This window comes from Ursus americanus, chromosome 32, assembly GCF_024610735.1.
Source record: "Ursus americanus isolate L20-20 chromosome 32, mUrsAme1.1.p, whole genome shotgun sequence".
Classification (NCBI taxonomy): domain Eukaryota; kingdom Metazoa; phylum Chordata; class Mammalia; order Carnivora; family Ursidae; genus Ursus; species Ursus americanus.
In genome coordinates this window covers 1,122,103-1,404,323 of record NC_142158.1, presented here as the reverse complement: position 1 = coordinate 1,404,323, position 282,221 = coordinate 1,122,103, and the positions used below count along the sequence as shown (strand labels likewise).

The following is a 282,221-nucleotide window of genomic DNA, read 5'->3' as shown; positions in this document are numbered from 1 at the left end:
TAAAGTAATTGTTACTGGAGCTGAGGAAGCTTGGCAAGATTGGGTTCTCAAGCACGGCAAAGAAGCTATAAACTCCAGTGCTGGAGAGTCCTGAGGTCACTCCAGCTCTCACCACACCGGATACACTTGCCCCAAGAAGCATCCCATCCCTCAACCTTGTACATCCTGGATGAGGGGTAACATTCCCTTTTTTAAAATTTCCCCATTACCCTTGAGACTTAGAAGCTAACATCTCTTATCAGAAGATTCCTGATACGAGGATCTAGTAAGTGTGCTGGAAAGTGAACAGATGTGTGAAGAATGGAGAAAGCAAGTCTTTAGATAAGCAAGACAAGTTCAGGTTCTACTCGAGGCCACCAGGCATTGTCTAACATAGAGTAATGCCGTTTGTGGACCAAATGAATGAATTGATTAATAAATGGGAGCCCTCCCTGTGAAGCTGTTAAATCCTAGATGCGGTAGTGGCTCAGTGAAAAGTGGACGAGATTTCAGATCAACTAACTCAGGTCCTGGCTCTGCTGACACTCTGAATATATAATGAGGATATGTGACCTGTGATCATAGAGGTGTTACGAGGATTAGCAAACTAAGAGAACAATTACTGTGGCATCAAGTACTTGATAGTGGTAAGCCTTGTCTTTATAGTTTTTCTATCTTGGTGAAAATTTTATTTTTACACAATTTCAGAATTTACTCAGCTGGCTTCATGTATTTTTCATTGTTTTATCATGTTTCCAGAGTGAAAACATTCGGTTGATAGAAAAGTAGAGGGGAGGGGTCTTTAGTGTTATCACTGCTACCCCATCCTCATGCACCGATGAATTTGATAGAATCTATGGCTCCACGTCCAGAGTATTTCCACATGCCCACAACTCCTTCTATACGTCTCCTATGGATTACTGAAAAGCTCTTTCTGCTCCCACCAGAGTATCTGTTTTCTGGAATATTTCTTTTGTACATTCTCTGTAAATGAATGTTTCAATATTCAGATCAGTTCTTTAACAGAATCATATAAAGAGTTTAGGATAACAGTTAATAATAGGCTTGGGTCAAAATGAAAGAATACTAGAAAGATACGTACCAATGGGCGTGCACTTGGCCCAAGCTAGGAAAAAAGAGAAGGAATCTGTGTCTTCAGAAGTGAGTTTGGGAAGAATTGCTAGGTCAGGAAGGTCAAAGGTGCAAAGGTGAGAGGGAAAGTAAATAGGGGATATCCTTTTAGATGAACAAAGCAATTAACAAAGGAGTCAGGGTTGAAGTGGAGTGCTATGTGACTCTCCCCTTTTGCTGAAAATCTACTTTAATCTTCCCTCTCTGCAGGCAGGTTTCCCGTTATTCAGTTCACATAGCATAAACTAGCAAGAGCCCATATTCTAAATTTTTATATCTCTTTTGCCCAAGAACTAAGTCATTTCACCTGGCATTTCCCCCACCATCTCCAAAGCTCCTGGAGTGTCAGGGCAGAGACTTTGATGGAAGAAGAGAGAAGACTACAGGAGCTGTTTTCTCTTGGGAGTTTCTCTTTAAGCAGAAGTGAAGGATTTACACACTAGTAGCAACTGTCGAGGCAGAGACGCATTCTACAACTTCTGTGTAAAGTGGAGAAAGGCATGGCCCTTTGCATCCAGAGAACCCAGGGCTCATTCAAATTTGTGTGTAGAATGCCTTTCACACTTCTGTTATTCAATCACTGGAAAAATAGTCCAAGGGAGTTTCTCCATTTCCTTTAGTTTCTGTCACCAGACTCTCCACTGCTTTGGCTAAGATACAAGACAATAAGGGCTGGGTGGAGAACCAAGAAAAGAGCCCCAGATGGTGTTGTCTTGCATACTCTGGTATGCAGCTCACTCCTCCCAAAAAACCAGTCTGTCTTCACAGGCAAATATAAATCACTGTTTGTAAAGCTGGGTTTCCCTATGCAAAGATGAATAAGATACAGTCTATGTGCTCTCCAAAATAACATGCAGGCAAGGAAGAGTCATGAAAGCAAAGCAAAAACAAATATATAAATATTTACATCTATATATGTATTGTCAAATGCTATATAGCCTAGAATTAAAGTCACTATAAAGTATACATTGAAGACACATGTTGCTATCTGATATAAGAAAAAGCTTCTGGAGTCTTTTAGAGGCATATTCATTTATTCAACAAATACATACTGATCTGTGTGTTTGCGGTATTGTCAGGCAATGTTCCACACATATATTGGTTTAAAAAGAGGATAATTTCCTACTCTTATGGACCTTACATTTTACTGATGCATATCAGAAAATAAATAAATTATTTTATAGGAAACAAGAAAATTCCAGGTGGTGGTGAGTGATATGAAGACAAAAAGCAGGGCAATGCAATAGAGAATGTCTTGAGGGAAGTTTTAGGTAAGGTGGTCGGAGAATTTCAAAGTGAAAAAAGCCAGAGATATGTAAAGTTTCAGTATGTGTCGGGAAATTCTAAGGGTGGGAAATGAGTCACAGCAAGAGATAAGACAAGACAGGTAAGAAACGGATAATGAAGAACCTTGTGTGCCATGAGAAAGAACTGGGAATTTAGGTTGAAGGCAATTGAAAACTATTGGAAATTTTTAAGAAGAGAAGGAGGGAAATTCTTGTTTTAGAAGAAGACTTCTTTAGGAAGTAGGAAGGAGGATTGAAAGGGGAAGACTACAGTCCTCTTTCCTTCCTTCCTTCCTGGGAAGGAAGGCCAATGTGAAGGTTATTGCAAGTATCCACACGAGAGTTGAGAGTCTGACATAGTATAATTGAGAACAAAGAAAAGCAGTGTGGGTGTGAGAAAAGTCAGAATATCAACATGGCTTGGTCATGAACTGGATGAGGCGAGGATAACTCTAAAGTTTCTGGCTTTGGTTTACAGCTCCTCAAGGGCAGAGACCATGCCTCTCTTATTCACTGCTATTTCCCAATGCCCAAAACAGTGCTTTAGTTGTATTAGATGTTAAAAATCTATTTGTTTAATAACAATATTCTGAGTCCCCCAAAATAACATCAGCAGGGCTTAATGATTGATTGGATGTAGAGGTAAAGGAGAGGAAGAAGTCCTGGGCTGACTCCCAAGTTTTCCTTTCTTGAACAACTGGACAACTGGTGGTGCTGTTCACTAATAAAGGGTGCCTGGAGGGAGGAACAGTCTCTGAGCAGGGAGGAGAATATGATGGCTTCGGTCTGGGAAGTATTAGACATAAGATGTTTGTGACATCCAAGTAGAAACATCCAGAGAGCACTGGGAATATGAGTGTGAAGATGAGAGAGAATTGCACTAGAGAAATAGTTTAGGAGGGAGTGGTATACAGATAGAATTAAAGCCATGAGAGTGAACAGAATCATACAGGAGTATGTGCAGGATGAAAAGAAAAGAAAGCATAAGACAAAAAACAAACAAACAACAACAACAAACAGAGGAATGCCTATTTTATGGGCTGTCAAAGGTAGTGCATTTTGCAAAGGCAACTGAAAAGGAATGGCCAGAAAGATTTGAGAAAATCTGAAAACAAATTCAAGGAAGAGGTTCTCAAGAAAAGAATTCTAGGAGGTCTAAAAACATAAGGACTAAGAAGTGAACATCGGGTTTTTCAAGACTCCAAAGAGCAATTCATTGGAGTGCCTGAGGCAGCAGCAGGTCGGCATGTGGGTATGAGGGAATGAAGCCCGTGAGGGGTTGTGCAGTGGGGAGAGAGTCAGGAGGATACGCAGAGGTAGACACAGATCTGGAAAGGGAAGCCAAAGGTGGGAGAGACTTCAGCTAACAGTCAGAGTCCGGCAGGGCGGGAGAACACGTAGGTTACAGAGGAGGAGTGGGTGGGGGCGCCTGGCTGCCTCAGTCAGTAGAGCAGGCGGCTCTTGATCTTGGAGTTGTGTTTGAGCCCCACATTAAAAAAAAAAAAAAAAAAAAAAAAAAAAAAAGGAGCAGCTGAGGCTCTGGAGATGTGGGACAGGAAGAAAGGAGAGAAGGAGCGATGAGTAGAGATGCAGGTAATTTTCCTGCATTGGTGGCAGGAAGTTGAGCACTTCCATCCGACCGTGGTTCTGTTTTCTCTGTGAACATAAGACAAGTGATGTGAAGGGACATGCTGGAGGCTCGAGGAGGGAAGACTCACAACAGCCCTGTGGAGACTGGGAAAGAGCCCGGACCTACCCAGTTCTGGCTGGGCCCCAGCAGCTTGCATTTATTAAGTAATCATTCTTTGCTGGGAGTTTTGCAGACATGGACTCTTTTCATTGTCACAACAACCTTTAAGGCAGTGCCATTATCACACAAGGGAGAACTAAGATTCGGGGTAGCTAAGTGCCTTGGTCACCCAGCCCACAAGTGATGGGGTGTGCTTCCAACGGGGCCAACCAGAGCCCACATTCTCCGAGACCTTTTCTAACCCTCAGACAGCCCTCCGTTCTTGGGCAACTATCTCATCTGTGGATGTGAATATTTGTCTTCTTAACTGTTTTCCAGGATAGTATTTTTCATCCACGTCCTGATCCAAGTTCCAGGAACTCTTGCATTGCGTTGTGTTTTCTACAACTCCAAGACATTCAGCACCCAAAGTAATCACGATACCTTATAGCCATGAACCCCCTTTTTAGTAGTTAGTTAAAATAATACCCCAAAAAAACATTAAAAAACTTGTAAATCTGTAAAGTTGACATAACTTTCTCTGTGTTTAGTTTTATCCACTTGTATTATACAACTACATGTGTCATATAACTTTTTAACTTCTTTGTAAATATTTTCCCATGTCGCTCAAAGCCTTCACATAAACGACTTTGGGGAGGCTTAACCTTTTACACTTGTCAAGCGTGGTACTGTATTTTCCTTTTGACTCTTGAAAAGCTAAGTTGGCTTATCTTCTTCTTATAAATCCTAAATAATAAATGTGTGACTGTTTTCTGGGCAGGATGGTTCATAGGATGTTGAATAAACATCTGGAAAATTTCTCTCATTTAAGTCTCAAAGTTTGGCTTAGAGTCACTTAGTGTGTCGGAGTCATGGACGTACTCCAACACACAGCTGGCAGCCAGGCAGTCACACAAAGTGCAGAATATACAAGAGCCACCAGTGACATCACAGGTAGGGAGAGCGGGGAGGTATAGAGGTCCCTTGGAAGTCCTGGTGAGGGGCCGTTCCAGTAAGGGAGGATAAGTAAAAAGTCAACTGATGAAACGGAAGGACATACCCACAGTCAGGGAAGCTCAGGAGAGTACCAGAGAGGCAGGATGGCCTAGAGAAAATATTTAGTACATGAGATAAGACTATATGAATAGACAACAAAATAAAAGGGGAAAAATTTTTTTCTGTCAAAAATATTTCATCCTCTTGGTTTTCATGCAGATATATCCACACAATGGAAAAAGGAAACCAAACCAGTGTATCTGAATTTCTCCTCTTGGGCTTCTCAAGTTGGCCAGAGCGACAGGCTCTCCTCTTTGTACTTTTCCTATGTCTCTACTTAACAGGGCTGTTTGGAAACTTGCTCATCTTGCTGGCTATTGTCTCAGACCGCCGCCTCCACACACCCATGTATTTCTTCCTTGCCAATCTGTCTGTGGTAGACCTCTGCCTTCCTTCAGCTACCGTCCCCAAGATGCTGCTGAACATCCAAGCCCAGACTCAGACGATCTCCTATCCTGGCTGCCTGGCTCAGCTGTATTTCTGTATGATGTTTACCAACATGGACAATTTCCTTCTCACAGTGATGGCATATGACCGTTACATGGCCATCTGTCACCCTTTGCATTACTCCACCATTATGACTCAGTGCCTCTGCGCCTCTCTGGTGGCTGTGCCTTGGGTCCTTGCCACTTTGAATCCCCTCTTGCACACCCTTATGCTCACCCGTCTGCACTTCTGCTCTAACACCATCCACCATTTCTTCTGTGATATCAACTCTCTCTTCCCCCTCTCCTGTTCTGACACCAGTCTCAATCAGTCCATAGTTCTGGCCGCGGTGGCGCTGATCTTCGTGGTACCTTCAGGGTGTATCATGGCATCCTACAGTCTCATCATCTCTGCTGTGATGAAAATCCCTTCTGCCCAAGGAAAACTCAAGGCTTTCTCCACCTGTGGATCTCACCTTGCCTTGGTCATTCTTTTCTATGGCACAATCACAGGAATCTATATGAGCCCCTCATCCAACCATTCACCTGAAAAAGACTCAGCCGCATCAGCGGTCTTCATGGTCGTAGCCCCTGGGTTGAATCCCTTCATATACAGTCTAAGGAACAGTGAGCTGAAGGGGGCATTAAAGAAGGCTGTGGGCCAGACCAAAACCTTCTGCCAGTGATTTGGACTCACTGAAAGGCATTCAATAAGAGGCAAATCCTCATCAGTTCATCATTTTCTTTCTGGTCGTAGTTACAAAGTTGTTACCAAATACCTAACTAAACTGGGCAATGACCTAAATTTGCTACCTAATAACAGGCCTTATCTATTTGAGCTCCTGAAGGTATTATTGTTATGGGCAAACACGTATAGATGAAGTCCCTGAAAATTACAGTAAGGATATGAAATCAACATTTGAATGCATCGTTAAGAACTCCCAGATGGTTCAGGGCAACAGAAACATACCATGGGGAGTGAAGAATAGAGGACCCCCACAGGCCTGTCCCCCTGGAGCAGACAGGAATGATGTAACCACATCGTGGTGCATGAAAAACAGGAAAGAAAACTAGTATGTAACATTAGGTTCAAATCGTAACTGCAATGACAGGTTAAAGAGAAAAGACATTGGTGAGGGTGTAAGAGGTCAAGTAAAGCTTTGAGAAAAAAGCCGCACGTAATCTGGATCCCGGACATTGGTGATTTTTACATAGAAACAATGAGATATTCCAAATCCACAAGGAAGCCTTGTAGGTAAGGAGTACGGTGTGCGTGAGTAAACGTATCGAATAAATTAATCTGAATGGGTGAAAGGTGCAAATGAGGAATTGGTGGAAATGAGCAGATGGATTCATCTCACCCTAATGTTTTTTGTATTTAGTCATGTTTTATGATTATATTATCTTTCCTATAATCTGCCTTTATTCCCTTGTGTAAAAAAGCAGCACTTATATCTTCCTTGTATATATGTATATAAATCTTATGATGGTCTACAAAGAATTGCCTGGAAGACTATTAATCACCATTTTTAAAATTAAAAATCTGGGGCACCTGGGCGGCTCAGTCGGTTAAGCACCCGACTCTTGGTTTTGGCTCAGGTCATGATCTCAGGGTCGTGAGATCGAGCCCCACATCCGGCTCCACACTCAGTGCAGAGTCTGCTCGAGATTCTCTCTCTCCATCCCCCTCTGCCTCTCCCTCTGCTCGTGCTCTCTCTAAAATAAATTAAATTAAAAGTCTGTGCTATTATTTAGAGTTGCCTATATGAGAAGTGACTGCACCAGCAACTGATAACATTTGCCTTTGTGATCTTTGATTTGGAACTCATAGCCGATTTACAGATTGTTTTCTGGGTCCATTGTGCTGCCCAGAGCCATGAAAAGTGCCTGTCTCCATATGCCATATGTCCCATATTTCAAGTCATACTATCTAAAACATTTCTTCAAAGTTGGTTAAAAAAAATAAATAAATAAAATGCTCAATCATTTTCATATATGTAACAATTAACAGGCAGATATAAAGAGATTTTTTTTAAAAAACATCCTGCTATAAACAGGTTTGTTTTGTTTCTTTATGATGAGACCATCTACAAGTTACCCTTGTGTTTTTTACTTTTTTCTTATGAGACAGAAATCAGAAAACTTTGCTGGAACTCGTTAGGACCAATGTAAGCAACACTGGGTGGGACAGAGAAGCAATGGCAATAATGGACCAATCAAATCCCAATTGTCTTTTTTTTTTTTTAAAGATTTTATTTATTTATTCGACAGAGATAGAGACAGCCAGCGAGAGAGGGAACACAAGCAGGGGGAGTGGGAGAGGAAGAAGCAGGCTCATAGTGGAGGAGCCTAATGTGGGGCTCGAACCCAGAACGCTGGGATCACGCCCTGAGCCGAAGGCAGACGCTTAACGCCCGCGCCACCCAGGCGCCCCTACCAATTGTCTATTTCTTGAAAGATCTTTGTATGCATCAGCTTTCTTAGTCGCAAAGAAACAGAAATCGACGCTGCTTAATTAAGCAGAAATAGGATTAAATAAAAGACTGTTGGGTAATTCATAAAAATGCTAGAAGGTCTGGAGACCCAGTGTCACGAGCACGCTGTGAAGGCGCGCACAAGCTGTGTCTTTCCGCAAGGTCAGCTTTATTCAATCACAAAGCAAAGTTAAACCACAATTATAAAGCAGGTTCAGGATTCCACGCTCAATGACAACTCACCACGTCATTAAACCTGGCTCCTTCCACGGCACACGAAGCGGACAGAAGACGAGCCGCACAGCAAACGCGGTAACACAAGGTGCAGTAAGTCAACGGACCGAACACGAAGTCGGCTTGTGGGCGGGCGGTTGAGATAAGGCCCCGGTCTGGTCCCGGTCCGTCTCAGCGCCCACGGCTTCTCCTGTTCAAGCAGCGAAGGCTCTCGGGTTCTGTCCAGAGATCACTCGGGCACAGCCCTGGGCCGCAGCTGCCTTCTTAAGTGGTCAGCATAGAGGGGTCAAGTCTGAGGAGTCTGACAGTTTGCTGCCAAATCCTCCCCTTTTCAAAGGGACTTCATCAGTTCTGCGTCTCTGCAGACCTCCTCTGGTTCTGCTCGTTATCGGTTCTGGGGTGTAGGCTGGTGTTGGTCCGGCGAAATCTCCTAGCTGCAGTACCTTAACTGCTTGCGTCACACTTGACAGGCCCCTGCTTGACACGAGAGACTCCATTTTGCTCTCTACATTCCACCCCATAATTCCTCATGACAAATTCTGCAAGGGCCTGCAGGAATCAAATATGCCTTAAAGCAGGAAGGTACTAGTAGTTTGGTAACATAGCAAAGGTGCAATTAGGTTATTTAATCAAGTTTTCAATAGAAATCAAACAACATCAATAAAATTCAAACCATGTTAAGATAAAGACCACACCAAATCCGAACAAGATAAATATACTAAAATGAATCAAGCAAACTCAAATAAAAACTCCAACTCAAAGTCACATCGAATTAATAAAATCAAACAAAAAGAAGATAAAAATCCAAAAAATACATATGGAATCTTCAACATAGGCTCTCAACATATCCAGAAAAGAAGTGAGGGCATGGCTAATCATAGTCTTTCCTTGATTTTTTCTTGTTAAGGGTGCATAACATTCTAATAGTATATTTAATTAGATATATTTTTTTAAAAACGTTAAAAGCAATAGAAGAATCTCCTTAAGAGATTCCCAAAATGTGTAGAGAGATTATTCTATCCCATCTTTAGATATTTTGAAGGATTACAGTCAGACCATGAGCCAGAACAAATCACACGTTTGAAGGTTTTGCTAACAATTCTAGAGAGGAACTTTTTATTTATTATGTAAGGTTTTTTATATGATTTATTATGTAAGTTTTGTATGTCTTCGTTTAACGCAGCTAAATTAGTATTAATTACGGCTGAGGCTGCATGAATGGCCCACGTAGCATGTTTAAAATACATTAGCTTGTTGGTTAAGGTTTTATGGGGCTGCTTTGAGTCCTTCCATGTTTTCATCCAAAAGTTTATTAATTTTGTCAGTTTTAACCCAAGGTATTTCTGTTATTTTAGTATGGCAAGATGCTGGAAAAATCTTTGTATGAATATTCTGAGATGTAGGCACACATTTTGTGGTACCATAATTTTGTGGTAACATTATTAAATGTTAACTTAATAACATACAGTATTTTAATATATTTATTGTGGTGACAGTAGTATCCTTCATTTTAGCATGACTAAAGAATGTGACCTCTGAATAATCATTAGCACAAATTACCCAATTAACGTGTCCCATGTCCAAAAATAACTTCAATAGATGTTTTGTTAAAGGAAAAAGATTAGCATTGATTTCCAGTTCATGCCAGCTTTACTACTGTTATTAGACCATTGAAATACCATTTCTCTGGGTAGTAACTATCCATCAGTCCACAGGGGTGTATGTGTCACTAGAAGTACGTATGACCACGTGTTTGTTGTGGCACAGTGTATGTGTCATATGCCAGTAGGCTTTGACCTCCTCGTAGTCTTAATGATGAAAGTTTACATTGCCCTGTATTGTCACAACCTGAGGGTCTGGAGGTGTCTAATCATAAAAGAGATTCAGTCCAGTCAGAAGAATACATTTTTCCTGTTACTATGTTTCTAATATCATCCCAGGCTCTCTCAAGAAGGTCACTGATTCTGTAGCAACTATTTTTTAATTGTTCATTCAAATAAAAATTTCTCAGGTTAAGTAAATTTTGTTGCAGGGCCTGAACCTTATGGTCGATATAATAATTAAATTCCAGTTGGTATGCATGATAATCATGAATAGTTGACACAACAAAATATAATTCTTTAAATGCTGAGGAGATTTTGGAACCTAAATTCTCAGCCATAAACATCTAAATGGAATGTAGAGAAATCTCATTAATTAAAGATCCAACTGAAAAGTTAGAAAAGGATAGCAAAATAAACTGAAGGACTGCAACGGAAATTAATCAATCAGCAGGAAAAAAACTGAAAAAATAAGTCTAAGAAATGGATATTTTATTTTTTAAGAGACAGGTATTGATGTGGGAAACAAAGGCAGAAGAAAAATTATTAAATTTCCTTACTACCTAGAGCCCACTGACAAACCCTTGAAACAGGCACAGTGACATTCCTCTAGGGACTCAGCTGCCTGGAGGTTAATACTTTGCTTAGGGTAACAGGCAATCCTAGTCTGATACCCCACCCCCCAGGATCCTGTAAATCTACTTTAACATATAAAAGTTCCTTTAGAAATTTCCTTTATCTCTAAACCCCCCAAGATACGTGTTGGCAATCATCCCCCAAGCATATGGCCCGCCAATATACCTCTGAAGGGTCTCATGACTAAGGTTTTATTAAACGGTAATAAATTACCTTTTCCCAACAACAGCTAGCCCGCTCAAGGTCCTGGAAACCTTCCTACCAAAATTCCTCAGAGACTTCCGCTATCCCTAATCCCCTCCCAACTTGACAGTATATAATGGGCCACTCCTCATGATCCCAGGGCAGCTCTTTCTGCCCACAGGTCCCGTCCCGTGCTTTAATGAAACCCCCTTTTTGCACTGAATATGTCTCAAGAATTCTTTCATGGGGCGCCTGGGTGGCACAGCGGTTAAGGGTCTGCCTTCGGCTCAGGGCGTGATCCCGGTGTTATAGGATCGAGCCCCACATCAGGCTCCTCCGCTATGAGCCTGCTTCTTCCTCTCCCACTCCCCCTGCTTGTGTTCCTTCTCTCGCTGGCTGTCTCTATCTCTGTCGAATAAATAAATAAAATCTTTAAAAAAAAAAAAAGAATTCTTTCTTGGGCATTGGCTTGGAACCCTTATGGTCTTTCCTATATCAGGTATTTTAAAAACAATTAATAAAATTGAGAAACTACTATCTCAACTGATTAATAAAGAGGAGAGCACAAAGATACAAAATAATATATTCAACTACATAAGTTTTTTAAAAACAAAAAATAAAATAACTTCTGCATGGCAAATCAAAAGGAACATCAAAAATGCAAAATATTTGCAACTCACATTGAAGACTAAAGGCTAAAGAATCTCTAGAAGATAAAGAAGAGACTAAGAGCTAATAGAAAAATGGCAAAAGTACTAGTGGGCAATTCAAAGAAAAGAAAATGCAAATAACTCCTAAACTCATGAATACTCAGTATGACTTACAAAAAGTGAAAATTAAAATTGCAGTGAAATATCTGTAAGATTTTTTTGAAATCATGAATTTAGTGATACTGTTAGTGAGACACTGGTGAAGAGACCTATCATATGTCATCATGGTGTAAGATCTACTCTTTTAGTAACTTTCAAATATAAATGGTATTGTCAATTTTTAAAATTTTGGCCATTCATAGGTATGTAGTGATATCTCCCTGTTTTGATTTGCACTTTCCTATTGCCAAGTGATGTTAAAATACCTTTTCATATGCTTTTCAACCCATAGACATGGATTTTCCATCTGTACATCTTTGAAGTATCTCTTCATATATTTTGGCCATTTTTAAGTTAAATTGTTAGTTTTCCTATTATTGAACTTTAAGAGTTCTTTGCCTATTTTGATATGTCTTTTCTTAGAAAGGTGTTTGAATATATTTTCTCCCAGTCTGTGGCTTATCTTTTCATTCTTGTGTCTTTCGTAGAGCAAATACTTCTATATTTAATAAATTCCAATTTATTTTTTCATGGATCATGCTTTGGTTGTTGTGTCTAAAATATAACCACTAAACTCAAGGTCATGTAGAATTTCTCCATGTTTTCTTTCAGAAGTTTTATAATTTGGGGGGGCGCCTGGGTGGCTCAGCCATTAAGCGTCTGCCTTCGGCTCAGGTCATGATCCCAAGGTCCTGGGATCAAGCCAGGCATCAGGCTCCCTGCTTGGTGGGAAGCCTGCTTCTCCCTCTCACACTCCCCTTGCTTGTGTTCCCTCTCTCGCCCTCTCTGTCAAATAAATAAATAAAAATCTTTAATAAAAAAAAAGTTTTATAATTTTGGGTTTTACATTTAGGCCTATAATCCATTTTGAGTTAATTCTGTGAAAGATACAAGGTGATTTTCTTGCATATAAACATCTAATTGTTCCAGCAACATTTGCTGAAAAAGCTATCTTCTCCACTGAATCGCCTATTTCTGGGCTCTATTTCACTGATCTATGCGGTCTGTTGTTTGTACGTAGTTTTATAGCAAATCTTGAATTTGCAGTGTTAATCTCCTAATTTTGTCCTTCTTTTTCAATATTGTGTTGATTATTGTAGGTCTTCCCCTTTCCATTTTTATGTTAGAATTGGTTTGTCAATATCTACAAAATAGCTTGCTGTGATTTTTGTCGGTTATGTTGAGTCAACAGATCAAGCTGGAAAGAACCGACATCGTAACAATTCTGAGTCTTCCAATACATGAACACAGAATACCCCACCATATGCTTAGCTTTTCTTTGAATTATTTCATCAGTGTTTTGTAATTTTCTGCATACAGATCCTATACCTATTTTGTCAAGTTTATACCTAACTATTCTCTTTTTGACTTTCAGATATTGACCTTGTAACCTGCAACATTGCTGTAATTGCTTGCTCCAGATTTTTGTTTTGTTTTTTAGTCTTTGGAATTTTCTACATAGAAAGTTTGTATGTGAATAGACAGCTTTATTTCTTCCTTTCCTTTCTGTATACCTTTTTATTGTCTTATTGTCCTAGTTAGGACTTCCAGCATGATGTGAAACAGGAGAGAGGACAGCTTTATCCATTTTTTAATCTTAAGGAAAATATTCAACTTCTCATTTTAAGTATGGAGTAAGCTGTGGTTTGCGGGGGCGGTGGGGGGGGGGGGTCTGTAGATATTCTTTACCAAGTAGAGAAAGTTTCCATCTACTACTAGTTTATTGAGAGTTTTTATCACAAATGGCTGCTGGATTTTGTCAAGTGCTTTCTCTGAATCAAATGATCATGACTTTGCTTTTTTAGTCTGTTGATTATATTGATGGATTGTATTTACTGATTTCCAAATGTTGAACCACTCCTGCATGTCTGGAATAAATTCCACTTGTTATATATAATTCTTTCTATGTACTGTTGGATTTGTTAATATTTTGTTGAGGATTTTTCATTTACGTTCAGGAGAGAGCTTGGTCTATGGTGTTTTTCTTGTAATGTCTTTAACTGGTTTTGGCATTAGGTGTAATAGAAAGTTAGGAAGTGTTCCCTCTGCTATTTTCAATAGATTGTGGGGAACTGGTATATATTTAGTCTTTAGCCACTTGACAGAATTCACTAATGAAACTATTTAGTGGGTTTGGTGCTTTTTCAGAAAGTTATTAATTAGGAAGTGCAAGGAGGTTCACTGGGATGACAGAGCAGAATGAGCGAGGGAGACAATAAATACATTACATGGGGTATGGGTCATATGGGGTCTTACAGGCCATTTTAAGGACTTTGGGTTTTGCCTTGCCGGAAAAGGGGAGCTAATCAAAGGTTTTAAGCTGGGGGCTAGTTTAGGGATTGAAAAAAAATTTTCCCTCTCCCATCCTGAGTTCTCAGTTGAAATCCCTGTAATAAAAGACGTTAACAAGAGAAAAACAAACAGTTTATTAACGGGTATTCCTCATGAGTACATAGAAAGTGCCTAGAGGGGGCGCCTGGGTGGCACAGCGGTTAAGCGTCTGCCTTCGGCTCAGGGCGTGATCCCGGCGTTATGGGATCGAGCCCCACATCAGGCTCCTCTGCTGTGAGCCTGCTTCTTCCTCTCCCACTCCCCCTGCTTGTGTTCCCTCCTCGCTGGCTGTCTCTATCTCTGTCGTATAAATAAATAAAATCTTAAAAAAAAAAAAAAAAGAAAGTGCCTAGAGAAAAATGAGCAACCAAAGAAGTAACTTAGGATTTCATTTAACAGGGAAAGGGGACAGGAGATGTAGACCTTTTAGGGGAGAGTAAATGATTTTTAGTATGAACGGGACCCTTAAGAGAACAGATGGAAGGTATGACTGATGTGGGAAACAAAGGCAAAAGAAAGAATTAAATTTCCTTACTTCCTACAGCCCACTGACAAGTCCTTGAAACAGGCAGAGTGTCCTTCCTCTGGGATCTCAGCTGGCTTGATGTTGACACTTTGCTAAGTGGCAATCTTAGCTTCACATTATTCCGATGCCCCAGGATCCTGTTAAGTCTACTTTAACATATAAAAATTCCTTTGGAATTTTTAACGTAAGACATATGTTAGCAATCATACTCCAAGGATATGACCTACTGATGTACATCTGAAGGGTCATGACTGAGTTCTTACTAAACAGTAATAAATGACCTTTTCCTAACAATAGCCAGCCCCCTCAGGATCCTGGAACCCTTGCTTCCAAAATTCCTTGGAGGCTTGTGCTGTCCCTAACCCCCTCCCAACTTGATAGCATATAATCAGTCACCCATCACTACCCCAGTACAGCTCTTTTTGACCACAGGTTCTGTCCCCGTGCTTTAAAAAAAAAAAAAAAAAAAACCTTTTTGCACTGAAGACGTCTCAAGATTTCTTTCTTGGCTGTGGGCTCCAAACCCCATTTCTACATTATGATCATCTGTGACAGGTTTGTCAGGGTGTGGTGTCAACTTCCTTCCTACGATATGAGCCAATCTTCCCTAGCTGATGAAACTCTTGGGGAGGGTATTTAGGACAATGATTCTATTCTGGAGGATCCGTCTTTAGGCAGGTAAGGGAAACTGAGAAAACTCTTGCCACATCTGCTGTTTATCAAGTGCCTACAGCTCAAAATATTCGATATATCAAAGGCTCATATTTAGAGGTGTGTTCTGCTACCCTTCAGTAGCATGACAGAACTTACCCTGCAACAGCATCCTTCTGGCTGCTCTGTTAACAACAGACTGTGGGGAACACAGGTAGAAGCAGAGCGAACACGTAAGAGGTTTATTGCCCTAACCAGTAGAGAGTGTATCAGCCCATCTTTAGGAGAATGGATGCAATGCTATATTCACAACTGGATTATTACACAGGAATGAAAATTAATTTTAACTCAACAACATGGATAAACCATAGTAACCTGTTGTTAAGTGAAAAAAGCAAGTATCAGAAAATTAGCTACGGCATGATGCCTTTTAGATGAAATACAAGAAAATTACCCCATATACTGTTTGACCTGCACACTGATCTAACAGATCCTTTCAAAAATAAAGAGAATAAACACACAATTTATTATAGGGGTTACTCTGTTGAAAAGAAAACCACAGGCCCAAGGTAGAGCTACTTACCCTCAGAATAGCAAATCAGGACGAAATTACAGTTTTAATCTCTTCAGGAGTGAAATTTTAAGCAAATCAAGAATTTTCTGGTCAGCACCAATAAGGTCACATGGGCCCTCTGCATTCCCTTCTCCCCGCCCCCACCCGATGATAAGGTAATCTGCATGATAAGACCCCCTGCTCACTCCCCTCCCTGGTCCCCTCCCCCCGCCGCCAAGGAAGTCCACCTTGCCTTGAGACAATGCTTTCCCTTTGGCTAATAACTTCCTTGGCCGGGTCTCCTTCCTACAAAAACTTTTGGTTTTGTACCACTCGGCGCTCCTCTCTATTTACTACGGCTTAATTAAGATGATCAGATCTTCAAGCTTCCTCAGTCGAATTTTGGTTAACACCGCACATGAGCGGAGGTACCGAGAGAAAGAGCAGCAGTAAACGTAAGTTACCGTCAACATTCTAGTCCTCCCACATTGGCCCACGGATTCAAGAAAGTCCACGTTTGGGGCCATGCACAGGCCGTCGTGAGCCCGGGTTATAACCAGCCACGTTTGTAAACTTGCGTTCCTGACAGTCTGTGCAAGGGTGAGGTCTGAGCGCGGTGCATGAGCTTCCGTTCCACTCCCCCAGACTGAAGTCCAGGGGAGGCTGGGTTCCCGCTACACGGGGGTGCAAGGGCCCCACCCCAAAGACCCGAGAATTCCAGGAGCCGCGGAAGCTGCTTGGGAAACTGGAGTCAGAGCGCGGACGAGACGCTAAGACTTCTGGGAGTCGCAGTCCAGAGCCAGGCCGCCTTCTGCGCAGGCTCAGAGCCCACGAGGACGGAAGCTTTGAGAGAGCGTGCAGCGCCGTGCCCCCACCGGAAGTGTCCGATCGGAACCACCCTGTAGGAGAGGTGAGTCCGGGTTTGGGGACCCACGGGTCCGACCTTTTGTCCCCTCCAAGCACCCAGTCCCTACGACTTTACTTCGGGATTGCAGCAGCCCCGCGGCGCCCTGGAGCCGGGACCGCGGAGGAATCCCGAGGAAAAGTGGAACTGAAGCTCGGCGTTCGGAGGACACTGTGCCCGCCTACTTCCAGAGGGGCGGCGGTTTCCATGGTTACCCGCGCCGCGCGTTACGTCACCGCCGCGGGCGGGGCGGGGCGGGGCGGGGCGTCGCGCTGGGGCGGCCGGCCGCAGCACGGGGTCGCCGACGGGAATGGCGAGCGCGGCGGCGATCTGGGGGGCGCTGCGTCGTGCATGGAGGCGCTGCCCGGGAGCCCGCCCCGAAGCCCGCTCCTCGCGGGAGGCGTACCTGCCTTTTCGTAGGGAGAGCGGAACGGCCCCGGCCCCGTCGTGCCGCGCGCTCACACGGTGGATGTGCGGTGTTCCCCGCGTGCATGGACGCGGTGGAAGCGGCGGAGACGGTCCGCGGAGCCGGCAGAGGGCGGGACTGCGGCGAGCCTCGGTGCGGGAAGCCTTCCCGGCTGCTCCCGCGCACACCCCGGAGCCTGTCCGTCGCCGAGCGCCCGCTCTCCCGCCACGGTCCAGCCTTCTGTCTGCGCCGGCGGCGTCGGGAGGCTTCTCGGGCTTGCCTCCCGTTCAGCGAGTGTGAGAACTCGGAAAACAGGAACGCGTGGCCCTTGACCTCGTGGAGTAACGGTCGCTGAGGAAGAAAAACGGCCAAAGCTAGAAAAGATTCCAGGTGATCTGTTTTGCAGTCACGGGTGTTACGTAGGAACTCCGTAGACCCGTCGCTCCGAGTATTACGCCTGCGAGCCCGCGTCACCCTCAGTCTGCGGTTCATTCCCACGTCCTCAGCTTTCCTTTATGCCACCTTTATGCCTTTTGAAGCGTCTTTCCCATCTTGCATGGTTTAGTTGAAGCCCCAGCTATATATATATAGGTGTACACACACACAGTCTGAACCGGTAGGATATTTGATACCACACCACTCAGTTTTCAGCATTTATCAGCAATTATCAGCATTTCAGTGTGTTCTGTGAAACATATTTAGTTATTTAAATGTTTTTAATCCACGTGGCTTTTATGTCCTTTTTTTCCCAACTGTTTTTACAAACTCAAGCACCATTTAATTCTTTACGGCTCTACGTCAGAATACGGATTTTCCAGGTATACATGTTCTGGCCCGGACAGCATCCCAGGGATCAGTTTCTAACAAAGTTCCCACGTGATTAGTCAGCTAATTGATCATCTGGGAACTCAGACTTTCTTGGAAACCATTGCTGTACAACTTCTAGCCCAGAGCTTGGCTTGTGTTCAGATTCTTACTAAAGTACATGTCAGTGCAACAATCAGCAGTCAACAGGTGAAATGTGTAGTAGAAGCCCTGTAAGATCAATCTTTGCATTCTGCTCTTGCACACTAGGCTTCACATCTAAATTCCTGTTACTCAGTTTTTCAGTGCAGAAACCAGACGTTCCCATGTGCTAAGACTTAAGGAACTGGTATTTAATAACAAGACTCAGGGTCGACAGACAAGCAAGTCATGGTACTGGCTTATTATATTTAACTTTATTGGTGAGATGATAGGGCTCAATGCCGGCGATATGGACTGAGGAAACTAGGAAGGTAGAGAAGGAACTCTTGGGATAACAGGAAACCTATCTGAGACCCTTAGGGAAGGAACTAGTTAACACTGATTGATAAATAAAATCTTTAAAAAAAAAAAAAAAATTATGGGGCGCCTGGGTGGCACAGTGGTTAAGCGTCTGCCTTCGGCTCAGGGCGTGATCCTGGCGTTATGGGATCGAGCCCCACATCAGGCTCCTCCGCAGTGAGCCTGCTTCTTCCTCTCCCACTCCCCCTGCTTGTGTTCCCTCTCTCGCTGGCTGTCTCTATCTCTGTCAAATAAATAAATAAAATCTTTAAAAAAAAAAAAAAAAAACACTGATTGAAACTGTTAGCCTCTGGCTGTCAAGAAAAGTTGCCCTGGGACACCCAGCTGGCTCAGTTGGTGGAACAGGTGACTCTTGATTTTAGGATTATGAGTTCCAGCTCCACATTGGGTGTAGAGATTACTTAAAATCTTTTAGGGGCCCCTGGGTGGCTCAGGTGGTTAAGCATCTGCTTTCGGCTCAGGTCATGATCCCAGGGTTCTGGGATCAAGCCCCACATCAGACTCCCTGCTCAGCGGAAGGCCTGCTTCTCTCTCCCCCACTCCTGCTGGTGTTCCCTCTCTTGCTCTCTCTCTCTCTCTCAAATAAATAAATAACATCTTTTTTAAAAAAAATCTTTTAAGAAAAGGAAAAAAAATAATATCCTTATTACCTAAGAGATTTGTAAGTAATCCTAGTTCCAGATTTTGAGTTGATAATTATCATTCCAAGCTTGTATTTTCCTCACGCTGTAGAATTGTGGCCTCTGTTTCTTTTTTCATATTGCAGTCCATCCTAGAAATCAACAACATGTTAATATCCACAAACAGTATTTGTCAGGTCATTCTGCTCAGAAGCTTTCCTTGACTCCCCAGTGCCTAAAAGATAAACTCTGAATTCAGGATCTTGGCATTTGGGGTTTTCTATGATGGGGCATTTGCCTCTTTGATTTCCTGATATAAACCTACGGAACTTTTTGCTTTCCCACTACCATTAACCAATTGTTCGGGCTGTTTCCTTGCTTGTAATTTCCTATTTCTCTCTCTCCCACATCCTATCAAATCCTTTCCATTCTTCAGAAGTTAATTTTTTCATTAAGTTTTCACTGACCATTGCAACCTGCTAGACTCCTCTGCATCGCCAACTTTATGAAGCACTTTACTGTTTTTCTATGCTGCTCCTTATTGTCTTTATGACTTACATAAAATTTAATTGCATGTGGCATGTTAACGTTTAGCATTGCTTTAAATTTGTAAATCTCATATTTATTGTTTCCACTTTAAAGTATTTTGTTTTTATGGGTGCCTGGGTGGCTCAGTCGATTAAGAGTGCACCTCTTGATTACTGCTCAGGTCATGATCTCAGGGTCGTGGGATTGAGCCCAGCCTTGGGCTCTGAGATGGGCTAGGAGTCCACTGGAGATTCTTTCTCTTCCTCTCCCTTCCCCCCACCCATGCACCACGCCCTCTCTATCTCTTTCTGAAATAAATGAATCTTTTAAAAAGAGGCATTTTGTTTTTAAATTTAAGTTTTAAGCTGCTTTGAGGTAGAAATTATGTAACAGTTGTATTCCACAAAGTACTTCAGTGCTTTTATTTTTTTTTTTTTTAAGATTTTATTTATTTATTCGACAGAGATAGAGACAGCCAGCGAGAGAGAGAACACAAGCGGGGGAGTGGGAGAGGAAGAAGCAGGCTCATAGCGGAGGAGCCTGATGTGGGGCTCGATCCCATAATGCCGGGATCACTCCCTGAGCCGAAGGCGGACGTTTAACCGCTATGCCACCCAGGCGCCTCGTTCAGTGCTTTTACATATAGTAAATGCCCAGTACACTTCTGTGTGATGGAAAATGACTATTTCTGTGATGTGATCTTTCATCTTCATAGATAGTAATAATTATTTTTTATCCCTTAGAAGAGCCCTTGAAACTAAATAAGACCCTTCACAAAGCACAAGTGGGTTTCCTGGTAATATTTCATCCCAGAATGACAACAGAATCAAAGAACGCTACAGCTCAGAATCTTCAGGAGAATGAAGGACTTCTGATAGTGAAGATAGAAGAGGAAGATTTTGTCTGGAGGCAGGACACTTGCCTCCAGAGAAGTGATCCCCTCAGGCAGGAGCTCTGCCGACAGCTTTTCAGGCAGTTCTGCTACCAAGACTCCCCTGGACCCCGTCTGGCCCTGAGCCGTCTCCGAGAGCTCTGCCATCAGTGGCTACAGCCTGAGACCCACACCAAGGAACAGATCGTGGAGCTGCTGGTGCTGGAGCAGTTCCTGACCATCCTGCCTGAGGAGCTCCAGGCCTGGGTACGGGAACATGACCCAGAGAATGGAGAGGAAGTGGTTACCATACTGGAAGATTTGGAGAGAGGCGCTGATGAAGCAGTAGTCCAGGTACACAGGGGATGGGAGATCTAAGACCTCCACATGGATGGAGTCCCACAGTGGGAGGAAAGGGCCTGAGACTGAACACCCAGGGAGACCTGCAGGGGCTGTTAGGTCAGTGTGCTTTTATGTCTCCTTTCCACTGCATTTGGTGCTGTGCCACATAGTACATTGGAGTCAGACTGAATCCGTCTTTCTGCAGTTCTGTATTCCTACAGGAGCTTCTCTTTGTTTTTGGAAGATGTTTAAATCCCCAACAGGGATTCTTTCACAAGCCCGAATGTACTTTATTTTTCTCAGGTTCCAGTCCATGCACATGGACAAGAGATATTCAGGAGAAAGGTGGTGCCTCCTGGACCAGCATTTAGTGTCCAGTTGCAGCCGGTGGACCCCAAGGCCCTTCATGGTTCTTCAGCACCCCTTCTGCTGGACAGTGGTAAGGGGCAGTATTGCATGCAATTCATGTCACTGAAAGAGTGGCACTGTGAATGTCCCTTCTTAGAGTAGCCTCAGTTACCATAGGTGGTCCTTTCCTTCATCACCCCATGAGAAGTAGAGAACTTTTTCCCTGTGTGCCATTGACCAATTATAAACAAAAACAGAGAGAAAAGAATTTGGTTCCTTATCTAGAATATTTAGATTTTCCCATTTGTTCTTCATCCAGAATATTTCCAAAACACAGGATATTTTTATGAGTAAATTAAAGGAAAGAAAAATTAATGCCTGGGAAAACATCAGGGAATAAAACAAAAGAAAAAGAGGAAAAAACACATCAAGAGAAACAACACATGTTAGTAGAGACGCAGATGCATAATAATATACTCGGAAGTGGAATATAGTTCACAGATACCAAAACGAGATCTACATTATTGCCTTTTTTATTGTATTTTTGGTCTTACAAAGCTTTCATGTTTTTATAGGAAGTTAGCCATACTTCTGGTGACTACCTCCATGGAATACTCATCACTGTTCTAAAACTCCACTGTTTAAAAATTTCATGGACTCAGTATTACTTTAGGTGTGAATGATCTTAAAAAAAACTCAAGAATAAATCACAGTCAGTTTTGGGGGCACCTGGGTGGCTCAGTTAGTTAAGTGTCTGCCTTCAGCTCAGGCTATGATCTCAGGATCCTGGGATCAAGCCCCACACCAGGCTCCCCTGCTCAGCGGGGAGTCTGCTTCTCCCTGTCCCTCTGTTCTTCTCTCAGGTTAATTAATTAATTAATTAATTTTAAAAATCTAAAAAAAAAAAATCAAAATAATAATGATCTTTTTTTAAAAATAAATAAATTACAGTCAGTTTTTTAAAAAATACCCAAATTCTACTTTCCAGTTTGTGCTGGAGACATTTCCATCTACTCCATCCAAAATCATGTATTTCCCCCAGCCTAAGACCAGCACTGCCTAACCACCTTTCCTGCCCTAGCGTATTCTAGACAAAGGAAACCCTACAACAAAGAGGGGGTACTTGATTGCAGTACAATATGGAGTTGTAAGCACAGTATAAATTTGTGAGCCAGAAGGCAGGAATTGTGAGGACTTGATCATAAATGGATTCTGGAAACCAGGTGGAGTTGTTCAGGTGTGTTGTGGAAGAAAAGAGAGGGAAGGTTTCTGAGTAGGGTATAGGAGGGAACAGAACTTTAAGGACAGTTAGTCTGGTGAGGGTATTCAGGATGACTAGCAAGAACACCTCAGAGTCAAAACAGCGAGAAGCTGTGACAGTCCCCTTGCTAGGAAGAGTGACAAGGGTAGTGGTAGAAATGTAAAGAAGGGGATGTGTTCAGGGTACATTTAGCAGAAAGTGGTTACAGAATTTGATTAGCCATGGACAATGAAGAAATGGGTGGATAGATAGATGGATGAAGGTCTTCCCCTCCACAGGCATTCTACTTTTACCAATTTTTCTCATTTGTGTCCTTGTCCATTACGCCTTTCACTTGAAAGGCCACATTTTTAGAGTCGCCAATTGAAGTACCAATATGTAACTGTCTTGGGTATATCTCAAAATTTTCTTTTCTTCCAACTCAGCAAACAGATATTTACCACTTTGTCTTTTCATTCTTTTAGATAATGAGAGTGAAAACAATGGATCGATGCCAAAGCTGGACGTTTATGAAAAAATGGAATCACAGAGGATTCTATCAGGAAGAATTTCAGTCATGTCAGAAGGATCTGCTGAGCCTCAAGACATCTGTAAGTCTGCAAGCAGGTTAAAGAAGCAGTGGGGGAAAGAATCAGGGGGGTCTCAGAGACCAGCATCTGCACAGGATGGAGGTTTTAGTAAAATCCTTACTCATAAAAATACACTTACAGGTGACGTTAGCCATGATGGTTGTGAGAGAAACTTAAACATGAATTCAAGTGAATTGACACACCAGAAATCTTGTAAACACAGTACCTATGACCAAAGTTTCAAATGGAATCCAGATTTTATTAAGCATCAAAGAATTTATGCCAGAGAAAAAATTCACCAATACGGAACATCTCTCAAGAGCCCAAACCTTGTTAAACATGCAGCAATTTTTAGTGGGGAGAAAACCCACCAGTGTAATGAATGTGGGAAAGCTTTCAGACACAGCTCAAAGCTTATCAGGCATCAGAGAATCCACACTGGAGAGAGGCCTTATGAATGTAATGAGTGTGGGAAAGGCTTTGGGGGGAGCTCAGATCTTACTAGACACCAGAGAATTCACACTGGGGAAAGACCCTTTGAATGCAAAGAATGTGGAAGAGCATTCAGCCTGAACTCACATCTTATCCTGCATCAGAGAATTCACACCAGAGAGAAACCCTATGAATGTAGTGAATGTGGGAAAACCTTCAGAGTGAGCTCACACCTCATTCGACACCTGAGAATCCACACTGGAGAGAAACCCTATGAATGCAGTGAGTGTGGGAGAGCCTTCAGTCAGAGTTCACATCTTCGTCAACACCAAAGAATTCACAAGAGGGAAAACCTGTTAATGTAAAGAACTTAAATTTCTATGGAAATGCGAAAGAAATGGCAACATGAAAAATACTGAATAAAAATTATGGAATGAGATGAATGACTGAAAGACCAATGTCTCTTTTCTCTCGTTCTCTGGCTCACTGTTCTCCTTATGAGCTTCACCTGTGGGGGAGGAGGGATGCTTTCTGTGAGACAGGATTTTCCTGTCTTCTGTTGACTGCTGAAGTCAAGCAGTCAATGGAGATAGAGGGAGAAAAGGACTGTCTTGGGAAGTAACCATGATTACAGTGTGGAGGGGAGACGATTCAGTAAAGAAGGTGATCATCAACACTGATTAATGATTCTCCTCCAGAAGAGGTAGGCTAAGCCCTGAAGTGGAATAGTTTGAGCAATACACAACAGAGCTTTCAGAACATTCCTTTAAATGAAGACACAACAAAACTAAAAAAGTGTCAAACAAGAACCTGCGAAGTGGTGGCATTCCAATATGTACACCAAAGTCTATGTCCAGAGGTCATGCCAGGAGGTAAACCAGGAGAACATCCAAGGCAAGAGGCCAGAATCCAGAGAGATTCAACAAGACAGGAGAGGAGAAGTAAATTAGGCAGAAGTTGGGGTTAGAGGTAAGGGAAGGTGGTCACATTGAACTCAACCTCAAATTTGGAGGAGACAGACAGTCACATAACTAGGCTCTTACTACCACATATGCCTCAGTTTTGGCACCTCCCTGGGGTGAGTGCCCAGAGACTGCAGTTCTGGGGAGTTTTCTCGAAAGAAACAGGGTACTCTGGCTACTGACAATTGTGGAAGAGGGCTGAGGGAATTAGCACTAAAGGTAAAGGTCCTGAAACTGTTTCATTACTGCTGGCTGCTCTTCTCTCCAGAAAAGACAGTGTCCAGAGGGTTGGTATCCTAGAGAAGAGTGGAGAGAGAAATCCTACAAGTAGGAACTTCACCAGTGATTTCAGGACACAAGGGCCAATCCTGCTGTATACTCTTTTCCTGTTTGACAAGGCACGTTCTCCCTAATGTGAAAATAAAAGCAACTATGTAAGGCTTAAATATCCCACTGTATATATAATGTCTTTATCTGAAAACTAGCAAACAACCCCGTGTAGAATTACGATAATCTAACGTACTAAATCTTCCACTAATAGGCTTTATAAAAATGTCTTAGCATTTGTTTTTCAATTACCTTGAACTAGAAATGTCCTGAAAGCATCTAAGTAACGGGGTGTGTTTGTGTGTGTGGTATTGAACGCATAGTTTCCTGTTGCACACGTACTGTGCTCCTGCATCCTGTGTCGTGACTTTTACAAGCGCTGTTTATCTGCCCCGTTCTGTGGTTGAGAAAACGGAGCTGTGGGTGTCCTGCTCGAAAGACATGGACAGCAAATGCTGGAACCAGGATTCAAATACGCGCTGCTCCGGGCCTCGTGCCTAACTGTTAACCTTGATTATGTCCCTGACAGTTTCACCACGTGACGTAATACCGAAACAGACGGCGCTCGTGCACCACAACTTTAAAGTGGGGGACGGGGTTCGCACATCTTTGGCTTTTCACAAGGCGAATGACGGCACGCAACTCAAAACACATAGCCGCCCGTCGGAGGCCACCACCGAGAAGAGAGTCTCCCAGAGAGGCCGGAAGCGGCTCTGTGCCCCGGGAGCAGCCCCTCGGAGGCCGGGCGGAAGTTACTTCCGAGAGCGCGAGGCCACCACCGAGAGGAGCGTCTCCCAGAGAGGCCGGAAGCGGCTCTGTGCCCCGGGGAGCCGCCCCTCGGAGGCCGTGCGAAGGTTACCACAGATAGCGTCTCCCCGAGAGGCCGGAAGCGGCTGGTTTCCCACTCTGGTGGCTGCCCAGCTTCCGGCAGGTTTGTGTTGGGTCGGAGAGGGACGTTCCGTGGCCTGAGGCGGGGACAGCGGCCAAGGGCGAGGTCCACAGCGTCCGCATCTCACTTCTCTGGGGCTGCTACTGAGCGTTAGGGACAGAATTCCAACATGGAGGCGGCGGCTACGGACCCCCCCCACACACAGGCCCCGGTGGGAGCGAGGCGCCCCCTGTTCGCCGGTGTTGTCTCCCCTCGGGCGCCGGCTGTGCGAGGCTCGGGTCCCGGAGAGACGGCGGCGGCAGAGTCCCCGCGGGAGAGCTGGGGCGTGTGATCACCCAGGACATTCAGACCTGCGTCGTCATGTGGGGGAACCTCGGCGCACAGGGTGCCCGTTTTCCGGTCAGGATCAGAAGTCGTATGTGTAGATTGGCTTGCGCTGCAGAACACCAGTATGTTTGATTGATCTTTTCATTTCATCCCATTTGTAGTCAAGCTTCGCATTCTTTCCGTATTATAAATTTTGACTGGCCTAGTTTGTGCTTTCCGTCACATATGACAAAATTCACCCGGATTGTCGTTCTCCTTTGGAATTAATCTTTTAGTGAGGTTTTTTGTTTTTGTTTTAAGATTGTATTTATGGGGGGCGGGGAGCGGAAGGGGAGGGAATGAAAATCTCAAGGCGACTCCAGGCTGAGCGCTGAGCCCTCACCACCCGAGATCATGACCTGAGATCATGACCTGAGCCGAAGAAACCAAGAGTGAGACACTCAACTGACTGAGCCACCCAGGTGCCCTCATTCAGTTTCAAGATGACAAGTCAACTTTAACCTCAGTAAAAGTTTTCTGCAACCTTTAGCATTTCTGTAAGTTAATGATTTGTTTTGCCTTAGGAGTAGCCAAAAAAATTCACCCCCACAGACAGTCTCCTTGAAGCAGAGATCTGGGAAGTAAGTTTATTCAAACAGAGCCAATAATGGAGTCAGCCTCCGCTGTTAAATCTCAAAGGGACAGGAGAACTACACCTGGAGCCAAGAATGTAGGCTGTGCAGAAAGAACTCCCACAACCAAGAGGTAGCTGCTGGTCATAACTTCAGGCAGTTCTGTTACCAAGAGACACCTGGGCCCTGGGAGGCTCTGAACCAACTCTAGGAACTTTGCAGTCAGTGGTTGATGCCGCAGCAAGGAGCAGTTCCAGATCATCCTGCCCAGGAGCTCCGGGTCTAAATGTTAGAGGATCAGCCAAAGAACGGAGAAGGCAGCGATCCTGTGGGGGGTTCGGAGGATAGCAGGTGTGATTAAATGAATGAACATCTAGCGAGGGAGAAGCATCGGTACAACCATGGGAGCAAGTTTGTAGAGCTTCAGTCTCCACTCAGCCAGGCTAGATGTATTAGTGTCAGCCTTTCTCATTCTCTCATGCTTTCCAGTTTGTTTTTTAGTTCTTGAAGGTGGAACAGACGGTGTGTCCATTTTTTCTCTATGCCCTGAGAATTGTCCCCTAAGGTGTCCTTCTAAGATAGTAACTCTGGTTCACTCACTGAGTCTTTCACAAACCCGACCATATCTTAATTGTTTCCAGGTTGTAGCCAGTACGTGTGGAATGGGAGTGCATTCAGAATTTCCTCACCAAGCAGCACAGAAGCCACCAACTGTTGCAGCCCATGAAACATCTAGAATTCCAGGCCATTCATGAGCAAGATGAGAGAGGGTGGTTGAAAGTTCTGCTAGCTATCCAGGTTGAAAAGCGTTAGGAACACGTGAAACATGGAAACACCATGCTGAATACCTATCCTTTCAAGTATCGAATTCCTGCTTGGATAGCACTAACAAAGGACATGATACAGAATAACAGAATGCTGTCTTCCCTGTTGTCAGCCGCAGGAGGAAGTTGTACACCAGCATTCCTAACTTCATTTAAAAACCTTTTCAGACTGCTCTCATAAAATAAAATTTATCTTTACTTAAACCTATTTTATTTTATCATATGTAATACCATGGCCTAACCTCTACTATACATTTAGTACATGGCCTGTGAAGTAGAACTTAATCTTTTGTCTCAAAATGACCTTTTCTGAATTTCACGGATCATTTAAAGCCATTTTGTACCTCTTTACTGTGCCCTTGTAACGGAAGCTACATCATCTACCTAATCTTTCAGACTCATCTAACCCTGTTTGTTTGGTTTTTCCTTTAGTTCGTGCTGTCTTTAGTTAAAAAGTCAAAAATGATTCTAAAATATCATAGATCTCTTCAGTATTATTTCTTCATTGCCCCCATTCCCTCTAATTTCAGTGCATTTTTATCTGTTCTGACTACAATTAAAAACAAATTATTTAGGGGCACCTGGGTGACTTGGTTGAGCGTCCAAATCTTGATTTCAGCTTAGGTCATGATCTCAGTGTCCTGGGATCAAGCCCTGTGTTGGCCTCTGCACTCAGCAGGGGAGTCTGCTTCTCCCCCTCTTCCTCTTCTCTGTCCTTCCTCCACCCCATCCCACCCTACCCCCAACACTCTCTCTCAAAATAAAAAAAATCTTTTAAAAAAGTAATTTTTCTCTGTTATTTTCTACTGCCATCCCCAGACTTTCTTATTTTCACTTTCTTCCACTTTTGATACCCATTGTTATTCTCATTGTTCAGTCCAAATCCCTTTTTGATAGTTGCTTTATTCATCTCTTTCCTTGCCCACCTCACCCCCCAACTCTGTGCCTATAGAATGGGAGAAAATATCTGCAAACCATCTATCAGATAAGAGGTTAATATCCAAAATATATAAAGAACTCAGGGTTCCTGGGTGGCTCAGTCAGTTGAGTGTCTGACTCTTGATCTCAGCTCAGGTCTTGATCTCACGGTTGTGAGTATAGGCCCCATGCTGGGTGTGGAGCCTACTTAAAAAAAATATTGTTTTAAAAAAAGGCAAAATACAGGGACGCCTATGTGGCTCAGTCAGTTAAGCGTCTGCCTTTGGCTGAGGTCATCATCCTGGGATCCTGGGATTAAGCCCCACATCAGGCTCCCTGCTCAGTGGGGAGCCTGCTTCTCCCTCTGCTGCTCCCCCTGCTTGTGCTCTCTCTGTCAAATAAATAAAGGCTTTTTTTAAAAATGAAAAAGTTAAAATTAAAAAATAAAAAAGACAAAACATATAAAGAACTCATACAACTTAGTAACAAAAACAATCCAGTTAAAACACAGGCAGGGCACCTAGCTGGCTCAGTCAGTACAGCATGCAACTCTTGATCTCAGGGTCATGAGTTCCAGCTTCACACTGGGAATGGAGCTTACTTAAATAAAATAAATAAATAGAACACAAGCAGAGGAGGTAAATAGACATTTTTCTGGAGAAGACGTACAGATGGCCAAGAGATACAAATCATCAGGGAAATGCAAATCAAAACCACAATGAAATATTACCTCACACCAGTCAGAACGGCTGGTATTTTGCAAAAAGACAAGAAGTAACAAGTGTTGGTGAGGATGTGGAGAAAAGAGACCCTTATGCATGGTGGGTGGGAAAGTAAATTGGTGCAGCCACTATGGAAAACAGTGGGAGGTTTCTCAAAAACTTAAAATAGAACTCTCATATGGTCCAGCAATCCCACTTCTATATATGTATATCAGAAGGAAATAAATGAAAACAGGGTATCAAAAAGATATCTACACTCCTATGTTTATTTTATCATTCACAATAGCCAAGACGTGGAAACAACTTAAGTGTCCACTGATAGATGAATAAATAGAGTACAATGGAATATTATTCAGCCATGAGAAAGAAGGAAATCATGCCATCTGTGACAACATGGATGGAACTTGAGAGCACTGTATTAAGTGAGGTAATTCAAAGACACATTGTATCACACCACTTGTATGTGGAATTTTAAAAAGCTGACTTGTAAAAATGAGTAGAATGGTGGTTACCAGCTCAAAGTGGAGGAATTGGGAAGACAGTCAAGGCTACAAACTTGCAGTTAGAAATTAATAAGTTCTGGGAATCTAATAAGCATTGTGATTGTAGTTAACGGTACTATATTATATACTTGAACGTTGCTGAGAGATTGGATCTTAAATGTGTCATCACAAAAAATAATTATGTGCCATGATGGAGGTGTTAGCTAATGTTAATCATATTGCAATATATAAGTAAGTGTATCAGATCAATGTTGTGTACCCTAAACTGACACAGTGTTTGATGTCCATTATGTCTGAATAAAAACACATGGAGAACTATATTCCGCCCCCCCCCCGAGAACTACTTTTTAAGTATCAGCATCTTGAAATCGACTCATCCTGACATGAAATCTATTTTTCCAAATCTTACTATTCACGTCATTAACTTTTCAATTAATAATAATGATGATAACATAGAATTTTTAATTCATGGTGTATAACAAAATTGGATTTAAAAATGATTCCTCCTTTATTCTTTTCCTATCAGTGCAAAGTTTCTCAGTTTCAGACATAACTTCTTATAGACCCAAGTTTTATTTTGTCTCCTGAAATTAAAAAAGTCTTTAAAAATTATAGCTCCTTTTTCCCATCTGAAAGCACTGATACTCCCCATTTTTAAAAGAAAAAATATTTGGTTGCAAAGACAATAAAGTTTATGTCTTCTGAATCTGCAAGTTTTATAAAAGCATAGTAACATACATTCTATAATCTATGCTTCGGGAAAATATTTTGGTTCATATTATGGAAATAATTGTAATTGTTTCTCAAGCGGTATTTGTGAGGTTTTAGTATGTATTTTATTCTTATTTCTCTTCTCGTAGTCATACTCTTTATTTTGGTCTTTTTTGATTTGGCAGAGTAGTACAACTTTCTTATATCAGCACAAGAATATATATATTCAAAATGCCTCGTTACCTTCTTTTATCTTCATAATATCCTTGGTAAATAGTAGTTGTCATCCACATTTTATTGAAAAAATTCTGGGCATAAAGAAATTAAATAACTTGTCAGCAGTTATAATGTTATGAGGTAAAGATGCAGGATTCTCCAGACCAACAGTTATTCATCCAGAGACCATGGTTATACCTTTAAACTATTGGTGTTTCTCACACTGCAAAGAATGTTTATGAGGGTTTGGCTAGAAAAAGCTTTTTTTAAAAAATCATATCCCTTTATTTTTTTTTATTCAAGTATCTTTAACATACAGTGTAACATTAGTTTCAGGTGTATGACATGATTCAACAGTTCTGTACCTTCGCGCTCATGAGTACGTCAGATTCCACAGAAAGGGCTATTTTAAGGGATCATCTGTATACAAGGGTCTGACATTGGAAGAAATTTGCCGTGTCTGGAGGACATGCTTCTTTCTCATGCTTCGTCCCATAACATCCTTTTCCAAAACATATTATCTGTTGAAAGAGGCCTGAATTCTTAATGAATTTGCCTAAATAGGTAGCCCATTATTAGAACTTCTCATCCACAGGAGCAGTCTGAGGGCTTACTGGAGGTGAACTCTCCTGGAAACCTCTTCCACATTTATTACATTCATAGGGTTTCTCTCCTGTGCAAATTCTCTCTTAATAAATAAGGCCAGTGGTTGCACTGGAAGCTTTCTCACATTCTTTACATTTATAGGCCTTCACTCCAGCATGGATTTTCAGGTGACCAAAAAGATGAGAGAATTGAATAAAGGTTTTCTCACATTTACTACAGTGATAAAATCTCTCCCCAGAGTGAGTGAGGTCTCTGATGTCCAGAAAGTGAGGAATGCTGAATAAAGGCTTTCCTGCACTCACCACAATTATAAGTTTTTATCCAGTATGGTTTCTCCTGTGTTTAAAGATTTAAATTCCAGGGGAAATTTTTCCTACATTTATCACCTGTCTGTTGGAAGACTTCTTCACAATTGCCTTCCTTGGAAGTCTCCCCACTGAGTCTGCCAGATGTGCAGCGCCAGCTTCCAAGATCTGTTACCTGTGCAGTAACACAGGACCCGAGGGCTCAGAGGGGTCCTGCTTTTCAGAAGGTCCTGAACTTGGTTTAATACTGTTGGTACAGTCTTGAGATTCTAAATTTTATCTTTGAGCTTGTGTTTTATATGTGAAGGACAGGACAATAATGCATGCACCTGAACAGAGGGTATGTCTTGCCCTCCCATTCACGTATAGCATTTGTAATCCCCCATGAGCACAAAATTCCAGTGGATCCATGATTCATGGGAGTTCAGTGAGTCTCTAACTATGAAGGGGAGCAGAATAGGCTGCCCCAAAGTACACCACTTTGGCTTGTGGATTATGTTGAGCTGAAGGCAATGAAGACCCAGAAGACTCAGGAAAAACACGTACCTCTCCATTAACTACTTAAAATAATTTAGATAGGGGGTCTGTACCAGAAAAAGAGCTATTACCAGACATAACTTTTTTTTTTAAGATTTTATTTATTTGACAGACAGCGAGAGAGGGAACACAAGCAAGGGGAGTGTGAGAGGGAGAAGCAGACTTCCCGCTGAGCAGGGAGCTGGATGGGGGGCTCCATCCCAGGACCCTGGGATCATGACCTGAGCCGAAGGCAGACCCTTAACGGCTTAGCCACCCAGGCACCCCACAGACATAACATTTTTATCTGAAAGACTTAACTGCATGCCATGGCAAACATCTGATCACCAAACATCTCCTCATCATCCTGTGAATTATCCTCCCCTTTGAAGTCCCCGGCCCCTCTCCCATTCCTTGGCTCAGGGTGGCATATAAACCTCAATTGCCTAAATTGCCCATGAGTCTCATATCTTTGGGACTCCTGCATGTACATAATTAAATTTGCTTTTCTCCTGTTAATCTGTCTTAGGTAAATTTAGTTAATAGACCAGCCAAAGAACCTAGAAGGGACGAAGAGAAAATTTCCTGCCCCTACATGTACAAGGTAGGCATGTTATATCTGCACCTGCGTAAGCTGGGGTGCTAACAGCCAGGTGAGACCATACTTTCTTGCTGGAACCAGAACTTGCTCATAACTCGGAAAGCTAGCAAATGGCAGGGTCTAAGAAACAGGAACGAGGAACCCACCATGTTCTTACTTGTGTTACTTCCCTCTGCTGGGCAGCCACTTACTGGAGACGATCACAGAAGCGAAAGGGAAGAGACCAACACACTGCCACCTTTTTCTTTCTCCTTAGTCCTCAGCAGCTAACGGTAGAGTTGACAGAATGTATACCTGTCAAGAAGTGGTAAGTCACCCTGTACAGCATTTCCACTGATCTGAAACACATATGCACATAGGAACTACAAAATATGAATTGTGTATAATTTGGTGATTCCTAATGCTGTTATATTTGCATTTAAAACTTGTACAATATAAAGGTGAACAGCAAAATTCCATAATTAAAATTTTTATCTTTGTTTACTTTAAATGATATTAAATAACTCAGTGATGAGTCATGAGAGCCCATGGTAAGGGATAAACAGGCCTTATATTTTAATACCTTTAACAATACGTTTTTCCTGCTTTTTGAACAAAGGGCCCCACATTTTCATTTTGCACTAGTCCTGCAGATTATGTAGCTAATACTGCCTATGTGTATTTCTCTAAATATTTGCTTTTTTTTTTTTTAAGATCTTTTATTTATTTGAGAGAGAGAGACAGCGAGAGAGGGAACACAATCAAGGGGAGTGTGAGAGGGAGAAGCAGGCTTCCCGCCGAGCAGGGAGCCTGATGGGGGGCTCGATCCCTGGACCCTGGGATCATGACCTGAGCCGAAGGCAGATGCTTAATGGCTGAACCACCCAGGTGCCCCTAAATATTTGCTTCTTTAGAGCAAACTTATTGGTACTACTTTGTCACCTAAAGTAAACAGACTACACAGATAAAACTTCTTATCTGAGACAGACACCTAAGGGAAAGAGCAAAGGATGATTTAAGCATGTTCCAGTTTATATACTATGGGTCAACCTAAATCAACCACAGTTAAACAGGGTCAGCTCAAGAGAGAGAACACTAACACAGTAGAGATCCAGGACACAGATGAGAACAGTAGATCTTTGGCAATGATGACGCTGAAAATTACGAGAGCATTAGAGAGTTATAATGTATATAAAATACTTTCAAAAGATACTTTCATTTAACCTCACAACTCATTCCTGTAAGGTAGGTATTATTTTTGTCCTCCGTTCAGAGGTGAAGAAACAGAAGCTCACAGAGATTAAGTAACTAGCCTGTGGTGATGTAAAATATAACCATGAATTCTTTGACGCAACCCCATCCAAACGATGGAGACTAATTTCCCTCCCCTTGAATTTTGGCTGGACCTAGTGACATACTTCCAAAATTCAGAATATGATGGGAGTGGTGGTAGAAACTAGGTCACGGAAAGCATTACAGCGTCCTTGGTGTTTTGGATTACTCATTTTGGGAGAAACCAGCTGCCGCACTGTGAGGACACTCAGGCATCCTGCCAAGAGCCATGTGAGGGAAGTGATTTGAAAGCCAATCCTCAGCTTTCTTCAGATGACTGCAGCCCCGCCAACATCTTGACCACTACCTCTTGAGAAACCCGGAACCAGAACATTCTACTAAGCCACTTCAAATTCCTAACCCACAGAAACCATAGGGAAGTTTAAGATGGGGGTAATTTGTTACACAGCAATAAATATGAAGAGGAAATGAGCACACTAGGAAGCTTTAGAGTTCTCTGCTGGTGCATTGTCCCTAAGATGTCTGGTAAATCACAGACTCCAGTACCAGATATTCTGATTCCAAATCCTATTTCCTCTTTACTAGATTATTCTACTCATTATAAAGATGAGAAAAGAATGATAAGATTTAAAAGGAGAATCAAAGAAAATGTGGGATTGGAAGCTGAATGAACAGAAATAGTAGTGAATTAGCAAGGGCTATGAAGTGTTAGAGTAAATCCATCACCATAGGTCAATGCAACATTATGTGAGGGACAGAGGAGGGAGAGACAGTGGACTGGAGAAACTGGGGACAATGGCCATGGATGATATGATCCAATAGAAATCTGAAAAAGAAGAAGAAACAGTCAAATAGAAACCATCAGGAAAGTCCAATTAATACTGAAGCTGGTCCTGAAACAAGTCACGGACAGAGTTTTTACTAAGAAGGGTGGAGACAAATCTTCGTCATTTGGGAATTTACTAAATACAGAAGATCCTCAACATTTCAGGACAGCACAAGAGACTCCAAGGATCCATGCCTCTGTTTCTCATTTGATGAGTCATAAGCACCTTAAGGCTGGGGTGCTAGAAGTTATTAAGCCAGTAAGGGAATCCAGTTCCCCCATTTCAAGAAGTTTTCACTGTTCTCTGCTGATTCGATAACTCTCATTAAGGCTGATGAGTCTATTATGTAAATGTTTGTTACACTTTAGTGAATTTTATGGAAGACCTATACAGACGACTCAATTTTCCAAATTCTTCCTCCCCATATGATTCTCCTTCCCTGTCTATTCTAAGGCCCACTGTCCATTTAAAGCTCAGTGACTCCCAGGAAACCTTCACTGACCTCCCCAGACCAGGGTAAAAGTATCTGGTTTTAAATTCTTGACTACACCTTTGACAAATACAAAATGGGGGTCAGGAGAAGTACTCTAGAAAGATGGTCTGACCAAAGGTGACTTCAAGGTAAATTGTGCTTCTTACCCCCTTCTGGTAGGGGACTGAATCTCTAAGATTGACAGCAAAGCTGTGTTTCCATAAGCCAAGAGTTGGAAACTCCAAGACCTATGGCCCACTATTCTCTTTAAAAACATTATCTGTCGAAGGCAACAAGCTGGCACCTGGAGAAAATTAGATACAGTTGAGCTTTTGAGGGAACCACACTGGGAGTTGGAAACAATTTATAAATCACAAGTAGTTTAACCAAGGGACACAGAACAGGAGACCTAGGAACCAGAAGCTCATCTGGTCTTCAAGCATAGGAAAGCGGATAGCAAGGAGTAAGAGACAGACTTGGAACCACAGGGAAGATCTTAGCTCAGTAATAATCCACTCATTCCTATTTTGCATCCATGTCCCCTCCCCACCATCCTCAACTGTCCTACCCAGATTGCAGCTCTTTTCTCACCCAGTATCCCAGATCATCAGACTCTTTTCCTAAAGCTTCCCAGCACACTCACTTCCTCCACAATATGGATGCTTCTCATGCACACAGGCCTAGAGTTCTTTGGACAGGATGGTCAAGAACTGCTCCAGCGCCTTTATAAGCTGCTCCTTGATGTTTATCTTGGACCTCGGTCACTAACAGCAATGTTCCTAGAGTCAGCTCAGAGATTTTTGGGTCCAGACATTCATTTCCTGCTAACATTACTACCTGAAGCACTAGCAGAAGTTCTGGTCAATAGACTTATTCCACTACTGCCAGGATTCTTGCACCCTAGTCTGGCCCCGTTCTTTTACTAATAGAGGTTATTTGGCTTTTGGAGACTGTATCTTAGGGATCAAGTTTGCTAGAGTCTTTAACTCCTTAGTCAACCTGATCTTGAATAGAGCTATGGTTCAGGAAGATTCCTCTGAGTCTTCTAGGAGAATTCCTAAGGCAGGGAAAATTTAACATTTCCCTGATACAAGTGTCAAGTACCCTTGTTTTGTCTAAGACGTCATTAGAACACCCCAAAATAAAATCTTAGGCTTAATTAATGCTTTTGTAAAGCTATACAGATTTTCCTTCCACAATGTCCTTAAATTATTCAGGCTTTAATACCAACCAACCAACTAAAAACATACTTCCTAATCATTTAATACAACTCAACAGAAAATACAAAGAAAGATAAGATAGATCCCTGCCATCCAGATGCTGATAATATTCCAGAAATAATACTTATACCTTTGGTGAGGACAGCCTGGGTACCAGATAAGAAAGCAGAATTTAAGAGGAAGAAAGCAAAATCAAAGAAAAGCAATCAAATCCAGCTAAAGGACATCTGTCTTGGAGCAAGTGGCTCAGGACAGCACAGAGGATTTAGAGGAGCTGAAAGAGATGTCCTACCCTTCCTTCTCTAACCTGAGCTCCTGCCCCACCACAGCAGATGCTCATTCTCACATCTCAAACTGCAAGAACCCTCAACACCAACCTCACTCTTCTACCATCAGTCTTCAGTTCAGTCATAACTACCTTTCCAATCTATCTCTGTTCTTACAGGGGTGATCTGCTTTGTCGCAGGTCATCTATGTGCCTCCTCGACACTGAAGTCTTATTCGTTAGTTACCTTTCAGGCAGGTTCTCTGCTAGTCCTGTAAGTTTGCCAAGTGCATCAGTGGTTCTCTGCTTCCCACTCCACCCACCAACTTAAAGAACTTCCAGAGTAGAAGATTCTTGTATAAACCGCTTTTTCCAGACCCTGTTCTCTACCTGGGATTTTAGTTCTCTTAAACTTTTTGTAATGTCTCTAACATTTTCTGCACCACTCACCCAGGAGTAACTGATCCCTGGAACAAATGAATTACGCCTCTGCAAAAGACAGCTCAGTAATAGAAAAATGAAGAGGATAACCTCAAGGGGCTCACTGCCTAGAAAACGGCAAGAAATCCGGTTACTAAGTGGTTTTTACTGTAGTCCGTACGAAAATATCAAGCTCCTAAGCGTTGTAACAGCAATGCGGCATTTCCTAATTCATCAGAACACGTCTATGAAGTACTGTCCTTTCCGATTTGTAGAAGAAACGACTTCGGGAGAGTTCAGCTAATAATCGGAGAACTCGGGATTCCAGTAGAAAGTCCACCCGACTCCACAGCAGAAGCCGTGAAGCACTGGACTGCAAGCCTAGGCCGAGAACCATGTTCGTGGCGCAGGCACCGGTTCCGAGACACCCCTGGGCACTCAGTTCACTGTACGCATGTAAAGGGTCATGCAGCAGTTCTGCCTTGAAGTTTCAGGAAATACAGCAAACCCAGAAATGACGCCACTTTCGCTGCGCGCGGTGTCTCCGTGTGCGCGCCGTGCGGGCTCGAGCGGGTCCCCGGCCCCTCGCTGGTTCTGGGCTGAGAGCGGGACGCTCGGCGCAGCGCCCAGCACGGCGGACCTCAGCTTCGCCTCCGGGCAGGGGTGTCCGCGGTGACGGCGCTCGCCGGGAGCGCAGAGGCCGCGGCCGGGGAAGCAGGCCAGGAGCGCGAGGCGGCGCACAACCCCTTCTTCCCCCAGGCGGGCGGCGAGGACGACACCCACGCGGCCCCCGCCCCTCGCGTCCGGACTGCCGGTCGGCTCCACGTGCCGCGCCCCGGCTCCCCGCCCCCAGCGCGCCGGGGTCCCTCGTCTCCGCCGGAAGCGGCCCCGGCCGGGCGGGATTGGCGGGCACACCTCTGCGGGCGGCCGGGCCGGTGAGACTCGCGTCCGGACGGCCGGTAGGCTCCACGTGCCGCGCCCCGGCTCCCCGCCCCCAGCGCGCCGGGGGTCCCTCGTCTCCGCCGGAAGCGGCGCCGGCCGGGCGGGATTGGCGGGCGCACCTCTGCCGGCGGCCGGGCCGGGCCGGGTAAGACTCGCGTCCGGACTGCCGGTCGGCTCCACGTGCCGCGCCCCGGCTCCCCGCCCCCAGCGCGCCGGGGTCCCTCGTCTCCGCCGGAAGCGGCTCCGGCTGGTGGGGATTGGCGGGCGCACCTCTGCCGGCGGCCGGGCCGGTGAGACTCGCGTCCGGACGGCCGGTCGGCTCCACGTGCCGCGCCCCGGCTCCCCGCCCCCAGCGCGCCGGGGTCCCTCGTCTCCGCCGGAAGCGGCTCCGGCCGGGCGGGATTGGCGGGCACACCTCTGTCGGCGGCCGGGCCCGGCCGGGTAAGACTCGCGTCCGGACGGCCGGTCGGCTCCACGTGCCGCGCCCCGGCTCCCCGCCCCCAGCGCGCCGGGGTCCCTCGTCTCCGCCGGAAGCGGCGCCGGCCGGGCGGGATTGGCGGGCGCACCTCTGCCGGCGGCCGGGCCGGGCCGGGTAAGATTCGCGTCCGGACGGCCGGTCGGCTCCACGTGCCGCGCCCCGGCTCCCCGCCCCCAGCGCGCCGGGGTCCATCGTCTCCGCCGGAAGCGGCCCCGGCCGGGCGGGATTGGCGGGTGCACCACTGCGGGCGGCCGGGCCGGTGAGACTCGCGTCCGGACGGCCGGTCGGCTCCACGTGCCGCGCCCCGGCTCCCCGCCCCCAGCGCGCCGGGGGTCCCTCGTCTCCGCCGGAAGCGGCTCCGGCCGGGCGGGATTGGCGGGCGCACCTCTGCCGGCGGCCGGGCCGGGCTGGGTGAGACTCGCGTCCGGACGGCCGGTCGGCTCCACGTGCCGCGCCCCGGCTCCCCGCCCCCAGCGCGCCGGGGTCCCTCGTCTCCGCCGGAAGCGGCTCCGGCCGGTGGGGATTGGCGGGCGCACCTCTGCCGGCGGCCGGGCCGGGCTGGGTGAGACTCGCGTCCGGACGGCCGGTCGGCTCCACGTGCCGCGCCCCGGCTCCCCGCCCCCAGCGCGCCGGGGTCCCTCGTCTGCGCCGGAAGCGGCGCCGGCCGGGTGGGATTGGCGGGTGCACCCCTGCGGGCGGCCGGGCCGGGTGAGACTCGCGTCTGGAGAGCGTGGCGCCGCGGCCCGGGACCCCCTCCCGGCTCGGCCCCGGCGGCGTGTGTGCGGTCCTCCCCGGGATTCCGGCCCCTGCGGCGTGCGGGCGGACAGCCAGAGCTTCCCGAGTCCGGATCGCTGCGCTTGCCGGTCGGTGCGGAGACGGGGAATGGCTGGCTCTGTCGCCGTACTGCCTCGTTCTTCGGTAGATGTGAACTGCTGCGAGTCCCCTTGTTCTTCATTCTGAGTGGTTCCTGAAGTGGCTTTCTGCAAGTCCACTCCAGAATCCCCTCGCCGAATCCTTAGGACCCGGGAAGTGGAGGTGTGTTGCAAGGATGCCGAGCGGGTAGCAGGTGCGAGGCGCACAGGAGACGCGAGAGGGGCCTCCGTGCGTGGTCCTGAGTTCTGTGCCGGGAAACCGAGGCAGGGCCCCGAAACCAGCGCCCAGATGACGGGGTCACGGCGAGAACGGTAGCCTGTACTGAGATCTTAGCAGAGGCGAGCTCTGAATCTAATGCCATCGGAGTTACCCTCAGGACAACCCCACGTAGAAGGTTTAGTTAACCAGTTACTTTCCTGGTCTTGTTCCTGTGCTGCGGTTATGTAAGTAAGATGTTAACGCTAAGGGAAGCTGAGCGAAGGGTATAGGGACTTGTCTGCACCATTTGGAGAAATTTTCTTTAAATTCAAAATTATTTCAGAATAATACGTTTTTAAAAAAAAGGTAAGGTTTTTGCAGCGGGGGAAATAGCAGTTTAGAGAAGTTAAGCCACAACACGTAAGAGAACATGACAAGATTCAAGCCTAGGTTGTCCAGAGTCCACAGCCCATGACCTTCACCACGGCCCCCCATGCTGATGAAGTGGTAGTCCACGTTTAAACAGGCCCTGCTTAAGTCTGCTATTCCATGGGAGACCGAAACTATCTACACCCACACTGTGTACTACCTACCTAGGTTAAGGTGAATTTACTATTCATTTGTCTACACTAGGTATGACACTATTTCACTATCTTTATCAACATGACATAACTACTCCAGGAAATTCTTGCCCTGGAAGATAGAGTTGTAAATAATCATATTTGCTTCAATAAATTACCCCTCAAAAAATCCACCTGAATTAATATGAGACTCCCAACTTTAAATGGATAGGATCCAGACGTTTTGAAACCCTCAGCTGAAAACCTTCATCTTGTTGAGTCCATCAGTTCTAAACTATAGTGTCATGATCCTTCCCCAATCCTTATTCTGCTTTGAGAGATCTGCCTTAAACCCCTGAAACCTCATACATACCCTGACTTTGCCCTCCTCCCGGGGAGATGCTGCTAAGACTGTCACAGGAGTGCTAGCATTCGTACAAATAAATTCAGCTTGGCCTTGTCAGTGGATTGTTTTGGTGTAATTTTTGGAAAGCAGGGGTCTAACAATGTTCTCAGTGTTATGAAAAATGCTCTTTCTTGACAAACATTCCTTCTACTTAGAAAAGGGTTTGAATTAGCTTAGACATACTTTTCTAATTCGGGTCGAGCCTTGTTGCTCTTCTGAAACAGACACATTAGACTTAGTAAGTTCAGGGATTTAGTCAATGTGTGTGTGTGTCTTTTTAACTGTGGGTTCTATAACCTTAGGAGTGTGCCCTGAGAGATAATACTTGTTGTCGTCCTCGCTGACCATTGGAGCTGGAATGGCTGCAGTGTTCCTCCCACGGGCTCCTGAAGAGCCAGAGGGGCTCTTCAGAGTAAACAACAAAAAACGTCCTGCCAAGGTTCAGGGATCTGACCCACAGTGGAGCAGCGCAAACAGCCAGGAGTTATTCCGCCAGCGCTTCCGGCAGTTCTGCTACAGGGAGACTCCTGGACCCCGTGAGGCCTTGAGCCAGCTCCGGGTGTTCTGCTGTGAGTGGTTAAGGCCTGAGACGCACAGCAAGGAGCAGATGTTGGACTTGCTGGTGCTGGAGCAGTTCCTGACCATCCTGCCCGAGGAGCTGCGGGCCTGGGTGCAAGAGCATCACCCGGAGAGCGGGGAGGAGGCCGTGGCTATGCTGGAGGACCTGGAGAAGGAATTGGATGAACCAGACCAGCAGGTAGAAAGGGACCTGTGCTTAATGCAGGGATGGTTGGGAGTGGGCATCCAGGCCGTTCCTTTATGGGCTCTTGGGATCATGTACACTGTGAGCCCTTCAGATGCCCAAATGAGCTTGCTTGTTCTCAGGTTTCAACCCAGACCTGTGCACAGGAAGTGCTTTCTGAGACATCGGAGCCTCTGGATCCAGCTAAGGAAGCAGCATATCTCCCGCCTCAACCCGTGGAGATCCCGCTTAAGGGTGAGTCTCAGGACCCTCAACACCAGGGCTGTGGTTAGTGTTGACACTTGGGTCATGTGGCTCCCCTGGAGACCTTAGAATCATTCATCATTGAACACATATATATTGAATACTTTGTGCCAGGCACCGTGCAAGGCACTGGGTATAGTGAACAAAGCAGACATGATCCTTGTTTTCATGGAGCTTACAAAGTAAACGTACCATAACAGATTGTATATGGGGGAAGAAGAAGGTAGTCAGAGAAGGGCTTTTTGAGGAAGTAACATGGGAGCCAAATCCCAAAAGTAGAGTAGAAATTAGCCAGGTGAGTTGTAAAGGGGAAAGCAACGTAGGTCTAAAAGCATGTGCAAAAGCAGGTGGGAGAGAGGTGGGTTTGAAAGAAAGCCAGTGTGACTGGAGCATGGAGAGAAAGGCGGAAGAGCAGAGAGAAGGTGGTCAGGGGCCAGAACACAAGGGTTTTTAGGGTACAGGTAAGGAGTCAGGACATGTTTAACTTTCAAGGTGTATGAGACCTACTTCTGGGTTCTATGAGAATCAGAGGAATTTAGATTCCATTATTTTCATGGGCTTTTTAAAATTTTCCTATAACTAGAATAAATAAATAAATAAAATAAAATTTTCCTATAACTCAGGGACTAGACTCTATTAATCCTAGGCACCCTAGATTATAGTTCGTCATTCATAGAAACCAGTTTCTCTTTAAAATGTGAAATCAGTTTTTTCCTTTCATAGTAAGTTTTTTAAACTCCTGATGTACTTTATCAGTTAAGGCACCATTCACTGGGCAACACCTTTCCTCTGGGTTCACTTTTACTGAAGTTCATTCAGTATCTAAATATCTCTCTGTCAAATAAATAAAATCTTTAAAAAAAAACCTATTTATCAACCTGTTCATTTCGCTGCACTACTTCACATCCGTTAGTTTTTGTCTCTGTCCTACATCCCAGTGGGGTCCTGTTCCGTTCCAGTTTATTCTGTCTCCAATTGATCCAATTGATTTTTTTTTTTTAAGATTTTATTTATTTCATTTGACAGAGAGACAGCCAGCGAGAGAGGGAACACAAGCAGGGGGAGTGGGAGAGGAAGAAGCAGGCTCATAGCAGAGGAGCCTGATGTGGGGCTCGATCCCATAACGCCGGGATCACGCCCTGAGCCGAAGGCAGACGCTTAACGACTGAGCCACCCAGGCGCCCCCCAGTTGATCCACTTCTAAAATTTTATTCAGTTTTAATATAATCTTTTCTTGTTTCATTTTTATTTCATAATTCCACGTTTATGTGCCATGGACACTGTGTCCTCACTCACCTCCCTTAGGTAGCGTTCATCTTTCCAGGCTTTTTGATAAGAATAATTGCATCTGGATTGAATTCATGCTCCAGGTGGTGATTTTGTTAATCATCTTTCTTAGCATTCTGTTCACGTGCTTTGAAATTTTCATCTCTGGGCTCAAATTGAGTAATTTCTGATGTGCTTTACATTCCCCCCTCCCTTGCTGAGCTGTTTGTGTTCCCTCTGCCCCCACGCCCACCAGCCCTCCAGTGATCACACACCGTCAGTGCCGTCACGAGCTTCCAGGCGGCTAATGGGCTTCTTGGTCGCAGAGCCTCCACATGTTTGTGTGTGTGTTCCTGGGGGTCCCACCCAGACTCCCCGTTTTCCTGTGGGCCACTGTCTCTGTCCCTCTCTGGAGCCCAGCAGGCCCACGGTTGCAACTGTAGCTACCCTTCTATGGTTCTGTTTCCTTTCTGGTCCACAGAGAGGTTTATCTTGTTTTTTTAGCACAGATGTGTTATAGATTAATTTTTACTTCTATCACTCCGTGTATTTGGAGCTAGAGTATGAACTCGCTGTGCCATCCGGACTAGAACTACACCATCTTCCCCAACCTTTTTTTTTTTATATAAATTTTTATTTATTTAAGTAATGTCTACGCTCAACGTGGGGCTTGAGCTCACAACCCCGAGATCAAGAGTCACATGCTCTACTGGCCGAGCCAGCCGGGAGCCCCTTCCCCAACCTTTTTTAGTCAGTTAGAAATTATGTTTCTATGCTATGATTTTTTTTTAATAATAATCCCTAAATTTTCTTTTCATGCTGATAGGAATCTTAGTTCTGTTACATGTGCAGTGATGTCTTGGATCCCATCCTACAGTACATTTTCTATTTGCTAATGGCTGTAAAAGACTGTGTTCTTTCTTCTTTTCTAAAGATTTTATTTATTTAGAGAGAGGACTTGTGAGCACATGAGCAGGGGGAGGGGCAGAGGGAGAGAGAGAATCCCAAGCGGACTCTGCACTGAGCAGGGCCCAATGCAGGACTCAGTCTCACCACCCCAAGTTCATGACCTGAGCCGAAATCAGGAGTCGGACGCTCAACTGACTGAGCCATCCTGGTGCCCCTAAAAGACTATGTTCTTACATAAATGTGTACTTTGTGTGATTTTCCTTTGAATTCTGCACACAGATGTATCTAAGGTAGCTGTACCATAAAAATTTAAAGGGCCTCAAACTTTAAGATAACCTTACGTAGTCAGTAGCAGGAGAACTTTCTCACCATTGTGGCAGGGTGATCTGGCGAGGAACTACTACAGGCCCCAGTCCTAAGAGGAGGCCTGGGGAAAGGCTCCTCCCACTCTGGGCAGCATTGCTTCTCAGCTCCACCTTCGTACAGTGGGAGCCCTGACACCCAGGGGGGCTGTCACTTTCCTCAGGCGGGGTGCCAGTGAACTCTGTCCCTCGTCCACACTCAGAGAGCTCACATCTGCTCTTCAGCCATGGCTCCTTCCCCCTTTCCTCCCAGAGTATCCTTAGCCGACCCGTTTTGGCAGTCGGCCCGTGCCTCTGCCTAGGGTTAGGTCTGACGTATACTGCCTCCTGGATCTTCAGCTGTCTCCATACTTGTCTTTCCTCCCATCGCCATCCCCCCCCCCCATTTAAAAGCATATTGCTTTTCCCTGCATTATTCCTACTTGGTTACAAATTCTGCCCTTCACTCTGGGTCCTAAAATGGGATTACTTCAGGGAGAATACGCCTTGAGTGGGACAATCTCACTTTTTTTCAGAAACTGTTGACCATTGAGGAAGTGGCCATGTTGCCTACCCTGGAGGAGTGGGGGTGTTGCCGTGCTCAGAGGCACCTCTGTAGACAGGCAGGGGAATTACGGGAACATGCTTTCCTTAGGTCAGGACAGACCAGAGTCTGGGTCTGTTAAAGACCCTCCTCTGTGTTCGTCACCATTTGCCTGGGAAGTCTCAACGATCCACAGAGTGTAGCTTCAAGCTTGACAGATTCCCGGGTTCTCATTAGCAAGAAGAGTAGTGGTGTAATTGGGGCCAAATCAGTTTCTGTCTGTCCCTACATAACATTCTTTTGTGCCCCGTGTGTCTAGACTCTGATCTCCTTGTTCTGCATATTTGGAAATAGGGTACTTTTCTGTGCTCTGACCGCTCGTTTCTCAGTTCTCCCAGAGGCCTTCAGAGCCGTCTGCACAGAACTGCTTCATGGTTCCACATCAGCACTGGCCCCTGTGGCTTCCTTTCTGCTCCTCCCACAGTCCTGTTCCTTCATCTCTCTCTGCTCTGCCCTTCCCTCGGAACCTGTTCTCGTCTCAGATCTTTTCTTCTGTTGTTGATTTACTCCTCCTTGACTTGTCTCCATGCTGCCCAAATGATGCCCTGCCAGTCCAGACACTGCTAGTCCTCCCTTCCTTTGTAATCTCCCGCTTTCTTCCTCAAGTGTTGTAAAACTATTTTGCTGGTATAGTTAAGCTGTGTGCTTCTAGTATATGTGTTTAATTTTATTTCCTGTATATTTCATTGATATTTGATATCTTTCCTTTTTGTTTCAGATGATGTGGGAATTGAGAAAGGAGAACTGATTCAAAAGCAGGGGTTAACTATAGATATGGAATCTTCAAAAAAGTCATCTGGCCAAATGAACAGAAAGGTCCCTGAATGTGGAGAAACCCAAGAACATGAAGGACGGACAAAAAGATATCAGAGAAACACTTCAACTGTGAGAAGATATAAGTGCGATGAATGTGGGAAAAGATTCACTCAAAACTCAGGCCTCATTAGACATAAAAGAATCCACACTGGAGGAAGACCCTATTCATGTAACGTGTGCGGCAAAACTTTCATCCAGAGCTCACAACTTATTGACCATCAGAGAATCCATAACCGGTTAAAACCCTATCAGTGTGATGAGTGTGGAAAAGCCTTTTATTACAGTTCACAACTTGTTCAGCATCAGAGGACCCACACTGGAGAAAAACCTTTCCAATGCAATGAGTGTGGGAAAGCTTTTCGCTACAGCTCAGGCCTTGTTCGACACCAAAAGACCCACACAAGAGAGAAGCCATACCAGTGTAGCGACTGTGGGAAGGCTTTCTGTCTGAGCTCACATCTGATTGAGCATCAGAGAGTCCACACTGGAGAGAAGCCGTACCGGTGCAGTGAGTGTGGGAAAAGCTTCAGCCAGAGCTCAGGCCTCTTCCATCACCAGAGAATCCACAGTGGGGAGAAACCCTATGAGTGTGACGAGCGTGGGAAGGCCTTCAGTCACAGCTCAGCTCTAATGGGACACCAGCGCATCCACAGTCGCAAGAGGCCTTATGAGTGTGATGTGTGCGGGAAAGCATTCAATTACAGCTCACATCTTCTGCGACACCGAAGAATCCACACTGGAGAGAAGCCCTATGAGTGTGACGTGTGTGGGAAAGCTTTCCAGCGGAACTCACAGCGCATTGTACATCAGCGGATCCACTCTGGAGAGAAGCCGTGGTGATTGTTCATTGGCATGCATTCCTGAAAGTACAGGGATGTGGGGAATTCTGTGATCACCACTGCACTTCCAACGGTCATTTGAAAATACTTCTGGAAAGAACGAGTTCTCAACATTTGCTGCAACATGGACGGCACTGGAGGAGATAATGCTAAGTGAAATAAGTCAAGCAGAGAAAGACAACTATCATATGATTTCTCTCATCTATGGAACATAAGAACTAGGATGATCAGTAGGGGAAGAAAGGGATAAAGAAAGGGGGGGTAATCAGAAGGGGGAATGAAGGATGAGAGACTATGGACTATGAGAAACAAACTGAGGGCCTCAGAGGGGAGGGGGGTGGGGGAATGGGATAGACCGGTGATGGGTAGTAAGGAGGGCACGTATTGCATGGTGCACTGGGTGTTATACGCAACTAATGAATCATCGAGCCTTACATCGGAAACTGGGGATGTACTGTATGGTGACTAACATAATATAATAAAAAATCATTTAAAAAAAAAAAAAGAAAAAATACTTCTGGAGGCTGAGACGGGTGATCACCTGACAGCTTACCAAACAAGCATGTCCTTCCACATTCTCAAACTTCCTTCTCTGAAGCAAGGGCTCAGGAACCCTCAGTGATCCATGGGATATGTACTCAGGGGTCGCAGAGACGGCTGCTGTTCCTCTCCCCTCCCTTCTCCCCCCTATTTTCTTTGGAGTTAGAGTAAGGATCTTATCTGAAGTGTGACTTTAGAGTTAACATCTCATCTACATAAAAAAAAAATCCTGAATTTTAGGTTAATTTGATAAAAGACATCAGCCTATCGATTATCTATGCTGAAACATTGTGAATACAAAAACCACTGTGTAGTCTGGGATGAACGATTTGTGTCGATAGGAAAGATCAGTGGGGTAGAGCAAGAGGATGGCTCACGCACATGCCAGTGGCCTTTCACATCTTCCACCAGAAATGCCAAACAGGCCAGTGGGCTGTATTTGGCCTGCACGTGTATTTTTCCCATATGGTATTTTTTTTCAATAATATATAAAATTATTTCAGTTTTTTAAAGCTGTTTTTTTAAGGTTTATTTATTTATTTGGAGAGGGAGAGAGAGTTCCCAGCAGACTCTGCACTGAGTGCAGAGCCCAATGCAGGGCTTGATCTCATGACCCTGAGATCATGACCTGAACCAAAATCAAAAATCGGATGCCCAACTGACTGCATCACCCAGGTGCCCCAATTATGTCAACTTTTTAAAAATCTGGTGATGTCACATAAAATCTGACTTTCCGGATTCTCTTACAAAAATGCATGATGTGGCAACACTAGATGGCATATTCCCACAAGGCAAGAGTTGACTGGAACAGATTATCACTACAGTGTGTTTAGACGTGGTCCACTGCCACACAGCTCCCCGTGGTCTCCCGCCCCTCCCTCACCCTACCTGTGTGAGCCCTGCCCTTCCCTAAGTGCTTCTCGGGCTTGCAGGTTCCAGGCCAACTTGCCACCAAGAGTTCCACCTTAGTCTTACACACTGGCCCCCAGTAAGATTTTCTCTGAAGAAAGGGCTTTCTGCTAACAAGAGCTTGAAGATTTAGATTTAAAAAATAAATTTAAAATTGGTGCGCCTGGGTGGCTCAGTCAAGCGCAGTTCAGGTCGTGATCAGGATCCTGGGATTGGGCCCCACGGCGGGTGCTCTGCTTAGCAGGGAGTCTGCTCCCTTTCCCTCTGTGCTCTCTTGTTCTCTCACTTTCTCTCAAGCTAATAAAGCAAATAAAATATTTTTTAAAAAAAGAAGAAGAAAGAAATGTGGAGGTTGAGAGGGTGGAGGTGGGAGCACTGATACTGATCCACCCTTCATTTCTATGCCCTGTAGGCCGAATGCCTAATATGGAAGACCCCCACCCAAATCTAAGGTCACTGCCGTTCTTTCTATCACTCAGGACCCTGGCCCTGCATGGGTCTCTGAGTGTTGGGACACAGGACACCTCCCTTTAGATACAAAAAAAACCAAACTGTTCAACCATGCTCAGCCTGACTCTGCCTTCTTTTTATTTTTATTTTTATTTTTTTTAAGATTTTATATATTTATGTGACAGAGAGACAGCCAGCAAGAGAGGGGACACAGCAGGGGGAGTGGGAGAGGAAGAAGCAGGTTCCCAGCAGAGGAGCCCGATGTGGGACTCGATGTGGGACTCGATCCCGGGATGCCAGGATCACACCCTGTGCCAAAGACAGACACTTAACGACTAAGCTACCCAAGGCACCCCTGACTTCCTTCTTAACAAACCAGCCAAGCAGGAGGATTCTCTCCCAGGAGCAAGAATACATTTCTGGTGGGGCCCCTGGGTGGCGCAATCGGTCAAGCGTCCCAACTCGATTTTGGCTCGGGTCATGATAGCAGGGTCATGAAATCGAGCCAAGCCCCAAGTCAGTTAGGTGCTGGGCATGGAGCCTGCTTAACAGTCTCTCCCTCTGCACCCCCACCACGACCACCCTGGCTGGTGTGTGCACGCTCTCTCTCTCCCCTTCTTTAAATATTTTTTTTAAAAGAATTCATGCTTGGCCTCTCTGGGAAGCATGTGATTTACCCATTCCTCCTAAAGAGGAAATTGTGTTGTGAGATAGAAATACCCATTATAAATTCATTAAATGATGTAGCGAAAGGAAACGTCCTCTGCAAACTCCGACCATCAGGGCTGCCATTTGTGGAACAGCGGTGTGTCCAGCATCGAGCTTGTTGTATCTCACGCAGACGTTCCGACCCTGCTGTAGGGTACTATTTCTTACCTCAAACAGTGTGTAGATGTGACTTACGTTATGAAGGGCTTATAATAAAATGAAAAGTTTTTAATACATTTAAATGTTAAACAGCCTATAAAAGTATTTTTAGAATATAATAACCATGTAAAACAGACTTAAAATATTAAAAGTTGGAAGTAATAAAATGCCAGCACTGTATTAGGTTATGAAAAGGGAGTGATTGTCACCTTTCCTTCTATTTCTCTGTATATTCCAGATGGAAGAGTGAGAATTCATACACTTGCAGTAAATACTTTTTAAAAATTAAAATACTACGGAATTACTTGAGCCTTTCTGGAGATGATTCTTTGATAGCCTTTTCCATTATTTCCTTTAGGACTGGTTTACTTAGAGTTTTCTACCTTTCTTTAAAACACTTTAAGTAATCTCTACACCCAACATAGGGCTTGAACTCACAACCCCGAGATCGAGAACTGGACTCCACCAACTGAGCCAGCCAGGTGCCCCACAGATTTTGCTACTTCTTGAATGAATTTTGGAACTATAGGTTCTTTCCCAGAAAATCATCAATGTCGTTGAGATTTTTTTAAATTTTGGTAGCATACTTACTTCTTCATCTGCTGTTTGTCATTTACAATTTTTAAATGTTTTCTCTCAATTGGATTTACCGTAGGTTTGGGGGGGGTGTGTTTTGTTTTTTTTGTGTTTTTTTAGCTTGGATACCATTTGTTTATTATAAAAGAGAGACATGAAAATAATTTACACGACGAAAGATTTCACTGGAATGAGCAGCTTCACTTCATGCCATGTTAATAATGATTCTAGTCCCCATACTTTCTGATGTCACCATCTCTACATAAGAAATAATCCTTGTCATCTAGAACTACTTTGGTGCCTCCGTATTCTGGGAGAAGAACTTTGTCCTCAACCTTCACACTAACTGGTTGAGTCTCTCTACCCTTTCCTTTAGAGCCCAACCCAACAGCTACTACTGTTGCTTGCAACACTTTTCACTGAGATTTTTCTGGAAGCATAATACCTCCTTTGGTTACAGTTTCAGCTGCACTCCTTTCAACTAAAACTCCATCAAAGAGGGGAAAAAACTTTCTAAATGCCTGCCTTGCCGTGACTCCGGCCGCCAGAGTGCTTACAGGTTTGTGGTTTTTAATAGGCTTATTTACAAATGTTTCGTTCTTGGGTCTATTAATGTCACTTTTTCTGTGTTCTGATTCATTTACTTTTGCTTTTATCCTTCTTTACTAACCTTTCCGTTGGGGATTTCCTTCTCATCCTTTTTCTAATTTCTTGAATGCTTAGTTCACTCATTTTCTCTTTTTAAATAACGAAAGCAAATGAGACTATACGTCCATCGAATGCTGTGATTTGTAGTCTACTAGTGTTTTTGTGGGGTGCTTATTTGTTTGGTTTTGGTAGCTTTGGAAGATCTAAATAGAGAAGCAAGCCCTGGTTGTTACACGCTGCGCTGCCCGCTTATGCCTGAAGGCAGAGAGGCTCTATCCAGGCAGAGGAAGGACAAAACCAAGCCAAGGACCAGAGCCAGGGTTTTACCAGGAAGTCTCATTCTGGCTGATGTTCAACGACGCACATTTCCACAGCCCTCCACAGAGCTCCAAAGCTCTGGCAAGCTGATTGTCTGAAGCTGGTGGCTGCCTGAAGCCTGGGGCATACCTGAAGAATATTCTGGATTCCTTAAGAAGTTCAGGACCTGGAGCAGGGTTTGTGTTTGGAACCTGGTGAGAGAACTTGATACAAGACATTAGGTAAGGAGGAAGAAACATGCTGGTAAGTGCACTGCACTGAAGTGGGGGCAGCAGGGAAAAGTTGAGCAGTGTCTGCGGTTTTAATTTGCTCAGCTGGCTATGAGGACGTGTTACACCACAGTCAAAGGAAGGGGTTGGCTTTCCATCGTGTACTTCAAACGGAAAGAACAGCAATTATGCTCTTTTTTAATTTCTCTCCCAGAGAGGACAGTTCTCTAAAGCTGGCTTACTTGGAAGTTACTCATTTCTGCGTTTCCTAAATGACCCTTTCAGGTTTATTTTTAAAAATTTTTTAAAGATTTATTTATTTATTTTAAAGAGCACATGAGCTGGGGGAGGGGCAGAGGGAAAGAGAGAGAGAAGCAGACTCCCCGGTGAGCTCGGAGACTGATGAGGGGCTCAATCTCAGGACCCTGAGATCATGACCTGAGCCGAAATCTGGAGTTGGATGCTTAACTGACTGAGCCACCCAGTTTATTTGATCACTTATATGTGCCCTACAAAGCATAGTGAAGTTGAATCTGATTTTCATCTGAAAGGAGTTACATCCTTTTACAAAATGACCTGTCAGGCAAAGAATTTCAGAGAGAAAAGGATATTGATGACATTTCCCAAACAGGGAGATTGTTTGTGGGTTGTGAAGAATAAATGAGGTTTTAAAACAAGTATCTTTCTTGTTTACACCAGTAATAAATTTTTGTAGAAAGTTAAATTTTAGAGGGGCACCTGGCTGGCTTAATCTGTAGAGCATGCAACTCATGATATCGGGGTTGTAAATTGGAGCCCCATGTTGGATGCAGAAACATTACTTAAAATCTTAAAAAAAAATAAAAAAGTTTACTTTTACAGAAATATATAATATAAAATGAAGTTCTCTGTAAGTTTACCCCAACTGAGAACACATTTAAGATAATTACTCTACAAAAATAATCATATACTGTTTTGTAACTTACTTTTTTTATTCAATATGCCTTTGGGATCTTTTAGTTTTTAGCTTTTAAAAAGGTTGGGGATATAAAAATCTAAATTCCCAAATGTGAACATTTGGGTATCCCCAATTTAAATCAACAATGTTTCTTTGTATATGTTTGTACATTTGTGTCTTTTTTTAAAGATCTATTTACTTATTTTAGAGCTCGAGAGTTGGGGGAGGGGCAGAGGGAGAGAGAATCTCAAGCAGACTCCCCACTAAAAAGAGCCCCAAGTGGGGCTTGATCTCACTACCATGAGATCATGACCTGAGCAGAAATCAAGGGTCAGTGGCTCAAACAACTAAGCCACCCAGGTGCCCCTTGTGTATTTCTAAATAAATAATTGCAAGAAGCTAAGTTGTTGGATCAAGAGGTATGGACATACTAACTTTAAAGTCTTGCCTTCTGAAATATACAACCCACACTTTCCAATACTAAACATGACCATTCTTTTTATCTTTAGTAATCTGAATAATTTAAAATTTTTTTGTTATTGTTTTAATTTAAATTCTTTATTAGTGAACTTGAGCACCATTTCATGTTGTCTATTTGTGTTCTATAAATGTTTACCTAAGTTGTTTGCCAATTTTTCTATTGGCTTGGAGGTATTTTTCTTATTTTTTTTGGTAAGAGGTCTTTGTGTATTAAGAAAATCAGTCCTGTGTCTTTTAGATGGGTGACATATTTTACTCTGAGCTTATACTTTAGCCTTTATTTTCTTCATTTAAAATTCCAAATTTTTACATCACCAGTTCCATTTATCTTTTCCTTTATAGGTTATCAGTTATATGTCTTTAGGGTTTTATGACATGCTTAGAACCCTCCCCACTCCAAGGTAGCAATAGCTTTCCAGCCTATCTCCCTGCTTCTGTCCTTGTCCAACCCCTTTCACTTACAAGTTTATTTTTAACACAACAGTCAGAAAACTCTTTCGATAGCTGTATGTGAACATGTTACTCTCCTGCTCAGAAATTCTGATTAACTTCCCATCTTGGAGTAAAAAATATATGTATCCTTGAACTCACCCGTGACTCATCTCTTTCCTTCTCTCTACTCCCAACACCTTTTGTTGCCTTAGCTCCAGACACACAAGCCTCCTTCCTGTGCCTAGAATATTTCAAACACACTCCACCCCAGGCTGTGCATTTGCTATCCCTCTCCCGGAAACAGCTTTACCCCTGATGATACATTCACTCATCTCCCTCAATCTTTGCTCAAATGTCAGTGTGCTAGTGAGGTCCCTCATGACCACCCTATTTAAAATTGCATTACTTCATTCTCACTCCAAACTTCGTATTTCCTTTTTCTCCTTGGCACTAACATCCACCATCTAATATACTATATATTTTTCTTGTTTATTGCCTGACTCCCTACCTCATACACAGAAGCACACACACTAAATTACAAATTCCATGAAGTCAAGGGTATGGTTTTCCTTGAACTATAGTTCCAGCTTCCAGAACAGTGCCTGGCATAGCGGGTGAGTAATCAATATATGTGTAACAAAGGGAAAGGGGGAGGGAACCTAATCGTTTCTAACCCATCAGATTGGCAAACACCAAAATATCTTATGAGATTGTGTTGACAAGTATAGGTAAACAGGAACATGTCTAGTAGGTTCTATGATTGGTAATTTGGCAGTAACAAAAGTACAAATGTCCCTACTCTGTACCCTAGTAATTCTATTTCTAGGAATATATACTATGTAAATACCCTTACACATGAGAAAGATTTATTACAGTAATTTATTGCAGCAGCGTTTCAAAAAGAAGATTGGAAACAACCTGCTTACCATCAATGGGGTAATTATTTATGAATGATGGCACATACAATGAAGACTATGCAATTGTTTAAAAAAAAAAAGGCAAGATCGAGGAAACCCTTTATGCACAATCTCCAGTATTAGCTGCTAGGAAGCAGCAAGCGAGGCGCAGAAATGCTACCATTTGTGCAGGAGGAAGGCGAGGGTGGCATGTACCTGCCTGCTGTGTCTACAGAACAGTACGTGTGCCCCGAGAAACAGGCTGTCCAAATTAGATGCTGGAGGGCACTTACTCTTTTTAAATATTGAACTGTGTGGATGCATTACTTTTTCATACTACGTATCTAATAAGTAAACCTATAAAGTTCTTGAGAGGGGAAAAGTTTTGAGAAAGAACAAAGAGGACGTGCTCGCGGGCCCGCGCACAGCCCGCTCGTCCACGTGGTCCTCCACGGGCGGGGCCACCAAGGCGAGGCTTCCTAGAGCGGCCGGAAGTGCCGGCGGCAGGCGGCGGGTCGCCCATTGGTCGGCTGGAGTCCGGCCTTTGTTCCGGGCCGCCGAGAGGTGGGTGCTGTGGCGGCTGGCACCTGTCCTGCGTCCGTCGCTTGTGCAGGGGAGGACGCGGGCCGACGCTCGGGAGTGGACGGGGTGAACGCGAGGCGGCGTCTGCCCCCACAGCGCCGAACCCCGGGGCGAATCAGCGAGCCTCCTCACGCGGCTGTGGACGCTCGGCGTTCTTCGGTGCTGACGAGAGCCGGCTGCCCGTCAGCCCGGTGAGAAACGCGGGAGCTTGGCACACGCGGAGCCGTAGCTCGGGTCGGCAGAAGGACCTTGCTTTCAGTCCGAGCGCCCGTTGGGTCCGTGCGCCTGCTCGCCCTGGTTCCGTCCATCGGCGGGTGTCCATGTTCACGGCAGCTCTGGTCATTTCCCCGCGGTCACCAGCTCTTCTCTGAAACAAGGTTCCGGGAGGTCCTCCTTGACTCAGCCCCAGAGAGGACTAACCTCGCACGCAGCCCACGATGGCCGCAGCCCCGGAACCCGAGGGACAAAAGGGACTTGCAGTAGTTAAGGCAGAAGACCACCGCTGGGGACCGGACTCCGTCTCACAGAACTACACCCCTCACAAGAGGGAGGTCTTCAGGCAGCACTTCAGGAAGCTCTGCTATCAGGATGCACCGGGGCCCCGGGAAGCCCTTTCCCAGCTCTGGGAGCTTTGCCGCCAGTGGCTGAGGCCAGAATGCCACACCAAGGAGCAGATTTTAGACCTGCTGGTGCTGGAACAGTTCTTGAGCATTCTTCCCAGGGACCTGCAAGCATGGGTGCAGGCGCACCATCCGAAGACGGGGGAGGAGGCGGTGACGGTGCTGGAGGACCTGGAGCGGGAGCTGGATGAACCTCGGAAGCAGGTGGGAAGGGGACACTGGTTTGGCTGGGAGAGATCGGGGTATATGGACCGAGCCAAAGCAAAAAAAAAAAGCATGTGAAAGAACACCTGGAGGTATTTCATAAGTTATCCTCGAGAAGAACAAGGCTTAGGGAGGGACCCGGCTGCCAGTGTCAAATCACTGAAGGGTGGTTGAGTACAGACACAGGAAACTGATGCAGACTCAGTTTGGAAAGCTGGGATCCATGAGAAGTTACAGGAAGGTAAGTAGGTAACGGAGGTAAACAGAATTCAACATTCATAGCTATCTATTAAAAAATGGGCTACCTGCTTAAAAAAAAAAATCCCTCTTTCCATGGAAATAGTCGCCGTGGGTTCAAATAGATGTCAAGGATGTTACAGAACAGCACTGTCCAAAAGAAATATAATGTGAGCCATAGGTGTAGTTAAAATTTACTGGTAGCCACATTGTAAAAAATAACAAGTGCGGGGCCACCTGGGTGGCACAGCGGTTAAGCGTCTGCCTTCGGCTCAGGGCGTGATCCTGGCGTTATGGGATCGAGCCCCACATCAGGCTCCTCCGCTATGAGCCTGCTTCTTCCTCTCCCACTCCCCCTGCTTGTGTTCCCTCCCTCGCTGACTGTCTCTATCTCTGTCGAATAAATAAATAAAATCTTAAAAAAATAATAAAATAAAATAAAAAATAAAAAATAACAAGTGAAATTAAATATATTTTATTTAACCCAAAGAAATCATGTAATCAGTATAAGGAATGAGGTATTTTACATTCCTTTTTTGTATTGTTTTTAAAGTTCAGTGTATATTTTACACTTTGCATATCTCCATTCCTACAAACCACATTTCAAGAGCCCAGTAAGCACACTGTGCTTGCGGCTATCATATTGGACAATGCAGTTAGAGAAGAAATGCCCGCATTTGGTGGAGGTTGGCTAGATAATTTTTAAGGTTCTTTCCAAGTCGCAAGACTGTGATCCTGGACCTCTGCCAATCGTTGTGAGAAGAGACTGAATTTCACTCTCTGGTAGCCTGAAGTGTAGAGATTAGTTTCTGCTGCTTCTTTTTTTAGTCATTATTTCCATTTGCAATTGAATGAGAATTTTTCCCATTTGGGTTCCTGGTCCCTGGCAAATGCTTCTTTTGATCTTTTCTCTGAAGTTCTTTAAGCTCTTGCACAAAACTACCTTACAAGTCCAATCATACTTCATTGTTCCCAGGTCCCAGCCAATTCAGAAAGACAGGACACACTTTTGGACAAGTTGAACCCCCTGGGAAGGCCCCTTGAGTCACTGACTGCGCAGCTCTATCCCAAGAAGATTCAGCAGGAGCAGGAATCTGGGGAGCCCCAAAGGAATGGTAAGGTGCAAGAGCTTATGTATGTGAGGGAAGATATGATTCCCTGTGTTAGAGAGGAGCTTTCTCACTTCGATGTTCTCATTTTTACGTTTTCTTGTTTATCCTCCACCTCACTGTGGAAGATTTTATCCCCTTTCCTACCCTTGCCTCATCATGGAAAGAATTATATTTTATTTTTTTCATTAGACCAAGCTGCTTTTTGGCCCAATGGATGGGGGATGGGATTTAAATACTCATTCAAGTTAATAATACCTTACATTTCTGTTTGTTGTTATCTGATGATTCTAGTTCTAAATTCTCTTAAATTTTACATTTTGAGCAGGAGAATTCATATGACACCCTGTATTAGTCTGTTAGGGCTGCCAGAACGGAATACCACAACCTGGGTGACTTACACAACAGAAATTTATTTTCTCACAGTTGTGGAGGCTGGAAAGTCCAAGATCAAGGTGTCAGCAGGCTTGGTTTCTGGTGAGGGTTGCTCCTTGACTCACAGACTTGCTGTGCCTTCACATGGCCTTTTTGCTGTGCACACACTCTTGGGATCTCTTAGTAAGGATGCCAATCCTATTTGATAAGGGCCCCACCCTTATAACCTCATTTATTCTTAATTACTTCTTAAAGTCCCCTTTTCCAAATGCAGTCACATTGGAGGTTAGAGCTGCAGCAGATAAATTGGGGGGGAGGCAGGTGTATTAGGTAGCCCTAATACACCCTCACACTGAAAGAAGTAGGGAAGAGAGAGCAAGAACTAGTCGGTATAGTAGGCTTTTTGTTTCTCCTTGTTAGGTTGACTGGGTTTTGGTTGTGGTTTGCTTCCCCACCCCAGTAATCAGTTCACTAATTGAAAACTAGATGTCTAGTGTATCCCCAGGCTTCAGTAAAAAGTAAACAAACTTTAAATTCTAGTTTGCCCAAACACTGCTTTTTTCAGTGCTCCCTGTCCTCTCTCTAGAGGCTCTTGTGTCCATACTGCCTCCCCTGGCCTATTATAGATTCCATTCTCACTACTTTAAATTTTACCAGTATGGTTCTCTCATTCTGTAGGTTCCCTGCCAAGTGATTTGTTTATCTGAAAAATGATTTTAAGTTAAGATGTTTGTAGTTCATACCTGGAAAGATGGCATTCAATTACGTATAATTTAAAGGAGTCTTTTCGTGCTTTAAAGCCAAGTGTGGTTATTGGTTAACTTTAGAGGTGAGGTTGCGACCCCTCTTCTGCTCATTCTTTTATTAAACTTTTGTTGAGCAGCAGCTACATGTTAGTGCCATGCTAGATGTCAGAAATACAAAGGAAAGACTTCTCTTCAAAAACCAGAAACGAGCAGTTATGCTATAACCTACCAAAAAAAAGGACAGCTATCCCTGTGGCAGGCCTGCAAAAGTGTCACAGAGTAGGTTTGCTTGAGCTGAGATGGTCAGATGGGTGGGAACTGGGAAGGGAGAACATTCCAGGCAGAGAGAACGGCGTGGAGGGGGGGGACACATGAAAGCTTAACATTCTAAGAACGGCAGTTGCTCTGAGTTGATTTTGATGAAGAGAATTTTGTGGAAGGGAAAAATCAAAGGCCAGTGGTGAGGGTTCCTGAGTACCATGCTGAGGAAACAGATGGAGATCTATTACATTATTTTATTTATTTATTTATTTATTTTTAAGTAGGCTCCACACCCCAATACCAATACAGGGCTTGAACTCCCAACACTGAGATCAAGACTTGAGCTGAGATCAAGAGCCAGACGCTTAACCACCTGAGCCATCCAGGTGCCCCCTGTACGTTATTTTAATAGAGTGGATGACACAGATTTGTGTTTTTAAAAATCACTATCCATGATTCTACTTTTTTAAAGTTACAGAGAAAAATATTAGAAGGATATCTCCAAATGTTATAGACAAAGATTATTTGAAGGTAATGAAATCACAGGTGACTTATTCTTCTCTGTTTTCCAAAGTCTATAAGTGAATGAGCACACCACTATAAATAAGGAGAAAAGATACCACAAGGAGGGTAAGGGGGACCACTTTCAAATACAGATTGTAGACCAGTGCTGAAATAAGGCTGGAGAGAGAGGAAGGAGAAAATTCAAGAGATATTTATTATTCATTTATTAATGAACAGGTCTGATTAGATATTGGTGGTGGGGGGTATTTTAATAAAATCCAAGTTTGTGACTTGGGCACCTTGCAGATAATGGTGTCAGTAATTGAGAGGAAAATCAGAAGGTGGGAGTATCTTATGTGTGAAAACGTAGAGTGGATTCAATTTTTATACATGTGAACTTGCTGTATCTCAGAAACATCCATCTAGTAGGCAGGGCAGTTTAAAATATGGTTCTAGATACAGGAGAAAGATGTGGGAGGAGATAAGAGATTTGGGAATTGTCCCTGGGTAGATGATAGAAGACATGGCTGTAGATGAAGTTGACCAAGAAGAATGTATAAGCGAGGAGAAGAGAGGTACATGCAAATTTTTGAGGCATGCCACCATCTGAAGTTTGGGTAGAGGAAGAGGATTCTTTAAAAAAGACAGATCAGGGACTGTCAGGTAGGAAGTGGAAGAGGGTGGTGTCGCTAAGGGCACCAGGAGCTTCAGCCAGGTATAGCCAATGCTACCAGTGGGACACAGGATAAGAACTGATAAGCATCCACTTACTGACAATTTGGCATTTAGAAGTTAGTAGTAGTCAAGAATGGTTTCAGAAGGCAGAAGCTAAAAGATGTAGGCTATTTTAATAAGCTTTACTAAGCTTAACGTGGGGTCTTCACTTTTTTCCGTGAACATGCATCTTATAAACATTTCTCTCCCTGCCTTTGGGAGGAGAAAGGACATGCAGCCAGTCATAAAATAGGTCACAATAATATTTTAACATGTCAACATGCTAAATTCTATGTAGAACACAGAATTATTGTGACTAATGGATAGTCTGTGCAAAACTTAAGTTCTAGATGGTCTTTCCTTGTTTTTTCAATAGATATTTATGGACTAGTTCCTCTCTACTTCGTGTTACAAATTCAGAAAAATACAGTTCCTATACCTAAAATCATAGAAGCTTATACATGTGCTGCTATTAAAATAACTTTTCAAGGAAAAATATAATTGTTTTTTCTTAATCTAATCTACTAAAATCTAGCTATCCTATGAGGCCTGAGAATTTTTAGGGAATCCCTTTTGTCTGCATTGAACAGTATGAATATGACTTTTTTTCTAAGGTACAGCACCAAGAGCCATACACAGTTTTTATTTGTACCACCACCACCACCACACTCCCCACCAAAACAATACAAAAACAAAATAAAACTGCAGAAATCACAACACATTTTAAGACGTGTCTCTCAACTTTATTAAAAGCACATAATGTCTGGTCCAAATCCTCATTATACAGTTGAGGAAATATACCCACAGTGGTTGTGACTTGTCTAAGTTTCCAAAGAGTAAGAAGCAGAGCTGAGAAACTGGGGCTCCTGCCTGCTGGTCCAGAACAGTTGTTAAAAGTCATAGGATAATGTACCAAAAAGTCACTGTCTTTCAAAATACAAATTTATTGTTAAATAGACTTTTTATGCACTATTTTTTGTTTAAAAAAATTCATTGTGGGGCGCCTGGGTGGCTCAGTTGGTTAAGCATCTGGCTTGGGCTCAGGTCAGGATCCCAGGGTTCTGGGATGGAGCCCCGCATCTCTCCCTCTCCCTCTGCTTCTCCCTCTCCCTCTGCTGCTCCTCTTGCTTGTGCTGTCTCGCTCTCTGTCAAATGAATAAAATCTTAAAAAAAAAAAAAATTGTATCCATACCAGCAAGGTATTATTATTTGTATTAGCTGTTAGCTAAGATAATAGGACTCCTCTCTGCAAACATAACTGGGAATTACAAGAGCAATAATCACTTAATACAGAATTATCTTTGTTTTGTTTTGTTTAAAGATTTTATTTATTTCACAGACAGAGAAACAGCAAAGAGAGGGAACACAAGCAGGGGAGAGGGAGAAGCAGGCTTCCTGCTGAGCAGGGAGCCCAATGCGGGCTTGATTCCAGGACCCTGGGATCATGACCTGAGCTGAAGGCAGACGCTTAACGACTGAGCCACCTAAGTGCCCCCAGAATTATCCTTGTAAATGACAGAACAACTTGGGAGAGCTGAGTATCTTACAGTTCTTTGTAGCACATTTTAAAGTATTTCAAAGGGAACTTTTGGACACGCTATTAACCCACAACACTGACTCTCCACTAGCAAATAAATGACAGTCTCCTTAACTCCCTTCAAGTTTCGCTGCACTCAGCGTTTAACCTTGTCCTTGCTCCCCTAGACTGTCAAGCAAGTTGTACACATGGTAATCAGATGATCTTTGTGGACTTGTCCTCATCTCAGTGACCAGCAGGGCTGGACTTATCTCAAATAGTAACTGATAAGAACTATTGGTATTGCAAATGCCAAAATAACATTGGAAGGACAGACCTGGCAGAAGATGTTAGATCCAAATATTTTTCATTTTGTCTGTTCTAAAAAAAGGTCTCTTGGTGCGCCTGGGTGGCTCAGTCAGTTAAGCGTCTGACTCTTGATTTCGGCTCAAGTCATGAACTCAGGGTCATAAGATCGAGCCCTGTGTCGGGATCCATGCTTAGTGGGGAGACTGCTTGAGATTCTCCTCTGCCTCTCCTCCCACTTACGCTCTCGCTGTCTCGCACTCTATCAAATAAGTAAATCTTTGAAAGAAGGTCTCTTGGAATCCTGTTGGCCTGAGACTAGCTGGCACTTGGAAGAGATATATAAACAAGGCCCTGAAACTCCAGTTGACCAAGAAATAGACTACAGGTCCTTGAGATAAGAAAAGTTCCCATTTGACAATTTCCATACAATATTATTCTGTACGTTGTTCAATTGCATATCTAAGGGAGAGGGTTATCATTTCAATTGCTGACCAAGAAAAACCAACCTCATATTTCTAAAAAAAGCCTTTTGAAGTCCTGGTGAGATTTTTCTTTAGATTTCTCCTGAAGTCGTGAGATAGAGGCTCATCCTGAGGACTGGTAGATTACACTAGAAGATGGTGGACTGACCACTTAGTTTTGTGTCTTCTTTTTTTTTTTTTCTCCAAATATTCATCTTCATCAGTAAGCCATAGGAAAGCCAACCAGTGGTGACAGCTGTATATAAAAGCAGTTGAGCCAATATGCTGATGTTTGAGAACACTTTCCTTAATGGTATGGGGGTGTCCCTAATTTCCGTGATTTGCAATACTTCTGTCACAAATTATACTTTTACAAATGCATTATCATACATTCCCTCATCTAATCAAACTATAGGTAAAGAGGTGGGCACAGAGGTGATAAGGAAACCAAAGTAGTGGTCATCTGCCAAAATTTAAGCAGTTATCAGACAATTCCAAGACTAGAATCTAGACCTCTTGGCTCTAATTTAGTCCTTGTCATTTCTAGCCAAAGATATTATGGCATTTAGGTTCCAAAAACAATATCATCTTAGAAGAAATATCCAAACTTTGAGAAAGTGTACTGCCTGATTTAAAAAAAAAAAAAAAAAACCGTTAAGGAGGAACCGATTTGAGGAAGAGTGGTAGCAAGGGGACATGGTGATGACAGTGAAGAGTGGACGTCACAGCATGGCACTAAGTGAGCCATGTGAGCCAGTGTTCCCCACCCCCCCACCCCCAGCCCAGGCACTGAAAATGTCCTGGTAGCTCTTGCTGCTGCTTCCGTCATGCCAGGCGATCACTGAAAACTGTAATTAAACAACTGTTGTGCAGTAAGGATTCCTAGGTTTGTTGAGATGGTGGTCACAACATGACCAAATAGGTGACACCTTCTATTCCCTCCAAATCATCAAAACATCTATTTTCTTATAAAATTCATCTCAAAAAATATTGAGTACTTGCTATTCTGTACTAAGCTTGGCTTGAGGACACGGGGAGCAGGAAGAGGGAGAGAACACATCCAATTTGGGAGATTAGGGAAGACTTCCTGGAGGAGAGAGCATTTGAGATGGACCTTGAATAGTAGCTGGGCGAGTGGTTCTCAAACTGTTGTTCCTGGACTAGTAGTATCTATCACACCAGGAAACTTACTAGAAATGCAAATTCTTGAGCTCTACTCCTGCTTTATCAGATCAGAAGTTCTGGGGTCGGGAAGCCTGGCATTCTGTTTTAATAAGTCATCCAAGGTGATTCTGATGCACAATCAAGTTTGAGAACCACCATGCTAGGATTTGGACAGGAAGAGATGATAGTTACAGAAAAAAGGATTCAATCCAGCACATACACCAGACCATCCATTGTCACTTCCTACTAATTTTCCTGGATTTATCCTGACCTACGTGTCCTCAGTCTGCTTTTAATTAATTATATCCTTCACACATTCCTCTCCTTTGATGGTTCCTACCCACTACATTCCTCTCAGATCCCTAATCCCACTGTCTTCTCCACTTTTACTCAGATTTACTACCACTTTAACCACCTGTGTTCCAGGCCAGCCCCCATGTTTCTCCCAAACTTTTACCTCCCTCCCCATCTCCGTTCTTTGATCCCCCTCTGTCCCTCTTAATTATCCTCTGCATATCTCCAGTCCTCATTTACCACTCACCACTCTACCTTTGCACAGGATTGCCAAGTAACCCCCTGATCCACATCCTTGCCTTTTCCTCTCTTCTTAATCTGTTCCCAAATAATGTATTCTGCTGCTGTCTTCCCTACTGGTCTCTTGATCTCTTCCTTATATTGTCAATATACGTTTTGATGGTGCCAAATACCTAGTTTGTACATTGTGTATGACTTTTTTTTTTTTTAAGATTTTATTTATTTATTTGACAGAGATAGAGACAGCCAGCGAGAGAGGGAACACAAGCAGGGGGAGTGGGAGAGGAAGAAGCAGGCTCATAGCAGAGGAGCCCGATGTGGGGCTCGATCCCACAACGCCGGGATCATGCCCTGAGCCGAAGGCAGATGCTTAACCGCTGTGCCACCCAGGCGCCCCTGTGTGTGACTTTTTTATAACACATAACATTTACGTGTTCGTTCTTTCATAGGCTTTCCTTCTCAAACCTAGATTAGGACATGTTTGTGTACTCTTTGTTACAGGTGATAAAACCAGAACTAAGAATGAGGCATTGTCCCAGAAGGACACAGAATTCCTTGGGAAGATAAATGACAGACTTAACAAAGACATTCCTCAGCATCCTGAATCCAGAGATGCTGTTGAAAGTGAGGGCAGATTAGAGTGGCAACAGAGGGAAAGAAGACGCTATGCATGTGATGACTGTGGGAAAAGTTTCAGTCACAGCTCAGACCTTAGTAAGCACAGAAGGACTCACACTGGAGAGAAGCCCTACAAATGCGATGAATGTGGAAAAGCCTTCATTCAACGCTCCCATCTCATTGGACACCACAGAGTGCACACTGGAGTAAAACCTTATAAATGTGAAGAATGTGGGAAAGATTTTAGTGGGCGCACAGGTCTTATTCAGCATCAGAGAATCCACACAGGTGAAAAACCCTATGAATGTCATGAGTGTGGGAGGCCCTTCCGTGTAAGTTCAGCCCTGATCAGACATCAAAGAATTCATACAGCAAATAAGCTCTACTAAGATAGTGAAATAACAGAAGCTCTTTAGCTGCTCTGGTCTCCTTAGTTATCAGAGAATCTGCCTTAGGGACTGTGAGTATCCTGAATGTAGGAAAAGCTTCAGTCGTCACTGAACATTGCTCTGGCACCAGAGAATCTACCTGAGAAAATTTCCTTTTATTTCTAAATTAGTTCAGTTTCTTAGGAAGCATTAAGGGTTATTTCAGAAAGCCTTGTCTATTGATAGACTGCTTGCTTGCAGCCGAAAGTAACCACATTTCTTGGTTGAAAGATAGTGAATTCTACTTCTCAGCTTTCCTTTTTACTTGACTATTCTGTGTATGACATTAGGCAAAGCATTCACATTTTTCTCTGCCTCCATTTCCCCTTCCGTAGAGGACACAGTAGAGGCCCTCCAGGTATGTTGTATTAAGTTAAACCTGCTTTTGAAATTAATAACTAAAACAATACTAAGTTTTTGTTTTCCATCACTACTGATATAACCGCCTAACATGGGGGTATAGTCATTTTGTGGAATTTGTTTGCCAATGCTAAAAAAGAGGAAACCACCAGAAAAGCAGCAGGGTAAGGAAAACATTCAAGTGGAAAGGAAGGCCAGAAGTGATAAGCAGGAGCCGCTGGGAAGGGAAATTACCATCATGAGGAGAAATCACTCCCCTTCCGAGTTTCAGGTCCCTGTAAACTGAGATGTGGGGAAGGACTGGTCCAGAACTGCACTGTCCAGTGGAGTAGGCAGTGCCCACACATGGCTGTATAAATTTAAAATTATATTCACTCAAATAAAGTAAAGAATTCTGTCCCTTAACCACATGCAGCTAGCAGCTACTGAACTGGACAGCACAGACACAGATCATTTTTATCATCGCAGAGAGTTCTGAAGGACGCTGCTGTCCTAATCAATCACAGTAACATGTCTTCCAGCTTATTGTGTGATTCTGAGTTCAGGAAGGCAGTAAGAGAGACGCCTGGGAGACTGTAATAGCAACAGGAGATAAAATACAAACACTCAAAAAAGGAATTTAGTAATAACTTTATGGCACTTTTTCAGCCTTAAAAAGGGAGTGTGTTATAATTGGATAACTGAAGATTATTAAAGTAAATACAATAACCTAATAAACTAAATTGAAAGCTTAAATTACTACCTCATCTCTAAAAAACAAGAGTGTAACTACCTTTACAAGGTAGCATCCCATCAGATACCTACACTAAGAAACTGGGACTCTCGGGAATGTAAGATAATAAACAATCCAATTTTTTTCTGTTTGGCTTGGAAATGTATTACCAGTTCATGTACTTGCAACAGTTTTACATCCCTAGTTTGAGAGTACTGTACATGACAAATTGTGACCAGAGGACCAGCACATTCAAACGTACACCACCATCAAACCACCGTGAATCACTGGTTCTAGGAATAGCCATCCCCAGAACAACCAGGAAGGGTTGTCTTCCTGAAGACAGGAATTCCACACACTTGTTTCTGTATTGTGACCAAGTAGTTAAACCACCACAGTCATTTGTGTGTGTCTACTACTACTGGAAGATGAATCTTAAATCACTCCTTGTAACACCATAAACTGAACTTTATGTCTTTTGAACGTAATGCTGCTTTAAAAGAAAATAGAAGTTATTTTGAATGTCTACATCAACTGGTAGAAAATTTTAAAACATCAAGTCTCATACTCCTACTTGTTTTTATGACATAATTATCTGAGCGATATTTCAAAGCATTTGAAACAAAGGCTTTTTTAATGGTCATGAAGAGAAAAGTAAAGTATTAAATCTTTAGTATTAGAAACATCCTTATTTTAAAGATAAAGCTAGAGGCTGAGTGAGTTTTTCCCCTTTACCTTTTGTCTTGCTGAGAAGCACTGAAGCTGTTGGCAGTCTCTGTAAAAAGAAAGCTCATACTTCTGATATGATCCCTTCTTGAATTTAGAGAGGCTTCTGCAATGGTAAGAAAGATGATTTTGGCTACCACAAGATTAGGTTTCCTAAAATTGGTAAAGACATGACAGACCGATTTTCCTTTATCATCCTCTATATGCTAGAACATTCTACTCAGTTTTGAGTACCTGTTAAGTACAAACAATCATTCTAGTCTTTGAGTTGTATACCTTCAAAGGCTAGTGAAGATTAGTTTGGAGCCCTAAGACAGACCATGCTACCCTTTTTTAGGTTTGATGTTGATTCCAAATTGCCACCAGTGTCCACCATCTTATAACAGAGGGAGGGACAGAAATATATGGGGCCAGAGACAGCCTGGGGTGCTGCAGGCAAAAGAAACCTGGGATGAATGGAGGCATGAGGTTAAAGACCTGAGTTGTTGCTGATACCAGGAAGAAGCAGGTGTTGTCCTGTAAGTGTGTAGAAACCCAAAGGAAAGAACTGGGGAGGGTGCTCAAGCACAGCCACAATTACTGGAAGAGAAGACATGATACATTAGACCCTGTAACTACAACCATTTGGTTCTAGCAGAGAGCCATCCTCAGCGCACAGCACCTGCTCTAAAAGAACCCAGTTTCTCAAACAGTTGTGTCAGAAGCATATGCATTGCTCCTCCCTTCTTTTTGGAGAGATTTTTTTTTTTTTTTAAGGAGACAAGAAATCGTAGTTTAGCGTTTTTGTGAACAAGACAGCTGTGATTGTAAGTATGGGGGGCAGCTCTCTTAGACACAGATGGGGATGGTGGTGAACTGGCCATTCTGAATGAGGAACCAACAGCTTTGAAGGGAGGAAACAGATTAAGTGCTGGGAGAGGAGGAGCTGCAGGATGTATATATGAGCATTGGTGAGGGGTAGGGAATAAGATCAGGGGAAAGGGAGGAAGGGAGAAAATAAAAAGGAACCAGGGTACAGGGAAAAAAAGATAAAACAAGAGATGGTGATAGGGAAAGAGAAGAGAGTGACAAGTATTCTAATACTGGCATCAATCATGTTTGAGCCTGGGTCATAGGATACAAGCCATATGAGAACAGAAGAGGATCCTTATCCCAAGGTACACGGAGTCTTACGAGCACAGCACATATTATTTATCTTTATCCAACAGGTCTCCATTCCCATCGTGAGCATGACATTATTTGTTTATAATCAAAAAGTCTACCAACAGTGAAAACACAACTAGAAACCTTGATGTACTTCAACAAAACAAGCTGTTCTCCCCTAATTGATCCCACAAGGGAGTCATATTGAGGTTCTGAAGGAACAGCTAGTTCAGTCTTTCTTCCTCAAATCCTCTAGAGCAAGGTTTCTCCATCTTGGTTCTGTTGACATTTTCAGCCGGACAGTTCCTAGTAGTGCCCTGTCCCCTGCAGTGTAGGGCTTTTAGCGGCATTCCTGGCTTCCAACCACTGGATGCCACCACACCTACTTGTGACAAGCAAGCATTTTTAAGATGGGGGAGCAAATGTCCCCTTGAGGGGCAAAATCACCCCCAGTTGAGAACCGATCTGTAGAAAAATAATCTGATTTCCATGACTGTTCCTCATCATACACAGTAAGATTCTACTTGGAGATGGTGAATATGACCAGCACTGCTAGACCCTTTCCTACCCCAAAAACTGATTCCCAGAGTACCTAAGCTCTAAATAGCAATCATGCTAAAGAATTAGTCCACTTTAGGAAGCCATACCTCACTGTTGAAGACGAGAGGAATCTGCCCTCAAATGGGACTTGCACAAAGAGCTTACACTGCGTTTTTTACGACTTTCCTCTTCCCTCCCTGGCATACTTGTGGTGCTACCCACTCCTTTGACCCCTCAACTAACCATGAACAGAGACTTTTTCATTGAGATTTGCACTGTCCAGTACAGTAGCCATCAGGTACATATGTATATGGAACTAAGCAACTACACTTTTAATTTAATTTAAATTTTAAAACATAATTTAGTTATTGGAACCTTTATGTTTGGTGTAATTTGGGTATGTAAATCTACTTTTAACATTTTAATTTTGTATACTCTAAGTATTTTCAATGAAAATTTAATATCTGAATATGCAATAAGAAACAGCTTTCAAAGATTTAGTATAAAAAATGTAAGATATTTCATTAATTTTTATATTGATTAGATGTTAATATTTTGGATATATTGGTTTAAAGAAAATGTTATTAAAATTAGTTTCACCTGTCTTTTTACTTTTTTAACGTGGCTATTAGAAAACTTTACATAGGTAGATCATATTATATTCCTATTTAATTGGACAGCCTGATCAAGATCTTACCTCAGGGTAAGTCTCATTCTCTGTGTTTCAAACCACTTTTTTTTTTTTTTTTTTTGGTCAGAGAGAGAGCACGCACAAGCATGGGGGGAGGCAGGCAGAGGGAGAATCAGGCTCCCCGCTGAGCAAGGAGCCTGATGTGGGACTTGACTCAACTCAATCCCAGGACCCTGGTATCATGACCCGAGGCCAAGGCAGATGCTTAACTGAACCACCCAGGCGTCCCTCAAACCCCTTTAATTCTGTGAGACTAAGTTCTATGATACCAAGGACTTTTTACCTATTTCTTCTTACTGATTTGTTCAACAAGTATTTATTCGCCCCATGCTATGTGCTATAGGAGACAAAGGCAGGCTGCCCCAAAATGTATTACTATGGCATACTGATTATTTTAAATGAAAGTTACTTAAAAGACAGCTGAGACCTCCTCTGTGTCCCCATGAAAGCAGGAAATAAATTTCCCATGTGAAAGGTACCCTCCCTGTACCACGAGTTAAGGAGACAACCTTATCACCAGAGATAGGAAATTTAGAGCCCAGAAGGCTATATACACACCCCGTGTTACTGTTTACAAATTTACCACCCCAGCCCAAATTCTTTTAGAATTCCTTACTAATTGAACCTCCCAAAGTCAAGTTTTCTTTGTCCTGTCAAATCCTCACAGATTTATTGTCTCTTTGTCTGAAAAGTATAAAAACCGCCTGCTTTGGTCATTCCTTTAGGTCTTAAGTTCATTACTGGGCTTGTCTGGTCTTTTCTCCTGTTAATCTGTCTCCAGTAAATTTAATTCTTCGTCCAACTGGAAGACCATGAAGGGTACAGGAAGAATTTTTTCTCCCCTTCAGTGCCAAGCCCCTATTCTAGGTACTGAGGACACAGCCGGGAACAAGGTAAGATCTCTGCCTTTATAAGCCTATGTTACAGTAAAGGGAGATATCCCCTCACACCAGTTAGAATGGCTATTATCAAAAAGACAAGAAATAACAAAGGCTGATGAGGATGTGGAGAAAAGGGAGCCCCCATACACTGTTGGTAGGAAAGTAAAGTGGTGCAGCCATTGTGGAAACAATATGAGGTTTCTCAAAAAACTAAAAATAGAAGTATATGATCCTGCAACTTCACTTCTGGGTATTTATCCAAAGGAGAAAAAATATATATATGTGCCCCCCATGTTCACTGCAGCATTATTTACAACGGCCAAGATAATGGAAACAAGCGTCCATGGATGGATGCATGGATAAAGAAATTGTGGCATATACATACAACGGAATATTCAGCTTTTTTAAAAAAATGAAATCTTGCCATTTGTGACAACATGGATGGGACTTGAAGGCATTACGCTAAAGCAAAATAACTCAGAGAAAGACAAATACTGTATGATTTCTCTTGGGGTGCCTGGCTGGCTCAGTCAAAGGAGCCTGCAAAGCTTGATCTGGAGGTGGTGCATTCCAGCCCCACGCTGGCTGTAGAGATTACTTCAACAACAAAAACAACTATTTGGTCTCTTTTACATATGAACTCAAAAGAAAAAACCACATAGATGTAGAAAACAGATTGGGGGACAGGCATGGGTGAAGGAGGTCAAAAACTTAAAAGAGCCAACCACAGAGGTGGTCATATAGACACATATTCAGGAGATCTGATGAATCAATATTTAACAGGAACAGTCAGCCATTAAAGTATGTTCCTCTTTAGCTCCAACTAGTAAAACCCAAGATATCTGGGCAGGAAACCAGGGCCAGGCTGACTTAAGAACAACTTCGGGGAGCAAAATACAGATTCCTAGTCCCTGGAGGTGGGACGCGGAAACGCATCCCCCCCCCCCGCAAAAAAAAAAAAAAAAAAACCACTCTCTGCTCTTACAAGCCTACCCTACAGTCGGGGAACAAATACGACAAATAGCAAGGAAGAGTACGCGGTTCGTGGAGTGAACACAGGAACAGAAAAGTGAGAGGGACCCGATGAGCACTCCCGGCCGTCAGGGCTTCTGGGGAGGGGCATCCCCGCGGCAAGACCCGGCCCAGCCCTGGGAAGCCCCGCAGCAAGACGCTGCAGAGACTGGAAGAAGCGGGTCGTGTCCCGCACCGGCTGAGCGCCCCGTGGAGTCCCGGCCGCCCCCTCTCCCCTCAGAGCCGCGTCCCTCTGCTCACTGGTATCCCAGCTCCACGGCTTCACGCGCCGTCGCCGCCGAGTGTGCTTCCCAACCGTTCCGTCCCTCTGCGCTGCTCCCTAAATACCTCAGCACCGCCCCGCCGCGACACTCACCGCCAGCCCCTCTCACGCGGCTTTCCGATCGTGGGCGGCCGGCCCTGCCCCCCGGCGCTCCGGAACCGTTAGCAAGCAGCAGCCGGAAGTGCCGAGCAGTGTGGGGGCGCCGGGAAACGGGTCGGGTCTTCCCCGAGGCCAGAAACACTGGGGTTCCCGGCTGAAGGAGGCCGTGCAAGCGGGGGAGGCGGGCTTGGGGGGCTCCCGGAGGCTCTGTCGGGCGGCAGGGTACATTCCCGTAAAGTCCCTCGACCGCGGGGCTGGGCCGGGATTCCACAGGACGCGCAGAGTGACTGTGGGGACAGGCCCCTGCGCCCCGCAACCTCTCATCTGGAAGAAAAGTGAGGGGGAGCAAAATATGCCGCCCCCAAATGTGCCTCTTTGATATAAGGACAGTTTAGGCGGATAATTTTTTTAAAACAAACAACCCTGTAAAAGTTACGCTTTGTAAGAAACATTTACATTTGTAAGGAAAATCTCCATATGTAAGGGTGTCTCCCCAGGAAGAGGAGGGACTCCCAAACTTCCAGAAACTCCTTGTTACAACAAAACTGCGTAACCACCTCATCGTTCTTCACCGTGCTTCACCTGGCTACCTCCCGCGTCTCCCCAGACCCAAAAATCTTCATTTGCTGATAGGTGGACTTTAAGGTGGTGGCTTGGGCCATTTCAAGGAGTCACTCAGTTTTCCTGGATCTCCCCATGTGTACAGGAGGTACACCTGTTACTAAACGGTTTTTCTCCTCTTAGCCTGTCTTTTTATTGGGTGTTGGGGGATCCCAGCCAAAAACCGAGAAGGGTAGCGGGGCCGTTATTTTGGCTCCCCCATAAAAGTAAAGTGCAGGACTTGAGTGTAAGAGACAAGCCATGAAGAACGGAAAAGGTCGTGGTCACTGTGAGCGTCATATCGGTGATCACCTCAGTACTCTCACCAGACTTGGCACCCGGCACAGGTAGGCTCTTGAGAAGTAGTTACTTGGACCAATAAGGACAGATCTCAGTGGAAGGAATTAATAGGAAAGAAAGGGGAAGGTGAATCAGATTGACTAGATTTCGCTAGTTGACAAAATAAATCATTTTTCCCTGTGTGAAATGTATGACGCATCTGCATATTTTAAGGGCCACTACGTACTAGAAGTGGGAGAGAGATCTTAGAATAAATATTGGATGAGGAAGCTTATATTCTTTTAAAGAGCAAATGCAATAATAGCAGGTAATAAAGGTAGAATGCGACAAATAGATTGATAAAATCCTGAGAAGAGGGACACATTATTCGAATAACAGACCAGTATTTAAAATGATTAGGAAACAATGAGACAACTCCTTGACTTCAGAGTACTAGGGAAATGTCACAGTGATTATGGGGCAGGGAGAGGGACATTCTAGAGGGCAGTAAACACAGACAAGATTGCTAATGTTAAAAAGAAAGGAAAAAATCTGCATGTCTTTCAGTAGGGGAATAATTACATATGCCATATCATATTATAAAATACCATTGGGGGGGTTCCTGGGTGGCCCAGTTGGTTAAGCATTTGCCTTGGGCTCAGGTCATGATCCCGTGGTCCTGGGGGTCCTGGAATCGAGTCCCATGTCAGGCTCCCTTCTCCGATTCTCCCTCTCACTCTCCCTCTCCCTCTGCTCCTCCCCCCTGCTCATGCTCTCTCGTGCTCTCGCTCTCTCTCAAATAAATAATCTTTTTTAAAAAATAAAATACTATTCAACATTTAAAATGACAAACTATCATTGGAAAAAGCAGTGTCAGAACAATATGTATTCTGTATTTCTTGGAAGAAAACCCTGTGTGTGTGTGTGTGTGTGTGTGTGTGTGTGTGTGTGTGTGTGAATGCTGTGCTTATGAACCTAGAGGAAAAGCATGCACTCCAACCTGAACAGTAATTCCCTCATGTTAAGAATTGTAAAAACTTTACAGTATCTGCAAGCTAACAATTTCACATGCCAGATTCATGGATCCTGGCAGAAGTCACTAGACTCCTGTGACAGAAACAAAAGATTTTATTTCATGACACAAGCATCAGGAGATTCACGTTTCCCTTTTGCTCAGCCCACAGGGGTGATGTGGAGGGACCCAGGTTGATGCTCACACATGGGGTTTGCATCCTAGCAGAGGAACCCCAAGCTTGGAAAAACCCAGTCTTTGCCCAGTCTTGTCCCAGAATGAGGCATTATCTTTATTATCCTGGTCAGGAAGTAGATCCAAAAGGAGTTACATCTTTGAAAAGATAACCTGAAAGAAAATTTGTCAGAAGAAATCCTTGGAGAATTGTCTCCCGACCTTCTAGGTCATAGCGTTTTGAGGTAGAGATGTCAGCTTTTTTTTTTTTTTTAACTTCATAACCATGTAAATTCTAATTTTTATCATATTTTGTTATTTTAATCTTTAAAAATATAATAAAAAACAAGACAAGCAAAGAAGTTTAAAGTTGTTTTAGTGAGAGATAAGGAGCCACTCATGGTCAGTGATTGGGGGAATGATAATGATACTTAAGGAGCATGAATCTAATAACCATATCTGGAACGGGCTAGAGGTATGAAGACTATCTCAGGGCTGCGGTCATGTAGGTATGAGATAACTAGAACTGAGAATGGTGATGATGGTAATGGAAAAGAGCAACCTTTCAAAGAAGAAATCTGAGGGCTCTGATGATTTCTACTTTACCTCCGTATTTCATCCGGATGAATCAAGGAAGCTTCTCAAGATGGCATACATTGGAAATTGGTGATACTGTTAATAAGATCCCATGGTGTTTGCATGCATAATTGAATTTAAGAAAAATAAAGAAAATTCCAGGTCCAGATGGTTTCACTGGAGAGTTCCACCAAACATCCAAAGAATAAAAAATTCCTATCTTATATCAACCTTTCCAGAATGTGAAGATTAGGTTATACTCTACCCATTTTATGAGGCTAGCATATCTTTGATTCCAAACCTGACTTGGACAGTCTCACTCATGAACCGAAGTTACAAAATCCAAAAATTAATATTAAATCCAATATATTGAATGGATAACATATGTTATGACCAAGCTGGGTTTATTCCAGGATTGCAAGATTGACTTGACACTAGAGAAAATCAATGTAATTCACATTAACATGTTAAAGGAGAAAAACAATACAACATTCAATAGCTTTAGGAAAGATGATAAAATTTAACATCCATTCATTATTTTCAAAATTAGCAAATTAAGTAATGGAAGGAGAGTTCCTAATCTGATAAGGAATATCTATAAAACCTAAAACAGAAGTGATGTTACTTAACTGTACCTTCTTGTCTCCTTTTCTGTCCATTGCTGACGGGGTTCAGGGCAGGCCACCCCCAAATATGCCACTTTGGGCTATTGATTGTATGGAATTAAAGTTATTTAACAAACGGCCAGTACAAAAATGACATTCTGACCCTCCTTTGTTCCCCTGAAAGCAGAAAATAAATCTCCTGTGTGGAAGGTACCCTCCGTGTACTAGCAGGTAAAGAGATGTCCCTATCACCAGAAATAGGAAATTCAGGGCTGAGAGACTGTATAAACAACCTTGTGACTTCTTTACCAAATTACTAATCCAAGCCCAAACTTTTTTGGCTTGTCAGTTCCACTCAAATTTATTATTTCTTTGTCTAAAAGGCATAAAAACTGCTTCGGTCACTTCTTTGGGCTTCATATTTTTATGAACTCTTGTATGAAGAACTCTAAGTCTTTTTCCTCCAGTTAATCTGTCTTGTGTTGATTTAATTACTAAGCCAACCAATCTAGAAGGGAGAAAGTTTTTCCTCCCCTGCATTATTTACAATTAATCCACTTTTCTGTCCCCTGGGTTGTTTCTATGTGTGTTATACCTGCCCCTTCTCTTTCACTGCCTGCTCTTGATTTTTCTTAGGTGTCTTCTGATGCTTGGTGTTGCTCGTGTCTAAGAATGGAGTTCTGTGCTGGTTAATGGAGGTAGTGTGAGTTTTCACGGCAGTCGTAAGAGGTGGCTTCTACAGCTGGTCTAACCCCAGTGGGAAGACCCAGTCCAGGCTGGACATAAGTAGCTATGGGGAGGCCTTCCTCCACGGTGAGTAAACAGGGAGCAGGCAGACAGGCTGCGAACCCACACAATTATCGAAACATGAACCTCTTTTTCCAGGGTGGAGAACTTCAATGTACTTCACTTCTAGACAGTGCTATCTTTATTTTTCCTCCTCCTTCGTCCACTTAAAGGTCCAGAGTCATCTCAAATTTTGCTATGCTTCTTTCTTAGGCCTCAGTTTCTTAGTAAGAGCGTTTCCACTTGTGGGTACCAAACCGTAGACGGAGGACAAAGTCCCAGCTGCCAGCTAGTGGAGATCGCCAACTGCCCCAAATGCAGTTCTTAAATGAATGGCCCACACTTGCCCGTTACAACTGTTGGTCCTGAGGTTTGAACTTCTCCAGTGATACTGAATGAGGAGGCAGGCGTGAGAATCCAGCCACCTGTTAAGCCAGACATTAAAGAGAGTTACAAAAATGTGAAATAGTTCCTCTTTTCACTAACTTTTTGTTTTGGAAGATATTGTTAAAATTAATAAGATGTATTACTTAAGGGGCGCCTGGGTGGCTCAGTTGTTAAGCGTATGCCTTCGGCTCAGGGCGTGATCCTGGCGTTCTGGGATCGAGCCCGGCATCAGGCTCCTCTGCTGAGAGCCTGCTTCTTCCTCTCCCACTCCCCCTGCTGGGTTCCCTCTCTCACTGACTGTCTCTCTCTCTGTGTCAAATAAATAAATAAAATCTTGAGGAAAAAAAAAAGATGTATTACTTAAGTTAATATGTAATGGGAATGTTACTGTTATTTTAAAGAATAAATATTTTTAATTCCTCATTTTTAATTTAGATCATAGCAAATCTTGATGGATATGAGCCACATAAAATAAGCTCTTTGGGGTCCTCATTAATTTTTAAGAACATAAAAGGAATCATGAGACCTAAAAATTTTTTTATTATGATATGCTAGTCACCATACAGTACATCATTAGTTTTTGATGTCGTGTTCCACGATTCATTGTTTGCATATAACACCCAGTGCTCCATGCAATACGTGCCCTCCTTAATACCCATCACCGGCCTATCCCAATCCCCCACCCCCCTCCCCTCTGAAGCCCTCAGTTTGTTTCCCAGAGTCCATAGTTTCTCGTGGTCCATTCCCCCTTCTGTTTACCCCCCTTCACTCTTCCCTTCCTTCTCCTAATGTTCTCTATGCTATTCCTTATGTTCCACATGTAAGTGAAACTATGTGAAAATTGTCTTTCTCTGCTTGACTTATTGCACTTAGCATCCAAAACATTTTTTTAAGATTTTATTTTTAAGTAATCTCTACACCCATTGTGGGGCTTGAACTCACAACCCCAAGATTAAGAGTTGCTTGCTTGGGATGCCTGGGTGGTTCAGCTGGTTAAGTGTCTGCCTTCAGCTCAGGCTACGATCCCAGGACCCTGGGATTGAGTCCCGCATTGGGCTCTTTGCTCAGCGGGGAGCCTGCTTCTCCCTCTGCCTCTGTGCTTTCCCTCTCTCTCTCTCTCTCTCTCTCAATCAAATAAATAAAATCTTAAAAAAAAAAAAAAGAGTTTGATGTTCCTCCAATTGAGCCAGCCAGGTGCCCTGACACCAAAATTTTTGAAAGTTACTATGCTAGTCCATATACTATGCATGAAGTGATGCTTTTGAAACTAAAACGCAGAGCAACTGGGGAGAATCTGGGAAAACCTTTGAGGCACTAGGTGTGGAAAATATTTGGAGTGTTATTGTAATAGCATTCCAACTGATCTTCAGGGTTAACTTGCTTCAAGCTTATGTGCTCCTTGCTTGCTGAACTAAGTCCCTTGATCTGTAGCAGAAATACCTACTTTTCTTGGGATCTGCAGACCACTGGCCTTGAGGAGTGAAGGACCAGGCTTTCCCAGAAGATAAGGCCTGACTGCATTCGAAAATAGCTGTCACGGAGTCCAGCAAGTCTGTTCAGGGTCATGTCTACAGATGAGTAACAGAGTAGACACCTGCTTCTCCGGCATGTAGCCCCTCTCCTTTCCCCTGCCTTCCCTTTACAGCCCTCCGGCTTCATCTCGACGGGGAAGATGGTCTCTGAGACATTAGTCCACCATCTTCCCAGGTGGCCAGCTTTCTTTTCCACTGTCACTTGTCTCTGAGTACTAATTTTTGAGAAGCAAGCATTTGAACCCAAGTTTGGAACTGGTTCTCTGTCCAGTGGTGTTATTAGAAACATGTGCCCTGCTTAAGCAAATAGGAAAAGTACAAGTAAGCCGAGTCTTTAACTTTTTTGTGCCTTGGTGGGGCTGCTGTTGTTGTTGGACCTAGCAACTCAGGAAGTTTATATGCCTTCTAATCCCTGGTGTGGCTAGTTTTAGTAGTGGTGTAAAAAATTAAATGCTATTTTCCATAGTAGGAAGTGAATACATATTATAGAATATCTATACATGAAAAATCAAGAAATGGCAATGTTAGTACATTATAAATATGGAGGTTAAAATGAAAAGTAAATGGAATGAGTTAAATGACTATCTCTGGGGAGTAGATATTAGTAGGGAACAGAGGAGTGAGACCTGGTGTTTTTCACACCATAAAACCGAGAGTACTATTTAATTTTATTAATTTTTTTTCCGGTAGGCTCTATGCCCAACATGGGGCTTGAACTCACCAACCTGAGATGAAGTCACATGCTCTACAGATTGACCCTGCTGGGCACCCCTAATTTTATTAGCTTTTTAAAATTTTATTTTTATTAGTAAAATGCACAAGTCAGGTGTGCAGCTCAATTTTTACATATGTATGCAATCATGTAACCATAACCCCAATGCAAGTTTTTTGTCTTTTGTCAGCGGAAAACAATTACTTTTACTTGTCCTAAACATATGCTCATATGAGTCTTTTACTCAACATAATTTTTTTTAAAGATTTCATCTATTCATTTGAGAGAGAGAGAGTGAGCATGAGTGTGAGGGAGAGGGAGAAGCAGACTCCCTGCTGAGCAGGGAGCCCGATGTGAGTAGGGCTGGAGGCAGGACCTGAGCCAAAGGCAGACACTTAACTGACTGAGCCACTCAGCCTCCTCTAAACATAATATTTTTAAAAAAATTTTTTAGTAATCTCTACACCCAACCTGGATCTTGAAATCACCACCCCAAGATCAAGAGTCACATGCTCTACTGAGCCAGCCAGGTGCCCTCAACATAATATTTCTAGCATTCACTCACATTATTCATCTATTCACATCTATTCATCTCCTTTTTATCTCTGAGTAGTTCACATTGTAAGAACATAACACTATTTGATTCTCTATTCTCCTATTGATGAACATTTGGGTTTTTCCATTTGGGCCTATTATGAATAAAGGTGCTGTGGACTTACGTTTTCATATCTCTTAGGTAAATGCCTAGAAGTGAGATTGGTGGGTCATAATGCAAGCATTATTTAACTTCATTAAAAATTTCCAGTTGTTCAGGGGCGCCTGGGTGGTGCAGTTGTTAAGTGTCTGCCTTCAGCTCAGGGTGTGATCCCGGTGTTCTGGGATTGAGCCCCACATCAGGCTCCTCCGCTGGGAGCCTGCTTCTTCCTCTCCCACTCCCCCTGCTTGTGTCCTCTCTCTCACTGGCTGTCTCCCTGTCAAATAAATAAATAAAATCTTTAAAAAAAAATTTTCCAGTTGTTCAAACTAGCACACCATTTTACATTCCCACTAGCGGTGAATAAGAGTTCCAGTTGCTTCATATACTCACCAACACTTGGTGCTGTTAGTCATTTTAATTTTAGCCATTCTAACAGATACATAGTTGTTTTAATGTTTTATTGTGATTTCAATGTTATATTTTCCTATATGATGTTGAGTACGTTTTCATGTGCTTATTGGCCATTCAGATATCTTCTTTTGTAACGTGTGTGCTCAATCTTTTGCCTACTTATGTTAGTTTGTCTTACAATTGAGTTGTGTGTGTTCTTTACATATTCTGCATACCAGTTATCAGAAATATGTATTCCAAATATTTTTGTCTGTAGCTTCTCTTTTCACTTTCTTAAAGGTGTTTTTTGTTGAGCAGAAGATTTAAATTTTGATGAAATCAAATTTAGCAATTTTATGTTATCCTTTGTGCCTTTTAAGAAATCCTTCCTTAGGTCATGACACTATTATACTTCTAAACTACCTATGTGTACAACTTTGATTTAAATATATATATACTTTTTAATGTAAAAAAAGAAACTGAGGGCAGATTTCTAGTCTGTTGCCAGCTACCCCAGTTACCATCCCATCTGGGAGGGAAGAGCTATAAAACAAGGAGCAAAAATAAGTGTTTTGAAGGAGTCTAGAAACACTGTAACTTCTTGGTGTTTAGTATGGCAGGGTTTCCAGGACCTGGAGGGGATAGCTATTGTTAGAAAAGGTCATATATTACTGGCTAGTAAATCCTTAGTCATGAGACCCTTCAGATGTGTATCAGAGGGCCATATGCTTGGAGGATGATTGCTAACATATATCTTGTGGGGTAGAGAGAAAGGAAGTTTCCAAAGCAATTTTTTATAGGATCCTGGAGGTCAGGCTAAAGTCAAGCTAAGGTTGCCTTTTGCTTCTAGCAAAGTATTAACATTGTGGCAGCTGAGCTCCTAGAGAAAGGTCACTCTGCCTGCCTCAAGTACTTGTCAATGGGCTGTAAGTTGTAAGGAAGTTTAATTTTTTCTTTTCCCTTGTTCTCCACATCCGCTATCAGCAGGAACAGATAAAGAGGGGAGATTAAGGTGAAGATTGGAGGGGCACCTGAGAGCTCAGAATAGTGGGTAGTTAGGAAAGGTGCTAAAGTAGTGAGAACAGGGAAGGGGGACGAAACAACACAAATAAGACATTTACCTCAACCCGCACCCCCTAAATCCTATTTAGTCCGAGAAGTTAAAACTTTAACATAACGGCTGTATAAAGTGTGCACGAACACTGCAGTAGGTGACTAATGTCAGCCTTCTGTGATCATCCCGAGTGACCTCCAGGAGATCCCCAAACAGGAAGAGCGGGAAAACCAGTGGAGCTCAGGCCTGCAGGCACTAGTTTTGAACAACCAAATATGATAGAAACATCATGCAAGCAGATGACATGTAAATTAAGATTTATGTCTCTGTGGAAATCAGTAAATCTTAATTTTTACAGCCGAACAGATTGTACCTTGCGAGTCAAGGATTTGGAGAGCGGCTGGCGAGCAGGCATACTCTGCCCGTTTTTGCAGAAAAGGTAACAAGCCTGGGGGTTCATCCGAGCGGTGTGAAACACCGGCTCTTTGGCCCTTAGTCCTCTGTAACCTACTGATTGGCTTTCCTTCAGTCAAGGAAGAATGAGTGCAGATGTGAACATAGATCCCTTTCCCTCACTTTGTGGTGTTAAAACTAGGGTCTACTAGTGAAGCGTCCCTCCCAAATTGAGCATTTAAAAAGCTCAGCGGCAAAGCAGGTGTTGTAAGAGATTGCAATTCAGTAAGATAGGAAAGGGCTGAACACATGGAAAGATTCGTTGGGAATTTATACTCAATCACCGTGATTTTTTGAACACGACAGTGTAAGATGTTCTATTACCGGGTGCCAAAGGGGATTCCAAAGACTATCAACTGTGGCTGGCAGGAATTCCTCAAGCAACTGGTAGTCTGTGCAAGACGCCTGGACCACGGCAAGGTGCCGGGGTCTCCAAGCGCTTGTAGGACGCGAGCCTGCACCCGCCTCCCCACTCCCGTCCCCGGGCCGAGTGGCGCGCAGGCGCTGGCGAGCAGGAGCCTCCGCCGGCCGACCATAGAGCTTCCAGACCTCCAGGGTTCCTAGAGAGCTTCCGGAAGTGCCTCGAGACAAGATGCGCCTTGGTCGATGTTGTGCCTCAGCGGGTCTGGAAGTTAGGGACTGCCGGGCTCTGGTCCCGCTGCAGCTTTCTCGCGGTTTTCTCCCCGCCCTTCCTCCGGGTCCGTCCGTCCTCTGCAGCCCGCCTTCCCCACCCCGGCCGCGCCTGCAGCTCGCGGTGAGTAACGGTTCGGGCTCCGGGCGGAGGAGGGGAGCGCTTTGTGGCCAGACTAGGCCGCCGCTGGGAACGGGCCTGAGGGTCTGGAGAGGGGCCCGGACGCGGGGGGCGCCCCGGGCTTCAGGGGAGTCGGGGGCTGGTCCCCCAGTGGGCGCAGGCCTAGGCCGCGGCCCCAGACTCTGTGCCAGGGACCCTCTTCTGGGGGTTCGCTTTCTTCACCCCGCTCCTCTTTCTGTGATGTTGATCTGTCCAAAAATGGGAAGCTGCCCCCACGGTATCTTTTATCCAGCCGTTTCCACCATCTGAATTGGTTTTACTTAGCAATTTTGCATTTCCTTCACAATAAGATTTTCTTCTCTTTTCTTTTCTTTTTAGCAGCAATATTTTGCTTTTGAGAGCCATAATTATCCTTGGAAACTTATTTTTGCTGTTACTCTGCTCTTTGTAGTGTATTCAGAAAATGGTGGTGTGTTGACTGGATAATTGTATAAAACACCCATTTTTCACAACTTTGGGGTAATATGGAATCCAGCCTTACTCGAAACACTTACCCCGTTTATTAAGGGTCACTAAAGTACATGCCCCGGGAACTCTTCTGGAGGAGCCCCACTTCCAAAACGCAGGTCACTCACGAGTCATTCTGTCAGGCGACAGAAAGACTGCCACTACCACCTCCGAAAACAATCCAGACTTTTGTTGTTTGGTTAGTTCAGTTAACTATATTTATGCAGAAATCATTGTTTTAACAAATGCATAAGCATTTTGAATTCGTGCTGTGGTTGAATGTGAAATGTGGTCGATATTAAAACCAGCTTTGGCAGTTTGAGATAACTCTAAAGGATAGTTTTTGCTTCACTTATTTTTTCTTGATCTTTAAAGCCTAAAAATATCTTTATTGTTTTGTTTTATTTTCGGTTCCCAAACATCCCAAAGTAGACTTAATTAGTCTGAAGGAAAAAGACATTCCTTCTCACCTCTTAAAAAAATAATGCTTTAAAATCTGAGTTGTGGGGCCCCTGGATGGCTCAGTGGATTAAACCTCGGACTCTTTTTTTTTTTTTTTTTTTTAAGATTTTATTTATTTATTTGAGCAGGGAGCGCAATGGGTACTGGATCCCAGAACCCTGGGGTCATGACCTGAGCTGAAGGCAGACGCTTAACGGACTGAGACTCCCAGGTGTCCCAAGCCTCGGACTCTTGATTTGGGCTCAGGTCATGATCTCAGGGACCTGAGGTGGAGCCCCATGATCGAGCTCAGCAGGGAGTCTGCTTAAGATTCTCTCCCTCTGCCCTCACTCCCTCCTTTCTCTCTCTCTCTGACATAACTAAATCTTGCCCCCCAAAATGCTGACAAAATAATGTTTAAAAAATAATGAAATAAAAATCTTTTTTAAAGAGATTTATTGATTTGTAAAGATTTTATTTATTTATTTGAGAGAGTGTGTGTGCAAGTGCATACAAGTGGGGGGGAGGGGCAGAGGGAGAGAGGAAAGCAGAAGGGAGCCCCATGGATGTGGGGCTCCATCCCAGGATCTTGGGATCATGACCTGAGCTGAAGGCAGATGCTTAACTGACTGGGCCACCCAGGCGCCCCTATTTATTTACTTCAGAGAGAGAGAGAGCGCGCACACGATTGCTCAGGGAGGAGGGGCAGAGAGAGAATCTCAAGCAGACTCCAGTCTGAGTGCTAAGCCCTCCCCAGGCTCGATCTCACCACCCTGAGATCAAGACCTGAGCCAAAACCAAGAGTCCCACACTTAACTTACTGAGCCACCCAGGTGCCCCTTGATCAGGTTGGTTTTTTTTTTTTTTTTTTTAAGATTTTATTTATTTATTTGAGAGAGAGTGAGAGCAAGCAGGAGGGGGGCAGGTAGGGGCAGAGGGTGAAGGAGAAGCAGCTTCCTGCTGGGCAGGGAGCCCTATGCGGGGCTCGATCCCAGCAGCTTGGGATCATGACCTGAGCCGAAGGCAGATGCCCAACCAACTGGGCCATGCAGGTGCCCCTTGACCAGGTATTCTTAAAAGAGGGCGTAAGAGGCAGTCCTTACCCATAAAGTACTTAACCAATTTAATGCAGATGTATATACGTGAAACTGAGGGGAAGGTAAATAATAGACTAATCTTGTAGTCCATATCTTTGTACATGATTAGTTATAGGTTGTAATTGTCAAAAACTTGATTGGAGAGGGAAGGGACTAAAAAGTGGAAAATTAGCTACTAAAAAGAATAAACAGGGTGGGAATGGACAAGACTTGTTGGCTGATTTGGTATAAATTATGAACAAACCTGGTAATTAGATGACTTCTATTGGTTTCGCTGTCGAAGCTTTATTTAGTATCATTTAATATGATGTTAATTATTTAATATCTTAAACGGTGTAAAGTTCTTGAATGGTGCACACTTAACATTAAAGTATTTTGTAGCTAGTGTTGATAAGGATTGATTATAAGATGGAAGATGGCCAGTTGTTCAATAAAGATGAACCTTGGCTTTAAGGAAATTCGTAAGACAGCATGGTGAAACTATGACTATGCAGTATCACATTCTAAACAATTAGAGCTTAGAGTTAATGTCCCATGGTAATGACCTTTTAAGTTTTTAAACCATAAGTAGCTACTTTAAACACTTTAAAAATTTTATTAAATTTTAATTGACTTTGAAAAATTAATTAACAAATTAAAACCATGTATATTAATCCTGGCTGTTCAAAACAAAATTGATTACTCCTTGTCTCCAACTCTCCACAAAATCTCAACCTTTTGCCCAGATTCACTCTTCCCTCAACTCTCACTAGTCCAGGAATTTCACCATTTCTCTGTAAAATCTTCATCCATGAATTAAAAGTCTTTGATGTTAAACACTGTATTTAACCCTCTTATTCCTTTGTTCTTCTTATCTGTAGTTAACTCCTGAAACTATTGTTCCCAGCCTTGTGTAATTTTATTTTATTTTATTTTTTTATTTATTTGACAGAGGGAGAGAACACAAGCAGGGGGAGCAGCAGGCAGAAGAAGAGGGAGAAGCAGGCTCCCCGCAGAGCAGGGAGCCCATTGTGGGGGTTGATCCCAGGACTGTGGGATCATGACCCGAGCCAAGGGCAGACACTAAACCAACTGAGCCCCCCAGGCACCTCCCAGCCTGGTCTAATTTTAAATATAATTTTCAAATTTTCTTCCTTTTCTCTCCACACTCTAAGTAAGGGTTTGTTTTTGTTGTTTAAGTTTCTATTTATTTTTTTAATAATCTCTACACCCAACATGGGGCTCAAACTAACAATCCCGAGATCAGAAGTCTCATGCTCTTCCCACTGAGCCAGCCAGACACCCCTCTAAGTAAGGGTTTGTAATGCTCCTGGAGTTCTTGGATGGGTGTCAGGTCTGTGAACTCCACTGAAATTGATTGTAAACTTTTGTGCCTATGGACTTTTTTCTAGGGAGAAATTCTGTGTTTTCATTTGATTGCAGAAACCCTATCCCATCCTCCCCCGCCCCCCCACCTCCAGGAAAAAGGCACTCCTGAAAGAGGCACTGCTTTGAAGACTCACGTCAGGAAGTTTCTATACGTGATCTGATTTTCCTTCTAAGGGCCTGTCTCTCCTCTTTCTTTATCCTGTATTTGGACCATGTAAAAAATATCTTGGTAGGGATGCCTTGGTGGCTCAGTTGGTTTTGGTGTCTGCCTTTGGCTCAGTTCATGATCTCAGGGTCCTGGGATCAAGTCCTACATCACGCTCCTTGCTCAGCAGGGAGCCTACCTACTTCTCCCTCTGCCTGCCACTCCCCCTGTTTGTGCACACTCTCTCTCTCTGACAAATAAATAAAATCTTTAAAAAAAAAAAAATGACTTGGTAGGAATGAGCACCTTAATCTGCTTGGGGCATTGGAGTACAGAGTGGGGGTGATAAAGAAGACCTCATGAAAAAGGTAAGCCAGATTTAAGGTAGAGTTGAATGGTCTCAACTAGACCAGGATTTATCAACCTTGGCATTGACAAGGAGCCAGATCATCCTTTGTTGGGCAGATCTATGTTATGCATTGTAAGATGTTCAATAGCATCTCTGGCTTCTACCCACTAGGTACTAGTAGCATCCCTTCCCTTCAGTTCTAACAACCAAAAATGTTTTCACACATTGCCAAATATCCCTGGGAGAAAGGAGCAAAATTGTCCCCGGTTGAGAACCACTGAGCTAGAGTAAAGAGCTCTGTAGCAGAATGGAGGTTTAAGAAAGCCACGTTTAAGAAGAGCTATATGAAGATGAGCTTATAGCAGATAAAGGTAGGCAGGTTTACATACCACAAAGGGCGTTGCATATCGTGCTGAAGAGTTGGGATCCCCCTGAAAGATTTTAAAGTGATGAGTTGTGTTACATATTAAAACAGTCTCTCTAGCAGAGTATTAATTTCATAGGGTAACATACTATAACAAAATATCACAAGCTGGGTGGCTTAACACAGCAGAAATCAATTTTCTCATAGTTATGGAGGCCAAAAGTCCAAAGTCAAGGTGTTGACAGGGCTAGCTCTGCTAGCTTCTGGTTGTTACTGACCTTCCTTGGCTTGCAGCTGCATAACTCCTGATCAATGCCTCTATAGTCACATAGCTCTCTTCTGTGTCTGTCTTCACATGGCCCTCTCTTTGTATGTCTTAGTCTCTGTGTCTCTTCTTTTTTTTTTTTTAAAGATTTTATTTATTTATTTGACAGAGATAGAGACAGCCAGCGAGAGAGGGAACACAAGCAGGGGGAGTGGGAGAGGAAGAAGCAGGCTCACAGCAGAGGAGCCTGATGTGGGGCTCGATCCCACAACGCCGGGATCACGCCCTGAGCCGAAGGCAGACGCTTAACCGCTGTGCCACCCAGGCGCCCCTGTGTCTCTTCTCTTCTTAAAAGTACACCAGTCATACTGTAGAAAGGCCTACTCTACTCCAGTGTAACCTCGTCTTAACTTGATTACATCTGCAAGGACCCTACTTCTGAATAAGGTCACATTCAAAGGTATCAGAGGTTAGGACCTCAACCTATCTTTTGGGAGGACACAGTTCAACCATAAAAGATACAGATCTATACTCATGGGGAACGTACAATTAAGTTAGGAAGTCAGAACTTCTTTGCAACTAATAATACATAACTACAGGAAAAGTAACATTAAAGTAATAAACTTTAAAAAGTTATAAATCTTTTGTTCTGTGAATATGGTGAATAAGAGAATACATTTTCTAATTTTGTAATAGCATTATATTTCTAAAATAAAAATCACTTAATATCACAAATAAAGTGATAAACATTTATGCAACAGAGGTATAGAGTAAGAGAACAGTCACTTCCAATTGGAATCATCAAGAAAGGATTTTACTTAATTTTTTTTTTTTTAAGATTTTATTCATTTATTTGACAGAGATAGAGACAGCCAGCGAGAGAGGGGACACAAGCAGGGGGAGTGGGAGAGGAAGAAGCAGGCTCATAGCGGAGGAGCCCGATGTGGGGCTCAATCCCACAACGCCGGATCACGCCCTGAGCCGAAGGCAGACGCTTAACCGCTGTGCCACCCAGGCGCCCCTACTTAATTTTTTTTTTAAGTAAGCTCTATGCCCAATGTGGTGCTTGAACTCAGGACCTTGACTTCAAGTGTCATGTGCTCTTCTGAGTGAGCCAGCTAGGCACCCCAAGAAAGGATTTTAAAGGAGAAAACATGTTATTTTGTCCTTTAAGAATAGGTAGTTTGGGCACTAATGAAAGCAATCAGAGAAGACTTAAATAAATGGAGAGACAGACTGTGTTTATAGAATGGAAATTAAAAATGTCAACGAGCTGTAGATTCAGCAGAAATCCTGTTCCAGGGTTTCTTTTTGTAGGAATCTGTATCAAAAGTCAGTGGAATTAGAAAAGTCAAAACAGAGGCACCTGGGTGGTTTAGTTGGTTAAGTGTCTGCCTTCGGCTCCAGTTATCATCCCAGGGTCCTGGGATCGAGCCCTGCATCAGGCTCCCTGCTCAGTGCCGAGCCTGCTTCTCACTCTCCCTCTGCCTGCTGCTCCCCCTGCTTGTGCTCTCTCTCTCTGTCAAATAAATAAATAATCTTAAAAAAATTGTTTTTAATTAAAAATTTTTTTAAAAAAAATCAAGGGACGCCTGGGTGACTCAGTCGTTAAGCGTCTGCCTTCGGCTCAGGGCGTGATCCCGGAGTTCTGGGATCAAGCCCCACATCAGGCTCTTCCGCTGGGAGCCTGCTTCTTCCTCTCCCACTCCCCCTGCTTGTGTTCCCTCTCTCGCTGGCTGTCTCTCTCTGTCAGATAAATAAATAAAATCTTTAAAAAATAATAATAAAAATTAAAAATAGTCAAAATTTTGAAAATATATAGTAAAGTTGCAGGACTCTTAGTACTTGATTTCAAGATTTTGAAAGCCACAATAATCAAGACAGTTTTGTTTTGGTGAAAGGATAAAGGTACAGGTCAATGGAACAGAATAGAGATTCCAGAAATAGACTGACACATATGCGGTCAATTGATTTTTGACAGAGATGGGCAAAGATAATTCAAGGGGTAAAGAGTAATCTTTTCTGGGGTGCCTTGGTGGCTCAGCCGTTAAGCGTCTGCCTTTGGCTCAGGTCATGAGGTCCTGGGTTCAAGCCCTGCCTTGGCTCCCTGCTCAGCGGGAAGCCTGCTTCTTCCTCTCCCACTCCCCTTGCTTGTGTTCCCTCTCTCTCTGTCTCTGTCAAATAAATAAATAAAATCTTAAAAAAAAAAAAAGAGTAATCTTTTCTGCAAATGGTGCTGGAACAATTTGGTATCTGTGTGCAAAAAAATGAACCCCTGTCCCAAACTCTATGCAAAAATTAACTCAAAATTTGGGGTGACCATGGATTAAGCAAAGGTTTCTTAGATATGACACCAAAAGCACAATCCCTAAAAGAGAAAAATTGACAAATTCAACTTCAAAAAAGTTACGAATTTCTGTTCTTTGAAAGGCACTGTTAAAAGTAGGAAGAGGAGGGGCGCCTGGGTGGCACAGCGGTTAAGCGTCTGCCTTCAGCTCAGGGCGTGATCCCGGCGTTGCGGGATCGAGCCCCACATCAGGCTCTTCCGCTGTGAACCTGCTTCTTCCTCTCCCTGCTTGTGTTCCCTCTCTCGCTGGCTGTCTCTATCTCTGTCAAATAAATAAATAAAATCTTTAAAAAAAAAAAAAAGTATGAGGAGGAGAAAATATTTGCAAATCATATGTCTTATAAAGGCCTTGTCTCCAGAAGGTGTAAGGAATCCTCAAAACTCAAAGTAGAGCTTAATTTTGAAAACAGGCAAAAGTTTTGAGCAGATACTTCACCAAAGAAGATCTGCAGATGGCAAATAAGCATGTGAAAGGATGCTCAACATTATTGGCCAGAAGGAAAATGCAAATTAAAACCATAGTGAGATACCAGAGAGTGGTTTCATTTTTAAATGAAAACAAATAAATAATTAAAAAAAAAAACCCATAGTGAGATGGCATTACACACTCAGATATCTAAAATTAAAAATAATATCAAATGCTTGTCAGGAAATGGAGCAACAGCAATTCTCACATATTGCTAGTGGAATACAAAGTGTTACAGCCACTTTAGAAAACAGTTTTGTAGTTTCTTATAAAGTTATACATATAGCTACCATATGGCCCAGCAATTTTACTTTTAGATATTTATCCAGGTAAAACGAAAACATGTTCACACAAAAACTCGTATGCATATGTTCATAGTGGCTTTGCTTGTACCCCTCAAAAACTGAAAACGACTTGAGATATATCTCAACTGAGAATGGATAAACTTACATCCATATAAATATCACTCAGCCCTCAGAAAGGACGAGTACCCAACATTTGCATCAACATGCATGGAACTGGAGGAGATAATGCTAAGTGACATAAGTCAAGCAGAGAAAGACAATTATCACATGGTGTCACTTATTCGTGGAACATAAGGAATAGCAGGGAGGACATTGGGAGAAGGAAGGGAAAAATGAAGGGGGGAAATCATAGGGGGAGACAACCATGAGAGACTATGGACTCCAGGGGAACAACCTAAGGGTTTTAGAGGTGAGGGGGGCAGGGGGATGGGCTAGCACGGTGATGGGTATCACGGAGGGCACGTATTGCATGGAGCACTGGGTGTTACACGGAAACAATGAATCATGGAACACTACATCAGAAACTAATGATGTACTCTATGGTGACTAACATAATTTAAAAAACCATACATCCACATAAGGAATAAACTAATACATGCAACAGAATTGATGACCTCACATGTATTATGCTAAGTGAAAGATGCCATACTCAAAAGACTACCTACGGTATGATTTTATTTATAAAAGACTGTGGAAGGCCATTAGTGTGTGGGACTAGACTTTTGGGTTGCAGGTGTGGTTAGGGCATTTAGGTTCCTTGGAGAGGCAGGACCAGTGCTCCAAAGAGAGTTGTAGAGGGAGATAAGGTCCACAGTAGAAGTGGTTAGCCTTGAGAGAGGAGGGAGGATGGAGAGCACAGTAGGATAATGTCTTAGGTGGAGAAGAGCCTGTGGTGTTAGGAAAGTTCTGGACAATACCTTGAGCTAGATTATATAGAAATTAGTCTCCTGTTGAGTGTGAGGGATAGGTTGAGAGCTGAAGTGCGTAGAAACAGTATAGCTGGTGTAGCAGATGCTGAAACAGTTAAATCAGCATCACTGAGCGCCAGCTAAAGTTTAATGCAGAACTTCAGTTAGACCCAGTCTACATGGTTTCCTGACTTTGTTTGTTGTATTCCACATCCCCGTGGAGAGGAAGCAGAAGGAAAGGAATTTCCCCAGATGGGTGTTTGGCGTGGCAGAAAGCTAAGGAGGTAAGGAATTACTTCTGGGATGGTGGAGAGGATCACTTAAATGACTGGCCCATGAGGTACATGCTGTGGTAAGGAGCTTGTTAAGATGTCTTAGTAACTTACTATGACCTTTGACTTGCTTTAATATTGTTTGACAGTTTCTCTATCCCAAGAATTGCCCTTACTGAAGAGCTCCTTGGAAAGTTCTTCTCTTAAGAAGAGTAGTAGAAACGAGCCTCCTGAGCTTTTCCAGCCCTAAATGGCAGCAGAATCAAGAAAGTCGTTAGCGCCATCCCCACCTGACCAAGCTCCTGAGGAGGACCTTGTAATCGTCAAGGTAGAGGAAGATCATGGCTGGGACCAGGAATCTAGTCTGCATGAAAATAACCCTCCCGGCCAAGAGCTGTTCCGCCTGCGCTTCAGGAAGTTATGCTACCAGGAGACATTAGGACCCCGAGAAGCTCTGATCCAGCTCCGCGCACTCTGCCATCAGTGGCTGAGGCCGGATTTGAACACCAAGGAGCAGATCTTGGAGTTGCTAGTGCTAGAGCAGTTCTTGACCATCCTGCCTGAGGAGCTCCAGACTCTGGTGAAGGAACATCAGCTAGAGAACGGAGAGGAGGTGGTGACCCTATTGGAGGATTTGGAAAGGCAGATTGACATATTAGGACGGCCAGTAAGTAGAAGGAGGTGTGCGTGCTGTGACTGGGAGGTCTGGAAGCGGGCTGAGGGGGACGTTAGCTCCGTAGCAGGAGAATAAATGCTGGGCGTCCGTTTCTGTTGTAGGAGGAATGAACATAGCTCTAGTGAAGTGTGGCTTGTATTTGTAGAGTTCTTTTGATTTTTGTGAAGGCTCTGTGTACATTTTTTATCCTCATAACATCCTCACAACTTTTATTATTCCTGTTTCCCAGATGGGCAGCTGATACATAGAGAGCTTAAGTTACTTGAATTACTCTGGGCACTCATAACTAAACGTAGATCTGAGACCAGACCTCAGGTTTCCTCAGTGTTACCAAAAGTTTTTTCTACCGAATAGCACTGCTTTAAGTTTCTGTTTTCATTCTTCCCTTGCCTTGTGAGTGCAAAATGGCAGGAGGGGCAGCAGCAGAAATGATGACTTTCTGTGCTAATGAACATGTTCGTGTTCTCACTGCCCTTAGGAAGTAGGTGAAATTCTTCTTCTTCCTTTTAACAAGCACATATCCCTATAGATGTGCCCTTGGTCCTCTTAATATTGTTCACTTCCTTTCATGAAAGAATCTCTTGTAATGCAGCTGTCCCTTTGTTTTCAGGTCCCAGCCCGTGCACATGGACACGGGCTCTGGGAGGAGGTGGTGCATTCAGAGTCTGCGCCAGAGCTTCCAAATAGTGCGCTCCGACCTGTGGCAGCCCAGCCCAAGTCTCCACTGCCGCGAGGGCCGCAGGAGAGAGGTGAGGGCCGGGTTCCATGGAGGAGGAGGAGGAAGGAGTAGAAAAGAAAGAAAGTGCCCGTTGAGTTCCCGGAGAACCAGGAAGTAGAATTTTGTTTACGGTTCAGTCCTAATATCTGGCTTTGAATGTTTATCTCAGCTTCTAATACAGACTATCAGTCCCATTGGTAAATTCATGAGCAAATTAAAGAATTCAGGGATTTTTTTTTTTTTTAAGATTTTTTATTTATGTATTTGACAGACAGCGAGAGAGGGAACACAAGTGGGGGGAGTGGGAGAGGGAGCCCGATGAGGGGCTCAATCCCAGGACCCTGGGATCATGACCTGAGCAAGGCAGACGCTTAACGACTGAGCCACCCAGGCACCCCAAGAATTCAGGGATTTTTGTATCTTCATACATTTCTGTCATCCCAGTGTTGGCACAACATAGGCGTTGATGAGGGTTTGCTGGCATCATCACGCCACTTTGTTTGTAACTATTTCAGTATGTAATCCCTCACGCAGGAACATCTCCTTGGATAGCCACAATAAATGCATCACAGTTAGGGAATGTCATGCTGATACAGTGCTAATCTGGTCCACACTTGGTATTTCTGTTCTGCCAGTTGTCCCAGTAATTCTTTCAGAGTCCAGTCTAAGATTACCCTTTGCAGTCAGTTGTCATGTGTCTTCAGACTCCTGTAATTTGGAATAGTTCCTCAGCCTTTCTTTGCCTTTCATCACCTTGACGTTTTTGATGAGTACGGGTTGGTTATTTTATAGAATGGCTGCAATTTGGGTTTGTGTGATGTTTCCTTATGTGTAAACTGCAGTTGTGCATGTGTGGCAGGAACACCCCAGAAGTGCTGTTGCCTCCTTCTCTGCCGTACCACAGGAATTTGTGCTGTTACTGGTGTTGGTATCTTTGATGACTTAGTTAAGGTTATTCTTGCTAGGTTAGGGGCGCCTGGGTGGCTCATTCGTTAAGCGTCTGCCTCCTGGGATTGAACCCCACATTGGGCTCCTCTGCTGGGAGCCTGCTTCTTCCTCGCTCACTCCCCCTGCTTGTGTTCCCTTTCTGGCTGGCTGTCTCTCTCTCTGTCAAATAAATAAATAAATTCTAAAAAAAAAAAAAAAAAAAATTATTCTTGCTAGGTTAATCACTGTAAGGTTACTATTTCCCCCCTTAAAATTAATAAGTAATTTGTGGAGAGATACTCTTGAGTGTGTTTAAATTCTGGTCCTCATCAAGCTTTTGTTGCTAAAACACTAGTTTTAATATTCGTTGATGCTTCTTGACTGACTCAGTGATTACTAAGACTTACAAAATGATGATTTTCTAACTGTGCCATGCCCTCTACATTTATTTGTTATAACAGAGAGTGTTCCCTCCTCCCCATCTTATTTTATTTTATTAATTTGTTAGTATGGACTCATAGGTCTTATTTTATTCCAGAAATAAAATATCTGTATCTATCCTTATTTTGTTACCATCTTTATTTTGATGCTTAAATTGTCTCAGATTTGGTCAGAGGAGGCTCCCTTCAGTCTGGCTCCTCCGTCCTTTTGACATTTCCCCATCAGTTTTTGAGAACTTTTTACCTTCTTGCCTTCAAGATGTTCTAGTCTCATCTCATACTTGTTCTGCATTTCTTGTTTTTTTCATTTATGTGGTTTATAGGAGTTTGTTCCATATAAATGGATTTTTAATATTTCTAAAGAACCATAGAAACAGTTTCAGTTAGTAATATGATTCTTGTCTAAGGTACTGAAGTGTGTTGTCCAAGACACAGTAGTCTGTTAATTTTGGTATTTCAATGTCTGATGTCTGTAGGGAGCAGATAGCAGCAGTCATGGGAGACATTTCAGAAAGGTAATAGAGTTAATAGAGATAAATTTGTTCTCATATTCCATTTGCCAAGAGCTCAGGACCCAAGGAAACACCGTACAGAAGCGCAGAGGTAGAATGTAGCTTTGGTTAGAATGTAGCTTTGGTGGGAGAGAAGAAATTATAAAGCAGTTCCTGTTGGGAAACCAGTACTTGCACATGTAACTTCAGCCTGAGTGGGACATCGAAGTGCAGATGTCTTGTGGGCAGCCATAGGTGTAGACCTAGAGTCCAAGATATTAGCATTTTATTTTGTATTTTTTATTCTTTAAAGATTTTTTTAAAGTTTATTGAAGCAACCTCTGTACCCAACGTAGGGTTTGAGCTCACGGCCCTGAGATCAAGAGCTGCGTGCTCCACCGACTGAGCCAGCCGGGGGTCCCTCAGCATTTTATGTGCAAATTCTCTGACATGCATATATTCGGAAATACAAGCATCTTTGGATTGGGTTAGTGCTGGCTGCTGCAGCTGTGGGACAGGGCTGGTCTCACACAGCTCCTTTCTCCTCTCTCAGCCATCTCTACTTCTCAGAGTCCTACCCCTTCACAGAAAGGAAGTCCTGGAGACCAGGAGATGGCAGCAGCACTGCTCACAGCAGGGTTCCAGGTGAGTTGTACTGCTTCTCACTGAAGCCCCCTAGCTCTGCGTGGCAGCGTGGGTGGCATCTGCCTTATGCCTGGACTCTTTGTAGCAGTACTGACCAAGAATTTGCCCCAAATTCTTTTTGCATGATTCTTGATTTTCCCCCAATAAATCTCATGCATTTCCCTCTTCCCAACTTCTTTAGATCCCTTTACACAGTATGTTCCCACCTCTCGATCCTCTCCAACCCTGGCGGATCTCTGACACTCTGGGTTTGAGCTATGGAACAGTCCCGGTCCCACATGGGGATTTTGTTTTGTTTCAGACTTTGGAGAAGATCGAAGACATGGCTGTATCCCTGATTCGAGAGGAGTGGCTTCTTGATCCATCACAGAAGGATCCCAGTAGAGATAATAAGCCAGAGAATTACAGAAACATGTTCTCCCTGGGTAAGGAGAACTCTGGTTATTGTTATCAGTTAAGGTGGTTTGTTTATTTGTTATGTGATGGTAGCTGTGGGCTTTCTGAAAGACACTGTTGAGTTTAAACTCAGGAACTAACAGAGAGAAACAGTGCTATAAAATGGACTTCAGTTCTCCAATCCAGGACTTACCTTGGGTACTGTTCTGTATGCAGTTGGAGTCATTTCTTCTGCTCCCAGTCCCATGGAATCTCTACCTAGATGTCACCCTGTTAGACCTGTTGTGCTCCGCCCTTTCAGTGACTGCGGCTTTTTTCCGTTTTTGTCCCATTAGGTCCTTCAGCAGTTCATATTCCTTCTCACTCCCCTGCGTCTCATCAGGTGATCCCTTCCCTACTTCAGTGCCCTACCAGCATCCCTCTCTGTTATGGCACTTCTTCCCCATTTGGCCTGTGTACTTCTGCTTGACCCTGCTTTCATCTCCCTTTATAGTATGACAACATTTGGAGACAGATGGAAGCTTTGTGTTTACTGCTAGCTTTCCATGTATATTTCCCTTATGTTCAGTTCCTTTTTAACATAGAGAATAGAAAGTGACATTGGCTTGATGTTTCTCACATTTTAATTTCAGGTGGTGAGACCAGGAATGAGAACAGGGAATTATCCTCGAAACAGGTAATATCTACTGGAATCCAACCACATGGAGAGACAGCTGCCAAATGCAACGGGGATGTTATCGGGGGTCTTGAGCATGGAGAAACCCGAGATCTTCTGGGCAGATTAGAGAGGCAGCGGGGAAATCCCACCCAGGAGAGACGACATAAATGTGATGAATGTGGGAAGAGCTTTGCTCAGAGCTCAGGCCTTGTTCGCCACTGGAGAATCCACACTGGGGAGAAACCCTATCAATGTAACGTGTGTGGTAAAGCCTTCAGTTACAGGTCAGCCCTTCTTTCCCATCAGGATATCCACAACAAAGTAAAACGCTATCACTGTAAGGAGTGTGGTAAAGCCTTCAGTCAAAACACAGGCCTGATCCTGCACCAGAGAATCCATACTGGGGAGAAGCCGTATCAGTGCAATCAGTGTGGGAAGGCTTTCAGTCAGAGTGCGGGCCTTATTCTGCACCAGAGAATCCACAGTGGGGAGAGACCCTATGAATGTAATGAGTGTGGGAAAGCTTTCAGTCATAGCTCTCACCTCATTGGACATCAGAGAATCCACACTGGGGAGAAGCCCTATGAGTGTGATGAGTGTGGGAAAACCTTCAGGCGGAGCTCACATCTTATTGGCCATCAGAGAAGCCACACTGGGGAGAAACCCTACAAATGCAATGAGTGTGGGAGGGCCTTCAGTCAGAAGTCAGGCCTTATTGAACATCAGAGAATCCACACTGGAGAAAGACCCTATAAATGTAAAGAATGTGGGAAAGCTTTCAATGGGAACACTGGCCTCATACAACATCTGAGAATTCACACAGGGGAGAAGCCCTATCAATGTAATGAGTGTGGGAAAGCCTTTATTCAGAGGTCAAGTCTCATTCGGCATCAGAGAATCCACAGTGGAGAAAAATCTGAATCCATAGGAGTTTAGGAAAAAACCACAATCATAGTTTGGGCATTATTCAACATTAGAGAAACCAGATGCTGGTGAGAGGTCTTTCAGTGTAGTAAAAAGAAAGTTTGTCGTCGTTGCAACCTCACTAGGGTCAGAATCGGTAGTGGTGGCAGAGTTAGAATAGCTCTTCAGTAGTTTGGGCCAGTGCCTTGATGCAGGTGGGTTAGCTTGACTGTCTGGGGATGTGTCTGGTGGAATGGAGCTCCCGATGGCCTAATGTATCCTTTAGAAACAAAATAGCATTAGAGCAAGTCGCTTGTCATGGAGGCACTTAATTTTGTGTTTTGGGTGAGTAGCTGTAGGTTTGAGAGAGGCTACTCCTCCTAGTTCCTCTGCTTCTTCCCATCTCCTGTGATCCCCTGCCCCCATTTATTCCCCTGAGGGTGCACTTGTGCTCCAAATCTGATCTGAGAAGCTACTTTAGAGTTCGAAGCAGCCTCTGTGTGAGACTTACTTTGTATTTAGCTTTCTAAGAACCTAGTTCTAGGGAAATTTTTACAGACACTTAATGTATTTATGCTTAAGTGTGCGTTTTGTTTTATTCTAATGTTCCTGATAGTCAGTGGAAAACCATATTCCCATGCAAACTCAGAATGCTATATTTTTAACAGCACTCCAGCATTTTTCTTCATATATCACCTTCACTGACTCCACTGAGTCATTGAGCATCCATACGTATCCTTCACCACCCCCAGCCCCAGTACCTGTGTCAGCAAAGGAAGTGATGGTTGTGGGAATGAAGCAGAGAAAGAGGTGAGTGGAGACTCAGCCTGGCTGCTCTTGAGCTGGGGTGGTTGTACCTTTTGGTGACTTCTGGCTCCTTTTCACCTTCCCACTGTACATTGTGACACACAACGGTGGTAACACTATCCCAGTTACAACATTGCGTGAGAGAAAGGGTGACAGAGGTGCTTGAAGAAGACCTAAAAACCCTTACAGAGAATGTACACTCAACCCTCCCGGCCCGTTACAGTCCTGCCCTCTCAGGTTCCTACCAGTCTGCACAAACCTCCGACCAGATGGTCTGTCACTCTTGTCATCTCCCTGGTCCCACCTCGTTAGATGGCCTTAGTACCTCACCCTTCATTCTCCATCTGTTTCTTGCCATTAGCTTTCTGTGTCCACAGTGGTGATCTGTCAGATACTTCACCTCACAGCTCCGCATCCTTCTGAATTGTGGTGTACTCCATCTGTAACCCCGCGAGACACAGTATGAACTCATCGTTGCTGGGTCCTATCTTTCTTGGAGGCTTTCAGCAAACCAAGGGTTACTGTATAAAGTGATGAGGCTGGTTTAAGTAACACACCAGCATCTACGCATCCAAACATTGTTTGTCCTTTAAATTCGGCACTTCTGGTTATTCTGATCGTGCTACCGCTCCTCCAAATATTTGGAAGACTTGTACCCTTGAATACCATCTCGTTTTTGACCATTACCCACTTGTTCATCACATTTGGAATGGAGTTACTTTTGCCTTTTTTCCAAAATCAGCTTTCAAAATTGGAATTGATTCCGTTGACCCTATTCGGAAGAATAGGGTATACGCCAAGAGAAGTTACACGACCTCACACTGACTGTTCTAAAGAGGAACAACACTTATTGACACGTACTGATGTTTTTCAAAAGGTCATAAAATCTTTCATCATAAAGGTCTGCCTTTTGGATCATAAAATCCTTCTCTGTAAAATCCCTTCTCTGCCCCACTCTGGCCCACCCTGATCACTAACAACATTGAGGTTCTTACCGTTGTTTCATTGAGTCGTTGATACCCACCTATCGTTTGTCATCCTGGTTTCCTTGGTTAACTTTTTCAAAACAGTGCTTTCCATTATCCTTTGTTTTCTTACTCTCAATTTTGTTTCTTTTGGCCTATAGATTCCCTTGCACTTGAAGGGAATTCCATTCCTCATTCCCTTGTACTTGAAAGTTCAAGAAACCAGAAACAAATCTGGTTGTTTCTAGATCCTTGCTCTCTGCCTCAGTTGTGCCTTACCCTCTGTAAGATACCAGTTCTGCCTGAGGCCAGTGCTGCCTGTGTGCAGATACTATACAGGATGGGTACATCGTCAGAGGGAAAATGTGTGCACCCATACACGCAGTCCTCCCACGTAGTTCCGAGGAGCACTTGTCTTCTCTTCCGGTGAAAGCTCTCAGAGCAACATATTGAAATGACTGTAAGTATACCAGCTAACATCTCTCTACTCACAGTAATGTGTAGCCACGTTACTTAAATCTATAATTACTAAGCATCTGGCAGAAATTCAGAGAAAAGAAAATATACCCAGAAAGATGAGTGTGGTGCTGGGATGAATGAAGAAAGACCGTGACTTGCAAGAATATCACGGTTGGCTCAGCCCACATATAGAAATAGCCACATAGTGTAAGAAAGTAGAAAAGGCTTTTGTTTCTTTGGGGGGCACACGTAGAAGTCCGTTCTTGGTCTCCACGTCTCACTCTCTGCACTAGAGTGTTGTTGATCCATCTTTATGACCTTATCTTGAGCTCCTGACTGAGTGATGTGTGCTAAGTTCCTTTTTATCCTGCAGATTCTATTTTTATGCCCTTAATCTGAAATGAACTGTTCAGCAATACTCTCTTCTCCCATCACGATCTCATTTTAGGGCCCAGCATGGTATAGTGGTTCTTCAGTGACTCTGCTGCCATCCACCTTAGTCCTAGAAGACGTGTCTTAGGTGTCAAAGATTTCCACCATTGAGCAAGGTGGCAGCACTAGAATGTGGTAGATGATTCCCATACAGAGCAGTTAGCTTTACTCTTGGTCCTGAGACTCTAAATAGTAATAGCTGACATTTATTAAGCACTTACTGTGTGCCAAGCCCTATGCTAAGCAATTCTCACGGTTATAAATAGTATATCCTGCATTTTATAGATGGGGAAATAGGCTTAGAGGGGTGAGTGAGTTGACCAAGGTTATGGAGCTGGGAAGTGACAGAGCAGGGACTCTGCCTTACAGGGTCAGATTCTTGAGCCTGGGCTGCTGACCACTGTGCTAACCTTGTCTCTAATGAACACCCTGACCCTGGCCAGCCATCGGAGAATTCTGTATCCCTGGCTATAAGAGCTACTGGGGAAGAGAATGTACAGTATAGTATAGTACAGTTCCATTGCAAATATTGGAAAATTGGTTGAAAATATTATTTTGGTTGATACTTTTGATGCTTTTGTAGTACTAGAAAGCTAAATGGTACAAGTAAAACATGTTTAAAAGAGTAACTCGGAGGATAAAGCAATAATGTACAGATTCGAGTACATTTCTCTCTAAAGTGCCCCAGGGAACTAGAATTGTGGAGGGAAATGAAATATCTGTGTGTGCCATGCCAGGCCAGGCATATGGTCTGTTGGGATGACAGTAAAATTTACCTACAGCATAAAATGTGGAAAACCTTCAACTTCACTGCCCATTTCCAACTGCCATTCTGTTTGCCTTCTATCATTCATAGTTTTTCAAATGTACCATCCGTCGCTCAACCCCATTTTCTCATTACTATACTCTTGAAACTTCTTACTGGCTTTTGTACTCAGTATTCCACTGAAGTGTCCTCTGGATAAATATCAATGCCTTTTTTACGTTTTTGTCCTTTTGATCTATATTTCACACTGTTGAGTTTACCCTGCAACTCAGGAATTCTCTTCTTTGGTTTGTGGGATCCTTTTTGGTCACTTTCCTCCCAGTTTCTAGCTTTTCTTTATTGGTCTTTTTCCTCTTCTCCATGGAAAATAACCCTCACATCTTGATTTTATCCAGTATTTTTTCTGTGTTCACTTCTATTTATGTCTTTTGATTGTTTACATTTACCTTCTGTATTTCAGTAACTTAATATTTCCCACCCTATGGGTCAGATACCTACACAACTTGGTATTTGAAAACACACCTCATCATGCTTGTCCCCCAGCTCCCATTTTCCTTTTAAATAGGTGTTATTGCTTAGCTTCTCTACCCTGAATAGACTCACTGGCCTTCATACTTTTTTTTTTTTTTTTTAAGTGGGCTCCACACCCACCGTGGGGTTCAAACTCCCAACCCCAAGATCGAGCCCTGTGCTCTACTGACTGAGCCAGCCAGGTGCCCTGTCCTTCATAGTTCTCATCCCCATCTTAGAGTTGTCTTTGTCTTTTTCTGCTCTCCACTGTACATTCCAGTTCTTAGTTTTCTCCATGAGGCTGGATCTTTTACATTTCTGCCATCCCCTTGTAGCCTACCGATCCGTATCCTCTGACACCCAGGTAATTGTAATTTCTTTCTAGTTTCCTTGCTTTCAAGATTGCCCTCCTGTAATGCTTCTGAGGGGATCCTCATCAGAATCCATTTTTAGTCCAGAACACTTAGCAGATAATTCTTATCAGAGCACTGGTGTTCCAAGTTCTCCCGTTATTTTGCCCTTGATGCTCAATCTGCCTCTGCCTCATCTCTGGCTATTCATCTTGACTCATCGTGTTCACACTGTTGTCTTACAAAGCCCTTGCCTCTGTGCCTTTCTCAAGCAGTGTCTTTTGTTTAGGTCACTTTTTGGCCCCAGCTCTTGTTCATCACTCCCTTCAGGCCTAGCTTCTTTGTATCTTCTGAGTGAGCTCTCCCTGACTTCACTTCACACTGAGACCTCCCTTGTTCTGTGCTGCCTCAGCACTTATCCTTTGAGTTTGTACTATGGTCCATGCACTTACTAATATGTTGCTTTATAATTATTTTCTGGCACTCTGTATTGTAGTTCACATTTGTATTTATTTCCAAAATTAAATTGTAAGCTCCTTGAGGGCAGGAATAATGACTTTTACATTTGTATCTTTGCACCCCCTAGTGCCTAGTACAGTGCTGAGCACACAGTAGGTGTTTAATAAACGCTTGTCGAATCATTGTGTGGATTATTTATGAAGTTATCTATAGAAATTTTTAAGCTGTTTTCAAGGTTATATGTCTCTTACCACTTTGTACACAGATCTGTTTCTGTAGTACATCTGTAACTGCCTGTTCCTCAGACTAAGACTAAAAAGTCCAACTTCGGGGGCACCTAGGGGACTCAGTTGATTAAGCATCTGACTTTGGCCCAGGTCATGATCTCAGCGTCCATGGGATCGAACCCTGCGTCCATTGCAGCACCCATTGCAGCATTGGGCTCTGTGCTTAGCAGGGAGTCTGCTTCTCCCTTTCACTCTCCTCCTGCCCCTCCCCCCACTTGCTCTCAGGCACTCTCTCCAATAAATAAAAATTTTTTTTTAAATAATCCCAACTTTAGGAGAATATATGAAAAAACTGAAATATGAAGCTGTCCATTTGTTTGGCCAAACTTATTTATTCAATATAAGGAAGAAAATAGGAATAAGAAACTAGAGATTACAGTGTTAACGTTATTGCAAAAGTGCTTGAGTATAGGCTTTTATATCTGAGGTTAAATAGGAATAAGGAACTAGAGATTACTGTGTTAAAGTTATTGCAAAGTGCTTGAGAATAGGCTTTTACATCTGAGGCTTTTATATCTGAGGTTATATCCAGTGGTTCTCAACTGGAGAAAACTAGCAACGTCTGGAGATATTTCTGGTTGTACCATCACTGGACAGCTGGGATACTACTGGCATCTAGCAGATAGAGGCTAGGGATGCTGTAAATGTCCTGCATGCCCAAACAGCCCCCACAACAAAAGAAATGATCTGGCTCTGTATGTTTAATAGTGCTATGAGAAACCCTATATATTTAAGGTATATAGGAGAAAGAAGAGAGATGAATACCAGCACTACAATTAGAAAAATTAACTATGGCAAGCTTTAAAAGAACCCTGTGTATATATTTTATGGTGTGTAAGATTAGAAAAGAAAAAGCCTTAAATGATGGGAGTTCACAGGAATATACATGTTGGGGTGATGGTAAATCATAAAATGGTTGATGATGACCTAAGGTTGCTTTCAGCGTCAGATCTGCCTCCCATTGTTCTATCAGGTAGGTGTTCTAGAACTACAAGTCCAGTGCCAGCTTTCCCCATCTTGGCTCATTACATAGAATCAAAGATAAAACTTTGGTAGGGGACCTCTAACTTACAAATGATATAGCTTTGGGGACAACACATAACCTTCAACAGTCCCTTTGGCAGCCCCTCTAGACAGTATTAACTATTCCAAGGAAGCCACAGGCCATTGTGTTAGAGTTTGCCAAGTAAAACACATGCCCACTTATATAGTTTTTAACAGACTGTTAATCTTACTTAGGAAGGCAAATATGGAGGAGAAAATGTGATTTCCTATAGTTTAAAAGGTCTTTTTAAGAACATTCATCTTTTGTAGCTCTGTGGCACCTAAACAGGTTTGAAAAGGATCAACTTGAGTTAGTCGGTTTCAGCGTGTAGCACACCAAAGAAATAACTGCGTTTCTCTGTTGTGTTTAATTATTCATAGTCTACAGAATGATAGGATTGGAAGTGACGTTCGAAATCATTTTCCAACCCATGCTGTAAATGGAGGTCCAGAGGGGCCACGTGGTTTGCACTGGGTCACCCGTTAAAGTTAGTGGTACAGGTAGAAAGACAATCCAGGCTTCCTGATGCTTTGCCATTTCTTTTCCGGCTGGTTATACCCTCAGGTCTGACCCTTTTAGTATGTTCTTAATTTGTACTCTGCCATGGGACGGACTCATACGTAGTGCCTCCAACTGTAATGTTTCATTTTAGGAACTACTCCTGTTATCAGCTTGTATGTCCATGCAAGTATACCGACCGGTCTTGAGTGAAATTCTTCCAGAAATGGCAGGTTCGAGGGAGTCTGCGGTGTTAACCACAGTGAAGTTTTGAAAGCCCCGCTCTCCTGAGCCTGGTCCCTAATCTTAAAGCACAGCGGATCTGCAGCTCTGGCTTTCCGAGATCCTGTGGTCCCGCGTGTCGGTTTTAGGGATCCTGTAGGGCCCACCTGGAGATGTCCCAAAATTCAAGAGTCGTCCGTCCTACACTGGCAAACTCAGGAAGCAGAAAGCATCTTCGCGAGAGGCGCGGCACAGGCACTGCTGGCCGGAACCAGGCCCGGGCCGCTAGAGGGCCCGCCCGGAAGTTTCTGAGGGGACCGCCCCGGAAGTGCCGGGACTTCCGGTGCGCGTGCGGTGGCGTGGCGGGCGTTGCTCGGAGGCACTTGCAGGTTGCCTCCTTGCCTGTTGGGTGGCCGTCCCTCGGGCCGCGGAGGCGACGCCCAGATGCGGCCTGGCCAGAGGGGTTTTCTCGCGGTTCGGAGCTGCTCCCTCCCGGGGTGGTAAGCCTGGGCTTTTCTACGGCCCCCGAGCTTATGGAGTCCCAACAACACCGTGCCCTCCTTATAGACCCTCAGCTCGCCTTTCAAACGAAAGGGGGACACGGCGGACGACTCGAAATGAGTATTCGGGAGAGGCTTCCCCTTCCACTTCTTGCGCCCAGGACGTTGCGTTCTGAATGCAGGGTACACCTCTGTTACAGCTTGGCGGTAGATGATCGCCCGTCCCCTTAAGCAGCCACTTTCCTTCCGCTCCCGCGCTGAACCGCCTCCCAGCAACCGCGCTCTGCGGCGACGGCGGGGGAGAGTCCATGGCACAGGTCACACCGGCTAGCCCAGCGGGCGATGGGACAGCCCTTCTTAGCAAGCTAGCCCCCGATTTGCGTTCTTTTCTCCCATCCCCTCGGTAGTTAGTGTAACAGCTATGGCAGTCTGCTTTTTCTGTGAGTAAAATAATGCTTCTTTTACAGAAGAAGGGTAACGGAAAAAGAGGCCCTTAGGAGGAATCTTATCAAATCGCAGACTCCAAAACTCTGTGGCAGAAGTAGAGGAGTTGGTTTTGCTGGTTTCACGAATTCTGTTACCAGAAAACTCTTGTCTCTGAGCTGGCTCCAGCAGCTCGGTTGACAGTGGCTGAGGTCAGTTTCTGACCGTTAGGCCTGAGGAGTGCCAGCCAGGTCTGGGAGAGGCACCAGCACGGGGGCGGAGGGTCATTGAAAAAGTGGCTGCGTTGGATGAGCCCCGACAGCAACAGCAGCAGGGGAAGGGAGAGGTATTTATTAAGTCCTCATAGAACTTGTAGTCTCTTAAGAATGTGTCTCTTTTTTTCTTCTTTTTCTATTTTTTGGGCATGTAGGTTTAAACCTGTGATTGTGGCCAAACCACTTAATCTCTCTGTGCCTCCATTTCCTCGAATGTAAACGAGGATGATAAAAAGCACCTGCCTAGCATTGTTACCAAGATTACATGAACAGTATCTGATACATAAGAAGTAGTATCTAGACATTTGTTGTCATTATTTTTCTCCGTAACTCCCTCGGTCGGGCCTGCTCTCTTGATTCGTTTATACAGTGATTCATAATTTCATGTGTTTAATTTTTTCCCAGGTCCCAGCTGTTGCACACATTTAAGAAGTAACCTAGCAAAAAATACCAGCCCTGGGACCAAAGGGAGAATCACTGCCTCTTCAGCTCCTACCCAGGAATACACCATTGAAATATCAACTATAGAAACCCTTTACCCCACAGGAGGGTTGTAAGTGTTAAACTTTGACATTCTGTGGTCTTTTGAAGACTCTGGAAGTAAGGGACCTGGGGAAACTTTTTTTTTTTTAACTTACTTAAACAAGAGTAGGATAAGTGTGTTGTTACGAACAACAACAACAAAAAAGTGTGTTGTTACGAACTCTCAGCGGAATCTGATTCAAAGTGCGGGTGGAGAAAGAGGACACCCAGCTCACTGCTGCCATTCCACAGTATGTTATTGTTCAAGAGTTCCATATTTGCTGCCTGTTGTCTGAGACATAAGTTGTATATATGTTTTCCATTTTTTACTTATCTTTAACTCTGCTTAAGGTGATTTTGTTTCTTTTACCTTGCAGGAATTTTGATTCTCTGTATGGACCCCAAATGTATCAATCTTTTCATTCCTTGCCTCTGGATTTGGGTTCATAATTAGAAAGGCTTTCCTACACTGAGGTTTTTAAAAGAATTCTCCCACATTTTCCTCTGGTATTTTTATAGTTTACACTTATAACACAACTTCAATTTATTTGGAATATTTACCTGTGTATAGACCAAGAAAGGAATCCAGTTGAACATCTTTCTGGATGATTACCTAGTTCTCGCCATACATTTATTGAGGAGTCTACTCATCTTTTTCTTACTGATTTAGTACCTTTGATCTGTGCTAAATTTCTCCCTCTGATTGCATCTATTTCTGGACTTTCTATTCTGTACCATTTATGTGTCTCACTCACCAATAGGACACTCCCACTGAGGCTTTTAAAATCTGTTTAAGATCATTTAGAACAAGTGCTCCTTCATTGCCCTCCTTTTTCACAGTTTTCCCAGGGAGTCTTGCTTGTTTACTTGTCTATGTGAACGTTAAAATCTACTTCTAAAAAAGTTGGTATTTTTATTGGAATAGTGTTAAATTTATAAATTAAGAAGTTGTTTCTGAGTGCTAAGTGGAAGGATTTGGGACTGGGATAGATCATCTCTGCTGTTTGATTAGTTGTCCGACCTCGAAAAATCTATCTGCTTTTCAGTTTTCTTATATATGAGAGGAGGACTGTAACCTCATCTTTGCGGGATTAAAGGAGATAAGAGATTTGAAATGCTTTGTTTGGAGTAAATAGAACTCTATCAGGCGGCCGGCTCAGGAACCACTGAGAGGGGAGCCTCCGGGGCCCTAGAGCGGCGCGGCAGGTGTCTGGCGCGGGTGTCTGCGGAAGGCGTGGTCTCTGTGGTCGTCCCGGCCTAGGCGGCCCAGGTGGGGCGTCACCGCTCGTCGTTGGGCTCGGCTTTTGGCTCTGAGGCAGCCGGGTGATCTCAGCCGCGTTTCCTTCAGCCCCTCCCCCTGCCCCTCCGCTCCGGGCTCTGGGAGGGCGAGGTCCCCACACCCCCAGCAGCCGCTCCTCTCACTGCGTTGACCCTGCTCGCCCTCTGACAGGGCTGGATTTAGGGTGCGGGGAGGGGTGTCCTCAGCGACCTCTTCTGTGCGTGACACGTTCGTAGCGGAGGGACCTGGCAGTTCTGTTGTGTTCTTGGAAACTCTGCCTCAGAGACAAGTTAGCCGCCCGCTCCGCTCGCGAGAACGCGTCTCCTTGGCGTTCGTGGTGCGTTTGCCGCGCGCCTCCCCGCCTCTTCTGTTGAAAAGGTGAGGCAAGTGTGTGTCTTGTTGGCTCTTCTTCGAAGTTAAACACGTTAACCCAAAGCCACGTGGTAACAGAAGGGTGTTTTACACACACCTCTAGCGTTAAGGTCACTTACTCAGAAAACAAGAGACCGTATCTTTGTAGTTGCCCGAAGTGTCGGCAGTTCGGAGCTTGAGGGGAGGAGGCGGCGCGCGGAGTGGGTCGCCGCAGACGTTGCCGGTGTGCGCAGCTGCGGACCGAGGGCTTCGGGTGGGACTAGGGATTCTCCCAGCTCGCTCTTCGTGGCACAGCAGCTTAGCCACGCGCTTCCATGGTAACCGTGTCTTCCGGATTCTGCGCAGGAGTCCCACCCGGGGGGGCCTTTTTCAGGGTTCCAGGGAGCTGCTGTTCAGAGGAACGTGGTACAGCGGCGTCGCTGGGAAATGGCTCGGCTCCGAGGCCGCGGAGCGTGGTGTCCCTGTGACGACAACAGACAACCTGTGCTTGACCCGTGCGGAAACCGCCACTCCCCACCCCCTGGAGCAAGGCAGCCAGACCCTTTAAAAAATACGTGTCTGTATGAAGAAACATCAAAGACACAGCAACTAATAAAGATGCTGACTTCTGGGGGTGGTAAACCGAGGAGGATCACAGTGGAAATAAGACTATTTGCCTTTTTAGAGCATTTTAACTTCTCAGTTGTATATTACCTATTCAAACACAGACACATTTTTTTAATTTTTATTTTTTTTAAGTTTTATTGAAATTCCAGCTAGTTAACATACAGTGTTATCACAGTTTTAGGTGTACAATAGAGTGATTCTCTGTATTCGCTATATCACCAGGTGCTTATCATGACAAATGCACTCTTTAATCCCCATCATCTGTTTGATCCATCGCCCACCCCCTTCTCTGGTAACCATCATTGTGGTCTCTGTAATTAAGAGTCTGTTTCTTGATGTGTCTCTTTCTCTTTTTTTCCCTTTGTTTATTTCTTAATTTCCCCATATGAGTGAAATCATACGATATCTGTCTTTCTCTGACTTAATTTGCTTAGCATAGTACACTTTAGTTCCATTCATGTTGTTGCAGATGGCAAGATTTTGTTCTTTTCTGGCTGAGTAATATTCCATTGTGTACATATATACCGTTTCTTTTTTACCCATTCATCAGTCAATGGAGATTTGTGCTGCATAGTCTGGCTATTGTAGATAATGTTGCTATAAACATTAGGGTGCATGTATCTCTTTGACTCAGTGTTTTTGTATTCTCCGGGTAAATACCCAGTAGTGCAATTGCTGGATCAAAGGGTAGCTCTGTTTTTAACTCTTTGAGGAACCACCATACTGTTTCCCAAAGTGGCTGCACCAGCTTGCATTCACATCAACAGTGAAGAGGGTTCCCCTTTCTCTGTATCCTCCTTAACATTTGTTGTTTCCTGACTTGTTAATTTTAGTCATTCTGACTGGTGTAAGGTGGTATCATTGTGGTTTTGATTCGCTTTTCCCTGATGATGAGTGATACAGAGCATCTTTTTTTTTTCTTTTTTTAAAGATTTTTTATTTTTGAGCGCACAAGCAGGAGGGTCAGAGGGAGAGGGAGAGAGAATCTCAAGGAGGCTCCACACTGAGCGAGGAGCCGACCCGGGGCCCAATCTCATGACACTGAGATCAGGACCTGAGCCAAAACCAAGAGTCAGATGCTTAACTGACTGCACCACCCGGGAGTCCCTTGAGCATCTTTTCATGTATCTGTTGGCTACATATATATCTTTTTTTTTTTTAATTAAAAAAAAATTTTTAAAGATTTTATTTATTTGAGAGAGAGAGCACAAGCTTGGGAGGGGGGCGGAAGAGGAGGGAGAAGCAGGCTTCCCACTGAGCAGGGAGCTTGATGCAGGGCTAAGTTGCAGGACCCTGAGATCATGACCTGAGCCAAAGTCAAATCAACTGAGCCACCAAGGCACCCCAAGGCCGCATATATGTCTTTGGAGAAATGTCTGTTCGTGTCTTCTGCCCATTTTTTTAATTGGATTATTTTGTTGGTGTTGATTAGTGTTAAGTTCTCTATAGATTTTGGTTGCTAGCCGTTTATCTGAGGCATTTGCAGATGTCTTCTCCCATTGCATAGGCTGCCTTTTAGCTTTGTTGATTGTTTCCTTTGCTGTGCAGAAGCTTTTTATTTTGATGTAGTCCCAATAGTTTATTTTTACTTTTGTTTCCCTTACCTCAGAAGACATATCTAGTAAGAAGTTGCTACCACCAGTGTCAAAGAAGTTACTGCCTGTGTTCACCTCTAGACTTTTGATGGTTTCCTAGCTCGCATTTAGGGCTTTCATCCATTTTGAATTTATTTTTGTGTATGGTATAAGAAAGTGGTCCAGTTTCATTCTTTTGCATTTGGCTGTCCAGTTTCCCCAGTGCCATTTGTTGAAGAGGCTGTCTTTTTCCCACTGGGTATTTTTCCTGCTTTGTCAAAGATTAGTTGACCATATAGTTGTGGGTCCGTTTCTGGGTTTTCTGTTCTATTCCATTAACCCATGTGTCTTATTTTCTTGGTGACTACAGCTTTGTACTATAACTTGAAGTCCGGAATTGTGATGCCTTCAGCTTTGCTTTGCTTTTCAAGATTGCTTTGGATATTCAGGGTCTTTTATGGTTCCATGCAAATTTTAGGATTGTTTGTTCTAGTTCTGTGAAAAATGCTGTTGGTTTTTTGATAGGGATTGCATTAAATGTGTAGTTTGCTTTGGGTAATATAAACTTTTTTTTTTTTTTAAGATTTAATTTATTTATTTGATAGAGAGTTGGAGCCAGAGAGCACGGGTTGGGGGCGGGGCGGTGTAATAGCCGAGGGAGAGGGAGAGGGAGAAGCAGCTCCCCTCCAGGAGGGAGCCCAGTGTAGGGCTCAGTCCCAGGGCCCTGGTATCATGACCTGAGCCTAAGGCAGATACTTAACTGACTAAGCCACCCAGGTGCCCCTATAGTATAGACATTTTAACAATATTTGTGTTTCTAATCCATGAGCATGGAATATCTTCCCATTTCTTTGTGTTGCATAGACAAATTTTTTTAAGGTTTTTTTGTTTGTTTTGGGTTTTTTTATTTTTTATTTTTATTTTTATTTATTTTTTTTTTTTTTAAAGATTTTATTTTTATTTATTTGAAGAGAGAGAGACAGCCAGCAAGAGAGGGAACACAAGCAGGGGAGTGGGAGAGGAAGAAGCAGGCTCCCAGCAGAAGAGCCTGATGTGGGGCTCGATCCCATAACGCCGGGATCACGCCCTGAGCCGAAGGCAGACGCTTAACGACTGCGCCACCCAGGCGCCCCGGTTTTTTTTAAAGTTTTATTTATAAAATAGAGAAAGAGATAGTGAGAGAGAGCACAAGCATGGGGGAGAGAGAGAAGCAGGCTCCCCTCTGAGCCAGGAGCCCAACATGGGGCTCGATCCCAGGACCCCGGGATCATGACCTGAGCCAAAGGCAGACGCTTAACCCAATGATGCACCCAGGTGTCCCCCCCCTTTTTTTTTTCCACCCAGGTGCCGCTTGGGTTTATTTATTTATTTTAAGTAATCTCTACACCCAACATGACCTCAAGATCAAGAGTTACATGCTCTTGGGACGCCTGGGTGGCACAGTCGTTAAGCGTCTGCCTTCGGCTCAGGGCGTGATCCCGGCGTTCTGGGATCCAGCCCCGCATCAGGCTCCTCCGCTGGGAGCTTGCTTCTTCCTCTCCCACTCCCCCTGCTCGTGCTCCCTCTCTCGCTGGCTGTCTCTCTCTGTCAAATAAATAAATAAAATCTTTAAAAAAAAAAAAAAAGTGTTACATGCTCTTGTGACTGAGCCAGACAGGCTCCCAGCATAAACAGATTTTTAAATAAAATTTTTAGAATAGTTTCTGGGCACTCTGGACATTTTAGAGTTATAGAAAGATTGTAAAGGTAGTACACAGAGTTCCTATATACCCCACACTCAGTTTCCCTATTATTAATATCTTATATTAGTACATTGATCATAAATTTTGAATCACCGTTGATTATTATTAAGATCCACACTTTATTCACATTTTCCTCATTTTTACCTAATGTCCTTTTAGGGCCCCATGTAGGATACCATATTACTTCTAACTGTCACGTCTCCTTAGGCTCCTCTTGGGTTTGACAGTTTTGAGGAGTCCGTTTTTTTGTAGAATGCCACTCATCTGCGATTTGACTGATGTTTTTCTCATTATTTTACTGACGTTATAGTTTTGGGGGAAGAAGACCCCAGAGATGAAGTTCCATTCTCATCATATCAAGAGTATATACTGTCCACTTATGACTGTTGAAACATAAAACAGTTTGTAAAATGGAAAGAGGCAGAGTGGAGATAATTTGTGTAATTTGAGTTTGCAGCAAAAGTTTTGTCAAGTTTGGAGACAGAATTGGGTTTGTTCCCACGGGATAAGAGAGTGGTGACAATCCACCAAGCTTCCACACATTGGTCTGGACTGTAAAGATGGAATGGGCTCCCCGTTCTGTGGAGAGGTGGGGGGTCTGTTCTGACACAGTTCCACGGGAGACAGAGTGTCCCTGTTGCTAAGGGGCTGTCCTAGCAGCATCAGCTACGGCGGTAGTGCAGCAATAGGCAGAGCTGCTTTTATCCCCGTGTTTCTCTTACAGCCCGAATAGTGCGAGTGGTAAAAACACAGCTGTCAGTGGTGTTACTGTCACTTTTCCAAGCTTATTATCAGCTGAATTTCTGCTGCTTTTGCCTTCTCTGTTTGTATACTCCTTCATCCGTTCTACTGTCTACAAATCTCTTCAGTTCCTGTCTTGTGTCCCGGTTTGGCTAAATATGATAAAAAGTCTCAAGTAGAAACTATGTATTTTTTAAATATTTACCTATATTCCGGATTCTGTGCTTTAGATACCTTTATAAAGGGTAGATTATTTTTTATTTATTTATTTATTTTTTAAGATTTTATTTATTTATTTGACAAAGAGAGAGGCAGCGAGAGAGGGAACACAAGCAGGGGGAGTGGGAGAGGGAGAAGCAGGCTTCCTGCTGAGCAGGGAACCCGATGCGGGGCTCGATCCCAGGACGCCGGGATCATGACCTGAGTGGAAGGCAGACGCTTAACGACGGAGCCACCCAGGCACCCCTATTTTATTTTATTTTATTTTATTTTATTTTATTTTATTTTATTTTATTTTATTTTATTTTATTTTATTTTTAAGGGTAGATTTGAAGTAGACGTCTGAGTCAGATGTTCATTCTAATAGTTCTGTGATATGTTTCTGTGTACAGACTAAATAAAATGTTTGATCTGGCTGTCATACTAGTGTTGTGTCCTGGGTTTATCAAACATGTTTGAGAGTTCTAGTTAAGTCTGTATACTGTCCTATTGCTTTAGCAGCATAGAATAAATTACCTTTGAAAGTCTGTTTGTTATTATTTCAGGAACCAAGGCCAGAGGTATGAATGAGGTGGCGTTTCTGAAGGGAAGATTTTTGTAAGGATGGACCCACACCAGCAGATTGCCAGCATATATAATAGGGATACATTACAGATTCCTGAGTATGAAAAAACCTCTCAGTATATGAACCAGGTACAAAGGCATGAGGACAGGCCCACAGAAGAAAGACGGTATACATGTAGTGAATGTGGAAAGAAGTTTGCTCAGAGCTCAGGCCTTGTTCGACATCGGAGAATCCACACTGGAGAGAAACCCTATGAGTGTGATCACTGTGGAAAAGCCTTCAGTGTGCGCTCAACCCTCACTGTGCATGAAAGAATCCACACTGGCGAGAAGCCCTATACTTGTAATGAGTGTAGGAAAGGCTTCAGTGTGAGGGCACACCTGATCATCCATCAGAGAATCCACAATGGAGAGAAACCCTATGAGTGTAATGAGTGTGGCAAAGCCTTTAGTGTGAGCTCAGACCTTATCAAACATCAGAGAATCCACTCTGGTGAAAAGCCCTATGAGTGTGATGAGTGTGGGAAAGCCTTCGGCGTGAGCTCAGCCCTCATCAAACATCAGAGAATCCACACAGGAGAGAAGCCGTATGAGTGTAAGGAGTGTGGGAAGGCCTTCTACGTGAACTCTGCCCTTATTAATCATCAGAGGATTCACTCTGGAGAAAAGCCCTATGAGTGTGGAGAATGTAGGAAAGCATTCAGCCAAATCTCCACCCTTATCCATCACCAGAGAATCCACACTGGAGAGAAGCCGTACGAGTGTGACGAGTGTGGGAAAGCTTTCCGTGGGAGTTCTAATCTTACTAAACACCAGAAAATACATGCCAAAGGAAAGTGTCCTCAGTGATTTATGTGGTGAAGATATTCCAAAGGCCTTTTTTTGGTATCAGAAGTTAACACCAAATTGAGGGTATGGTAAAAGTTACTGTTTTAATTGATACTTGGTCCCTTAGAATATTGAAGAAGTGAGAAGTCAGTGAAAATATTGAAGAAGTGAGAAGTCACTCCAGAATGGTGACTAAAGTTCTAAAATCACGTCTACTTCTGAGAATGCCACTTTACAACTCATAAGGTAAAGCCATTTAAATATATACCATAATGTAGTTTGTTTTGGTTTAGTAAGAGCCAACATCAGTAATTCAAACATTGTTTTTATTTTTCTCATGTACAAGCCTTTTGTTATTGTTGCTACCTGTATTATGGGTGAAACCTATTAAGTTTTGAAATCGGAAGTAGTGTTGATTGGTGGGACAGGAATGACATTCTCTCATTTATCTGGAAATACTAACTGATCGGTTCCCTTTCTTTGCCTTGGATGTACCCCTGTTCTCTCAGGAGTGATTAGATAGATGGATTAGGAACTTCTTTGGCAGAGGGTAGACTGCCTCTTTTTTTTAGGTAGGAATCCAGTAGATAATTCTTCAGGGTCATTCTTGCCTCGCCAACAAAGTCCCAGGCCTTTTGACTCACTGATCCAGTAAACCCACTAAACTTGACTGAGCTTCCTGAACCAAAACAAAAACAAAAAGCCTCTCTAGATGCGTCCGGTGCTCCAAACCCTTGCATTTGGTGTTTCTCAAAGTGTGGTGTGGCATCTGCAGATTCAAGAGGTATGAGGATGGGACAAACTTGGGAACTGTTGTTGAGTTGGTACTGGTTTTAGGATGACTTTGAAGGATCTCTTTGAGTGACTCCCTGGATCTTGATGTATCAAATCAACCAGGAGTGTGGTAGATTCGAGAAGTGGTGGAAAGTTACTGAGTTCACTTTGGAAAATGTCTTTATTATGTCTGTGAACATCCCAGAAGAGCTGTTCATCAGACTGTACCCTAGCTTTCTAACCCCATCCCCAGGCCTAAAACCCAAAAGTTATATGAAACATATGAAACTCAGGGAAGAGATCTGGACTTTAAAATTACTTTACTATTTTTTTATATTAATAGTGATTTCTAACTCCTGGGTAACAGGCCTGAAATTCTTTTGATCCCTGTAACTAAATCACTCGAGGTTGAAGATGAACACCAAATTGATAGAAATTGCAGATTGATTTGGTCCACAGTGTGGACAGGCAGGAGGAAACATTCTCTGGGAAGGTGAAATGGTGTTCACACCTCAGAGTAGGATAACTGTGTTGTAAAGGGATGCACAGTTTCCAGGATTTCTCATCAGCATTTCAGGCCAGTCAGCCCATAGACACACTGGATTCCGTGAAGCTTTGCACCAGCTTGTGCCGTCAAGCAGTGAGGTCCAAGGTGCATGTGGGAAAGCACATCATGGAGTCTCTGGTATTGAGGTAGTTCTTACCCGTCTGCCCAGGTAACTGTAGGCATGGACATGGGGGCTGAACACAGAGAGGGTCATGGTTATGGCGCTCAAATTGGGGAGACATGACCTCACCTGGGGCACGCTAGAGAGAGTAAGGCACATACTTACAGGCAGAATTTGAGGGCCTCAGCAGGACACTAGGAAATTGTCTTTGCTATGCTGGATTGAAAGTGTGAATTCCTTTGCCCTCCTTCTTTCTGCCTTTTGACAGTTGAAGGAGACTGGTTGCTCCTTGCTCTGCCCTAGGGGGAGTTCCTTGCCACCCTGTTTCTGTATTGTTACCTTCAGTGTTTTTAGCGTTTGCCTCTTTGGCCCCAGCTGTCTTGGTTTGTCCCTAGGATGGAGGTTTGCGGACAGACTCTTCTGGGATCAGCACGGAAGAGATGCCATATCCCACCCCAAACAAGCGCAGCTGAATCCTAAGCAGTAAGTGGTGAGTATTCTGAGACTTTGAAGGGGCAGACATCCTGGAGGAAAAAAATTTCTTTTACTGAAGAATATAGTGTTAGAAGATCAGGATGCATGTGACATGGTTATTTCTTGTAAGCTCAAATTAGGGTGTTAACAATCATCTGTTGTGGGTTGGGCCTTGTGCCAGGCAGTAGAAATACAAAGATAAATGAAAAAAGCACCCTACTGTCCCAGGGCTTACAGCCTGTTTGGGTACAGGGAGAGGGAGCGGAGAGAAAACAGTAATTACAGTGATAAAGCCACTAGGTTTGTACGGAGGGCTCGGCACTGAAGGTGTAACAACCACTCGGGTTGAAAAGGCCTCAGAGAAGGAAGAAATCTTGGAGGAAGAGTGAGTTCTTCAGCCACAGGAAAAGACGAAAGAAGGTACATTGGGAATCACATGCTAAAAGGTATGTGTCTGGGGACACCTGGGTGGCTCAGTCAGTTGAGCATCTGCCTACAGCTCAGGTCACGATCCTGAGGCCCTAGGACTGAGTCCCCGCATTGGGCTCCCTCATCAGCAGGGAGTCTGCTTCTCCCTCTCCCTCTGCTCCCCCACTCGTGTGTTCTCTCTCAAATAAATAAAATCTTTTTTTAAAAAAGTTTGTGTCTGGGGGAAATGAGGAGGTTTTCACTGGTTATAGAATATAGTAGGGAAATAGTGACATCACACTGGAGACAGTTGGGGGCCAGACTGTGAGATTCCTTGTTATCTATGCTTGAAAGTGTGAAACATCCTCTCTGGGCTAGTGTTGAAATGTAGTGAGAAGTGCATTTTACCTTGTAACTCTATGCCATTGTTGGGAGAGACAGCCCTCGTTGGGCCTCTCGCACTCCTGCATGTCCTGCTGTGGCCACACTCTTACGCAGGCCACTTGTTCGTGTTGTTGATGCCCCTGCTAGCCTTGAGAGATGAGCTCACATCTCTTGGACAAAGAGCAGACAAGCTCACCTTGTGCTTATTGGTGGTTTGGTGTTCTTTATAAAAAGTTCATATATAAATTACATGTTGTAGAAATTATTTACATATTCTTAATATGCTTCCCTTTCACAGAAAATGCAAATACCCTCTCTAACTCTATGGCTTGCCTTTTAATTTTCTTAATAATGATGCCTTTTGATGAGCATTAGTTTTTTAAATTTAATATAGTCCAGTTTACCTATCTTTTTCTTTTGTCTTTTTGTTTGGTACGTCTTTTGAAGAATTCTTTCTCTGCCTTGAGATCATGAGGATAATCTATATTTACTCTTTAAAAGTCTTATAGTTTTGGGGGCATCTGGGTGGCTCAACCGATTAAGCGTCTGCCTTCGGCTCCGGTCGTGATCTCAGGGTTCTGGGATCGAGTCCTGCATTGGGCTCCCTGCTCAGGGGGGAGTCTGCTTTCCCCTCTCCCTTTGCCCCTGCCCCCTACTCAGGCTCACTGTCTCTCCCTCTCTTGCTCTCAAATAAAATCTTTTTTTAAAAAAGTCTTACAGTTTTGCTTTTCCAGTTATATCTATAATCCATTTAAAATTGATTTTAAAAAATGTTAATTCCATTGTAGCTAACATACAGTGTTACATTTGTTTCAGGTGTACAACATAGCGATTCAGCTGAAATTGATTTTATGTATGAATGAGGTAGTTAAATGTCATTCTTTTCCCATATGAATATCCAGTTTATCTTGCATCACTTATAGGAAAGACCGTCTTTTCCCCCCTGTTGTACAGTGCTCATTGTCATATATCAATAGTCCATATATGCATAGATATGTTTCTGGTTTCTCTGTTCTGTTCCACTGGTTTATTTGCCTTTCCTTGTTCCACCTTTTCCTAATTATTATTTAGGTATTCACTATGTTTAGGTATTCAGTGGAACAAATCATCTTACCTGAGGAGTCTAGCTCCATTTCTGTGTGTGATTTTTTTTAGACCTGATTATAGGCAGTTATAAATGCTTCACCCCTTGTAGGGGACTGCCCTCCCACACTAGACTTGGAGGCACAGCTAATGCATGCAGTCTGAGTTGTCCTCAAGGATTCAAGACTGCGTGGACAGTCGTGCTCTTAGGCATCTCTGTCCTCCTGGCCCAGGCACCTCATCTGGAGACCTGTCATGGGGGGCCTTGCCCAAGCAGCTCTGCCAAGACTCTCTTATTGGGGTAGAGGGAACTTGAATTCCCTTTTCCCCACTCTAACTCAGTAGTCAGTACTTTTCCACTCCTTACCTTTTCCCCTCTTCTTCCTCCTGGCCCCCAGGTCCATAAAATGACTGGACCCTTTTGTTCAGTGCTCTCTTGGCAGTGAGACAGTCCCCACACCTGTGCTGAATCACCTAACCCTCGCCTGGCACTGTTCATGGATAAGGGAGCACTGCAGCCTCCAGCACTTTCTCTAGTTGAGCGTCTTGCTAACGCCAGTGCAGTAAGTGATGAAAGGTTTAGCTGTTACTTTCCTGTTTGCCTGTGTTCACTGACCCCGGCAACACCCAGCAGCTGGCACCCGGAAGCGCCGGGAGATTGTACAAGTCAACTTAGGCTACTGACAACCAACTAGATTTGTATCATGTAACCAACCCCGCCTCCCCACCCCCCTGCCCCGCCCTCCTGCTGCCCCAAATCCTAGTTGTTCATAGTACAAAACATATTCTTGTTTATGTTGTGTTTCAGCTCTGGGTTAGTTGCAGCTCTGATACATTCTCTCCCAGGATCCAGGCTTGAGGAGGAAAAGAGAAACAATGGTAGGGCCACACAATGGCTTCTATAGCATATACTCAGGAGGAGTGTATGTCGTTTCCACTCAGAGTTCATTAGCCAAAGCAGGTCAGATGACCAAGCTTCTTAACTGTATGGTGGGGGGAAAAATCCTTACAAACATGGCAATGACTAAGGAAAAACAATGCAATCTACCACGGAGGTAATATATCTGCTATGATGGTCAATATTCATGGAATGCTTTCTATGCGAGGGCTTTATCTGAGTGCCTTACATGTAGTTTTTCCTCAATAAAAACAATGATATGAGATACATACCATTATACTCCCATTTTACGGCTGAAGAAATTGTGGAACAGAGACATTAAAAAACTTGGTCATTCAGCTAGGAAATGATCGAGCCAGGAACTGAAACCAGAAGTCTAACCTGACAATCTGTTCTCTTAACGGCTAACTGTAACATGAGAATTTTAATATGAAGGTTGTTTATATACCACAGTGAGCTCTTAGAGCCAGTGTGTTACACTGGTAAAAACTTTAAAGGTGAGATCCAAGAGCCCTTGGTCTCAACCTGTTTTTAACCTCAAGTAATTATATTAGACTAGACTAACGCCACCTAGCTGGGCCTCCGTTTCTACATCCTTAAAAATAAAGGAGATAGGCCAAATATTCCCTGATATCCCTTCCAGCTTTGAGATTTTTATAATCTCTCTAGAGAGAGAGTAATATGCTTTGTTGATGTGATGGCCTCTTTAATCTGCTTTATATGTTGTTATGTTCACAGGAAATCTTGAATAAATATTGTGTCTCCTTCCTAGTCCCTCCTATTTTACTTCTCCTGCTTTACATCAGTGATACACTAACAGTACTAGCTTCCATTTATTGAGACCTAGTCTGTGCCAGGTACTTTTTCAAGCTCCTTGGGTTAATTATTTCATTTAAAAAATACAGATGCTATATTTAGAAAAGAAGAAAAGCTGAAGAAAATGCTCTAAACATCCACTTTTGAGAACTTAAACACAGGAAAACGGGCTCCTGGCTGGCTCAGTCAGAGGAGCATACAACCCTTGATCTTGGGGTCGTAAGTTTGAGCCCCATGTTGGGTGCAGAAATTACTTCTAAAAATTTTAAAAACAAAAAAACCCACAGGAAAATAACCCAAAGAAAGGAAAAAGAAGAAAATTCTAAAGTGCAGAAATTAATGAAAAAGCAAGTATATATTTTTACTTAGAACTTCTACATATAAAAAGCCATGTTTTAGGCGATTTCTCTCTAGGCTGCTCTCATTTGTTAATTTGACTTCTTTCTGCCTCTAGGGGAAAAGATGCTAATTTCATGATCAACCTGTTCTTTCAGATGGTGACTCCTGGCCCTAAACAAGGAGTCCATTTCAAAGCAGAGTTTTGCAGAAGTCCACCACCCAGTGAGGGAGGAAGCCCTTTGAGGAATCACAGCTTACAGTGCTTCAAGCCAAGCAGAGTATCTCTCTGATAAAGGGACCTAAGACACTTGGGAGAATTTGCCCTGAAGTTCACTTCTGTGACTGCTCTGGGAGTGGGAAATTCTCCCTTCACCTTGTGTACAATTTCAGCTTGTAATAAACTAATCTAAAAGAAGCAGCTGCTCAGTCTAAAATGAGTGATCTAAAAATGTCTCTCCCTAATGAAACAAACCCTGGAACACCAGCAGTCCTGACTAAGCACCGGCATGTCCAGACTTGAGGAGACCCTATGAGTATTCTCAACCTGGAAAGACCTTCAATGTAAACCCAAGTCCCATTACACTACACAGCAGAGAAGCCATCCTGAAGAAGAGCCCCACCAGAGTAAAGAATGTGGCAAAGCCTTCAGATACTGGACTGGTCTTGTCAGATATCAGAGAACTGTGGGGGATATCTTCAGTGTCTTAAACATTCCATGTGAGCTCAAGTGCCATTAAACATAAATTCACTTTGGACAGGAGCAAGTAGGGAGGCCTTCATTTGGAAGCAATGCTTATTACCAGGAAATCCATAAATATAAAAATGGGAAGGCCTTCACTGAAATCAGTCTTCTGTATCAATAAATCCACATTGGAGCAAAACCCTGTATGTGTGACTGCTCTGGGGACACTTTCAGTGTTAGCTCAATTCTTAAAGTGTATCAAAGATTCCATACAGAGAAAAGCTCTTTGAGTGTAAGTGATATGGAAAAGCCTTCAAAGTTTAGATTTTACCAAACACCAGTCTGCATTGGAGAGGAGCCTTATGCCTTATGCCTGGGACAGGTGTGGGAAAACCTTTCCATGAACTCATTTCTTACCAGACATCAGAGACAATACAAAACAAATACAAACCTCAGTTGTGAAATAATGTGGTAAAGGTACAGGACTTATTCAACATAAAACATCACCATTAAGAAAAAACCCAGCTGGGACACCTGGCTGGCTTAGTTGGAAGAGCATTTGACTCTTGATCTCAGGGTCATGAGTTCGAGTCCCACATTGGGTGTAGAGATTACTTAAAAAAAAAAAAAGGAAGAACCCAATTGCATCAATCACTTTAGCATTATTTTATGGAATTAGTTTTTCTGTCAATGATTTTGACATTGAGTCCTCTGACGCAACAAGCATACCATTTCTACCAGACTTACTCCCTTTTATTAGTGTTCGTAGATCTGGGAAATGCTGCAAACATCTGTGGTTAGGTAAATTGTTCACAGAATTTCCTATCCCTTTGGGAAGAAAAAATAGAAGTGTGGATAAGCCATGTAAGCTTGTGATTTGCTAAACAACGGACCGTATTGTTCACTTTTGTATGTCTAGTATATGGAATAGCGACGGATACAGGGAGGGCTTGGAACACATGCTCATGGAAGGACTGCTTGAAGGGTTCTGTTTGTGGGTTGGTATCAAGTCAGCCTGAAGAGGGAGCTCTAATAGTTTGTCGTAGGATCTTCCCCCTGCCCAGGCCTGGTCCACAAATAAGCTTGGGTATTCATTGTGGCTTTGAACTCCGTTCATGGTGCATCGTGATCATTGGTCTGTGTGTGGCCTTATTTTCGTTTTCATACATTTTACTTTACTTTTATCTCAGCTCCCATCCCAATCCCATTTCTTCCAATTTCCTCCACTCACCTTAATTTTTAAAAGTGGTGTGTTCTATCTCATTCTATGCCATTCTGCTTTTTGAAATCACTTAATTATGAATTCATTAATCAACATATTCAGATAGAATCCTTTAACTGCTATATAGTGCTTAGTCATTTGTTCATGCTTTTAATGAAAGCTTTTTAGGGTTTTAACCAACTTCTGCTCTGAACACCTTTCAGAGTGTTTTTCTGGGGAACATAGGAGTGAAATTGCTGGGCCACAGGTTATGCACACTAGCATGTCTCACTAGCACGTAATGGTTCCTGTTCCTTGTGAACTAAGGGACCTATCTGCCATCTTTTTTTTTTTTCTTTTTTTCTTTTTCTTTTTTTTTTTTTTACAGAGACAGGGAGAGAGGGAACACAAGCAAGGGGAGTGGGAGAGGGAGAAGCAGGCTTCCTGCTGAGCAGGGAGCCTGATGCGGGACTCGATCCCAGGACCCTGGGATCATGACCTGAGCCGAAGGCACATGCTTAATGGCTGAGCCATCCAGGTGCCCCCCTATCTGTCATCTTAATCTGATTGGGATATTACCTTTTCCACATGGGTTTTCAAGAACTGCAGACTTCCAAAACCAGGTAGGCACCTTCTCGTCTGGTGGCAGCTTGGGGCGAGGCAGATCTCCAAGAGAGGAATAAGATGAAACTTCAACTTCAAAAAAAAGATACCTGACTTCTCAGGATCTGGTGATAAAAAACTTGATTCTGCTACTTAAAATGCAGTGTAATCATAAGAGCTATATACCGGACCATGCTATGGGTAAAGGGGAAATAAAATCTTTTCTAAGAGGATCCCAGAAAGCAGATGCAAAGGTGCTGACATATTGGAGGAACAGCCCGGCTGATGAGAAAGAGCAAGAAGAGACAAGAGCAGAGGTCAAGGGAGAGGGCCTATAGCAATGAACTTGTAGGCCAATTTATAGACTTTGGTGTTTACCCTGAGTGAAATGGAAAGCTTATTGCAGGATTTTGAGCAAAGATGTGGTATGATCTGTCTAAGGTTTTGAAAGGATTCCTCTAGCTGCCTTGTGAAGAGTATACAGGGACAAGAGTTAGGAGCTATCAAGGTCATCTAAGCAGAAACTTACAGTGTCTTGGACAAAGGTGATAAGAAGAGGTGGTGAGAAGTGATGAATCCTGGTTACACGCTGAAGGCCATGCCAAGAGGATTTTGCTAATGGATAAGATCAAGGGAAAGAGAAGAGGCAAGAATGACAAATGGCATTGAACAACTGGAAGAATGGAGTGGCCTTAGCAGTGATGAGTAATTAATTACCAATTAATATTTTAACAGGTTAAGTTTGGGGTATATATTAGTACCTCCCAGAAATTTTGATGTTTGAGAAAAGAGGAGGAACATTCTCAGCACAGTCTGCCTCTCAGCCCAGAGCATCCTCCAGCCATACCCGGCTGAGTCCCAGGTGAAAGCCTTTTATCACAGGCAGTTCCCCTCTCCCTCCACCCAGATACTCCTGAAGACCAAGGACTTAAGAAAGCAGTATTTTCTCACCCACATTTTAGGAAGGACTTAGACTTAAATTGCTGAATGACACCCTGAAGTTGATTTAAACCTACAGCATGAGATAAACTGCCAGCCTCTGAGAGTTATGACAGATCTGTTCTAACCTCCAAGTCCATGGTTTCTTAGGAAATATTAACTGTGGTATATTCTTGTCTTTTTAAAGAACACTTAATCAAATTAGCTATATGTAAATGTTCTCTTAAGTTAGAATGTTAAAATAAGAGTTGGAACGGAAATCACCTAATAACTGTTCACCCTCCAAAAACACGCACCCAGAATTTTGCTTCTAGTAATGGTGGACAGAGTAATATAGACCGATTCTCCCACTGAGAAGTGGGAAAGCTGGGCAAAATGCTTTTTAAAAACATAAAGACATCAAAGAACTAATTTGAGAGTAAAATTATGGGCAAGAAGAAGATGTAGATTGAAGGAGATTATGCCTTCTTTGGGCATCTTTCGATTCTGGAAGGGGCACCTGAGAGGGTGAGTCCTACTTTTGGTAGGTTCACAGAGGGGGAAAAAAGGATTCTGGGGACTGCCAAGGTGGGGCTTAATGCTGGTAAGTGCGCTCACTCTTGTGTGTGGGACCCCCGAAGACTGCACTCAAATTATAACCACACAGGGGCTGCTGCTCTGCTCTGAATCTTAATCTATACAGTGGATTTAAGTGATTCCATAGTGCCAGTGCCCTAGGTGCCAGGAAATCCTCTCTGTAAGGACATGATATTCTCTTAGCTCTCAAATTATTTCTACAAGCAATTTTACAAAAACGATTTAAAAACTAGGCACCTGAGAAGACAAATGACACAAAGAAAATCCAAGAGAAGCAATTGCTAGTAGAAACACATCTTGGAGTCCAAACTTAGCATTACTGGGCAGAGATTTTAAAATGACAATGCATACAATGTTCAGACATGAAAGATAAGATTAAGAATTTTAACAAAAAATGGGGGACAATGAAAAAGAACCATAACAACTCTGAAATTGAAAAACAATAACCGAAATGAACTCATGGATACATATAACAGATAAAACATAGCTGAAGAAAAAATTAGTGAAGTACATAGCTGAGAAGAAAATATCTTGAATAAAGCACAAAGGGACAGAAAGGATGGTCTACATAGGAAAAGGTTGAGAGAGAAAACAGAGATCCAAAATATTTGTAATTAGGGTTGAAGGAGAAATGGGCAAAAGTGGGGGAAGACAATATTTTAACAGACAATAGGTAGGAACTTCCTAAAATGTGATATCAAGTACAGATTCAAGAACCATATGAACCTCAAAATGATAAACGAAAATATTATTTAAATACATCACAGTAAGACTGCTAAAACCAAAGACATGTGTCCTAAAGGTAGCAAGAGGGAAGAAAAAAAAAAAAAAGAATCTTCAAAGAGCAACAATAGCTTATTTCTCAACAAAAAGATTTGAAGCCAGAAGACACTGAAATGACATCTTCAAAGTGCCAAAAGTAAAAAAGCCACATTGATGTCATGTCTCTACTTAGCAAAAAATTCATTCAAGAATAAAGGTAAAAGACATTTTCAGACAAACAGAAGCTGAGAGAAGTCATCACTGACAGACACTTATAAAGAAAATACTCAAGAAAGTTTGGTTACTCAAGGTAACCACTACAAGAACAGCCAGGGAGTACGTAAAGAAAGCAATAAAGCAAAGAGAAACAGAGCAAGCAAGTCAAAAAGAAACTAAATGGTAGGTTTAAACCGTAATATTAAATGTATGTGGACTAAATGCTCCAGTCAGAAGATAATTGTCAGGTTGGCCTTTTAAAAAATCCTGCTTGGGGCGCCTGGGTGGCTCAGTCGTTAAGCGTCTGCCTTCGGCTCAGGGCGTGATCCCCGCGTTCTGGGATCCAGCCTCACATCAGGCTCCTCCACTGGGGGCCTGCTTCTAGCTTTCCCACTCCCCTGCTGTGTTCCCTCTCTCGCTGTGTCTCTCTGTCAAATAAATAAATAAAATCTTCAATAAATAAATAAATAAATAAATAAATAAATAAATAATCCTGCTTGTACGAGGCACATGTAAAACATAAGGATATAGAAACATTGAAAGTAAAACTCTATATCATGTAAACACTGTTTCAGTATCAGATAAAGTGGACTTTAATGACCTAAATTTATTTGGTCATTAAATGCCAAAACTGATAGAAAAAGCAAAATAAATGATCATTTGTGGAGGAAAATCTTTGCACACCTCTCTTGCTGACATAAAAAATAGAGAAAAATTTTTAAAAAAATCAGTAAGTATTGTTTTAGGGTTCTCCAGAGAGAACCAATAAAGATATAGATATAGATGTATATGTATATCCAAGAACCAGGAGCACCAGTGTCCAAGGGCAGGAGAAGATGGACATCCCAGTTCTAGGAGAGAGATTTTTTTTTTAACTGAAACTTTATTTATTTATTTATTTATTTATTTATTTATTTATTTATTTATTTTTATTATGGTATGTTAGTCACCATTCAGTACATCATTAGTTTTTGATGTAGCGTTCCGTGATTCATTATGTGCGTATAACACCCAGTGCTCCATGCAATAGGTGCCCTCCTTACTACCCATCACCGTGCTAACCCATCCCCTCCCCGCCCTCCTCCCCTCTTAAACCCTCAGTTTGTTTCCCGGAGTCCATAGTCTTTCGTGGTTCATTTCCCCTTCTGTTTACCCCCCCCCCTTCATTTTTCCCTTCCTTCTCCTACCGATCTAGGAGAGAGAATTTGCCCTTTTACTTTTTCTGTTCAGGACCTCAACGGAGTGGATGATGTTTGCCTACATTGGTGAGGGCGTATCTTCTTTGTTCAGTCTGCTGATTCAAATGCTAATCTCTTCCAGAAAGATCCAGACACATCCAGAAAGGCTATCCTCCCAGGTCGCTGTGCATTGCTTAGCCCAATCAGGTTGACACACAAAATAAACCATCATGGGGCACTTGGGTGGCTCAGTTGGTTAAGCGTCTGTCTTTGGCTCAGGTCATGATCCTGGGGTCCTGGGATCGAACCCCAAGTCAGGCTCCCTGGTGCCTGTTTCTCCCTCTCCCTCTGCTCCCCTGCTCCTGCTCTCTTGCTCGCTCCCTATCTCTAATAAATAAATAAAATCTTTTTAAAAAAATAACCATCACCATTAACAGACTTGCCTCATGGAGAGAGGGAGGGGGATATAACCCTGCAGTCAACAGCAGCAGGAAACACATTCTCTGCAATTACAAATGAAAAATACACAAACCATATACTAGGCCATAAAGAACATGTTGATAAATTTCAAAGGGTGGAAATAATACAGAATAAGGTCCCTGACCACAGCGCAATTAAGTGAGAAATTAATGACAATAAGGTAACTAGGGGGAAAAAAACTTATCCGGAATTTAAGAAATATACTTCTAAATAACCTAGGCTCAAAGAAGACATCACAATAGAAACTGGAAAATACATTGAATTGCAATTTGTGCTTCTGACAAAGATGGAGTAATAGGAACTGGATTTACTCTCCCTCCAGGAGAAAAAAGAAAAACTGGAACCAAATTAATAACCATTTTCAAGACATTGGACTTCAAGCAATGAAGGATGGTGGTGACTTAATCTGGGAAACAAATGGAAATGAGTGCTAGGATTGCCCCAGCTTACTGCCCCAGAGAAAGAGAATTTTGACTGTTGCACGGGGACAGGGAACCCAGGTAGAGCTGGCAGATTCTCTGAGATGAGGGATACAGTTGAGCAACTGAAAAGACCAAGGCGGCTACTGTTCATGGGGCAGAAAAATGGAAAGGAAAGTGCTGTACAGAGAACTCGAGATATGCAGAGTCCTTCTCAAGTCTTCAGGAGTTGAGGGCATGCACTAAAGAAGGTACCGTCAGGGGAAGAACCATCTGAAAGAACGAAAGGGAAAGGCACACAGCATTACACAAGCCAAGAACAGTACCTGTTCCACCAACAAGACCGAAGAATGTTGTAATTCACAAGAGTCTGCCTCAGGAGTGAGGAATAGTTAGCTCTACATAATTGGTTTCCTGTTGCTGCTGTAACAAGTAACAACAGAAATGTATTATCTTACAGTTCTGGAAGTCAGAAGTCCAAAACCCCACTGGGCTAAACAAGATGTCAGCAGAGCTGCGTACCTGTTTGAGGGCTTAAGGGCAGATTTTTCCATTTCCTTGCCTTTTCCACTTGTAGAGGTCACCCATATTCATTCCTCAGGTTCTGGCCCCATTTCTCCATCTTCCAAGCCAAAATCAGGTTGAGTCCTTTTCATATCATATCCCTCCAACTTCAACTTCCCTCTTCAGCTTTTAAGGACCCTTGTGATTACATTAGGCTCATATAGATACTACAGGATAATCTTATTATTTTAAGGTCAGCTAACTAAGAAACTTAATTTCATCTGCAACCTGAATTCCTCTTTGCCACGTAGCCTAATATATTAATAGGTTTTAGGGATTAGGACCTAAATATCTTTGGGTAGGGAGGTGAGATTTTTACCTACCACGTTAGTCTATGGTAAATGTTGCTTTGCCCTCACCTAACAAATACTAAAAACAATACCTGAAAGGGGCACCTGGGTGTCTCAGTTCGTTAAGCATCCGACTCTTGATTTTAGCTCAGGTCATGATCTCAGGGTTGTGAGATTGAGCCCAACACTGGGCTCTGTGCTGGGTGTGGAGCCTGCTTAAGATTCTCTCACTCCCTCTGTCCCTCCCCACCTTGCTAAAAAAGAAAAAGAAAAAGAAAAAAAAAGCAAAAAATAAAAAAATACCTGAATGGAACTGAATTCTGTTATCAACAATGAACCTGGAGGAGGAGCCCAAGCATAAGATGAGAACTGCAGCCCTGGATGATACTTTGATTTTCCTTTGGGAAGATTCTAAGCAGAGGGTCCAGCCACATCATCTATGGAAACTGTGAGGTAATAAATAAGCACTGTGTTTAAGTAACTAGGTTTAAGTAAGTTTTGAGTTGGCTGCAATAGAACACTAATAGACAAAGACACCGTTAGGGTAAAAGCAAGGGAAAACGTGCCATGTTAACATTAATAAAAAAAGTCTCAGGGGCTGTATTAATGCCAGACAAGGTAGATTTCACAAGTAGGAATGTTACCAGTAGTAAAGTTCTTTCATAATGATAAAGCCGTTACTGGAAAGGACACAATTCTTAACATGAGACACCTAGTAACATACCTTCAAAATGTACGAAGCAAAAACCATTGGAACTTCCTGGAGAAATAGAAAAATCCATAATGTCAGAGATTTTAGTACCACCCAATAATTGAAAAAGTAGACAGAAAATTAGTAAAGATTTAGAAGATTTGAGGAACACTCTCAACCAATTTGACCTAATTGACATTTCTAGAACACTCTTTCCAATAACAGTAAAACATACTTTAAAATTTTTATTTATTTATTTATTTATTTATTTAATCTCTACACCCTGGGGTGCCTGGGAGGCTCAGTCGGTAGGCATCTGCCTTCTGCTCTGAGCGTGATCCCAGGGTTCTGGGATCGAGCCCCACATCCGGCTCCATGCTCCCCTGGGAGCCTGCTTCTTCCTCTCCCACTCCCCTTGCTTGTGTTCCCTCTCTTGCTGGCTGTCTCTCTGTCAAATAAGTAAATAAAATCTTTAAATAAATAAATAAATAAATAAATAAATAAATAAATAAATAAATAAATAAATAATCTCTACACGCAATACAGGGCTCGAACTCACAACCCCAAGATCAAGAGTTACACGGTCCTCTGACTGAGCCAGCCAGGCGCCCCAGTAAATACACTTAAAATATCCATTCATAAATTTAGAGAAAACCTGAGATGTTAGAAGGTATTTTGAATCAAATGATCATGAAAACACAATATATCAGAATTTGTGGATGCCACGAAAGCAGTAGTTAGAGGGCAATCTGTAGCATAAACATCTATATTAGAAAAGGGTCCCAAGGGCCCCTGAGTGGCTCAGTCGGTTAAGCCGCTGCCTTTGGCTCAGGTCATGATCCAGGGTCCTGGGAATGAGCCCCACGTCGGGCTCCCTGATCAGCGGGGAACCTGATTCTCCCTCTCCACCGCCCTCCTGTCCTCTCTCCCTACTTCTGTCGCTATTCTCTTTCTCTCGGATAAATAAATAAACTTTTTTTAAAAAAAGAAAAACAAAATAATACTGAAAAAGGTTGAAATGGAAAGGTCGAAAAACAAAGTGAGCAAATGTTGACAAGTGGCGCCCGCCGACTGGCTGGGTGCTGGGTGCGGGGCTGTCACGTTACGTTCGCAGGGGAAAGGCGAGGGAAGCGCAGTGAAGGATCCCAACCAGACCTGTGGTTTATAAGTATTTTCTCCGGGTCAGCAGGTTGCGGGCCCTGCGTCCCCAGCGCTGAAACCCCCCAGCAGTCCCCGGTTTTGGCGCTGCGGCTGCGGGACCTGCGCCCGGGAGACGCTCGCCCGCAGGTGGGAAAGGTTCGGGCTCCGGCAGCCACCTCCGCAGGCGGGGCCGGGGAGCGCCTTCGTGAGACCCCAAGAGTCGAGGGGGGCCCCTGCGCGCGCAGCGGACCCCGATCCCGGGGTTTGGCAGGTGGCGCGGACAGTGGCGTGTGCCACCAGTCTCGAACGCATCCTCCAATCTGTCGTCTGAAGTTAGCGTCCCACGCTGTGCGCGGAGGTTCGGAGCTGCGCTGCGGGCACCCGGGCGCCCTGCGCTGGGAGACCCGGGAGGGAGGGTGAGGGCGCCCCCTGCAGAGGTGACCCTGGGGTCCTTGGGGTCAGGGCGGGAAGGGGGCGCCGTGTGGTTTTGCCCCCGTCACCACGCAGCTGTGGGGGCTGCAGAAGACACCACGAATTACGGAAGCCTGCGGCGCGGCCCCCGCCTCCCCCGCCAACCTCGGGGAGCAGGTCAGGTGCAGCTTGCGCTCCTCGACCTTCAGCGCTTTCCCGGGAATAAGGCGCAAACTGAGGTTCGCAGCGGGGGACACCTTGCTGGTCTCGGGGCAGAGGCGTGGGGACCGCAGCCGGGAGAGCACTGCCCACGCACCAGTGCACCTGGGGCGCCCCGCGGGCTCGTCCGATTTGCTGGTTTCGCCCACAAGCCTTTAGGTTGTCGGTAAGGAATTTCGACGAAAAGGGTGTTAAACCCCTCCCTCGGCTTTTCTTGTCAGCAACGTTATACAGGTCTTTGTTTATCTACTTACACTTCCCAGGACCATTTTATTAATTTCGTTTGTGGTGGGACCATAACATCTGGCATTTTCATGCAATGAAGTAGAGTCAAACATATTATAACTTTTTATTATGGATATTTAAAAATACTTTTATTAAGTAAACTCTTCCCCCCATGTGGGGCTCGAACCCATGACTCTGAGATCGGGAGTCGTGTGCTCTACTGACTGAGCCAGCTAAGTACTGCTACTTTTATTATGGAAATTTTTAAACACACGAAAAAGCAAGGAAAATAATAAAGCCTCATATGTCTGTCTCCCAACTACAAGATTTAGCAGTATTTTCCCCAACCTCTCCCTCTCTGCCTCCTTCTCTCTCTCTCTCTCTCTCTCTCTCTATAACATTTTCCCTCCTGTAAAGAAAATCCTGGCATCATATCATTTTATCCATAAACATCCAATATGTAAGAGAAGAGAGATGGGGATTTTCAATATAATCACTACTTATTTAGTGAGGATGTCTAGTAGGAAAAAAATGGCTTTTTCAGATTTCGTTGTTTTATTCTTTTTTATTTTGATCAATGTGATAATTTTTCTTGGAATGGTCTTAAAATAAAGGATCAGGTGAACAATTCCATTGCCCAAAGTTGGTAGGGCAGAGGTCTGCTTACATGCTCAGCAAGATAATTTCCCTTTTAAGGATCAGTGTTAAATACTGATTTTATTAATTTGAACTTAATCAGCAATATTCTTCAAGAACAGAGTCACCTAAATGCCCATGTTCAAGGCAATGCGTGATCTCTTCACTTCTCTCTTCTACTTGAATACTTCGCAATTGCCTTCTGAAAGTCTCCTTTCCCTAGATTTCATTTGCTCATTATATTTAACCTGGGTCATTGTTTCTGTCAAAACACACTTTCTTTTCAGAAGCTTGTACTTTGGGTCTTCAGATTTTAAGACTGGCCTGCCACTTTTGCTAAGAAGACATCTACAAACAAAAAAATTTTTATTCCAGGTTAATATGGATTCAAACAAATTGGTTATCTAAGCTTTTGCACGATTGGAAGTTTTCTTAAAAGTTTTCCCTATTTTGAATAAATTAAATATGTACAACTTAACCTTGCATTATTTAAATAAATTGTCAAAAGAAAGAATGGAATCATTAAAACTGAGAAACCAAGAAATCAGCAAATGATTTCCTGTGAATTCCATGTACTGTGAAAGAGAGAAAATTCCAGAATCTTTACCATTGGTAATTAAAATCTTGAGTAAGGAAAGAGTCACTTGGTATTGATATGTCTGCTATTTTATACAGTCCTTTAAAATGCTAAATTCTTCGCCAAATTCTTCATCCTGTCTCCAGCTTGGGTTTGCCTGAGACTGAGAGGGTCCCAGAGAGGAGGAACTTTCAGTGCTAAAAGGGGAAAGTTCCCAGCAAACCAAGAGTCGTCACCCTTTGTGTCCCTGTCAGTGTGTATCCAAATCATCGGCAGATATAGGAGATCTTATCTCCAAAATACGTCTTGTCTCCGTGCACCTCTCTGCATTCCTACTGCCAGGATGCCAGTCCACAGCACCACCATCTCTCGTGGAGGCCGCCGCCATGGCTTCCCCACTAGGCTGCTCACATCCGTTCTTGCCACCTGTTCTCTCCAGAATGATCTTTCAGAAACATGAAACAGATCGTAATCCTCCACCACTTACAAGCTTCAATAGGTTCCCATTGCAGTTTGTGAAAAATTTCAAATCCTAGACGTGGTCAATGTCTGTGTGATTTGGCCACCCTCTTCAGTGTCCTTCCCTCACTGTGTCCCTTGCTCACTCTGTGCAGCTCACACTGGCCTTCTCTCAAGCTTCCTAACATTCCTACACATGCCTTTCACTTCACATTCCCCTGCCTGTGCCTACCCTTTCCTCAGGTTTTATTCTAAATGTCACCTACTTGCCTAAAGGACATCTATTCAGGGAGCCTGGGCGGCTCAGTTGGTGAAACGACTGCCTTCAGCTCAGGTCATGATCCCAGGGTCCTGGGATCGAGTCTTGCATCAGACTCCCTGCTCAGTGGGGAGTCAGCTTCTTCCTCCCCCCTCCCCTCTGCTCCTGCTCTCTCTCTCTCAAAGTAAATAAATAAAATCTTAAAATTAAAAAAAAAAAAGGATATCTATTCAGAGACACATTTCCTAATCTTTCAGTTAACATTAACCTCCCATGTGATTTTTCTCATGCCGCGCTGTACATTTTTCACATCCCTTAGCAAAATTTGTGAGCATGTACTTACTTGTGTTTCTTGTTTCAGTGTTTGTCCTCCCCCGGGGAACGTACACTGTGCGGAGCTCAGTGCCTGGAGGAGAAAAGACATTTGTAAATACTTGTTGAGAGAACGGAGGTGTGGATGGTGGGTGCTGTGGTTTCATCACACTCAAAGTACAAATCCCTGTGGTAGATTTGCTGCAGTCTCTCCTCTTACTGCAACTACAGAATATTAAACGTAATCAGACATCAACCAGATGCTCCAGGCTTGAACATAAATCCCCAGACTACGCAGTGGTTGAGCCTTATGTGTACAGGTAGGGAAGGAGAGAGAAACCAGCACAACAGGGACAGAGGACAGTGAGCTCATCTGAAGGATGTCCAGGCTGAAGGGTCAGGAAGGTTAGCGGGTTATGAGGGAAAAGGGTGGAAACGCAGGGGTTAATGCAGGGCACTGAATGGGAACTCTGCTCAGACTCTGCTTGAGAGGGGTTTGTAATCAAATATCTGTTTCTGAACATCATACGTTCTCCCCGTGGAAATGGAAAGTGAAACCCAGATCCCTACTAGGAAAAGACGGGGAAATAGAGCCCTGATCCTCAGTAGTTTGGTGAGAAATACGCAATAAGGTTAGGAACCTCTGCTAGGAAGAGAGTCCGGGCAGGAGCTTGAGGCCCCCAACAGCCATGACAATGCACTACGCTGTAGAAAATTGTGAAAGGACTGCTTTCCACCTGAAGAAGTGTGTGGGATCAGACCTCTTACAAGTGGTGTCTGCCAGCTTGATCTGCAAGACGTTAAGATGAAACCCCATCCTATCATAAATAAAGTGTTACAAAGTCCAGTGGTCATTTCTCAGTATCTTTGTGTCTGAGCAGCATTTATTTGGCTCTGTTCACCACTCTTCTGCCTTCATTGTTTTTTTAAGATTTTATTTATTCATTTGAGAGAGAGTGACAGAGAGCAGGAGCAGGAAGGAGAGGGAGAAGCAGGCTCTCTTTGGGGAGCGTGACACGGGCTCGATCCCAGGACCCTGGGATCCATGACCTGATCCAAAGGCAGACGCTTAACCAACTGAGCCACCCAGCCGTCCCTCTTCTGTCTTTAAATACTTTGTTTAAATTTATTTTTACTTTTTTTTTTAAGATTTTATTTATTTATTTGACAGAGACAGCCAGCAAGAGAGGGAACACAAGCAGGGGGAGTGGGAGAGGAAGAAGCAGGCTCCCAGTGGAGCAGGGAGCCCGAGTGGGGGCTCGATCCCAGGACCCTAGGATCACGTCCTGAGGCCAAGGCAGACACTTAACGACTGAGCCACACAGGCGCCCCTCATCTTTACTTTTTAAAATGAAATTACTAAGCCACACATACTCATTGTAGAGAAAAAATAAAATCTTGAAAAAGATTTCATATAGAAAGTTAAAAACCTCAGATCCCAGCTGTTAACAATTAATATACATCCTTCAGGATGTTTTTTCTATCACTCAGAGACTTTCAGAAGTTGCAAAAGATTCATGCCCAGTATATAAAAAATAAAGAAATGACAAATAAAATGTGAAAATATTGGGATGTATTAAAAACTCTTCAGCTAACTCATAAAAAAGAAATGCACAATGGTTGTATGCATAATAGTTATGATGAGGGAACAGAAGGCCAGCTGAGGACAAAGCAGAAGCTGACACCCCACAACCTCCCCCCCATGCGAATTCCTCAGGCGCTCCTGGCTGCCCTACAGCTAAGGAAAGGAAAAACAAATAGTTAACTTGCAGAGATTGCAATCCTGCAAGACAGAAGTCTCCTTCGGTTTACAAATGTTTTAGCAATTTACAAGAACAGAGCATTTCTATCAATAATCTAGCTTCCAGAAGGAAATGTAGATACAATTAAATGTCTTTATAACCTGCAGACCATAGACAGATATTTGAAGCAGGCAGAGTGTAATGTTCCTCCCGGAAGCCCCCAACCGTCTCAATGCTAATGCCTTACTAGAGGGAAAAACAACCTTAACTTGATAATGGCAAGGCCTCGGGTGTCCTGTGAGTCTCCTTTAACACATGAAAGTACTTTCTCAACCTCCCTGTTTCCTCACCTCCCCCAACCCCATGGTATATAATCAGCCACCCCTCACAACCCAGAGCAGCAGCTCTTTCTACCCACAGGTCCTGTCCCTGTGCTTTAATGAACCACCATTTTGCACCAAAGACGTCTCAAGAATTCTTTCTTGGTCGTGGGCTCCGGACTCCGCCCCACTGAACCTCACCGATATTCCAAAACCCCATCAGTTATATAGCCATACATAATACTTCTGTGAAGATAACATGGAAAGTCTAAGTTTGGGACCTTGATAAAATTGAGGCTGAAGCTAGATGACCTTCAGTGATAATAAATATCTAGACGCGGGCTCCTGGCTGGCTCAGTGGGTGAAGAATGTGACTCTTGACCTCAGGGTTGTAAGTTTAAGCTCCCCTTAGGTGTAGAGATTACTTTCAAAAAAATAAAATCTTAAAAAACATAAATATCTGAATTCAGTCTATTACCTAAAATGAAACACAATACTAAAACAACACAAAAATACTATACATCCTGTTCCACAATTTGCCTTTAAAAAATAAGTGGGAAAATATTTGTCAGTTACTACATGTAGCTTTGTTCTTATTAATGATCACATACTCCTCCAATGTTGTTTTTAATCATAAGTTATTTGGAGGCACCTGGTAGCTCAGTTGGTTGAGCGTGGGACTCTTGATCTCTGCTCAGGTCTTGTTCTCAGGGTCGTGGGTTCAAGCTCTGCTTTGGGCTCTGTGCTGGGTGTGGAGCCTGCTTTTAAAAAAAGTTATCAGGATTCCATTTGGTGGGCATTGGGTGGTTTCTAATATTTAACTATCAGCAGGAGCGTCCCATGGTACTATATGTAATCTGTGTGTGTATATATATATTTTTTCAAACTAATGTTGGTATTTCTCTAGCATAATCTACTAGTGGGTTGACTGCTGGGTTAAGGAAGGTATGAACTTTGTAAACTTTAATAGGTCTTTTGCAACTGTCCTTCAGTGTGGTTGAGCCAATTAACACCTGCATGGACAGTATTTCAGAAATCTGAAGTGGGAGTAGGGGAGGGAGAGTGAGATATTATTGGTGTAAGTGGCATATCCTTATGTATAGGCGGAGCATTTCAGTTATGCTCATTAACCATTTGATTTTCTTCTGTGAATTGACCATATGTGGTGGTGGGGGGTTATGTTTTTTTTTTTCCTACTGATTTTCTTTTCTTGTTGAATATTCATATAATTAATCATTAGTTTATTTTATTAGTCATAAAACAACTACAATGTCAAATGACTTCCACAGCCGCTACTATTTGCAAGACAGTTTTCTAAGCATTTTACTGATATTATCTAATTTAATAATCATCGCAGCCTCATGGGTTTTTTTAACTAGAAGTATTAACCCAAGAGGTTTAATTAAAAGAAAATATTCTTTCTAGGTACCTTGTCTCTGAGGCTCAGATTTTGTATGAAATCCAGAACATTTCATCCCTTCACTTAACAATAGCTATTGTCTGCTTACTCTGGCTTTGGTGTAATATGATGGTCAACATAGATACACTATTCCCCGCCGTCCAGCCGATGGAGAGTGGTGTAAACCAAACTTCAGTGAAACTTGTACTCAATAGCAGCAAGCCGCACCCGGCACCTGCTCCCCCCGGGGCGGGTCCTGAAGTTACTGGTGTGAAATGGGCTCGCCCTTGAGTCTCCGAAGGTGCGTGTGTGGTGAAGGATGAGCTCCCCTCAGAGGAACACGACTGTTGCGCGGATGAAGTAGCCTACAGGGTAGTTTCGTGCCGCCTGAAGGTATCTTGAAATTCGGTGAACACGGGAGACAGAAGAGTCCCTGCAACCTAGTTGAGCACAGAGCTAAGAGATTTCACAGGGAGGCAAAAAGCACCAACATTTTGGCGGAAAAGACAATATCCCCCTCCAAAATTGTGCAGTGACCAACAAAGAGCACGCACAGTCTCACGAGTGGAAGAGGTCGGGGTTACTCAGTGCGGCTCCCAAGGTGGGGGTCGCGGGTACTGACGCTGCGCGGGAAGGAGCGGCGCGGGGACCGTGCGCCCTGAGTCCCGCGCGGGCTGCACCGCGGCCGCCCCGGACCTGGACGGCGCCCGGTGAGCCCGCCTGGTGCAGCGTTGCAGACACTGCCCAGCGGGGCGCTCGCCCGTCTGCGTTTCCCCAAACTGGTTCTCACCTGCTGCCGAGGCGTTGTAGACCACGGCCAAGGGCTGGAGGGGGTAACAAACAACACAGGGGAATCGCAGGGCCAGTGCGCGGGGAATCCGTCCCGGGAAAGCGGGGTGCACGTCTGGGGGTGCGTCCCGGGCGGCCGGGCGGGGGCTGGGTGGAGCAGACCTGGCCGCACCTGCCGTCAGGTGTTTGCAGAGGAACGCACCCACCGCTCCCGAGCGGTCGGTTTGGGCGGTACTTTCGGACACGTGACTCAGACTGTGGTCGCGACACGGGAGCCGGGGAAAGGGCGGTTGGACGTATTGCGGCACAAGTTGCGGAGGGCAGCAGGGAGGGAGAAACCAGAGCAGCCAGGCTCCCGTGTGACGAGGTGGCCGAGTGGTTAAGGCGATGGACTGCTAATCCATTGTGCTCTGCACGCGTGGGTTCGAATCCCATCCTCGTCGCTGGCCGCGTCTCATATTTTGTTCGGCGCGTCCCAAGCGACGGGTAAGCGCTTTCTCTCGGTGAGTTAATTCCTCACTCTCCACCCAGTTGAGTGATTCCCTCGAAGCCTCCCTGTTCTCTGCTTCTTCAGTACACTTATCGCGCTGGACCTTCATTTGCTAATTGGTTTATTTCGCTCATGTTTCATTCTCCCATCAAATTTCCATTCCCTTACAATTATGTTTTGCTTAACCCGGATTCCCCACTGAGGAAACAGTTGAATAATTGAGGACCATAGAAAAATATTACTTATAGAGGAACTGATAAGATTGTCCACAGAGTAATGTACACAAAACTGTACATATTAAACCTCACGGGTTATTTAAGGCATTTTCAGGCTAATGTTACCTCTACTGCAATTTTCGTCTATTATCTTTTATTCTAACTTTAAAAGCAACCGTTATTTCCTAAGGATTCTTGTCTTTGACAAGGAGGAGTATGTGTTCTTAGAGGTATGACAAAACTAAAAGTAACATTGCCAGTTAGGGCTAAAGATTTCTTCCTGAGGAAAGCAAAGAAAAATATTAGTATTGTGTAGTTTCTACTTGTAACTTCCATCTTGGCAGAACTTTGGGGGTGGGGGGGGAATAACATATTCATTTTATTATTTCCATTTTTTCCAAGACACACGCTTTTTATTTATTTTTATTTTTTAAATTAAATTGACTAAAGGAAGCTCTATACCCAATGCGGGGCTTGAACTCACAACCTCAAGATCAAAACCTGCATGCTCTACCCACGGAGCCAGTTGGGTGCCCCTATTATTACTATTTTTGTAAGTTCTACAGTCACGCGATTCGAAAAGTATAAAAAGCTATACAGCAAGTTTTGTCACCAGTTACCCCTCCCCACTGGGAGGACACTACTAGCCCTCAAGTATCCTTCCAGAAACAAAGTATGGATATATAATATTAAGCTCTCAAGATAGATCATTAAATGAAAAAAGACATAGTGCAAGACCATATGTAGATCGTACTTATAAAAAGGAGTAAACATGTCTACATCTGAATATATACACCATTTTGCATGTATGTGTCTCTGCACCTGCCACATAAATGCCTAGCAGCGGTGTGCTGTGTGCTAGGGTGTAGTCATTCGTGAGATATTGTCACATTTCGTCCTTGGGGTTTGTACTGATTTACACTCCCCACCAACGAAGTGGAAAGACAACACCACACCTGCTTGTGCGACCCTCCAAAGGGGATTATTGTGTGAACTAGCATTGTCACATCATCTCAATGCAGGCACAAGCACGTACAGTGAGAAGGAACTGGTTAGGAATCCCGAATCCTGATAAGTTTGGTAGTCTTGGTTTATCACAGAGTTTCTGGGTAACCACTGGCAGTTTATAAATTGGACTGATTAAATATTTAAGATTTAACAGATTTCGGGGATTGGCGTGGTTGAACCTGTGTGTGGTTTGAGGGTAAAACTTGTTTGATTGCTTTATTAGAATGAAAATGTTAAATGCCTCAGTTAGAGGTCTGGATTGGACCATTGGATTCAAAGCATTAGCTCCTATGCAACAGATGAGGTCACTCTAGTTCCCTAGTTCTCAAAAGTGTGGTTCCCCCCCCTTCCCCCCCCCCCCCCGCCCCATAGCATCGTCATCACCAGGCAGCTTGCTAGATACACAAACTGTAGGGCGGGGGCGCAACACTGTGTGCTCTAACAAGCTCCAGGTAATGCTAATTTATGCTACGGTTTGAAACTACTACTTCTGTTTTGTTTCAAAACATGGTTGGCCTGGTTTCTCTTCTCCCCAGTACCCACGTTTACCCGCGTTTCTCCCATCTCTCCAACATCCGCATGATGAGCGTTTGTCCGGAACCTTCCCGGTTCTGCGTGGCTGAGCGTCTCCGACCCCTACTCCATCCAAGTCCAGAGCTGGGACCCTCAGGACAAGCTCGGGTGGTGTGAAAGACAGCAGCCCAAGCCACCAGGAACAAACCCTTAACATGACAAAATCCGGGTATCGAATCAATGCGGCGACGGGAGACCCCCGAGGAACGGAGGTGCGGCTCCACGGGGCGGGGAGACATGGCCTCCGTGAAGGGACTGAGTCGCCGGGGAAGGACTCCGAGGACACCGAGGGGACGAGGGAGTCCTGTCGCTGGCTGTTTCCAGGCGGGACCAGGAGGATCGAGTGTTCTCTGGGGACAGGGCACGGTCATCACAGGGCAGCGGGCGGGCGTGGCGGGCCGCAGGTGGGCGGTGGGGTTCTGGGAGCGCCTGTTTCAGAGAAGCCACCCGGTGCTCACACTCTCAGCCGGCAGCCCTCGCCGGTGGCCCCGCGCGCTGGCGGGCGGCGGGGAGGCCCCGGAGAGTCCCCGGGACTCTGGGCTTCCGAGGGGCGCACAGACGTGGTCGCTCCCTGAGGCCGAGTGAACGCGGCCGGACCCAGAGGCCAGACCCGAAGTCCGCAGCGCCCACCCTGCCCAACGCCACAGGCGTGCGGTCCTCTCGCGCCCTCCCCGGGATGCTTGGGGCGAATGCACCTGCGCTTCTGCGGTTCGCTATTCAGCGGTGCGGCGGCGGCAGCTCGGGACCCTCCGAAGGGGGTGTGAACCAAGGCAGGGGAAACCGGAGCGCAGGGGCCGCCGTCCATTCCTGCTAAAGAAGGGGCAACGGAGCAAGTGACCTGGGATCCGGCTGTGAAGTCGCTGTCGCGCACGTCTGGCGGGAGAATGGCCTTTGGGAGGGCAAACTGGCGCGTTATTTATCGTCATTTAAAAAACAGGTATCAGACTTCAAAAGTAGAGTCACACATGTATGGTTAACTGATGTTCCTCAAAGGTGCCTAGGTGATTCAGGGAATCTTCTAGACGGAGAAGGAGGGTCTTCAACAAACAGTGCTGCAGCAATTGGAGAGCCGACTGGGAGGGGGAGGGGTGAGGATGACACCCTTCTTACCTCAGACCACATACAAAAATTAACTCACAAGGGCTCATAGACATAAAACCTAAACCTAAAACCTAAAACTTTGAAATTTCTAAAAGAAAGCACTTGCGGATTTGAGTTTTTTATTTTTAAAATAAAACACAGAAAACAAACTATAAGAGAAAAATAGATAAACTGGACTTTATCAAAATCAAAAACTTGTGTTCTTTGAAAGGCACTGTTAATACAAATGAAAGGACAAGACTCAGACTGGGCGAAAATATTTGCAAAGCACATATGTGATTAATAAAAAAAAAGAAAGGCTTGTATCCAGACTGAGTAAAGAACTCTTACAATTCACAATAAGAAAACAATCCCATCTTCTGTTAAAATGAGGGAAATATTTTAATTTAGACCTCAGCAAAGAAAATATATAGATGGCAAACATGCACCTGTATCATAGTTATGAAGGAAATTGAATTAAAACCACAATAAAATACCACTACACTCTTACTATAATGGCTAAAAAAATTATTTTTAAAGACTTTATTTATTTATTTGTCAGAGAAAGGAGAGGGAGTGGCAGGCAGAGGGAGAAGCAGGATCTCTGCTGAGCAAGGAGCCCAATGTGAGACTAGATCCAAGGACCCTGGGATCATGACCTGAGCCAAAGGCAGATGCTTAACCAACTGAACCACCCAGGTGACCCTAAAATTTTTCTTTTAAGTAACAATACTAAATATTGATGAGGATGTGGAGCAAATGGAACTCTCATATATTGCAGTGGGAATACAAAATGGTACAGTCACTTGGAAAAATCAGTTTGGCAGTTTCTTACGAAGTTAAACACAAACTTGACAATGCAACAATCTTCCTCCTGGGCATTTACTCAAGAGAAATGAAAACATATGTCCATCTGTAAGTGAATGTGTATAGTAGCTTTATTCATAATCACCCAAAGCTGGAAACAACCCGAATGTCCATCGCCCAGTGAATGGTATGTCCATGCAATGGAATTTTACTCAGCAATGCAAAGGTCAAACCACTGATACACACTAAACATTAATGAATCTCAAAAGTAGTATGCTAAGTGAAAGAAACTAGAAACAGACTCAAATTTTATGCTGTATGATTCCATCCCAGAAAAGGCAAAAGGTATGAGTGAAAAATCAAATTAATTATTGTCGGAGCTGGGAGTGGAGCAAAGATTGATTAAAAAGGAGCAAGGAGTGGGGTGCCAGGGTGGCTCAATTGGTGAATTGTCTTACTCTTGATCTGGCTCAAGTCTTGATCTCAAGGTGGTGAGTTTGAGCCCCATGCTGAGCGTGGAGACTACTTTAAAACAAGAGAGCAAGGGGGATGCTGGGGTACTGGAAGTGTGTATCTTGGTTGTAGCTAGTGGTCATTATAGGATGATGCATGCTTGTCCAGACTCACCCAACTGTGCACATAAAAAGGGAAGTTTTACTGTATGCAAATTATATCTTAATATACCATCACTCAGAATCCCACTTCTAAGACTCTGTCCTATAGAAATACTTACCTATGTTCATCAAGGTATTTGTCAAAGAGGGGCGCCTGGGTGGCGCAGTGGTTAAAGCGTCTGCCTTTGACTCAGGGCGTGATCCTGGCGTTCCGGGATCGAGTCCCACATCGGGCTCCTCCGCTGGGAGACTGCTTCTTCCTCTCCCACTCCCCCTGCTTGTGTTCCCTCTCTCGCTGGCTGTCTCTGTCAAATAAATAAATAAGTAAATCTTAAAAAAAAAAAAAAGGTATTTGTCAAAGAATGCTCAAGATAGTAGTTTTGACATAGAGGGTTAATAGAAGGTTGATTGAACAAATTTGGTGCGTCATTCAATCACACTACCGCATCACCATCAAAAGAACGAAGTAAGTAGTAACTGGCCTAAAAAGTACGCAGCAGAACACTGACGTACAGCAGCTTCCAGTTTGTAAATATGATTCTTTGAGTACACATAAATTATATATTTATTTATAAATAGCTTTGAGGAATACACCCCAAAGTGTTGGCATGGATTTTTTAAAAGAATTTACTTGGGAGTGCAAGGACTTTTCAATTGTTACTGAATTTGCCGTTGCAGTGTTTGAAGGGGGTGGCTGGTGGAGGGCATGGAAGCTTTAAACCTTTTGAAAAAAGCCCCCCTGTATAAGACAATGGTCGTTCACTTAGGACTCAGGACTCAATTCCTGTTAGTGCTGACCACCCACCGCGCTGAGCTGAGTAGGAAAACTATGAAAGAATTAAAAGGGGGGGGTGCCTGGGTGGCTCAGTTGGTTCAGCATCTGCCTTGGGCTCAGGTCATCTCATGATCTCAGGGTCCATGGGATCCAGCCTCACATGGGGCTCCCTGTTCAGCGGGGAGCCTGCTTCTCCCTCTCCCTCCACTGCTCCCCCGCTTGTGCTCTCTCTGTCAAATAAATAAATAACATCTGAAAGAAAGAAAGAAAGAAAGAAAGAAAGAAAGAAAGAAAGAAAGAAAGAAAGAAAGAAAGAATTAGTTAAAACATATAATCCCTGACTGCAAAGGACTTGTCCTTTTGAGTGGTGGAAGTGGGAAGGGGGCGCCAAGATGCATGGGGGAGGGGGTGTGGATGGAAAAGGACGTGTTAATAGTGGCTGGGCAAAGGAATGGGGAGACCATTCTCACAGCAGACCCAATTATTTTCAACCCTTTGGGATCATCCCTTTAAGGATGAAGGCTCTCAGAGTTCATGATTTTGCGGATTCTCCAGTGACCATTCAGGAACCTCAAGGCAGGGACTCCTGGGTGGCTCAGTCGGTTAAGTGGCTGCCTTTGGCTCAGGTCATGATCCCAGAGTCCTGGCATCGCGTCTCGTGTTGGGAATCCATGCTCCCCGGGGAGCCTGCTTCTCCTTCTGCCTGCTGTTCCCTCCCCCCGCCCCCGCCTTTTGTTCTCTCTCTCCGTCAAGTAAATAAATAAAATCTTTTAAAAAATAAAAATAAAATTTAAAAAAAGGAACCTCAAGGCAGGACACTAAAGTGGGGGGCTGGGATCTCAGAGCAAAGAGCAACGCGGGTGCTGGCTTTCAGTCTTTGCTGGCTGAGTTCCCAGGTCCCTCCAGGCTGAAGATGTTCAGAGTCAGAAAGGTCGAAATTAGGAATCAGTGGAGTCCAAAGCAGGAAGAAGCACAGAGTGGGAAAGAAGATTACTTAGCAAATACTCCCCTCCACCTGTTAGGCGTTGCGCTCTCCGAGCCCAGGATGTGAGGCGCGGGACCCTTCCCCGCAGGGTCGGGGCCCCAGCGCCTGCGCTCCCACGCCCCGCCTTGCACTCTCTGAGACTCTCCTTTTAGGCTCCAAGCCCAGTTCCTTTGGGTTCTTCATCCTCCTGCACCTCCAGCTCCGCTAACCTTCGGCCGCCCAGGCTGCCAGGGCGCCGGGTGGTGAGTTCGGTGGGAGACGCCCTGCGCTCAGCCTGAACTCTGGGCTCTGCTACTCTCAGGGGTGACTGCCCACCACACTCGCGGTCGCCGGTCGCAGCGGTGGCGGCAGGAATGTTTGCAACCGCAGACACAGGTGAAACTAAAGGAGGGCACTATTCACTATTCAAAAATAATTTAAGAACATTGTTGCAAAGTATGTCTAGAAAGCATAACACCCCAAAACAAGCTTAGAAGAAATAGAAAGTCGGGTGCACCCTGCTGGCTCAGTCCGTAGAGCTTGTGGCTCTTATCGCAGGGTTGTGAGTTCAAGTCCCGCATTGGGAGTAGAGTTTACTTACAGAGAAAAGAAAATCAAACAAACCATTTACAATGGAAGGCATAAAAGTTGTCAACTACCCCCTCCCTTCAAATATCAGACAGAACAGTTTCAAGGATGAATTTTAACCAACGTTTTTACAGAACAGATAATTCCAATGCATTTAAAACCGTTCCAGAACATAGAAAAAGAAGGGAATATTCGATTCTGGGGGGGAAACAATACAAATACTAATCTGGAAGCTCAAAATTGATAACCAATAAGAAAGTTAACTGATTCTCATTTATACTGAATGCTAAATAGGAGTAAACAGAATCCAGTGGCACATTAAAGAAGTAATTAATGAACTACGGCAAAATGATGATGAGCATAAAATTGTTTAATATTAAGAAATCTTTGAATATATTTCACCATAGTAATATATCTAAGGAAAAACAGCACATAGCCATTTAAATAGATGTGGAAAAGGCACTTTATTATATTAATATCAATTTTTTACATTAAAAAATTTTTTAAAGATTTTATTTATTTATTCGATAGAGATAGAGACAGCCAGCGAGAGAGGGAACACAAGCAGGGGGAGTGGGAGAGGAAGAAGCAGGCTCATAGCAGAAGAGCCTGATGTGGGGCTTGATCCCAGATCGCTGGGATCACGCCCTGAGCCGAAGGCAGACGCTTAACCGCTGTGCCACCCAGGCGCCCCTGACATTAAAATTTTAGTAAAAAAAAGAATAGATGGTTCCTTAACATGATGAAACATTCCTAACTTACATCAACAGTCATCATTCTGCTTTTCAGATAAATATTAGATGCCTTTCCTTTGAAGTTAACAATATGTTAGGGAAATGTCCATTCTCACTACTACTATTTTATATTGTTCTGGAGAAACTAGACCATGTATTTTTTAAAAAGTAATCTCTCCACCCAACATGGAGCTCGAAATTACAACACCAAGATCAAGAGTCGAATGCTGTACAGAGTGAGCCAGCCAGATGCCTCTAAACAATGCATTTAACAAGAGAAATAAGTAAATTGGAAGGTAGTTAAAATTATCATCATATTAGATTTATGATGGTATCCCAGGATATGTTTATAAAATTAAATATATTTATAAAAATAAACAAGAAAAATCAATTGTCTACACACAGTGGAAGAAAAGATACTCATTTACAGTAGCAGCAAAATACATAAAACACTGAGATACAAATTCAAGGGGAAATTACAAGATCAATGATAAGAAAACTTTAAATATTGTTGACTGACCCAAGATATGGAGAAGGAGGAATATCAATTTTCTCTACATGTTAGTCTAGGTATTTCATATAATGCCAATAAAAATTAACATGGAATTTTGTTTTCAAACTGGATAAATTTCTTCTCAAGTTTATGTGAAAAGTAAACAAGCATAGTAGCTAGGAAAATTCAGAAAAGAATAACAAGGAAAACATAGGCCTTTGGGATTTTAAAAACATATTACAAGCCACAATGAATAAACCATTGTAGTATAAACAGGATAGAAAATCCAGAAGTCAGCCCAAATAGTTAAGCATTTGATAAATATGGCATCTCAGGTTAATGGAGAAATGATGGCTCATTCAAGAAATGGTACTGTGGGGCGCCTGGGTGGCTCAGTTTGTTAAGTGTCTGCCTTGGGCTCGGTGTCCTGGGATTGAGCCATGCTCACTCAGTAGGGAGCCTGCTTCTCCCTCTCCTGCTCCCCCTGCTTGTGCTCTCTCTGTCAAATAAGTAAAATCTAAAAAAGAAAGAAAGAAAGAAAGAAAGAAAGAAAGAAAGAAAGAAAGAAAGAAAGAAAGAAAGGAAGAAAGGAAGGAAAAAAGAAAGAAAGAAAGAGAGAGACAGAGAGAAAGAAAGAGAGAAAGAAAGGGAGAAGAGAGGAAGGAAAGGAAGGAAGGAAGGAAGGAAGGGAGGAAGAAATGGTACTGGGACATCTGGGTAAATAACAACAACAAAAAAAAATTCAGTGTGATCCACACCACATCTTACAACTGTATCAGTTCCAGGTGGTTCAAAATTTTAGGAAAAAAATAAAACCATAAAAGTACTAGAGGAAACCACATGAGAATTTTCTTTTAGTTTTGGCACAAGGGTGGCTTTCTTATGACAGAAAGCATACAAGATTAGTAAATTTAACTAAAAAATTAAAAATTTCTGTGTAACTAAAGCCACCATAAAGAATGTAGAATGGAAAAATTCCAAATGATCACAAAGGGCTAATTTCCCTAATATATGATGATTATGATTATACACAAATAGGCAAAAGGGAAAGGATGTGAATAGAAAGGAATCGTACGTAAATATTAATTTATTCAATTTTTTAATATTTAAAGAAACTAATTAGTACTAATTAATAATAAGGTAACATTTTTTTTTTTGCCTATCAGGTTGGCAAAAATCAAAAAAATTTGGTGAAGATTTGGGGTGGCATCACTTTTAGGTATCGTTAGAGAGTTGTAGATTGTTTTTAAAAGATTTTATTTACTTATTTGAGAGAGAGAGTGAGAGAGAGAGCACGAGCAGGGTGAGGGGCAGAGGAAGAAGCCATCTCCCCACTGGCAGGGAGCCCCCTTCGGGCTGGATCCCAAGCCCCTGGATCATGACCTGAGCTGAAGGCAGATGCTTAACTGACTGAGCCACCAGGTGCTGGAGAGTTGTAGATTTTTTTTTTAAAAATGTATTTATTTATTTATTTATTTGAGGGGGGTAGGGTGGGCAGAAGAGGCAGAGGGAGAGAATCTCTAGCAGACTCCCCGCTGAGTGGGGAGCCAGACTCAAGGCTCCAGGCGGGGCTCCACAGAGGGCTCCATCTCATAACCCGGAGATCATGACCTGAGCTGAAACCAAGAAGTGGGCGCTCAACTGATTGAGCGACCCAGGCACCCTAGAGTTGTAGATTTGTATAACTACTTATTTTTTATTTATTAAAAAATTTTAATTCTGTTATAGTTAACATAGTTGTATTAGTTTCAGTTGTATTTTATAACTACTTTGGAGAACAATTTAGTAGTGTATATCAATTTTGTAAACGCATATATTCTTTGACTCAGAAATTCTATTTTTAGGAATTTATCCTAGAGATTTACTAACGTGTAAGATGTTGTATGTAGGAAACTATTTAGTTCAGCATTGTTTATAAATAGAAAATAATTGGCAATAGCATAATTGTTCATCAGTAGAGGACTGGGTAAATAAATTTGTAAATAAATAATGGAATATTTTGCAACTGTCAAAAATAAAAAGGGAGATCTGTCCAGCTCTGGGAAAATCTTCAAGATTTATTGTTAAACGAGCAGTATAGGAACTCCACGCGTCATTTTCTCCTATTCGTGTACAATAATGGGGAGAAGATATGTATACACATGCTTCTTTATGCATAAAATCTCTCCGAAAGTCTACAATAAGAAATCAAAAGTTTTGACTGTTTCTACGGAATGAAATTAGGTGGCTGGGGGGTAGGAGTAGGGTGAAGATTTTCAATTAAAATTTTTTTATTTTGAAAATGTTTAAATATATAAAGAGAAAGACTAGTACATATCCACTATCCCTTATCCCGTTTAAAAAATCCATAAAATTCTGAAAACTTAAAACTGTCAAATCTTCATCTTCATCTGGGGCAAATCTCTGTTGTTCTGTTTTTAGAGACTCCGGCTCTGGGAACAGGTGGCCTGCGCGGGCAGGCGGGCACTAACCCGGGAGGGCCTGGGCGCCGTAGCCTATTGACCCGCCCACCGCGAGGGCTGTGCCACCGCCGCCTCCCGGCCGGCGCGCACCCAAAACTCCAAATCAGTTAGAGCTGGCGGGGTGGTGGGAGCGGGGCCTCCAACCGGCAGAGGGTGGGGGCTGTACACATGTCGGGGGGCACCCCCAGTGATTTCTAACCACTGGACGCAGAGCAGCCGGGGCAGGGCCGGGCTCGGCGTCTGACAGGCAGCTCTGGGTCTGGTCCACCCATTGCTGGGCTCAGAAGTTGTAAACGCGACGCGTGGTCTTCATGTCACAGAAGGCCCCCTTGCCCACGGTCTTGGGGCGCCCACGGTGGTGACGCGGCGCAGCTGGTGCTCGGGCTTGGCTAGCACGAAGGCCCCTTCTTGTTCGGGGCGCCCCGCGGGACTGTGTCACTCTCGGTTCTGGAGCGCGCGCTAGGGCCTGTCTGCGAGGCGCTGAGGCTCGGAGTGGAGCCCACGGGGTATCCTGCAGGATGGGATTTCCCTTTTGGTTTGTTCTGGCATTGTCCGAGATTTTCAAAAAATCATAGGTAATGTAGTCCCTTAAAACAATGTTTTTAAAAATAAGCATTTTCAAGTTAATAGCCGAGGCTGCACGCGTTTCTTCCGTTGAAAACATCTTCACTGCGCGCCCGCGCGCGAAATTCCAACCACGTGCTTCGCCGCGGGAGGCGGGAGGCGGGAGGCGGGAGGCGGGAGGCGGGAGACGAGACGCGGGATCCTAGAGCGGCCCGGAAGTGCTCCCTCCCCGAGCGCCCCGCGCGGCGGGCGGCCTCCTCGCTGAGGCGCATTGTTCCGGCTGGCGCGCTCCCGCCGACGCCGCGCTGCGGCTCTCCGCCTCCCGGCCTCGTTCGGCTCGCGTGAGTCGGCGCCGGACCCCGGGGCGGGCGTGGCTGGGAGAGGGCCGTGGAAGGTGAGCCTCCGCCCGCGGACGTCGCGCGGTGAGGGCGCGGGAGGACTGCGAGGTTGGACGGCCGCCCCCGGGGAGTAGCGGCCGTTGGTGGGACTGGGCAGGAAACGCCTGGAGTCTGACAGCCTCGGGGACGGGGAAGTTAAGCACGGAGTTCAGCCCCTCAGGTTTTGGTTCTGAGAGCGGGTTAAGGGGCTGTGAGCGGACTGGCTTTCGGGGGCAGGATCCTGGAGCCCTGACGTACGCGCACTCACGGGGACCCTGTTGCCGATGGGTGCTCCGGGGCTCCCTGTCCGTCACCCACCCGTGCCCAGGTGCCCGCCCCCTGCGCGTCCACCGTAGCGCCTGTCCAGCGGGAATGCGGCTTCGGGGCTGCACTTCCTGACATGGTGCGGACGTACAGGCCTCCTGGGTCGCAGGCACTGCCTGGGCTTCTGTGGATTCTGAGGCCTGTCCTCCCAAAGAACTTGACCTTAGGCAACTTACGTAACTTCCCCTGACCTCTGTTTTTTATCTCCGGCCGTTGTTATCCAACCTCAGAGGGTCCTCTGAGCATTAACTGTGGTCCTGTATTGAAAGCTTGAGTCCCAGGAAAGTAAGTTCATTAATCAAAGACAAGAACAGTTTCTATCCAATAGTCTAAGTTGACTTTTACATAATGAGTCTGAGCCTTTTAACAATTCTGAGTGAACTGTGTGGCCCCTAACTTCTCCATGAGCGCCCTAAGGTATTTTTATTGCTATTTCTTCACATTGAGAGACAGATTGAAAGAAGATAAAAAAACTGGCTGAAGGTCACACAATTAGTAAATGTTAGAGCCAAAATAAAACCCGGTTCCGAGTGACTTGAAAGTGTATGGTTTTTGCACATTATGACCTTATATTTCCCATTTTTCCCGTCCTTTGGTCCCCAAGAGACTTGACTCAGTAAAGAGCCTTGGAACCTGTGACAGTTGCTTATATAATCAATGCCTATCATTAGTTATTGCCATTTTTTCTATGTAAACGTCGATTTTTAATGTTTAGGAGGGAACCTTCCAAGGTGTTGCTAAAACGCAGCTCCAGCTGGAGGGTGTTTTTTTTTTTTTTTTTTTAAGATTTTATTTATTTATGTGACAGAGAGACAGCCAGCGAGAGAGGGAACACTGCAGGGGAGAGGGAGAGGAAGAAGCAGGCTCCCAGCCAAGGAGCCCGATGTGGGACTCGATCCTGGAACACCGGGATCATGCCCTGAGCCCAAGGCAGACGCTTAACGACTGCGCCACCCAGGCGCCCCTGGAGGGTGTTTTTTTAAACTCTTCAGGGACAAGATGAATACAGATTCAGAGGAGCCTTTACCCCTGGATGTGCGAGGTCCTGAGATTTGGGAAGAACTTCTGACAGTCAAAGTGGAGATGGAAAGTCGCCTCCGAGCTCAGGAATCCAGGCTGAAACGTAGTAATCCCCTAGCGAGGGAAATTTTCCGAAGGCGCTTTCGACAGCTGTGCTACCAGGAGACCCCTGGACCCAGGGAGGCCCTTACCCGACTCCAGGAGCTTTGCCGCCAGTGGCTGAGGCCACATGTGAGCACAAAGGAGCAGATCGTGGAGCTGCTGGTGCTGGAGCAGTTCCTGACCATCCTGCCCGAGGAGCTGCAGGCCTGGGTGCGGGAGCACTGTCCAGAGAGTGGGGAAGAGGCTGTGATTTTGCTGGAGGATCTGGAGAGAGAGCTTGATGAACCACAACATGAGGTAGGAAGGGAGATTTGCCGGGAAGAAGTATATGTGCGTGATCCTTGAATCCTTTGTTTTGTATCCCCTTGACTAACTCTAACCCTGCTTCCTGCTTCTTCCAGGGAAGTGTTTCTTTAGACAGTTTTGTCTTCAGAAGTCACATCTCATCTCTGTTTCCAGATGGTAGCCCACACGCAGGGGCAAGAAGTCCCATCTGAGGAGACAGTACCTCTGGGAGCACAGACATCACTGAGCCTCCAGTCCCGGCCTGAGGAACCCCAGCTCACCCGTGGCACTGCTCAGCAGCCTCACCCTATTGGAGAGACAGGTGAGGGACAGGATTTTTCTGGTGCTGAACATATTCCCCCCCCGCCCCCCGCCCCGGTCAAGGAAAAACAAATATAAAGCCTAGACCTGGGGAGCCAGGGGATCAGAAGTCCCTTTGCCAGGTGACAGCAATGCTCCCTGCTTCCGAGTGCGCTCACTGTGTCCCCTTGCCCCATGCTCAGGCTATACCCCCACCTCCCATTCTGGAGGGAGGCTCTCTGGTCTCCTGGTACATGGCACCTCAGGGAGACTTTCAGGAATCACTGTGGGGAGCAGCTTTAGAGAATCGGTGTGATAGACAAGGTTCAGATCCTGGCTTTGCCTTTGGAAGCTGCTGTACGTGGGCAGGCACCTAACCATTTGCTCAGTTCCCTCATCTCCAGATGGGATTGATCATAGTATTGCCTTAGTTTGCTTGGGCTCTCCTAATAAACCAGCACACACTGAGGGGCTCACACAGCAGACATTTATTTGTCTTCTCACAGCTCTGGAGGCTGAATGTCCAAGAGCAAGGGGCCTGCACGGTGGGTTTTTGGTGAGACCTGTCTTCCTGGCTTGCTGACGGCCACCTTCTTGCTTTGTTCTCACATGTGCCTTTCTCTGTGCACTTGCCTGTTGGGCAGGGGAGAGAGAGTGAGGGGGAGAGAGAGAAAGCTCTAGTGTCTCTTCCCCTTATAAGGACATCAGTCCTATTGGATTAGGGCCCCACTCTTAATTACCTGAATTACCTTCCTAATAAGGCCCTGTTTCTAAATACAGTCAGGGCTTCAACATGTGACGGGGGAGGGGAGATGATACAATTCAGTTGAGCAAGTGCGCCCCACAGAAGGTGGTTGTGAGCCCTGAACACAAACAGCTGACAGAAAGCACTTGGCAGGCTGTCCCTCCAGGCCCACCCTTGCCAGTCTGGCTGACGTCTGCCGGGGAAAGCTGGGAAAGCAGGGAAAGCAGTGAACATGCTCAGCAGGTGGCAGACTGGATGGGGGAGTCCAGTGGAACCAGCCTTTGCCACTTCCTGGCAGGTGACTGTGGCCCGTCCAGTCTTGAGCACATGGGGCCAAGCCGGCTGCCTTCCTGTCTTGGCTGTCCCCGCCACAGCTGGCCCAGCTTCCATCTGATTTCGCACACCAGACATCATCACCTCTTATGGCCGGTTTAGCCGTCTTAACAGTTGATGTGCAGTGTGTCTGCTGTTCCCATTTTCACACCATCCCCATGTGGATCAAAGCCGCGACTTCCCTTGCTGCTCTGCCTCCTGCCTCTGTTTATTTTGTCTGCCCTAGCAATCGTACGGTTATCCTGGATTTCTGCCACTTGGAACACATCTCTTGACCTAAATTAAAAAGATATTTTTGAGTGACTTCTGTTGCTCTGCAGACCTTCTTCTGGCTCCTGAGACCTCATCAGATTAAAAGTCCTTTGGTTTCTGGGCCCCTGGGTGGTCAGTCCTTTAAGCGTCTGATTTTTGATTTCGGCTCAGGTCATGATCTCAGGGCTTCTTACTCAGTGTGGAGTCTGCTGGAGATTTTCTCTCTCTCCGTCTGCCCTTCCCCACACTTTTGCACTCTCTCTCTCTTTCTATAAGATAAATATGTCTTTTAAAAAATCCTTTGGTTTCATTTTCCTCCTTCATGAACATCTTTGTAGTCTGTCCTTTTGTTTCTTCCTCATCTCCCTATGAACTTGAAGTTTTTATTTTCCAGCCATCTTTTCCTTTCTTCAGCCTTCCAAACTGCATCTAGAACCGTACTGGGAACCCCTTCTTTCAGGAAGCACATCTGAGCAAGTCTTTCCTCCTGTTCATCCAGTTGGTCCCTCCCTCCCTTCATGCAGTCATCCATTAAGCATTTCTATGGCCACAGGAGAGTATCCTGAGGGCATCTACAAATCCATTCTCTTATGGGACTATCACTGCCGGTGTGTGTCTTCAGGAAAAGCCAGTTTTGCACAGCGATTTAGTAAGTGTTTGAAATTACAAGGACCCAATCCAAGTTCCAGCTTTTCAAATTTTTTTAAACTAAGCAACATTTAAGGTTACTTTGTATCACTGGTTTTGAATTTTCTTTTAGAACTGCTGATGATAAAAAGTCCATATAGTATGGAAGTTTATATAGTAAAACATGAAAGTTCTCCAAAGTTTATTCCACTGCTGTCAGATTGCTGGTCTTTTCCAGACTTTCTCTACACGTCTCGCTATTCACTTCTTTCAAGAGGTGCTGTAGTAACATCAGGGCCTTTTGTGGTGCGTTAGTTTGATGACGTACGTGACAGTGCTTTGTGAGTCACAAAAGGCTGTGCAAGTGGTAATAGAAGGTGAGAAATGTCCTTGTTTTTATATTCTACCCAGTTCTCGTGTACATTTCAACTATAAGTGTGAATTTGGGGCAGAAGGGCAGTACTGATCCCACTCGTGGCCTGTTTCTTTTCTGCAGACGCATTTCTGTTTTCCAAACCCATTGTCATCCCCCAGCTAGAAGGAGTGGGAGAACACGGTCTAACAACAGAGGAGTCCGCAGAGGCTCCTGTTTAGGTGTGTGAGGGACAGTACAGTCAGGTGTGGGAGAAAGAGCTGGATGTTTGGTAAAAAAAGGAAGGCTGGAGGCTGTTCTCCTTGGGCTCTCTGGTTTGCAGGGTGGAAATCTGTTGGTTCACAGGCTCCTTGGGAGCTTCCCAGGTGTAAGCTGAAACCAGCCCCCTCGTGTGGGGGGAAGGGAGAGACCGAAGACAGCAGGTAGATGGGGGTTTTATTTTTTTTTAATTAAAAAAATTTTTTTTTAAAAAGATTTTATTTATTTATTTGCCAGAGATAGAGACAGCCAGCGAGAGAGGGAGCACAGGCAGGGGGAGTGGGAGAAGACGAAGCAGGCTCCCAGCGGAGGAGCCGGATGCGGGGCTTGATCCCAGGACTCTGAGCCGAAGGCAGATGCTTAATGACTGAGCCACCCAGGCGCCCCTAGATGGTGGTTTTAATAAGCAAAGGAGGCTTACACGGGAGGCCCTTCCTGGGTGGTGGCAAAGTGAGTAGATCTCCACACCCACCTGCCAAATCATAAAAGTTTATACAGAGGCCTTACCTGCTTCAGTCGTGTGTATTGTCCAGATGGTGTTGTCCCCCTGTCACTGTCACTGGCCTTGGGGCGGCTCCTGGAGTGGGGCAGGCAAGTGTAACTCACATTCCAGGGACAGAGGAGGGGGTGAGGAACTTCCAGTGGTCAGGGTCCAGCTCATGGGTCACTTGGCAGTCATGTCTTCGTGATGGCTTCCCCCAGTAGTCCTACCCGCAGAGACGGAGACATCCTGAGGATACCACAGGACTGCTCCGTAATGTTTAGACAGTTTGGGTCTGTTTGTTTCCATTCTTGCCTTCAACTCCTACAGGCCTGATGGGGTTGGTTGGACAACTATCCAGTATGGGCTGGTTCTGTTGGGAGTGTTTGTCTCAGGTGCCCGTCCCTGGGCCATCATTTGAGGCCATAGTAGTAGGATTGGTTTCAGTGCTTTCTTTTATTCATTCAACAAATACTTATTAAAAACTGCCTTGTGCCAGTCATGATTCAAGGAACAAAAGATCCCGCTGTCATAGAGATTAGATTGTGGCAAGGGGGAGACAAACAGGGAGGTTGATGCAGGGTGTTAGAAGGTGGTAAGCTGTGGAATGGGGTGGAACGGGAGCAGGGAGGGAGACTGTTAGTACGGTGGGTGGCGAGCTGATTGCAGTAGTAAGTAGAAGTAAGGAAGTGGGAGCTGAACGAAAACTTGAAGGAATGAGGGAGGGAGACTTGCTGTCATCTGAGCGGAGCCAGCAAAGGCCCTATGCAGGGAGTACACCTGTGGTAGTGCTGATTTCACAGTTGTTGAGTACTCCCGACGCCCCTGGAATGGCAGGATTGAACACTGACCCCATGAAGGAATGAATGAGTACATGGGGTGACTTCCCCTGCTCACTTCGAGCCACCCCACCTCAAAAGGAGGGAATTTTGGTTTTTTTTTTTAAGATTTATTTACTTGTTTTCTAGAGAGCATGTGTGCGAATGGGGGTAGGGGCAGAGGGACAGAGAGACCCTGTGAGGTCAAGCAGACTCTGTGCTGAACGTAGAGCCTGATGCAGGGCTCGATTCCAGGACCCCGAGATCATGACCTTGACTGAGCTACCCAGGCGCCCCGTGGTGAGGGAGTTCTAAGGGAGAACTAAGAGAAGCCACCCTGATCTTGACCCACCCCTCCCCACGAAGACGTAGAAGGAATTCTTTCTAGGCCCAGGCCACATAAGGTCGGGCTGAGCTGCATTTTGCCGAAGAGGCCAGACTTCCTTGTTACCTGGAGGAAGGTGTTACCACACTGACCCTGCTGTTTCTAACCTCCTCTCTGCTCTGTGATGTGGCGTCATACCAGGTTAGAAGCACCCTGTCCTTCTGTGCACGCAGTGACCCTCCCATAGACTCAGGGAACAAGTGACATTTGCCTGGTCTTTTCTGTTTCAGATGGAATGACCAGGGCTGAGGACAGAGAGCTGGTGCTGAGGAAAGACTGTCCTAAGATAGCGGAGTCCCATGGGGAGATATTTGATGGACAGACCTGGGAGGAATCCCCCCAGGATCCCGGACATGGAGAGGTTGGTGACCCTGAGGGTTGGGCAGCAGGGCGCTGGGGCAGTCCCCCAGGGGAGGGACGGCACAAGTGTGATGTGTGTGGGAAGAGCTTTGCCCAGAGTTCAGGCCTTGTTCGCCATCAGAGAATCCACACTGGAGAGAGACCCTATGAGTGTAATGAGTGTGGGAAGACCTTTAGTCGGAGCTCTGGTCTTTTCAATCACCGGGGGATCCACAACATACAGAAACGGTACCGTTGTGCGGAGTGCGGGAAGGCCTTCAGTCAGAGTGCGGGTCTGATCCAGCATCAGAGAACCCACAGGGGAGAGAGGCCCCATCAGTGCGGCCAGTGCGGGAAGAGCTACAGTCGGCGGTCGTTCCTCATCGAGCACCAGAGGAGCCACACGGGCGAGCGGCCTCACCAGTGCAGCAAGTGTGGGAAGAGCTTCAACCGCCACTGCAACCTCATCCGCCATCAGAAGACCCACGTGGCAGCAGCGCTGGTCTAATCGTCACTGGGTACAGGTTTCCTGGATCACTGGCCAAGTCCCCTGGGGGAGGCTAAGCTAGAAAACGTCTTTCCTCACGTCCCCACTACGTGTGATTTGGAACAAGTACTGATCTGCGGTCTGGGCACATCCGAAGAGGAAGGTGCGGGTGTTGGAGCTGCTGCTTTGCGTTTGGTTCCTTTCCTGCGTCCCCACCCCTCGGAGGTGCTCACTTTGAGACGGCTGCTGGACCGTCCCAGGCCTGTCGTAAACAGCGCTGTGGGGCCGCGTGCCTGCGGGTCTGTATCTGCGTGGAATTCCCTAAGAGCACACAGAGCTCTGCTGACGGTTTGCAGGAAATGGGTCTGTGGCGTCCTGTGACCAGCACCTCCAGGCCACCCCCTTCCCCTCTCGCTGCTTCCCCGGTACCCGCGGGGCACTTCCTCGGGACAGCGACCCGCGCTGTTTGCAGACTGCTTCCGTTTCCAGAAGCCCAGCTGGCAGGAAAGTGGCGCCATCATTTCCCGTGTGACAGACGAGGAAGACGTGAGGAGTCAGGGTCTGAAACCTGGACTTTTGTTGTGGAATAATTTAAGCTCGTAGAAACGATAGAGTTTTCATATGCTCTTCACCCCCGATCCGTGTTTTTGGTTAAAGCCCCAGCTTTGGGCTTCACACCCCAGGGGTTTGTGCTGCTGTCCTGCTTCACTGGGATTGTCAGGCTGTGTCCGTGGAGCTCGGAGCTCCGTCACCCGCCGGCCACCTCGTGCTCGTCCGTCAGGTCCGCAGCTTTGCAGGCCGTCTGTGTCCTGAGTCCTAGGCCACCCCAGGGAGTTGGGTCACCAGCCACAAGAAGGCGCTTGTATTTTTATTTATTTAAAAATTTTATTTATTTGGACTGAGCCCAAGGCAGCTGCTTAACCGACTGAGCAACCCAGGTGCCTCCACAGCCCCTTCTTGATCCAAGTCTCCCTCTTTTTTTTCTCATTTCTCTACTGAATGGGTGGCCCAGAAAGTTGGATTTTAAGTCAAGGTATCATCAACTGTTTCCCATCGCAGAGATAAATTACCGAATGCAAGCATTACCTACAAATTACACACAACGCCATTTTGAGGCAGGGCATCCATTTCCCTCGCTGTTGGGGAAAGTTCTAGTGCTGCCAGAAGCCCAAGATGAATTTCTGCATCACAGTAGGCTTAAACATAGGCCCTGGCATGAAATACAGAGATGGTCTGAAGATTGACTGTTGCTGATTACATTAGGAGTCCCCTGTCTTGTGTGAGTTCAGATTCAAAAGTTCAACTCTGAAAGTTGGCTGTCCTCATCCCTTGTTGTTTCTCCAAACCATGTGGTGCACTGGGGACACTGAGGACTCGGAGCCAGGTCCCTGGGGTGGAGTCCCTGCCCAGTGAATTCTGCAGGGTGGGGCCTTTGATAAATCACGTGGAGTGGATTTCCGAGAAGCAGAGCCTGGGTTGGGATTCAGGGTCAGGGGATTTACTGCGGAGGAGTAACCGCAGGGCATGGGGGAGGCAGGACATGGAGGAGGAGAGGGCTGAGCAAGATGCAGTCTCACAGTTAAGCTTTAGCCTAATTTGGAGGAAGGGCGTCTGGAACAAAATGCCCTCGACGCAAGGGGCCAGCCTTGTTTCTCCTCACTCAGCACTCATGGACCGAGGGCAGCCCCGGGGAGTCGGGCAGCTGCCCTTGTCCAAGGCCAACTCTGCAGAGAAGCGATGGGTTTGAGCCTTTAGCAGCCAGCGCTCACAGGGGCCAGGAGAGGGGTGCCCTGGCTGGGTGCGGGGCAGGATGCAGGACCATGGGCATCTCTCACCGCGCTCGGCCTCTTAGGCCTGTTCCTGCACCTGCCTGCCCCCTTTGCACGGTTGTTCCGAGGAGTAGCAGATAGCAGTGATTCAGAAGGACACGGTGATCTCTAAAATACACATCAAGTGAAGAGAAGGGGACGTTACTACTAAATTTGAATATGATCTATAACAAGACAAAGGGAGGGTTGCACAGCAGTGAGAGACCTCCTAGGTTAGTGTTCGTGGGACTTTTTCTTTTACCTCAATTCTTTAAAAAAGTATATTACAGACTGGTGTCATGTGGGCTTTAGAAATAAATTAATATTTGGATCAGGGGCAGAGAGTAAGTTAATATTAAAAAGGGACGATGTGTCCTGAGTGGAATTCGTGTTTTCCCTGAACTGAGCGTTTAGTTGACGTGTAACATAAATTTGCTCTGCCACAGTCTCTCCACTAAACCAGTTTAGGAGTTCTCCCCTCCCAGTGGCTTTCCTCTCCTGCTCAATCCCCTGGCCTGGTGGGCTGGTGCAAGGCTCAGGCTCCATCATGGCACAGGGCAGGCAGGCAGGTCACACAGCAGCCGTGTATCTCCCACAGTTCTGGAGACAGGGAGGTCAGCATCAGGGCACCAGCTGAGGCTTAGGTGGCTGCGCCTTCCTTTGTGCTCACATGACCTGTCTTGTGTGTGCCTGGGGGAGGTGGGGAGGAAGGGAGAGAGACAGACAGACAGATAAACTGAGGGTCAGAGACAGACAGGCAGACAGACACAGAAAGCAAGCTTCTTAAAAGAGCATTAATCCCCACCCTCATTCTGACCCTAATTACCTCCCAAAGGCCCCATTTCCAAATACCATCACATTGTGGGGGTTAATTTTAACGTATGCGTGTAAAGGGGGGGACACACACATATTCTGTCCATAACACCACCCCACTGCCTCCAGTGGCTGCTCTCAACACATCTCCATCTGTTTCTTCAGCTCTGCCTGAGAACTAAACACCTGTATCTTTATATAATCCTGTTACTGTGAATAAGGTGTTTTATTTCTTCCTTTGCTCATTTCTCTAATTGTGATGCACTAGCCAATCTCTCCAGCACAGTGTGCAGCAGAAGTCATACTAATAGTCATCCTTGTCTTATTCCTAATTTTGAATGGATGTATCTAATGATTTGGCAAAAAATCACATTTTCTGTGTGTTTCTGATAATTATGCTCATAACATTGAGAGTTTTCTCTCTTTTGCAAGAATTCATTGTCGCGAATGATTTCTTCTAGAGAATATTAGCTTAGTATTTCTTTCCTGTCCTTTTCTTTTTAAAAAATTATTTCCTTTGATATCCTGTATACAGAATTGGATTAATTATAATCCTTGGTATGATTCATGACACACTGTCATCATTGGTCCATGAATACCATGCTTTTGATTATTAGTTTGGTAACTTAGGTAATTTAGTACTTAGCGCTCATTAATGTGTCATTAAACACAAAACAAAAGATCTTGAAAAACACCTGTATGGCCAATCACTTGGCACCCCTCATCTTTGCCACCCGAATTTCCGAATTAAAGGACATCATCTCGAATCCTGATTTTATAATTTCTTGTTTTCCTATTTATATACTTTTATTGCATATAGTTGCATTCCTAAAAACTATAATTTTTAATTGAGTTTAATAACTCTTTATAAAATTTTCTGTGTTCAATCTTATCTTTTAACTCATCAATTTAATCCAATTGTGTTTATTTTGATTATCAGTTTATTGCTACCACCCAGTTTTGTCTAATTTATTTTCCATGATCTTTCTTTAATTTTTTCTCAGTTCCTGTTTTATGTTGGCTAATTTTCTTCTCTTTCCCCCATTTACACGTTTGAAAATTACACATTCTTCATCTTTCGTTTTACTGGTGGCACACAAAATTTCAGTATGCCCACCTGACTTGTGAGATTATGAAACTAATCCCTGTGTGTGCCCTTCTGCGTGATACTGCACTAAACTTGAATGCCTCCAACTGTTGATTAGTATTGTAGTTACACTTGACCTCAAGTTGACCTTGTCATAATTATTACTGGGTTTTTATACTCAATGACTGATTAGATTTTCAGGTATGTGTTTTAACACATTGGTTTTACTCACTGAGGCTTTCTTGGAGACTCGTTTTTCTTGTCACTGGAGCATGCCTTTCTGTGATTTGGCATTGGCCAGTTCCCTTGGCTTTGTGTGAACATGTTTTGATTTTACTCTCCCCCTTGAATGTTGGTTTCCGTGTATTTGCACTGAGAGAACCCTCATGAACTCAGTCTGCTGGGAAAGCTAAAAATTTTTTTTTCACCACTTTGAAGTGCTCCTCCAATTTGAGATTTAGATCATCCGTCAGTTCTTGCAATTCTCAGTCCACGTCTCCCTCAAAGTTCTCTTGGCTCTCCTGTTACTTGTGTGGATTGGGCTTTCTCATGCTGTTGGCCAGGTCTCTTCCTCCCATTGTGTTTTGCTGATCTTCATCTCTCTGTGGAATATGTCTATCTTATTCTCCATGAGCTTTATTCAATATGTTGTTCATTTAACATGTGAGATTTTCATCTCAATGCCCATATATTTCATTTCCTAATGTTTCATTTGATTCTTTTGCAGATCGGTCTGCTCTTCTCAGTTTATATCCTGTTCTTCCATTTATGGCTTCTAGATGTCTAAAAAATATTTAAATGTTCTAAATACATCTTACTGTTTCCTTCAGATCATTATGTTATCTTGTGGCAGTGCCCTGTGTTCTAGGGCATGGAAGTGTCACTATGGGGTGGTTCTTTTTTTGAAGATTTTATTTATTTATTTATTTATTTGTTTGTTTATTTATTTATTTAGGGGGGGAGAGAGCATGAGCAGGGGGAGGGGGAGGGGCAAAGGGAGAGGGAGAAGCAGGCCCCCCGCTGAGCAGGGAGCCTGATGCAGGGCTCAGTCCCAGGACCCCGAGATCATGGCCTGAGCCCTGAGCAGAAGGCAGAGGATTTACCGACTGAGCCACCCAGGTGCCCCTGTTTGTTGTGGTTTTAACATAGATCCCCAGATTCCCTTACACTCCCACCTTCCAAACACAGAATCTAATTCCATTCTCCTTGAGTGTGAGCTGAATTTATCCTCTGGTTCAAAGATTCCTTCCTCATCTGTGCCCAGTTTTCCAAGAAGCCCATCAAAGGCATTCTTCATTTCTGTTACAGTGCTTTTCATGTCTAGCATTTCTTTTTTGGTTCTTTCCTAGGATTTCTATCTGTCTGCTGACATTGCCAATGCACCTGTTGCACACTGCTTTATCTGTTAGAGCCCTTAGCATATTCTTCATAGTTATTTTAAATTCATGGTCTGATTATTTCAGCATTCCTTCCATGTGTTCTGATGCCTGTGCTGTCTTTTCAAATTGTGTTTTTTGCCTTCTGGTATGTCTTGTAATTTTTTTCTTGAAAGCGAGACAAGATGTACTAAGTAGAAGGAAGTGCTTTCAAAGAGACTTTAGCAATGTGGTGGCAAGGTGTGGGAAGCATTCTGTTATTATTATTAATTAATTAATTAATTTGTCTTAGAGTGTGCACACATGAGCAGAGTGGGGGAGAGTTGGGGGGAGGTGCAGAGAGAGAATCCCAAGCAGACTCTACCCTCAGCACAGAGCCTTAGTTGGGGGCTCAGTCCCATGGCCCTGAGATCATGACCTGAGTCAAATCAAGAGTGGGGCACTTAACCAGCTGAGCCACCCAGGTGCCCCAAAAGCATTCTGTTATTAAAAACAAGACAGGGGTGACTGGACAGGCTAGAGCTTGCTGAATTGGGGATTTCTCTTCCCCCAGGTCAGTGAGGATCTGATAGCACCCCAGCAGGTTAGTCTCCCCTGAACGCAGGCCTTATTAAAAAGAACAGAATGCTCTGGTGTCTCTAAAAATGGTTCCCTTTCCTCCCCTCCGGCTAGAAGCACAAGGGCATTATTCTCTACTATTTCCTGTAGAAAGCTGGTCAAGCTCCTGGAGGTAAAACATACAGTATTGCTGCGGCCTCCCCGTGACTGGAGCTCCCTGGAGGTGTTCTCTCTCAGAGTTGCCCACGCTGAGCCTCCAGCCATTCCTCCCTTTGTGTTTGGGCTTTCCTACCCTCGCTTGGTGGTATCCGGTTTTTACCCTCAAGTTTCTGCGTCCTACACCTTCCCTCCCTGGATTCATCTGCCTGTCTCTCAGTCATGGGCCCAGCCCAAAGAAATAGCTCAATACACTGCCTTACTGGTGCCATGTCCTCCCCGCTCTCCTGCATCCAGAAGAGTTAACTGATTTCTCAGTGTGTTCAGGACAGACTGGTAACTTGCAGGCTCCTCACATGCAGAACCAGGAACCCGCCACTGTGTGTGAGCAGAGTTCAGCCACTCGCTTCTCACAGCTAGACTGTGGCGGCTGTTGTGACATGTGGGGCTAGATACGGAAACACAGGGTGTCCAGCTGCCTCTCAGGTCGTTCCTGCGGGGAGTGAGCCACCATGGCTTCACACTCGGTGAGCTGGGTGATCAGGCCTTGGAAGAACTGAGGCCTCCTGCCGCCAGCAGTGCTAGCGAGCCCTGTTGAAGTCCTCCGGCCCCAGTTCAGGACAATGGCGGCCTTGGCTGATACCTTGACTGGAATCACATGGAAGACCCTGAGCTAGAATTACCCCCTTATCATATTCCTGAGTTCCTGAACTACAGAAATTGTGAAAGATAATAAATGTCATTTCTAGCCACTGAATTTTGAGGTAGTATGTTATACAGAAATAGGGACGCCTGGGTGGCTCAGTTGGTTAAGTGTCTACCTTTAGCTTAGGTCATGATCTCAGGGTCCTGGGATCGAGTCCTTTGTTGGGTTCCTTGCTCTGCGGGGAGTCTGCTTCTCCCTCTCACTCTGTCCCTCCTTACTACTCATGCTAGCTCACTCTCTCAAATAAATTAAATAAAATCTTACAAAAAAAGAAATAGCTCAATACACTGCCTTACTGGTGGCCTGTGTCCAGGTATAGTATCCCTGAAAGTTTCTTAGCACCATTTCACAACCTTGCATGGTACCTGCAAGTTCCCTCCTCATTTCTGACACCTGGAAAAGTTCCTGTTCTTTCTTTGAAGCCCAGCTATTTAAATTTTCTTTTGTTACACTTTATTATTTACTTGTGCCGTTTGGCCATACTAACATGATTTTCTGTAAAATTATAAACTGCTAAAGTTAACTTCAGAAAAGACAGAAAATTTAAAGAGACTATGTATTTCTTAGAATCAGGTTTTTTGTTGTTGCTTTGTTTTGTTTTTGAAGATTTTATTTATTTGATAGACAGAGAGACAGCCAGCGAGAGAGGAAACACAAGCAGGGGGAGTGGGAGAGGAAGAAGCAGGCCCCCAGCGGAGGAGTCCAATGCGGGCCTCGATCCCAGGGCTCTGGGATCACGCCCTGAGCCGAAGGCAGATGCTTAACGACCGAGCCACCCAGGCACCCCAGAATCAGGTTTGATTGAATATGATAAAATAGTCCCAAGTAATAGTGGCTTAAATAAAACTTTATCTTTTTTATAAAAGAAGTATAGAAACAGTTTAGGACTGGTGTGGCAGTTCCATTATGATATTGAGATATATATATATTTGTTTGTTTCCAGAGATATAGGCCTATACGTTTCTGTTAAACCACTGTGGTGTCTGCTAACATTTCTCAAGATCAAATTAAGATCCAGTGAGGCTGGGGCGCCTGGGTGGCACAGCGGTTGGGTGTCTGCCTTCGGCTCAGGGCGTGATCCCGGCGTTCTGGGATCGAGCCCCACATCAGGCTCCTCCACTGGAAGCCTGCTTCTTCCTCTCCCACTCCCCCTGCTTGTGTTCCCTCTCTCGCTGGCTGTCTCTGTCGAATAAATAAAATCTTTAAAAAAAAAAAAATATCCAGTGAGGCTGCTAGATCTCCAGCACTCACATCTGCAGTATAAGAGTAAAGGAGTAAAGAAAAACAGAATGAAAAATAAAAGTCCAGTCCTAGCTGAGTCAACTCCCTGTAGGCCCTTCCCTGAAAGCCCCACGGAGCACTTCCACAGGTGCCTCATTGACTTGAACATAGTCTTGAGGCCACGACCAGCTGCTCGGGAGACTGCAGAATGTTGTCCCGTATTCCAGTGGTGCTGTATCCAGATAGAATCAGGATTATGGCTCTGAGGAAGAAAGGGAAAATGGATGTTGGGTGGACAGTGAGCAATCTCTGCCACAGACTGAGGAGAAACAGAAAAATTGTCAAAGTTCTACCCCTAAGACAGCGCCAGATTCAGTGAATTTCACAGTAAAATCTATAAAAACTCTAAGGAACATAAAGCTGTTTTTATTTAAACTTTTCTGGAGCATAGAGAAAAAAATTATTCTAAATAGGGGTTTTTCCCCTAGTTTTGTTGAGAAATAATTGACATACATCACTGTATAAGTTTAAGCCACGTTCTTTTATAAAGTATTACATTGATATTAAGACCTGTCAAAACTAGCATAGAGAAAACTACCAAATTTACTTATAAATATTCAAAAATTTTAAACACTAGCCCAGAAGGTCCATAGCACATTGAAAGAAGGCTGGACTATGATAAAAATTTAACACCCATTATTAAACTAGGAATAAATAATCACAAATTAAATCTTAAAAATAACTTCTGATGAGGCAGCATGAGGAGCTCCATGGACCCACTCAAACAGTCATAACTAGTAAACACTACCACTTACAGTCTCTGGAAATTGTCCTAAGAGCATACAGCAAATAAGGAAACATTTGTTCAAGAAAATCTACCAAATTTTGGTAAGAACAATCTGTAGCACTTGTGCCATGAACTGCTTCCTGTCCTATCTGCATCCACTGGCTCAGCATGAGGGAAGTTCCAGACTGGGTGGGTACGTCTAAGAAGATGGGGCTCCCAGTTCCCCAGGCTCAACCCCCCCAAGAGGGACAGACACCCACATTTTTTTAATCCCTCCAAAGCTCTATTTTTCAGAGACTAAGGTCCAGGCAAGTATGACCAGTAACCCAAGAGCTCTTTCCTCCACCCAGCCCCCATTCATAGGGCGGAGGTTCTGCTTCAGGCATGGCAGGCTAGGAAAACTGGAGCCCCGAAAGCCCGGAAAGCTTCACACAAGCTCACTCATAGGGCAGAGGTTCCGTGCTGGGAAGACTAGGGGCTACTGCCTGGCCCAGCACCCTAATCATAATGCAGAAGTGTCACTGAGTGGGTCACTGGCCCTATCATCAGCTCTGGAGCTGGGACTCATATTTTGCCCTGGCAAAGGGGTGGGTGGGTGTAAGAGCAGAGTGCTTTGAGGCTCTCCCCAGTGCTACTGACTATACTTGGAACAGATTATGGGAAAAGTCAAGCCTAAAGGTACTCTGAATCAGTGTAGATTTTGGTAGCAGGCAATTTAAAGGAAGCTAATAACTCCATGAAAGCTAAGTAATAAATCTTAGGCTGGCTAGTTTACCAAGGAGAACCAGGGAAAAAGACAAGAAAAGCCCTCTTGGGGTCAGAAAGAAACCTTATGCATATTGGCCCCCAAACTAAGGGGTTTAAATTTAATTGTATCGCACTTGATTATTTTATGGCACAAGGTGTTGGTGAAAACAATAGAGTAGTCAGCCACCAATTAATGATGCCTAACTGCCAGATGTGGTACCAACGAAGACAGGTTCCTAAACAAAGGCCCTGGGTAGATAGCCTTTCTAAACCACTGTCCTATCATATCCCATTGTGTGTATAGCACCGTTTCTTTACCCACATACCCATCAGTGGACACTTAGGTGGTTTCCGTATCTTGGCTGTTGTAAATAATGCTGCAGTGAACATGCAAGTGCAGATATCTTTCTGAGTAGTGTTGTTTGGTTTTTTGTTTGTCTTTTGCCTTGGTGGTGGTGGTGGTTTTGATAAATACTCAGAAGTGGAATTGCTGGATCGTATGGTAGTTCAGTCTTTAATTTTTTGAGGAACCTCCAGACTGTTTCCATAGTGGCTGCACCAAATTTACTTTCCCACAAACAGTGCATAAGGATTCCCTTTTCTCCACAGCCTTGCCATGATTTGTTATTTCTTGCGTCCTTTTTGATAATAGCCATTCTAACAGGTGTGAGGGGATATCTCATTATGGTTTTGTTTTGTATTTTCCTGGTGATTAATGCTGTAGAGCATCTTTCCATGTGTCTGTTGGCCATCTGTGTGCCTTCTTTGGAAAACTGTTTTTTCAGATCTTTTGCCCATTTTTTAGTAGTTGGATTGTTGGGTGTTTTTGTTTTGTTATTGAGTAGTATGAATTCTTTATGTATTTTGGATATTAGACATTAATCAGATAATGTGGTTTGCAAATACCTTCTCCCATTCCACAGGTTGCCTTTCCATTTTGTTGATGGTTCCCTTGCTGTGCAGAAGCTCTTTAGTTTGATGCAGGCCCACTTGTTTACTTTTGCTTTTGTTGCTATTGCTTTTGCTTTTGGTGTCAGATTAAAAAATCACTGCCAAGACCTACATCAAGGAGCTTACTGCCTGTGTTTTCTTTTAGGAGTTTAATGTTTCAGGTCTCACAGTCTTGTCTAATCCATTTTGAGTTTAATTTTTGTATATGGTATAAGATAGTGGTCCAGATTCATTATTTTGCATGGACTGACCAATTTTCCCACCACCATTTATCGAAGAGACTGTCCTTTTCCCACTGTATATTCTTGGCTCCTTTATCATAAATTAATTGACCATATGTGGGTGGGCTTATTTCTGGGCTATTTGTTTCACTGATCTATGTGTCTGTTGTTATGCCAATGCCATACTCTTAATTACTATAATTTTATAATATAGTTTGAAATCAAGGAGCATGATGACTCCAGCTTTGTTCTTTTTCAAGATTGCTTTAGTTACTCAGGGTCTTTTATGTTTCCATACAAATTTTTAAATTCTTCTATTTCTGTGAAAAATGCCATTGGAATTTAAAAAATTTTTAACTTAAATAAGGAGAATTCTTTCAGGTGGAAAAAATCCTATATTTGGAAGGAGAAACAATAGGTACTGATCCAGAGGGAAAGGGCAAAGGGTGAGTGTGCCACCATGGTGGGCCAAATCCGATTCCATTTCCCATCCAAGGCAAAATCTTCCCAAGTCATTGGAATTTTAATAGGGACTTCATTGAATCTGTAGATTGCTTCAGGTATTATGGATATTTTAACAATATTAATTCTTCCAATTCATGAGCATTGAATCTTTCCATTTATTTGTCTTCAATTTCTTTCATTAATATAGTTTTCAATATATAGACCTTTTACCTCCCTAATTAAATTTATTTCTGGGTATATAAATCTTTTTTGTGTAATTATAAATGGGATTGTTTTCTTAATTTTTTTTAAAAGATTTTATTTATTTTTGAGAGAGAGAGAGAGCACGCACACGCACACACAAGTTGGGGGGAGGGGCAGAGAAAGAAGCAGGCTCCCTGCTGAGCAGGGAGCCCGATGTGGGACTTGATCCCAGGACCCTGGGATCATGACCTGAGCCGAAGGCAGACGCCCAACCAACTGAGCCACCCAGGCATTGATTGTTTTCTTAATTTCTCTGATCATTATTAGTGTATAGAAACACAAAAGATTTTTGTGTATTGATTTTGTAGCCTGTAACTTTACTGAATTCATATAGTGGTTCTAAGTGTGTGTGTGTGTGTGTGTGTCTTTAGCATTTTCTATACATAATATTATGTCATCTGCAATTAAGGCAGTTTCACTTCTTCCTCTCCAATTTGGATACCTTTTATTTCTTTTTTTTTGTCTAGTTGCTCTAGCTAGGACTTCCAATACTATGTTGAATAAAAGTGGTGAGTGGGCAGCCTTGTCTTGTTCCTGATCTTAGAAGGAAAGTTTTTAGATTTTCACTTTTGAGTATGATGTTAGCTGCGGGCTTGTCATATATGGCCTTCATTATGTTATATTCCCTCTACACCCACCTTATAAATGATGTTAAATTTTGTCCATCTATTGAGACGATCATACAATCTTTCTCCTTCATTTTGTTAATGTGGTAGAGTATCCCATTGACTGATTTGTGTAAGTCGAACCATCCTTGTATTCCTGGAATAAATGCCACTTGACCATGTGTATGGTTTTTTAAATGTATTGTTGAATGCGGTTTTCTAATATTTTGAGGATTTTTGCATCTATATTCAATAGGGATAATGACCTGTAATTTTCTTTTCTTGTGCCATCCTTGTCTAGTTTTGGTATCAGGGTAATGCTGGCCTCATAAAAGGGGTGTGAAATTCCTTTCCCCTTCTCTTTTGTGGAAGAATTTGAGAAAGATTATTCTTCTTTGAATATTTGGTAGAATTCACCAGTGAAGCTGTCTGGTCTTGGACTTTCTTTTGTTGGGACATTTTTGATTACTGATTCAATCTCCTTACCAGTAACTGTTCAGATTTTCTATTTCATAATGATTTAGTCTTGGTAGGTTGTTTCTTTTCTTTTTAAGATTTTATTTATTTGAGAGAGTGAGAGAAAGCACAAGGGGGGAGGGTCAGAGGAAGAAGCAGACTCCCCGCTAAGCAGGGAGCCTGATGTGGGGCTTGATCCTGGGACTCCAGGATCATGACCTGAGCCAAAGGCAGCTGCTTAACTGACTGAGCCACCCAGGTACCCCAAGGTTGTATGTTTCTAGGAATTTACCCATTTCTTCTAGGTTGTCCAAGCTGTTGTTCATAGTAGTCTCTTACGATTGTTTGTGTTTCTGTGGTATCAGTTGTAACATCTCTTTCATTTCTGATTTTTGAGTCTTCTTTTTTTTTTTTTGGTGAGTCTAGCTAAAGGTTTGTTATCTTTTCAAAGAACCAGCTTTTAGTTTCATTGATCTTTTCTACTGTGTTGTTGTTCTTCTTTTTTTTTTTTTTTAGTCTCTATTTCATTTATTTCTGCTATAATCTTTAGTATTTTCTTCCTTCTACTAACCTTGGCCTTCATTTGTTCTTCTTTTTCTAGTTTCTTGATGTGTAAACTTCTTAGGACTGCTTTTGCTATATCCCATAAAGTATAGTATGTTACATTTCCATTTTCATTTGTCTCAAGGTATTTTTTGATATCTCCTTTGACCTATGTTGTTCAGTAGCATGTTATTTAATCTTTACATAAATAATGAATTTTTTAGTTTTGTGTAATTAATTTCATACCAGTGTGGTTGAAGATACATGATTCAGTTGTTTTAAATTTATTAAGACTTGTTTCATGGCATAACAGATGATGTATCTTGAAAAAGGTTTTATGTGTATTCTGTTGCCTTAGAATGGAACATTCTGTAAATATCTGTTAAGTCTGGTCTAACATATCATGTAAGGCCAGTGTTTCCTTATTTTTTGTTTGGATGATCTGTCCATCAATGTAAGGCCCTACTATTGTTGCATTGTCGTCTAGTACTCCCTTTATTCCTTTATAAAAATTTTATTTAAATTTTAGTTAACATACAGTGCAATATTGGTTTCTGGAGTTATTTCTCTCTTATTCCTGTTTAATACTTGCTTTATATAATTAGGCACTCCCATGTTGGGTTCATAAATATTTACAAATGTTATATCTTCTTGTTGAATTGACCCCTTTATCATTATGTCATACCCTTGTCTCTTATTAGTCTTTGTTTTAAAAGTCTGTTTTATCTGATTAAGTATAGCTACTCCAGCTTTCTGTTGGTTTCCATGGAATATCTTTTTCCATCCCTTAACTTTCAGTCTTGTGTCCTCACATCTATAGTGAGTCTCTTGTAGGCAGCATATAGATGAGTCTTGTCTTTTTATCCATTCAGCCACTCTATGTCTTTTGGAGAATTTAGTCCATTTATATTTAAGGTAATTATTGATAGGTACGTGCCTCTTGACATTTTGTTAATTGTTTTCTGGCTGTTTTTCTAGTCCCTCTTTGTTCCTTTCTTCTTTTCTTGCAGTCACAAAAATTGGGGCACTAGACTGGGTATGAGCTTCTTTTGAGGTGACACCAAATATTACAGCTCCATGAGGCTAGGAACGTAAGCTCCCCTGGCCTCCAGAGCCAGGTGATCCAGAGGCATCCCCTAGGTGGCAGCCACAAAAATGGAAACACCAGATGCATGTAAAAGTTCCTTTATGAAAGATACTGGTGCTCTGGAGCATGGTAAAGGGAGACTGCAAAGATGGCACCTGCCAGTTTCCTCTCTGGAATGTTCCAGCATGTTCCTAAGTATATATTCAGTTAGATGCTTGCTCCTCAGGCCAGTGTTTTAATGGAAGCAGGTGAACCTCCTTCACCTTCAATCTGGGTGCTATCAGCTACCTCTGAACCCTGTAAGAGCAGTTTCTCAGGTCACTTCAGTCTGTGGGTCTCGGGATGCAGGCCCGTTGGTTTTCAGATGTATGTTCTGGGGAGTTGTCACTCAGGTGTATGTCTTAAAAGTTGGTATACCTCATGTAGGTTTGAACACATTGCTCCTCAGGGAGAAGTTCCAGGTTTTGTGTTCCTTCCCGGTTGTTGGTCACTGTGCCAGGGGTGGGCTTTATTGTGAGATTGTGTTCCGACTCTTCTACGTGCTTCAGTGTGGTTTTCTTTTTGTTTGCCAGGTCTGTAGTTGTCACTCAGCCAACCTGTCTTTTAAGAGGAAATTGTTCCATTGTAGCCACATCCAGTGTGTCTCTAGGAGGAGGTGAGTTCAGAGTCTCCTATGGTGCCACTTTGAACCAGAACCTCCCAGCACTTGTTTGTATAAGTAGTCCTCACAGCCCTGTGGGTAAGCTTTTTTTTTTTTTTCTTCTAAAGGAGAAAACAATGTTTCATAGGGTTATATACTTCTTTACCAAAATTAAGAACACATCTAGGAGGACTATTCATCAAGAGCTCTTTTCATAATAACTATTCATTCTACCCAAGTGGGAAAAATGTTATAACCAGCTACTTACTCAAGCAAAGGGAGAAAAAAATAAAAAAAAATAAAATGGAGGATTTCTGCACTGCAGCAGTTGGAGAAATGAAGGAGAATGGCTAATAACACTAAAATTCATAAATTCATAAAAACAATTTTAAACAGCACAAAAAGTGGCATTCTACTTTAAATACTGGTCATATCTTAATTAAGCAGCTTATTTTACTGGATTTAATTTCATCTGGAAATGATTTTTTGACCACCCTCTTAAATAGGCTAGGGTTGAAGCCATTTTATAATTCACTTTATAAACATACGTTTGCTTTATACAAAAGCAGGGCATCCCAAGACTACCAGCAAAGTCATTTTTTAAGTTGAAATTACACAATACTGCCAGATAGATAATATTTTAATCACGTCAGTGGCTCCCTGGTACTTACTGAATAAAATTTAAACTCCTCACTCTGGCTGAAGACCCCTACAATGTACCTATTTCAAACTTGCCTTAGTTACTAAATCTGATAAACTCTTTTAGTCTTCCCAGCTCTTTCACACATCACCTACCCATGTGATAACAGCTCACAGCCAGAAATAACCTTTTCCTCTCTGAGATTCTACACCTTTCAGCTCACCATCCCCAAAGCATTTCTCATGGCACTGTTCAATTATGTGTACTGAAGTATACTGAAACCCTAAGCCCAAGTATGTATGTATGTGTGTATATGCTTTATCTTTCATTATCAGACATAGTAGGCACTTGGAAGTATTTTTCTACAATATTTCCTCCTATACAGAGAAGTCTAAGGCTGGCAAGGAGCAGAAAGAGTGGAGACACAGCGGTCCCTTGTTAATCTCAGTAAATTACATGTGTGTAATGCTTTCTGGCTTATAAAAAGCTTCCACGTACATTTCTCCCCATGACATAAACAAATACAAAGAAAAACGAACAGTGTTTAAGATCAAGGCTATTAGCCAATATTTAGGAAAAACAGAGAAAAGGAAATTGCTAGCTTTGCGGAAGTAACAAAAGATTAAGGAAATTTTAAAAGGCTAGAAAAGATTAAGTGGAGAGAGTCTGTAGAATTTTGGAAAGCTAAATAAGTTTTAAATTAGACAGCAGTGAGGGGAAATGAAGGCAATGAAAGACTGCAGGAAAGTGACGGAGAGCCGCAGCCTGCAAAGTCTCTAGTCAGCCTATGGTGCTTCAGAGTAGGAACCCAGAAAGGGTACTTGAGAGCACAGGGAACACTATGCTGGTGACTGAACAAAAACATGGTCCTGAGATCCATGAGAAATGGAATCCAGTCTTGGGACAGCATGCTAAAGTTGGAAGTGGTGATATCAGAAGATGTCAGTCTTTGAAGAACTCCGTAGAAAGTGATTTGGTGAAAACAAGATATATCACAAAATTCTTATTGTGGCTTCACATGTTATTTTGGATATTGTGGAGTAGGATTCCAATGTAATTCTGAACAGATACATTTTCTCCTACTGCCCGTGGGTTCCATCCTCATTGGCTATCTCTGACCCTATTTTCCTATCCCGACCCAACCAACAGAGCAGTTCTGAAAACACGAATGAAGCTTGTTATAAATACCTGGTGTGAATCCTCTAACCTGGAGGAAATTTAAGCCTTGCTAACATAAGCTGTGATTCAAGGTGGCTCTAAGTTAGGAGAGAGGGGTACACATGGTGTCTTGGCAGTTAGTTAGGCTCAATATAACTAAAAGGTGAGAAAGAAGCTGTTGAACATCACAGAATTTGTATTAAAATTCATAATCACTTTGATGTGACTTGATCAGTTCAGTTTTTATTTACCTGAATGTGAGAGCTTTCCCCCTAAAAGGCAGAAAATTAGTGTGAACAAATGTAATTAACACTGACTGAATGCAGTTATAAGGATGGAGGAGTCTCACCAGTCTGAATGATCAGCTGCTTAAGGCATTCTTCTACAAGTACTATGCTGGTGAAGAAATACAGATTCCCCCACCCCAACCCTGACAATCCTATGTATGTGGCAATAAATAAATACATGACTGACCCAGAATCTAGAACCTCAGAATATTAGACACAAACACAAGTGCCTTAGTTAGAAAGGCCTCAGAAATCTAGACCATATTAGATTTTCAGAGCCATCTTTGTCACCTCACTGGTATATTTAATAAGTGTTTATAAGCACCTATATGCAAGGCACAGTGGGGAGTGTAAGATGTCATGGATCTGACCAACTGACGGAGGATTCTTTATAGGCAAAATGGTCAGAGCAGCAGACCCCATCAGAGCCTTCTGCCCAGGAGACTAATCATGAAGTGCTGGCTGGAGGTGGTTAGCCAGTCTGGAAGCCCATTTCAGTCCAGTAGGTGAGAATAAACGTTTCAGGTCCTGCCCTTTCCAGACAACTCTCCTGTAGCCTCCTATCAAACAAGCTGTTCCTCAGCCACCTTCTAGAAGGTAGAAGAGAATCCATCTCAGCCAGGCTCTCTGTCGTCTAACACAAGATGATGGGAAGCGGTCAATAAAGCCCAGCCCAGTTTCTGTGGTCAGGAAGGGCTGTGCGTGGCTTCGGTTCAATGAGGAAGGAGCACCCACCCTGCCACGTATGACGTGGGTCACTGTGATAGAATTTTTTTTCCGACGTGGCTCCTCTGGTGTTGAACAAGGTATGAGGTCCGAGTAAAGCCTTTTCCACAGGTGTCACACTGATAGGGTTTCTCACCAGTGTGGATTTTTTGGTGTTCAATAAGGCTTCTGTTGCGAGTGAAACTTCTCTCACACTCATTACATTTATAAGACACAGGAGCCTCGACATGTTCCCACCGGCCTTCCACCCTCCCCTGACTCTCCCAGGTCTCTCCACGTTCAGGATCCTGCGCGTTTTTATCGCCATGGATCCTCTGGTGTCTCAAGAGGTGTGAATTCCGCCTAAAAGCTTTGCCACACATGCTGCACTGGTATGGCTTCTCCCCCGTGTGGATTTTGTGGTGTTCCAGGAGGCTGCAGCTCTGGCTAAAGGTCTTTCCACAGTCTTCACACTCATAGGGCTTCTCCCCAGTGTGGGTTCTCTGGTGTTTGATAAGGTTTGAACTGTGACTGAAGACCTTGCCACATTCTTCACACTCATATGGTTTCTCACCAGTGTGGACTCTCTGATGGATGACGAGGGCAGAGCTCCCGATGAAGGTCTTGCCACAGTCCTCGCATTCATAGGGTTTCTCCCCAGTGTGGATTCTCCTGTGTTTAGTCAGGCCTGAACTCTGAGCAAAACTCTTTCCACATTCATGACAATAGTGCCGCCTACTTCCTGTGGCATTTTTCTGCTTTCTTAACCTGTCCTCCTGTTCACCAGCTTCTGCACAGGCAGGAATCTGGGCAACGTCTTCACCCAAGTGGCACGGTATTTCCCCAGCCTCTTGTTCTGGACGTTTTTCATCTGGGGGCGGGTCCGTGATCTCAGCCTGCATGTCATCACCTGAAATAACAAGTGGCCAGACATGGTCAGTTATGCCCTGCCAGAGAATTCCACAGATGCCGGGGTGAGGATTTCCGTGCAAGGATAAGGATGGGAATAAAGGGGGACAACGGGTGCTGGGGAGGAAGGAGACTGGAGAACAGGCATGGGGCCACTGGAAGCAGGGTACACACTGGGAGTGGAAGAAGGTGGTGAGGACTGTGCTGGGGACATCCTCAGAGGCTCTAAGTCCTAAGGACGAAGGCAGGGCCCTGCACTGGGGCTGGACACTAGGAGGACTGGACAGAAAGCAGCAGGAAGCAGGTAAGCGTAAGTACTTGTGAAATGTTCTGTAAGAAATGGGGCAAACAGGAGCTTAGAAACTGATCCCTAATCAGGGATACGAGCAGTCATTCTGGTCCCAGACAAGGTCTGGCTTCAGTGCTGACAGCTCTGAGCTGGAGCTCCCGCTGTACCGCCACAGAGCTGTGTGAGCTCAGACCAAGTCAGGCTGTTCCCCTGATCTCTCGGTAGCTCTGCCGTCCATTCCAGGTCACTTCTCGCTCTCATGCTCTACGGTCCCATGGCCCATTTCCCGAGGCGGCCTCAGCTCTCCTCTGTCAAGGCCTGCAACGGGAAGGGGATCAGCACTGTGCACCTGCTGTGAGCGAGGCCTGTGCTGGGGGTTGCACCTGCTGCGTTCCACTTCACCTGACAGAACGCTGGCAGAACAGGAAGGAGGCAAGGTCACGAGGGTTAAGGAGCTGGTCGCACATGTGGTTAGGAGTTGGGGTTCAGAAACGGTGGCTCTGAATGCAAACAGTTCAAACAGCTTCTCACAGCCCAGTAGGTTCTGACCAACAAAGGAAGCCACGAACCCCTAGGAGAAACCAGCACCCATCCGTCTTACCCAGGGGGGTCAGGCTGCCACAGTTCTCCTGCCTTTCATTTCTGTGGAAGCTCCCTTGAGGTGAATCCAGCTGTGTCCATGCAGGGGAGAAAGCCAGGGCCACATCTTCCGTCTTCAGCAAGCCCTGAAACAGCACAGGATCCCACCTAGTTCCTCTTTCCAAAGTAACGCCCACAGCTGGGCACAGGAGAGCAAATGCCCCCTCTAAAGGGGCTCTTCAAAAAGTCCAAGTGTGGCACACTGTATCTACTTAACCCTATCTCTCATATCTTTGTCAAAAATATATAACTTAATAGTTATAGGAAAGAAATATCACACACATTAGGAAAAATACCTTCATATAAATATCTAAATAGTTCAGAATATAAAAGGGTTTGGAAAACAAGGACCAGTAGAGTCAAAGGAGGGGAAGCATATCCAAACCTTTTAAAATATTTGTGCTGTGCTTTGGCAGAGTGGCGGTGGGCGCTTAATTAACGATTTTAAATATACAATGAAATCTAGATCTGAAGTGAGGAAAAAAAAACAGGGAAAACACAGATATTATAGGGCCTCAAACACTGAGATCTTCAAGCAGGACGTTAAAGACGGGTAAGGTATTAAAGTCCAGGTTAAGTAAAAAGCGTTCAGATTGTAGTATTAAAGTTCAGACTAAAAGAATATGCCTTATCTATTCCTTCAAGTCTAAGTTCCTAGAGGGCAGAGGCCATGTGTTTGTAGCTCTCACTAACAGCAGAATTTATGAATCTTTAAAAAACAAAGCTAAATCACCACCACAACAAAATGTTCAGTTTTTGTTAAATTGCTCTGCGGAAGAAGAAAACCCACTGATAAAGGAGCTGACCAAACAGATGGAGTATGAAGACTGGGGCATCAGCACCCCATGCTAGGAGTAAAACAGGAAAATTCTCATAAGCGGGCACCAAAATAAAGGCAGATAACGGTAAGCAACCTTGGGATAGATGAGAAAACTCCCAACTCCATATGGATGTAGAATGAGGGAGGAGGAATGGGGAGAAAGGGACCTAAGGGGAAGCTCAACAGCAGTGAGGAGTGCTGGGGAGGGGGCTCCAGCTCACCTGGGGCTCTGGGGGCAACCTGGCAGCCACCACCGCGTCTCCTCTGCAGCGCCGTCCCAGGCCAAGCCCAGGAACCTGGAGAACTAGGAAGGAAAGACGCTCTGGATGAGATGGACCCTGGCCCCCAGCCTCCCTGGCGTGTGGATTCAAGTTCAAAACTGGGCTAGTAAATTCCTGCCAGGAAGTTCAGACAGAATGTGCTCCTTTCCCCAAGGCTTGGTCCCTACCAGCTCCAACCCTAGGGCCCAGAGAGGCGTGGTGTGCTCCTGCAGGTACGCAACATCAGCAGGCAGGCTCCTCAGGAGGAACAGTGACAGGAAAGCAACATTCAAGAAAAAGATTTCCATTTGAAGACCTTTAGTCTTGAATTTTGCTGAGAGAATGGGTAAGAAGATTTTTGATGTTAAAATAACTCTTTAGTAGCTCTTAAAGTGATTCTGCTTTAGTTTTAAAAAACTAAGAATCAGATGAGGCTAAGCCCAGAAAGAAGAAAATGAAGTCTGCTTGTATGGAATTTGCTCGGATTTGAGAGAAGTGAAGGGTGACTTCCGGTTTTCCTGGAAGAGCTGAACTTTGCAAAGGGACAGAAAACAAATTAGGTCAGAACGTCCGTGGAGAAATAAAGACTGCACGTTGGCCAGTGTGTCCCAGTGCTGTCTCAGGAATACGCCCAAATGTACACAGCATATGGGGAACATCTGGGAACGTGGTGCTTTCCCATGGAGTGATTCTCACCCTGTCCTAGTTACAGACCAAGGGTTTAGAAGATTTATACTCTCTGAGTTGCAGCAGTCTTACAATGTCTGGGATATTATGGCTGGCTTTACATTTCTTGCCTTATATTCTTCACAGCACTTACTAATAACTGAAATTTCATCATTACTTTCTTTGCCATCTCCCCTTTTAATGTAAGCCCCAGTGAAGCAAGAAACCTGTCTGCCTGACAGCTCTGTCTCTGGTGCCAGAACACTGGCTACCACATAGGGGTCTCCATAAATTCATGTTAGATGAATGGAGGTCACTGTGTTATTAAAAAATCAATTCTTTCCAAACACCAATTTTAATAGTCTTATTTACTAGGTCCAGGTTTGGTTAGGAAAGCTTCCCACCACTGTTTGAAATTTCCCTGTTGTCTCAGTCTCAAAGTAAAGTAGATCTCTGATGGGCGCATATAAAGCACCTGTCAATAGATCTGTCTTTTAAATGAAGCTGAATGACGTCTGTAGAATTCAAACTGCCCAGGAGGTAACACTCACCTCTGTCTGCTGAGGCCTGGGATCCCAGAGATTCGTGCTTGAGCAGAGCCTTCATTGGCTGGAACTGGGAACTCCATGGCCTCTGAGCTGGTGTCAGCACTGCCATCTTGCAACAGAGTAGCTGCCTCTGGTCACCACCTGGGCCCTGGAAGTCATTCATTTACTGATTCATCAAAACTTCTATTATGCTTTTTGTGTGCTAGTACTTTGTTTTCCAAGCGCTATTTCTAAGAGCCTTACGAATGCAGATAACCACTCTATGAGCTGGGTACTATTATTATCTGTATTTTTGTAATGAGCAAACGGAGGCCCAGAGTTGAAGCAACTTGCCCAAGGTCACCCAGCTATTAAGTGGTGATGCTAGGACTGGGGGTCAGGCAGAGGGACCCCGAAGCCCATGCTGTTAACCACTAGCGTGTGCTCCCTCATTATATATATTGTGCTCTTATGAAGACTCTTTAGGAACTAGTGTTAAGTTCTCAGAATACTCATATTTTTTTCTTATGGAAAAGTGAAAATAATTTCTAGCTTAACAAGGTTTGGAGGACTAGCAAATAAGATGACAGTATGTGAAATCACCTAACACAGGGCCTGGTATATGGTACATCTTCATTTAATGCAAGTTTCTTCCTGGACATTTGTAATGAGTTCTGAAGTCACTTTCATGGTCATTAGCTTATATGCAGTTTAGAATTTCCACATTCTCTATATAAAACGCACAACCTGAAACTGACAGACTTGAAATGAGTATTCATTGTTACAGGGCTTGGGGACAAACTGCCAATTCAAGAAGCTTGGTCTCCTGGTCACCAGTTACTCTGGTTACGTGTCCCTTGAAAGGAACGCACAGAAATACAGGATAATGCACATGGAAAATGGTCTACAAAAAGCAGTAAGATTCAGATGAAAATGAACCCAGGAGTTCCTAACCTGTGGTTCATGGACTTCCTTCCAAATGTTCTATGAATGTAAATAGGAAACATATTTCTATTTTTACTAGCGTCTAAGCAAAATTTATAAATTCCTTCAATTATGAATGAAAGCAACAAAGTGTTATAAACCTAAGTAGGCACAGCCAGGCAAACGCTGTCAAAGTCATTCAGCACCACTTTGAAACTACCAGTTACTGGGCCTGTCCCTAGGTCTTACTATTTCGTGTATTAATTTTAAAAAGCACGTGATTTTATCACTAATTTGTTTCATGCTCTGTTAACTGTGTTTCAACATAACTGAGTTCTTTTCTAATCCTTCATGTTCTTACAAATACTAGTGTGAGGAGGGATCCAGGGACTTCTCCAGAGGGGCAAAGAGGTTCACGATACAGAAAGAGAACTTCTGGCTCTTACAGAAACGCCCCTCACTCCGACCTTGAGACTTCTGGACGAGACAGAGCTCAGCGCTCAGGTACTAAGCCCTCTGCCTCTACCTGTGGCCCTGGCTCCTCCAGCTGCGTCTGCAAATACTCCAAGAGCACCACCACCTCGTCCCCGCTCTCCGGGTGCTGCTCCCGCACCCAGGCCTGCAGGTCCCCCGGCAGGATGGTCAGGAACTGCTCCAGCACCAGCAGCTCCACGATCTGCTCCTTGCTGTGGGTCTCGGGCTGCAGCCAGCGTCGGCACAGCTCCCGGAGCCGGCTCAGCGCCTCGCGGGGCCCCTCGGCCTCGGGGTAGCGGAAGCCCCGGAAGCGCCGGCGCGAGCGCTCGGGGCCGGGGGCCGGGCTGCCCGGCGCGCCCGCCTCTGTCGCCGGCGCGGGGGCGTCGTCTTCCTCCACCTTCACCGTCAGGACCCCCGTCAGGAGCCCCGGCCGCTCCTCTGCAGCACGGGCGTCCAGGGCCGCGCTGGCCTTCGACTCTCTGGCCATCCCGGGCCTCGCGCCAGCGAGTGGCTCTACTTTCCGGGCGGTTCCTCGAGCGTGGAGTCGCTACCGGCCGGCACGACTGCGGACCGCACGGGGCACGGCTTCCCCGCGGCCACAGTCCGGCCGCGCCGTCCTCCGCACCCGCCCCGAGCCCCGCAGCCAGTCTCTCCGCGGTGCACCGGCACCGGCGGGCGCCTCTGCCGCGGGAGTGAGCGGAGCCCAGGCACCGGAAGCCGGGGCCCGCGCCACTTCCGCGGCTCTCTAGGACGCGCCTCTCGGTGGCGGCCCCGAGTTAACCCTTCAGCGGCCGGGCCCGCCGCGGGACCGTCAGCACCCAGGGCAAGAAGGAAGAAGGCGCGGCCGGCTCTGTAGAGGAAATAAGACCTCCCCTTTAAATCCCGGGGCTCTGATGCAAGCTTGGCGGAGGAGCTGGCTTGCGTCGGACGCTAAAGTTCAGGAGGCCGGCTTCCTCGGCGTTCTGAGAGCTCTGGCAGGAGGGCCTGCAAAAGAAGCCGGAGCCGCACCAAGCTGGCGCCCGCTTGGAAAAAAACAGTGGCTGCCCCTGGTCCCTGCTTGTCTCCAGCTGTCACTCTCTTTCCTGCCGGAAGAAAGCCTTCCCTATCCCTGTCTCTAGGCCGCTTCCATTCATCCTTACCACGCTGTAGGCAGCAAACCGCCAGCAAAGCCATTCCGACCCCTCCAGCCGAATTAACTAGAAGTCCCCAACCTCCCCACCAGTTACCACTTCCCATATTCCGGGGCCTCCTCTCAGCAGCCAGGCTTATGCAGCGCCCTACTTCGGGGAACTCTGGTGTCCCTGGCTTTGGGACCCTCTTCTCTCCTGCTCTCTTTCTTCTTGTTACTTCCCAGTTCCCGTTCGGAGTCTAGCTCAGTGAGTAGATGCACAGACTCTGAAGCCAGGTTACCTGGGCTTATAATCCAGGCTTCATTTACCGCTTACTAGCTGGGTGACCTCGGTTAACTGCTTGACCTCTCTGTGCCTGACTTTCCCAGTCTTAACTGGGGGTAGTAATAGTAGATAGGGATGTTGCGAGCAGTAAGTGAGATTTTTTTTTGCCTAAATTCTTGGAATAATGGCTGACCGATAGTAAGCTAGGCCTTCACTAAAATGGAAGGAAACCCTGAGATTCCTTTGAGCCAGAGGGGACTAGACTTACGCCAGAAGTGACAGTAGTTATTTTGTTGGACTAAGATGTCAGTAAGTCCCCTTTCTACTTAGTGGAATGCAAGTTTGGTAGAAGTTTATAAAGGAAAAATACCATGCTGGTACCTTCCTGAGTTTTTGTTCCTCAGTCTATCCCTCTGCAGTTCAAAGGGTAACAAGCAAGGAATAGAACTTAAGAAAATGAGAGGTCCCAAAGGCTGTACAAATGAAAACCACTAGAAAATATTTTTCTCTTGATGAGCTGCCACAAGAGGTACAAGGCACTGCCATGAAGTATTGTTGGCAAAATAAGTGAAGCTGAATCGAATTAAGTTTCTAGATCCTAATAGTTGCCTATAGGTGAGATTCAGAAGCAAGTTAACATTTTTCACACTGCACAGCACATTAGAATTATTGGGGGGCGTTAAAACATCCTGGTACCTTGGTTGCAACCAAGATCAGTTAAATCAGAATGTTGAAGGATGGAACTCAGGTATGCATAACTATAAAATTGTCCCAGGTGATTGCGATATGCAGGTACGCTTGAGAATTAATGAGCTAAATGATACTTAAAAGAAGCAATAAATAAAATTCAGAATGTGGGATATTCCATAGGACAGAAGAACCTGGATCCTCAGCAAATAAATGGCATTTTTTGAAAAGGCAGCAGAGAAAAGGAAACTGTTTTAGGTTAAAGGAGACCGAATAGATGTATCAGCCAAATGCAATGTAAACCTTATTTGGAACCTGATCAGAACAAAACAGCTGTAAAAAACACATTTGGGACAACTGGAAAAACTAAAACACAATGACATTAAGGACTTACTATCAATTTAGTTGTTGTAATGATATTTTGGTTATGTGAAGGAAAAAAGTCCTCATTTGTTAGAAATTTATACTGAAGTACTTGTGGATGTACTGATATAATGTCTGGCTTTGCTTTAAAATACTCAGAACGAGGGGCGCCTGGGTGGCTCACTTGAGCCTCGGACTCTTGATCTCAGCTCAGGCCTTAAGCTCTGAGTTTGGGTCCTGTGTTGGGCTCCCTGCTCAGCGGGGAGTCTGCTTCTCCCTCTCTGTCCCTCCCCTCCCCGGCCACTCGTGCTCTCTCTCAAATAAATAAGTAAAACCTTTAAAAAAATAACTCCCATTCCCCCGAGATATATACATATACAGGTAGAGGTCACTATTCGCTGTAGACATATTTGAACCCCTGCACTGCTTTACCTGTTGAGGAGCAGTCACCCTGCTGCCAGAGAAGATGAAAGAATGATAGTATGGCTATACGACCTTTTAACAATATGATCAAGTTTTTTTAAAAGATTTTATTTTTTAAGTATCTCTACATCCAACATGGGGCTCGAACTCACAACCCTGAGACCAAGAGCCCCATGCTCTCTGACAGCCAGCCAGGTGCCCCGATATTATCAGCTTTTAAAGACCCCTAGAAACTAAAAGACTCACTTCTCTGCTGAGCATAGAGAAATTTAGGGGCGGCTCAAGTTCCCCATCTAATTGGTAGCAAAGTTAGCACTAAAAGCTTTATTATTCAGAGCTTCAGTTATCCAGTGAAATTTTTACCCACTATTGTTTCTCATGAACTCATCAACAGTGCCTGTCATGTATACTATTCATCAGTCACTATACGATAACAAGGGTTACTCTCTCACCTCGGGCAGTTTAGAGTCCCATGAATAAGAGTGGAATTTCAGTCATCCTTGAAGCAGATTCAGGAAAGTAGAAAATGGAATTTGAGAACACTGGACACCAAGCTTTTATATTTCCCCATTATATTCATTATGTTGAAAACTATAAGTAGGTATCTTTGATTTAACTCTGAGGTCTCTAAAAGTCCCTCAGATGGTATGTTTCTTCTTGTTTATTGCTTAAAGACATAAAAACTTAATCCTAACACACCTTAATGGTAATATTAAGATCAAATTAACTGTCTAAGTAACAGTTGAGATGTGGCTATAATTGTTAGAGGCAGGTCTGACCTTGCTAGGCATCAGTATATAGAAATCTTCAGAACAATGGAGAAGAAACAATTCTCCAGTCTGCACAGAAACCATAAAAATGCCCACATCTTAGGTATTTTGCCATCCTTTGTATTACGGGAATCAACCATATAGCTTCTTGCAAAACTGTTAGAACATAAACTAGTATAGTTCCAAAATTATACAGTATTTTTCCTAATTCTGTATCCTCTGTGTGAGACTATAGATGATTCAACAGAATTTCTTTTATATGTTGCATCAGGAAAAATAGGATGCTCCTTTGTCTACACCTAACGTTTTTAGAGCTGGGAGTACGGTGAGGTGAGAGAGGCACTTAGGTCACAGAATTTAAGAGAGTGGATGTGTCCTTAAATCTGGGCCCTCAGTGCCTTTCTCTCGCCTCACCCTAGTCCTGGCTCTGTACTGATACAACGTTAGAGTCCATTAAGCATGTTTATATTTCTCTCCTCTGACCCTTCCAGTGTTGAGGAAGTGGCATTGCTAGGAGTCTCTCTCATATCTCTTCACACTCCATTCCTAACTTCCACTAGCAGTCTCTTTCCTAGAAACTGCAGGTTTAAGCAAGAGTCTTGTTTCCACAGTGAGAGGGTCCCTGATTAATTCCTTCATCCAGTTGTGTTTATTTGATTTCACACCAGATACAAAGTGGAGTTTGGGAGAAATCACAAAAGAAATGGAAAGTGTGGTTCTTGACCTTGTGATGCCTGGAAATGTATCAGGGAGAAAGTAAAAGGCAAAAACTAAAAATACAGAAAGTAACACTACGACATGATAATGTGCAGACAGGAAGTTGAATACAGCTTTAAAACTGCTGTAGGGTTGTCTCTTCAACAGCGTGGCGGGTAGGGGCGCTGGCCCAGGCACAGTCCACCCTTCACGAAATCACAAGGAAGAGAAAATACATTTACAATACTGCATGTACATTTATTGTAAAAACAAACCCGACGTGTGGGTGCCCCAGACTGTAGGCAGTGCTCTTCCCGGGTGATGTTCCCCCGCCTGGAGGCTTGGGCTCAGCAGCTGACACCTGCCAGCAGGTGCAACACCCCCCGCCCGCTCCGGGCCTGGGCATGACGACCCAGTGGGCAGTCCTGGGGCTCTGGGGGCTGCTGAGGTCCATTTATTGGACCCGTGCAGACTGGGGTGCTCAGTTGTAAATAAATAAATGCCTTGAGACTTTTGCTGCCAACTCTTAAAAAAATAGCGGGATACCGGTGGACCCCTACAGTTCAAACCCATGTTGTTCAAGGATCAACTGTTCTTCATTTAGTCCCATTGCATCTGCTTTTATCTGGGGTGGTGGTAAGAAACACAGGTTGTAGTCATAATAGAAGTGTTTGTTTCCTCTTTCCAACATAAGTTTAGGCGACCTTGGGCATATCCAGTAAGCTAACCCTTGTAGAAACACCATGTAAAATGTCAATCAGAGCACTCTGTGCAAACACATATGTGAGCAGCTGGGAGGTACTGTCAGGTAGTGTAAGTCTCATTAGTAAGTGCCTTTGTTGTCACTTGTGAGGAAGGATCACTAAATATTTGTAAAGGCAGTTAGTATGAAGTAATTTGGAGGGATGTTTAATTCCAGCTTGCCCTCAGAGTTCTAAATAATTGCTTGTTAGGAATTTCTGACTAATAAGTATAGATTGTGACAAACTAATGTTATATGCGTTCAGATGAGATACCACAGGAAGTATATTTCACCTGTGTGATCTGCCAAACAGAACTACCCTAAGTCTAATCACGAGGAGAGGAAATTATCAGATAAATTCAACCTGTCGGACATTTTACAAAACATCACCCTGGACTCTGCAAAACTGTGTCAAATAATTTTTAAAAAGTGGAAGTGAGAGTGCAGGCAGAGAAACTGTTCTACATTAAATAGACCAAAGAGTAATCACAATCAAATGCAACACATGAACCTTGATTGGATTTTTAATCCCATTTTAAGGACATTATAAAACAATTGAGGAATTTTGAACGTATCCTACGTATTAGATAACACCACCTAATATTTAATAATAATATTAAAGTTCTTAAGAGTAAAGATGGCATGTGGTTGTGAAGGAAAATGTCCTTAGACATTGATGACTGAAGTATTAGGAGTGAAGCATCATACTAACTTTCCTTCAACTGAGTAAAAAACACAATCTTGACAATTAGTGAATCTAGGTGAAGGATATACAGGTGTTTAACTTTTCTGTAGATTTGGAAGCTTTTAAAACAAAAATTTGGGGGTAATTTATGGAAAACAATTTTGAGAAATTTTGAGAAAGATAGTAATTTCATTTTAGCTGAGCTTTCAACACCTGGTGTTTTTCTTAATGATGAGAATGTATTGCTATTTCAAAAACTACCTATTCTTTTAAAAGATTTATTTATTTATTTGAGAGAGAGCACATGCACGTGTAAGGCAGGGGTAAGGGCAGAGGGAGAGGGAGAAAGAAAATCCTCAAGCAGACTCCCCACTGAGTGTGGAACCCAACACAGGGCTTGATCCCAGGACCTGAGATCACCACCTGAGCTGAATTCAAGAGTTGGCCACCTAACCGACTGAGCCACCCAGCCCCCAAAACTACCAATTTTTTTTTAAGATCTTCAAGTACATTTTTGTGCTCTATCTGAATATTTGCTCATCTATAAATAAAATTAAGAAAATAAAATCCCCTCCCCTGAAAAAGGTATGGTAGGCATTTATTTTTATTCCTATCAGCGTATTTTTTGTACCACTGCTTTGTCTACTAAGTCAGGGGTCAACAAACTACCGTCTACAGACCAAGATTGGCCCACTGCCTGTTTTTGTATGGTGTGAGCAGGAAATTATTTTATATTTTCAAATTGTTGAGGAAAAATCATAAGAATAATAAGTTTGTGATGTAAAAATTGCAGAAATTCAAATTTCAGTGTCTATAAATAGTTTTATTAGAACAATTCATGTTCATTTACATATTATCTATGGCTGTGTTTGCCCTGCAATGGTAGAACCCCGAGTAAGCAAAATGTTATTCCTCAATTTTTTCATTCTTCCCATTAGAAGACCTGTATTACAAAACATGTATTATTACTGTAATGTATTAAAGTCTGTATTACTTTAAGCAAAATTACTTTTTCATTGAATTTCTAGTCAAATACTATAATAATTTATTTTCTTTCATTAAAAAACTTAAATGTTACATTATCAGTTTGGGAAGACAAAGAGTAAAAATGGAGCAAAGTGATCAAAAGACAATTTCAGAGACAGAATAAATATGGCCTATTTAAATGCCTGCCTAGCCCTGGTGACTGTTGCCGGAGTGCTGATTCTAAGCCTCAGAATAAGTAGTAGTTTAAAATCTCCTCCAACTTCAACATGTCCCAGGGAGAGAGTTTGGTGACTTCAAAGAAGACCTGGTGACAATACTTGGAATGCACAGTCTTGAGCCTATTGCAAAGATGCAAAATGAGCATGATGTTCAACTGCTTGCCCAAGGGGTGAAGATCAGAGGTCTTGTAACCACTGTAATACTCCAGACTAGGAGCCCAGTGTCTGAACTTCTTCAGTGGAGGAAGGGGTCAGCAGCTACCTTGGAAGCTCTCTCCCGGATATATTCCTATTCCTGCAGAGTCATCTCATGGATGAAGGAGGACAAGGTCAGTGTCTTCATGCTGGCATGGAGATACCTAGCATATCTGCTTAGGAAATGATAAGCAATGGGAATGTTGATATCGAGTTGCTGACTTCCATGGTGAGCACCTCATCCTGCTGATACATACCCAGAAATCTAATTTGATCCTATTCAATTTAATTTCCCCACTTTACTGTTCAGAGTCCTAGCATCAGGAAAGCACTATTTCTAACTTCTGACTTAGCTTTTCTGTCACTTTATGAGTCTGTCAAATAACTGAGCAGGTCAACTAAACTATAGAGAACTAAGATGATGGTATGCCTACATACATTTTAAGAGCAAAGGAAAATTATCTTGCATGAAATGCCGACCATTTCAGACTGCGAACAAACTGTGTGCAGAAAGTGGTTCCCAACCACAAAATTGCTGGAGAAATTAACCAGATTAGGAGACATCTACAAGACTGGATTGGATGCTTCCCTGCGTTTCACGGGTAGAAAAGTCTGTATTTAAGAATTAAAATCGTAACTCTGGCCTTCACTTGGCTCAGAGGCTGAACTTAAACTTCGATTCCGAGGGAAGTTCTGGCGCTTGCTTCCAGTAGGCACATGTGGGGTTTGCAATTCACTAGTAGAAATATTTCCGCCGCGAAGATGGTGGACAGGTTCCCGTCTAAGGGATCAACAAAAGGAGGGTGGGAAGTAGGGAACCTCCACCAAGGGGCAATGATAAAGAGGGCCGAAGGGGGCACGGAGGAGCGAAGGGTATCAAGACCGTTGAAGGCGAATATCCAAGCAGCGTAGAAGACGTTTGAACAGTAGAGGGGTCACAGGCGCAAAATCCTCTTTCGTGCGCCCCAAGGGCTCAGGGCACAGACGCCGACCTAACCACAAGACCGACCTCGCCTGTCCACGCACCGCCCCGAGACGCCTCCAGTGCCGGCGTTTCCCGTCCCCGCCCGCGCGCACTGCGTCCTCGCCTAGCAACCCGCCGGAAGCGGAAGTCGCGGCGGAACCGTTGTGACGCGCCGGCTTTGGCGGGGAGTGCCGGCCCGCCTCTGTCTCTGTGGTAACTGCCCGGCGTTGGTCCTTTGGTGGCCGGCGAGGGCGTGGCCCATGGCCCCGGTGTCCCGGTCCCGCTCTCCCGAGGACACCGTGGGCTCTCGGAGGTGGCGACGCAGCTCGTCGGGGAGCCCGCCGTCCGCGCAGGCCAGACGCTCCCCGTGGGGAGGTCGTGCCCGCTCTCACAACCGCGGACGCGAGGGCCTCAGGCCTCCGTGGGGAGGGTCGGGCGTTGGTGCCCCTTGGCCGCTTGGCCGTTCTCGAGAGCAGGCTCCCGGGTCCCGCAACTACGCATTCTCGTCCTCTTCCGTCTACTATGGCGGGTACCGCTACCATCACCACCACTATGCGGGCGACCGGCAGTGGGCGGAGGAATACGAGAAGGACAAGGAGGAGAGCTATCGGCAGAGGCGGCTGAAAGAGAGAGAAAGGATTGGGGAGTTGGGAGCTCCTGAGGTATGGGGGCTGTCTCCAAAGTTTCCTGAGCCGGATTCTGATGAGCACACCCCCGTGGAGGATGACGAGGTGAAGACTCAGAAGACCAGCAGTTCAGACTCCAGCTCCGAAGAAAAAAGGAAGAAGACCAGTCGTTCAAAAAGCAAGAAAAAAAGAAAAAAAAAGTCCAAAAGGAAACACAGGAAGTATTCTGATGACAGTGATGGGAATTCAGACTCCGACACTGATTCTAGCTCTGATGATGATAAAAAGAGAGCCAAAAAAGCCAAGAAGAAGGAAAAGAAAAAGAAACACAGGGGGAAAAAAAACAAGAAAAAGAAGAATAAGAAGACTAAAAAAGAATCCAGTGACTCAAGCTTTAAAGATTCTGAAGGGGAGTTGCCGGAAGATATCTGGATTGAGCAGTCAAAGATTGCAGATACCATGGATCTGATAGGTCCAGAAGCGCCTATAATACACACCTCCCAAGATGAGAAACCTTTGAACTATGGCCATGCTCTGCTCCCAGGTGAAGGTGCAGCAATGGCTGAGTATGTAAAAGCTGGAAAGCGAATCCCACGGAGAGGTGAAATTGGGCTGACAAGTGAAGAGATTGCTTCGTTTGAATGTTCAGGTTATGTTATGAGTGGTAGCAGGCATCGTAGAATGGAGGCTGTACGACTGCGTAAAGAGAATCAGATCTACAGTGCTGATGAGAAGAGAGCCCTTGCATCCTTTAACCAGGAAGAGAGACGGAAGAGAGAGAATAAGATTCTAGCCAGTTTCCGAGAGATGGTGTACAGAAAGACAAAAGGGAAAGATGACAAGTAAGGACTTTTTGTTTTTCAGCAGGACTTCTAACAACTTTATATGACCAAAATGGTGTGAAAAGACTTCATGGTGCTACTATACCTACTATGTTAGAAAGTCCTTCAAGAAAAAGCTGCTGTTTGAGATCTCTTTAACAATTTATTTTGTTATTTTTAACTTAATATGTGCACGTGGCTTAACAAATATTCAAATACTACAGTTGGAGAGTTAATAAAAGGTCTTTCATCCTAGTCCCTGGTTCGTCTCCCCAAAGAAATCTCTTTCTGATGTCTTTTTTATCTGTTCATAAGTTCTGTGTATAAAGAAGCATGTTGCAGAATAAAGCTATTAACCTGAAGGTTATTTTCCCTGTTGGCCCTGATCTCTCTCTCTCAAACGGCTTCATGGAGCCCTTCATTTGCCCCTAGAAAGACCAGAAGAACCCCAAAAAGAACAAAGGATTCAACTGAGTATATTCTCCTGGTTGCAGTTAACAAACTGATTTAAAAAGATTATTGGTTTATATAACTGAAAAGTTCTGCAGGAGAATGGGTTTCCTGCATGGCTTTATGGGACTTTGAGTTTTCTCCATGGGTCATTTTCCTCCTTAGCCTGGTTTCCCTTAAATAACAAAAGAGTTGCTTAAGCTTCTGAGTTTGGTTATATACTTCCTGGTCCACCTCTGAAGAGCGAAAGAACATTTCTGTCTTGGCATTCCAAACAAGAATCCTGAGATTGAACTTAATTGGATTAGCTTAGGTCACATGCCCACTCTCAAAAAAGGTACTGTTGCCTCAGAAATAGGCCTACTCCTAGAGCTGTGGGTATAGTGAATTTATAGTCTACATGGGGAAGAGGTGGATACCTGAATGAAAATCAAGGTAATGTTGGGAAGGTGTGTAAGCAACCAACAAATGCCCACTACACTTCTGAGTGATTTCTAAAAAAACAATAGCACAGGTAAAAGCCAATGTTACATGTGTATTTCTATCTTTAGAAACAAACCATATCACATTACACCCATGTGTATGTGAAAGCCAAAATATGCTGAAAGCCAAAATTTTCTTGAAGCTTGGTTTTGACTATTAGAAAGGGAATACCTGGTTGAAGGGGTCATAGGTTTTATCCATAAAAATAGATCTAAAGAAAAGGTGAAGGTCCGTTGTACTTGGGTCTTCCAAAGAGTAGATTAGGTGCCACCGTAGACTAGAGGAGAAAGAAAAAAAATGAGAAGGTATAAAGAATGAAGCTGTTGGAGTTCATGAAAAGATCAGGAGGGGCCTCATGGACAACAAAGTTAGCGTTGAGAGCCTGGCTAACATCAGTGTTAGAGAAGCCTTTAGAGTGAGCTCCACTGATGGTCTATGATAAAGCCTTCATTGTCATCCAGTGACGTCTGCTTGAATCCTAAGACTTCATTTCATCACCAAGCAAACTATCTCATTTGAAAAGGTGACCCCCTTTTCAAGGCTCAAAACCCTACTAAGCCCCACAGAGCTGAAGGTGAAGGTGTGGGGTTCTAGGATCTCACAGAGCAGTATAATGTGGAAGGGCACCTTCATCCTGGTAGATGACTTGATTGGCACTGGACCATGCTACCTTGAGAATTTCCCCAGAGTGTTGGGGAGCACAGGTAAAAGCCAATGTTACATGTGTATTTCTATCTTTAGAAACAAACCATATCACATTACACCCATGGACTTACACCTTGCTTTTTTCACTTAATACATCTTAGGAGATGTTTTAATCAATGCATATAAATCTACCTTATTCTTTTTAACGACTTTATAATGTTCTATTGAATAAAAGGACCATATTTTATTGGATGTTTAAGATCTTCCCTATATTTTGCAATTACGCAGTACTGAAGTGAAAATCCTTGTGGACCTGTGAGAATATTATCTGTAGCACTCTCATCTAGAAATAGAATTATTGGGTCAAAAAGAATCCTTTGGATCATCTAAAAATGGCCACCTAGAAGTGGAGTTCTTGGATCAAAAGGAAAATATTTATTAGGTGCTTTTTAAATGCTAGACACTATGGCAGGTACTGGGTATAACCCAGAGAGCAAGTTAAGTTTGATCCTTGCCATCACAGAATTTTACATTCTACTGGAGGAGACAGACCTTTAAGAACTACCAGGCAAATATGTATTAATTGCAGCATGCTATGAAGAAAATAAGGGACTAGAGGCAATAATGGGACGTTTTTGATAGGGTGGTCAGGAAAAGTCTAAGAATGTCACATGTGCTTTTACATTTTAATAGATTTGGCAACATTGCTTTGCAAATAAGATGTAGCAGTTTACACACCTCCATCACCAACAATATTGTACTAAACCTTTTGATCTTTGCCAATCTAATAGGTGATAAATGGCATTTCACTTTTTCTTTTTTTTTTTTTTTTTTTTAAGAGAGGGAGTGAGTGGGTCTGGGGGAGGGACAGAGGGAGAAACAGTCTTAAGCAGACTTCCCGCTGGGTGTGGGGCCCAACGCGGGGCTCAGTCTTAGGACCCTGAGATCATGACCTGAGTGGAAATCAAGAGTCAGATGCTTAATCAACTGAGCCACCCAGGTGCCCCTAGGATTTTTCTTTATTAGCTTATTCATATGATGGTTTAAAGTTATACATTTCCTAATATTAAATTATGGGTTATGTTTATTGGCCTCATTTGTAGGTTTTTTATTGTTTAGAACAATCACTGGCACATAATTTTCTATTTAAAATTCAGAATTAGGAATAATATCTCACTGAATGTGTGGAAGCAGAGAGAAAAGCAGAAAGGATCATTACAAAAAGATAAGAACTGCTATCTTATGCTATTATAGCAAGGTAGCATGACTTGTAATGCAGCAGTGCCTCTATAGCTCCTATAGAAAAGGAAGCTTTTATTTTGAATATCTTAAGAATGGACCTGATGAAAACACATGAACCACCATTTTGTTTACAAAAATAAGAATAATCCTGGAAAATGAAAAATCTCAAATTTCAAAATTGATTTTTTAAATTAGCAACATGTAATCTGTCCCATTAGATAGCATTTTTATTTATTCTCATCTACCTTTACCCCTTCCAAATGATAGACTACTTAAATTAAAAAATGCAGACCTTGAATTTTTTTTAAACTCTGTTTTGTTAAATTACATTACCCGTTTTGATTTTCATTTTAAGCCTTGATGCTATGAGTGACATTTAAGAAGCCAATCGTGGTAGGGAGTTTGAAAGGGGAAGTAAATGAATTAAGATTTTTTACTTCCTTTTTAAGTTAAATTAAATTTTAAATTAAATTTTGTTTATCCCTTATATAATTTTTGAAAAATATATAAGCCCTTCTTTAGAAAGAATCAGACATATGAATTTCCCATACAAGAAAAAATGTTAACTTCTAATTAGTAAAATCTTTGCATTGACTGCATTTATTCGCCTTAGGAAGTTTTAAGGTGAATACACTTATTCACTTTTAAAAGATACTTCCAAGCTTCTGGCACCGGAGGAGGAAAGGTTAACTCTCCTTGTCATAATGAAACGTGTTTTTTTCTTTTGTTGTGATAATTTCAATGTTGAAAACACTGAATAACTTACCTGTCATAAAACAATGATTAGTACATTTAATGATCTTTCAAAACTATCAACTAATTAAACAGAAGTTGGTTTAGATTTTTATTTTTATTTATTTTATTTTTTTATTTTTAAAGGTTTTATTTATCCATTTGACAGAGAGAGACAGCCAGCGAGAGAGGGAACACAAGCAGGGGGAGTGGGAGAGGAAGAAGCAGGCTCATAGCAGAGGAGCCTGATGTGGGGCTCGATTCCATAACGCCAGGATCACGCCCTGAGCCGAAGGCAGACGCCCAACGATTAAGCCACCCAGGCGCCCCTGGTTTAGATTTTTAAAAGGATTCATTTTATTCAAAGACTATAAAAAACAGTTTTCGGTAAGATGAACAAGAGGAAATATTTCTCTTTTCTTCTGTAGAATTATTTTGATAAAGTGATAGCTGATGCTTTCCCCCCCTGAAACCTACATTCACGTGTTGCTGATTATGCTTTTATAGTAATATACTTAATTTTCATTACCTTAAATCTTTCAATCCAAATATATTTTCATTGTTCAGTTTAACCTTCAATTGTTTGATACTATGAAAAAAAAAAGAAATAAAAAAACGCCAATACGTTGACATTATTTTTGCCGTTGTGTTTCACGACTTTTTAAATTGGGGAGACATGGAAAAGTATGTGTCTGTTTAATTTGTGAGTGAGCAAAGCAGATATGCTGGCTCTTGGTGGTAACACTAAACCGAGTTGGCCGGTTTTCGATCTAATAAAATCAGCTTCAGCTTGAAGACGAGAACGGCCCGCGATCGCACCTGCCGGCAGCGGGTGGGCGGAGCTCCGCCCCCTGCCGCGCGCCGGAAGCAGGACACCATCGAGCCGCGGTCCTTCCGCGTGCCTAGAGAGGAGGCGACGGTGCGTTGGGGAGGAGGCACTGGCGCTGGGCGAGGAGCCGGGACGGTGCTGGAGGCCGGCTGGCTGCCCCTGCGGGTCGGTGCTGCGTGCGTGGGGCCTGCGCTTCGTCTGGGAAGGCCCTGCAGCACCGAGGTGGGGAGCAGCTGGTGCCCTGGGTGCAGAGAAGCCTCCTGCGACAGAGGGCCCGCAGGCCGGGGCGGGGCCGAGGGCGTCAGTCCCGGGCGGGGGGCGTCCTGAAGCTGCGGACCTGCTGACCTGGGCACAACTTCGGCTGCACTTGTTTCATCCATTGAGCGCAGTTTTAAACACGTGTTGAAGGTAAGCCCCAGGGGGTGGTGCTGGAGCAGAAACCTGAAGGACGTGAAAAGACCTGTGTGGACTTTGGGGGGCACGCGCTTTCAGGCAGAGGGAACAGCACGTGCAAAGGCCTCCGAGCTTGCTGGGCATTCTCGAGGAAGAGCAAGGAGACCGGCAATGTAGACCGGACCGCAGTGAGCGGGACCGGGGTTTGTAGAGGGTGGTATCCGGGTGGGGAGCGGGAGGAGGGGTGTAGGAGAAGTGGGCGTTGTACTGTGTGAGTAATTTGGTCGTTTCTTGGTGTGGAGAATTTTTGGAGGATTGTAAGCAGAGGAAAAACACGAGCTGACTTATGTTTTAAAGCATCTGTAGCTGCGAACCCAGGATGAGGTTAGACCGTAGGGCCGCAAGAACGGAATCAGGGAAACTATTGCAAGTGCTTCAGGAAGGAGATGGGGATACCTTGAACTTGCATTATGGTAGAAGTGGTTAGTCGTGGTCAGATTAATGATCTTCCTGGAAGGTGGAGCCCGCAGGCTTTGCTCTTGGATCAGATGTGGATTATGAGGGAGAAGGCAAAGTTAAGTCCAAGGGTTTAAGTGTTCTTCGAGGAAAGATCTGAGGTTGAGCTTTGAGACCTTGTGTAGGTTATTAAACTCTCCATGTCTCAGTATCCTTCTCTGTGCAGTGAAGTTGTGTCTTGATACAGTTGTGTGAGAATGAAATGCATTAATACTCGTAAAGGACATAGAACAGTTGTGGTGGCTTATTGTTTTATTACGCTGAGACATGAACGGTGTATGGGCACTAAGAAAAAAAAACTGGAGAATTGAAGAGTGTTCCAGACAGGAGGAGTAAGATGTGGAAGGACCCAGGAACAGGAAAGAGCATGGTAAATTTGAGGAACTGAAGGTTTATTAGATCATAAGAAAATTTTAAGCCGTATTAGATGTTTTTAACTTGATCCTGAGGGTAGTGATGAGTCCCTAAATGCAGTAAATGCACAGCAGAGATACAATCGTATCTCCTCTTTAGAAATATCACTGTTTGCGGTGTGGGAAGTAGATTGGTGAGTCAGGAAGACCAGTCACAGTAGTCTGGATAGGAGGCGATGGTGGCAAGGGGGATGAAGAGGAGAGACTAGATTTAAGAGCTGTTTAGGCAGAATCAATAGACCTTGACTGATCTGATGCAGGAGATATAAAAGCAGGCTGGAAGGATCAGTTTGTCATATTATTTTTTACATTGTTTGATGTGTTTAATCATATCATGGAAATGACCACCACTAATGCAGCAATGTATGCTATATATCAGTATTAGAGTTCTCCAGAGAAGCAGAACCAACAGGAAATACATGGACACATAGAGACAGATTAATTATAAGGAATTGGTTCATGAAATTACAGAGACTGGCAAGTCGCCAAGATCTGCAGGGTGAGTCCGTGAGCTGGAGACCCAGGAGAGCTGATGGTTTAGTTCCATTCTGAGTCCAGAGGCCTGAGAACCGGGGGATGCGATGGTGCAGTTACAGTAGGAAGTAGGAAGGCCAGCAGGCTTGAGAGCCGGCAAGAGCCGATGTTTCCATTTGAGTCCGCAGGCAGGAAAAAAGCCGATGTCCCTGTGTGAAGGCAGTCGAGCAGGGAGAATTCTCTTACTTAGCTTGGGAGAGTCAGCCTTTTTGTTCTATTGAGACCTGCAGCTGATTGGATGAAGCCCACCTGCATTCGAGAGGGCATGTTTTACTCAGTCGACTAATGTGAATGTTACCCTCATCCCAAAACACCCTCACAGAAACACCAGAATAATGTTTGACCAAGTATCTAGGCACCCCATGATCCAGTCAAGTTTTCACATAAAATTAACCATTGCAATACCAAACTTTTATTTCTGGCTAATAATCATCATTTTCTTTGACTTTTTCATTTCTGTTAAGAATAGTAGGATTTGACTTTTTAAATTTTAAGTCCATTTTTTCTTTAAAGATTTTATTTATTTATATGGCAGAGAGACAGCCAGCGAGAGAGGGAACACAAGCAGGGGGAGTGGGAGAGGAAGAAGCAGGCTCCCAGCGGAGGAGCCTGATGTGGGGCTCGATCCCAGAACGCCGGGATCACGCCCTAAGCCGAAGGCAGACGCTTAACGACTGCGCTACCCAGGCGCCCCTTAAGTCCATTTTTTGACAATAAAAAATGTGTATTTGACCAAATATATATTTGATCATCTGGGAGTGACCGTGTCCACATCCAGGACTGTACAGCAGCGAGCTGTATTTGGAACCCAACCAGGTTTTAGAGTGTTTTTAAACCCAAGAGCCAGTTTTTGCAATTCATTTAGGTGTCCTTTTAATCTAGAACGATACCGCTTTTTATTTTCATGAAATCGACTGCTGTACATGAGCTGCCTTCAGGGTTCATCTGCAAGTCTCCTCATTCCTGGATTCATGGAAGCGTTTAGTAAAACGCTGCACAAGTGACAAGGCCCGAGGTCAGTTGTGTGACTCTTGGTGTTGCTGGGCTTCATCATTTGGCAGGTTTGTGGCCGCCAGGTAGCTCCACTGTTTCTTTTGTAATTAATAAGCAATCAGCGTGGTGGTTCTTTGAGGCTGTGACAGCGTCCTTTTCCCCCACTCCTTTTGCCCAGTGATTTCGCCCATGTGTGGTCCTTGATTCAGTCAGTTATTTCATCAAGCTACAAAACGGTGATTTTTTAGATTTGTTACTCCTGCTCTGTCAGCTGGCAGTCTTGTGTAGAACAGAATTTTCTTGTTTTGTATGTGTGTTCCGTTTTTAGGAATGGTTGAGAGGGAAAGAAATTGATAGCAATTACTGGAATTGTATGAACCCAACAAAGGTGTATTGCTGTTGTTACTATTACTATTACTGCTACTGTTTCTGTGATTTTTTTTTTAAAGATTTATTTATTTATTTATTTATTTATTTATTTATTTGAGGTGGGGCGCACGGGGGAGGGGGAAGGGCAGAGGGAGAGGGAGAAGTGGACTCCCTGCTGAGCAGGGAGCCTCATGCAGGACTCGATCCCAGGACCCTGGGATCCTGACCTGAGCCGAAGGCAGACGCTTAACCAACTGAGCCACCTGTGTCTGTGATTCTTGTTTTCACGTTTTCAGGAGGAGACAGTGAAAAGGAAGTTGTCCGGGGCAGAGAACACAAGCAGGCTGACGCTGGGGATGGCGACAGCAGCGGCCAGTGACCATTCCCCAGCTCCTCTGAATCTGAAGAAGGAGGGGCTTCGGACAGTGAAGGAGGATCCCCGCTCTGCTGCGGAGCAGGGATTCAAGCTGCCGGGAAACAGCACGGGCCTTGGACAAGAAGCGCTGTGGAAACAGTTCAGGCAGTTGCGATATGAAGAGACCGCAGGGCCCCGCGAGGCGCTGAGCCGGCTCCGGGAGCTGTGCCGACGCTGGCTGCGGCCCGAGATGCACAGCAAGGAGCAGATCGTGGAGCTGCTGGTGCTGGAGCAGTTCCTGACCATCCTGCCCGAGGAGCTGCGGGCCCGGCTGCGGGAGCAGCAGCCGGAGAGCGGCGAGCAGGCGGTGACTGTGCTGGAGGATCTGGAGAGGGAGCTTGGAGAAGCAGGACGGCATGTGGTAAGGAGCAGACGTGCTCTTTTGCAGAAAAGCAGGAATTGAGGCCTTGGGCCGGGGAGGTGGACGTGAGCTCAGCAGCAGGAGAACTGCCAAGCTTTGTTTTCTATATTTCTTTCCAGTCCGGCTGCTCGTGCTGTAGGTCAGCCTCCCCTGCCGTGTGCTGGGAGGAAAGGAGCCGCACGTGCTGGTTCCCTAGCCGCTTTTCTTTGCTTTCTCCCCTTCAGGTTTCTCTTTACTCCTTTCTCTCATGGAAGTGTTTCCTGAGCAGTTTCCTCCTAAGCCCACAGGTCCCTAACTGTCCCTACACGTACATAACTGTCCCTAGGGCCCGGAGCAGGCAAAGAAGCAGAAGACGCTCGCGGAGGAGGCAGCCGCTGTGGGAGCAGTGCGGGAGCCGCGGGTCCAGGCCGAGCGGGACGTGCCAAAGCCTGAAGAAGAGAAGGGTAAGAAACAGCCGCGTCTGCCCCGTGTGACAGGTGGGCTTTGGCGTCCCCTCCGGAGGCCCGGCTCTTGTGTTTGTTTTGAGTTGGGTTTATTGAGGTATAGTCCACGCACGGTAGAACTCACTCTCTAAGTGTTCCGGTCGGTGAGTTTTCACAAGTCATCTAATCACCACCGCAATCCAGATCTGGGAGATTCCCATCACCCCAAACATTTACCCCCATCCTTTCCTTGGTGTTTCTGTTCAGCTGAAACCTAGGCGTGTCCTATGCTGCCCTTCATCTCCTCCTCCTTCCTCTTACCATTGGGTAAATTAGCAAGGATCGCTAGTTTCTCGCCCGAGGCCAAGAACCCCAGGCACGTGCGCCAGTACTCATTTTCCTTGTCTCCTTCAAGTTATTGTAGTATTATTACTGTGTTTTGTTTCTAAATGTCACCTAGATTTGTTTTACTGTATTGTATTTTCTTTGTCACTGAAATCCCTCTTTCTTGTTTCTGTCCCTTACATTTTTTTAAAGATTTTATTTATGTATTTGAGAGAGAGAGAAAGGGCGTGCGAGAGCACAAGTAGGGTGAGGGGCAGGGGGAGTAGCAGGCTCCCCGTTGAGCACAGAGCCCGACGCGGGACTCGATCCCAGGACCCTGAGATCATGACCTGAGCCGAAGGCAGATGCTTCACTGACTGAGCCTCCGCGGCGCCCCGTGATGGGCATATGTTTTAAATATGACAAGTAAATGTGGTCACAGTAGGCCCTTGCCCTCCAGGTCTGTTGAAAATGCTATTTTACGCTCAAAGTTCAAGTTGTTTTCTGGTTTCAGAGCCGCCCCCTCGTTTTAGTTGTTTATGTCATTAGATCGTGGCTGGGAAAGGATCTCTCTTCCTTTAAGCCCTCCGTCCCCTGTGGGCGGCCGCAGGAAGGTGTGCACAGGGTGCCCCGCACGGGACTCACTGTCGGGCTGCTTGCGAGTCCCCCGCAGTTCCCTTTGGCTCGCCCGTGCTCTCCCTTTACAGTTGCTCTGCTGCCTTTGCGTGGCTCCCACTGATGAACTCGCACTAGCTGGTTACCGCGGCTGCCGAGGACCTCTCTCGCCTGCTTTCTCTGTCTTTCCAGCGTGGCGTCCTCATTCAGGCTCCTGGCCTTGGAAGGCCCTTCTCCTCACCCACCTGTGCCTGTGTGTCTGAGCTGAGGTTTTATTCATCAGACATGGCTTACGGTCTTTCACGTACGGGACATCGGAGCAAACGATTACAGCATCGAGATACCGTGTCTCTGTTGAGCCACCCAGGAAAGCAGGTGCTCCTGTCCAAGGAGATCAGAAGAGTCCAAGACATTTTTGTGAGCTTCATGTTACCCACGAGGTCTCGTAGTCCAGTGGTTTTGATCTATTGGTGAGGACGCTGAGCCCGGAGGGTTTAGATTACACAGCTAATCAGTGATAAAATGGGCTGTGTCTGCATTTCTTCATTTCCAGTGCTTTCTCTTTCTTATTGGCCCCAGGGCCCTCAGTTGACCTCGCTTTTTTATGCTGCAGCTGACAAACCATTTTCAAGAACGTACAGCCATGCCCTTGGAGACTGCTTGCTTGCTTACGCACACAGTGCCGTGTGTATGTCACATGATCAGGTTCAAACCGTTTAAGATAAGCTGCCTCCTACCACAATCCCCGTCCTCCCCCGAGCAGCCACTGTTCACAATTTCTTGTGTACCCTCGCGGGTATATTCTGTGCAAACACAAGCGTCCACAGCATATCCACTTGGCACACATGGCTTGATTTAAATGTGTTCCTCCTAAACGCAGATTCCCTTCCCTAAGCATCAAAAAACAAGTAATTATTGGTATATATTTAATGTTTCAGGTGAGGAGACTAGGATTGAGCATGGGAAGATGGTTGTGGAGACAGACTCTTGTGTTGGAGTGGAATCTTCTGGGGAAGTATCTGAACCCGTAGAACCTCGTCCTGAGGACCCTAACTTGGAACGGCAGCAGGTCAAGGCCAAGGAGAAGACTGAGTATAAATGCTCAGAATGCGGAGAGGAATTCACCCAGCGCTCAGACCTGGCTAGACACGGAGGGACGCACACACAAGGAAAGCTCTGTGAATCTGCGGCTTGTCGGAGCCCTAGTCCTAGCGCACGTGAGAAAATCCGCTCTGGACAGAAAGACCATCAGTGTCACGAGTGTGGGAAAGCCTTTCAGAGAAGTTCACACCTTGTCAGACACCAGAAAATCCATCTTGGCGAGAAGCCATATCAGTGCAAGGAGTGTGGGAAGGTGTTCAGCCAGAACGCAGGCCTGTTGGAACACGTCAGAATCCATACCGGAGAGAAGCCCTACCTGTGCATCCACTGCGGGAAGAACTTCAGGCGCAGCTCCCACCTCAGCCGACACCAGAGGGTTCACAGTCAGGAGGAGCCCTGTGAGTGCAAGGAGTGTGGGAAGACCTTCAGTCAGGCCCTTTTCCTCACCCACCACCAGAGAATCCACAGCCACTCCAGAAGCCATCGCTGTAATGAGTGCGGGAAAGCCTTCAGTTTGACCTCAGACCTTATTCGACATCACCGGATCCACACCGGAGAAAAGCCTTTCAAGTGTGCTGTATGCCAGAAAGCCTTCCGACTGAACTCCCACCTGGCTCAGCACGTGAGAATCCACAACGAAGAAAAACCCTACGAGTGTAACGAGTGTGGCGAAGCCTTCAGGCAGAGGTCGGGTCTCTTTCAGCATCAGAGATACCACCACAAACACAGTCTGGCTTGATGGGGCGTCCTCTCTGCAACATGGACAGTATGTTGACAAGCAAACGGCACTTTAGGAAGACTCGCTCCAGCCAATTCTAGCCTCAGAGAACTCCTGGGGGCCAAACGCGAGGCTCTGCCCCTGCACTTGTGCTCAGCCTTGGACCACAATGATTTGACCCTCGATGGGACTGTGGGAACAAGCAAAGCAACATTCTTCACTGCAGGACTTCTCTGAGCCTTTAACATGGTAAATGCGTGATTGCTTATCTCCAGGTAGTAGAGAGCCACGTGATTGAGTGAGGGCTTTGAAGTCAGCAGTGAGTCAGTCAAGTATCCACGGATTTATAGGCTTCAACGGAACAAGAGAAGGTTGATATTTGCGTCTGCTACAGCAGCGACTATAAAATAAAACTAACGATGTTTGGAAATACACCACTCTCAAAAGTATCTTAAAGTGAAAGGTTAATGGTGGGCATTTTCCCCCAGTAGTTTTACTAACCACCCCCTACTGGCATCACCTCACCTCCCCCCACCCCAGGTCAGCAGAAGCATTTTGGAAAGCAAAGCAAATTTAATTGGACCACTCCCCACCCCATTCTTGCCACAATACTTCACGGATTCAAGTTAGAAATCAAGGTTTTATTTAAAATATGAAAGAGATTTCATAAGTCATTTGAATGAGTGGTGCTGAATTAATTCAGGTAGCAGCTGTCTTACTTGATAACTCCAGTGCCAGGACAGTGGCTCCTGCATAGACCCTGTTTAGTAAGTGGGGAAAGAAAGCAGACTTTTTTCCTTTAATACTGATAATGAAATTTTATTTTATTTTTTATTTATTTTTTAAAGATTTTATTTATTTGAGAGAGAGCATGAGCAGGGGAAGGGCCAAGGGGCAGGGAGAGAAGCAGACTCTGCTGAGCACAGAGCCCGATAGTGGGGCTCCATCCCAGGACCCTGGGATCATGACCTGAACCAAAATCAAGAGTCAGATGCTTAACCAACTGAGCCACCCAGATGCCCCTGATAATATAATTTAAAAATGTTGCTTGGGGCGCCTGGGTGGCACAGCGGTTAAAGCGTCTGCCTTCGGCTCAGGGCGTGATCCTGGCGTTATGGGATCGGGCCCCACATCAGTCTCCTCCGCTATGAGCCTGCTTCTTCCTCTCCCACTTCCCCTGCTTGTGTTCCCTCTCTCGCTGGCTGTCTCTATCTCCGTCAAATAAATAAATAAATAAAATCTTAAAAAAAATAAAAAAAAAAAATGTTGCTTGTTCTGGAATTCTTTGGAAGTCGAACAATAAAGTCCGCTGGGAGGAGACCATGATTTGATACCGTGAATACCAAAATGTCGTGGTAGTAATGAAGAGCATTAAGCTTGGGGGAGTCCACTCCTGAGCCGTCATTGCCTGCTGCTTGGCAGTGCTGCCTGGGGTATTGTGTCTGCACACAGTGTCCCAGTCTGCTGTTGGAATCAGCCCTCGTGCATTGTTGAGGATTTGGTTCAGCTGCATGTAGTTTAGAAACAGACCAAGCAGTCCAGGACTGACAAAGTGACTCTATGACACCACTAGGGACCCTGCCTCTGCGTTTCTGCTCCAACACCCTAGTGCACACCACCAGTCCTGAGGTTGTCACATGATCCTTGGTGGCTGCTGAAGCTCCAGCCATCACATGCAAAATGCAGACCGACAGAGGTCAGTTCCTCCCAGTCCGGCCATCCCTCTGTGAGCAGCCTCCCAGAAGTCACTTGTGCACATATGCTACAGGCCAAAACTTGGGAAAGGGAGTCTGGAGAGTGTGTGTTTTGGCTTGCGGAGTGCCCAGCCGAAAACTAAGCTCCGTCACTAGGAAGAAAAGGGAGCATGAAGGCTGGAACAGGCACTTAGCAGTCTTTGACCCACTTCCTTCCCACCTGCATCTGGCTGCATGCAGTGTGACCAGATACCACTGTTCGTACCATTTCCTGGAGGAGGACCAAATCTGTGGGAGAAGCAGTGCAACTTTTTGAGGCACTAAAGAATTCCATGGAAACAGTCATGTTTCATTCCTTAGGAAGTTGTAAAGCTGTCTTTCATTCTGCCTGGATGGATAACATTAAGTAGATCCCGGGGATTTTCTCCCAAGTGTTTTGACGGCCGTGCTGAGGTCAGTATGTGAGCATTCAGCTCCGTGTCATAGTTTAAATCTGCTTGATTCTGTTCCGTTTGAGAAGGAAGGAACAGAGGATATCTTTCTTATTCTCATGAAAAAGCAGTGACAATGACAAGAGTCAAAGGAAGAGTGATATACCCTTCAATATCTGGAAACTTTAGCTTTGTGACGGTTCTGTAGTACATGCATTATGAGCGTTCGGAGTTCATTGACCCCTTAACCACCCCGATCCCTCACACAGCCCCAAAGGAAATGGTGTTCTCATCAGTACCCTGGGGGCACACCCTTAACCTCTTGGACATAAATGTTGGATACAGGTATATATTTTTAAAATTTTTTTTGAAGAGAGCAGGGGGGCGGGGAGGGTAAGAGGGTGAGGGGATGGGAGAATCTCAAGCAGGCTCCATGCCCTGGACCCTGAGATCATGACCTGAGCCGAAATCAAGAGCCAGGAGCCCCTGGATACAGGTATATTTTAATAACATGCTCTTCTTCTCTATTCTTGAAGATTACAGAAACATTGAACAAAGGGCAGAGGTTATAACAGATCTTGTTGGAGATTTTGTGGCTGTGCCACATGTTAGATGCTCTAGAAGGAAAGCTGAAAGTCTGTTCGGAGGCAGCAGCCCAGAAAGGACGAGCTGTATTGCAGAGTGCCTTCTGCTGAGGAGCTTTTCTGTTGGGATAGTAGCCTCTAATGTTCAGAGAAGAGTGGTCCTCATGTGTCTTCATTTCCTGCTCACTCTCCTGTTTAAAAAAACTGATGAAGTTATCAACAAGTGTGCCGTTATAAATGTAGTATGGAAAAACAGGAGAGGGAAAAATAAAGCACCCTAATTTTCACCTGTCAAAAATAATCACTGTTTGGGGCGCCTGGGTGGCGCAGTCGTTAAGCGTCTGCCTTGGGCTCAGGGCCTGATCCCGGCGTTCTGGGATCGAGCCCCACATCGGGCTCCTCCACTGGGAGCCTGCTTCTTCCTCTCCCACTCCCCCTGCTTGTGTTCTCTCTCTCTCGCTGGCTGTCTGTCTCTGTCACATAAATATAAAATCTTAAAAAAAAAAATCACTGTTTAGTGTGTGCGTATACGTACATTCACAGTACTGATAATTTCTGCTATAGTTGTTCATGTTTTTTCTTCATAAGTCCTTAGTAAATTAACTTTTGTTTATGATAGAAATTCATGTATTTTGTAAAAACCTTGAAAAACGTAAAGCAAATCATCCTGCTTCATGTTCAGTCCAGATATAATCTCTTAATGATGTATTTTGAGATACTGATCTTTCTTATGCATAGAAACACTACTTTTCTCACTGGACTTCGTATCATGAACAGTTTTGATTTGTAAAAGAAAAAGACAATCCATTTGCCTTTCTGCCCATTCCATTCTAGGCCAGTTCTGCCACGATCCGGGTAGGCAGCTTGCCATGTGACCCTTCTCCGACCACTGAGGATTGACCGGGGTGGGGGACCCCTAAGCCAGGCTTGGGCAGAAGTTCCATATTGGGTCACAGATTCTCATTGGTCTCTGTTAGACATTTGAACAAGAAACTAATCTAGAGCTGGAACCATTTTTCCATAAACACCAAATAGGAACAAACCAGCCCAGTGAGAAGTAAAAGAATGAAGGCAAGTCCTGAAGCTGGGACCCCAGGAGGCTCAGAGAGACTCAGGACAAGCGACTCCGGCCCTCAGCTCCTGAGGTCCACCGCACTCCCAGCAGGTCTTGGGAGCCCAAGGAATGCCCTTGCTTCCTTCCGTTAAAGGTTTCTTTTAAGTCCGTTTGATTGGGTTTCTGAACCTTGCTAACAAACAAAAAAATCCCTCATTAAGACACCAAGATAACTAAAAGTCTTCATGGAAGATCATTTATTTTTATTTTTTAAAAGTAAAAAAAAAAAAGATTTTATTAGAGAAAGTGACGGAGTGAGAGAGCACAGGCAGGGGGAGCAGGAGAGGGAGAAGCAGGCTCCCTGCTGAGCAGGGAGCCGATACAGGACTTGATCCCAGGACCCTGAGATCACGACCTGAGCCGAAGACAGCTTCGGAACGGAGCACCCAGGTGCCCCAGAGAGAGTTTAATACAGGTTGCCCGGTATTCTCCGGTATGTGTTCTCATTGTTAGTCATTTAGTTTATAGTTTGTCACCACAAACAGTTCAGTGAACATTTGGATGTAGTAGCTTTGCTCACCTTGTAGAATTCTTTTCCTTCGTTCAATTCCTGAAACTAGAATGAATGAGACAAAGGCGTAGGCACATTTCCTAAGGTTTGATTCATTTGCCAGATTGCCCTCCAGAAAGGTTATACTAACCTGTGCCTTCTGTTCGCAGTTTGTGAAAATGCCCGTTTTTCCATACCCACATCAAACCTGGGAATTACTCTCTCACACATTTGACAATCTGGTGCATATGAAACGAGTCTGTTTTGTAAGGGGTTTTGAAGAATACTTTTCCCATCAAAGTTGAACATCTAGAATGTGACTTGGTCATTTATAACTCTTGATTTTGTGAACAGCCATGCTCACATTTTTCCGGATTTTTCTATTAAATTTTTATTTTAAACAGCAGTGCCCTAAAAAATAGGGGAGCTGTATATAAAATTTTAAGGGCACATGCTCTTTGACGGATCCGTTCCACTGTGTAGTACTTAAGCTGGCATCATTAAATTCGTGAAGATGTTGTCTGTTCTCTGCATTCCCGTATCCACATGACTTCTGTACACACACAGACGCGTGTGCACACTACCGTAAAACAACAGGGATGGTAGGTGAACTGGGGTGTGTCCGTACAACGGAAACTATTCGGCTGTTAAAAAATAAGGTGAATGGAAAGATCTCCAAGCTAAGCAGAAAAGGCTGAGGTGCAAATTCATGTTGTGATCCCATAAGTGTTAAAAAATATACAGCTACATAGTCACTAAACTGGTGTTTATTGAGCGCTACTCCGTGGCTGGTAGTGTCCGGGAAAACGTACAAAAAATACTAACAACGGTAACTTTGGGGATGGGGCACTTTTCATTTTCTCGTCTCTACCCAACTTGAGTTTCATTTGGGCATATATAACCTGCATATTTAAGTTTTAAGAATTTGTGCTGCTTGCTATGTTGTCATTGTTCATCTGTCTAACCAGCAACCGCAGAGGATCCTAAGAGTCTCGGCTTTGCCTTCGCCATCTTGTTTTTCATTGAAAAGATTTGCAGAGATGAGGGGCCCGCTCGGGTCTTCGGGACGCGCCTGCGCGGGGCGGCGGCGGGGGTCCGCCCGGCGCACTAGCGAGAAGCGCGGCCTCGATCCTAGAGAGGCCGGGACCGCGTTCCTAGAAAAGCCGCTCCTCGGCTGCCCGAGCGGCGGAAGGAGTAGCTTTGGAGCCTTGGGCTCTCTGCCCCTCGGAGTCTGTGGCGAGGCTGCCGCTTCTCCGCTGAACGCGTTCCTTGAGCTTTTGGTCAGCTGACCAGCAGTCGGACGCGCACGTATTGCGCGCTCGCTCGGTGCCTTCGGGGTGCCCCTCCGTGCCTTCTCCGACCGCCGTGCTGCCCGGACACCAGGTGGGAGCCGGGCCCGCCGGGGCCGTGCGGACGGGGCCTCTGACCCCGGGGGGCGGGAGCCGGGCCCGCCGGGGGTGTGCGGACGGGGCCTCTGACCCCGGGGGGTGGGAGCGGGCTCGCCAGGGGTGTGCGGACCGGGCCTCTGACCCCGGGGGGCGGGAGCCGGGCTCGCCGGGGCCGTGCGGACGGGGCCTCTGACCCCGGGGGGCGGGAGCCGGGCCCGCCGGGGGTGTGCGGACCGGGCCTCTGACCTCGGGGGGCGGGAGCCGGGCTCGCCGGGGGTGTGCGGACCGGGCCTCTGACCTCGGGGGGCGGGAGCCGGGCTCGCCGGGGGTGTGCGGACCGGGCCTCTGACCTCGGGGGGCGGGAGCCGGGCTCGCCAGGGGTGTGCGGACTGGGCCTCTGACCCCGGGGGGCGGGAGCCGGGCTCGCCGGGGGTGTGCGGACCGGGCCTCTGACCTCGGGGGGCGGGAGCCGGGCTCGCCGGGGCCATGCGGACGGGGCCTCTGACCCCCGGGGGGGGGGCGGGAGCCGGGCTCGCCGGGGCCATGCGGACGGGGCCTCTGACCCCCGGGGGGGGGCGGGAGCCGGGCGCTGCGGACCTGGCCTCTGTCCAGTGTGGGGGTGGGTGGTGGGAGCCAGAAAGCGACTGGATGGGCACGGTGGGTCGGGCTGGCTCTCCCGCGAATGGCCTGGTGGACAGAGGGGTTTCCTCTGTCTGGACATGAGGTGTAGGGTGGCGTTTGCGCTGGGACTTGGGAAATGTGTCCTCCTAGAAAGGCAGTCCTGGCCATGAAGGACAAGGTGGGTGGGGAAAAGTCGAGCAGGTCAGCATGGCAGTGACGTGAGGAGTTTGCAAAGAGGGTAGGGACTGTGTCTTTTATTTCGGGGTTAGTGTTGTGCATGGAAAATAATGACGTGCTTGGTAGCTTATCGAATGACAGACAAACCAGTAAAAACCCAGGGAAGGTCAGATCCTGGGGAGTTTGAATCCAGTCCAAGGAGAAGCGGTTGAAACCCTCTTTTTGGTGGGGGAGATGTGTTGAACACGGTCCGAATGGTGCTTTAGGAAATATTAATGGGGTGATGAGAGTGGACTGTGGGGCAGGGATACCTGCCGGGGAGCCGCCCGCGGAGCCCGGGCGATTCGAAGAAGGACGAGGCACAGACCGGTTAGTTGTGAGAGAAACGAGGGAGCAGGGGACGATCGCAAAGAGTGCCATCGCCCGGAACAGCTACAGCCTTGCATATGTATTGGCGGTAAACCATCAAAGACAAGGGTAACCAAAGGGGGTCTCGTGGTCTGTAGCACACCCTGGATGAATGAGCGCAGTCCTTCACAGTTAATGATTCTTCAGGAAGTCTTCAGCGAATAGTACATTGTGGGGAAGGTCACGGGAGTAAATGATGTAACATTCAGCAGGTGAAGCCTGTTCTTACGCATGTTTCTACGGACCCTAGGGCTATCATCAGGAGCAATCAGGTCTCCGATGGGGCGGCGTGCAGCCCTGAGCGGACCAGGTGTTCCCGCCGCTTCTTATCTCAGGGCGATGGGCCCTGAGCAAGCGGCGTTCTCAGCTGCTGTGCTCTGACGTCCACGCTAAAGCCGCCGGGGCTCCCAAACATGTTTTCCTACTATATATATCTTTAGCATAAGCTCTCAGCTAGGCCGCTGCGTTTCCCCCTTTTTCTTTTTGTAGGAGCAGGAAGGTGGACTTGGCCACTTCGCGTTCCGTCACCCGTTGGAAGACTTCTTTCGCATCTGAGGACTAAGCACATTACAAACAGAGAGATAAAAAGCAGTAGCAGAGCTCCTAGAAGGCTAGTACCGTTATTGTTAAACCACTGGAAAGGCTTTAAGGGGGACAGTGCCCCATCAATATTTTCCGCCAGGCTTAAGCCTGGTACGTTTTGTAAGTCGGCCCGAGTGATGCCCTGAATGGTATAATGTAGCTGTTTAATATCAAGAGTTAAATCGTTACCATAATGATTAAATAGATGTCTCCGAATTTTGTCCCAAGGAATTTCGGTTGCATTGTAAGGAAAGGGAGTAACACAAAATGTGGTGACGTTCCAGTCACAAGGCGCATGTCTAATTTAATATTTTGTATTTCATATCCTAGATATGCCATAGTATATTCTAGATCTGAGAGTCGTTCATTTATCTTTTGATCAATAATAGTTTGTTGACTCCATGCCTTGCTGGCATTGTGATGCCAATCTTGCACAAATCTTGTCGTTTGAACTGTTTGGTGCAATGCTGTTCCTGCGCCCGCAGCTATGGTGGTCATGGCAGTAATGCTGCGAATAGCCTTGATAAGGAGTCCTACAAGCCTTTTTGAGCGTCGGGCCCACTTATGTAGGACCACTAACAAGGCATGCATGTCGGGAGAACTCTCCCATGGACGGGGATGTTCAGTGGGTATCCATATTCCAACTCTCCTTCGTGCTAATAAGATGATTGATTGGTCGGTATTTATATTATGATTTAGGCAGGTATATAACCTGCAATTTGTGCAAAAAAGCTCTTTTTGGGACATATCCAATTTAAGGGGTCCTACCACCAACACATATGGGTCTCTCACACAAGCCTGAATATAGTCCTTATCGACCGTCTGAAAGTTTAAACTATAGTTTTCATCTTTGAAATAGGTCCCATTCCAGATCCTAATAGGGGCCTGTGCCACAGCAAGTTTCCATAAATGTTTTTGTCTTTTGCGGTAGTCCCTAAAAGGAGGGGGGCCGCTAACCCATGTGGGGTTAGCTGTGGGGCCATCGGAAATAGCATAAATGGAGGTATGATTGAATACATGCCATCGTAAGGTTCGATGATGGGAACATTGCGAACCCCTTGGAGGACCAGTCCCGTACTACGTAGGAATCATTAATTAATGCACTGGGATGATGTGCTCTGCGTTCCTCCCAATTGGGTTGAATCCCTTCATCTGACCACACTCTGGCCGTTTTACATTTTGGTATCGGTGGGATTTCAATGTTTTCTTCGGTAAAATTGTAGGCAAAGCCCACAGTAGATACCAAATGAAGTTACATTTTGGAGGAATTAACGCCTCCAGGAGAGGTCACCAGCCATCCCTGGTTTAGCGGTCTTAAGCAATTTTCGTAACGGCCAATACATATAGGTCTCGTATTAAAGCCCAAGGTGATATTAATTTCTTGTGCTTCTTCTTTAGGGAAAATCGGGAGCCTATGGTCTGCTATTCCTGGCATCCATTTAGATCCATTAATGTATACAGGGACAGTGTCATCATCCCATTCAATTGGCCTGATAAGAGGGGGATTAGGTACATAAGCCCAATAATTGGTGGCTGGTGCCTGTGGCAGAGGGGAATACTTAGGGCTGCCGTCAATAAGGCCATCATGGTAACAGCCCTATTGCCAGGGGTAGAGGGGCGTTGTTCATTGTGCGGCACTTCTGCTTTCTGGGCCAGCTTCTTGATCTGACCCCATGGGGGCATCTTCGCCGTCTCGGTTCCTGGCAGTGTGATCTTGGTGGTCTGGAGGGTGAGGCCCTTGACACTGATGATTGGGGGGAAAGACCGGGAGAATTATTTTTTCGATTGTTTTTTCCCCGTTGTATTTTTACTCTTAAGACGGCATTGGGCGCAAGTATGCCCGGTTTTTCCACAGTTGAAGCATTGTCCCTTTATTCGTTAAGGCTGCCATGGTCTGAGCTAGAAGTCAGCTTTGTAGGTCTCGGTGCCTACACCTTGGCATAATTTGATGTGGTCAACAAGAGTGCCTTTTCCTTTAAAAGGGGCTATAACCTTTTTGCAATCTGAATTTGCATTTTCATGGCCAATAATTGTAATAATGTGTCTGCAGCTTCTACATTATTGATCTTCTAATAGCTTCCTGTAATCTTCCTGTGAATTCAGTGTAAGGCTCTTTAGCTCCTTGAATCATCTTTTGAAAAGAGGTGTTAGCAGTAGATTTAGACTCCGTTTTTTCCCAGGCATGGGAGCAGCATCTGCGAAGCTGTCCTATAGCTTGATTGGTCATCTGCAGTTGTTGCCGTACCTGACTCCAGGGCCCTACCCCCATCAGTTGTTCTAAAGAGACAGGGATGTTGTGAGCTCGATGATGATTCGCAGCAGTCTCTGCATGATCTTGCCAGCACGTATGAACTTGTAAGAATTCCCCGGGGAGTAGGATGGTCTTCGCTAACAGAGACCAGTCCGTGGGAATTAATCAGTTACCTTCCGCAACACCCTGAGTAAGGCCCAGAGTGAAGGGCGAATTAGTACCATAGTTTGAACTGCCTGTTTTAACTCTTCGAGAACTTTAAAGGGAAAGGGTTCGTGCGTGGCTTCATATATTCCTTCCGGGTGGTTGGGATCTACCCCGGGAGGCAAATGTTCCCTTATGGTTACCGGGAAAGCAAATCGTAGAGCATCCAAGTCTCCTTGTTTGGCCAGGAGCAAGCCTTTTTGGACCGCTGAAAGTGAGGATTGAGATTGTTCCTTATATAATGGAGCTGTTGCCTGTTTTTATGAGAGGAAAATACTGTTTCTTTCTGTAAGTGAAGGTGGCGGCGGGAAACCGTCCACTTCTGTGGGGGGGGGGACGGGTTCTACTTTTCCTCCTTCTGGGACAGCGCGTTCAGGTCCTGTTGGGGACTCATCTTTGGCATTAGGACTCAGGTTCAGTATCACTCTCTGAGTCCGGAGTTTGAAGTGGTTCCAGAATAGAACAAATCAGAGACCAGGTAGACCAAATAGTGACGGGGATAGGCTCTCCTCGAGCGTGCTGTTGCTTAAGTTCATGCCCTACTTTTTCCCATGCTTGCAGATCTAAGGTCCCCAGCGTGGGAAACCACGAACAGTATTCTTCTATGACTTTTAGTAAGTCAGAAAGTTTGCCCTCGCTAACCTTAACTCCTCCTGCTTAGGAGTTGCCTCGAAAAGAGAAACATAAGGGCGATAATGATCTGTGCTCTGAAAATTACCCATACCCTGCTAAAGTACCCCGACTTATCAGCGGGAAACGTCCAAGACCTTGCTTCTTTATCTCTCGGGGCTCCTCCTCCGTTGTTATTCCACGTCCCTGTTCAGGTGCCAGATACCGCACAGAACATTGCTGTAGTCGTGAATGTCAATGGTAATAGGGGATAAAAGGGAGGGAATGGCTGCAAGAGGTATTTCGGAGGAAGGACTGACTGGACTCAGAATGATTGTGTGAGAGGCAGGCTTTGAAGCCTGAATGCATGGGGGATGGTGGTGATGCCAGTGGAAATGGGGAGAACAGTGAGTACAGCTTTGATGGGACTCGGATTTCAGCTTGGGATGTGTTGAAATTATGACCCAGGAGAAGCTGGAAGGCACCCTACTGGCATTTTAAGATGTGAGTCAGGAATGTAAAGGCGAGTTGGGAGTCAGCAGGGATTTGCGTAGTCTTAGAATAGAGATGTACTGAAACTGGGATTAATGAGATCACAAAAGGGAGAGAAAAAGAACTTGAAGCATGTGTTTCAATTTTTTATTCTTATATTTTAAAAAGTGCTTTAAAACATCCTCAACTTACTATTTTTCTTGATTCATTGGGTTGACTGGGCATTTCTACTGGCGGAGTGACCTGTGGGTACGATCAGCTGGGAGCTAGGTGCTCTGGACTTCAGTTGGGCCCCTGGATTCCAATCCACATGACCTGTGTCTGGCCAGCTGGGGCTTTCTCACGGCTGGGCAGGCTCACGGCAGTGCGCCAAGGGCCGCAGCACACTTCCTCTCGCAAAGCCATTTCTGCCATGTTCTCTTGGCCAAAGCCAGTCATAGGTCAGCACAGATTCAAGGGAAGGAGAAATACACTCCACCTCCTGATGAAAGGAGTGATAAAATCTCATCCTAAGAAATTTTAGGGGACAGGAGACTTTAGAAACAGTCTCCCTCCCCTGCATTTGAGGTGGAATATTCTGTTGGAAGTACACAGATGAGAGTATGTTTGGCTCTGCCATGGATAAAATTCTCTCTTCTCTCCAGCCGAAGTAGAGGCTGCTCGAGCATTCTTATTGTTGACCCTGCTTCCCTCACATCGTTTACTCTACATCCCTTACCTCCTGGCTCAACCCCCTTAGGGTTCAGGATAGATTTCTGATTAATCTCACTGGTAACACAGGCACGCAGACTCAGTTTCTGAGTGTGACTTCCGGGGGGGGGGAATATAAGTATGGTTCATGGAATTTTGAACCTCTTGCAACTTCATGTTGCCCATCCTTATGCCTTGGATGTGGGCAAACATTTTTGAAGTGTAGACCTGGGCTAAGCGAACCTTTTCCTTTAAGCTCAGAATGGATGAAGCTTTGCCAGGCCCTGCACCTGAAAGTGGAGACAGCCTTGTGAAAGTGAAGGAGGAGGACCCCACGTGGGAGCAGACGTGGGGCTCACAGGAGAGCAGCCGCTGCGCTCAGGAGCTCTGCCGTCTGCGCTTCCGACAGTTCTGCTACCAGGAGACTCCCGGACCCCGCGAGGCGCTGAGCCGGCTCCGGGAGCTGTGCCGACGCTGGCTGCGGCCCGAGACCCACAGCAAGGAGCAGATCGTGGAGCTGCTGGTGCTGGAGCAGTTCCTGACCATCCTGCCCGAGGAGCTGCAGGCCTGGGTGCGGGAGCAGCAGCCAGAGAGCGGCGAGCAGGTGGTGACTGTGCTGGAAGATCTGCAGAAAGACACAGGAGACCCACGACAGCAGGTTAGGGAAATCTGTTTTTAACTTTGTTTTCAAATAATTTATAACTGACAGAAGTATCTGGGAAGGTAGCACAGAGAACTCCTGTGTCCTCTTCACCCAGTCCCGATGTGCCCCTCTTGTGGAGCGCTACCCCCGTCCTCTCCGTGTACGTGTGGGTCTGCATGCACTCATGCTTCGTGTTTTCTTCAACCGTTTGAGAGAGATTTGGGGTCACCATAGCTCGTTATGTCAGAACACCTCAGTGTGCAGTATGTATTTCCGAAGAGCAAAGGCGTTCTTTTGTATGACCAGAATACAGAGATCAAGTTTTGGGAAATTAGAATTGTCGTGATACTATCATCTACACAGTAGTCCTTGTTCACATTTTGCCATATCATCCCAGTAGTGTTTTTTGATGGCAATTTTACCCTGATTGAGGCTACAGTCCAGCATCACACGTTCCATGTACTTGCCTTTACGCTCGTCTCCTTGAGTCTGGAGCAGTTGCTTGGTCTTTGTCATGATATTGATATTTGAGAAGAGCACAAGCCAGTGATTTTATGGAATGCCCGTAAACGTGGGTTTGTCTCTATTTTCGCATGATAGGGTCCAGCTTGTGCATTTAGGCTAGAATCCCACGGAAGCTGTGTTTTCCTTAGGGCGTCCCATCGGGAGGCACACCGTGACGGGCTGTCCCATTACTGACGAGGTTAAGGTGGTCTGTCCGATTCTGTGTTATAAAGTTCCCATTTTCCCCCTTGTCATTAGTAAGTAATCCTTGGGAGAGGTTGTGAGATCGTGTAGACACTCTGTTCCTCAGTAAATCTCCATCTGCGAGTGTAAGCATCCATCTGGGTTTATTCTGTTTTCTTCTGGGCACAGCTTCTGTGTCCGCCTGTGTCTTGTTTGTCACGATAAGCCCAGCGTGCAGAACGAAGGCTGGATCTTAGTACATGTGCAGCCCTCGTTTACCGCATGGGTGAGGCTCTGCGTGGCTCCTCTGTCTTACTCGCTGCTGCTTTACAAGATTAAATGGGGCTCGTCTGCTGTTCTGGAAAATGTCCCTAACTGCTGTTCAGTCTGGTTCCCACCAGGATGCCTTTTCAAGGTGAATCTTTTGTCCCCAGGCTTCTGTCTATACTCAGGGACAGGACATGTACCCACTGGTGACAGAATTTCAAGGAGCCTCTTTGGAGTGTCAGAGCCTCCAGCTCCTGCCCAGGGTAACCACCCTTGCATGTGAACCCCCAGAGCTCTGCCAGGAGAACCCCCAAGAAGTAAGTGGTGAGTGCCGGCGGGTGTTCGTTGTGGACGCTGGGAGCAGACACACTGATCTGTGTCCTCCACTTTTGAGATTCTGTTTTTCTGTCTCACCCTGTATCTAAGCGAGCTTCTAAGGACGTTTGGAACCGTAAAATGTTGGAACCCTAAGATCTTTTTTTTTTTTTTTTTAAATGATTTTTTATTATATTATGTTAGTCACCATACAGTACATCCCCGGTTTCCGATGTAAGGCTCGATGATTCATTAGTTGTGTATAACACCCAGTGCACCATGCAATACGTGCCCTCCTTACTACCCATCACCGGTCTATCCCATTCCCCCACCCCCCTCCCCTCTGAAGTCCTCAGTTTGTTTCTCATAGTCCATAGTCTCTCATGTTTCATTCCCCCTTCTGATTACCCCCCCTTTCTTTATCCCTTTCTTCCCCTACCGATCATCCTAGTTCTTATGTTCCATAGATGAGAGAAATCATATGATAGTTGTCTTTCTCTGCTTGACTTATTTCACTTAGCATTATCTCCTCCAGTGCCGTCCATGTTGTAGCAAATGTTGAGAACTCGTTCTTTCTGATAGCTGAGTAATATTCCATTGTATATATGGAACCCTAAGATCTTCTTGTCCAACCTCCGTACCCGTAGTTGGGAAAACCAAAACTTAGGTTGTTTCGTGACTTGTCTAGGGTCGACAGAGGCAGAGCATCTGGAATTCAGGTCACCTGACCTTCTGACCAGAAGTCTCTGTACTACATTCCTCTGCTCCGCACATCTAATTCTGTACTTGTGGGTGTTTTAAATATTTACATGGGGGCTTTCCGCAGATCTACCTTTTCCCTTAGTAACGTTTTCTTCAGTAGCCCCTCCCGCTCAAATCCTGCGTCATTTTAAATGCAGCTTCGGGCCTCAGCAGGTTCTCTCTGTTGTCCATTTGGAGTGCAGTCTCCTGTGTGCAGGGCTCCCCCACTTTCCATCTCCAGGCTTCACCTCCAGGTAAACCACCCAGCTGGTGGTTATTGTTCGGCTCGTGCAGGCCTCTGGCAACAGGCTAAGCCATGCAGAGAATACAGAGTTTGTGGTCTGCAGATGGATTGAGAACAGAAAAAGAACGCAGAAGGATCAAAGAGGAGACCTTAGAACGCCACAGTGTGCTGTTTTTTAACCTCTGGTGAGGGGTGCTGCTAGTTTTTCCCCAGTAGTTGAAAACTTGACTCTCCTCCCTGGAAAAAGAGGGTACGTGCAAAATTATGCATATGATTTCAGAGGGTTCATGATTTACCCCAGTCATTGTTTACCAATCACCACATTGGAAATCTGTGAATACTGACATTTTGACAGTAAGTGTACAATAAATGGCTCATGTGATAAAATCATCAGAGGGAGATGACATTACCCATGTCATGTAGCATAAATAGGCCTTGATATTTCCCTGCTTACGTGGCTGATGGTTGTACCGTATTTCCTCAGCCACGAAAAACCAGCATTCCATAGAGCCCCAGCATGGTTTGTTTATGTGGAGAAGTTGAGAGGCGGTAGGGAGCCCCGCAGTGGGTAGACATTCCTACTTACCTAGGAGACGATGAGCATTCGTCTGCTGACAGTGATTTCGTTCTGACTGGAGGTGGGAGAGGGGTAACGAATGGAGGTGGGCAGCTGTCAGAATGGTGAGAATGATAACTGACCGAAAGATAGCAGCGGTCATAGGATGTGAGATTCTTCCACATATGCAAAAGCTTAAAAGCTGCTGAGGGGACTCAGAACCAGACCCCAGGGGTGGTGTGGGCAGAGTGTGGCTCCTGTGGTCCCCTCATCCCCACAGGGAGGCACCACTGCTGGGGTGTGTGTGATCGTGATGAGAACGGCTTCTGGGCCCTCAGGAAGCATGCTTTGTCATTTTCAAGTGCTTTTAAAAAATACATATCCTTTTAGCTCCTCCTGAATATTCTAGAGACTCTAGCTAAAGGCTTACCTACCAGTTACAATCCCAGCACACCTCTCCAGGTTACCTGAGACCACATGAACTGGAGACCAATTTCCAGGCTATTGGCATCCCCTCTTCCTGTGCTGGTATTTTCAAGGGACAGTGAGTCAAGCAGCATGGCTAAAGGGCAGGGTTTGTTTAGCGAGAATGTGGGGAGGAATGGGGAGATCAAGTGGAAACATCTTGCAGGTTGTTGAAGTTTGGACTCATTAAAAAGTTGGGTGCCAGGGCACCTACATGGCTCAGTCGGTTGAGTTTCTGCCTTCGGCTCAGGTCATGATCTCAGGGTCCTGGAATTGCGTCTCACATCTAGTTCCCTGCTCAGTGGGGAGCCTGCTTCTCCTTCTGCCCTCTCCCCGCTCATGCTCTTGCTCAAATAAATAAATCTTTTAAATAAAATTCTTTACGATGACGTTTTGCCATTTTAATTACTGTGTCTTGGTGTGGACCTCCTTAGGTTGATCTTTTGGGGGGATCTCTTGCCTCCCGAATCTGGATTTGTTTCCTTCCCCTGATCAGAAAGTTGGCAGCTGTTATTTCCTCAGATACATTTTCTTCCCTCTTTTCTCTCCCTTCTCCTTCTGGGACCCTTACACTGTGACTGTTACTCCGCTCATGGTGTCACTGGCTTCCCTAACTCGTCTATTGTCATTTTGCATCATTTTTTCCCCACTTGCTTCGCGTGATTACTTCCCATTCCTCTGCCTCCATATTGCCGATTCATTCTGCTTCCTCTAGTCTGCTATTTATTCCATCTAGTGTATTTTTCTTATCTTCATTTGTTTTTGGTCTCTTGCTGTCATTTTGTCCTTTCCTTTGGGATGTATTCCTCTGTCTCCTCATTGGGTCTCCGAGTCTGTTTCTGTGTTAGGAAGATCAGCTGTGTCTCCTGCTCTTTTAGATACTGGTCTTCTGAGGAGTTCCTGGAGTGCGTGCGGTGCGGTGTCCCGTGCGCCGGAACCTGGCACTTCGGGGAGTCTTCCAGCTGTTGCACGTGCCCTGCTGTTGTGGCTCAGCCTCCTCTTCCTTCCGCCCAGTTGTCTGCGGCGGCGCTCTGCCTGCCGCGGGCGGTGCCTGGTCTCTAGTGTTTAGTGGAGCAGCCTGGGGCTGCCTTGGGCTTGAGTTGAGTCAGACCAGGAGTTTGCCAGAGATGCAGAAGACTGCATGTACTTTCCCTGCATTGTAGCTGGAGAAGTTTTCGTGGGTGGGGGGGGCCTGCAGTCAGACCAGCTCTCTGCCCCCAGCGGGGCCATAGCTGGTGAGGAACGTAGGGTTATCTTCCCCTCTCCGCAGGGCAGGAGTCACTTTGGTGGTGCTGGCCCCTGTTGGGGCTGCTTGCACACTGCCAGGCGTGTGGCCCGGGTTTGGATGGGCTCTGGCCAAAAGTGAATTGGAGGGGCGCATCCCCAGTGTGCGTGGGGTTGGAGCATGCGGTTTTTGTAAGGTTTTTTGCACCCATCCTCTGTGAGAGGGGACCTGCCACCACAGCTGGGACAGGCCCCCTGGGTTGGCAGGGGCGGAGCCACAACATGTGACGACAGTCCGTGGGGGGAGGGTCCCCTCAGCGCTGGGCCTGGGGCAGGCCTGGCTGGAGGGGTTGGTCCCCCGAAGCGCAGGGGTGCAGGGCGAGGTGTAGGGTAGCAGTGTCGCCACTCTGCTAGTTCCTGCAGGTAGCCGTGTTTATCCTGGGGGTGGGCGAGAGAAATGGCGCCGTGGGCTCCTTTGTTCCTGGAGGGGTCTCCCCAGTGTTCTCTGTCCCTGCAGACAAGCTCTGAGATTAGCAAATAACTCTCCCTCCCATCTGCCCCAGGTGTTTCTCACCCTGCTGCTTCGGAGCTCCATCTCTGGGGGCTGTCCTGGTGTCTCTTCAAGGGCAGGGCCTCCATTTTCTCTTGTGCTCCATTCTCTCCCAGAGCTGAGCTGGTGATTTTTAAAATTCCAGGTTTTAAGTTTTGCTGGCTTTAAGAATCTTGAAATTCAGCCCTTTTGGTTTTCAGAGCCAGATGTTAGGATTTGTCTTCCACATGCCCTCACCCCTGTGACAGTCTGTCCCCCCTCCCGTGGACAGTCCCAGGGATGTGTAGCTCCCCCCCAGATCCGTGCCTGCCTCAGTGGTGCGGTTGCTGCAGCCACTGAGGCCTTAGGATTGTCCATCAGGGTCAAGACCAGACAGCATGATGGCCTAAAGGTGCAGCTGAGGGCCTGGGAGAGCCGCTTGGCAGCCCATAGCCTCTTTCCATTCCTGGCATCCTTTAGCTGAGAGAAGCATTATGTCCGCAGGCTCCAGGACAGGAGGAAAACAGTCCAGAAAGAAAAGTTACAGCAGAGAGGTTTGAATTCCAGCTCTGCCATCTGCCAGTGGTGTGACCTAGGCAAGTTAATTAATGTCATTGATTAAGCAGTCAAACAACAAATGTCTGTTTAACTTTATGTGCCTTTATCTATTTATTTATTATTTATTTTTTAACTTTTAAGTAGGCTCCACACCCAGCGTGGGGTTTGAACTCATGACCTTGAGATTAAGAATCGCATGCTCTACTGACTGAGCCAGCCGGCACCTCTGACTTCGTGTGCCTTTAAACATTTTTAATTTATTTTATCTCCAGTATAGTTAACATGCAGTGTTATATTAGTTTCATGGGTACAATGCAGTGATTCAACAATTCTGTATATTACTCAGTGTTCATTATGATAAGTGTACTCTTAATCCTCTTCACCTATGTCACCCATCCCCCACCCACCTTCCCTCTGGTGACCATCTGTTTGTTCACTATAGTAAAGAGTCTGTTGTTTTAAGATTTTATTAATTTATTTGTGAGAGCAAGAGGGAGCACGAGCAGGGGGAGAGGGGGAAGCAGACTCCCCGCTGAGCAAGAAGCCCAATGCGGGGCTCGATCCCAGGACCCTGGGATCATGACCTAACAGACTGAGCCACCCGGGTGCCCCAAGAGTCTGTTTTTGATTTGTCTCCTTTTGTTTTTTAAATTCCACATATGAGTGAAACCATATGGTATTTGTCTTTCACTGAATTATTTCACTTAGCATTAAATTCTCGAGATCCTTCCATGTTGTCGCAAATGGCAAGATTTCATTCTTTTTTATGGCCGAGTAATATTCCATTGTAGAATAGACACTTTGCTTCTGTAGCTTGGTTACTACAAGTAATGCTTCTATAAACATGGTGGGGCCTCTATCCTTTTGACTTAGCGTTTTCATATTTTTTTGGTAAATATGCAGTAGTGTGATTCCTGGATTATAAGGTAGATCTAGGGTAGATCTTTTAATTTTTTGAGGAACCTCCATAGTGTTTTCCACAGTGGCTGCACTAGTTTGCATTCCCACCAACAGTGCAGAAAGGTTACTTTTTTCCCACATCCTCACCAACACTTGCTTCTTGAGTTTTTGGTTTTAGCCATTCAGACAGGTGTGAGGTGGTATCTTGTAGTTTTGATTTGCATTTCCCTGATGATGAGTGACGTTGAGCATTTTTTCACGTGTCTGTTTGCCATCTGTATGTCGTCTTTGGAGAAATGTCAGTTTGTGTCTTCTGCCATTTTTAATTGGATTATTTCGTTGGTGTTGAGTTGTATAAGTTTATATATAAGGTTATTCACAAATATCTCCTCCCACTTAAATACGTTTTTAGTTTTGTTGACTGTATCCTTTACTGTGCAGAAGCTTTTTATTTTGATGAAGTCCCAACAGGTTATTTTTGCTTTTGTTTCCCCTTGCCTCTGGAGACATATAAAAAAATGTTACAGACAACATCAGAGACATTACTGCCTGTGCTCTTGTCTGGGATTTTTGTGTGTGGTGTCAGAACGTGTTGCAGTTTTGTTCTTCTGTATGTGGCTGTCCAGTTCTCCCAGCACCATTTGTGAAGACACTGCCTTTCTCCCATTGCATGTTCTACCTTCTTTGTCGGAGATTGACTATAAGATTGTGGGTTTATTTCTGGGATCTCTAGTCTGTTCTGGTAACTCATCTGTGTATTTCTGTGTCAGTACCATACTGTTTTAATTAGTACAGTTATGGAATCTAACTTGAAATCTGAGATTGTGATGCCTCCAGTTTTGTTCTTCTTTTTACAGATTGCTTTGGCTATTTGGGAACTTCTGTTGTTCCTTACACATTTTAGGATTATTCTAGTTCTGTGAAAAATACCGTTGGTACTTTGATACGGATTGCATTAAATCTGTAGATTTCGTTGCACAGTAATGATATTTTAACGATAATTCTTCTTCCACTACATGAGGACGAGTATCTTTCTGATTGTGTCATTGTCAATTTCTTTCACCCGTGTTTTATAGTTTTCAGAGTACAGGTCTTTCACCTCCTTTGTTAAGTTTGTTGCCAGGTATTTCATTATTTTTGGCGCAGTTGTAAATAGGACTGTTTTATTAATTTCTCTTTCTGCTACTTTGTTCTAAGTATATGTATAGAAATGCAGTGGATTTTTGTATATTGATTTTGTATCTTGTGACCTTACTGAATTCATTGATCAGTTCTCATAGGTTTCTGGTGGTCTTTAGCGTTTTCTCTATGTAGTATCATGTCATCTGCAAATAGTTTTCCTTCTTCCGTACTAATTTGGATGCCTTTTATTTCTTTTTCTGTTCTGATTGCTATGGCAAGTACTTCCAGTACTATGTTGAATAAAAGTGGTGAGAGTAGAAATTCTTGTCTTGTGCCTGATTTTAGGGGAAAAGCTCTAAGGTTTTCACCACTGACTATGATGTTGGCTTTGATTTTTTCATATATGGCCTTTATTAGGTTGAGGTATGTCCCCTCTAAACCTTCTTGGGGGTTTGTATCATGAATGAATGTTGTACTTTGTCAAGTATTTTTTCTGCATTTATTGAAATGATCATGAATTCAGTCTTTCTGAATTTGTAAGACTTGTTTTGTGGCCCAATATGTAATCCATTCTGGAGAATGTTTTGTGTGCACTTGAAAAGAGTGTATACTTTGCTGCATTAGTATGAAATGTTCTGAATATATGTTAGATGCATCTGGTCCAGTGTGTCATTCAAAGCCACTGTTTCTTTGTTGGTTTTCTGTTTGGATGATCTGTCCATTGATGTAAGTGGGGTGTTAAAGTCCCCTACTATTATTGTAGTAATAATACAATTTAGAAACTACAGAGCACTGATGAAAGACTGCTTTTCTTACTCCTGAGTGTAGTTTTTCCTTTCCACTCAAAGAATCCCCTTTAACATTTCTTGTAAGGCTGGTTTAGTGGTGAACTCCTTTAACTTTTGTTTGTCTTGGAAACTACCTCTCCTTCTATTCTGAATGATAGCATTTCTGGATAGAATATTCTGGGTTGCAGGTTTTTTTCTTTAAGCATTTCTTTCATTCATTCATTCTTTTTTTTTTTTTTTTAAATTATGATGTTAGTCACCATGCAGTACATCATTAGTTTTTGATGTAGTGTTCCATGATTCATTGCTTGGGTATAACACCCAGTGCTCCATGCAATACGTGCCCTCCTTAATACCCTTCACCGGGCTAGCCCATCTCCCCAGCCCTCTCCTCTCTAAAACCCTCAGTTTGTTTCCCGGAGTCCATAGTCTTTCATGGTTCATTTCCTCCTCTGTTTACCCCCCCTTCATTCTTCCCTTCCTTCTCCTAACAATCTCTCTGCTATTCCTTATGTTCCACAAATGAGTGAAACCATATGATAATTGTCTTTCTCTGCTTGACTTATTTCACTTAGTATAATCTCCTCCAGTCCCATGCATGTCAATGAAAATGTTGGGTAATCATTCTGATGGCTGAGTAATATTCCATTGTATATATGGACCACATCTTCTTTATCCATTCATCTGTTGAAGGGCATCTTGGCTCCTTCCACAGTTTGGCTATTGTGGACAATGCTGCTATGAACATTGGGGTGCATATGGCCCTTCTTTTCACTACATCTGTATCTTTGGGGTAAATACCTGGTAGTGCAATTGCTGGGTCATAGGATAGCTCTATTTTTAACTTTTTGAGGAACCTCCACACTGTTTGCCAAAGTGGCTGCACCAACTTGCATTTCCACCAACAGTGTAAGAGGGTTCTCCTTTCTCCACATCCTCTCCAGCATTTGTTGTTTCTTGCTTTGTCAATTTTTGCCATCCTAACTGGTGTAAGGTGGTATCTCAACGTGGTTTGGATTTGAATTTCGCTGATGGTTAATGGTGTTGAACATTTTTTCATGTGTCTGTTAGACATTCCTATGTCTTCATTGGAAAAGTGTCTGTTCATATCTTCTGCCCATTTTTTGATTTGGTTATTTGTTTCTTGGGTATTGAGTTTGAGGAGTTCTTTATAGATCTTGGATACCAGCTTTCTATCTGTAGTGTCATTTGCAACTATCTTCTCTCATTCTGTGGGCTGCTTCCTTGTTTTGTTGACTGTTTCCTTTGCTGTGCAGGAGCTTTTTACCTTGATGAAGTCCCAAAAGTTCATTTTTGCTTTTGTTTCCTTTGCCTTTGGAGACATGTCATGAAAGAAGTTGCTGTGGCTGATGTCGAAGAGGTTACAGCCTGAGTTCTCCTCTATGATTTTGATGGATTCCTGTCTCACATCGAGGTCTTTCATCCATTTGGAGTTTATCTTTGTGGATGGTGAGAGAGAGTGGAAAGCTTCATTTTTCTGTATATAGCTGTCCAATTTTCCCAACACCATTTATTGAAGAGACTGTCTTTTTTCCATTGTTTTGTTTTTTTTCCTGCTTTATCAAAGATTAGTTGACCATAGAGTTGAGGGTCCATTTCTGGGTTCTCTATTCTGTTCCATTGGTCTGTGTCTCTGTTTTTGTGCCAGTACCCTGCTGTCTTGGTGATCACAGCTTTGTAGTATAGCTTGAAATCTGACAACGTGATGCCTCCAGCTTTGTTTTTCTTTTTCAACATTTTTTCCTTGGCAGTTCAGGGTCTTTTCTGGTTCTACACAAATTTTAGGATTGTTTGTTCCAGCTCTTTGAAAAATGTCATTGGTATTTTGATCGGGATGGCATTGAAAGTGTAGATTGCTCTGCGTAGCATAGACATTTTAACTGTTTATTCTTTGGATCATGAGCATGGAATGTTTTTCCATCTGTTAGTGTCTTCTTCAATGTCTTTCATCAGTGCTCTGTAGTTTCTAAAGTGTAGATCCTTTACCTCTCTGGTTATGTTTATTCTGAGGTATCTTATGGTTTTTGGTGCTATTGTAAATGGAATCGATTCCCTAATTTCTCTTTCTTCAGTTTCATTGTTCGTGTATAGAAATGCAACTGATTTCTGAGCATTGATTTTGTATCCTGCCATGTTACTGAGTTGTTGTATGAGCTCTAGTAATTTGGGGGTGGGGTATTTTGGGTTTTCCACATAAAGTATCATGTTATCTGCAAAGAGAGTTTGATTTCTTTGCCAATTTGAATACCTTTTATTCTTTTTTGTTGTCTGATTGCGGTTGCTAGGACTTCTAGTACTATGTTGAACAATAATGGCGAGAGTGGGCATCCCTGTCATGTTCCTGACCTTAAGGAAAAGGCTTTCAGCTTTTCCCCATTGAGAACGATATTTGCTGTAGGCTTTTCATAGATGGTTTTTATGAAATTGAGAATGTATCTTGGTCCCTACACTCTGACGGATTTTAATTAGGAAAGGATGCTGTATTTTGTCAAATGCTTTTTCTGCATCAATTGAGAGGACCATATGATTCTTGTCTCTTATTAATGTGTTCTATCACACTGATTGATTTGCGAATGTTGAACCACCCTTGCATCCCAGGGATGAGTCCCACTTGGTTGTGACGGATAATCCTTTTAATGTACTGTTGGATCCTATTAGCTAGGATCTTGTTGAGAATTTTGGCATCCATATTCATCAGGGATATTGGTCTGTAATTCTCTTTTTGATGGGGTCTTTGGTTTTGGGGTCAGGGTAATGCTGGCCTCATAGAATGAGTTTGGGAGCTTTCCTTCCATTTCTATTTTTTGACACAGCTTCATATAATAGGTATTCTGTCTTCTTTAAATGTTTGGTAGAATTCTCCTGGCAAGCCATCTGGCTCTGGACTCTTGTTTTGGGTGAGGTTTTTGATTACTGTTTCAATGTCCTTGCTGGTTATTGGTCTGTTCAGATTGTCTATTTCTTCCTGTTTCAGTCTTGGTAGTTTATAGGCTTCCAGGAAGGCATCCATTTCTTCCAGGTTGCTTAATTTATTGGCATATAGTTGCTGATAATACTTTTTAATGATTGTTTCTATTTCATTGGTGTTAGTTGTGATCTCTCCCCTTTCATTCATAATTATATTAATTTGGGTCCTTTCTCTATTCTTTTGAATAAGTCTGGCCAGTGGCTTATCGATCTTATTAATTCTTTCAAAGAACCAGCTTCTTCGATCTGCTCTGCTGTATTTCTGGTTTCTAATTCATTGATCTCAAATCTTTATCAGTTGTCTTCTGTGCATGGCTTAGGCCTGTTCTTTTGTTCCATCTCCAGCTGTTTAAGGTGTGAATATAAGGATTGCATTTTAGATTTTTCTATTCTTTGAGTGAAGCTTGGATGGCTATGTATTTCCCCCTTAGGACTGCCTTTGCAGTGTCCCATAGGTTTTGGACCGATGTGTTTTCGTTCTCATTGGTTTCCATAAATTGCTTAAGTTCTTTAATTTCATGGTTTACCCAAACATTCTTAAGCAGGATGGTCCTTAGTTTCCAAGTGTTCGAGTTTCCTCCAAATTTTTTCCTGTGATTGAGTTCCAGTTGCAAAGCACTGTGGTCTGAGAATATGCAGGGAATAATCAGGAATAATCTCAGTCTTTTGGTATCAGTTGAGACCTGTTTTGTGACCCAGTGTATGGTCTATTCTGGAGAAAGTTCCATGTGCGTTTGAAAAGAATGAGTATTCTGTTTTAGGGTGGAGTGTTCTGTATATATCTGTGAGGTCCATCTGGTCCAGTGTGTCATTCAAAGCTCTTGTTTCTTTGTTGATTTTCTGCTTAGATGATCTGTCTGTTGCTGAGAGTGGAGTGTTGGGTCCCCTACTATTAATGTATTATTATCTATATGTCTCTTTATTCTGGTTAAGAGTTGGCTTGTGTATGTGGCTGCTCCCCTGTTGGGGGCATTGATATTTATAATTGTCATATCCATTTGTTGGATACACCCTTTAAGAATAATACAGTGTCCTTCTGTATCGCTAACTACAGTCTTTAGCTTAAAATCTAATCTGTCTGATAAGAGAATTGCTACCCCAGCTTTCTTTTGAGGTCTGCTGGCATGAAGAATGGTATTCCATCCCTTCACTTTCAGTCTGGATGTATCTTTTGGTTCAAAGTGAGTCTCTTGTAGACAGCATATTGATGGGTCATGTCTTTTTATCCAATCTGCAACCCTGGGTCGTTTATGGAAGCATTTAGGCCATTCACATTGAGAGTGATTATTGAGAGATGTGATTTTAATGTCATGTTGACTATGAAGTCCTTGTTTCTATAGATTGTCTCTGTAAATTTCTGTTCTGTATCACTCTTGGGGTCTTTCCCCTTTTATAGAACCCCCCTTAATATTTCTTGTAGGGCTGGCTTGGTAGTCACATATTCTTTCAGTTTCTGCCAGTCTCGGAAGCTCCTGTCTCTCCATCCATTCTGAATGACAGCCTTGCTGGATAAAGTATCCTTGGCTGCATGTTCTTCTCACTTAGTGCTCTGAATATGTCTTGCCAACCCTTTCTGGCTTGCCAGGTCTCTGTGGACAGGTCTGACATTATTCTGATGTTCCTCCCTCTGTACGTAAGGAATCTCTTCCTCCTCGCTGCTTTCAAGATTGTTTCCTTGGATCTAAGATTTGCAAATTGTACTATTATATGTCATGGTGTTGGTCTGTTCTCACTGGTCTTGGGAGGGGTTCTCTCTGCCTCTTGGACACGGATGCTTGTTTCCTTCACCAGATTAGGGAAGTTCTTAGCTACAATTTGTTCAAATATCTCTTCTAGACCTCTTCACCCCTTCGAGGATCCTGATAATTCTGACATTGGAACGTTTCATTGAGTCAGTAATCTCCCATAGCTTTTTTCATGAAATTGGAGATTCCCCCCCCCCCAAGTTATTTCTCTTTCCTTCTTTTCTATCATCTCATCCTCTAACTCACTAATTCGTCTTCTGCCTCGTTTACCCTGGCTGTCAGAGCATCCAGTTTAGACTGTATTTGATTCATAGAATTTTTAATTTCTGCCAGATTTGCTCTCATTTCCGCCCTTAGAGATTCTATATTCTCATTAATATTTTTCTCAAGCCTACACATCATCTTGATAATGTTACTCTGAAATCCATTTCTGACATCCTGGTTATATCCATATCCATTAGTTCTGTGGCAGAGGCCACAGTCTCTGTTTCTTTCCTTTGTTGGGGGTTCTTCCTCTTTGTCATTCTGATGAGGAGAGGTTGCGGGGTTGCCCAGAGCCCAGATTATTGACCAGGACCCAAGCAAGATGCACCTGTTTTATAGGGACCTTAGGGATGTGGGCTTCTTGATTTTTCAGCCTGCCTTCTGGGGGAGGGGCCTGTCGTGCTGATACTCAGGTAACCCTGTTTGGGCAGAGTCGCCCTGTCCCCTGTGTGTGTGGGGGATGGGCACAGTGCGGGACAGTTTTTTGGGGCTTTTGTTCTCTGGCGGCTTTCCCTGGCAGTTTTCTGTGGCTCTTCTGAGAGTCAGAGCAGCAGTGGCCGAATCCCAGCCTCTGTCTCAGAACAGAGAGATTGCAGTTCGCTCTCCACTGAGCTCTCTTGGCCACTTTAACTCTGTTTCTGTCAGTGCTGCAAAAACCCTGCAGCATCCCGGGTTGTGCGCCCCACAGCTGGTGTCCCAGCCCTCACTTCCAGGGCTGGCTCGTCTCTGTCCTTTGTGCTTCTAACACCACCAGCCGCCCCTGGTTCCTGTGCGCGCTCCCGAGCTCCGTTTCAGTGTGTTTCATGCATGCTCCGAGGCTTCTGAGTTTCCTATCTCAGTCTGCTCTCTCACTGGTCGGCCCGCTCCCCAGTGCAGGTGGCTGCCGCTTCCCGGCACCCGAGTGCGGCGGCTCCCTCCCCCTTCCGTTTATCTTCCGATATCTGTGCGCGGTTTCACGGCTCCCAGCTTCGTACCTCAATACTCAGCGCTGGAGATGTTCATTCATAGAGATCCAGGTGTATCTTCCTGCGTCTCAGGCTGATTCCATGGGTGTTCAGGATGGTCTGGTAGATATCCAGCTCGATTCAGGGGACCAGCTGAAAAAGGGGACCCCTATTCCTCCGCCATCTTTCTCCCTCTCCTCTTTAAGCATTTCGAATATATCATGCTACTCCTTTTGGGTCTGCATAGTTTCTGCTGAAAAATCAGCTGATAGCCTTATGTAATTTACCTTTGTATGTAATGGTTTTCCTTTTTTTTTGGTGCTTTTAAAATTCTCTCTTCATCACAAATTTTTGCCATTTTATTTACTATATGTCTTTTTTTTTTTTTTTAAAGATTTTATTTATTTATTTGACAGAGATATAGACAGCCAGCGAGAGAGGGAACACAAGCAGGGGGAGTGGGAGAGGAAGAAGCAGGCTCATAGCAGAAGAGCCTGATGTGGGGCTCAATCCCACAACACCGGGATCACGCCCTGAGCCGAAGGCAGACGCTTAACCGCTGTGCCACCCAGGCGCCCCTCTATATGTCTTTTTTTAAGATATATTTAATTAACTTATGAATGAGAGAGTGAGCAAGACAGAGCACGAGCCGGGGGGGAAGGGTAAAGGGAGAAGCACACTCCCCACTGAGCAGGGAGCCCGATGTGGGATTCGATCCCAGGACTCTGAGATCATGTTTGGAGCCTGAAGGCAGACGCTTAACCAAGGGGGCCACCCAGGTACCCGTCATTACCATGTGTTTTGGTGTGGACCTCCTTCGGTTGATTTTACTAGGGCCTCTCTGTGCCTCCTGGATTTGGATTCCAGTTTCCTTTTCCAGATTGGGGAGATTTTCAGCTATTACTTAGTTAAATACATTTTCTGCCCTCTTTTCTCTCTCCTCACGTTCTGGGATCCCTAGAATGTCAGTGTGATTACGTTTGATCTGTTTTCAGTATTTATTAATCTTTGTTCTTTCTGGTCAGCTTGATTACTTTCTATTCGTCTGTCCTCCACGTCACTCATCCATTTTTCTGCTTCCTCTCATCTATTTATTCCCTCTAGTGTATTTCTAATTTGTTTTTCATCTCTGGTTCTTTTTATGCTTCCTGCAGTCTGTTCTCAAGCGCAGCGGCTATCTCTGTGACCACTGCCGTTGATCTCTTAGACACACGACTTACCTGCTCCGTGTAGCTGTCCTGCAGTTTTATCTTGTTCTTTCACGTGGGATATATTCCTCTCATTTTGTCTATTTCTGTGTTAGGAAGGTCAGTTTCATCTCCTGCTCTTGTAAGGAACAGCCTTATGAAGAGTTCCTGGAGTGCCTGCAGTGCAGTGTTCCCTGTTCATCAGAGTAGGGTGCTCCAGGGGTGTCTCTGTGTTGTGTGTGCCCTAGGGTTGTGGGTGAGCTGCGTTTGCCTTCAGTGCAGTCCTTTGCAATGGCTCTCTTTGCCTGGTGTAGCCTGTGTTTGCTCCCTGTGTCAGTGGGTCAGTCCGGGGCTGCCTTGGGCGCGAACTGAGACAGTCCAGTGTTTGCCAGAGATGCAGCAGCACCGAATTGCAAGGTGCTCTCCCTGTGTTGTCCCCTGAGCAGCTTTTGTTGGTAGGTGGATATGCCGTCGGACCAGATGTCTGCCCCCGGTCTGCGGCTGGGGCCACATCCGACTGGTGTGTGTTGTTACCTTACCCTCTCCCTGGGGCAGGAGTCACTCGGGAGTGGTGCTGGCCCCTGTTGGGGCTGCTTGCACACTGCCAGGCATGTGGCCCTGGTTGGGATGGGCTCTAGCTAATGGTGCGTTGGAGGGGGCAGGGTCGTGGTGTTAGCAGCTTTGGGGTAGGTTGGCTGTGGGGGGTGGCCTGGATCCCCTTTAGAAAATTCCTGCCACAGGCTGGATAGGGGAGTCCCCTGACTGTGTGGGCGTGGTGTGTGGTGTGGCAGGTCCACGGCAGGAGGGGACTGCAGCTGCCCAGAACTGCTTAGGCTGCGGGGATGGCAGGGGTGTGGCCGTAGAACGTGGGGGGTGAGGCTTGCTGCGCTGTCCTGGCTCCCACTCGTCTGTGGATCTAGGCTGGGGTGAAGGAGAGGGAAGGAGAGCCTGCAGAGCTTTTGTTCTTGGAGAAGTCTCCCAACCATCCCTGTCCCTCTAGCAGACGCTCAGAGTAGTGAACACGTCTCCCTCCCATTTACCCCAGGCATTTCTAGAACTGCTGCTTCTGCGCTGTATCCCAGTGGGGCTGTTAGCGGTGCTGTCTCTTTAAGGGCAGGGACTCAGTTTCCTCTTGCCCTTCCTTCTCAGAGCCCAGCAGGCTGATCTTTAAAGTTCCAGTTAAGCACTGCTGATCCTATGAATGTGGGAAATTCGGCTGCTCTGGTTTTCAAAGCCGGAGGCTACGGGATTCATCTTCCCCGCGCAGGCTGCCCGGTGTGGGGGGTCTGCTGCTCTCCCCTCCCTGCGCCCACGAGTCCCTCCCTCCGCAGACAGTTCCGAGGGTCAGTTTATCTCTGCACCTCCACCCTTCCTAGCTGCTTTAATGCGGCCTCTTTACATGTGGCTTGTGCAGAGTCCGTTCTGCCCGTCTGTGGGTCATTTTCTGGGTTGACACCGAAGCGGGTGTTATCTAGTTGTATCCGTGGGACCAGGGGAGCTTAGGGTCCACCTGCTCCCCCGTCTTCCCTGGATGACTCTCGACTTCCCTGTGTTTTTGCACTTAGTTCTGATCCCCCTGAATCCGTGAGGATAAATGGGGATGATTTGGACTAGGGATTATTTTGAGGGTTGGAAATAATCTTCGCAGCAGCTCGGTGCCGCCACGGCCACGGCGCGGACATCCTTCCTGTTTTGATTGTTGGTCCTTTTGGACTCAGCAGCGTCCAAGGCGGCGGATCGCCGGCATTTCCTCCTCCTGCCTCAGGTGGCTTCTGTTTGCGTATGTGGGTCTTCACTTCCCAGAGAGCCCCCCGCGCCCGGCCGCCACCCCGGCCGCTCCCGTCCCCTCGTTCCCCCGCTGTCCGCTCAAGTTTCCCGGCGGCACTAGCTCCTCTCTCCTGGCTTCCCATCTGACTTTAAGATCTGCTTTCTGCGAACGTGCATCACTGCAAAGCACTTGAGTTCACGGACCCTCAGTGGCGGGGCTGGGAGACCCTAAAGGGTTAGAACTAGGGTTCCGGACAGAATGGGGACAGTTGTGGCGTCCATCTCAGACGGCGTTTCATCGCAGCGGAGGCGTGCGCGCTGGGCCCCGGAGGGCGCCGCTCCGGCCTCTCGTGGCTCATGCGGGACCCTGGTCTCCTCCCCGCACGGGGCCCGCTCCCCGGACCAACCGGAAGGACACGGCGGGGTCCCAGGGGAGCGCGTGGGACGTGGTGGGTGGCGGCCCTCCGTCCGGCCGCCTGCTCCTTGGCCCCGTCGGGCTCCAGGCCCTCCCGTGGGTCAGGCCCGTGTGGCCACGCCATGTCGGTGAGAGGGAAGCGCAGGGAGACCCTCGCGTTCGGAAAGTGCCTCCGCCTCGTCTCCCAGCCTCGCGCCGCCATTCTCCCTTGCAATTCTCGGTGTTCTTGGCAGACCCAGCGTTTCCAATGGTGATGTTAAAACGGGCTTTCCCCCTAAATCTCTCAGTGGTTCAAACGTTTCCCTGGCCATTTAGTTAAAAATAATTGTCTTCTATTAAGTCCTGGGTTGCTGACTCCATTTTCTCAAAACGTGGTCCCTGTGGAGTCCTCGCCTCAGGTGGGCCTTTTCCGTGGCTTCTAATTAGTGAATTCTATGAAACCTAGTGCTTTCTACTCTTAATATTTTATCTTGATGAAAATAGTTGTACAGAAAAGAGTTGCCTCTGCGTGTTTTTAGTCAGCACAGTTGACGACGGGGACGGCCTGCTGCGGCCCGAACCGTGCGGGTGCCTGTGAGGCCGCCTTAGCGTGGCCTCCGCTGGAAGGAGACTCGTAGCTGAGCGGTCACTCCGGGCTGCGTGGCCCGCAGATCCGAGCCGGTGAGTGTGTCCTCGGGCGCGGGCTGTGTGACGGCGGAGCCCGGAGGGACGCGTCTGGAGCCGGAGAACACGGTTCGTCTACGCAGCGGCGGCCGGGACGATCCAGGGCCTCGGAGGGAGCACGGCCCTGCCGGGGGGCCGCCCCACTGCTCCGCGGGGTGGGGTCCACGTCCCCCCCAGGGAAGACTAGGAGGCCGCCTTTTGCCTTTTCAGACATCAGTGAAGACCGAGGAAGCAGCCGCCCAGGCGCCCGTCACAGAGCAGCGGCCGAGCCCCCGCGGGGACTCAGCTCAGGCGGCTACGAGCGTCCGTCTGATGGGTGAGGGCGCCCCTGAAGGGTCCCGCGTCTGTGCGCATCTCCTGCGGTCATTAACTGTGACCTGGCCCTTGTGAGCCGACATTCCCTGCGCACCATCGCCCTGCCTTCCCCGTCCTCTGCCTGCAGACTTGCCTCGGCCCTCACCATCTCGCCTCCCTCCCCGGCACGTTATCTTCTGTCACAACACTTAGCTGCTGCTTTAGATCTTCTTTGATCATCCCTCCATATCCCGAGTCCCTCACGACTCCTGTGCTTCCCATTCTCTTCCCTATAAAGGATTCCATGTAACTGTCATGTTTAGACACCTCTTTGTGTCTGGAAGCCCCACACTCCTCTGCCTGATCCCTTCATCTCAGAGAAGTTCTCTTCACGCTCCAAGATTACCTGTATATAATTTTCTTTAAATGGGCTTTACCTTGGTAGACCCTCTCCCCAGCTCACTGACCTTTCTATCTTCCCATACTGTGCCAGGCTCCGTAGGGCCGCTGTGACAGCGCTCCCGGGACGCCCAATGATGATGTGAATCGGGAAATCCTGGTCCTAGGGCGCCTGCTGGCTCCGTCAGTAGAGCAGGCGACTCGGGATCTCGGGGGTGTGAGTTTGAACCCCACGTTGGGTGTAGAGCTCACTGAAAAAGAAAATCCTATTCCCTACTCTGGAGATTTTTTTTTTCTTCTTTCTCAATTCAGGCAACAGATGACATTTAAATTATTATATTATTTTAGCTGAAGAAGTTGTAACTAAAGATGGATTATTTAATGCAAAGAAAGAAATTTCTGAAGAAATGGAGCACAGTGCTGAGGCGTCAGGAATACCCAACAGGTGAGTCCAGTGTTAGGAAAGCAGCTGATGGCACAGAAATTAAAGACCTTGTAGGTACTTCCTAAGCCTGGTTGTGGGAATGAGGGAACGAATGTGGAGCACAGACAGTCCTAAAGCAGGACGGGAGGGACCGGGGCAGAGGCAGAGGGGGTTTGGGGGAGGCTGTTAACTCCTCGGAATTGAGAAAAAGGGGAGAAAGGAAACAGTGTGGGATAAATAGCCTGGCATGCAGGGCAGCCGTGGGGACAGGTACATTTAGCCTCAGTGCCCAGAAACCTGACTCCCGTGTCTTCACCACCCCCCCATGGCCCCCGCCAGCCACACAGTTTCTGTACGTCCTTTTCCCACTACTCACTCCCCTTTCCTTCTTCCACCATTTTGGGCCGTGATGCGTGTCCATTATCAGTATCTGTTTATGTAAAATACGCACTTTTGCTTTATGTGAATGCTTTAAATTATTTAAATAGTATTATGACTCAGCATCATGTTTTAAGCCCTGTCCGTATTTCTGAGCACTCACCTTCCCCAGCGGCGGTCACCAGTGGAGAAACAGCGCTCACGGAGCAGCCTCTGCTACGCCCCTCGTGTGAGAACTCCTCGGGGACAGATAGCTAGGAAGAGGACTGCCGAGTCCTAGAAGGTGTTCTTAGATTTAACTCCAGTCCTGCTAAACGGACTCCTGAAAGGAATGCACGCTCCGTGCGCTCAGGTCAGCAGGAGGTTCATACTGGCCCAGTTCCCCTAGTCAAGGATCCAGGGCTGCTTTGTCCACCCCTGACCACAGGATGGTTCCTGCAACTCCAGGGACTGGGTCAGCAGAAAGGGGCAGAAGGGCACCTCTACCCACGTTCGTTCCTGGTGCCCAGAACACAGACGTCTTCTCCTGCTTCTCACTGGCTGAAATGGACTCTGAGGACCATGTTTGGCCATCAGAGGCTGGGGGAACTGAGCATCTAGAAAGGGGAATGGGATTGTGAGAACTGGCTTAGACCAGTTCGTGGCCTTTACCAGGACACGTGGCTGCCTGCAGAAGTGGGTTTCTGACGGGCTAACAGGGAGAGGCAGGAAAGTCAGTCTGCCTCTCTCCCCAAGCAGATGACTAGGGAAGCTCTGTCAGGGTGTCACAGGCCACGATGAACTAGACAGAGGTGTGGATCAAGAATCAGTGATGAACGGATGGGAGAGGCAAAGAGAGTTGTGCTGCAAAGACTATTCTCTAGGCACATTTTTGTAAGTTCAGCTTCCAGACTATTTTTTCTTTGTTCCATCCGTTCAGGAAGCATCTTGTCCCTCTTACGCAGAGGTGCCCCGAGGGCACAGTGCTGGGGTGGGGGGGCAGAGCTGCAGGCAACGGGAGGAAGCACCCGTGAGGCAGGGGACAGGGGAACAAGAGTCAGGGACCAGGCGGGAGTTCGCTGGGGGGGGGGGGGGGGGGGAGGAGAGAGGCGGAGAAGTGAACGTGCCGCGCCCGACAGGGTTGGCGACCTAGGAGAGGGGTCACAGGAGCCACGGAAGGCAGAGGCAGACTGTGTCAGCGAGCAGGTTTCTGCCTGAGAAATTCTGGGTCCTCTTTGGAGTGGGGAAAAGAGGCTGTGGGATTAAAGCTTTGAGAAGAATGATGAAGATGTGAAATGTGGGGAACTGGGGAGACGGGGGTGAGGGGGAAGGAGGACTGCAGGCAGGGTGAGTGACCAGCCGAACCTCGGAGGCCCGCATGGTTAGGTGACGGTCGCCCCGCTGCTGCGGGCTCTGTGGTGTCGCCCACCCTGGGGTGAGGACCGGAGACCCAACGCTGGGCTCCAGCCGGTGCTCAAGTCCGGCCGGTCTGGGGCACCAGTCTGGGGCACCGGTCACTGGGGCAGGTGGCTGGTGATCCTGGCCAGAGAGGGGCTAAGGGGATGGACTGTGGGGTCAGTCGACTGAGTAGGAAGGGAAGTGGAAGCAGAGGGAAGGGAGGAGTCGTGAGATGGAGGGGCAGAGGGGCAGAGGCGTGAGGCTGAGAAGATGCAGCGTGGAGGCGGCATCCGCACACGGTCCCCGCACTTGAGGGACGTTAGGGAATGTTGACTGGGCCGTCTGCGCACACTGGAGACACCCAGGAGAAATACATGTAGTATAAATTACAATGTACTCTTTTCAGTGCTTTTTCCCCCGTATGTCTTCTGCAACTAGACTGTTTATTTACCAGTGGGATGTTAGTGAAATGCAGATTTCTCAGATAAAAAGAGAAGCTTGTGTATAATACTTTTCATCTTGGTAACTTTATAAACCCATAAAAACCAGTTCAACGGCAGTAAGTTTAAGTTTCTCCCCGGAGCAGTGTGTCCACCAGATGAATGTAGAGCTAGGAAAGACTTAATCCTCCCACGTTCAGAAACTCTGAGACAGGCGTAAGGGAGCCCAGTACATTATAACCCCCTTCCTTGTCCAAATTTAGAACCAAGTGATGGAGATACAGGAGTAAACAGAGGATTCTGGAAACCTCGGCTTCATCGCTGACGGAGGCTCGGCTAGGAAAGGAGTTCCCAAGCAGAGGAGCACAGCAGGCCTCCCCCTGCACAGGCCTGCCTGATACGACTTGGGGCCAAAAGGAACATGGGGCATCTGCCACTTGCTCCTGAAGAGGAGGGAGGCGCTGCATGAAGATGCCCAGTCCCTTCTTTCAGACTCCACAGCTAGCTGTCCAGAGGAGCGAGACCAAGGTAGGGACAGGCCAGAAGTGTTAGGTCCTAGGAGTGAGAAGCAGGTAATCTCCACACAAGAATACTTCGGGTGTCATCAGATTCAGGTCCTAGTAAGACTAAGGATTTTTATAGGTTTTTTTTTTTTTCAATCCTAGCAATTGTGTGCCCCAGCCTCCTTGTTGTACTTCTGTCCACACGGACAGGACAGTTACCCATTTGAACACCCTAAAGGACCGTCACCCGGGTGACTTATGGGCCCGAACGCACATCTCATCCTTGGAATATGCTGCAGGAGACATGACCCGAAAAGGGAGAAAAAAGGACAAAGCTCGAGTGAGTGAACTGCTCCAAGGCCTTGCATTTTCTGGTGACTCAGATGTGGAAGAAGATAAGCTTGAGGCCCACCATGCTCAAAAAAAGCTAAAGACGTCAAACTTGCCAGAGAAGAATTGGACCAAAAGAGACATTAAACCCAACTTCCCAAGCTGGTCGGCGCTGGATTCTGGACTTTTGAATCTCAAGAGTGAGAAGCTGAACCCAGTAGAGCTCTTTGAGTTGTTTTTTGATGATGAAATATTCAACATGATTGTCAACGAAACCAATAATTATGCATCTCAGAAAAATGTCAACTTGGAAGTCTCAGTTCAGGAAATAAGGTGTGTGTTTGGTATCTTACTTTTGAGTGGATTTGTGAGGCGTCCCAGGAGGGGAATGTACTGGGAAATCTCTGATGCTGATCAGAACCTAGTTAGAGATGCAATTAGAAGGGACAGATTTGAATTGATTTTCTCATACCTACATTTTGCAGATAATAGCCACCTAGATCAAAAAGATAAGTTTACAAAATTGAGGCCTCTCATAAACCGAATGAATAGAAACTTCCTCCTGTATGCTCCCCTGGAGGAATACTATTATTTTGATAAGACAATGTGTGAATGCTTTGACAGTGACCAGTTCCTGAATGGGAAACCTATTAGAATTGGCTATAAAATTTGGTGTGGCACAACCACACAGGGTTATCTGGTGTGGTTCGAACCCTATCAGGAAGAATCAGCGGTGGTGGTGGGTAAGGGTCTTGATCTTGGTTTAGGTGGAAATCTAGTGATGCATTTTGCTGATGTTCTTTTAGAGAGAGGCCAGTATCCCTATCATCTGTGTTTTGATAGCTTCTTTACAAGCGTCAAATTGGTATCAGCCCTGAAGAAAAAAGGAGTAAGGGCAACAGGAACAATTCGTGAGAACAGGACTGAAAAATGTCCCCTCATGAATGCAGAACATATGAGAAAAATGAAGAAGGGGTATTTCGATTTCCGAGTGGAAGAAAACGAGGAGATAATTTTGTGTCGTTGGCGTGGTGACGGCATCACCAGCCTGTGCTCCAATGCTGTGGGCATAGAACCAGCCGGGGAGCGAAGCCTTTCTGCCGCTGACGGGGAGCTCCGGCAGGTAGCGTGGCCGTCCATAGTGAGGTTATATGATGAATGCAGGGAAGGTGTAGCTAAAATGGATCAAATCATTTCCAAATACAGGGTGAGAATAAGAAGCAAGAAATGGTACTCGATTTTGGTGAGCTACATAATAGATGTCGCCATGAACAACGCGTGGCAGCTACACAGAGCCTGTAACCCGGGCACTTCTCTAGACCTCTTGGATTTTCGGAGATACGTTGCACACTTCTACTTGGAGCACAATGCTAATCTGTCAGATTCAGGCAGATAAAATGAACACGGTGCCAGTATTAACAAGACAAAAAAGTTACAGGTACAAATGAGATTGTATCCTTCCAAAGCAAACCTGATGTATGTAATGGAATTATTAAATAATATTTTTAAAAAATCAAACCTCTACGTAGTTTCAAAGACCATTAAAAATATTACTTGTTACAATAATCTGTAAAAATGTTGAACTTGAGTGCTACCTTTTTCTGTGACTAATTTTTGGTGTGAGACATGTGGGAAATCATTTGTTAAACGGATTAATTTCTGGATTGAAAGAATGAAATTGTGCCTCTTTAATTTTTTGTGGAGATTTTTAAAAATGGAAGCACTGTCACAGTAACCGTAGACGGTGCTGAATCTACCGGTGAAAATCAAGGCAGAGCCCATGACATAAGGATGATCTAATGCAGCGGCCGCGGCCGGGAGCTTATGCTGTGGATATAATAGGAAAACATGTTTGTGGCCTCGCGGGCGTTAGCGGGAACGTCAGAGCACAGAGCCGGGAACGCCGGGCTCGCTCAAGGTGGAGCTGCCCTCAGATGACGAGCGGCCAGAAACGCCGGGTTCGCTAAAGGGCAGAGCGCTGCCCCAGCCGAAACTTGATTGCTCTTGACAATAGCCCGCGGGGTCCGTAGAAACGTGTTTAAGACTAGGCCTCACTTGCTGAACGTTACGTCATCTACTCCCGTGACTGTCCCCGTGACGTACTGCTATTCACTAGGATGTAATATGGATCACTCCCTTGATTGTCTTTATTTATTGCCAATAAATATGCGAGGTGGCAGCTGTTCGGGGCGATCGCAGCCTTGGTGGTGGCGCGCCTGGCGGTCCCCTGCATCCACACTCTTTCGCAACCTAACCTGTCTGTGCCTCGTCCTTCTCCCAAATCGGCTCCGCGGCTGGTGTCACGGCACCCTAAGAAAGACCTCAGGTGGTAAGAGGATGAAGACCTCAGCGCAGGTATAAAACTGGATCAGGTGGTGGGTAGGAGAGAAGGGCCAGGCGAGGCGCCAGAAGGGAGTGCTAGCAAGGAGAAACTGGCAGTGAAGCAGAGCCTCTGAACACTGACATGAAAGGTATCCTGTTGGGACTGTGGGAGTCGGCAGAAGCAGCGTAAAGAAAACTGAGGAAATAGGAAGCAAATTGGGTAACAATAGCATCTTCAGGAGAAGAAAGAAAAGTCAGCAGCAGGGTGAAGTTGACATAAAGCCCACGGAGAAAATCCTGTACGCCAACAGACTGAACAGCCCAGAAGACATGGAAACATTCCTAGAAACACAAACTACCAAAACTGAATCAGGAAGAAATAGAAAACTTGAAGAGACTCATAACCAGCAAAGAAATTGAATGAGTCATCAAAAATCCCCAACAAACAAAACTCCAGGACCAGATGGCTTCACAGGGGGATTCTACCAGGAATTTTAAGAAGAGTTAATACTGACTCTACCCCAAAATATTCCAAAAAATAGAAGAGGAAGGAAAACTTCCAAATTGTTCCATGATACCAAAGCCAGATAAAGACACCACACACACACACAAAGGAGCTAGTGACTACAGCACAGAAATAGGGATGAATGGGCCTTGGGGCCCCTTCTTCGTACTAAAGTAGAGGAGAAAGAAACAGGAGGGCAGCAGCTGCAGGACGGAGCAGCGTGCACGACAGCTGGCTCAGCTGAGACGGGCAGACTGCCTAAGTGCTCTGCCAGGCTGTCTACTTCAGGGCACTCTGTCTGGGACTCACACCCCCCAAAACAGGCCACCTCTTTCCATTGCCAGATCTCACATAATCTTGTGGCAAATCTCACCAGATCTCTGCCCAAATCTCACAAGATCTTGGGCCATATCTTGCGGGAACCTGGTAGGAGAGGAAGTCCCTAGTAGCCTCTTTTGTGCAGGATAAGTAGGTCGTGATGAATACAGGTGCAAAAATCCTCAACAAAACATTAGCAAACTGAATCCAACGGTATGTTTAAAAAGTCATACACTACTATCAAGTGGGGCTAATTTCCCGGATGCAAGGGTGGTTTAATAGTCACAAAACCACCAACATGATATATCACATCAATAAGAGAAAGGATAAAAACTATATGATCATTTCAATACGTTCAGAAAAAATATCTGATGAAGTACAACATCCATTCGTGATAGAAACCCTCGCAGAGAAGGTCTAGAGGGAACATACCTCAACATAATTAAAGCCTAATATGAAAAACCCACAGCCAACAGAATACTCAGTGGTGAAAAACATAGCTTTTCTCCTCAGATCAGGAACAAGACAAGGATGTCCATTCTCACCACTGTTACTCAACACAGCACTGGAAGTCCTTGCCACGGCAATTAAACAACACAGAAAAGGCATGCGTATTGGTAAGGAATTAATAAAACGCTCCCTGTTTCTAGATGACAAACTATATATAGAAAACCCTAGCGACTCCACCAAAAAACTTACATAACTGATAATAAATTGATAAGGAAGCAGGATACAAAATCAATATACAGAAATCCACTGCATTTCTATACAGTTGTAATGAACTGTATAGAAATAGAGAAATTAAGAAAACAGTCCATCAGTTGCACCAAAAATACCTAGAAACAAAATTAACCATGGAGGTGAAAGACCCGTACTTTTTTTTTGTTTTTTTAAAGATTTTATTTATTTATGTGACAGAGAGACAGCCAGCGAGAGAGGGAACACAAGCAGGGGGAGGGGGAGAGGAAGAAGCAGGCTCATAGCGGAGGAGCCTGATGTGGGGCTCGATCCCAGAACGCCGGGATCACGCCCTGAGCCGAAGGCAGACGCTTAACCGCTGTGCCACCCAGGCGCCCTGGAAGACCCGTACTTTGAAAATTATAAAATACTGATGAAAGAAACTGAGGACAACACAAATGAAAGGCGTTCCATGCTCAGGAGTTGGAAGAACAAGTGCTGTTAAAATGTGTGTACTAAGCAGAGCGACCTACAGATGTCATGCAATCCTGATCAAAACACCAATAGCATTTTTCACAGAACTAGAAAAAATCCTAAAATTTCCTAAACAAAAGACCCCAAATAGCCAAAGCAATCTTGAAAAAGAACAAAACGGGAGGTATCACAATTGCAGATATCAAGTTATATTACAAAGTAGTAGTAATTAAAATGGTATGGTACTACATAAAAATAGACACATAGATCTATCAAAGAGAACAAAAAATCCAGAAATAATCCCACAATTATAAATATAGGCAGTCTTTGACAAAGGAGGAATGAAAATACAATGGGAAAAAGACAGTCTCTTCAACAAACGGTGTTGGGAAAACTGGGCCTTTTCATTTCTCTTAAAGATGTTATTTTTGGGGCATCTGGCTGGCTCAGTCAACAGAGCATGGAGCTCTTGATCTCAGGGTTGTGAGTTCAAGCCCCATGCTGGGTGTAGACGTTACTTTAAAAATACATATATGTACACACACACACACATACTGATGACTTTGTACTTATTTACTTTGTCAAATAAATAAAATCTTTAATAAATAAATAAATAAATGCTTTTCAAAATAATTTTAAAATTACAGAGAGACAGCCAGTAAGAGAAGGAATACAGGCAGGGGGAGTGGGAGAGGAAGATGCAGGTTCCCAGTGGAGGACCTGATGCAGGACTCGATCCCAGGACTCCAGGATCACACCCTGAGCGGAAGGCAGACACTTAACAACTGCGCCACTCAGATGCCCCTTTAAAAGCTTTTATTTTTAAGTAATGTTGGCATTAGTCGAGCCACATGCTCTCCTGACTGAGCCAGCCAGGTGCCCCCAGAACACTTCCTTTCACCAGACACAAAAGTAAACTCAAAATGCATTAAAGACCTAAATGTGATATCTGAAACCCCAAAAATCTTTGAAGACCGCACAGGCAGTGATTTCTCTGACACTGACCACAACAACATTATTCTCCTGAGGCGAGGGAAATAAAAGCAAAAATAAACTATTGGGACTACATCAAAATAGAAAGCTTCTGCACGGCAAAGGAAACAAGAAAACTAAAAGGCAACCTACTGAATGGGAGAAGGTATTTGCAAATGACATCAGATAAAGGATGAGTATCAAAAATATTAGAACTTATACAACTCAACACCAACAAAATACTCCAATTAAAAAATGGGCAGAAGCCATGTACAGATATTTCTTCAGAGAAGACCTCCAGATGGTCAATACGTGAAAGGATGCTCAACATTACTTGTCATTAGGGAAATACAAATCAAAACCACAATGAGATATTGCTTCACACCTCAGAATGGCTAAAATCAATAATTCAACACAACAACACAAGAAACAGTGTTGGCGAGGATGCAGAGAAAGGGGAGCCCTCTTAAATCCCAGGGAGTCCACACCAAGACACATAATAAATAAAATGGCAAAAGTCAAGATAAAGAGAATGTTAAAAGTGATGGAAGGAAAACAATTACAACAGAAACCCTCTAAGGCAATCAGCTGATTTTTCAACAGAAACTGTAGTCCAGAAGGGAGTGGCAAGATATGTTAAAAATGCTGAAATAAAAAAAAAACCCTGCAACCCAAAATATTCTATCCAGAAAGGCTATCATTCAGAATAAAAGGAGATTAAAAAGTTTCTGAGACAAAAAAAAGTTAAAGGAATTCATTGCCACTAAACCAGCCTTACCAGATATGATAAAGGGGACTCTTATTAGTGGAAAAGAAAGACCGTAGGAGTAAGAAAAGGAGGAAGCAAAAAAGTAGTAAAATTAAGTATATCTATAAAAATCAGTCCAGGGACTCACAAATAAGTGAAAGAAAAAAGATAACTGACATGCAACACCACAGAAATACAAAGGATCGTAAGACAATACAATGAAGAATTATATGCCAACACACTGGACAACCTAGAAGAAATATATGAATTCCTAAAAACATAACCTCCCAAAGCTGAATCAGGAAGAAACAGAAAATAGAACAGACTGATTACCAGGAATGGAGCTGAGTCAGTGATCAAAAAACTCCCGACAGGGGCACCTGGGTGGCTCAGTCGTTAAGTGTCTGCCTTCGGCTCAGGTCATGATCCCAGGGTCCTGAGATAGAGCCCTGCACCCCATCGGGCTCCCTGCTCAGCAGGAAGCCTGCCTCTCTCTCTCCCACTCCCCCTGCTTGTGTTCCCTCTCTTACTGTCTCTCTCTGTCAAATAAATACATAAAATCTTAAAAAAACAAACAAAACACAACTCCCAACCAACCAACCAACCAACCAACCAGTATCATCAGATGGCTTCATGGGTGGAGTCTACCAATTTTTTTTTTTTCTAAGATTTATTTATTAGAGAGAGAGTATGCGCAGGTGGGGCGGGGCAGAGGGAGAGGGAGAGAGAATCAAGCAGATTCCGGGCTGAGCTCAGAGCCTTCTTTGGGGCTCCATCCCAGGACTCTGAGCCAAAATCAAGAGTTGGACACTAAACGCAATGAGCCACCCAAGTGCCCCTACCAAATATTTAGAGAAGAGTTAACACCCCCCCTCAAAAAAAGAAGAGGAAAGAAGGCTTTCTCATTCTATGAGGCCAGCATTACCCTGAGACCAAAACCAGATAAAGACCCCACAAAAAAAGTATAGGTCAATATCCCTGATGAACATAGATGCAAAAATCCTTAACAAAATATTAGCAAACTGAATCCAAGAATATATTTTAAAAAGCATGCATCACGGATTTATCCCTCAGATGCAAGTGTGTTTTGATATTTGCAAATCAACGTGATACCTCACATCAAGACAAAAAGTAACAACTGTATCATTTCAATACATGGAGAAAAAGTATTTGACAAAGTACAACATCCATTCATGATACAAACCCTAGACAAGGTTTAGAGGGAACATACCTCAACATAACGAAGGCCATATATGAAAAGCCCCCGGCGAACATCAGACTCAATGGGGAAAAAATGAGAGCTTTCGTCCTCAGGTCAGGAATAAGAAGGATGTCGACTCTCACCACCTTTATTCAGCTAGTATCGGAAATCCTAGCCCCAGCAATCAGAACAGAAAAAGAAATAAAGGCATCTAAATTGGTAAGGAAGAAGGAAGCTTTCACTCTTGCAGAGGACATGACACTACATACCAAAAACTCTAAAGATACCACCAGAAAACCATGAGAACTGATAAATGAATTCAGTAAAGTCACAAAACAAAATCAATACACGGAAACTGTTGCATTTCTATACACTTATAATGAAGTAGCAAAGAGAAATTAAGAAAACAGCCCCATTTACACTGCACCAAAAATAATGAAATACCTGGGAACAAACTTCAGGAGGTGAAAGACCTGTACTGTGCAAACTAAAACGCTGCGGAAAGAAACCGATGATGATACAACCAACCTAACACACTCCGTGCTCAGGGAGTGGAAGAACAAGTACCCCTCAAATGTCCACACCACCCAACGCAACGTACCGGTCTAATGCAACCCCCGAGGGGCACCGGGGTGGCTCGGTCGGTTAAGGGGCTCAGGTCAGGATCTCAGGGTCCTGGGATAGAACGGTCTGGCTCCCTGCTCAGCCGGGAGCCTGCTTCTCCTTTTCCCTCTGCTGCTTCCACCCCACCCCACCCTGTGTGCGCACTCTCTCTCTCAAATAAAATATATATTTTTAAAGATTTTACTTATTTATGTGAGAGATTGAGAGAACGAGTGGGGGGAGGGGCAGAGGGAGAAGCCGACCTCCAAGGAGCAGGGAGCCCCGTGCGTGACTCGATCCCAGGACCCTGAGTTCATGACCCAAGCGGAAGGCTGACACTTAACCGACTGAGCCCCCCCAGGCGCCCTAAACAAAAATCTCAAAAAAAAAAAAAAAAAAAAAAAAAACAAAAAAAACCAGGAGCGCCTGGGTGGCTGAGCCGTTGAGCGTCAGCCTTCAGCTCAGGTCATGATCCCAGGGTCCTGGGATCGAGCCCCACGTCACGCTCCCTGCTCCGCTGGGATTCTGCTTCTCCCTCTCCCACTCCCCCTGCTGGTGTTCCCTCTCGCTCTCTGTCAAATAAATAAAATATTTTTAAAAAAATGATGTAACCCCTATGAAAACACCAACAGTGTATTTTACAGAACAAGTACTTCTAAAATGTGTGTGGAAGCACAGAAGTTTGCGAACAGCCCGAGCGACCCTGAAAAAGAACAAGCCCGGAGGTGTCACGATCTCAGATCCGAGCTGCCCTCCGGAACTGTGGTAACTGAAACCGCGTGGTACCGCACGCACACACACGCGCACACGCGCACACACACGCGCGCACACACGCACACACACGCGCACGCGCAGAGGCCACGGGCACAGACATCCCGGAAACAAGCCCACGGCTCTCTGGTCAGCTGATCGCCCCAAAGGAGGCAAGACTCTCCCGTGGGGAAACCACACCACCTCGTTCACCACGGACGAAAATAAACCCCAAATACAGTAAGGCTTCCGTGTGAGCCCGGAACCCCGCCAAAGCCACAGGAGACCCAGGCAGCCCGCTCTGCGCCCTGGGCCGCAGCGACGGCTTGCTAGACGCGCCCTTCCAGGGCAAGGGCAAGGGCAGCAAGCCTCAACCACGGGGACTGCGGGCCAGTGAAATCTGCACAGCGAAGGACACGTCTAAGGGACAAAGCGAGACAACCCGCAGAACGGGAGACGACACCTGCCAGCGACAGACCGCAGACGAGGCCGTGTCCTCCCACGACGCGCGCGCGGTCCGCGAGGCGTGGGGGAAGCGGCTGCCGCGCTTGCGCACAGTGCGGGTCTTCCTGTCTCGGCCTCGGAGCCGCAGCAGCGGGAGGAGGCACCGGCACCGGGACGGCGGACGGGCGCCGCCCTGCGGCTGTGCTCGGGATTACACCCGGGCGAGCACGCGCTGGGCGGCCGCACGGGCAGCGCCGCACGGACGCCGAGCTAACCGAGGCCCGTGCCAGTCCCGCCCGCGAGCACAGGGCACGAGGGCGCACCCCACTCCTCACCGAGGCGGCCTCGGGGACACAGGGCCTAGGCCGTGCGTCAGCGGTCAGCACAGCGCCACGCACCGGCCGCAGCAGTGCCGTGACCATGCCCGGGATGCGGGCGCTCACCTTCCTGGGGTCCCCCGCGCTCTGCGCCGTGACCCCAGAACCGAGACCAGCACTCACCCCTGCCGAAGGGAGCTCCCGCCGCGTGCACCCTGCGAAGGCCAGGAACGCGGCCGGCGAGGCAGCCCGGACCCTGTCCCGGCGCACGCCCGAGCACCTCCGCGGCCTCCCGAAGTGGCTGGGAGGCTGTTCCGGCTCTCTGGCCTCCTCGCTCGCGGCCCCCGAGGGCTAGCAAGTACCCCCTTCCCCGCTTGCGCTCCCCCAGAAGGGGACTCCGGTTGGAAGCAAGCCTGACCCTTGCCCCACCCCACTCCTCACCTGCGGGATAGTGGGTTTCATTTGGTGAGTCGCTGCACCACACCGTTGTCTTCCGACGGTGGCAGGGCAGGGAGCGCGTCCGCGCCCACACAGCTGGCGGGGACGCAGGTCACCCGCGCCGTCCTCAGCCCGCCCCGACCGCCGCCGACCTTCCCCGACGCCGCAAGCCCTCCTGGGCGCCCCGCCGGCGGCCTGCTGCGGAGCCCCGCGCGTGCGGCCTCCCCCGCGCTCACCCGAGCGGGAGCGCTACCTTGCCAGGTGGGACGCGAACTTTGCACGCACTGAATAGGAAACAGGAGATGGGGCCTCCGTGAGCGCCCAATCGACCACAGCAGAGCCACGCCGAGCTGCGCACGCAGTTGTCAAGGCCAACGGGGATCACGCACGCCTTGCTCTTGTAGGGCGATTGTGGGGTCAGTCCACACATACAGCGGAAAGCTCTTTCGTCCCACCCCTTAGGGCCTTCGCCCAGCCTGATCCCTTTCCTGGGAGGCGCACCCCGTCCCCCCCCAACCCGTGATGGGCTCCCGGGGAAGCTCTAACATTTACCAAGGTCAGAATGACTCAGCAAAACCGTGAGCTCCATTTCTACCCCCAGCACTCTGTACATCCGCTTCCTTAGAGAAAAGAACCAAAAAGGAGCATTCTGAACACAAAGGCATCAACCCTCCTGGTTGCCTGAGTCGTGAGCCCTGCACATACTGGAAGAGGAACATAAGCTCGGCAACTTCCTGACATGTCCTTTGTTTAATGATTGCTAACTTTTTCTGTAAAAAACGAATACAGCCCTACGCGAAGTGCTCCCTCACCATAGCACTCCTTTATGCGGACTGTGTATTCCGGGCAGCAGAACTAACTTGGGCTAGAGTAAAAAAACTCTCTTCCCTTTTTAAAGAAATTCTAAAAGGGTGTCAACATTTCTGGGCACAGCCATAGGCTATCAGAGCCACCTGCCTGCGAACACCTGGAGGTCCTCTGGAAATGGGTGCTCGGGCCCAGCATAGGCCTCTTACGGCCCCCTCTGACGTCTCAGCCCCTCACAGGTGTACCTGGTGGAATCTCTGGCTATCCACACCCGACTTTGAGCTGCTGAGGGTTACTGGTAACGTTCTCTAGGTGGGAATAACCTCGAGGGGGTTATTTGTGGGTCGTTCATCTTAATTTGGTATTATACTAATTGATACTAATATAAGGCTTGAATAAAACTTTGTGGCTGGAAAAATGAGACTGAATCTCTCAGCTCTGAAGAGAAGGGACACTTGCTCCTTCCAGGCACATGGTGCTTTCAGGTGACTGAGAGCCTAGCGGAAGTGTCTGACGACACTCCTGGAGATGGGGAGCTCTCCCACAGGAACTTCCCACCTCATAAGGTGACTAATGACTGGCCTGTCCAGGGACGCACACGTAAGGACGGGCCATCCAGTGTGCTGCGCACCCTCGGCGGTCTTAGGCCTTGCTGGGAGAAACCAAGACACGGAAGAGACACTCACATGCAGCACCCCCTTGATGCATATCTAAAATCCTTAGATCTAACTCAAGCCGTAGTCTACAAATGAAACGGAAACTAAAAACGGGGAGCCATGTTTCAAAACCCCTGGAAAACCAACAAGTGCCCACAGAAAACTCCAGCAGGCTTCATGAACAATGCATACGAGTTTATACGTGCAAGTACTTCCAAACGGGAAAGTTTAAGGATAACCTGCCTCAGATGGCCCAAATGGGGTTCTTTTGTCATGTCTGGATGTTTCTTGTGCGCACCAGTGGAGAAAGCCAGCTGTACGACTACACAATCAGAAGCGAGGAAACCATCTGGTTGTCAGGAAAGCCCCCAACTTTTGGGAGGAACCAACACTCACAGAGACACTCTGGGCTTCATTTGGTTTTTCTGCTGTAGCTTTTGGTATCTTTGGACCAAACAGACAATGTTCTAATTGGAAAATGGAAAATAACTAATTAATAGATTTATAAATTATGCTATCCTATGATTAATTTTAATAAAAGGGGGATATTTGGAAATTGGGTCTTTAATGTTTTCTTCACACATATTAGTGAAACTGTTAGAGGTGGCACCGAGGCTCTAACGGGATGCCCAGAGGCCAGCAAGGAGGCGGCCATGTGAGGTGTGGGAAAGGTCAGTGGCCTGTCCTGGCCTCATCCACGAGAAGCCGGATCCCACAAGACAGGCCCCCGATGGCGGCGCCACGACAGGAAACCTCTGGTCAAATACGAAAAAGGCACAAAAGCCTGCTACCAAGAAATCCTCACCTCCAATAATGAATATCCCACCCCTCAGAACTGTTAATAAAAGGTAAAACCCGAACCCCAGGAACGTAGCTCCCTCTCAAGCCGGCCTGCTCTCGCGTCTCGAGCGTACTTGCTTTAAAGAACTTTCCTGTTTGTGCCACTCTTCTGCGGTGCTGCACGTCTGTCCCTGAACTCTTTCTCACAAGGAGACCGAGAGCCTTTGGCGACTTCTTTGGGATGGGCTGGGTTGAGACTCCAGGGCCCAGGGTCCCCAGTTCACCAGGCAACATTTGAACCAGATCACTGAAATGGAATCTGGAAAAAAAAATGAAACATTCCCAAATTCCCCTTCAGTCTTCTCCTGGCAGCAGGATTGCCCTTTCAGGCCTTTCTTCCCGTCTGCCCATCCCCACCCCCCCTGGGAGGCCGCTCCTCCCTTTGCTCTCCTTTACCCCTCTGGCCTCTCGTGGCTGTTCTCTGTGAGCGTTCCTTTGCTGCTGTGAGGAGCTGAGAAGGGAAGGGGCTGTGTGGTCATTGGGGTCAGAGCCCCGGAGGGACCGGGCTGAAGCTCAGTGTAGTTCGTGCTGGCACTGCAGGGAAGGACATAGCAGCCTCGTGTCCTGAATACCTGGACAGCACCAGGGAGGGCCGAGGGGGAGGGCCGTCCGTCCGCAGTGTGCTCAGAAGCAGGGGCAGCCCCTCTGCCCTCCCCCCCAGCTCCTGTGCAGAGGGAGGACGAGGAGCAGCTTCCTCTAGGCAGACACTGCTGGGTGAAGATCTGGAGGAATCTGCCTGCACCAGAGTGGGGACACCACCTTGTCTCTCAAACCCACCTGCCCACTGCACTCGTGGGCAGCTCACTCGTCTTCCCGCAGGGAGCACGGATCAGGGGTTCCATGCTGCTGTCCCTGGAGGCTGCGGGGGGGGGGGGGGAGCACGACCTGTCTGGCACCGCACACACAGCTGAAGGACCACATCTGTATTCAGGGCTGCAGGGGGCGCGGACGCTGAGCGCACTCTGGAACCAGCGACAGCAGCGCTGGGAGCTCGCGGAAAATGCAGATACCCGGCCTCCATTCTGACCTTTTGAATTAGACTCTGTATTTTAAGAAGATCCCAAGTGATTTGTAGATACTCTAAAATTTGATAAGCATTATTCCAGATAATCTGAATTTAGCTAATTGTTCTATTCACAAATCAAACAGTCAAGGAATTTTAAAGAGTCCTTTTTGCTATGGTCCCTAAAGTCTAAGGGAAACCAAATATACACACATGCACACACTTCTAACTTTTTATAAACTTCAAAGATAAAGGTCTAGCACAGTATGCTTCTAAGCTGAACTTTTATTTCCTTTCTTGGGAAGTTCAACTTTGGATTTTGACCTGGAGGAAAAGTATAATGAGAATATCAGCAGAGGCATTTCATACCCTATTTAGTTCCAACAACCCCGCCTACACGGATGGTATTATTTCTTTCATAAATCACAGTGCACGTTTACTGAAAGCTGCTGTGTTTCCAAGTTTGCATAAATTTAATCTCAAGCGCCCTGTGAGAAGGGCACAGTTAATCATCCCCTATTACAGATGGGGAGACGAAGCACAGGGTCGTTTGACTAAGTTACCCAACGTCGCACAGCTCACACACGGAGGGGCAGGATTTGAACCCAGACTGTCTGGTGCCAGAGCCCGTGTTTCACGCTGACAGTACACGGCCGGGGCGCGCTGGTCTCCGCAGCCCCTCCTCTTCACCGAGCCTCAAGGACGCTGTCTGCAAGGACCTCCGATGAACCTCCAGAGGGCGGCGGCGGGGGGATGATGCTGACAGAAAGGCCATGAATGAAAGCGTAATGTGCGCGTTTCCAAGCGTCCCCTTATTCTTTCTGACAAATGGAGGCCTTCCATACGGTAACGACCTGCACTTAGATACGGAGGCTCGCGGCTCTCTAAGCCGCCGGGACTGCAGCTTTCACACCACGGGTAAGGCGCGCTGTTGGGGCGCACGTCACTCCTTCCGATGAGAGCACCGAGGAGCTCATCCAGCACAGTCCTCGGGGAGACCCCGGCGAGGATCCCCTGTGCGAATGGCAAGGATTCTTACTCCCGACACTTCAGTGTGTTTAAAATGTTAACTTTCACAAGGGGGAAAAAAGCCTCACTTCTGACTATCCTTTGAATTTATTCAGTCTTTAAAGAGTCTACACAGAGACTAGTCTTGTAGAGTCGTTCGGTGGTCAGTATGACTCAAGAACAGCCCCTCCGTACCAATTTATTTCCAGGTAATTTCTGGTCCCCTTTTAGGAAAATCATCAGAAATGAAGCGAGGGACAGGGACGGAGGAGGCTGCCGGGCAAGCGCCCACACCCACAGTCACTTGCCCCGGAGACACAGCACCCCGTCTGCAGACAAGCTGCTCATTCCAGAGCAGAATACATTTGGTCAAAACAAAATACGCCGCCTGAAAATCTTACTTTCCAAGACGGCCCCACCTAGGGGCCGGGGGGCCCACGGAACGAGTCCAGCTTGGCAACGGTGTGGATCCTGAGATGCCTGACGAGGTTGCAGTGGTGGCCGAAGGCCCGCCCGCACCGCTCGCACGCGAACGGCCGCTCCCCGGTGTGGCTCCGCTGGTGCTTCCGGAGCAGCGTGCGCCTGCCGAAGCGCCGGCCGCACTGGCCGCACTGATAGGGCTTCTCGCCCGTGTGGGTGCGCAGGTGCTGGAAGAGCCCCGCGTTCTGGCTGAAGGCCTTGCCGCACTCGCGACAGCGGTAGCGCTTCTCCCCGGTGTGGATGCGCTGGTGCTGCACGAGGTAGGAGCTCAGGCGGAAGGCTTTCCCGCACTGCTCGCACTCGTACGGCTTCTCCCCCGTGTGGATCCTCCGGTGTCTGATGAGGCCATTGCTAGCGCTGAACGCCTTCCCACACTCCTTACACTGATAGGGCTTCTCCCCGGTGTGGCTCCGCTGGTGCTCAGTCAGGCCCGACCGCTGGCTGAAGGTCTTCCCACATTCTTCGCACTCGTAGGGCTTCTCCCCCGTGTGGGTTCTCCGGTGCTGGATGAGGACTGAGCTCTGAGTAAAGCCCTTCCCACACTCACTGCATCTGTGCCGTCTCTCCCCAGAGGCCTGTCCCCTCTGCCTTCCCACTCTGCTCTCCTGCGCACAAAGTTCTCTGTACTTACAGTCCAGAGCACCTCTGTGGAGTCTATTTCCAAAATGTTCCATTTCCTTCAAGACTTCTTGCTTCGATGCCAACTCCTGGCTTTCGGGGACACTTTCACCACCTGGGAGAACACACGCACCACACATTCATCTCTTTCTCCCTTTATGAAAGAGCTCAACCACAGCAGGGGCACAGGAAGCCCGGAAACGCACACACACACGCCCAGAATGCAACACCAGAGGTGAGAAGCACAGAAGGGCTAAATAAGGACACTGGGACCAGAGCGGGGTCGGCAGCACTGCTGATATGGCTGGAGGGTCACCCGGACAGGGCGAGGCTCCCGAAAGCATGTGTGCGAGCAGGTGCTGTTCCACCCGTTTCACCTGTGTTAACTTATTAATGTCCACAGGACTCCATGACTGAGGGACTGTGACTCTCTCCATCCCAGGGGCGCGGAGACTGAAGGTGCAAGCAGGGAGGCTACCTGACCTGGCTGATGTCACAGAGCTACTAAGCAGTGGTGTTTTAAGTTCCAACCCAGGCCATCTGACCCCAGAGTCCACGGCCTAAACTATTACCTTCTGCAAAGACACCAGAGATCCCAAATGGACCCATCCAAGTCCTTACCTTGTTCTCCAAATCTGTGGGGACCCAAAGATTCACCTTTGAGCTGTGTCACCATGGACTGAAGCTGGGTGGCTATCGAGTCCTGCTTGGCCTTCAAATGCAGTGCATCCTCTGAGCACGCTTCAGAATGGCCGTGTTCATGATCTGGGGCCTGAAAGCAAGTAGGGATATTTGGGTTCATGAGAGGGGATCCAGGAGCCCAGGCTCATACTCAATGAAAGACATCACACGGAACCACAGGAAACATTCTGTAGAGGAAAGGCACAGGGAGAGGCCCCGAGTGTGATCCCACACCCACGAGCCGATGGGGGATAACAAGGTAGTCTGGTGTGCGGGCACTGCTTTAAAGTATTGTCCTAAGTTCCTGGATGCTCCTTCCTTGAAAAGGTGGAGCCTAATTCCCCCTCCTGGAGAGGGAGCTGTACTTAGTGACTCATTTCTACAGAACAGGATGTGTGGCAGAAGTAACAGTACACGACCTCAGAGACCAAGTCCTGCAAAGCCCTCTCTCTGTCTCTCTCGGGGAAGCTGGCTGACTCGAGGACACTCCGTGAGCCCTAGGCGGAAATCCACACGGCAGAGAACGAAACCTCCTGCCATCAGCCGGTAAAGAACTGAGGGCCCCTCCCAGCAACCATGGACGGGAGTCATCCTGGAGGTGGATCCCCCAGCCCCAGCCAAGCCTTCAGGTGCTCACAGGGAGTGTGGTCCCCGCTGCCCGGGGCTCAGACAGGCAATCCTGAGGAGCTCTGCAACCCCAGCACTACACCTCAGCTCACTGTGTCTGGGTTCTGGGCAATGGGGCCTGACTCACTGTACGGCCCTGTTGCTCTGTGCCTCAGTTTCCCTCTCCACCTCAAGAGAGTGGATTAAGTCACCCCACCATTACAGGACTGGTAAAAAGAGAATCCAAGTTAAAAAAAAAATCTTCACTGCAACCTCATGAGAGATGCTCCCAACTTGCTTCCTAAATCCTGACTGTTTGGGTTTTTCCAGCCATTAAGGCTTGGGGGCAGATTGTTACACAGCAACTGAGAACTGGCTGCAGCCCGCCTGAGTCAGCAAACTTCACGCTTCGTGTAGAACTCAGCGTCTGGGAGCCCATCTTCCTCCTCTCACCTGGTTCTCAGGCTCACTAAGCTCCCTCTGCAGATCTTCAACCACAGCCACCGCCTGCTCGCCGCTCTCCGGCTGCTGCTCCCGCACCCAGGCCTGCAGCTCCTCGGGCAGGATGGTCAGGAACTGCTCCAGCACCAGCAGCTCCACGATCTGCTCCTTGCTGTGCATGTCAGGCCGCAGCCAGCGTCGGCACAGCTCCCGGAGCCGGCTCAGCGCCTCGCGGGGTCCAGGAGTCTCTTGGTAACAAAAATGCCTAAAAAGTTGGCGGGAGGCCTCCTGGCTAGAAAAGCTGTTCTCTAGAAGGTAGGTTTCCTGGTCCCAGATCGCGTCTTCCTCCACCTTCACAATCTTAAGTTCCTCCTGTTCCTCCGCTGAAGTCATTCTGGGGTTAATTTAGAAGGATCCCTCCAGCCTGGGGTGAAGAGGAACCACACTCAAGATTTCCTGAAAAATTCTTCTTTCAGAGGACACACCTGATGATGAAACGTCATGTGTTAATGGAAACTAAGAAGTAGTGGGGGAAAGGACGGAAACAACGAATATCATGCTATCATCCACGTGCAGCACCTGGAAAAGCACATGGCAGAATATCCCGGTTGCCCCGATTCTTCCGTCTTTCCTGTAGCCACGTACTTGTAGTGCCTTCCCCCCACTGTGAGTCGGTGCTCAAGCACGTGACCAGGTTTGGCCAGGGCGACACCAGCAACTGTCACACAAGCAAAGGCTTGGGAAGTACTTGTGCGACGCAGTAGCTGGCTTGCCCTTGCCCTCCACAACTGCAAGGAGGACGATCTGCTTCCTGATGAAAGAGGCACGTGGGACAGGACCCGTCACCCCAGCAGGGCGGATGGATCGTCCCGGCTCAGCTCACCCCCAGACACGTGAGTGAGCCTGGATGAGGTCTGCAGAACTGCCTGGCAGACCCACAGGTCACTGCAGATGCACAAGGCAGCCCTGCCCAGGTCAGCTGAACCCGCAGATTCGTGTGCTAAAGAAACGTTGATTGCTGCCGGCCACCAAAGTTTTATGGCTGTTTGTTACACCACGTTACTATGGCAACGAAGAAATGATGCACGGGAGGTGACCACTGGGGAGGGAACTAGGTAAGTGCAGAAAATAGAAAGGGAAATTTACCTTCACAGAATACTCTTTATTTTTTCTCATTTTTGTATCACTTGAAATACTTATTGCAAGAAAACAAAGAAACAGTAGTGATGGAAAAGCCTGGTAGACAGTCAATATACAGTAGCATCAGGTAAAGAACAGGACACGCAAAACTAGCGATAAAATCAAACAATGCGTGCTATCATAGCGGATTCGACCAGATATCCAGAGAGCAAAGAGGAGAAAAAATAATTCGGACTGGGTACGGAGCAGTGAAAGACTGTGGCTTAGGAGCACGTGCGTCTGAATTAGGCCTGCAAGAACAAACGGGCATTTTTCAGGCAGGGACAGGGCACTGGGATGGGACTCAACATGACGGGCCACACGAACAACAGGACCTCAGCTATTTACGGTCACACTGTGCAGCGGTCCTGGTGGCCGAACGGCAGGCTACAGGGTGTGGGTAGAAGTGTGTGGCAAGAGGTCAGGTGGGGAAAGATGCACTGTACTAGAAAACAGCCTTGAACACTAAGCTAAGCTGTTTAGACTTTACTATATGGAAAGTGAGGGGCATCGAGGCTTTGATTTCACTGTCCCAGCACTAGATCTGTATTTTAAAGAAATACTGAGTACAGTTCGGGAAGGAAATGGTCGGAATATGTTGCAGGATTGTGGCACTTACGTTGGGAGGCTGAATGGTCGCTACACTGGTCACGTGCTTTCATGGTAGAATTTGAGTTTTATATATGACTTCAGCCCTGTGTTAATAAATTATTAATGTCTGAGAGAATTTAGAAGTTTTTCAGTTATGCTTTATTGTGGGGAAAATGTATTTATTCCATTCATGCAAATGCTGTATGTCCCCCAGATGCCTGGCACAGCGCGGGGCGCCTCGGCCACAGCAGTGAAAGGCAGCAGACCTGGTCCCTGCCTTCCTGGCGTTCACAGTGGGAGAGACAGACGTTAGTGCAAAGTTCACAGAAAATTAGGTTACGGTGTGGAGAACACGGAGATTAACCAAGACTGTGGAGCTTGCTCTCTGCCAATGTCCGAGGCCAACAACTGCACTGTTTTCACTCCTTACTGCAGCACCTGGTGTCTCGGTTTTCGAGTCTTCAGTCCAGGAAGCCCGTAAGTCTGAGAATTCCTAACTACGGAACTGCACTGGATTTCGTTATTATTAAAAGTGTGGCTTCCCAGGGGGTTAGATTTATAGGCACAAACTGTTCTGCGATTGCGGGGTTGCCCCCTAATGCTACTGAGAAACCAGGGAGCGCCACAGGCAGGTGCCTCACAGACCCACCGCCACGGGGGCAGGGGAGGGGGCGGCCTGCTGCTCCCCCCCCCCAGTTGCTGGGTTTAGGACTGACCTCCTGGCCTCGTGCCACTGTGAACCCTGTCTTTACCCTTAATGCCCAGCATGGTGCTGGCCCACTGCAAGTGCTTCATGGATGTGCCCGGGTCAGCAGCTGAATTCCTCCTTTTCATTTCCTCAAACTGTGGCAAGGGAAGGGAAGGGAAGAAGTACGGTCAAACAGCCTCTTTCCATTCTCCCCACACCACTCCTGCTCCCAGGATCTGTATGTGTTACCCTGTGTTCCCAACCAGTCCTCCTGTCTCCAACCACGTCCCAACCCGCTACAGATCCCAAACACCTCCTCCGACAAAACACCTAGAGGATTCACAGGTCTAGATTTGCTACGAAATTATGGACCAATCTTCAACGTTTTATCTACCTGATTTATTCAATTATGTGCAATTTGGCATCCTCTGATGAACCAAACAGAATGAGTTCTTTAAAATCGTCTTCAGAGAAACAGTGCTGCGTAGCGAGAACGTTCAAATAATGTGGCCTCTCGAAAGTGGGAATGACCAAAGGACCCCTCTCAGAAGGCTGCTGGGATAATTATATAATGTAACGCATATATAAAGCTCAGCACAGTACCTGGCCCACGGCAACTGCTAAATAAATACTAATTACCTGGTATTCTTAGCAAAGCAGTATTAATGAGCTAAATATCCTCTTTTATAGAGGAAATAGGGCAAACAAAATAAAACATTGAATTCATAGGCCAATATCCAGTAGATAGTTGAAAATCCTGGAAGAAATATTCGAGAAAGGTCAGGACAGACTATGACCTGCGGTGACCTTCCAAATGTGTGCTGAAGCCTACCTCTAGATCCCGCGAGGGGCAGAACTCTGAACATCCCAATGGCGGCTCAAAAGCAATGAATCGAAGACTGGATTCAGACTTCCAGAGTGACACGGCACAGCCAGTTACGCTTAATTACCAATTGGCTCCAAACATTAGGAGACGATACATAAAAAGAAATAAAGAAAAGGACATGGCCAGCCACAAATACAAGGTAAACATTTCAGTGGACCAGAAACAGACACACGAAGTAGCAAGTGCAGGGGGCTGTGGGCGAACAGTCTCCAAGCAGCGGGGACAGCCTAGTACTCAACCCTCGGGAGACAGGACTCCAGGTGGCGGCGGTGTGTTTCGGAGGACAGGCATCCGGGCTCCCTTTCCGATGCCAGGGGCCTCAGGGGAATTCCACACTCAGGAGGCCAGTCCGGGCAGCACTCCAAAACAAAGCCACAAGCCAATCAAACCAGCACAAAACCCTGCTTCCAAGAATCCCTGTCCCAAGTAATGAACAGTCCACCCCCTTACTGACAACTGTCCATAAAAGAAACAAAACCCCAGCAGGCAGCAGCGCATTGGCGCTCTCACATCTCGAGAATGTATCATTACTGTGCTGTGTCTGTCCTTGAATTCTTTCTGTGACGAGACCAAGACCCTTTGGCAACATCTCTGGGACGGGCTAGGTCAAAGCCTCGGGGCCTGGGATCTCCCAAGTTCACCCAGCTACATAATTAAGGTTACTAATTAGCTGACCTTAGGATAGGGCGATCGATCTCTGGGTGGGGCTAAACTACCTGCACGATCCCTGTAACAGTAGCGTATTCCCTGGCGGGTGGCAGAAGAGCACGTCAGATTTGAAGCAGGAGGAGGACCTGACGTACGTTTGCTGGCTTGTCAATGGAGAGGGAGCCTCCGGTGAAGAAATGCAGGCAACCTCTAGAAGTGGAGGCCAGGCTCTTGCTGGCAGCCAGCAGGGTGAGGGGGACCTCAGTTCTACAGGAACTTCAATCCTACAACCACAAGAAACTGAATTCTGACAACAATTTAAGACTCTTGTGTGTTTTAAATATACTGCATAGATTTGGTGCCGTTCATATGACACACTCTAAGTTTCCCTATTTGATTTCTTCTGATATCCTGGTTCCTTACTGTGTCCTACACAAATACTGTTGCCATTTATTCACTCATTTTACTCAATATGTGTTCCCTGAGCACCTATGACATGCCAGGCCACTTTGCAAGGCACTAGAGATAACAACTGTGAAAAAGACAGAACCCCTCTCTGTTTTGCTGGAGCTTACATTCCAATAGGAAAGACAAACTGAAAGTAACATTAACAACAAAAGTGGGTAAGGAGGCAGGCAAATGAAGTAAGGACTAGGTGACAGAAGTACTGTGATGAAAACCAACCAGACCCTGAGCTATCAGATAAATGGAGGACCTATGAAGAGAGAGTGGTGGGAGGTGAGGTAAACATCTCGGTGGAGCCCTTAAGAGCGACAAGGAGTGAGCCATGCAACGAGTAGAAGTGGGGACGGGAAGAGCCCTTGACTCTGTTCAAAAGCCCTGAGGTAGGGTATGATGTGGTCAAATAAATGAAAGGAGTCCGGAGTGGATCCAGCCAAGTGAGAGAAGAGCAGCAAAAACTTAGGCTGGCAAGACAAGCCAGATCACGCAGGGCACAGGAGCGTGGATTTTATTATAAGAGCAAAAGTCATGGAAGGCTTTTAAGAAGGGACGTGAAAAGACTGGATTTATGTGTTAAGCAGCTCTGCTCCTGGACGGTGAATGAGCTTAGGGAATGAAGGTGGAGGCAGAAGTGGAAGCCGAAAAGCCTAGAGTTAAAGAGCTGAATGAGGGGGGTGGAGGCTACTGCACTGGATCCAGAAAGACTTCCACTTACGTATAATGTTCCTGTACTCTTCAAGTGAATTTAACTTTGAAAAACACTACTGAAAAGCATAACAGCTTAATCTTTGTAAAAAAGTGCTTCAGTCTTTGGACAGACGTTTCTGGAGCTGTGCTCCGAGCTGGGTATACACAGGCGTTTGTAGCTCACGGAGGTGGGCAGGAAAGAATTACAATTTGGTGAAATAAAAGCCATAATCTTGGAAGCGTGCTAGGTATACTCCTGAAGGAAGTAGGAGTGCTCATCCTAAATGCAATACTCGGTTTCTGTGCATTACCTGTAACCCACAGAAGAATTAACTTCACAGATGCTCAGTGCCTATTAGGCGTCAGCCAGCAGACATATGATAAAAGGTGATAGAACTGCAGAATTTGATAATGTGTCCTCTTGTTCCTTAACTGAACTAAAATCATGGAGAAAAAAGCATAAAAGAGCATTTTTCTCATTAGCTTCAGTATTAGCAGCAAGAGAAACAACACAAACCGTCAACCACTTGTGTTGTAAAATACACCCCAAAGCATAACCAATTATAATGACAAACGAATGGAGGGACCATTTAACCACCACGAGGACACAGGCAAATCCAGAAACGACGGTCCTCTCCCGGAGGACAGGCAAGTCTTCCCCGCAACAAGGCAATGCACGGGGAAGACACACGGGACAGGCAGGACTGTTGTAAATTTTCAAAGACAACTACATGCACTGAATGGTCTTTAACTGGATCCTAGTTGGTCCAAATCAGTGCAAAAGGCGTCTGTAAGACAACTAAGGGAACAGGAACGAGGGGTTAGGCGGTTTTACGGAATGCTCCCACATTTAGTTGAGTGTCTTAATAGTACTGCCGTCATGATTCGCGTCCGTAAAATGCCAATTTTTGAAGATACACACTCGGAACTATTTAGGAATGACAGCCCTGATGCTTGCTATTTCCTCTGAAATACTTAGAGAAAAGAACGCATGCAATAAATGCTTCATAACGCTAACACCGGCTAAACAAAGGTGGTGCGTATAGGGGAGTCCGGCTTTCCATGGGGCGCAGGACCCCAGCCGGGCGCCCCCCACCACACACGGGAGCAGGACCCCAGCCGGGCGCCCCCACCCCCACACGGGAGCAGGACCCCAGCCGGGCGCCCCCCACCCTCCGGCGCCGCCACGAAGCCCCGCCCCCGGGGGAGTCTCTCCCACTCCGCCCGGGCTGCAGAAGCGTCCGGCGGCCAGGCCAGCGCCCACGGCTCCTCCCCGCCGACCCCAAGTCGCGGACCTCCAATCTTCCCGGCCCAAAACTCACCTTCGGTCCAGGGAAGCTCCGGAGCCGCGGCGGGCAGCAGCAGCCCGAACCGACCAGCCAGGACGGCCGGAAGTGCATCAGCCGCCTGAGCCCAGGCGCCTTCCAGGAGCTTTCCTGTCCTCTCTAGGACCCCGGAGGTCGCTGCGTCTCGGTGGCCACCTCGCCGCCCAGCTCCGGCTCCCTCGGGGTCAGGCGGCCTCGGAAAGGCCGCGGTCCCTGCAGTTCCACTGCTCGCCCTTGGTGTGGGCAGCACCAGAGGAGACGACGGTGGTGGGGCTGAGAATACAGGGGTTTGCTGCGACTGTCTTCTGGATTCTCGGAGTCGAGGAAGAGACGCGGGCAGGTGAACAAGTAACGACATAAAGCCGTTGTGGACGTGAAATGTCGACTGGGCTGTAGTTACCGCCGTGTACTTAGAACAGAGGTACCTGTGCTAAGTCGAACTGGTGGCCGAGAACGCCGAGGAGATCTGGCGGGGAGCATCGGAGGAGGACCAAGGGGAGGAGCTCGAGAGCATCGGAGGAGGACCAAGGGGAGGAGCGCGGGGAGCATCGGAGGAGGACCAAGGGGAGGAGCTTGAGAGCATCGGAGGAGGGCCGGGGGAGGATGGGGGAGGAGCCCCACCTGGGGCTCAGTCTCACAGTCCTGAGATCACGACCTGAGCTGAAATCAAGAGTCAGACGCTTAACCGACTGAGCCACCCAGGCGTCCCTGATCAAAAACATTTTAAATTATTGATATTTGGGTAAACCTTTGTCAAGTTTCTTTCAGGGGCGCCTGGGTGGCTCAGATGGTTGGGCCTCTGTCTCCAGCTAGGATTGTGATCTTGGGGTCCTGGAATGGAGCCCCACATCCGGCTCCTTGCTTAGCAGGAAGCCTGCTTCTCCTTCTGCCTCTTCCCCTGCTTGTGTGCTCCCTCTCTCCAATGAATAAATCAATGAATGAAAGAAAGAAATATTCTTTCGGAAAGTTTCTTTCAGTTATAGGCTAAAAGATTTTAAGACATTCCAAGTTTTTGGATGAGGACAATTCTGACAATCTCTTATATTTGTGATACTTACTAATTGGCTAGTTTTGATGCCCTCATGGTCATATGTTTTCTTCGTCAATGTCAGTATTTACGTCACATATGCAAGAAATTTAAATCACTTTTCATTGTGTTTACTGATTCACTCCTCTTCATTAATTAGATTATCAAACAATTCAAGAGCCTGCTAATTAGTTTATTCAAAATTTCGCTTTCTTAATGAATCACTGTTTTGTATAATCTAAAATATTTTTTTGGTTTTGTTATGCTTCTGGATGTCAGTAAAAATGTCTAATTTTTTCAAAATCCTTCAGTAGATGAAGCATGTGAACACATTTCCAGGGCCCACTTCAGACCAGGGCATTTGAACACACACACGAGTGAGAAGTCACTTACACTTCATATACACAATGGTAAATCTGAGTAAGGAAATGCCGCAGCAGGAGTCCATAGGAATCCAGCAGTTGTTCTAGGAATTACAATTCCCATTGTTAATACACCGTGGTCGGCTTGGAAATACAGTGCAGCATTTCCCATTTTAGTCTCCACTCTGCACATCTCACGCTTTGTGCTTTGGCATGTAGTTGAGTGGGAGACCTGCACACGATTATTCTCTTGCCCTCCTGCATCTTTTGGGATGCTCTTGACATATATTTTACCCCCACATACATCACAAACTCCAGCTTAAACTGATACTATTTTTGTTCGGAATGGCCATTTGTCTTTTTAAGGAAGTGAAAAAGAAAAGTTTTGAATTAGTTTACATGCATATTGACCATTCGGATGCTCCTTCTCCTGTGGGGCTCAGTTCCCATTCTAGATATGTTAGCAGATACACAATAAAAAGATTTCGTTTGTGACATCAATAACAGACTAGGTGAGGGCGTCTCTGTGGCTCAGTCGGGTAGGCGTCCGCCTTCAGCTCAGGTCATGATCCCGGAGTCCTGGGAACGAGTCCCACATCCGGCTCCCTGCTCAGCAGGGAGTCTGCTTCTCTCTCTGCCCCTCCTCCTCGCTTGGCACTCCCTCTCACTCTTTCTTGCAAAAATAAATAAATAAAATCTTTCTAAAAAAATAGGAGAGTAGGGGAGGGGACAAGTAAAACTGTAGAGTATATATACACTATTGAAGTTAAGTTGCTATCAGTTTAAAATGGATTGTTTTCAGTTAAGCTGTTTTATTAGCCCATGGTAACCACAAAGAAATTATCTACAGAAGATACACGGAAAAAAATAAGAAAAGAAATCAAAGCACATTACTAAAAAAAAAAATTAATGAAACAAAAAGGGAGACAGCAAGAGAAGAAAAAGTATGGCAGACAGAATGAAATTAACTAAATGTCAATATTGTCCTTACCTACCAACAATTAAATGTAAATATTTAAACTCCCCAGTCAAAAGACATAGAGTGACCAAATGGAGGAAGACCAAGATCCAACTGTACTCCATCTACAAGAGGCTCACTCTTGGCTTACGGGCATAAACTGAAGGATGGAGAAAGATACCCCATGGAAGTGAAAGCCAAGAGAGAGTGAGGGGCCACATGTATAGCAGAGAAAGTAGACTTCAGGTTACAATTGTCAGAAGAGACATTACATAATGACAGATTGTCAATTCACCAGGAAGCCTGAACAATTAAATATATGCACCCAAATGTGTGCAGACCTGCAGGGAGAAACACCTCACTTTCCATAATGGATAGAAGATCCAGACAAGGTCAACAGAATTCTGGGGTTGATACTCTTTCTTTTCTTCTAGATTTCAGTATTTAAATATATAATTTCTGATGATAAGTCAACTGTAATTCAAATCATTGTTCCTCTAAAAAAAAATCACTGTTCCTCTATTTGTAAATAATGGTCATTCTTCTCTGGGTGAGTTCAAGATTTTCTTTTTTCTTTTTTTTAATTCTTTTTTTTAACATTTATTTTTATTTTTTTTAAAGATTTTATTTATTCATTTGAGAGAGAGACAGCCAGCAAGAGATGAAACACAAGCAGGGGGAGTGGGAGAGGAAGAAGCAGGCTCCCAGAGAAGGAGCCCGATGCGGGGCTCGATCCCAGAACGCCGGGATCACGCCCTGAGCTGAAGGCAGACGCTTAACGACTGAGCCACCCAGGCGCCCCAGCAGGCAGAGGGAGAGGGAGAAGCAAGCTCCCCACTGGGCAGGGAGCCTGATGCGACGCTGGATCCCAAGACCCTGAGATCATGACCTGAGCCAAAGGCAGATGCTTAACCAACTGAGCCACCCAGGTGCCCCTTGAAGATTTTCTCTTTGCTTTTGAGTAGTTTGCCTATGCTGTGTTTAGGTTTTATTTCCTTTGTGTTTTTTCACTTTGGAGTTCACTGAACTTCTTGTGTCTGGATGTTTACATTTTCCACCAAATTTAGGGCAAATCTGACCAGTATTCCTTCAAATTTGTTGCTAGTCTCTTTCCCCTCTTCTTATGAGACTGTAATCACATTTTTAAAAAAGATTTTATTTATTTATTTGAGAGAGAGACAGCCAGCGAGAGAGGGAACACAGCAAGGGGAGTGGGAGAGGAAAAAGCAGGCTCCCAGCAGAGGAGCCTCATGCGGGGCTCGATCCCGGAACACCGGAATCACACCCTGAGCCGAAGGCAGACGCCCAAAGACTGAGCCACCCAGGTGCCCCTGTAATCACATTTTTAAAAAAGATTTACTTATTTATTTGAGAGAAAGAGAGAAAAAGAGAGAGCATGCGCGCACGAGCGGGAGAGGTGGAGGGAGGGGGAGAGAGAGTCTCAAGCAGACTCCCCACTGAGTGTGGAGCCCGAGGTGGGGCTCAATCTCCCGACCCTGAGGTCATGACCCAAGCCCAAACCAAGAGTCAGACACTCAACCGACTGTACCACCCAGGCAACCCTCCAATTATATTTTATATTATCCACAGGCCACTGTGAAATTTCTGTTTTTGGTTCAATCATTTTTCTCCCCATTCTTTGAATTGAATGCCTTCTGTGGACAATTCTTATATATCAGATCTACCCCAGGTGCAGCAGGCTATGAATACTAGAGTCCTCAGGACCTCGCACCCCAGCTCACTCTCAGGTGAAGGTGCCACACTGGGAGGGGCAAGTCAGAAAGACCAGGGGCTGCCATACCCTTGCTCACGTGTCCATTTGTAGAGCGGGGAGTATGACTCCAGGTAAAGCCACAGCGATCCCAGGTCCACGGCTCCACCACACGGAACACAGGTACCACAAGGACATTCTCAAAAACAGTGGAGATCTAGGTAACGTTCCCGAAGATGGCACAGCAGTGCACCCAAAGATACGACTAGATAACAGCCACATCGGTGTAAGTAAGCCAGAGAACAATGTGAAGACGGGCAGAACACCCTCCACAGTTAAACGTGGAGAAGAGGCCACACGGGAAGGGTGGGGGGTGGAGATGTAGTTGGGACCCAACCTGAGCCACAAGATTGTCTGTGGGAAGGAGGGCCCCTATGAGCACCGAGAAAGGAGAGAAGACCCCACACCAGTCACCCCAGGCAGGGGACCCACACTGGGAAGACACATCTTTACAACATTTGGCTTCAAAAACCCGAGGGGCTTAACATCTCAAGTTCTTCGAGTCAGTGGGGCTTAACACCTGGAACTTTAAAAATCAGTGGCTCAGCTCTGGGAGAGCTAGAGGGTGAGAGGAAACTGAGTCCCTGCCCTTAAAAAGACAGCATAACAAACAGCCCCACTGGGATACAGCGTGGAAGCAGCAGTTTGCAAAGAGCCCGGGGTAAACAGGAGGGAGACCTGTGTACTGATCTCAGAGTGTGTGCTGGAGGGGAGGGCTCCTTGAGAGACTCCTCCAACAACAAAAGAGGTGATGGACGCTATTCCCCTCCCCTGTCCTCGGGAGGAGTTTCCCAAATAAGCGCCAGCTCTCCTCCCACAGCGGACCTCAGGGAACCTTGCTAACATGCCCCCCCACGCTCTCCTGCGGACTCACCCCCATTAACCCACCCCTGCAGGGTATATCCAGCCACAGCCACAAATGGGCCACAGCCCAACACGGGCCAGCACCACTGCCAAGTGAGTCCTGCCTCAGAGACGGGAAGATAACCACACACACCAGTCAGACTGTGGCCCCAGTGCTGGGCTGGAAGCAGACATCTGGTGTGAACTGTAGGCCCCGCCCACTGGAGAAAGCCTCCTACAGGGAGGGCCTGCGGGTCAGTGCCGCTGAATCTCTAGCAAACGCCTTCTCTGACACGATTCGAGTTCAAGGCGGCCCCAGACTGTCCCACTAACAACACCGGGACCAAAACTGGTCACGACAGGCAGAGAGAGCCAATGCAGTAACGGCACCTAAAGAAAACACATCTCAGGGGCGCCTGGGTGGCTCAGTCGTTAAGCATCTGCCTTTGGTTCAGGTCACGATCCCAGGGTCCTGGGATCAAGGCCCGACTTGGGCTCCCTAATTAATGGCAAGCCTGCTTCTCCCTCTCCAGCTCCCCCTGCTTGTGTTCCCACTCTCGCTGTCTCTCTGTCAAATAAATAAATAAAATCTTAAAAAAAAAAAAAAAAAAGAAAATGCAGCCACAACAGTAGGGGACACACAACACATTTAGGAGACACCCCTGCAGCTTGAGATTCTGGTGAACAGGGGACACTGCACTGCAGGCACCATAGGACCACCTCTTCATAAGGCCACTCTTGCAAGAGGAGGAGACGTAGGTGACTTTCCTAACACACAGAAGCAGACACAGAGACTTGGACAAAATGAGGAGAGGGAAGAATACATCCCAAATGAAAGAACAGAACAAAATTGCAGCAAAACAGCTAAATGAAAGAGAGATAAGAAATATGCCTGATAGAGAACTTAAAGTAATGGTCATAGACATACTCACTGGATTTCAGTGAGACCCTCAACAAAAAGACAGAAAACGTAAAAAGAACCAATCAGAGCTTCAGAATTCAATAACTGAAATTAAAAATACACTAGAGGGATTAGAGTAGAGGAAGAAGAAGAAGGATGGATCTGCGTCCTGCAGGACAGAATAATGGAAAGCATCAAGATGAACAGAAGAGAGAAAAAAAATCATTAAAAATGAAAATAGACTAAGGGAACTCAGCAACACCATCAAGTATAATAACCATCACATTATAGGGATCCCTAAAAAAGAAGAGAGAAAAGGGGGCAGAAATTTTATTTAAAGAAATAATAGCTGAAAACTTCTGAAATCTGGGGAAGGAAACAGACATCCAGATCCAGGAGGCACAGACAGCTCCAAACAAAATCAACCCAAGGAGGATCACATCAAGACACAGAGTAATTAAAATAAGAAAAGTCACGATAAAGAATTTTGAAAGCAGCAAGACAAAAGAAAGCAATTACATACAAGGGAACGCCCATTAGGCTATCAGCTGATTTTTCAGCAGAAACTTTGCAGGCCAGAAGGGAGTGTCATGAGACCTGTGACCCAGAATATTCTATCCAGCAAGACTAACATTCAGAACAGGAGAGATAAAAAGTTTCCCAAATAAAAGGTAAAGGAATTCATGACCACTAAACCAACCTTACAGGAAACGTTGAAGGGGATTCTTTTAGTGAAAAGGAAAGACCACAAGCAGAAGTAAGAAAAATAGGAAGCACAAAAGCAGTAGAATTAAGTACATTTATAGAAATCAGCCAAGGGATTCACAAAATAAAAGAATGTAAAGTACGACACAGTATATCTAAAATATGGTGGGGAGAGGAGTAAAACTTTTAGATTGGGTTCAAACTAAAGTGGCCATCAACTTAACACTCACTGCTGAATGCACAAGACGTTATATATAAACCTAATAGTTACCACAAATCAAACAAATGATAACAGATATGCAAAAAATACAGAGAAAAGGGAATCCAACCATGTCAATAAACAAAACCAGCAAGCCATGAGAGGAGAGAACAAGAGAAGAAGGGAACAAAAAAGAGCTACAAAAACAAGCACAAAATTAGTAACAAAATGACAGTAAGTAATTACTTTGAATGTAAATGGACTAAATCTCCAAAGACATAGGGTGACAAAATGGATAAGAAAAGCAAGACCGATTTATATGCTGCCTACACAAGACTCACTTCAGGCCTAAACACACGTACAGATTGAAAGTGAAGGGATGGAAAAGCATTTATCATGCACACAGAAGTGAAAAGAAAGCTGGGTAGCAATACTTATACGGGACAAATTGTGTTTAAAACAAAGATTGTAACAAGAGACAAACAAGACACTATATAATCATAGGGAAAATCAAACAAGAAAATATAACAATTGTAAATACTTATGCACCCAACATGGGAGCACCCAAATATATGGAGCAGCTAATAACAAACAAAAGGAAATAATTGATAGTAATACAATAATAGTAGGGGACTTTAACACCCCACTTACATCAATGGGCAGATTATCCAAAAACAGAAAATCAGGAGTGCCTGGGTGGCTCAGTCGTTAAGCGTCTGCCTTTGGCTCAGGGCGTGATCCCGGAGTCCTGGGATCGAGCCCTGCATCAGGCTCCTCCGGTGGGAGCCTGCTTCCTCCTCTCTCGCTCCCCCTGCTTGTGTTCCTTCTCTCTCTGGCTGTCTCTGTCAAACGGATGAATAAAATCTTAAAAACAAAAACAGAAAATCAGAAAGGTAACAGTGGCTTTGAATGACACATTGGACCATCTGACAGATATACTCAGAATATCCATCCTAAAACAGCAGAATACACATTCCTTTCATGGAACATTCTCCAGAATAGATCACATGTTAGGCTACAAAACAAGTCTTAACAAATTCAAAAAAATTGAAGTCATATCATGAATCTTTTATGATCACAATACTATGAAACTAAAAATCATCCAAAAGAAAAAAATCTGGAAAGAACACAAATACGTGGAGATTAAATAACATGCTACTAGACACTGAATGGTCAACCAAGAAATCAAAGAGGAAATAAAATAATACACAGAGAGAAATGAAAATGAAAACACAATGGTCCAAAATCTTTGGGATGAAACAAAAGCTGTTCTAAGAGGGAAGTTTATAGCAATACAGGCCTACCTGAAAAAGCAAGAAAATCTCAAGAAAACAACTTAACCTTACACCTAAAGGAGCTAGAAAAAGAACAACAAGCAAAACTCAAAACCAGTAGAAGGAAGGAAATAATAAAGATTAGAGCAGAAATAAATCATATAGAAACTAAGAAAGCAATAGAACAGATCGATGAAACAGAGGACGATTCTTTGAAAAGATCAACAAAACTGATAAACCTTTAGCCAAACACATCGGGGGGGGGGGGCTCAGAATCAGAAATGAAAGAGAAAAAATAACAAGTGGCACCTCAGAAATACAAAGAATTAGAGAGACTATTATGAAAAGTTATATGTCAACAAATTGGACAACCTAGAAGAAACAGATTAATTCCTAAAAAGATATAACCTTCCAAAATGGAATCAGGAAGAAAGAGAAAACATGAACACACCAATTACCAGCAATGAAATGGAGTCAGTAATCAAACAATTCCCAACAAACAAAAGTCCAGGACCAGGGGCCCCTGGGGGGCTCAGCCAGTTAAGTATCCGACTCCTGATTTCAGCTCAGGTCATGATCTCAGGGTCGCAAGATCGGGCTCCATGCTGGGCATGGAGTCTGCTTGGGATTTTCTCTCTCCCTCATTCTCTCTGCCACCTCCCACCCCCCGCCGCCACTTGCCTACACAAACGCTTTCTTAGGGGAAAAAAAAAAAAAGTCCAGGACCAGTTGGCTTCACAGCTGAATTCTACTGATCATTTAAAGAAGAGTTAATATCTAGGGGCACCTGGGTGTCTCAGTTGGTTAAATGTCTGCCTTTGGCTCAGGTCATGATCTTGGGGTCCTGGGATCAAGCCCCACGCTGGGCTCTCTGCTCATCAGGGAGTCTGCTTCTCTTGCTCCCTTTGGCCCTCCCTCCTGCTTGTGTTTTTTCTCTCTCTCTCAAATAAATAAGTAAAATCTTTAAAAAATAATAAAAAATAAAGTCTTTCTATGAGGTCAGCATTACCCTAATACCAAAAACAGATGAAGACACTACCAAAAAAAAAAAGAACTACAGGCCAATATCTCTGATGAACACAGACACAAAAAATCCCGAACAAAATATTAGCAAACCAAATCCAATAATACATTTAAAAAATCATACACCACAATCAAGTGGGCTTTATTCCTGGGGTGCAAGGATAGCTCAATATTTGCAAATCAATCAATGTGATATGTCACAGCAACAAAACAAAGGATAAAAATCACATGATCATTTCAATAGATGCAGAAAAAGCATCAAAGTACAGCATCCATTCATGATACAAATCTTAAACAAAGTACATTTAGAGGGAATATATCTCAACATAATAAAGGCCATATATGAAAAACCCACCGCTAATATCATCTTCAATGGGGAAAAATTGAGATATTGTCCCATAAGGTCAGGAACAAGAAAAAGATGTCCACTCTCACCACTTTTACTCAACATAGTACTGGAAGTCCTAGCCACAGCAATCAGACAAGAAAAAGGAATAAAAGGCATCCAAATCGGTAACAAAGAAGTAAAACTTTTAAAATTTGCAGATGACATGATACTATATAGAAAAAACTCTAAAGACTCCACCAAAAAACTACTAGACCTGATAAATAAATTCAGTGAAGTCACAGGATACAAAATCAATATACAGAGATCTGTTGCATTTCTATATACTAATCATGACGCAGCAGAAAAAGAAATTAAGAAAACAATCCCATTTACAATTGCACCAAAAACAATAAAATACCTGGGAATAAACTTAACCAGGGAGGTGAAAGACCTGTACTCTGAAAACTATAAAGCACTGATGAAAGAAACTGAAGACTACATATATATAAAAAAAAGAAGATGACACATATAAATGGAAAGATATTCCATGCTCATGGACTGGGAGAGCAAATACTGTTAAAATACTGAGGGGTTCCAGTTCAAGATGGTGACATAAGAAGACTGAGCTCACGTCCTCAATGGATCATACCAAATTGCACCTATTTTTTAAAAAAATTTTATTTATTTATTTGAGAGAGAGGAAGAGAGAGCACGAACCAGGGGTGGAGGAGCGGGTAGGTGCAGAGCGAGAGGGAGAAGCAGGCTCCTCGCTGAGCAGGGAGCCTGACACAGGGCTCAATTCCAGGACCTTAGGATCATGACCTGAGCTGAAGGCAGATGCTTAACCAACTGAGCCACTCAGGCACCCCCAATCTGCACCTATTAATAGAACAATTCCTCTTGAAGAAGAACTGAGAGCCTTGTAGGCCAGTATTACCATACTAAAACCAGACAAAGACACCACAAAAACTAAAACTATAGGCCAATATCCCTGATGAACATAGATGCAAAAATCTTCAACAAAGTCTTTTTTTTTTTTCTAAGATTTTATTTATTTATTCGACAGAGATAGAGACAGCCAGCGAGAGAGGGAACGCAAGCAGGGGGAGTGGGAGAGGAAGAAGCAGGCTCCCAGCGGAGGAGCCTGATGTGGGGCTCGATCCCACAACGCCGGGATCACGCCCTGAGCCGAAGGCAGACGCTTAACCGCTGCGCCACCCAGGTACCCCCTTCAACAAAGTCTTAGCAAACCACACACAGCAATAGATTAAAACGATCATTTACCACAATCAGGTGGGATTTATTCCTGGGATGCAAGGATGGTTCAGTATCTGCAAATCAATCAACATTATACACCACATCAACAAAACAAAGGATAAAAATCATATGATCTTCTCATTAGATACAGAAAAAGCGTTAGACAAGATTCAACTTCCATTCATGATAAAAACTCTCAACAAAATGCAATTAGAGGGAACATACCACAACATAATAAAGGCTGTATATGAAAAACCCACAGCTAACATCATCCTTAATACTGAAAAATTGAGAGCATTCCCTCTACAGTCAAGAACAGGACAAGGATGTCCACTTTCAACACTTTTATCCAACACAGTACTAGAAGTCCTAGTCACAGCAATCAGATAACAAAAGAAATAAGAAGCGTCCATACTGGTAAAGATGTTAAACTGTCACTACCCACAGACAACATGATACTATGCATAGAAAATCCAAAGATTCCACCAAAAAACTACCAGAAGTAAACTGATTCAGTAAAGTGGCAGGATACAAAATTAATACACAGAAATCAATAGCATTTCTATATACTAACAATGAAGTTGCAGAAAGAGAAATTAAAAACAAAAACACAAACACAAAAACCAAGGGGCACCTGGCTGGCTCAGTCGGTAGAGCACGCAACTCCTGATCCTGCGGTTGTAAGCTCCTGTCCCATGTTGGGGGTAGAGATTACTTAAAAATAAAATCTTTTAAGAAAACCCCAACATTTACAATTGCAACAAAAATAATAAAATACCTAGGAATAAACTTAACCAAAGTAGTGAAAGACCTGCACTCTGAAAACTATAAAGCATTGATGAAAAAAATTGAAAATGACACAAAGAAATGGAAAGATATTCCGTGTTCATGGATTGGAAGTATTTTGATCTCTATTAAAATACCAACAGCGTTTTTCAGAAAACTAGAACAAATAATGCTAAAATTTGTATAGACTCACAGAAGACCCTGAATAGCCAAAAGAGGAAAAAGGACAAAACTGGGCGCATCACAATTCCAGTTTTCAAGATCTACTACAAAGTTGCAGTGATGAGAACAGCATGGTGCTGGCACAGAAACAGACACGTAGATCATTGGAACAGAAAAGAGGGCCCAGAAATAAACCCACGATTATATGGTCTATGAACCTTCAACAAAGGAGGCAAAAATATGCAACAAGAAAAAGTTCTTCAACAAACAGTGTTGGGAAAACTGGACAGCCACATGCAAAAGAATGAAACTGGACCACTTTCTTTCACCATATAAAAAAAAAAACTCAAAATGGATTAAAGACCCAAATGAGAGTCCTGAAACCATAAAATTCCTAGAAAAGGGCATAGGCAGTAATTCTTTGACATTGGATGTCTCGTGAGGCATGGGAAACAAGCAAAAATGAACTATTTAACTATCAAGTTAACAAGCTTCTGCACAGTAAAGGAAACAATCAACAAAACTAAAAGGCAACCTACCAAATGGGAGAAGATATTTGCAAATGACATATCCAATAAAGGGTTAGTTTCCAAAATATATAAAGAACTGATAAAATTCAATACCTAATAAAACAAATAATCCATTTTAAAAATGGGCAAAAGGGGCGTCTGGGTGGCTCAACTGGTTGAGCCTGACCTCTTGGTTTGGGCTCAGGTCATGATCTCCTGGGTCATGGGGGCTTCGTGCTCAGTGGGCAGTCTGCTTGAGTTTCTCTCCCTCTGCCCCTCCCCCCACAAGCTCATGCTCTCTCTTTCTAACAAATAAATCTTAAAAAAATTTAAAAATGGGCATTAGACATGAATGGACATTTCTCCAAAGAAGACATACTAATGGCCAACAGACACATGAAAAGATGCTCAACACCACTCATCATCAGGGAAATGCAAATCAAAACCACAATGAGACATCACATCCTATCTGTCAGAATGGCTAAACCAAAAACATAAGAAACAACCAATATGGCAAGGATGTGGAGAAAAGAAACCTTTGTGCACTGTTGGTGGGAATGTAAATTGGCACAGTCACTGTGGAAAACAGTATGGAGGCTCCTTGAAAAATTAAAAATAGAATTACCATATAATCTCGTAACTCCACTACAGGGTATTTGCCCAAAGAAAATGAAAACAGTAATTCAAAAAGATACAGGCACCCTTATGTTTACAGCAGCATTATTTACAACAGCCAATATATGGAATTAGCTCAAATGTCCACTGATAGATGAACGGTTAAAGAAAAAGTGGCGTATATGTATAGGTATATATGTACAATGGGATATTGCTCAACCATAACAAGGAATGAAATCTTGCCATTTGCAATGATATCGACGGATCTAGAGGGTATAATGTCAAGTGAAAAAAGTTAGAGAAACACAAACACCATTTGATTTCACACTCATATGTGGAATTTAAGAAACAAACCAAATGATCAAAGAAAAAAAAGAGACAAAAAAACCACCCTCTTAAATATAGAGAACAAAGGTGGTAGGAGGGATGAATGAGGTAGGTGAAGGGGATTAAGGATACAGTCACTGTGAGGAGCACTGAATAATGTATAGAATTGCTGAGTCACAACATTGTACACCTGAAACTATATAACACTGTACAGTAATCATACCGGCATTAAACAAATAAATAAGTAAAAACCAATGGAGATGTAGTGCACAAAGAACAGCCTCGAAGACAGACTTGCGGTGAGTCATAAAGCAAGCCTCAGTAAATCTCAAATGATTGAAATCATACAGGGTACGTTCTCCAACACACTGGAATGAAATTACAAATCAATAACCAAATGAAATTGGGGAGATTCACATGTATTTCGAAATTAGACAACACACTCCTAAGTAATCAATGAGTCAAAGAAGAAACTTCAAGGGAAATTGGAAAATCTCTGAGACGACTGATAACAAAACGAAAACAGAGCAGAATGTAGAGGATGTGCTAACGCCGGCTTAGCGGGGAATTTACAGCTCTAAGTGCCTGTATCAAAAAAGAAAGATCTCCAATCAATAGCCTATCCTCTCGGCGTAAGAAGCTAGATAAAAAGAACAAACTAAACTCAAAGCAAGTAGAAAGAAGGAAAACAGTGGGTACTCCTAAGAGGATTTGCATTTGGCTCTGTCAGGTAAGTAGGGGAATACTTTAAACTGAACTCATGATTTGAGACGCTTTGGCCCATCTTGGTTTTGTGAATGGGGAATGCAGATCTGCAAGGCCAGGCTTGTAGGTACAATTCTCAGGCACTGCTGGGCCCTGTCCTGTTCACGCCAAGCCTGCCAGAGGGAGATGGAGGTAGGAGGAGGGTTACCTTTGGTTCACCGCGAGCACCGCCCTGCGGAAGCTGGGTTTATCAAAGGAGCTCTCTTATCAGACGCTTACCTTAGGCAGCCTGCGGCTTTGTGTTCCACTTTCAAGACCATCAGACTGAAGCTCAAATTGCTGTTTGGCAAAAGGTCTTAGGATAAAAATCAGCTTAAGTGTTCGATTGCCCTGTGAATTTTCACTTCTCCCTAGATTTTAAGTTGAGATTCCTTACTAACTTACCAGCTCTGCAATGATTTTAAGTTACTTGTGAATAACGTAGGCTGCGTGGGATATTTTCAGTAAGAGAGTGGGTCTGAATAATTAAGCTTCATGTTTCAGAAATGGAAAAATACCCCTTCTTTTATAAACCCATGGAAAACATGTGTTTGTCCTTGCCATTCCACGGAAACTTCTTGACCTCCACATTCCCAACTCTAGTGACAAACTGTTAACCTAGCCTCTTGGCAACATTTCACGTTTTTTGATACTCCTCCTTCCTTGAAACACACTCTTCTCTGGGGCTCCACTCGCTCTCACAGTTTTCCTACCTTGTTTACTGCATCGTTCCCATCATGGATCCCATCTATATCATTTCACTCTCTAAATGTTGGGGCGTTAGGGGCGCCTGGGTGGATCGGTCGGTTACGCATCAGCCTTCAGCTCAGGGCGTGGCCCCAGGGTCCTGGGATCGAGCCCCAGGTCGGGCTCTCTGCTCTTTGGGGAGCCTGCTTCTCCCTTTCTGCTCTCCCTCTCTCAAATAAATAAATTAATAAAATCTTTTTAAAAATAAGTGAATGTTAGGATGTTAGAGTTCAGTCATTGATTCTTGGACTGAATCTATTGCTCGATGGTCAGTTCCCTCTGTCACAACTGAGGCGCTCGTTCCCCCACAGCTTACAGTGAGTGAGAAGGTCTTGATGCATGTCCCTCAGCCACAATGACAACTCTATAGCTCAAGATCACGTCCCGAACATGGCACCTCACATTCAGTGGCCAACCATTGCTGAGGGCTGTACGCAACTTGACTCCTCACTTTAAGGCAAGACAGCTCTGAAGGACAATTGCTCTGGTTCCAGAGCTCTTTGTAGAGTTAGTTGTTGTCTCTGCTCCACCTCCCTCTCCACCCAGTACCGCTTCTCTACAGCACTCACTCCGTAAGCTTGCACATACGTCTCAGGATTTTTACCTAGAGAACCGAATGTGCATTTGGTATTGGAAGTGACCTCTGGAAGTCGTTTCAGAAATGGGACTTGGGAGTTGGAGACCTGAAGTGAACTGGCAGTGAGAAGCCAGGGCAAGGGGACAGGTCAGGCACCCAGAGCCCTGACAGGAGGTTGCAATACAACTATTAAAAACGTCAGTGGCAGTGAAAGTAGGATAGGATATTTGTGGGAGGTAATGAATTTGTGAGTTATTTCAGGTGAGGTGAGTCTGGGATTTTATTTTATTCATCTTACAAACTAAAAACTAGCCTGTTAATGTTTCATGGATGGTCTCAAAAGACATGTGACTTCAGGGTCAGAAACAAAGGACTTCCTTATTCATAGACAGCACGCAGCATGAATCTGCACACAGGTGCCCGTCCTACTTGCCCCCAGATCGGAAGGAAGCTGCGGGATGGATGCAGATGGACGCTATGCCACAGTGAGAGTGCTGCACCTGGTCGGGGGCAGGGAGGGGGCAAAGCTTAGGGAATCGGCCGCTTTCGTAGAATGTGGTTAACTGAGTTCACTCTGTCTAGAGGAGCATGTTACCTCATTTCTCAAAGTTACAAGCTGCGTGAGCAACTCTGAGAAACAGCTTGGCCAAAAGAATGCTCAGGGTTTTGCACTGTTGGCCACTAACGTATTAAGGGAGGCAGTGAAATTCTGAGGGTGATGAACACCAACACAAGGCCAAGTGTAAAACCCAGAGGGCTGCCTCGGCACTACAGGAAGTCTTACCTCCTCCAGCCAGAGGGCAGAAAAAGCAGAGGATCCGACCCAGGACTCAATCGAAAGAACAGCAGAGCCCCAAACAAGGTCATTGTCAAAGCCGGCAGGCGCGCTAACCACTGCCGGAGAGCTGCCCGAGAAGGAACGCAACTCGGAGACTTCAGACAGGCCTTTTTCAGTCCAAGCCTCGAGAGTCATGAATCCTCAGATTCCTCAATGAACCCTACGGGCCTGCAGAATTATTCCATCCCCCAGCTAAAACCTGGCGTGGCTGCCTCGTTGAGGATGACGCGAGCCTCTGCTCTGCAGGACGTTGCGTGTACCTTCCAGATCTCCCCACATCCCCATCTGGCCACTAGGTCAGCTCCTCGCGTCGCCTGCAGCAGAATCTGGTTGGAGTAGCACAGGGGTCTCCTACGGGAGGGAAGAGACTACATGCCACCTTGTGGGGAAATTTGTGCTTTCTACCTTCTGAGTCTGGAAGTCTCAGTTCCTGGACACGTCTGCCATGAGAAAGATGGAGACTCTCTGTAAACTTAAAGGTGGGGCTGGTGCCTGGACATCTTAGCCTCCTTTTTTCAAGACTCCAGCAGACAAGGAGGGGAGTAACCACCAGGCAGGAACTGATGGTCCCATCATCAGAAGGCAGGGTGGCTGTGACACAATGAAGACAGGGAAGAAGAAGTTTGTCCCTCAGGTGATCCACTGAGTGTATGTGTCTTGGTTCTCCGCTGAGCAATTTTTATATTAAATGGACAAATACAGCAGCGATCGCCTGAGAGGAGCATAGTGACCAGAAGTGTAGACCTGGCAGGGTCACCTACCAGGAATAGCAGCCAGATCATCAGAGGCAGTACTCATTCAAGAGGGGAATTCTGGAGGGGAATCTAGAATGGGTGGTAGAGGAGGGAGAAAATGCATATTCTTTATGACTTTAAGATGTGCTGTGTCAGCAGGGGCTGCAATTCTTCTACTCATCTACCCTTGTTAAGTTTCCCCAGGAAGAGAGGGAAATTCTGGTGTAGCTGTTCCTACTTCTTATTATAGCGAACACGTGGATCGAGGGGTTCAAGGGTAGACTGTGGTACATGCTGTGGTTCGGTACCCAAAACGAGGCATTCGCGTCCGACGCTGTTTGGAGAATTGGTAGACAATGGTTCCTAGCTGAGTCTGTGGGAATTGCCCTCTCAGAAAGTGCTGCTTCACAAGGGTATTCTCTACCCCCAGACACCTTGCATCAAGACAGAGCAATTCTAAGGGACCCCCAGCTCCTGAGCTTCTGAGAAGGTCACCCGGAGCCTCTCTTGTCACAGTTCAACTGTGCTGTCTGGTCCTGTCTCCTTAATTCCCTCATGAGTGTTATTCCTGAAGAAAATCTCAGTAAAATTCCTGCATACAAATCTTGGAGTCCTAAGTCAGCTTCCTGCAAATGCGTTTGTAACAATTCCCTTTTCCTCTCTCTATACTAACTTTCTGTGTGATCTCACCCACCTTCATGGATGTCTATGCTATCTTTCTGCTTCTGACTCCCAAATTCATATCCCCAGCTGCCTTCTCAATACTTTGACCTCAGGGCACACTCAGAAATCAGGCAAGAGTACACTCAGGGAAAAGAAAGCACTCTAGGCATGTCACGTGCCAGTAGTTTCACACAGGGGCTGAGGTACAAGCTGGTGATGGGAAGCTGAGGACTTGGGATGCATCGCTTCCCAGTGTGGGTGTGCTCACCAGCCCGGAAGCTCCCTGAACTCTACGCCTGGGGTGTCATGGAGGCTTCTTTGTGTAGGCATGATGAATTATCAACTCCATTTCCAATATTGACCCCACTTCTCCATTATTAACTCTCTGGAGAAGTGGAGATGGGGTGAAAATTCCAAGCTTCTAATTGTGGTTGGTCTGTCTGGTGACAAGCCCCATCCAGGAGTCTACCCAGAATCACTTCCGTAGAACAAGGGATGCTCCTGACGTCCTCATCATCAGGAAATTACGAGGGTTTTAGGAGCGCTGTGCCAGGAACCAGGGGCAGAGACCAACTACCTATTATCTCACAACCTCCTGGCTTCCTTGCTGTTCCCTCTACCAAGAACACTCTTATCCAGATATGCACTGCATTTCCAGATATGGTTAACTCCATCTCCTTCAGATTTCAGCCAAAATATCATCTCCTCAATGTGATTTTCACTGCCTTCTCTGATACTTCAGCTAGCTCCCTCCCATGCCAGGACTTCTAATCTCTCTATCCTGATTTTACTTGGTTCTTTTTTTTTTTCTTTTAGCATGGTGCTTATCAGCTTCCATTTACCATTCTACTTTACATATGATTCTGTTTATAAATTTTGGGTTTTGTTTGGGTTATTTTTTTAAGGGGGGGGGGAGTGTCAATCCCCACTGGAACATTAGCTCTATGAGGGCAGGGATCTTTGCCTCTTTTTTATGTGTGTGGGGGGCACTTTTGTATCCTGAGCATGGAAAGCTGCCTAGCCTAGAAGAGTATTCGATGAACACTCTTGTTTAAGTTCGGAGGGCTTACAAGGTAAATACTTTGAAGCTGCTGGGCTAGTATGTATATCACTTTCAACTTTAATATATATTTCAAAATTGCTTTTTAAGTGAGTGTAGTAATCCATGCCCCTACCAACTGTGTATAAGAGTTCCAGTTATTTATTGCTAAGGTGTGGGTGTATGGTTTAAACTGGCCTTTCCTTAATTACTAATGAGTCAGCGTGTTCGCTTATGTTCACTGGTCACGCAAGAGTCCTCCTCTGGGAATTGCCTGTGCACTTTTTTGGTCATTTTTTTTTCTGTTTGATTGCTGGCTTTTTCTCCCCTTATTTATTTATGGCTATTCATTATACATTCAGTGTATTGAACCTCTGTTGGTTATACATGTTGCAAATACCTTTTCTCAGTCTTTTGCTAGTCTTTTCCACTAGTTTCTGGTGTTTTTAAATATAGTTTTAATTTTTAATTAGGCCAAATTTATTTATTACTTATTACTCCTTCACAGTCTGTGCATTTTAAAGCAAATCCTGCTCTACTCGAGGTCGCAAAGAAATGATCTTAAATTTTCTTTCAAAAGTATTAGTTTTGGGGCACCTGGGTGACTCGGTTGAGCATCCGACTCTTGATTTCGGCTCAGGTCACCATCGCAAGGTTGTGGGATGGAGCCCCAAGATGGGCTCCCTGCTCAGCGTGGTATCTGCTTCTCTCTCTCCCTCTGCCCCTCCCCCCGCTTGTGCGCTCACTCTCTCACTCTCAAATAAATAAATAAAATAGGGGCACCTGGGTGACTCAGTCGGTTAAGTGTCTGCCTTCCACTCAGGTCATGATCTTGGGGTCCTGAGATCAAGACCCTAGTTGGTCTCCCTGCTCACTGGGAGAGTCTGCTTCTCCCTTTCCCTCTGCCTCTACCCCCACTCATGCACTCTCTCTGTCTCGCTCAGTTGCTCACTCTCAAATAAATAGATAAAATCTTTTAAAAAAAGAAATAAGTAAAATAAAATAAACTAGTTAATTCCATGGAACACATTCTTGGGATTTTGCTTGACTTTGCATTGAATTTGTACACTAACTTAGGAATGTCATAATGATATCTTGATGATATTGAGTTTCTCTATACACAGACATATATATATCTCCATTACGTATACTTAATAAATAAAAGTTTATAATGTTTCCATTAAGGTATCTTATGTATTTCTTTGCTCCTATAATAGATGTCTTTTCCCCATTTTTAAATTTGAGTGCAGTTGACAGACTTATATTAGTTTCAGGAGTGCAACACAGTGATTGGACAACTTTACATGATGCTGTGCTCAGCACAAGTGTGGCTGCCATGTGTCGCCCACATCACCGCCACAGTACCTCTGACCATATTCCCCGCGCTGTGCCTTTATTCCCTCACTCATGGATTCCATAACCTGAAGCCGGTACCTCCCACTGCCCTTCACGCAACTGCTGTCTTCTACAATTACGTTTCTAACTTGCGCTGGGGATAGGAAATGCAATTGTGATGATACATTTTTAAAAAATTACACCACCTTGCTACATTCTCTTATTAATCATTATATGAGTATTAACTTGATTTTCTCTGTACACAAGCCAACGTGCCGCTTAACAGTTATGTATAATTCATGCTTTCGTTAGGTAACATAATCCGCTCTAAAACTTAAAATATATTAAAAACAGCAATATTCCAGTTCTCACCTCTCCCAGGTAACCAATTATTAATTTTCTTACGTATTTTCCCAGGGTTTCCTTCTGACCGAACAAGAAAATACAAGTTCTCTTTCCTTCCTTCTATCGGCAAACGCAGCCAGCTGTAGCCGGAGGTCTCCGGTGGCTCGCGGGGCACCTGCTTCGCGCCAGCAGCACGGCCCCGGCGCGAGGCGCGCAGGTGGCGGGCAACCACCGAGTGCCGGCCGGGTGGCGGCTAGAGGGGCCCGGAAGTAGTCTGCGCAGCTGCAGCCCCGCCGGCCCGCCCCGCCCCTCGCGTGGGGCGCTAGTTTCGGAGCGTGTGGGGGTGCCCGCCGGCCGTGCCCCCGGGGCTCCCCTCGCTAGTACTGCAGCCCCGCGTCCAGCTCGGGGTGCGGAGCAGCCCCCTCCTCTCCCCGGGGAGGCCTTGTGCGCCTCCGGGCTCGGGCCGCCGCCTCCCCGCGTTTGCGGACGGGTTTCTCGGGTCACACGCACACACCAGCCGCCAGAATGGGGGCAGCTCGGCTTGGCTCCGTCTGCGGACAAGGTCAGTGGCGAGGTCTTTGAGGTCCCCCGTGGTACTGGACTGGAGCCCGCTCTTCGCAGTCAGGCTGCCTCGTTCCGTTCCTGCCCCTGCCACGTCCTGACTGTGTGGCTTTGGGCCAGTCTCTTAGCCTCTCTGTGCCTCAGTTGACTGCTCTATAAAATGGGGAGAATGCGGTCACCTAACTCATGGGCTTGTGAGCAGACCCCAAGGAAAAGGCCTTGGGGACTGCTAGCACTTCACGGGTTAACAGTGATTTCCCACTTCCAGGAATCTTCGGCAGAAATACAGCTGCCCACTAGAGTGAGGTCCAAGTGCTGCCTTGGCTCAGGATGGCTAGGGAATCGAAGGAAAGCACGGCCTTCGATGATGAATCTGCAGAGAACCAGATCGGGCTCCTGGTCGTAAAGGTGGAAGAGGAAGAGGCCTCTGCCTTTGTGGAGGCAGCCAGCCCTGTTCGGGGTTCAGAAAATTACCGTCAGCGCTTCCGGGGCTTCCGCTACCCCGAGGCAGAGGGGCCCCGCGAGGCGCTGAGCCGGCTCCGGGAGCTGTGCCGACGCTGGCTGCGACCCGAGACCCACAGCAAGGAGCAGATCGTGGAGCTGCTGGTGCTGGAGCAGTTCCTGACCATCCTGCCGGGGGACCTGCAGGCCTGGGTGCGGGAGCAGCACCCGGAGAGCGGGGACGAGGTGGTGGTGCTCTTGGAGTACTTGCAGACGCAGCTGGAGGAGCCAGGGCCGCAGGTAGAGGCAAAGGGCTTAGTACCTGAGAGCTGAGCTCTGTCTCTTCCAGAAGTCTCAAGGTCGGAGTGAGGGGCGTTTCTGTAAGAGCCAGTTCTCAGTCTCTTTCTGTATCGTGAACCTCGTTGCCCCTCCGGAGAAGTCCCTGGATCCCTCCTCACACTAGTATTTGTAAGAACATGAAGGATTAGAAAAGAACTCCGTTATGTTGAAACACAGTTAACAGAGCATGAAACAAATTAGTGAAAAAATTATCTATGTGCTCTTTAAAATTAATGCACCAAATAGTAAGAGCTAGGGACAGGCCCAGTAACTGGTAGAGTTTCAAAGTGGTTAAAAGCATAAGTGACTTTGACAGTGTTTGCCAGGTTGTGATATGGGGTGAAAACATCTGTAATTTCTATTTGTGACTAAGTCCTGTGGCTTATGCCACATTGGTTTGTTGGTTCCATTTATAATGGAAGGAACTGCCAAATTTCTCTTAGGGGCTAGTAAGGATTAAAATACTTTTTTCCTGGACCACTTGGGACGGAGTCCAAGAACCTCAGGCTCAAAAACACCCCAGTGTCTTCTTGCTTCACCAATGTCTTATGAGACTGTGTCCTCTGTGCGCCATCTTGTGAATGTTTCTTCAGAGGACACGTGGCAAGCCTTCCAAGCACTGACTGGGAGCCCAGGGCTCTGGAGTGAGATCTGCTGCCCTCCAGCCCTTGAGCAGTGAAGTTGTTTCAAGGCTCTTAGCTTCAGGCTCCTCATTCCAGTGGTTAATTCTGAGCTGCATGTGAGAAAGTAACTTGAAAACTGTAGTTTAAGTATAAATGTCTAAAAGGAGTCCCGCTTTTCATGGAGAAAGACCATGTACAGGGTCCTGAGTTAGGTGATTGTACGTATTGTCATCTTATTGGTCCGAAAACCCCTATAAGCGAGAAATGATTGCCCTCACTTTTCAGATAAGAAAAGATAACGAGTATTCTGAGAACTTAACACTAGTTCCGAAAGAGTCTTCATAAGAGCACAATATATATAACGAGGGAGCACGCGCTAGTGGTTAACAGCATGGGCTCCGGGGTTCCTCTGCCTGACCCCCAGTCCTAGCATCACCACTTAATAGCTGGGTGACCTTGGGCAAGTTGCTTCAACTCTGGGCCTCCGTTTGCTCATTACAAAAATACAGATAATAATAGTACCCAGCTCATAGAGTGGTTATCTGCATTCGTAAGGCTCTTAGAAATAGCGCTTGGAAAACAAAGTACTAGCATACAAAAAGCATAATAGAAGTTTTGATGAGTCAATAAATGAATGACTTCCAGGGCCCAGGTGGTGACCAGAGGCAGCTACTCTGTTGCAAGATGGCAGTGCTGACACCAGCTCAGAGGCCATGGAGTTCCCAGTTCCAGCCAATGAAGGCTCTGCTCAAGCACGAATCTCTGGGATCCCAGGCCTCAGCAGACAGAGGTGAGTGTTACCTCCTGGGCAGTTTGAATTCTACAGACTTCATCCAGCTTCATTAAAGATCACCTAATAGGTCCATTGACCACTACTTTGGCCATCACTGACTGACTCTACTTTGAGACTAAAAGGGAAATTTTAAACAATGGTGGAAAGCTTTCCTAATCAAGCCTGGACATAATAAAAAGATAAATAAGTAAAACTTGGTTTGGAAAGAATTGGTTCTCCATTCGTTTCATGCATAATGATGGCAGCCTCCTACGTGGTAGCCCATGTTGTTGGTGCCAGGGGAGAGCTGTTGGTGAGACAGTCCTGGCTGCAGTGGAGCTGAGGTTCTAGTGGGGATGACAGCAGGGAAGCACAACAGTGCAGTTTCAGGTAGCGGTAAGTGCCAAGAAGAAAATGACCAGAACCTGTAGAGCCAGCCAGAATATCCCACAGATTATAGGACTATTGCAGATGAGAGTATAAACCTTCCGAACCCTGGGTCTGTTATTAAAACAGCATGACTCACTCCACAGGATGTGGCTGTATGTCCTGAACGTGCGTGTAGGCTCTCAGGACACAGCATTGAGACGCACCAGCCTTTTTTTCTCAACACAGGTTCTAGCCTAAACCAGCTGTTTTGTGCCCCTTTAAAAGTTTGCTTCCTATGGGGAAGCCTGAAGTTCATGCTTCTTCTCTTTTGACTCTGAGCAAGTTCCATACAACCAGAGGCCTGTGTGTTTTGGGTTCCCGCCTTCTGACTCTGGTTTTTCAAAACCAAAGAAAGCCCATAGCTACCACTAAAGGCATTTTAACCAAAATCCTGTTTTTCTCCCTGTCCCAAGCAAAACTCAGAGGATCTTTAGATGAAAAGCTTGTTTTATGTTGCTTAAATTCACCGTTCCTTCAGAGGATCCTGCCCTTTTTGCATAGTTTTTGTACACTGACAGCACACCACGCCTCTCTGGGCCCTAGGGTTGGAGCTGGTAGGGACCAGGCATTGGGGAAAGGAGCACATTCTGTCTGAAGTTCCTGGCAGGAATTTACTAGCCCAGTTTTTGAACTTGAATCCACAGGCCAGGGAGGCTGGGGGCCAGGGTCCATCTCATCCAGAGCATCTTTCCTTCCTAGTTCTCCGGGTTCCTGGGCTTGGCCCAGGACGGCGCTGCAGAGGAGACGCGGTGGTGGCTGCCAGGCTGCCCCCAGAGCCCCAGGTGAGCTGGAGCCCCCCTGTTGAGCATCCTGTGCTGGTCCCTCCCTCACGCCCTATATCCTACACCCACCCAAATCCTAGATGGGATTTTAATTTTCTCATGTATGCCAGTGTTGTTTGTCATTGTCTAACTTCTTGGTGCCTAATTAAGAGCCTTTTCCTATTTTATGACTAGCTTGGGTGCTGTCTGTGCTTCCTTCCCACATCTTCCCTACTCCGTCTGTCTGGTCAGGTCCTTCTTCAGTGGATTTTCTTCAATATGGACAATTCCGCAAATGCAAGCTGAAGCTTTTGTTGTGATGGTGCTTTTGTTTTGAAGTGTTTTTTAAAGATTTTATTTATTTATTTGAGAGAGAGCATGCGTGTGTGCGCACAAGAAGGGGGAGGGGCATAAGGCGAGGGAGAAGCAGACTCTCCTGCTGAGCAAGGAGCCCGACTCGGGGCTCCATCCCAGGACCCTGGGATCATGACCTGAGCCAAAGGCAGACGCTTAACCAACTGAGCCACCCAAGCGCCCCAAGTTTTGTGGGTTTTTTAAATGGCGTTACTAGGGTATAAACACATGGTCTCTGGCTCTCAAGGAATTTAAAAGTGGAGAGGACAGATGAGGCATGTCCATTTATCTCAACTAATAATACAATCTGAACAGTCTTTACTTAAACCGGATTTTACTTTCTTACCCAGTTCTTCATATCCTTGAGATTCTGTAATCCCACTTTCTTCCCTGTTCTCACCTCACACTTACACTTCGTTGTATTTTAATAACCATTCATGTCAGTGAGCCCCCATCACTACTTGGCTGAAAATCACACCGCAAATCTTGTGAGAGGTTTTGGTTTGGTTCCAGTCCTTTCACTGGGTTGGCCTTTATTTTGTCTGGATACTGATTCACAGATAAGACACTTATCCTCATGTGCTCGCTGATTCTTTACTTCTAGTGTTGTTTTGTTGACTGGGTGAAGTGGGTATTACGGTGCTGTACTGGCGTGGTCTGCAGAGCCTGTAGAGGGGACATTCGGTCTCCTGTGCCCAGCTGTGGGCGTGACTTTGGGAAGAGGAACTAGGTGGGATCCTGTGCTGTTTCAGGGCTTGCTGAAGACGGAAGATGTGGCCCTGGCTTTCTCCCCTGCATGGACACAGCTGGATTCACCTCAAGGGAGCTTCCACAGAGATGAAAGGCAGGAGAACTGTGGCGGCCTGACCTCCCTGGGTAAGACGGATGGGTGCTGGTTTCTCCTAGGGGTTCATGGCTTCCTTTGTCGGTCAGAACCTACTGGGCTGTGAGAAGCTGTTTGAACTGTTTGCATTCAGAGCCACCGTTTCTGAACCCCAACTCCTAACCACATGTGCGACCAGCTCCTTAACCCTCGTGACCTTGCCTCCTTCCTGTTCTGCCAGCGTTCTGTCAGGTGAAGTGGGATGCAGCAGGTGCAACCCCCAGCACAGGCCTCGCTCACAGCAGGTGCACAGTGCTGATCCCCTTCCCGTTGCAGGCCTTGACAGAGGAGAGCTGAGGCCGCCTCGGGAAATGGGCCATGGGACCGTAGAGCATGAGAGCGAGAAGTGACCTGGAATGGACGGCAGAGCTACCGAGAGATCAGGGGAACAGCCTGACTTGGTCTGAGCTCACACAGCTCTGTGGCGGTACAGCGGGAGCTCCAGCTCAGAGCTGTCAGCACTGAAGCCAGAGCTTGTCTGGGACCAGAATGACTGCTCGTATCCCTTATTAGGGATCAGTTTCTAAGCTCCTGTTTGCCCCATTTCTTACAGAACATTTCACAAGTCCTTACGCTTACCTGCTTCCTGCTGCTTTCTGTCCAGTCCTCCTAGTGTCCAGCCCCAGTGCAGGGCCCTGCCTTCATCCTTAGGACTTAGAGCCTCTGAGGATGTCCCCAGCACAGTCCTCACCACCTTCTTCCACTCCCAGTGTGTACCCTGCTTCCAGTGGCCCCATGCCTGTTCTCCAGTCTCCTTCCTCCCCAGCACCCGTTGTCCCCCTTTATTCCCATCCTTATCCTTGCACGGAAATCCTCACCCCGGCATCTGTGGAATTCTCTGGCAGGGCATAACTGACCATGTCTAGCCACTTGTTATTTCAGGTGATGACATGCAGGCTGAGATCACGGACCCGCCCCCAGATGAAAAACGTCCAGAACAAGAGGCTGGGGAAATACCGTGCCACTTGGGTGAAGACGTTGCCCAGATTCCTCTCTGTGCAGAAGCTGGTGAACAGGAGGACAGGTTAAGAAAGCAGAAAAATGCCACAGGAAGTAGGCGGCACTATTGTCATGAATGTGGAAAGAGTTTTGCTCAGAGTTCGGGCCTGAGCAAGCACAGGAGAATCCACACTGGGGAGAAACCCTATGAATGCGAGGACTGTGGCAAGACCTTCATCGGGAGCTCTGCCCTCGTCATCCATCAGAGAGTCCACACTGGTGAGAAACCATATGAGTGTGAAGAATGTGGCAAGGCCTTCAGTCACAGCTCAGACCTTATCAAACACCAGAGAACCCACACTGGGGAGAAGCCCTATGAGTGTGAAGACTGTGGAAAGACCTTTAGCCAGAGCTGCAGCCTCCTGGAACACCACAGAATCCACACGGGGGAGAAGCCATACCAGTGCAGCATGTGTGGCAAAGCTTTTAGGCGGAATTCACACCTCTTGAGACACCAGAGGATCCATGGCGATAAAAACGCGCAGGATCCTGAACGTGGAGAGACCTGGGAGAGTCAGGGGAGGGTGGGAGGCTGGTGGGAACATGTAGAGGCTCCTGTGTCTTATAAATGTAATGAGTGTGAGAGAAGTTTCACTCGCAACAGAAGCC

At 45.3% G+C, this 282,221-nt stretch overlaps 13 protein-coding genes, 2 long non-coding RNA genes and 1 other non-coding gene across 43 annotated transcripts in view; 13 read left to right on the top strand and 3 right to left on the bottom strand.

The window, feature by feature from the left end:
* Positions 1-5,350: 5,350 nt before the first annotated feature.
* LOC123794426 (putative olfactory receptor 1F12P) lies at positions 5,351-6,292 on the top strand. Its single transcript, XM_045800607.2, has one exon. It carries the CDS (start codon positions 5,354-5,356, stop codon positions 6,290-6,292), a length of 939 nt encoding a protein of 312 aa, XP_045656563.2. The 5' UTR covers positions 5,351-5,353.
* A 10,389-nt stretch (positions 6,293-16,681) lies between these two features.
* Positions 16,682-23,869, top strand: ZNF165 (zinc finger protein 165). 2 transcript variants are annotated; one of them, XM_045800627.2, is made up of 4 exons: positions 16,682-16,733; positions 20,351-20,832; positions 21,124-21,259; positions 22,894-23,869. In XM_045800627.2, the coding sequence occupies exons 2-4, from the start codon at positions 20,422-20,424 to the stop codon at positions 23,793-23,795; spliced, it is 1,449 nt and encodes a 482-aa protein (XP_045656583.1). In that variant the 5' UTR covers positions 16,682-16,733; positions 20,351-20,421; the 3' UTR covers positions 23,796-23,869. The 2 variants fall into 2 exon arrangements, with proteins under 2 accessions (XP_045656583.1, XP_045656582.1); XM_045800626.2 differs by lacking the exon at positions 16,682-16,733 and adding an exon at positions 16,975-17,523.
* A 1,664-nt stretch (positions 23,870-25,533) lies between these two features.
* On the top strand, positions 25,534-29,833 carry LOC148107286 (uncharacterized). The gene is made up of 2 exons (XR_015722577.1): positions 25,534-26,471; positions 27,188-29,833. It is a non-coding gene; the product is annotated as an uncharacterized LOC148107286 (long non-coding RNA).
* An 8,518-nt stretch (positions 29,834-38,351) lies between these two features.
* Positions 38,352-46,457, top strand: LOC148107285 (uncharacterized). 6 transcript variants are annotated; one of them, XM_087857995.1, is made up of 4 exons: positions 38,352-38,478; positions 40,704-41,158; positions 41,287-41,398; positions 45,246-46,457. In XM_087857995.1, exons 2-4 carry the CDS (start codon positions 40,760-40,762, stop codon positions 46,181-46,183), a joined length of 1,449 nt encoding a protein of 482 aa, XP_087714121.1. In that variant the 5' UTR covers positions 38,352-38,478; positions 40,704-40,759; the 3' UTR covers positions 46,184-46,457. The 6 variants fall into 6 exon arrangements, with proteins under 6 accessions (XP_087714121.1, XP_087714122.1, XP_087714120.1 ...); XM_087857996.1 differs by lacking the exon at positions 38,352-38,478 and adding an exon at positions 38,637-38,775; XM_087857994.1 differs by lacking the exon at positions 38,352-38,478 and adding an exon at positions 38,933-39,072.
* A 7,494-nt stretch (positions 46,458-53,951) lies between these two features.
* ZSCAN16 (zinc finger and SCAN domain containing 16) lies at positions 53,952-65,045 on the top strand. 2 transcript variants are annotated; one of them, XM_045800622.2, is made up of 3 exons: positions 53,970-54,850; positions 56,064-56,202; positions 63,282-65,045. In XM_045800622.2, the coding sequence occupies exons 1-3, from the start codon at positions 54,464-54,466 to the stop codon at positions 63,785-63,787; spliced, it is 1,032 nt and encodes a 343-aa protein (XP_045656578.1). In that variant the 5' UTR covers positions 53,970-54,463; the 3' UTR covers positions 63,788-65,045. The 2 variants fall into 2 exon arrangements, with proteins under 2 accessions (XP_045656577.2, XP_045656578.1); XM_045800621.2 differs by lacking the exon at positions 63,282-65,045 and having other exon boundaries at positions 53,952-54,850; positions 56,064-61,283.
* Positions 61,259-70,321, bottom strand: LOC148107283 (uncharacterized). The gene is made up of 2 exons (XR_015722579.1): positions 70,267-70,321; positions 61,259-65,730 (listed from the first exon to the last, which is right to left on the bottom strand). It is a non-coding gene; the product is annotated as an uncharacterized LOC148107283 (long non-coding RNA).
* A 9,760-nt stretch (positions 70,322-80,081) lies between these two features.
* On the top strand, positions 80,082-99,899 carry ZKSCAN8 (zinc finger with KRAB and SCAN domains 8). Of its 2 annotated transcripts, XM_045800619.2 has the most exons (6): positions 80,145-80,283; positions 89,264-89,781; positions 90,401-90,539; positions 92,920-93,011; positions 93,313-93,436; positions 94,040-99,899. In XM_045800619.2, exons 2-6 carry the CDS (start codon positions 89,365-89,367, stop codon positions 94,999-95,001), a joined length of 1,734 nt encoding a protein of 577 aa, XP_045656575.1. In that variant the 5' UTR covers positions 80,145-80,283; positions 89,264-89,364; the 3' UTR covers positions 95,002-99,899. The 2 variants fall into 2 exon arrangements, with proteins under 2 accessions (XP_045656576.1, XP_045656575.1); XM_045800620.2 differs by lacking the exon at positions 89,264-89,781 and having other exon boundaries at positions 80,082-80,283.
* A 62-nt stretch (positions 99,900-99,961) lies between these two features.
* On the top strand, positions 99,962-117,672 carry LOC123794449 (uncharacterized). Of its 3 annotated transcripts, none has more exons than XM_087858011.1 (6): positions 99,962-102,268; positions 103,372-103,519; positions 110,567-111,659; positions 113,251-115,767; positions 116,013-116,083; positions 117,413-117,672. In XM_087858011.1, exon 3 carries the CDS (start codon positions 110,625-110,627, stop codon positions 111,432-111,434), a length of 810 nt encoding a protein of 269 aa, XP_087714137.1. In that variant the 5' UTR covers positions 99,962-102,268; positions 103,372-103,519; positions 110,567-110,624; the 3' UTR covers positions 111,435-111,659; positions 113,251-115,767; positions 116,013-116,083; positions 117,413-117,672. The 3 variants fall into 3 exon arrangements, with proteins under 3 accessions (XP_087714137.1, XP_087714136.1, XP_087714138.1); XM_087858010.1 differs by having other exon boundaries at positions 103,372-103,739; XM_087858012.1 differs by lacking the exon at positions 103,372-103,519.
* A 17,035-nt stretch (positions 117,673-134,707) lies between these two features.
* TRNAS-GCU (transfer RNA serine (anticodon GCU)) lies at positions 134,708-134,789 on the top strand. Its single transcript has one exon. It is a non-coding gene; the product is annotated as a tRNA-Ser (tRNA).
* An 11,199-nt stretch (positions 134,790-145,988) lies between these two features.
* Positions 145,989-157,352, top strand: ZSCAN9 (zinc finger and SCAN domain containing 9). Of its 2 annotated transcripts, XM_045800645.2 has the most exons (5): positions 145,989-146,107; positions 147,223-147,833; positions 147,996-148,143; positions 152,624-152,754; positions 152,977-157,352. In XM_045800645.2, exons 2-5 carry the CDS (start codon positions 147,414-147,416, stop codon positions 153,238-153,240), a joined length of 963 nt encoding a protein of 320 aa, XP_045656601.1. In that variant the 5' UTR covers positions 145,989-146,107; positions 147,223-147,413; the 3' UTR covers positions 153,241-157,352. The 2 variants fall into 2 exon arrangements, with proteins under 2 accessions (XP_045656601.1, XP_045656600.1); XM_045800644.2 differs by having other exon boundaries at positions 152,624-157,352.
* Positions 157,353-169,710: 12,358 nt separating this feature from the next.
* LOC123794440 (zinc finger protein with KRAB and SCAN domains 4-like) lies at positions 169,711-176,859 on the bottom strand. The gene is made up of 5 exons (XM_045800624.2): positions 176,040-176,859; positions 174,614-174,758; positions 173,358-173,440; positions 172,279-172,402; positions 169,711-171,389 (listed from the first exon to the last, which is right to left on the bottom strand). Exons 1-5 carry the CDS (start codon positions 176,472-176,474, stop codon positions 170,530-170,532), a joined length of 1,647 nt encoding a protein of 548 aa, XP_045656580.1. The 5' UTR covers positions 176,475-176,859; the 3' UTR covers positions 169,711-170,529.
* Positions 176,860-184,264: 7,405 nt separating this feature from the next.
* Positions 184,265-185,920, top strand: NKAPL (NFKB activating protein like). Its single transcript, XM_045800643.2, has one exon. It carries the CDS (start codon positions 184,372-184,374, stop codon positions 185,581-185,583), a length of 1,212 nt encoding a protein of 403 aa, XP_045656599.2. The 5' UTR covers positions 184,265-184,371; the 3' UTR covers positions 185,584-185,920.
* A 4,101-nt stretch (positions 185,921-190,021) lies between these two features.
* Positions 190,022-197,547, top strand: ZSCAN26 (zinc finger and SCAN domain containing 26). The gene is made up of 4 exons (XM_045800628.2): positions 190,022-190,347; positions 193,454-193,933; positions 194,259-194,376; positions 196,233-197,547. The coding sequence occupies exons 2-4, from the start codon at positions 193,514-193,516 to the stop codon at positions 197,132-197,134; spliced, it is 1,440 nt and encodes a 479-aa protein (XP_045656584.1). The 5' UTR covers positions 190,022-190,347; positions 193,454-193,513; the 3' UTR covers positions 197,135-197,547.
* Positions 197,548-202,521: 4,974 nt separating this feature from the next.
* On the top strand, positions 202,522-240,834 carry PGBD1 (piggyBac transposable element derived 1). Of its 6 annotated transcripts, XM_045800617.2 has the most exons (6): positions 202,536-202,809; positions 209,105-209,506; positions 228,071-228,176; positions 228,902-228,998; positions 231,838-232,338; positions 233,212-240,834. In XM_045800617.2, exons 2-6 carry the CDS (start codon positions 209,111-209,113, stop codon positions 233,399-233,401), a joined length of 1,290 nt encoding a protein of 429 aa, XP_045656573.2. In that variant the 5' UTR covers positions 202,536-202,809; positions 209,105-209,110; the 3' UTR covers positions 233,402-240,834. The 6 variants fall into 6 exon arrangements, with proteins under 6 accessions (XP_087714113.1, XP_045656573.2, XP_045656571.2 ...); XM_087857987.1 differs by lacking the exons at positions 231,838-232,338; positions 233,212-240,834 and adding an exon at positions 231,436-231,829 and having other exon boundaries at positions 202,522-202,809; XM_045800615.2 differs by having other exon boundaries at positions 202,545-202,809; positions 209,110-209,506; positions 231,838-240,834.
* Positions 240,835-245,348: 4,514 nt separating this feature from the next.
* On the bottom strand, positions 245,349-255,908 carry ZSCAN31 (zinc finger and SCAN domain containing 31). 10 transcript variants are annotated; one of them, XM_087858002.1, is made up of 9 exons: positions 255,379-255,907; positions 254,368-254,493; positions 252,206-253,191; positions 251,768-251,925; positions 251,438-251,528; positions 249,495-250,026; positions 248,928-249,400; positions 247,809-247,959; positions 245,349-247,302 (listed from the first exon to the last, which is right to left on the bottom strand). In XM_087858002.1, the coding sequence occupies exons 7-9, from the start codon at positions 249,306-249,308 to the stop codon at positions 246,509-246,511; spliced, it is 1,326 nt and encodes a 441-aa protein (XP_087714128.1). In that variant the 5' UTR covers positions 249,309-249,400; positions 249,495-250,026; positions 251,438-251,528; positions 251,768-251,925; positions 252,206-253,191; positions 254,368-254,493; positions 255,379-255,907; the 3' UTR covers positions 245,349-246,508. The 10 variants fall into 10 exon arrangements, with proteins under 10 accessions (XP_087714128.1, XP_087714125.1, XP_087714124.1 ...); XM_087857999.1 differs by having other exon boundaries at positions 251,438-251,925; XM_087857998.1 differs by having other exon boundaries at positions 249,495-251,528.
* A 19,850-nt stretch (positions 255,909-275,758) lies between these two features.
* LOC123794441 (zinc finger protein with KRAB and SCAN domains 4-like) overlaps positions 275,759-282,221 on the top strand; it is a 12,537-nt gene continuing 6,074 nt past the window's right edge. For all 3 annotated transcript variants that reach the window (XM_087857990.1, XM_087857989.1, XM_045800625.2), the window contains exons 1-6: positions 275,759-276,012; positions 276,280-276,752; positions 278,060-278,204; positions 279,315-279,397; positions 280,483-280,606; positions 281,496-282,221. The exon at positions 281,496-282,221 is cut by the window's right edge and continues 1,878 nt beyond it. In XM_087857990.1, the coding sequence (XP_087714116.1) occupies positions 276,342-276,752; positions 278,060-278,204; positions 279,315-279,397; positions 280,483-280,606; positions 281,496-282,221 (1,489 nt within the window). In that variant the 5' untranslated portion in view covers positions 275,759-276,012; positions 276,280-276,341. The remainder of the gene's footprint in view (positions 276,013-276,279; positions 276,753-278,059; positions 278,205-279,314; positions 279,398-280,482; positions 280,607-281,495) is intronic.

Excerpts from the sequence above, each read along its gene's own strand:
- LOC123794426 (XM_045800607.2), top strand. The coding sequence starts at position 5,354 with ATGGAAAAAGGAAACCAAACCAGTGTATCTGAATTTCTCCTCTTGGGC.
- ZNF165 (XM_045800627.2), top strand. The coding sequence starts at position 20,422 with ATGACAACAGAATCAAAGAACGCTACAGCTCAGAATCTTCAGGAGAAT. Across the intron at positions 20,833-21,123 it reads CTGATGAAGCAGTAGTCCAG|GTTCCAGTCCATGCACATGG; the intron begins GTACACAGGGGA and ends TATTTTTCTCAG. Across the intron at positions 21,260-22,893 it reads ACCCCTTCTGCTGGACAGTG|ATAATGAGAGTGAAAACAAT; the intron begins GTAAGGGGCAGT and ends TCATTCTTTTAG.
- LOC148107285 (XM_087857995.1), top strand. The coding sequence starts at position 40,760 with ATGGCTGCAGTGTTCCTCCCACGGGCTCCTGAAGAGCCAGAGGGGCTC. Across the intron at positions 41,159-41,286 it reads TGGATGAACCAGACCAGCAG|GTTTCAACCCAGACCTGTGC; the intron begins GTAGAAAGGGAC and ends GCTTGTTCTCAG. Across the intron at positions 41,399-45,245 it reads CGTGGAGATCCCGCTTAAGG|ATGATGTGGGAATTGAGAAA; the intron begins GTGAGTCTCAGG and ends TTTTTGTTTCAG.
- ZSCAN16 (XM_045800621.2), top strand. The coding sequence starts at position 54,464 with ATGGCCGCAGCCCCGGAACCCGAGGGACAAAAGGGACTTGCAGTAGTT. Across the intron at positions 54,851-56,063 it reads TGGATGAACCTCGGAAGCAG|GTCCCAGCCAATTCAGAAAG; the intron begins GTGGGAAGGGGA and ends CATTGTTCCCAG.
- ZKSCAN8 (XM_045800619.2), top strand. The coding sequence starts at position 89,365 with ATGGCAGCAGAATCAAGAAAGTCGTTAGCGCCATCCCCACCTGACCAA. Across the intron at positions 89,782-90,400 it reads TTGACATATTAGGACGGCCA|GTCCCAGCCCGTGCACATGG; the intron begins GTAAGTAGAAGG and ends CTTTGTTTTCAG. Across the intron at positions 90,540-92,919 it reads GCGAGGGCCGCAGGAGAGAG|CCATCTCTACTTCTCAGAGT; the intron begins GTGAGGGCCGGG and ends CTCCTCTCTCAG.
- LOC123794449 (XM_087858012.1), top strand. The coding sequence starts at position 110,625 with ATGGACCCACACCAGCAGATTGCCAGCATATATAATAGGGATACATTA.
- ZSCAN9 (XM_045800644.2), top strand. The coding sequence starts at position 147,414 with ATGAATACAGATTCAGAGGAGCCTTTACCCCTGGATGTGCGAGGTCCT. Across the intron at positions 147,834-147,995 it reads TTGATGAACCACAACATGAG|ATGGTAGCCCACACGCAGGG; the intron begins GTAGGAAGGGAG and ends CTCTGTTTCCAG. Across the intron at positions 148,144-152,623 it reads TCACCCTATTGGAGAGACAG|ATGGAATGACCAGGGCTGAG; the intron begins GTGAGGGACAGG and ends TTTCTGTTTCAG.
- LOC123794440 (XM_045800624.2), bottom strand. The coding sequence starts at position 176,474 with ATGGCCAGAGAGTCGAAGGCCAGCGCGGCCCTGGACGCCCGTGCTGCA. Across the intron at positions 174,759-176,039 it reads TGGAGGAGCCAGGGCCACAG|GGCCCAGGTGGTGACCAGAG; the intron begins GTAGAGGCAGAG and ends AATGACTTCCAG. Across the intron at positions 171,390-172,278 it reads TGGCAGCCTGACCCCCCTGG|GTGATGACATGCAGGCTGAG; the intron begins GTAAGACGGATG and ends TTGTTATTTCAG.
- NKAPL (XM_045800643.2), top strand. The coding sequence starts at position 184,372 with ATGGCCCCGGTGTCCCGGTCCCGCTCTCCCGAGGACACCGTGGGCTCT.
- ZSCAN26 (XM_045800628.2), top strand. The coding sequence starts at position 193,514 with ATGGCGACAGCAGCGGCCAGTGACCATTCCCCAGCTCCTCTGAATCTG. Across the intron at positions 193,934-194,258 it reads GAGAAGCAGGACGGCATGTG|GGCCCGGAGCAGGCAAAGAA; the intron begins GTAAGGAGCAGA and ends AACTGTCCCTAG. Across the intron at positions 194,377-196,232 it reads AAAGCCTGAAGAAGAGAAGG|GTGAGGAGACTAGGATTGAG; the intron begins GTAAGAAACAGC and ends TTAATGTTTCAG.
- PGBD1 (XM_045800615.2), top strand. The coding sequence starts at position 209,111 with ATGGATGAAGCTTTGCCAGGCCCTGCACCTGAAAGTGGAGACAGCCTT. Across the intron at positions 209,507-228,070 it reads CAGGAGACCCACGACAGCAG|ACATCAGTGAAGACCGAGGA; the intron begins GTTAGGGAAATC and ends TTGCCTTTTCAG. Across the intron at positions 228,177-228,901 it reads TACGAGCGTCCGTCTGATGG|CTGAAGAAGTTGTAACTAAA; the intron begins GTGAGGGCGCCC and ends ATATTATTTTAG.
- ZSCAN31 (XM_045800640.2), bottom strand. The coding sequence starts at position 249,308 with ATGACTTCAGCGGAGGAACAGGAGGAACTTAAGATTGTGAAGGTGGAG. Across the intron at positions 247,960-248,927 it reads TTAGTGAGCCTGAGAACCAG|GCCCCAGATCATGAACACGG; the intron begins GTGAGAGGAGGA and ends ACTTGCTTTCAG. Across the intron at positions 247,303-247,808 it reads CCACAGATTTGGAGAACAAG|GTGGTGAAAGTGTCCCCGAA; the intron begins GTAAGGACTTGG and ends GTGTTCTCCCAG.